The 232,919-nt window shown below is 36.8% G+C and overlaps 2 protein-coding genes across 2 annotated transcripts; one reads left to right on the top strand and one right to left on the bottom strand.

Annotated features, from left to right (window-relative positions):
- Positions 1 to 18,491: 18,491 nt before the first annotated feature.
- Positions 18,492 to 18,833, top strand: LOC149801125 (uncharacterized). Its single transcript, XM_089956768.1, has one exon. It carries the CDS (start codon positions 18,492 to 18,494, stop codon positions 18,831 to 18,833), a length of 342 nt encoding a protein of 113 aa, XP_089812894.1.
- Positions 18,834 to 22,967: 4,134 nt separating this feature from the next.
- On the bottom strand, positions 22,968 to 178,495 carry LOC149801126 (tyrosine-protein phosphatase 10D-like). The gene is made up of 31 exons (XM_089955151.1): positions 178,178 to 178,495; positions 148,515 to 148,788; positions 144,350 to 144,622; positions 143,719 to 143,807; positions 140,302 to 140,500; positions 138,055 to 138,318; positions 134,100 to 134,247; positions 132,496 to 132,623; positions 131,188 to 131,448; positions 111,324 to 111,474; positions 107,240 to 107,361; positions 103,376 to 103,476; positions 100,226 to 100,421; positions 96,438 to 96,710; positions 93,286 to 93,570; positions 88,381 to 88,644; positions 87,317 to 87,589; positions 83,963 to 84,093; positions 80,482 to 80,577; positions 79,913 to 79,976; positions 78,822 to 79,057; positions 73,507 to 73,762; positions 71,194 to 71,389; positions 67,589 to 67,673; positions 66,690 to 66,857; positions 62,715 to 62,849; positions 58,385 to 58,507; positions 57,682 to 57,830; positions 54,855 to 54,990; positions 52,424 to 52,526; positions 22,968 to 40,868 (listed from the first exon to the last, which is right to left on the bottom strand). Exons 1-31 carry the CDS (start codon positions 178,217 to 178,219, stop codon positions 40,837 to 40,839), a joined length of 5,253 nt encoding a protein of 1,750 aa, XP_089811277.1. The 5' UTR covers positions 178,220 to 178,495; the 3' UTR covers positions 22,968 to 40,836.
- Positions 178,496 to 232,919: the final 54,424 nt, after the last annotated feature.

The raw sequence follows: 232,919 nt of genomic DNA on the forward strand, positions 1-232,919 counted from the left end.
TTATGTTTAAATTATAAATGTCCTTTTTTAGAAAGATTCCTAAATTTAACAAATGTAAATTGGTAATGTGAAATGGAATCTCGGAAGACTAATTAAAGAAGAAAACAGAAAAGGGTGGAAATAATGGCGATATTAAAGTAAGGCCTGACATTGAGGCAAGTGTAGGTAGAAAAGTATTCAATATTAATGACTATAGTTATGAGTGCTCATTAAGTGTCCTGTTTCTCCAACATGAATCTCTACTGAATTATTTTTTAAAGGTTAGCATAGATGAACAATTTTATATACGTTGTGGCAGATCGCTCCATGAGTCAATAAGTTTTGGTACATACGATTTTCATAACAAAGGCATTCTACACTTATATTTATAGGCTACTGCATTTGTATGGGACAATATGAACGATTTGTTCTGATGGAAATACTGCACGACTTTGGGGTGCAGTATATCCATCCGACAAAACGAGTTCATAGATTCCTATACAAATGCAGGAACCTTTTTAATATATGCTCATTTTCTCATTCTACCTAAGGCTCAATTACCGTATATAAACAAAATACACTACAAGAAACAAAGTAACTGAATGTATGTCGTATTCCGAACTAAATACACAAGCGCAGATTCATCATTACACAACAACAGCATTATTTCTGCGCACATAACTCCGCCCAGATACATTTGAACTTTGTCGCGCGCCAGACATAACTTTCGAAAGAAAATGGCGTTTTAATCTACTTAAAATTGAAATTTGGAGTCATATAGTGAATGAATGCGCATTGCAACAACTTTTCCATTTGATCTGTAATGAATAGATTTTGGTATTTTTGTCGTTTCTACGAAATTTCGTGATTATGGAATTATTTATCTGTGCCAGTTCTATATGAAGTATATCGGATTGAAGCAGCGAGGGAGAAGCGTGTTGACATCTGCAAATGTGTCTATGTTTCTGTCATTGAATGTTTGAAATCATAATGTGGGAAAAGTATGAAGTCTTTCAATTGTAATTATCAAAAAGACGCAATGGAATTTAATGCTTATTTCATTTCGAGTGCAGTATGGAGGATGTAATTGCACTTATATTCGAAATTACAGTACAATTTCGAAATGTGTAATCAAAAGTGAGAACCTATGGCATGGTTCATGTAATTCGGATTTGCAGAACTAAGAAAGTACATTTTGTGGAAATTCAGGATGTAAAACTGTAAGTATATTTTTTGCCATTCTTATTACGAGCTAAAGAAGACCGTTTATGCATTGTCACTTGTCACAGGATTCTCTCTTCCTTCTACTTCTTATTTTTCCTCTTCTCCTCCTCCTCCATTTCTATCCTGGCTTCCTCCTGTATCGCATCCATGTCATACTCCATTTGGAGTTCCAACAATTTGGCAATTCTGTTACTCATTTTTTCGCAGTTGACAGGTCAACGGTGGGTAGCCATACTGGCAAACGCTCTACCTTATATTTCTGAAGCGCGGACGTGAAAAAAAAAACATCCCCTTATTCCAAAACTTATAATACCCATATCATCATTAAAAACATGGAATGCGCGGACCTAAAAATAAACTCTGATGCTGACTTTTTTTACTTACAAACACATACATACACAAGACAGAAAAACGAAGTGTTATAGGCACACTTCTATTTTTGTGACATAAAACAAAGAAACGAAGTGTTTATAGACACACTTCTGTTTTTTAAGCTACAAATACAATTTTTTGCATTAGGACTAGTATATCTTTTTTAGAGGGTTGGGTAGCTCTGCAAATGGCTGTTGTGTTGACAGGGAGTTATGGCAATCGTTTATTGTCTGAGATTGCGTCCGCGTCTGGTGGGAGGCTTTCCCACATGATAGGGTCTGCTTCTTCGGAAAGAAACGGAGAACTATTTCGTGTCTATACGGCAGTCGACAAATCTTCTATCTGATTCCTGATGTTACTGCTGCACCTGATATTCTCTCTGCTGCTTCTGAAGTCTGTACTCTTCTTGCTTCTTCTTGATTTCCTCTCTGAAGAGCTCTTCTATAATATTTTCTGTGACTTTAAAAGATCCTGACATTCTTTATCTCTTCAGATTTGGGTATCATGTTTTGCATGACACGATGCAAATGCATGTGAGCTTCGTTCAGCTTGGCTAATCTTGAAGGCATCTTCATAAGTTGACGAGTCAACAATGGATGGTCAGACTGGAGACTGTCTCGCTTTATATGGCTCAAGCGCGGACGCGATAGAAAACATCCGTACGGTTTTTGTTGGGTCGGAACGCTATGGTAGCTGATCTTTATTGTGGGGAAATAGAGAGAAGTCAAAGAGCTTGTATTTCATAGTGTTTTTTTTTTTTAAAAACAAATGACAGACACTTTTTTAAGAAAGCAAACGACTTACATATTGCTGCACGATATAATTTCTGAACTCCTCCGTAACCTGCAGGATGGGATGGATTGTAGTAAATGCTGGCTAACACCTTCTCCATTTTTTAAATGTCACTCACTCTTCACTGATGCTACTTTGGATGGGGTAAAATGGGGGTTTTCAAACGGCTTTACGTGTCCGCCATGCATCGGGAGTAGAAGTCGAGGGGAGTGGTGGTGGTGATGGTTGGTGGTGGTAATGGGATGGTCTTGGTCTTCTTTTCTTTTTTCTCTTCTGGTTTCCTTTCTTTTTCACTTCTGTCGAAGAAGTAGACCTCATTTTTGTAACCCAAGCTTTGAGTTCTTCTTGTTGGGGTGTGGGGGAAGGGGTCAATAAGGACGCTGCAATCTTACTAGGAATATGAGCTGCTGATGGTGTTTGAAAGGCTTCACTTACGTCTTCTGTCTCAGGCATCCATGTGGCTGCACCTGTCTTGGTCACTGGGGTGGTGGTGGTGGACGTTTCCCCAGGGTCTAAAATCTTTCAAAGTTGGTAGAGCTGCTTCGTCTAAAGCCTTCTGGTGAAAGAGTTGCAGTCGCTGAAACAGTTGACCGTATCGTTGCGATTTTTCCGTTTCTGACGAATCGATGCGATCCATCAATGGTTGCGATTCGTGTTGTAACTGTGACATCTCGGTCAAATCAGAATTGGGAGGTAAATGCATGGACCGCTGTTGGTGCAAACAATGGAATTCCACCAATCGTTTGTTAGTCACTAAACCCAGCTTAAATCCTTCCATCAGATTCCGAAGGTCACGTCTGAGATTTTTTGACCCAAAGATCCCTTTTATCTTCTTGATCATACATATTTTTACCTATCCATTATGTTACAGCTCCCTGTAAGAGGTTTGGAATTATGGGTGGCATTACTCCTGCCAACAAGGGTTTTAACAGCAGGTGAAAAAACCTCCGCGTTGCACTAACATCTTTTTCCTTTGACGGATGGGAATTTTCGTTTTCACCATTTGGCGAAGAACGTGTCGATGTTTGGATAAGCATTGTTTACGGTGTTTGGACAAAGGTATCGTTCTTTCAAGACATTCAGACAACATTCGCACACGATATCGATGATGTATTTGGAGGCGGTTTGAATAATTTGTTTTCGCATAGGTGGAGGGGCTTTGAGCAGGACGGACAACACGTCCCAATGTTTGGCTAAATGAGGAGGAAGTCCTTTCCTTTTCTTTCGTTTGGGGGTAAACGAGGGATGGCTTCTGGGGGTGATATCTTCATTTGTTTGTTTGTTCCGGGGCGTACTCACAAAATACACTGACGTCGACGATTTGGCACAAGACTGTTATCTTATTTTGTTTTTACTATCGCTTCTTCAACATTTTGACAACTTCTTCTCCCATTTCGCCAAACAATCCTCATCTTTGTTTGATTTTATTTTTCTTTAGACTAATGTGTCTTTTCTGGGGTAGACGTCGATGCTTGGCTAAGCGTTCTATCGGATGCCGAGTCAAAGGACTAGACTGTCCTTTCCTTTTTCCTTTTCCTTTTCGGACAGGAGAACGGCCATGATGGTGACGGTGTGCACATCTTTGACGGGACATCAATGTGTGTTCCGGAGCACAGAATCACTGGCACATGTCTTTTTTAAAGTGGAATGCGTCACCACTGATTGTCTTTACGTCGTATCAACTTGATGATAGACACCACACTTCGTGGAGGGGTTCGCAACGGAATATGAAAGATTCCTTGAAGTAATTGACGTGCTGTCCCCGTAATCCATCGTACGACTTCTTTGAGACTGGCTTGTAAGACACGAGCACGTATTTGTGGATTTTTCGCGACTGATGCCGTACAAGGCACGAATGAATTTGACGGGAAGATGAGACTGAAGAGACTTCATGTTAACGCTGTGTGAGACAGACCCAAAGTGTCTGAAGTTTTTATAGATTTTTGTTGTTGTTGTTGTTAAGTCGGCGATGGGGACGTGTATACGACATGCCCTCCGTTTTGGCACCAGTGGTGAAACAGATAAGGACGAAATCGCAAATAATCGAAAGTGGTGGGTTTCAAATCCACGAGTAAATGGGCATGTGTGGTTTGAGTGGCATCGTCATACGCATGAGTCAGCCAAGGCGTGCTTAACTGTTTGGCTAACACTTGCACTTGCGATTTATCTCTAGGGCTTTTAAACAAGACAACGAAATGAGCATTGAGACTGATGGCGCGATGGGCTTTACTTTGTTGAAACAAATTTTGAGTAATGTAAATGACACTGGCATTACGATGATGCCTTTTGCGCATAAATTACAGTTTATTTTCTTCTTCATCTTCTCCTAACATGTCGTCGAAGATGACGAGATGGGCTTGACTGGGTCGATGGAATATGGTTTTGACTGGGGACGATGGACTCGTCTGGACGTTCTTGCAGGAGGCTGAAAGCCGATTTCCACTCTTTGTAATACCACACGATCCGTTGAGGTGGACGATCGATCAAATGATGTTTATATTCGATCAAACGTTTGACATATTCGGTTTTGCCTAAACCGCTCGGTGCAGCAATTTTGTTAAAGGGGTGGCGAAGATACAAGGCCTTCCAACTGGCACGATCTAAGTGTTTGTCGATGACTTTGAAAGTGGAGTAAGAAGGAGTAGAGACAGCAGAGGTAGCATTAGTGTAGGGAATGTCACTTTTGACACGAAGGCAGACAAGGATAGGGTTTTTATACTTTCTTAAAATGGAACAACACGAAAGACAAAACTACATAAAAGCCAAATGGTTAAAGTACATCGCCAAAATACACATCAAAACGATTAAAGTGGAATATAAACAAGTCTCTGTACACCACTTGTTTTGACCAATGTGTGGTGACCTAGGGACAGTGTGTAATATTGTTATAGTCTCTACATTTGGTACAGTCACACAGGGATCCTCCCGGAATGTTTTTTTTCTTCCGGTATGTTCATGTCCATGACAGTCCTGTCCTGAATTGAGTTTTTTCCCTCGGTGACGGTTCTTTTTCTGCCACTGCAGTTAACACAGGTTTAAAAGTTACTCTTTCACTGAACGTTGAAAGTCAGAATCACACCTCTTGGGCATAGTCAGCCACTTCTTTTGTCCAAGTCTCGAAGCCAAAGCTTTTCCAGTAACGAACATCTGTCCAGTGAGGGTGTACGTTGCATGTTACACACACATCGTCGTAAACATCTTCAGTACATAAAAATATATGAATCTTTTTCCCCGTAGAGGTTAAGAAGTATCCAGATGAAGGCTTTTAACAGAATCAGTCTCTCATGGACATTTAATGGGATCACTTTCATGTTTTATTTCGTGGTACTGTGTTGTACAGATCATAGAGAGTCCACAAGGAATCGGCTGGTAAACGAAATCCCTGAAAGCAGGTTACTAAGACACACACTATACAACGACCCAAATTCATGGGACACAGTGCTCGTAGAAAGAGATGGTAATCCACCACCGTCTGAATACTGTTATTGATTTCGTTCACGGCAGTCGTTGTATCACGAGTGATAAAGATCGTAGCATGGTAATCCGTTTTCATAAGTCTTTTTGTTTGAAGTATTAAGTGTATTTTTGCACAAAGCTGATCGTATTCCGTCGTCGTAACCAAATAGTTTAGTCACTAGTTCACACGTTAAACCATGAACATAATTTTCCTGATAGCGTAAAAGATTTTGGTAATCCTTTAACTCTTCTGTTGAAATTTGATGCAGTATGGCCACCTTGTAAGTAGTAGGCTGAGTAGCAACCAAAGTTTTCTGGTCCTCCTCCGGCACAGCAATGTCTGACCGATGGAACCTTTTGAAATGGATCAGTCCTCTTATGCCATTCAGGTTCCCATGGTTCTTATATTCTGACCAACTCTCGGTAAATGCATTCTATCAACTCACAGGCAAACCACGAATGTTCTCTTGTTTCCATGCAGAGATTACTGAGGTTTTCCCACTAAAGGTAGGTAGTGACAATCGGAAGACCATCGAGCATGTTCTAGATAAGCCGAATCTTTCCGTTCCCACTCGAGAAGTGACACACCACAACTGAAGCACTTGACTTTATCACCTTCACCCAGGGTCTGGATAATTATTCGGAGTTAGGTCTTCCCAGATATTTAGGCCAATTTTCTAGGAAGGTTTGGAATCGACTTTCAAAGTCGCAGTATTCAGACAAACGCACAGAGAACGAATATTCGTCTTTCACATGTTCATTTCAATGATGCTACGGTGAACTCGCTTCTGGTACACGATTTGATACACTTTTTCCAAAGGCCAACTGACAATTTGGTGTGTGGCTAAACTTACAATCATGTGAGGTTGGTAGGTGGTCACTTTAAAATTTCGATCCTCTCCAGACTGCAGAGCTTCTTTCAAGACACCAAAGTTCACCACTTGACTGGTGCGATAATTGAGAGTCAATCCTTTCACTTACACTCGGTGTGAACTTCTCCTTGTGGGTCCCGGTATTCGTAACCGTAATTGTTAGGACCGCCACTAGCAAAACTTAGAATCTTGAAGTTGGGATGGTCGTCCGTCCAGACTCCTAAACGATCTTCTTCGATGTCGGGTGCTGGTGACCCAGGCGATCAATATAGATGCAACTGTCCGTGTCAAAATACAGCACACGATCACCTAATTGGTGTAACGCTTCGTAAAAGTTTAAACGAACATGGGCTGTCACGTAAGCCGCAATGATGACATTGCCAAATTCGTCGGCCTCTACAAAGTCAAGTTCTTCTTCCTAATTGACCAGGATCAAGTCTTCACGAAGGGCGTCCACGTGTTTCATGTGTTTGGTTTTGTCGTGAATCATCTTGAAGTAGCGAGAAGGATCGAACAAATACTCCGTCTTGGGTAAACACGGCCGTTGTGCCATTTTGCCCCACAAACACTCCAACGTCACTTTAGCAAACGATCGCCATCCTTCGTTTTTCTCCACGTAATCTAAAGTGAAGCCTTCCTGCTTCCAGTATTTCTCATTCAATTTCTCTTGCTCTTCTGGAGTCTGGCACCAGGATGGTTAGCCGCTCAGTTTCAAAAAGGTATCCACGTAGTCCGCGAAAATGCCTTTCTGAGTTTGGTCGTCCTTGTTGTATTGTTCTGTATTGGGAAAGCGGTAAATTTCGTACACTTTTAACAGTTGGTATCTCAAGTGCAGAGCTCTGCACAATTCCACGCAGACCCATTCTCCCGTTAAGGCGCGTTCTTCCTGAGTGTGCTGACATGGTCGGTCTTGGTTACACGTTTCGTCACAAGTACGGCACAAGGGAAACATCAGTTTTCCTTGGTAATGGTGAAGTAAACCGGCATGGTACAAGTTCGTGGGAGGCAAGACTTTACATTGAATCAATCCTTCGTATTATCGAATGTTATCCAGGTCGATTTGTTTGGTCAATAATTGCGCGTGCCCTGTGGGAAAGTGACAATATTTGCACACGTAAGGATACAGTGAACATACGTCCAAGTATTTGATTTATTTTCGTTTCTCCTCGTCGGCGAGGTACAGCAAACAGGTGTTATTCGTCCGTCCTCCGTACAAGGTGTTCACCGGTTTCAGTGGGTACATTCACTTGTAACTTTCCACGACGCTTTTAAACTCGGGATTTGGTTTTCAAACGGTGATCATACTTGTATTCCCACACTTCCACCACTTGGTATTATTGGTGTTCTGACCTCAATCGTCGCTGACAAGTAGCCTGGTACAAGTCTTCCATGGTCCATTGTAATCGCTGATTTTTAGTGTGACTTTAAGGATAACAGATGGTACATCCGTAAAATAAGGACCTGTTAAACTCGTACAAGATCTGAGGGTTTTCTAAGTTCCAACCATCCACCGAATACGTTCCGATGGTCTTTTCGCCTCCTCCGTTTCGGGCATGTTGGATCCATTTTTTCTTTCTTGTCGCACAAGTAATGTAGCCAGCGTAGGACTTTGACAGAGTATTGACGTTTGACAAAATTGGTCGTTTGAAGGCTTATGAGAGCTAGGGTGTTTTCAGGCATTAATCGTTGGAGGTACACTAAGGAGAATGCTTTGGCAATGGTACAGGCTTCTTTCAAAGGATCGATTCCTCCGTGTTCCATGAACAATTGTCGAAATTGTCCACAAGAACGCCGTACAATGTCCATGTCGGATACAATACTTTAACATTTCTTCCTGAAAGACGAAGGGGTCAGAGGCGTGGAAGTTGTACCAAGAGTAGAAGGCTTTCTCGTTGTTTGGTGCGCATGTTGTCGGGGTCATAGTAGTGAGCCTCTGGTAAATTCGGTAGAACGGCGTGTTTATTGGCTTCGGTATTGAACAAGTGAGGAAATAGCCTTTGGTCATTTCTGTCAATCCAAACGTTTTAGGCATTCGACTCAAAGGTATGGCATTCGACTCAAAGGTATGGCCAAGTAACTCATTGGATCTTTAAACTGCACTTGTCCCACTTGCATGGAAATGATTTTGACTCCGTTCAAAGTCACTTTCAGACGTTCGGTACTTTGCTCCGTATAGTATCACACAATGAATTGCCCATCGTATCCTGAGAAATTTTGAGCCATCACCGTGGCATAGAGATGACAATCTCTGTAATGTTCGATGTCCTCCTGGCTCCACGTCTCGTCGAAGGGCTCTAAGACCCATTGAGCGAAATCGGTCAGCGTGTTCGGTCCCCGAAATATATTTTCACGTCCTCCAGGAATCTTGCTGCTGTGGGGGCAATGACTAAAGAGAGGATCTTGGATGCACTTTTCGCAAGTTCGATGAGCCGCACAAAAATTAGGAATGTGAATACCACCGGTCTCTTGCATGCATTCGAAATCGAAGAAAATGAAATTGTCTTTCATTTTTTTCTGGTCATCTTTCTCTTCATGTTTGGAATGGTATTTTTGAATGAAACATTTGTATTCCAAGTCCACGATGTGGCAACAAATGTGACATCATTTTTTTCCTGAACATATGTGTGACTTGGTACTGTTGGTACGTATGCCTTATCCACAAGTAATGCACAATCTCAGCAGTTGACAAACAATTTTCTTCAGTGAACCTATCATCCTGAGATTTGTTGGTAACAGGTAGGGCTAACAAAAGTGCTTTGACAAGCAGAGCAATGCACTCGTTCTTGACCTACGTCAACACAGAGTTTAGAGGCCAAAAAGTCCTCACATTTCGATTCACAATGCTTGTGTTGCTTTCAATTGGTAAAGCCATAGTCATATTTCTCACAGTAATAACTGTATTCCAGGAATCCTGAGATGGAGATACTGGTAATGGAATCGAAAAGTTCATCGTGATCATAGACCTGAATGTATTTTCCATCTTTAAAATGTTTGCGTCAACACAACAGAGGTCAACGCACTTCTTTAGGATGCACTTTCAAGGTGTAGCGTGGACCTAAGACGTCTTGCAATTTTTGCATTTCAGGAATGCCACAGGGTGTGTCCTTGGATAACCCAGCTTGCTGTGATAGAAGTTCTGCTTCTCTTCGTTGTTTGGCTCGGTCGGATTGTCGAATACTTTCTGTCTCTGTTTAAAATCCTCGACGTGTGGTAATGAAGGCGAATGTGGTGAAGGTGCTGCTACCAGAACAAATTCTTGCGAAAAGAGTGAAAATCCACTAAATCCCAATTAAAATCGGTATCTTCTGGAAGTAGGACCAAGTTGACTTTGGTAGCCGCTGATATATCATCACTTCTCGTCTCCACGGCCGGTGTACCCCAATTCATCTTAGTTTCTGTAATGTTCTAACTCTGTCGCATTGATTCACTGCGCAGAGACGCTATCGCATCTATATAGAGAATGTGACGTCACAGGCAGCTCTCTTCGGAATGGAAGACAGACAGCGCACTGTGACTGAATTTTGTAACGCGTATTGGGATTGGTGAAAAAACTCAATCCGTTTCGATCCGCTCTTCCACTATAAATATCCGTGGTTTACTTCATTTCTTTCACCTGTTCTCGTCACAAGATGTGGACTAACGTTGAATCGTCTACCTTCGCATCGTCGATGCTGTTCCGCACGGACTTACCCATGTATGTCAAATCGTCATGAACAATCATCAAGATCACTGATACGACCGTTTGGAAAAAAAGGATCTATTTGGAGAGACAAGGCTGTCTGAAGTGAGTCCTAATCTACTGTCCATAAATCAGAAGAAGTTTTAGGAAGAGAAGAAGACCTATTGAATGCCCTTTATGTTCACTAACGATGTCAACATAAAAAGCAAAGGCCCTTTTCAGGGTCACTCCGATGTATCTAAAAGATATATATTCTCTCTTGCCTAAAAATATTTAGTCGATTTTATGTGTGATAGATTTATGTTCATCAATATGTGTATTAGTTATATATGTCTGTGTCTCTACTGTATTTGTTTCTACCTAGAGTAACGCGTATTCAGGTCAGCCACTTGCAACATTGTTACCAGTGTTCCGCCCAATTGAAGTCAGCCACTTGCCACATTGTTTCAGTGTCCACTACCGTAATGTTAATTCCTATTGAGTCTAAACAGGCCCATGGTTATTCCAGTTTGACGCTATAATGTCCGGACCCTTTTTTAGCATAGAAATCTATGTGAGGCTATAAATATTAAGGCTATAGTACCGGGACACCTTTTTGACTAAATTTTCCATTGAGGCCCTATCGCCCCCATACACTACTAACACCGGTCTCCACTTCGTGATCATTTTAAACAACTTAAATCCAACAGTAAAAAGCCTCGTTTTGATTTGTTGAGACTGATATCAGGAACGGCAAGTCTTTCGACACGTATTTTGCCAAATGGGCCTATTTTATTGGCATTAAATAACCAAATTGCGTTCCTATACAGTAAAAACCAAACCAAAGAAAATTGTTTGTCAGAAATACACGTAGGCATTCATATATTCGTACTACTGCAACAACTTAATAGTTGAAATGTCTTTAGATATCAGCTGTTGTGTGTGCTTTTTAGTTTTTTAGATATAAAAACACCCCTAGAAATGTATGCATAAAATGCCAAAGACCCAGTCACTCCTAATCCTATGGTAAAATACAAATTCCCAGCCAAATTGATTTAAGACACAAAACATAATTCAACCAATTTCAAGAAACTATGAAATTCAGTTCATGGTGACCAGTTTTGATCGTAAAGTTTTCACATCACCAAAACTCACCCCAACACGAAGCTACATCACTTTACAGCCAACAGTGCACTGAGCTCTGAAGACAATGCCAAACTTTACCAAACTCGATTAAATATAAGTTGCACTAAGCTTCCTTTGTTGGAGGATTTATACTTAGAAAGAGGCATCTACACACTACTGGTCAGTTCAATGATCCCGCATCCAAAAGAACGTAAGAAAATTATCTAAATGTTGAACTTAAGGTGTAACACAACAGCAAACGTATAAAAGTAACTCTTCATGCCCATTCAACGTTAGTGGTGTGGCACATGATAAAGGTATAGAAATTTGATGGGTTCATAAAAATGAGGAGAAAACGAATACACATATGCACGTTTAAATTAGATGGCTTGTAATTCATTATACTTTAAAAATATGCCGGGAAGAAAAAGAATACTCTCAAGTAATTTCATACAGCTTAATATATGCTAGCAAAATGAAAGTAAATTTATACTACAATAATATCAATCCAAAAGTTGTAATATCAATCAAAATAGGCATCATTCATATAAAGCATGTTTCACGAGTGAACATATAGTTATTATGCACATTTACATATCCCTGCTTTTTATGGGGACATGAATTCTTAACTTTAATTAACTTATAAAAAAATTCAACCATTGTAAAAAATAGTTTTTTTCTTTCTTCTTAGTACAATCACCTTTTGGGTGTAAAGCAAGCAAGAAGATACTATTCGTAATATTTTGGAAATGCATCCGCACACGTTGACATTTTTTACAATAGACCAAATCTTGATGCAACAATTATACTAATGTTTTTTTTTTTAAAAAACAATAATTACTATTTATTCAACGCCACAATGGTCAGTAAGAACCGTGCGCATTAGCAACAAAGATAAATTACCACAACAATATTGCTACATATTCGCATCGATAGCAAAAGGTGGAAATAGTTAAATGTTCAATTTCAAAAATGTTTTTCATCTTTCTGGAAACGTTTGGAGAGCTGTAGTTATTGATTCAACATAATACTTGCATTTTTCAGAGACAGGAAACTACAACGCATCGTACAACAATTTGATACAACGCAGATCCAACGATGATGACTTTATATATAAAATATCACTCATTACTTTATCGTGTACTTTGTGATTTTATGTAAAGTAATTGCTCAACGGAGCTCTACTGGCATTCTGTCAGTGTAGTTTTAGAAGTATTTTGGTCAAAACCACGTGTCATAACAATCGTCCATGCGACAACAAGATTTTGACGACAGCCTTTATGAAAGCCATATTTGATGTACACTGGTACCATTTTCATTTAGGACCAAATAGGTATTATAAAATGTCCATTGCTGAAAACACCATGTTGATATAGCCATCCGTTTGGGAGTAAAAATAACAGTATTTTCAAGATAGCCACCGTAGTGGTTATATTGACGGTTAGTCACTTTCATTTAGGACCAACTAGATACCATACGAACTCTTCAGGTGAAAACCCCATGTCAGAATGACTTTCCATTTAAAAGGAGTGGCGAAAACAAGATTTTCAAGAAGGACGCATCCTAGACACCAACCAGATCAACACCATTTTAATTTATCATCAGCAAAACATTATAAGAAGTCTTTTAGTGAACGTTCCATGATGATATGTCCATTCATTCAGGAAAAATGTAGTGATTCAAGATTTCAAGCTGGCCACTGTGGCAAACATATTTGACCCAGCACCATTTTCATTTAGGACCAAATATACATAATAAGGGCGCTCACCATGTTATTATGTACTTTTGAGAGAGTGACGTATATAAGGCGAAGTTGTTTGCATTTAAAATATGCACAGTGGAGAGAATATTGGCATACCTCTGTACTACTTAAATGTAATGTGGCTGACATTTCTTTGGATATTGTACTTCTAGAAATTGTACATGATCAAAGCACACTGCTACCTAAAATGACTGCACCTTGGGCTAAAAAATCAGCCTGAATTTGTCTAAAGTACACTATCCGTAGCTGCTATTAAAATAGGGAGAATGAACTTTGCCAGAATAGACAATATCAGCTTCTGAAAGAGCAATGAATGAATTACCAAAAATATAAAATGTAAAAAAAAAGTTATTGGCTCTTTTTGTATGCAATTTACCTCTGAAGTTCAGGAAGTGAAAATGACCAAGCGGAGCTAGCACATTTTTGAAAGGTGCACATCTGGAATAAAGCCAAGCTGTATACCCTATAACCCATATTATACCCATCAATCATACACCAAAATAAAGGGAATTAAAGGATTTTTGAAACTATACCTAAGATATACAATGTCTTTTTTAAATACCTAGTTTAACCAGTGATCAAAGCCGGGGAAAATCGTTTTCTTTAAAATTCTAACCCTATGCAAAATACGAAACTGTAGAGTGCCACCATAAGAAGTCTTCCATCCATTCAAGAGTAGCGATAACAAGATTTTCAAAATGACTGCAGTTGTGGTCATATTGTACATCAGATCGGCACTTATGTCATTTAATACCAACTAGACAACATAAGAAGTCATTTAGTAAAACCACATATTCATAAGACCGACTATTCAAGAGGAGTGGCGATAACCAGATTTTCAAGATGGCCATACCATTTCAACTAGACCGACTAGACCATGTGATGAATGTGTTCGACCGCTCCGGCGGCCTAGCGGTTAGAGCGTCCGCCTCGGATGCTGGATGTCGTTGGTTAGATCCCAGGCCGAGTCATACCAAAGACTTACAAAAATTGTACTAACAGCTGCCTCGCTTGGCGCTCAGCATTAAGAGGTTAATGTCAGGACTGGTCGGCCTGGTGTCAGGATAATGTGACTCTGTGGGACATCATGCTACATGTCTGCGGCATGATGCCCCAGTGCTAGACATCACTATAAACTGCCACATTGCAGACATCGTAGCGATATGACTGAAACATTGTTAAAGCTACGTTTAAAAAAAAATCCAAAATCCAAATCCATATGAATGTGTTCGTAAAGTTTCATGGCAAATAATCGAGTAGTTTCGGATGAATAGCGATAACAAACTTGTGCGAACGGAAGGACGGACGTTGGACGACAGACAATCACATAAACTGGTCTGGTATATGATCAGCAGATCTAAAAAGATTACAGATAATCAGCGATCCATCACTCCTTTTAGTAACGAAAAATTATCATTAATTTGTTGAGATCCGAGAAAAGAACAAAAATTACATGGCGTCATTTCCAAATTGTTAGTTTTTGGCATATGCATTATTATAAAAGCGATTGAAATAGTCCCTAGAATATGACGTTAAATATGAAAATAGTACTGAGCTAATACAGCTACCAAGCTCGAACAACCATATGACTTCTCGCCGCTCCAAATCACATCACATCACATCACCATATGACTTCTCACCGCTCCAAATCACATCACATCACATCACCATATGACTTCTCACCGCTCCAAATCACATCACATCACATCACCATATGACTTCGTTTGCATGCTGAGGTTCCCGAGATCTGAGTTGAACGAAGTAGCAATCAGCAAATTGTTTTTCGCAATTTTTTAAAATATTGTTTGGCACGAAGTAGCATGCATTTTAGCCTACTTGAACACCTTAGCTTATAGATGACACAAACCGTGTCAGAAAGAATTTATTTCCTCCGTCAGAGGTCGCTTTTGGATATAATGGGATGGTCATCCAGTTTCTCACTGTACAAGTTCCTGGTATCTATATATAGACCTTGTAAATGACACATACACACCTTGCATTTCAAAATGGAATTCACGTGGATTTATGTACTTAGCTGAGTGTTATTTTCTATTTGCCTTATGAGCTGATTTCTGCGCACCCTTTTGTTTGGAGGTGGAGGTGTGGGATAAGTACAAGGTTAAATGAATTAGAGCGCTGGTGCACGAGAGCTAGTCAGTGGGTGTCATTGCTCGAGGGACAGGTTTGGTTTACGTTTGGAACAGATGCGTACTAAGTGGCACCCGGGCCAGCGGCGTAAAGGGCAGCTAACGGGGGGGGGGGGGGAGCGCTTGTTCCTACCTTGTTTAGTTACGAGCAAATAGCCGAGAGGATTAGAGTGCTGGTTCATTAGTGGTAGGCGAGGTGTGAGGTTACTAGTTGCAAGGGTTCGATTCCTGCTTGTAGCACACGGTAAATCTCTAACCTGTTTGATTATCCATTTATAATCTTTCAGGCAGTTTTCACCTCTAGTCATCCGCAATGCAAAGTGTAAATGTTCTATTTAGTGAACATTTTCACTGAAACAGTTATATACATACAGACTGGTGAATTCGGGCCAAACTTTTGGATTGGGGGCTTTTGTGCATGAAGTGCTATTCCTCATTCTTGCACTACTATTAGCTTCATCCTCTAATATCTGATACACTTTTATTTAGATATGTTGCATGCGTGCATTTCCCGAAAATAATACACACACACACTTGTATGTATGTATGTATCATATAAATATATATATATATATATATATATATATATATATATATATATATATATATATATATATATATATATATATATATATATATATATATATATGTGTGTGTGTGTGGATATATTTGTATGTGTATGTGTGTGTATATATATATATATATATATATATATATATATATATATATATATATATATATACATACATACACATATATATATATATATATATATATATATATATATATATATATATATATATATATATATATATGGTGATCGGGGTGCTCTGGGAGGGGTAGTACCTCTGGTGGGGGGGGCACATCGTGCTCATTCGGGCATAGCTCGTCCGACTTTGGTCCCCATCAGGCGCCCAGCTCTCACCTGTGGATCCAAGCAGCTGTAGCATGCGCAACGGCCACACTAAACCAGGTTGAGGGTAGCCGATGGGCCTCAAACCCTCGGTGACTTAGGAGCTTGCCTATCCTTGCATGCAAAGCCAGCTTCGACAGACTGGGCGGAAGAGATCAAATGAGTGAGCCAACGACCACGAAGGCGAATCTGCAAACGCTTTGTGGAGAGGGTGAGCATGACAAGGCACTGAAGACGTCATGGCCATCCAGTGCAGGCGAAGTAGTCCCCAGCCGCGACGAATGTTCGTACCACTGAGTGTCAGCTACCCAGGCCGACAGAGTGAGGCTGTCTCTGTACAAAGGCTGTTTCACTTCAATCTCCTTCACGCACAGGTTATATGTATTATGCACCTATCATTCATCCTCATCATCACACTCATCGTTCCTTACCAGCACCTTCCAAAGTCCTACGGCGTTGGGCGACTGGCGACGCGATAGGCGGAGATGAGTTGTAGTCAGAGACCTGCATGTTGGTGGCCCTTGGACAAGTGGTCGCGCTGATTTGTACCCAGGGCAGCAAAATAGTTCGGCAGCATCCAGGGCGACTGGGCAGACCTTTTCAGGGCAGCGCTGCTCCCCCTGCATAAGGAGAGGCCTAGAAAAGGTGGCCAAACAATAGCTTGCCCTTCAACATCTGGCCAGCTTTCCGCGGCTGACAAGGTCATCCATATCGGCGGTCGAAACTATCAACGAAAAATACTTCTTATTGGAGCATGGAACATCCGGAAGCTCGTCGACAAAGAAAACGTAGCAAGACCTCACAGGAGAACAGACCTAGTTGCTAAGGAGCTTTCATGCTACAATATCGACATTGCAGCCTTGAGTGAAACCAGGTTTGTACAGGAGGGTTCTCTCACTTAAGCTAGCAAGCGGATACACCTTCTTCTGGAAAGGAAAAGCCCAAAACGAGGACAGGATCCATGGAGTCGGTCTGGCTATCAAATCAAGTCTTCTGAAACAGCTTCCAGACCTGTATGTTGGTATCAATAGGAGATTAATGAAACTGCGACTACCTATCAGACACAAATTCCAGGCAACACTCATCAGCGTCTATGCTCCTACCCTCTCGAGCCAAGCGGAAACCATTGAGCAGTTCTATATGGACATCAACTTTGTACTTAGTTCAGTTCCAGCTGAGGACAAGATCATACTACTGGGGGATTTCAACGCCCGTGTTGTCTCCGATTATGGTCGATGAAAGGTTTTTCTATGGCAAGCACGGTGTCGGCAAGATGAACAACAACGGCCTGCCACTGCTCAGCAAATGCGCAGAATGTGACCTCTTAATCACAAACTCAATGTTCAGAATGGCGAACAAACACAAGAACACATGGATGCACCCCGGATCTCGCCAATGGCACTTAATCGACTATGTAATAGTCCTCCAGAGCGATGCCCAATATGTCCTCATCACCAAGGCCTTGCGAGGAGCGGAATGCTGGACAGACCACAGACTGGAGATTCTCTCAGACGGTGAACCCTCTGAGAATTTCCCCATATCTGACGGTGTCAAACAGGAATGTGTACTCGCTAAGGTACTCTTCAACCTCTTCTTCACATAGGTACTGCTCCATGCCATCCGTGACCTTGGTATCTAAATTAGATATCACCTGGATGGAGCATTGTTTGAGCTCCGTCGCCTAACTACAAAAACCAAGACACTAGAAAGACTCATCACTGAAGCACTCTTGGAAGATGACTATGCCCTCATGGCCCATGAAGGGACTCACCTACAAGCAATCGTGTACAGGTTCTCGGAAGCCTCCACCCTATTTGGACTCACAATTAACCTAGGAAAGACAGAAGTCATCTTCCAGCCCGCCCCAAACGCTGTCTCATCACAACCCGGCATTACAATTGGCGACACGCAGCTGAAGAATGTGGATTGTTTCAAATACCTTGGCAGCACAATGTCCAGTGATGGCTCCCTGGACAAAGAGATCACTGCGAGGAGCCAATAAGCCAGCCAAACCCTCGGACGATTCCGAACCAAGGTCTTTTAGCACAAGGACATACGCCTGTCAACAAAGATGAAAGTGTACAATGCAGTTGTCCTCACGTCTCTCTTGTATGGCTGTGAAACGTGGACTGTCTACCGAACGCATATCAGTCAGTTAGAACAATTCCATCAGAGCTCCCTGAGATCCATCATGCGGATCAAGTGGCAGGACCGAATCACCAACCAGGAATTCCTTGAGACAGCCAACACAACAAGCATCAAAGCCAAACTAATTCAGGCCCAGCTTCGTTGGACTGGTCATGTCATCCGCATGGATCAAAACAGAGTCCCAAAGCAGCTGTTCTTTGGCGAGCTAGCCCAGGGCAACCAAAACCAAGGCCGCCCTCGCAAGAGGTACAAAGACAGTCTCAAGACGCAAATCAAATGGATAGATCTTCAACCCCACCAGCTCGGTTTCGCTGCCTCAGACAGAAGCCACTGGCGGGCCCTGACCAGAAAAGCCTGTTCCACCTTCGAGGTTGACCGCCGCTAGCGTCTTGCTTCAGCCCGTGAGAGAGGTCAAAGATCTGTACCTCAGCCTCTCCCAACCACCGGTGTCCCATACCCCACCTGCAACTGCCTGTGTGCATCGGAATTTGGACTACGGAGCCACATGCGCGTCCACCGTTGATGATATCGCACAACTTGTCTTCCTCGGCTCGAGAGACTACCAAAAAGATATTTATATATATTCCCCGTTTAACTATTATAATACGATGTTTGGCTAGCGATAGAAGATATAAATTGTAATGATATACATCATAGATGGGGTTCCTCCAACAGTGAGCATGCAAGTGACAGGCATAAACATGTCTTCTTTGGCTGGTAATAAGAATGGTAATAAATATACCTATATTTGTGCATCTTGAATTTTCTCAAAATGTACTTGCTTAGTTCTACAAATGCGAATGACATTACCTATGTCATGGAAAACATGATACACACCGAAACTGTAATGTAATTTTGACTACATTTCCTACCAAAATCACATTATTCTGACTGCACTGAATTGACCCAATAAATCTAGTGGATCATAAGCAGAAAAGCAAAATTTAGTTGGATCAACATGAAAACAAAACCCATATATTCCATACCAACAGGAAAAGTTTTTTTTAGCGCGCATTCATTCAAAAGATGACTTTAAATTTAAAGTTTTAGACCAAAACTTGAAAAAAAATTAAACTAATGTTGAGCGAGCGACGAAGTTCAAAGGCCGCTGGGCGGTACGATGTGCGCATTAATAGTGTTAATGTGTATTAATGATTATACGGTTATGTATCTATTTTGAAATACAGCATAAATTCATTTTTTTTTAGTGTTTTCCTTTATTGTTATGCCTTAGGTAGGAAAATGAAATGCGTATATAACAAAAAAGGTTACTGCTTTTGTATTGGAAAATAAAAACTTGTTTTTACGGACTAATGCTTCACTCTCCAAGGTCATTCAGTATTACTCAGAACATAAAATAAAACCTCGTTCATATTTCCCAAATATAATGAAGTAACATATAGAATTAGTTGACGGTTATTTAACATCAAAGTAACAAGAAAACAAGAAAGTATCGTGTGAAATTCATTTACATAATGGCAAGATCATTGTTGCTTGATCATTGCACATTGCACTGAAATGAAAGCAGTCATAAAACAATAAATACAAACCCTCTGTCCATAAAACCCGACAGGATTATTCGGAATCGTGCTCTTTCATATTAAGTATTCACACTGGCCTCAGGTCTCAAAGCAATTCCAACAAATGAAACTTTTAATTAAAATGACGCGATTGTCGAACGGTCACCAAAACTTATAAGGTAAATGAAGAAGAAATTCTTTACTATGTACTACTGGTGCGGTTTGTTGAGCCTTGTTTATCTCAGGTAGTACGTACCGCAACCGAATTCCCGACATTTATTGTGAGAATTAATGTGGAGTCAGACTGCTGAAAAATTAATTAGGACCGCTTGGGCTATTTTTGCGAGGCTCCCAAAATATGTCTAATATGTATGTAGGCGCAGAAATGTACTGAAAAATCATACATTTTGTTCACCAGAAATTTCTTCGCACAATAAACCCCCAGCAATCTATTCGAATCACCTTGGCTGATGGGATTCACTGAAAAGTTGCGAACGAAAACGTTGCATGTATTCGCAACTTCAATCGTCGTTTTGTAAATACCCAAGGTGTCCGAAAGGCAGCTAACGGCACACTCTACACCTGGATCATTAAGTTCACGGAAATTTACTAAGTTTGCCATCGGTACACATTCGAAGTATGATCCCGAAAGATTGACCTCGAAGGTGCGCATGACCAAAATTAATACTGCAATACCTCCCTTGACCAGCATCCGTCATTGCCTTCCATTTTGGATTTCATTGGGATTCGAACTCAATTTCATTAGGACTTTTTATTACTAAGACTTCTATTTTTTAATATTTGGATTAGTTTTGGATATGGTTTGTAATCCCGTAAATTCTTTTTCTTATTTTGACCTTGTTTTTCATGGGTAATAAATTATTTGTTAATTTTTTATAAAGCTTGTTATCATCACTTTTTTCCTGTTACGTTATGTAATAGCCTAAACATGCAACAATATATACATACACACATACATATATATACACACAGAGAGTGGTACCTTAATGTACAGCAACTCATTAGACTGTTACCCTTCTTATAATGATGGTGCAGTCGTGGATTCCACCGGACTGGACAAAGTTTTATCTATTTTATTTCACTTTACATTTCCTTATGTAGATAACCAATCATGCCGTGCTTCACATCATTAAATACAGTCTATAGATCTTCCCGATCATGACAATATTCTGCACATTTTACCTCGACAATGGGCAACATGGCAATTGCTCCTGTATGGGACCACCAAACTTGACTATTTTTAACACGGCACACTGACACAGAATCAACTTACAGATTACAAATAGATACGAACAGAAAGTCTGATTTTGGTAAGAGTATCTTGAGATTCAAAGAATTTATTTCAACTTCCAAATTCCATATAAACTCAACGGTAAATCTGCCATCATACCACAAATAAGGTGGCTGATGACATTATTCGGGAACTATCTATACTTGTTTATATGTTGGGTCCAACTACAAACAACATAGACACTGATCTGCCATCATGTAATGTGCCAGCAGATCAGGGTCTAAGTTGTTTGTTCTCCTGTTTATTCCTAACAAACTGCATAGATCCAGATTTGCTGGTTCATTATGTGACATCAGATCCAGGTCTGTGCAGTGTGCAGTTCGATCAAACGTAACAGCAAGCATAATGATACTCTGGATGTGTTTAACAGGCACTACCAGGTCAAAGTCTTCCTGCAATATTTCTTGGTACAACGCATCCTCACTAATAATAAGGCTGATTTTTGATCATTCAACGAACAAAGTAATAAAGAGAGGGTACTGTAGAGCAATTACTCATTTTTCTTGCAATGAAATACTCAAAAGCAATGCATCAATTTCAATAATATTGCAAGGTAGCAAATTTTGTTATAAAGCAATGTATCAACTTAATACTGCAATGCATTTCATTAAAACTGCAGTGTATTGGTTTCGGTAATGTTGCAGTGTAACCAACTTTTTGTTGCTGTTGTGGGTTTTAATGCCATTTTTTAGCATACAATAGGCTATATATGGCAGTCATTATAAATGGTGAAGAAATAACTGGGAAAATTTCCACAAGAACCATTGGCCCACTGGAAGAATGGCAAGCTTGCAACTCAAATCCACATGGACTGAGGTGAAATGGCAGTAATTGGTAAAGGCAAGTGCTTTAGACCATTTGGCCACCTGGGGTCCCCCAATTATGTGTATGATTTAAACATGTTTCAGTTTACCTACATAAAACAATTATTATAATTCTTTATCAGAAACTTAAGTACAAATATTTGCAACATTTAACAAAAATACAACATTTTCTGCATGACAAAGATAATTCAATGGTCACACTTATCCATCCCATATTTTACAGTCCTCTATTTTTATAAAGGTCAATGTAATTTTGTGGAGAAATCATTTTTCTTCGTTCTGTCTTAGAGACCTTCACCTATAATATTTTAACACCACCACCTCCAAACTGATAGGCTTCTTCCTTACCCAAAGAGCAAGACAGCTACATCTGTGATGCACAATTAATGTTACTGTGTACAAAACCATTTTTTCTTTTCTCAGTCAATGTCCTTAACCTTTGACCTACTCCAAAACCTGTAACATTATTCCTTACCCCCATGTGCAAGCTATCCAAAATGTTTGGTTTAAATATATCATCTAGAACTAAAGTTATTGTACAGAAACCATATTTCTACTTTCAATTGACCCTGACCTTTGACACTGTAACCCTTGAATTGATAAGGTTCTTCCTTATCCCAAATACAAGCTATTCATAAATTTTGGTACCTGTGAATGATGAAGAACTTAAGTTATTGTGCAGAAGCCATTTTCAATTTTGTTCTTCAAATTTGAACTTGACCTTTCAGTTTTGAAGCTTAAAACAGAGTTATTTCTAATCCCAAGTGCAAACCATCAACAAAATTCTGGTAACTGTAGATGGTGGACAATTGGTCACAGATGGACATCACAACATAACATGAAGGCATATCAAAATTTAAAACAATTTTTAAAATGTTTTTTAATATTGATGGTACACAAAAATAAGGGTATGAAAAATTACAGCTGATACAGTAGACATATAGAATATATTACTTGTAGCAATCAAACAGCTGATTTGTTTGTTAACAATTCACAACATCTCCTAAGGGAAATAACAAACCAAAGCTGAGCTATTAACCATCAGATAGTTTCAGTGGAGTATAGTATATTCTAAGTTACCCTGGAGAAAAACATTTTTGACACGAGTTATTATTACAGGATTTCTGTGGAGAATAAATGACAAATATTTTGCTATTAATTAAGTGAAAACTGTTTCAGACAAAGTAAGGCAAATAAGAATGACGTAAATATACATGGTGACAAAATGTGAGTTTCACTCATTACTGATCATTTCTGGAGAGAAGCGAAAATGAACTGAATACCTCAAAATGACCAAATTGCTCCCCAGATGAAGTTGATAAATAAACTAAAGCATCACCTGGGAAACTGTCTAAAAGATAATGTTACATGTACTATTTACATCGTAAGAAATTTTATAGCATCACTTGCAACTCAAAGCAGTATAAAGAAATGAACACTGGAAATAACGGCTAAGTTCATGTAACCATAAGTTTGTTCCATTTTCAATACAATACAAATGATATGAACTAAAATCCAAGTTTGGTTATTATAGACATATGGTGATAGATGATATTTCTTATCTCATTCTATATATATATATATATATATATATATATATATATATATGTGTGGCTTTTCTGAGGACAAAAATTCAACCCAGTCAAGGACAAAAAAGCACAGCAACCTATGTGTCTGGGTCAATGAATTAGTTTAACCCCATAAATAAAAAATAAAGTTAACTACTATGGCATTTCATCAAGAAACATCCTTAAAGGGAGATAATACATGTAGATAACTTTGCATTATATCTGTAAATTCGGAGCACAATTTACCAACCTGTTTAATACATTAACCTCTGCCGACGAGTTTATGCGGCAGGAGGTAGAAGCCTACTGCCAAGCTCTGTAGCATCAAGGTCATGTTTGATACATGAAAGTGGGCTGTATTATAGAAAGGTAGACAGATATAGCTCTACAATGACACCAAATAATCTGGAAATTCTAGTTGCACTACAAAATACAGAGGGAAAAACGTCATTTTTTGGACCCGATTTTTGCCACCCATAATTCACTTGCGGTTGGAATCCAATTTTGTCTCTGGATTTTAGACTTTTTGGTCTCAGATTTATGGCAGACTGGCATGAACCGCAAACAGACAGATGTACCTTTGCAGAAAGTAGGATAAGATGGGCATTTGGAATAAAGAGTGGTCTTGATATGAAAATAATGGGTCTGTTAAGCAAAAAAGAAAGATGAAGAAAAAAAAGGAACTCCAACCTTTACCCCTCTGCTCATGTGTGAGCCAAATAGCCAATCAAAAATGATGTTTCTAACACAACTAGGCATTAGGTTATTTGAAAATCACCTGAAGTTCACGTATTAGGATGTATTCAGAAATAGCTTTCAAAATGTGTTTCCTACTCGAATTTCAAGTGAAAACAACAAAAACCTGCAGGGGTTAATGTATTAAGAGAAATCAGCTTTTAATTCTCCCAATATTTCTGATGGCAGTTTGCCATTTTCTTGCGGTGGGTGATGTCTTTTGTGACTTTAGATACCATGTTAATGCTGTATAGTCTTGTAAACCTGATATAACCTTCATGCAAGAGTGAGGGTGAGCAAAAGCATATAATCATACTGCATGTATGTGAGCTCATAGCATTTTCAGTTGCAAATTACTGTGTACGGTATGCATTTTTTAAAATAACAAGAGTCCCTCGAAGGCACTGAGGTACTACTGACTGAAAACAATTTTCAGGAATTCAAGTAAAATCCATTTCTTTTTTACAGAGCTGACTGTTGGAACTAACTGTTGCCATATTAAACATGAGCTCACCACCATTTTCATTCAGGTCCAATTAGCATAAGCATTTTGATAAACACCCCATTATGACAGGAACATTTATTAAGGAGTGTCAATAGCATGATTTTTATGGTGGCCTTATTGGCTGTCAGTTGTTGTTGTTGTTGTTGTTGTGGGGTTTAACGCCATTTTTCAGCACGATAGGCTATACATGGCGGCCAGTATTAATGGTGGAGGAAGAACCCGGAAAACCCCGGAAAGAACCACCGACCCACGAGAAGCTACTGGCAGGCTTTCTCACATGCCCACATTGGCTGAATCTTAGACTCGAACCGCCGCAGACAGAGGTGAGATGGCAGTGATCCGTAACGAAGAGCGCTTTAGACCACTCGGCCACTCGGGGCCCCTATTGGCTGTCAGAACAGCACCATTTTCATTTAGGGCAAAGTATATATCATAACAAGTCAATATAAGCATCCATTCAGGATGGGCTGCAATAACAAGATCTTCAAGACTGATGATATATCATCAATGTAATTGCATGGAACTTGTGCATATTTTCCGTTCTGGATGTTTTAATCAGAGTCTGCTTGATTTATCATATGATGACAACTTTTCCTTTAAACTTCTATTAATTGTAGTAATTAACACTGGAATATAAATGCTGGCCAAGAAAGTCCTTATGTACTGCATTTTTACATGTGAGTGCATTTTGTAAAATAATTTGTATTAAAAAAACAAAAGTGCATCTGACTAGAATTTTTAAAAATTAATATCAAAGGAAACACTGTTGAGATTCATGGCGAATAGTAATATCAACCTATAAAGTTTGGACACTGAAAATAAATTTAAAAAATAAAGATCTATCAATGTTTTATGCCAGTTAGTTTTTACCGTTATCGATAACCTGTTATATGGTGTAGTCTAACTGTAGTTTAGTTTACATGATTTCTGTTATGTGATTAATAAACCCATTGTTTTTCCATATAGCACCACATGACATAACAAAAGACATCAAGATGCCACCAAGGCAAAGGCCCAAAGACCAAGGTATCGAACTGTACTTCAGTGTTCTTTCACTATACTTTTGCTGTGGTTTAATTAACTAATTTTCATCATGCAATAAACAGAATTTAATATTTGCAATCATTTAAAATGCAATTTATGAAGTTCATCAAAATAATTTCAATCTTTTGCTATCCAAGGCCTAAAAAAGATAAATATTGTTTGACTCATTTCATAAATTCTATCTGAAATGAACACTTAATATGTAAAATCTATACCTGTCTCTGCTTCATCCCCAAAACTGAGTGGGAACAAAACTGTATAAGTAAATTTGTACAGTTAAAAAAAAAAATATAATAATAATAGTTACCATATATGTTCATTTATAAGTTGAGTCTGACTGCAAGCTGCACAGACCCATATCTGGTTTGACACAATGCCAATCTGGGTCCATGGATATTGTTAGAGGTAATCAGTTGAACAAATATAGAGCTTTGGTATGCTAATATACGCTTCTGATTGGAGAGTCACTGAGTCGTCTGAACTAATTTTTGGATGTACTAATAATTTTAGGCCAAAATGTAAGTCATAACTTTCTGATGACTTTTAAGCCAGCACATTATGTGATGGCAGATCTTGGTCTGTACACTTTGCAGTAGGACTCAACTTATAAATGAGTATATCTGGAAAACATCTACTATAATTACAACTATGTCAAACATACTGTACTATCTTAACTTGTTTACAAGTTGAATTCAACTGCAAACAACATAGACCCTGATCTGCCATTGCATAACGCTCTAGAAAATAAGGGTCTGTGCTTTTTTTTCACCGATTACTCTTAACAAATTACATATATCCAGATCTGCCAGTGTAATATGTGATTGCAGACCCGAGTCTGTGCAGTTTTCATTGGGACTCAACTCATATGCAGATGCTTACAGTAACATATATACTAGTCATTCATTATATAACACTTATGCTACACATTCTATGTCTTTATGAGAGTTCTAGATTTCTAATGTATCAACACAAAAGTTTAAGGTTCAATATATCTTTGTGTTTCTCTATGATACTATTATGTGATGCAGCTAATAGTTTTTCAGGAGTGTTATACTGTATTTATACATGATTTTAAGGCATAAGATTTCTGGTCATATATATATATATATATATATATATATATATATATATATATATATACACACACACACATACATACACACACACATACATACATGATATGACATCAAATAATGACACAGCACTGAGAATTTGGTCATACAGATGTAAAAGCTAGTAAATACTTATTTGCAATTTCCCCACACCTTACTGGATAAGAAGTCCTTCACTGACTAATCTACTGTGATATTAATGTATGAATCCATTTTTGTTTTTCATATATCCTTCAAATAAGCCAGAGCTGTCAAACAGGAAACTGATACATATACACCACTGCCTCACTGTAAGGTCCTTCACTACAATGTACCTCCTGTTATAAGGCAAGTACATGAATGGTCATGTATCCCTTTCATTGACTGTTATAAGGCAAGTACATGAATGGTGATGTATCCCTTTCATTGACTGTTATAAGGCAAGTACATGAATGGTTATGTATCCCATTTCATTGACTGTTATAAGGCAAGTACATGAATGGTCATGTATCCCATTTCACTGACTGTTATAAGGCAAGTACATGAATGGTCATGTATCCCTTTCATTGACTGTTATAAGGCAAGTACATGAATGGTCATGTATCCCATTTCATTGACTGTTATAAGGCAAGTACATGAATGGTCATGTATCCATTTCATTGACTGTTATAAGGCAAGTACATGAATGGTCATGTATCCCATTTCATTGACTGTTATAAGGCAAGTACATGAATGGTCATATATCCCATTTCATTGACTGTTATAAGGCAAGTACATGAATGGTCATGTATCCCTTTCATTGACTGTTATAAGGCAAGTACATGAATGGTCATGTATCCCTTTCATTGACTAAAATTATATGTTCATGTAGTTAATGATAAGGTGGATTCAGTATAGGTCAGTATACTCCATGGCTTCCATAGACATCATTATAATGAGGAGTACTGTATCGTGTACATTATAATAAGGCAGTTACTCCATGGCTTCCATGGACATCATTATATTGAGGGAATACTGAATCATGTACATTATAATAAGGCAGTTACTCCATGGCTTCTATGGACATCATTATAATGAGGAGTAATGTACTATGTATGAAATTTAAATTAATTATCTGACAATACTGTATGTGGTTTTTGAAAGAGTGATAAATCTGACTAGAAACATTTGAAAATTGTTCAAAATACATTTAAATCTCAAAATATTTAACTGAATGCCCTCAGGTAACAAATGTACATATTTGACACAACAAATGGAATGTATAAGAACATATATATATATATATATATTTATAATCCATCATCACATTCATGCAGTATATTTAACAGAAAATGAACAGAGCTCTATTCACAACATTACATGAAAAAGCAAAACATAATTTTCACAAATTCTGAATAAACAAAATCAGAAAATTATCAACAGTACCTTTCTCAGGTCATGTTCATGTGAAATGTTACATAGTAAATTACTATTATACCATGCAGTGATCTCCCCAGAACATTTTGATAGGTTAGCAATGGGCATCATTGGCATCCAATGATAATGCATTTGTAAAGTTAAATGTAAACTTCTATACAGAATTAAAATTTTACAAATTACAAGCTGATTCCCATTTATTCAGGTTGTGTAGACAATAAAGATGCATGATGTCAGCGAACAGACACTCAACATATCTTTATGGCTTCAGTCTCTCACATGTATCTTTATACAAAATATTTCTGAAGTATTCTAAGTAATATATGGGAGAGAATTGTTGTATGATCTGCATTTTTTGTGTGTTATCAAAATGGGTATTTCACAAGATCTCTGCTTCTTAACTGCTGAATATTTTTCATGTAAATTAATCATCCTCTTTTGTGGCACCTATAAAAGCAACAATTTATCATGTATGTGTATATATATATATATATATTTTATAAATTATCTTGCTGACAGTATTTACTATTCTTACAAAAAAATTCCTTGTTTTGAAGCAGTGCATTGTACATTCTGAGAAGGTTTGGAAGATTAAAATATGTTCCATAAATTATTGACAATTTCCTTCAAAAAAGATCAGTTTCTTTCCACATAAAAGTGCTTCATCATGGAGTATGACAGTACTTCAACTTTTTTTTCCTAAGGTGATTTCTCTAATGAGTTGTGTGCTTGCAGAAAAATTGCCAAAAATAACACCATTTTAAGCTGTTCACTACTAGGTAGTAGATGGTACCATGTGACCATCCAATACTTTTAAATCTACAAAATACAACCTGCAATATATGGTACCATGTGACCATTCAATACATTTAAATCTACCAAATGCAACAAGTAGTATACAGTACCATGTGACCATCCAATACTTTTAAATCTACAAAATACAACCTGCAATATATGGTACCATGTGACCATTCAATACATTTAAATCTACCAAATACAACAGGTAGTATACAGTACCATGTGACCATCCAATACTTTTCAATCTATAAATTACAATCTGCAATATATGGTACCATGTGACCATTCAATATATTCAAATCTACCAAATGCAACAGGTAGTATACAGTACCATGTGACCATCCAATACTTTTAAATCTACAAAATACAACCTGCAATATATGGTACCATGTGACCATTCAATACATTTAAATCTACCAAATGCAACAAGTAGTATACAGTACCATGTGACCATCCAATACTTTTAAATCTACAAAATACAACCTGCAATATATGGTACCATGTGACCATTCAATACATTTAAATCTACCAAATGCAACAGGTAGTATACAGTACCATGTGACCATCCAATACTTTTAAATCTACAAAATACAACCTGCAATATATGGTACCATGTGACCATTCAATACATTTAAATCTACCAAATGCAACAGGTAGTATACAGTACCATGTGACCATCCAATACTTTTAAATCTACAAAATACAACCTGCAATATATGGTACCATGTGACCATCAGTACTTCTAAATCTACCAAATGCAACAAGTAGCATGAGGTACCATGTGACCATTCAATACATTTAAATCTAGCAAATGCAACAGGTAGAATATGGCACCATAGGACCATTCAATACATTTAAATCTACCAAATGCAACAGGTAGTATATGGCACCATAGGACCATTCAATACTTTTAAATCTACAAAATAAAACCTGCAATATATGGTACCATGTGACCATTAGTACTTCTAAATCTACCAAATACAACAGGTAGTATATGGTACCATGTGACCATTCAATACATTTAAATCTACCAAATGCAACAGGTAGTATATGGCACCATAGGACCATTCAATGCTTTTAAATCTACAAAATACAACCTGCAATATATGGTACCATGTGACCATTCAATACATTTAAATCTACCAAATGCAACAGGTAGTATACAGTACCATGTGACCATCCAATACTTTTAAATCTACAAAATACAACCTGCAATATATGGTACCATAGGACCATCAGTACTTCTAAATCTACCAAATGCAACAGGTAGTATATGGTACCATGTGACCATTCAATACATTTAAATCTACCAAATGCAACAGGTAGTATATGGCACCATAGGACCATTCAATACTTTTAAATCTACAAAATAAAACCTGCAATATATGGTACCATGTGACCATTCAATACATTTAAATCTACCAAATACAACAGGTAGTATACAGTACCATGTGACCATCCAATACTTTTAAATCTACAAAATACAACCTGCAATATATGGTACCATGTGACCATTCAATACATTTAAATCTACCAAATGCAACAGGTAGTATACAGTACCATGTGACCATCCAATACTTTTAAATCTACAAAATACAACCTGCAATATATGGTACCATAGGACCATCAGTACTTCTAAATCTACCAAATACAACAGGTAGTATATGGTACCATGTGACCATTCAATACATTTAAATCTACAAAATACAACCTGCAATATATGGTACCATGTGACCATTCAATACATTTAAATCTACCAAATGCAACAGGTAGTATACAGTACCATGTGACCATCCAATACTTTTAAATCTACAAAATACAACCTGCAATATATGGTACCATGTGACCATTCAATACATTTAAATCTACCAAATGCAACAGGTAGTATACAGTACCATGTGACCATCCAATACTTTTAAATCTACAAAATACAACCTGCAATATATGGTACCATAGGACCATCAGTACTTCTAAATCTACCAAATGCAACAGGTAGTATATGGCACCATAGGACCATTCAATGCTTTTAAATCTACAAAATACAACCTGCAATATATGGTACCATGTGACCATTCAATACATTTAAATCTACCAAATGCAACAAGTAGCATGAGGTACCATGTGACCATTCAATACATTTAAATCTACCAAATGCAACAGGTAGTATATGGCACCATAGGACCATTCAATGCTTTTAAATCTACAAAATAAAACCTGCAATATATGGTACCATGTGACCATTCAATACATTTAAATCTACCAAATGCAACAGGTAGAATATGGCACCATAGGACCATTCAATACTTTTAAATCTACAAAATAAAACCTGCAATATATGGTACCATAGGACCATCAGTACTTCTAAATCTACCAAATACAACAGGTAGTATATGGTACCATGTGACCATTCAATACATTTAAATCTACCAAATGCAACAGGTAGAATATGGCACCATAGGACCATTCAATACTTTTAAATCTACAAAATACAACCTGCAATATATGGTACCATGTAACCATTTAATACTTTTAAATCTACCAAATACAACAAGTAGCATATGGCACCATAGGCCCATTCAATACTTTTAAATCTACCAAATGCAACGGATCAAATGCAAAACCAACAGTTGGGTAATGCAGCATGCACCTCCATACTTAGCAAGGACTGAATAATGCCCTCCTGTTAAATGACACAAACTGCAAGCCAACACAATGTCTAGTCCATTTCATCTTATCAGACTTTATCAGACTCAAGGTATATATATACATCCTAGATAGGATAACAGCTGTTTGTGGTAGTCACAGGCCTGCTATCCTATAAATTCCATGGGAGAACACGGCCTTCAAATGAACAGAAAATAAAGAGAAATAACACTGTATGATCACAGTTAAGCATTCAATTTCGATATTTCGCATCTGATTTACCATAATGAAAGAGATTCTGCATAATGAGAGTTGAATATGTGGTTAATAGAGTTAATTTGCATACATGTAATACAGTTTATTATGATGAATTGCATAAGGAAAATAAAGATGAACTTATTTTGATGTCAATGCCCATGTAGAATATGGCAAAAAATGATGTATCTGAATACAGTGGAACCCCGCCATAACGCGAATTCGGATATAACGCGGTCGTAGCATGGCTCCCGAAATTTCGTATATTCATTCACACATGAAAAAAAAAAATTTGGAGAAAAGTAAAAAAAACAAAACAAGAAATTAACTTCATATTGGTTTCAATATTTTGTTCATCCTATATTTTACACGACGAATTCAGACTATTACAAAATTATTGAATATTTTAAATCTGTACGATTTTCAATGAAATTACATCCATTATGGATGAACTGCATGCCACGACGGCACGGTAGCATACGGTGTTGATACACTTTTCATGATATAGCGATAGTCTGGTATTATCGGTCAATCTGTATTATCGTTCAAACAAATAAAAATTAGTAAATGTTTTTAATGCACAGTAATAACCTATAAATATATTAGCCATCGATTATTTTGAATATATCTTAATTAATGCATTCCAGTTAATATTCATCTGATGATAAGCCGACTTTTGATCATTGCACATGTATACACGTATATGTTCTCGGAAAAAAAGTTAAATATTGTAAAACCCCGCATTAACGCGACCCCGCTTTTAACGCGATCCGATTTTATGGACCCCGATCATCGCGTTGTAGCGGGGTTCCACTGTAATATGAAAACATACATTACTGATTTATTGAACATGGAATTACATATCAATTTCTTAATAATAACCTTATCAAAATGAAAAATTTACAGCATGTATTAATTGTAACTAGAAAACCACATTTGTACCAAATGAGAGTACTGGCACTGCAAGTTCAGGTCTATGTTGGAACTATACTAAAAACCAATATCTTTGGAAAACCATGTTATTTATGGCCCATTTTCAATGCAAAGATCAATTCTGTTACACAAGTGATGACTTCTATGTTGGTCACATCTGTTTCTTGATACCATATTTGTTGACACAAGGGGTGGTCTCTTCAGATTTAAGGCAAGCTGATGGAATGATTTCTGAAGTGGAGCAGCTATTTTGGAGTTGTAGGAACTGTCAAATTTGTGTGGCAGCCATCAATCAGAACTTTCACAATGCTACTCCATTTGAGTTGGCTTCTGCTACCTTGATGCTCATATATGTGAGTTTAGGTACCAAACATTTTATATGTATATATTTCAAAGAAATGAATGTTTATCAGAAAGATATATGGGGTGAACCAATATAAATATAGTCATAATATAAATACAGTCATAATATAATTTTCAATTATTCTTCGGGCTTGTTACTGACATAAATATAGAATGAAAGCGAAGAATGTAAATCCTCTAGTTGCAATTACTGAGAGTATCTGCTCACATGGGTATCCATCATGACCCGTGACCCCTGAAATTTTAAATCCCAACTGATTAAAATCAGTTAACCACATGGCAGATTTTCTGGACAAATTCAGACAATTGGTATGGTACTCTATGATTTATGAAGACTGTAATGTGTGAACTTGTCATCTCGGGTGATGTGAAACGTTAGAATTTGTTGCAAATCTTTAAGACAAAATGACACAAACACATGTGCCTATCCATTAATGTTTTGTATATTTTCTGACTTAAAAGGTCTTTTAGTCTGTTCATTGGTATCTTTCAGTAATGAAAATGTTCAACAAAATGCAGCAAGTTTAATTTTAATGAATAGCCCAAAAGTTTTCAGTTTTCCCCAAAATACATTTACTATTAAACATGTAGATATAATGGACAGTCATGGGACCATACAGGTTTGATCTTTATTGACAGGTGTCCTTTAAATACATGTGAAATATTTAAATAAACTTAAGAAAAGGTGCACGTCTTTTACAAACAGGTGTTCTGTATAAACAAGTGTATGCTAATACATGGTTTCATTGTATTTGACATGAATATAGCATAATGATGGAGGTACACATGTTCACTGATATTTCTAATTGGGCTATGTCCTTGTAAATGTATAGGTTCTACAACCCCTTTGGAATCCCCAACCCCTTTGGAAGATTCCTGGTTATATCGCTAGCTATGGTTGTATACTGACCTATTGTGGCAGTCAGGCAGAGTGATTTCCCCCTGAGTACAAGACTTGACGTAAGACACTAAGAATATGTCAGTTACTACTGGAGTGGAAGGCACGCTCTCTGTGGATGTAACTGTGGGGAGGCCAGGGGGTGTATGAGTATTATGATTGGGTAAATATTCTTACTAGGACAAATTGGTTTCTTCTTTAAATCTGTTACCAAGTCAAAAAACCTTAGGAGAATAGGTAAGAGGTGTTGGGAGGTATATCCCCTTATAAGGGAAATACCATCTCCAGTTTCCTAAGGTATGTGAGACAACTTCTAGGTGTCTGTGTGTCTGGACTGACTGGAGGGGACTCCATCTGTCACGGCACTGTTTCAAATAGGAAAAAAAATTCCCTTAAAAAATCCATGATAAGTTGTGAAGCTGCGTCTCATGAAGCTGTCAATTGACCTGGAATGGTGATATGTTAAGCTGCTGATATAGGTCCTACCAGAAATGGGTCCTTTGGGATGAGAGTTCTGAGATAAAGGTGAGAGAATGTGGGCTCCGATCTCCATCCTACAACCTGAATGATGTCAGTTAGTGAACAGTTCCAGTCAAATGCTAGGTTGGTGGCAATTGCTCTAATCTTGTGAACTGCAATGCGTACAAACATTTTTTTAGCTGGGGTTATTTCTCTATATGCCAAGTGAATAACCCATTTAATCCAGGATGAGATGTCTGTTTTGATGTATCCTCCCGTCCTTTTATGAGAAGCAGAAAGCGGTGTGATCTCCCTCGACACAAAGGCTCTGTTCTATTAAGGTATTACTTGAAAGCCCGAACTGGGTCTTGTATGTGACCTTCAGCTGATGTGTCCAGACAAGACAGAGGTTTCATAATGAAAGCCTGGTTACCCATGTAAGAAAGCCAGTTCTTGGTGATGAAAGAGAATGTTGTCATTAGTAAGACTGACCTGTCTTGGAACTGCATGTTATTCGGGTCTGATGATAGGGGCATGTATTTCGCTAATTCTGCCTGCATTCACTAACACCATTAGGAAGCAGGTCTTGTATGAAAGATGCACCAGTGAAGCCCCTTAAAGTGGTTCAAATATGTCTTGTTCAGCCAGTTAATACCCAAGATAGGTTCCACACTGGGCATAAGGCTAACACTTATGGTTGTGTATACTCAAAGTTGGAGAGTAGGTTGGATTAATAATTGTTTTGTCCAAAGTCATCTCCTTTGTGATGACAAAAGGTCAGTGATCATGGAGCGGCAATTAATCATACTCAGCACGAACTTTCTCTCTACAAAGAGCTAGAGGAAGTCAGCTATTTGCAGTATAGATGCCTGGAGAGGTATGATGTGTTCGTTTGTGCATCACTGGGTGAAAACATGCCATATACCTAAGTATGCTTTCAGAGTGGAGGTCGTTCTTGGATAGAGCAATTCTCTCCATGACTGGTTGTGAAAACTTTATTTCTGAGGGTCTGTTTCATGTGATCCAGGCATGCAGGTTCCATTGCGCTGAGTATGAAAGAAACTGCCATCGTGGTTTTGTTTGAGTAGATATGGGAAAGTGTCCAAAACATTACCATTGCAAGATGAATGAGGTCGCTGATCCATGTCCTCTCCCATCCGAGTGGAGCAATGATGATAAGGTGACATTCTGATTTCTTTGCTTTCTGTATCACTTTTTGAAATCAGAGATGTTGAAGGGTTGGTGTATGCATCCAAGCCATTTCCAATCTATCGATAAGGTATAGACTGCCCAGACTTTAAGTCCAGGACTGGAGATATGAAGGTTGGGAGTTGGTATTCTACATTGTCATAAACAGGTCCACCAATGGTCAGTCCCATCAGATACATATCTGAATGAAAACCAAGGGATGAAGAGACCATTAGTGGATTGTTCCAGGACATTAGGACCTGAGATATATAGTAAACTTGCATGTAGATTTGTTGAAGACAATACCACTTTAGAAAGTACCACATCAGGATGCAAAGGCCTTGGTACTTGGTTCCTCCTTGTAATTTAAGATAAGCCACCACTGTTGGTTCCTCCTTGTCATGTGAGATAAGTCACAAATGTATAGGTGTCGGACAGAATGTGAAATCCCTTGCCATGCAAACGTTCCTGCCACCATTGATAGGCTTTCACAATGGCCATCATCTCCATAATTTATTGATATGAAGATGTTGTTCCTGAGGATAGCATGCATTGCTAGCTTTCCGAAAGGATGGCAGGAGGTGGGCTCCCCAGCCTTCCATTCTTGCATCGGTACAGACTGTAATCTTGGGCAGTTGTACTTGCAGATGTATATCTGCTGTGAGCCAAGTTAGGTTGCCCCGTTTCTGTAGATGGTGCCTCAGTTGTGTGCTGATGGTGAAAGGATGGTCCAGTGGCACACTTTAGGCCTCATACAGCCAGAAGAATCATTTACAATAGTGTATAGGAAGGCGACCTAGGACCATGAGGTCCACTGCCTCATTGAGCAGCCTAGTAGGTGAAGAATTTCCCATGCAGATAGAATTCCTCGATAGTAAAGGTGCTAACCATGGTTCAGATTTCAATGCACAATCCTGAGGGAGATGAAATCTGTTCCCTTGTATATAGAACACCATACCTAGGTGAAAACATTGCTGAGATGGTACTAGGTCAGATTTTTCCTTGTTGACGAGAAGTCCATATTGGTAATAAGGGTTATCATGTCTCATTAGAGCTAACTCACTGATGTTTCTGCTGGTAACTTGATTAATCAATTAATCAGATGTGTGAATACCCAGGGGCCAATGAGAGTGCCCTGAATTGGAATACAATGCTGTAGGCAAACTGCAGGAACATCCTGAAAGCCTTGTGAATAGGAACATGAAGGTATGTGCTGTTTAAGTCCACATTGATGGCGAAGTCTCCGTCATGGGTGGCATTCAAAATGCACTGTAGTGTTTCCATTAAGAACCAAGGGACATGGATGAACTGATTGAGGGTGCATAGGTCGATAACCAAATGCAGAGTGATGTTTGTCTTTGGGACCAAGAAAAGTCTGGAATGAACTTAAGGACCCTCTCATTGCTATATCTGTGGCTTTTGCTGGATGAATCTTTGATAGGATGGTTTTCCGAGGTTCATGTCCAATAAGTGGCCTTTGGGTCCTTTTGTTGATTTTTTGTACTATCTGATGTGGTTGTGGAAGGAGAGAAATTGGTTTCCTAAGTGGTTTGTTTGTGGACGTTTCAATCTGGCCATTAAACAAAAGTTTAGAGGATGAAAGATGAATTCTTAGCTTGGTCCTTCAGGAAAGTGAGTGCAGAGAGCATTGAGTCCCATTCTGCCAAACTGTAAATTTTTAGCTGAGTGGCTCTATTCAATACTCAGGCCATTATTGAGACAGACTCCCGTGCATGCCCTGGAATGTGGCTTTGTCATCCCCAAAGCACTAATATCACTGTCAACTGCTTGGGTTTCCAAACGAAAGACTGGTAAGTAGCAAAGGTAGAACCGCTGGCAAACTTATGAAGAATGCAGGTCAGAATGTTTGCAACTCTCCCTGACTGTGGAAGTTACACAAGTGGGACTCTTCCATTCCTTTTAAAGATGAACAGATGTTGGAGCTCTGGTCCAGGTTGTTGATGGAGTGGGAGGAGGAGGACAAAACTCTGAAGGTCAAAGGCAGAAAACATCCTCAATGAAGGCTCAGAAGGCTGAATCTTCCCAAGCCATTGGAGAGTGTGACATCACTGGAGAACATGCAACATCATCTTGGTTGCAAGAGGTAAGGCTATGGTCCCCTGTAATGTTTGAGACTTAGCTGGTAAAGAGTGATGAGGTCTGTCGCTCACTAAACTTTTGGAATGCCTTGAATGAGAAGCCGTGACTTCCAGACAGTCACTGAGTAAAGAGCCTCTTCTTGTGGAAGAGTGTGATGAAACTGTGAAGTGACATCTGTTGAGGCATGAGGAACTATTCGTGGCATCATGCTGAATGAGTGTGTAGCATGAGGATTAAATTTGTCCCTGCACATGTCTTCAAAAGTCAGGATTAATGTACTGGAAGTTTGGCTGTTAGAGACTGAGCCCATAATATTGATGTTTTGGCACTTCGTGATCCCTAGTATATGACCTAGGCCAGTCGCAATGGAAATAGGCCATCGGTGTGGAGAGCATATCATTAGGATCATCAGCTGGGATGGGTTATTGTATGTTTGATACATGTAACCTGTTCCAATATTTGTTGCGTGAGAGGGAACTTGGCTGGTGTTAGCTCTGTCCCTTGCTATTCTGCAATAGGAATCAAGTCGAACCCAGAGGAGATAAGGTAGAGGGAGTTGCCAAAAATGTAGAGTCATGTGGTGGTGATGGGGTTCTAGGAGCGATTTCATAGTTTGTCACTGTCTGGCGCTTTGTGGCTCATGGGTAAGTTGATGTATCTATCTTGTCCACCAGACATTTTCACATCGAAGAAAGGTCAGCATGCAGACTAATGATGTCTTCCTTCTGAGCTGTGTGCTTTTGTGCTTTGCCCAAATTTCTCATCTGTTAGACAAACAGAACAAAACATATAAAGCTAAAGCCCTGCACGTGTCTTTTAGAATACAATGTCCGTACAGAGCTAAATCTTAAAAGGTTGCCCCAGAAATTGATGACAGTCTAATGTAGCAATGAACCAGACAGGTAAAAATATAGTGACAATACCACCTGTAAGTAGGAGAAGTATAAACCTTGGGCCTGCATGTGATGTTTCAATAAAGTATGGGTGCTGAGCTATACCAAATGAAGGATACCTGAAAAAGAGTTATAGCAGACGATTTCAATTAAAATGCTACCTTTAGGAATGGTCAAGGATGGTATGTATGGGTGCAATCATTGAAGCATGGTGTTCCGAGGCCATGGATGCCATGCTAAAGGAAACTCACCTGTATGTACCAGAAATGATAATATTAAATATATATAAGGAATTTCTTAAGGGCATAAAGACCTGCACACATATAAATACTGCAGCCCGAAACCATCCTATGAAGTTGTGCGAGTGACTAGGTGCTCATTAAATATGATGGAATGCTTATGCAGATAAACATGACTTGTATCACATAGAGAAACATGCACGAGCAAGGTGCAATTGAGCAAACCATGTATATAAATCTTACCTGTACTTGTCCAACAAGAGTGGAAGCAATACAGAAATGTACACAAGTGTCTATATTACACACAAAAACCTTTAAATAAAAGGAATTGAGGTAGCGTTTTAAATACTTACAAAGTAGGTATGACAATATCCAAAATGAGGCAATTACCTGTAGTGAAAAAAATCCAACAGACTGCCTGTACAATTAAAAACAATGAAGTTGGTGCCCAGATGCTACAAATGCCTTGGAATAGAAATTCACCAATATGTACCCATTTGTAATGTAATTACACATATATTAGGAGCTTTTATAAGCCCTAGAGACTTGCAAATACATAATTATAGCCCGAACTTAATGTGAAGTCGCTTTGGCTCCCCATGCAAGTACATAAATGTGAGACAATGACAAAGTGTTAGCAAATTGTAAAGGCAGAACTTTGTCGGGATAGGAAGAGAAAAAGTTGGAAATATTGACAGAGTATACTTTCCTTAGAAGTGAAAAAACCCTCCAACCTGTAATGGTATATCTTCCACATAGATTCTGGCTTTTGCTAGGTCTTTGCTAGGTAAATAACACATGTTCTTAAGCTGTGCTGCCAAATCTTATACCTAAGGGAAGATCACTCTACCCAACTGCCAGATAGGTGGGCATACAACTTGAAGCTCCCTTTAGCTACAAGTAGTATTGGGAGGTCTGAATTTTGCTTGGTAGTAATAGTTCTAAGGTTTTATGATTGGGTGACGTATTTGAAGAAGAAACTCATGTTAAGTCCTTGGACAATTACTTCATAAATTCAGACGAGTTTTGGGGTCTCTTTTCTAGCTCTGTCAAACAATCTTTCATTGGATACTTCCTATTACTTAGTTTACATGACCATCATAAGTAAATGTGATTAATAATGTAAGAAAACCAGAGGATTTTTTTATGACTCAGAATGGAGACTGGTCCTTCATTTTGGGAAAGAATTTGATCAAATAGGAATAAATTTACAGTAGTAAATTGCAGACATTGGTAATTCTGCTTTCTGAAATATTGAGGCCCATATATCTGGACCGATCCCAAATGTTATCATGTCACATAATTTTAATACATGATTTCCCTTTCAAAAATATAACAAAAATTTATGCTTACAAAATAATGCACACTTGTCCAAGGTAAAATGCTATGTACTCTAAACAGGTTTGACAAAAAAATACAGGCATAAATGATAATTACATACAGTATAAAAATAGGAAATTTACTTTGATCTACTGAACAATAATAAACTTCTGCTCATCTTATCATATGATTCTATGCTGAATGGATGACAGTCGTGGCAGACCAAACAATCAGTGGAAAGCAGCATCATGTTGCATGGAAGCACAATGTATCAGCTGTAACTTTCAATTCAAATCTACATTGATCCCCTCATCATCTGAAAATAGACAGGAAAAAGAAAAATTTAAAACCTGAGAAGAGTGGATTAATATCTTAAATAAAAATTATCAAACTCAGAGTCATTACTACCATTAAAGTTTTCAGTGCCAGCATGATGCCTTTAACAAGAGACAAATTCAAAATTTAACCTACAGCTGTCATTGATATTTAACAAGCTATAACACTTTTATATACTATGACATCGTCAATGTGTAATGAGCTGTAACATTTTATCTATCCTGATATCACTGATACCAAATTGTAACATTTTATATAGCAACAGATCACTGATGTCTAACAAGTTATAACATTTTATATACTATGACATCATCAATGTGTAATGAGCTGTAACACTTTATCTATTCTGATATCACTGATATCAAATTGTAACATTTTATATAGCATTAGAGCACTGATGTCTAACAATTTGCAACATTTTATATACTTTGATATTGTTGTCTATTAAGTTGTAATACTTTACATATCCTGATGTATCAGATATCAAACAAATTGTAAAATTGTATATACCACATTATCATAAAGGTTGCAACATTTTATAGACCTGCTCTGATATCACTCATGTCTATCAAGTTGTAACATTTTATATACCCTGAAGTTACTGATATTTTACAAGCTGCAACATTTCATATGACCGATGTCAAACATGTTTTAACATTATATATATTCTAATATCACTGACATGTAACAAGGTGCAACATTTTATATACAGTGATATCACTGATGTGTAATAATGGTCTTCAAATGCAAAAGGTCACTGTAGCAGGTCTGTATGCATTCCAAATTAGTCCTTAAATGCTGGTAATTTTTCAGCAAGTTTTAGTGCACTTATGCTGGCTCCATAGTCAATATGAGGTGGTCTACCATGTAGGAGAGACATTAGAACCCTGAGGAAAGCAATGACCTTTAGATGGGAGCCACTGAAGCACAATTTTCATACCTGCCTAGGTTAGCGACCTTGATGTGTCCTTGAGATGCGCATTTAACTCCGATTCACCTCAGCATGATATGGCTATATAAAGTGTTAAATGTGCCATTCCCCCAACTGCCCTAAAAAATGTATGTTGGTTCCAGATGTTGTTCAGGATCAATAAAACATCACAATAAATCTTTTAGTGAAAACCCCATGCTGGTATGACCACTGACTCAGGACAGGTAGTAATAACAAGATTGTTAAGCTGGCCATTGTGGCATCACATTAGATCAGCATCGTTTTCATTCAGAATCAGCATCATAAGAAGCCTGTTGTTGAAAACCTCATCTCAACATAACTTTTTGTTGTGAAGGAGTAGTGAGAACAAGATTTCAAAATGGCTGTTGTGGTGTCTATATCGGATTTTAGATTGGCACCATTTTCCTTTAGTACTAAAAAGGCATCATATAAAGTCTTTTATTGAAAATCCTCTGTAGATATGACTAACCATGTAGGAGCAGTAGTGATAGGATTTCGAGACGGCCACTGTGGCAGCCATATTGTATGTCAGATCGGCACCTTTTTCGTTTAGTGAAAACCATATTCTGATATGACTATCCATTCAGGAGAAGGAGGGATATCAAAAATTTCATGATGGCCATTGTGCCATGATGAGCATCGGATCATCACCATTTACATCTGGACCAACTAGTTCATAAATGTGTGTTTATGTTTAAAGTGTCATGACAATCCTCCTAGTAGTTAAGGAGGCGTAGCAAACTCATTCTACTGGATGGACTGACAAAAGAGAGCCCTTGGGCTTTTCTGGTCTATTCTGATGATTAAAATGCTTGGATTTTATTTTGCATATATTGCAAAACAAAGAAAACATGCGTAAATAATCCATTGTGTACAAGAATAATGAGAAGTGTATTTATTTTAAGAAATGCCAAGGCTTTTACTGAAATACTACCAAATTACTGGAGATGACTGGGTCTTTTCTGGAAATGACGTTAATGAATGGATGTATGCTGCTCTAGAAATAACAAAACATTTTCTTAGTCAAAAAGTATTTGTGGTCTTCATCCAAAAATTATCTACCTGAGTCATTAGTATGTGTGTGTGTGTGTGATCTGGATTTTAACATAGCTTTAAGAGTTTTTCAGTCATACGCTATGATGTCTGCATTGTGACAGTTTATAGTGATGTCTAGCACTGGGGTGTCATGCCGCAGACATGCAGCATGATGTCCCACCCAGTCACATTATCCTGATACCAGGCTGACCAGTCCTAACACCAGGCTGACCAGTCCTAACACTAACCTCTTAATGCTGAGCACCAAGTGAGGCAGTTGTTAGTACCATTTTTGTAAGTCTTTTGTATGACTTGACCTTGGACCGAACCCACAACCTCCCGCATCCGAGGCGGACGCTCTAACCACTAGGCCACCATAGTGGTCGAGTCATTAGTATGAAGACTGATTTTGTATATACTCATGTACAAGTCCAACTGCAAACAACTTAAACCCTGATCTACCATCACATAATGTATCAGTAGATCAGGGTCTTTGTTGTTCTTTTAATTACTCCTGACAAACAGCATGAAACATAAGGTGGTGCAAGATGTGACAGTAGATCCTATGCAGATTGCAGTAGGAAATATAGCACTTTTTGTTTATTCATTTAGGATTCAGATTTGTTAATACGTAGCTTTGTAATCAAGCTTATTATTAAACAAAATAAAAGTAAAAAAGAATTCATTGATGTGAATAAAAGAAACAACCAGTATTCTGCTGAACACTGTGTCACCCTGAAATGGTGTTCTGGTGAGATAGGGAATCCTAGCAGGGTAAACTCTATAATAGACTTAAAATGATGTTCTTCAAAGCTGGAGTTGGAATACACCTTTTTAGAACATATAAAACTTTCAACTTCAACACAGTAACTTTGTTGACAAACATAATGGGAAAGAAATGGTTTTGCAACAAGCCTACTGAAAAGATATCCAGTATATAAATTATATGAGTATTACAATTAAATGGATCTGAAATGCACAATTAACCACAAGCAAATTAAACAAGTGAAGATTAACTTTCATTGAAAAATATATTTATTTAGTTCTTGGCTCAATGCAAAAATTATTAGTATTATTTTACATTAGTATCACTACATTTGCAGGCAATGCAATTGTGAGCAAAAACAAGTATGCTTATTACGGAGCAAAATCTTTTAAGACTGTTTTCTTTTTTCAAAAGATCGCTTTTGGAAATTTTATGATCACAATCTAGCAGTTCTATGTACACATATCAGCACATGCATATTACAAATACATGGCACATGCAAACTTCCATCTAGTAATGATGCTTTTTTTTCTGAATAGATGATAATGCAAGCTTCCATCTAATAAAGATGCTTTCCTTCTGAATAGATGATAATGCAAGCTTCTATCTAATAAAGATGCTTTCCTTCTGAAAAGATGATAATGCAAGCTTCCATTTAATAAAGATGCTTTCCTTCTGAATAGATGATAATGCAAGCTTCCATCTAATAAAAATGCTTTCCTTCTGAATAGATGATGCTAGCTTCCATCTAATAAAGATGCCTTTCCTTCAGAATCAATAATGATTTTCAGTTTGTTCAAAAATACAAATAAATTACCCAAAGACTTGCAGTTTTTTAATATGCAAAATTAATCCTGTAACACTTTATTCTATAACAAGTTACTCTAAATATGCAACAAGAGAAACTGCAATCACTTGCCATCACAAAGTTACAGGTGATTTTTAAATTTTTTTAAAATTCTAAATGCTGTGCATGTCCCCATCCCATTTTAACCCTCAACCCCAGAACAGTGACCTGTAATGCAAAATCAATCATGATGAACCTTCCTGCTAATGTTTCATATACAAAGTTGAAATATTTAAAAAAGTCTGAAATCAGAACACATATCACCTCTGACCCTCTCATTTGGTTGTTGTTGTTGTTGTGGGGTTTAACGCCATTTTTCAGCACACGATAGGCTATACATGGTGGCCAGTATTAATGGTGGAGGAAGAACCTGGGAAAACCCCGGAAAGAACCACCGACCCACGAGAAGCTACTGGCAAGCTTTCTCACATACCCACATTGGCTGAATTCAAGACTCGAACCGATGCAGACAGAGGTGAGATGGCTGTGATCCATAACGGAGAGCGCATAAGACCACTCAGCCCTTCGGGGCCCCCCCCTCATTTGGATCATAAAGTGGTATCCAAAAATCACCCTCCTCTTGCATATCCCAAGGGCAAGATATCTGCAAAGTTTCATAATTTCCACTAAGCAGTTTGGAGATGTGGGCAGATCAATGGTATCACAATGACATACACAACTAATTGGTGTGGATAATTCAGATTTTCAAAGAAATTTTTTTTTTAAAGACTTGTTCTACAAAAGAATCATTGCATACAGTCTAGTCTGCATTATTATACTAAACTTAAACATTGGATAAATCAAACTACATTATCATTCAAAACTAAGGATAAAGCCAACTCTCATTTTAAAAAAATGATTTCTCACTGATTGTTGTTCATTTGTTTTAATAGCAATAAGCAATAAATTGAAAGAATAATCAGATATACTCTGGTTGGTTTATCTTTGCTAGCCAAGGATGTATTAACCCTATCTACACCTTGGCAGATCAATCAGATATTTCAGTGCTTTCTAATAGTGACATCTGTAGGATGTAATGAGTTATCTCCCTTAGTATGTAATGCCCACCAACCAATACCTTGCAACAGTAGTGCATTGTACATGGGCCAAAAATGGTAGAGACAATTGACTTCAAAAGGATGCTTTGCAAGTTTAACATCAAAAGTATGACTACATACCAGAGAGAATCCATTACAGGCATATTTGAGGTAAAGGATGTATTTGTACAAGCATGGACCAGCAGTGGAAAATAGCTTACGAGTCCAGCCCAGTTGTGTGCTCCTCTTGTCTCGATCATGTAGTAACAGTGTTCAAATTGGAACAACTTGATTTTGATTAGATGCAGTGACCTGCCACTGCATCCAATGAAATTCACAGACCCAAAGTGCTGGAATATCTGACCGATCCATATCTGAACCTTGGCTAGCAAATATGTAGTTGGTTTAATTGGACTCAATTGTACACAAGAGATTAGTCTATTTTATCTGGCCTCTGTTTATCCAACAGCTGATTTATATGAATGCCATAAAGTGCAAATTATTTCTGAAATGTCATTGATAATTTAATATCCTTATTTTAAAGTCATTTTTATCCAATGTTTCTAGCAGAAACAATTTGTTAGAGAAATTATATTTGTAATTCAAGTTCATAAATCCGTATATGTTTAGATTGAATAAGCCTAAGCTTGCATGCCATCAACACTGAAACTTGGAGTAAAGATTAGAAACAATTATTTATTTTCATGCAGCATATCAACCAATGACAAACAAATCAAATGAGAAATCTGATAACCAAACAAGAAGCTGACCATGACCGACATGTCGAGCCCGCCCTAAAGCTTCATAAGGAGTGCAGATAGGACTTTATCACTGTGGTTAATCTAGGATGTGGATTGACTTTACAACTGTTCTTAATATAGGATGTGGATGGACTTGACCACTGTTAATAATCTAAGGTATGGATGGATTTTATTACTGTGGTTAATCTAGGGTGTGCATGGACTTTACCACTGCTCCTAATTTAGGGTGTGGATGAACTTTATCACTGCTTAATTTAGAGTATCGATGGGCTTTATCACTGTGGTTAATCTAGGGTGTGGATAGACTTTATCACGGCTCTTAATTTAGGGTGTGGATGAACTTTTTTAATAACAATAATGAGGACTTTGTATCAGTTCATGAGTATGACTTTGTATAGCTTTAATCACTGCATATGGTGTGGGTGGATTTTTTTTCACTGTGGTTAATCTAGGGTGTGGATGAACCTTATGACTGTGCTTAATCTAGAGTGTGGATGAACTTTATCACTGTGTTAATATAGGGTGTGGATGAACTTTATAACTCTGTTTAATCTAGGGTATTGATGGACTTTATAACTGCACTTAATCTAGGGTGTGGATGGACTTTATCACTCTGCTTATTCTAGGGTGTGGATGGACTTTATCACTCTGCTTAATCTAAAGTATGGATGGACTTTATCACTGTACTTATTCTAGTGTGTGAATGGACTTTATCACTGTGCCTAATTTAGGATGTGGATGGAACAAGTATCAAACCGGTGCTAAAGTGTTTCCTATGTCAAACTCAATCAAGGCGGGCTCGACAATAAAATTAACGATAAATATTATTATAAAGATAAACAAAGGATTGAAAAAGCTGTTACATCTAATATGTATCCAATATTAAGCTTTTTCTGGATCCTCTGGATATTTTCTGTTGTCTGTTGAAGCTTTATCTAGAAATATATTGACGGAAAAATCAGCACACACACAATTTCACGCTGTAAAGAAAAAGTCTGATATCTGAGAACACCATGATACTTATGACGAGTCAATCCCAATCATAACATCCTCAGCCTTTCCTGTCACATGCTAGAAAAAAATTCAAAAGTAAATAGTGGTGAGTTTGAACTGCCCTCATGCCTGTTCTTGTTACTAACATTAATGTCATCCTGATTCAATGACATCATTGCTAACAGCAACATAAACAATAGACAGAGTATGTGTATCCTGAATGTTGCAATTTTTTTTACAGGAAACTGAATTCAAACTTAACAGAAAAGGTATTTTATTCATAGAGAAACACCATTAAAAGTTATTTTGAATGCGATCTTTTTTTGAGGATCTATTCTTAGTATCTGGCTGGATGTCTGGGAAGTTATACTGTACTTACTTCCAAATCTCATTAGAAAGAGATGAGGATGTTCTGAATGGGGTCAGTCAAACTAAGACTGCATGAGAATATTACTGAATTTATAGATTAGTTCTCTGCTTCAGAATGATGTGCACATGTGCAAGATTTCTGACACAGAGAACAAAGAATTTCAACAACTTGGAAGCACAAGTTTAACAGTACACAAATACATATACCATCAAAAGAACACATGTGCCATAAACAGTATGCATATGCCATCAACAGTACACATATACATGCCATCAACAGTACACATATGCCATCAACAGTACACATGTGCCATCAACAGTACACATGTGCCATCAACAGGACACATGTGCCATCTGGATGAGTCATGATGGTGAGTTCCATTAGTTATGTCAAAATATGCAGAAAAAAACTGTATGAAAATATAAAGAAGCACAGTAGCAGCAAAAGCTCCATTTTCTTATATGTGTAAAACAGATCATCAAACATCTCTCATTTGATATTGCATACATCCATGTCATACAGCTGATATTACACAAGTATTAAATTAGATCAATATATCGCACAATTCTTAAGTACAACACAAGTACTACATTAGATCAATATATCACACAATTCTTAAGTACAACACAAGTACTACATTAGACCAATATATCACACAATTCTTAAGTACAACACAAGTACTACATTAGATCAATATTTCACACAAGGTTTAAGTACAATGTCAATGCCACCTAAAGGTCAAAAGGTCATACTACTGTAATTTACTAAGCAGTGTTTAAACAAAACATAAATGCATATTGCTGCATGGTAAAATACAATATCAGAGATTTTCAAATTATAGATATCATTATTTATGGACCATGCTTAACATTTTGAATACTGTGACTCTGAAATATAGACATTTTTCATAATTAATTCCATCAGCTTCCTTCCAAAAATATTATTTGCATGACTGATTCCAAGCCATTGATAAAACACTTTACATTTTTCTGAACTTCTGAAAACTTTAATGTTTTAGGACTATGCATCAAACGATTTAGATCTTGCCAAACTTTTCTAACTAGCTTCTTGAGGACAAATTGATACATGGGCATATGACCATAACCAAACCAAGATGCTCCAACTGCAGGCATTTGGGGAATATATAAAAAAACTCATGTACAGACACAGTGAGAGGACCAATTGTATGCCCCTAGAGCTACCCATGGGGACATGGAAACATAGACCAGTTGTAATGGTAATCACATAAAGGTACAAATTTTAAACCAAGTGGAATTAAGTTCCGATTTATTACAACATGAATACAGCAAACAGCACATTAAATGCCAGCCCTGTGTTTAACTGTACCTTCTGTAAATAACTAATATTTTTTTCCAGTGACCATGACCTTTGACCTTCTGACCCCAAAATTGATAGACTTTTCCTCCTTAACACGAGTGGAAAGCATCCACAAACTTTTTCCAGGTCTATGATGTGAAACTAATGTTCATGTGTGGAAACCATTCTTCTTATTTCAGTCACATAACCTTAACCTTTGACCTTTTGATCCTAACACATATAGGCTTCCTCCTTACCAAGTGCAAGCCATCCACAAAGTCTGACAAAGGAATGTGATATAGAACTAATGTTTCTGGAGAGGAAATAATTTATATTTTCACAGTCACAGTGACCTTGACCTTTGAGTTTCAACCCCAAGAACAAAAGAGTTCTTGCTTACTCAATGTGCAGGAGTTCTACAAAGTTCTGTAATTGTTGATGATGGAGAAACTATTTATATTTTTCCAGTAACAGTGACCTTGACCACTGACCTTTTGAACCCTAAATTAAAATGTTTTGTTTTATCCTTGGCCCAAGTGTAAGCCAGTCACAAAATTGGTAACCTAAGATTATGGAGAAAAGAAGTCTTTGTGCATAAATAATTTTTCTTCCTTCAGTTTGTGGCCCTATCAGTGACCTTTCGACCAAAAATTCAATTGGGTACATCCTTGACCCATGTGCAAGCTATCTGCAAAGTCTGGTAACTGTAGAACAGGGGTCTCAAACTCAAACCACCCTGAGAGCTGCATGAAGGCATTTTTGATGGACCAAGGGCTGCACCATCTCTGTAATCACCCATGACACCTTGTTAAGCCAATCATTTTGTGGGCCACATAATATGTCTTAGTGGGGCTGCATGCAGCCTGCATGTTTGAGACCCCTACTGTAGACTGCAGAAAACTCAGTTTACTGTGCAGAAACAAGTTTTCCTTTTTCAGTCACAGTGATATTCACTGTTTGTAACCCTGGAACTAAGTGCACCTTTTCTTTATACTTCAAGTGCAACCCAGCCAAAAAGTATGGAAACTTAAGAAGGTGAAGAACTTGAATTATTGTGCAGAAACAAAATTGGTAACAGAAAACCATTGTACAATCTCAAAAAGTAATAAGTTGCAGCTTATGGTGGGTGGATAAAACCCACCAGTTAAACACTACTCAGCACTCACTATGCAACAATAAAACCCACCAGTTAAACACTACTCAGCACTCACTATACAGCAATAAAACCCACCAGTTAAACACTACTCAGCACTCACTATACAACAATAAAACCCACCAGTTAAACACTACTCAGCACTCACTACATAGCAATAAAACCCACCAGTTAAACACTACTCAGCACTCACTATACAGCAATAAAACCCACCAGTTAAACACTACTCAGCACTCACTATACAGCAATAAAACCCACCAGTTAAACACTACTCAGCACTCACTATACAACAATAAAACCCACCAGTTAAACACTACTCAGCACTCACTACATAGCAATAAAACCCACCAGTTAAACACTACTCAGCACTCACTATACAACAATAAAACCCACCAGTTAAACACTACTCAGCACTCACTATACAGCAATAAAACCCACCAGTTAAACACTACTCAGCACTCACTATACAGCAATAAAACCCACCAGTTAAACACTACTCAGCACTCACTATACAGCAATAAAACCCACCAGTTAAACACTACTCAGCACTCACTATACAGCAATAAAACCCACCAGTTAAACACTACTCAGCACTCACTATACAGCAATAAAACCCACCAGTTAAACACTACTCAGCACTCACTATACAACAATAAAACCCACCAGTTAAACACTACTCAGCACTCACTATACAGCAATAAAACCCACCAGTTAAACACTACTCAGCACTCACTATATAGCAATAAAACCCACCAGTTAAACACTACTCAGCACTCACTACATAGCAATAAAACCCACCAGTTAAACACTACTCAGCACTCACTATATAGCAATAAAACCCACCAGTTAAACACTACTCAGCACTTACTATATAGCAATAAAACCCACCAGTTAAACACTACTCAGCACAATATAGCAATAAAACCCACTAGTTAAACACTACTCAGCACTTACTATATAGCAATAAAACCCACCAGTTAAACACTACTCAGCACTCACTACATAGCAATAAAACCCACCAGTTAAACACTACTCTACACTCACTATATAGCAATAAAACCCACCAGTTAAACACTACTCAGCACTCACTATACAGCAATAAAACCCACCAGTTAAACACTACTCAGCACTCACTATATAGCAATAAAACCCACCAGTTAAACACTACTCAGCACTCACTACATAGCAATAAAACCCACCAGTTAAACACTACTCTACACTCACTATATAGCAATAAAACCCACCAGTTAAACACTACTCAGCACTTACTATATAGTAATAAAACCCACCAGTTAAACACTACTCAGCACAATATAGCAATAAAACCCACTAGTTAAACACTACTCAGCACAATATAGTAATAAAACCCACCAGTTAAACACTACTCAGCTATATAAAAACAGCTACAAATCATTGCCTCCATGCCTGAACATGGGCTCCAATTGATTTTATCAACCACTGCAACAATACTTTCCAGGTTGTACAATAAAATGTTAAAACTGGTGCAATTGTATATGATAACTATGTCAAGAACTCAACCCATTTTTCTGACAATGGTCAATGGTATGTTACAAGTAAAATGATTGGATGAGAGTAAACAGTAAAATGATATAATTATCTGCGACAAAGAAATAAATTTTCATGATTATCAATATTAAAGTTAACTACATACAGTGTACTGGGTAGAGGTTAAAATGATGACGTGGGTGGGTAAGTGGGGTGTGTGTGTAAAATGGAATATAAACACCATTTCATGACTCTAGAATTGTGTTCTTTGCATTTTATTTGATTGTGCAATATTTAGCAAATCATGCAAATACTAAACTTCTACTTTTTGAACTAGTTCAAAATTTAAATACAAAGCGGAGGCTTCGGGTGGCCAATTCATCTAAGGGCCTTGCCTTTACAGAAAAATCACTGACATCGCACCTCATGTGAGTCTCAGTCCCAGGCTTGGCCAGTGTGGGCATGTGAGAAAACTTGCCAGTAGCTTCCCCTGGGTTGTTTCACAGAATCTTAATGGATACTTCTGCTGCCAGATATACTGGTAGCCAGGTGTAGCCTATCCTGTAGTGAAAGATTGGCATTAAGCCCAAAAGAACAAGAACAACGTGTACAGCAATACACTATTAACACTAGTTAGCATGAATGAACATGACTGCTGAACTCTGAAGTCATAATGTGCATGAAATATGTGTTTCTTACCTAAAAAGTTAAATAATACATGTCATCGGAAGAAGAAAATTGCACAAGACTGATTTATATTGTAAAACATGTAAAGTGCAATACATTTATGTAACTTACCATCAAAGGCAACATTCGCATGACCAGCATTTTGATAGATATGTTCATCTTCCCTCCCCTCCATAATACATAGCAAACACTGATGTATGCAGATGTATTGTTGCTGAAAATAAAGAAAAGCTAATTTGTTGGCATTTAATCATAAAGATATTATGATGTGAACAAAATTAATTTTATTACGAGCCTAGACAGGTGTGCTACTGAAGTTAATAAATTATTTCATAATTTACCATGTTACAGAGGTATAATATATATAACAATATGACATTACAAAAAAACAATATCCAAGTCATCAAATAAACTGCATAGTAATTTTACTTCTTTCATTTCTGGTTTATTCAATCAAATGTGTTACTTAAAGCATGTGATAAATAGGCCAAATTTGATTAAATATTTCCAATAGTATTCCTCAAACTGAGTTGTTTTTAAAAAATAACGTCCTTACTGCATCATTTGCAACAATTTATTTTTCACAAACCATTCTGCTGGCATTAAAATAAAAGCACAGTTGAAATATCTTAATTTCTCTTGAAAAGGCCAGGTTTTACTTCAGAGGACAACATAGAAATTCCTCAAATTTAAGGAATCCTTTTGTTTTTGAGACTCCTGGGTAAACAGTTGCAAAACAATGATGTTATTTGTCATCAGTTCTTATTATGTCTCCCTGACTAGACTCCTAATACTGCCAGAAGTATCATGTCAGAGCATGGTAATGTAATTTCTCAATTTAATTTTTGTTTTAAAATTTTTTAGTGAAACCTGTGCCAGAAACTTACCTAAACTTGTTTAATTTATATTTGATTTAAGTTGTGTTTGATTTGATTTGATTGTTTGTCAGTTTTGGAGTCTTTTTATTTTCTTTACATGTCAATATAATGTAATTTTGTTTACTAGGAATGTGATATTTTCCAGAAAATTAAGTTTGACCTGAGTTTTCCTTAGATACCTAATAACAGAAACACTTGTTTCTATTTTTGACTTTTTTCCTGGCCTTGATTGAGGGTCAAGTAAACAACTTTTTTCTAGGAGTAAAATGATTGGTTCTTTTCAAGGACATACAGGAGTTATGTGACTTTTACATGTAAACATGATCACATCATCCTCTATTTCACAATATATTTCACAATTAGGCATTTCTGAAATTGCAAAATACTTAGCATTATTAGTGATGTTTAGAGAGAGAGATATGAGAGTCCGGTCTTTTAAACACTTCATGTCAAGTTGTTTTCTTTTGTTGTGACCAGAACTGAAGTATTGAAATTTTGGAGTTTTTGAGTTATGTGTTAATTTTCCTTCAGATTATTTGGACTCCTGAAGAATAATTCGTTTCTCTGGAAATATTATTGTATTCATACAGAACTCCTGAACAAGGACTTTTGTTGAAAATTTTATTTGGATTTCCAAGACCGGAGGATTAATTATTATCTTTGTACAAGGAACTGTAGACATCAACACAGTACAGGCTACATCATGTTGTTGTTTCTGTGGGGTTTAACGCCATTTTTCAGCACACGATAGGCTACATGATGTCATTGCCTTCCATCTTAGATTCTTCGTCAGGACTCGAACTTGGAATCATTAGAACATTTCAATACAAAATCTTTATTTGTCGTTTATTCTTGTATCATTTTTGGATTTGATTCTGGAAACTTAAGTTCATATTTTTTTCATTTTTACAATATTTTTCCAGGGAAATAAATTATTTGTTATAATTTTTCAAAGCTTGTTGTTTTCACTCTGTCTTGTGTTACTGTTTATTCGAGCCTAAACACGTAACATAAGAAGCTTAAATTGCATAATTACAATGAAGTGCTAATATTACCAACTGAAAGCAAATATTAAACATGACAGCTGCTGGATAATAGTCATTTTTATGAATCCAATTAGGATACACTATGATGGCATTATATAACAGCACTAATTTGCACTCAGGGGAAAATAATACCCAAACTGCACCCCTCCTTGTGGTTTGTATACATCAAGCAGATACATTTTAAGTTGAGTACGTTTAATATCAATGAGATTACGATCCGACAAAAGTATTCCTGACTGGTATGAAATTTACTTTAGTTTCTTTTCAGGGGGTTAACTGGCATGCTTTATTTTTGTTATTAACTGAACATGGGTGATGCTAACAGGGCCGTGAAGCACCAAGAATTCTGCATATCCTTGGGTTTTTTTCCCCAGGGCCCTCACATTGGCTGTCTATTGTGCAGTGATGAAAGTATAAGCAGAATGATTGGCCCAAGCTAGAATTTAAGCAAGCAATAATTCTAACAACTTGCATGGCTTCCTATTTTAAGAAGCATTACCCATGAACAAATTTCTCCGAAAAAGTAAATTAGTCAAGAAATTTCTTAGTGCACTTATCAGCATCTAGCAACATAAATGAGTGATGGGAAAGTTCCATTCCATTGCTTTTACTCCATACCTCTGTCTGTACCATCCAGACTCTTTCTTTCCGCAGCTCTACCACCAGACTGAAAATATCCACTGTGTCATGCTCCTTTATATGTTGTAACAACCTATCCAGCACTACGAAAGTGCCTGATCTACCAACACCAGCACTGCAAAAAGAGAAAATACTTATATAAGACCTACACCAGCAGTGCAAAAGAGAGAAAACACTTATGTCACAGCTGAGCAATTTGTGAAGAAAATAGTGTTCTTATATACTTAAATCAGAACAAAACTAAATGGTCTACACATATGATTAATTCATTACATACTAGAAATATTAACACAGTAATGATTAAAGCTTTAGTATAGTTGCATATTACACTAACTGATCTTGACAATCTTTAATGAGAAGCCAATATGATGAACTTTTCATAAGAAAAGATTTCAAGACATCACAATTACTTTCATTATTCATTTTAAGTTTGATACACGTAGGCTAAATGAGCTTTTATTAAAAAGCAATACATGTCCAAACCTCTTTTCTACCATAACAATCTTTCACCTAATAAAATGAAAATGATGTTGGAGTCATGTGAATACATTACAACGCGTGCCTACCAACCATCTACACAATTATGGTAGCATTATCAGACTTATTTGATGGGTGGGTGAGAGTCAGAAGAAACAGGAGGTAACAGTACCCTTGCAGTTGACCTGTCAAAATGATATGAAAATTGTCTAAAAAGTTATATTGGGCTTTAGTTACCTTTTTATCTTAAAGTTATTTTAAATGCATAGTAAAGTAAACTGATTATAATTGTTATGAAGAAATGGATCTGTTTTGGCATTTATACAATGATTAAAGGTGCAACAACAAAAGCAACTCGACTCTGTTACATCTAATATCCCAGATATTTTTGTAATCTTTTTCATTTCTGTAACTAACGGCGATATGCTATTCCCCATCCTACCATGTTATGGATTCATATTTGGGTATTTTTGTTTTGCATGACCTTGTCTGTATCTCATGATTTTCATACAAAACAGATAAATATTGTTGGCATGAGAACGACAAACTCCTACTCATCAAAAGTTGTTCACGTAATCAACATTAATCATCATAATGATAAATAGCATACTGTGATGACTGTACTTGGATGACTATCATAAAATAGTCATCAAATAGGGACAACTGTCCTGGGATCATAAAATGGTCATCAAATAGGGACAACTGTACTGGAATGACTTCATCATAATGCATGTCATACTAGTTTGATTGCACTTCGGTCACTGTATCAAAATACACATCATACCAGAATAAATTTATCATAATACACATTATAACTGTACCAACGTATATCAGCAGACATTATTTATCATTTATCATGTCACACTGGAACCCTTGTTTATAACATACATTGCATTGAGACCATTGTATATTGTATTGCAACACCAAGCTCCAGCAGCTGGCAAACTTTATTTGGTTTTATGGATTTAATGCCAATTTTCAGCACAATATAGGCTATATAAAGCAGGCAGTGATGTAGGAAGAACCTGGAAAGAACTAAAGATGCATGGGAAGCCACTGGCAAGCTCATCAAATATCCACGCTGGCCATGCCAAGACATGGTCCTATGCAGACCAAGGTGAGATATGAGTGATCTGCAAAGACCAGCACTTTAGATGATTTGGCCATTTGGTGCCCTCGGCTGGCATGTAACAGGAAAGTTGGATGTTAATCCTTTACCTCATAGAAGCACCTTCGGTCACCTCTACCTGATTTGCATGGAAGCATGTTTGGATGCCTCTACACCATTCTCATGGAAGCATGTTTGGACACTTGCTGTAAACATCAGCCATTTTTAGCTGGTTTTCACAGCACCACCTTTGTGGAAAACCCCTATTAGACACTACGTTCAATGATTTCAATTTTGTATGATGTACATGTGATTCTAGCTGAGGAGGGATCAGCTTTGGATCACCTTTGTTTCTGTTCTGTCATTGATTGTTTGGAATCATCATGTGGGGAAAATTTTCTTTTCATTGAAATTGTCAAAAAGAAAAATATCACATTCATTTCATTTTGAGTGCAGTAAGGAGAATGTGATTTCAGCTAGAAATGTAGTCGAAATTAGAATACAATTTTGTGTATCAAGTTAGGACATGAATCGTGTAATTCAGATTTGCAGAACTAAGAAAGGAAATTCAAGATGCAAAATGCTAGCGTAACATTGTATCAAAATAGTTAAATAGGGAAAACGACAAAGCAGCTGCTGTGTGAAGATCCATTTAGCCAGTGGAAATAAAACCTCTTCATCATCTTGGCTTTTTGGCTTCAAGGCTTTTAATTTCCTACTAAAACCTTCAGTTGCATTTTCTTAATTGAATTTAGCATTTTGACAGGCTTGTAAAATGGTACATCTCTGATAGATATGTAACAGCCCTTGGCCTCAATACATATTTTTACAGACCCTAGAAAGCACTTGTGTAGTCTGAACCATTCTATTTGCAAAAATTACAAATACTATGCACTGCTAAGAATTTTTCTCCTAATAACTGTTTAAATGATCAGAATGGTATTTTCAATACTGCGTCTCTCATGTTGTTGTGGACAATGTGAAAATCACATTCATTTGTTTACTTGTTTGAAAGTTTCATTTGTAAATCAGTGAATTCATCCACTTTGTTAACTTTATCATCTCTACTGTCAAATAAGTTCAGCTAAATTCAAAACATTAATATTGACATATAAAATGACAATATCATAGAACAGTAACCCCAGAGTCTTACCTATCTTTGTACATGACACAATAACCAAAGTTCAAACAAAGAATAGTTCGCAGCAAATAATTACAAACCTGCAATGAACAATAACTGGTCCCCCACTTTTGATTAGCTTCTCTCTAACCATACGCACAAATCGTATAAGTATCTGGGGTTTGGATGGCACCCCAAAATCAGGCCATGCTGTAAAATGAAAATGCCGAATCTGGCGTGTCTGGTCACCCTGAAGTATAAAAGTAATAATAATATATATATATATATATATATATATATATATATATATATATATATATATATATATATATATATATATATATATATATATATATATATATATATATATCTATATATATATATATATATATATATATATATATATATATATATATATATATATATATATATATATATATATACTGGTATGTGTGTTAACTGGCATGACAAATTGTTGTCAAATTCAAAGATTATGCAAGTGCAATATTCCAATAAAAAAAGTCAGACTATTTTAAAAAACTGTCTATGGTTAGAATCACAGTGCAATAATTACATAAATCATTTTCCTATTACTGATCTGAGATGTATATATAAAGAAAGATGAATACAGTTTTACTCTCTTTTAAAAGTTTAATAGAAATGTTACTCCATGTAGAGCAGAAATTGTGTAACTTTTACATTATTCTACATTATTTGTAAAGAAGGTTATTTTTGTAATCATATAGCATTACGTGGTGAAGTAATCCTACAGCTTTGGAGTGATAAAGATCAAGCACCACTTACCAAGGAGACCCTGAATTCAGTGATGGTCCAGTCAGGGAAAACTGTCTCATTTAATGCAGCAACCTGAAGATCTCCATAAAATACTGCATCCGATCCACTTGGCCAGTAGTGATCACACTTCTCCTGTATAAATACATTCACTTGTATATGATATGAACATTATGCACATTTTGCCATCGACAATAAAATATATTGAGGAAACACAAGCATGTGTACCTCATTTTTTGGTGTGATAAAACTCGGCTTAAGATTACGGGAATCGTTCATATGTATTGATGAAGCTGAATAGGGAAATCCCAACAAAGGTCATAGCTCATCGGAAGAGACAAGGATCTGCCATGTCTCTGCACACAAAATATGAGTCTGAGGGACAGCCTGCTTATCCAGCATGATAACAGCACAAAAAAAGGTCATGTAACCTGTGTGGACATTACACAGCAAAAAGCAAACAAACAAGCAACAAGAGTCCCTAGCTCAAAAGAATTTCCAGGAATTCAAGGTAAGACTACATCTTTAAACTGCCAAGAGTTTAAACCATCTTTGATATTGTTCAGCAATAACAACATTTTCAAATTAGCTACTTTGGTGGACATATTGGATGTAATCTTACCACCATTTTCATTTAGAACTAAGAAAGTGTCATAAGGAGTCTTTTGGTGGAAACCCCATGCTGATATAACTTTCCATTTAAGAACAACAAGATTGCCATGATGGATGCCATGGTGGAAACCCCATGCTGATATAACTTTCCATTTAAGAACAAGATTGTCAAGATGGATGCCACGGTGGAAACCCCATGCTAATATAACTTTCTATTTAAGAACAACAAGATTGTCAAGATGGATGCCATGGTGGAAACCCCATGCTGATATAACTTTCCATTTAAGAACAACAAGATTGTCAAGATGGATGCCACGTTGGAAACCCCATGCTGATATAACTTTCTATTTAAGAACAACAAGATTGTCAAGATGGATGCCACGTTGGAAACCCCATGCTGATATAACTTTCTATTTAAGAACAACAAGATTGTCAAGATGGATGCCATGGTGGAAACCCCATGCTGATATAACTTTCCACTTAGGAACAACAAGACTGTCAAGATGGATGCCATGGTGGAAACCCCATGCTGATATAACTTTCTATTTAAGAACAACAAGACTGTCAAGATGGATGCCATGGTGGAAACCCCATAATGATATAACTTTCCATTTATGAACAAGATTGTCAAGATGGATGCCATGGTGGCCATAGTCAATAACAGACCGACTCCATTTGCCCTGGCAGATGGTCTTATTTGACTAATGATCTGATATTTTTCTGTATCTTGTCCTTATCTTCCAAATCTAGTGATGACTTCACATTACAAGCTTGGCTCACATCTGGCAGTGGCAGGCATTCAGAAGTTGGCAACACACAATACATTTCCTCAACAGCTGCTTTAAAACTGAAATCAATCATTCCATTGTGGGATCTGAGTACACTAAGTCACCATTCCATTGTGTAGACTGTCCTCATCCCTAGATGTATGGATGAGGCACTGCCATTGTGTCTATGTGCATCTTGAGTCCAAACACTGCATACTAAGGATGATTAAGACTTCATGCAAACAGCATATACCTCATGTGTCCTCATTGCCTTTAAGCCTCCTGAATGTACCACACTTCATTAACATAGTTTAAGTCAAATAGATAAGAATGACAAAGAAACTTGAAAATAACAATCTGAAAAGTGTTCATACAAAAATCAGAATAACACTCTTTCATTCAGCAAGCAAATGTGTGTATGTGTGCAGTGAGGGCTGTTCCAGTCAAACATACCTGGGACCCGGGGAAGGCACTTTTGATATGGCAAACTCACCCATAGATGCAATTTATTGTCTTATCATTTTAATATGAACTCTATGAAATTAAAGTACCCTGGCATATACAGTAGTCCCCCTCTTGAACAGCCCTCCCCCCCGGACCAGTGGCCATTCGCTTCTTATGGCCAGAATCCCTTGGCACCAACAAGTTTGTATTCAAAAGTACCCCTCGAGAATGGCCACCCCTCTAACACAACCAGCGACCAGCATATTAATACAAAAATGGAAAATATTCCCCTCACGAGCGGCCACTTTTTAAAAAAAAATGTACCCAGAACCAATAATTAATTCATGTTGTGACATAAGGTAAGTAATCTGATTATCTCTATTGTCAATACATGTTTCCCAATGTCAAGTTTCCATTACTGAAAGAAGTGCTGAATAAAGTACATGTAAAACTAAGATTAATACTATATCATTGTTTATAAAAGCTGATGTTTACAGGAAATGGGCTCAACAATGTTATGATAGAGTTTTGGGCTTCCCACATCTGTTGAGTTCTTCTCTTTGATGATTATAACCAGACGTAATTTTCAAGATCATAACAGGGTCAGCATAGGCTAAAAAAAGATTTGTGCATTAACACACACATGCACACACACACAGAGAAATTCACCTTGAACAGATCATGGTACCAAACAAAGACCAAAAAATCATGTGACAATGCATTTATTGCTTCCTTGACGAAGAAGGCATTTTGTCCACTTGGTAAAAGTTTCAACAGCATAATTAAATCACATACAGTATGCAACATTTGAATAAATCATTACCAAACATTAACATGTCATCAAGTAAAACGGAGACATATCATTTTAGAAGAAAGTTATTCTATTCGACGACATCGGGTCAGGTGGGGCGTAGGGACTTGCCGAACAAATTTTATGTAGAAAAGACTCGTATAAAACAATTTTACATTGAAAAGACTTGAATAAACAACGTCATAACCGATAAGAAGGTTATTCAGCAGCACTGGGAAAATGGAGCAAATGGAAAGATAATTATGTATGCACCAAGATTTAAATGATGTTTTTGAATGGTTTTGCAATGTGCATGACAACAATACCCGCTTGCATATCACGCTTACGCCAAGAATAAGAACTATTAATGTATATTCAGTTGAAATAAGTCTATTATTATAACAAGAAGAACATTTTAATAATTAATGTTACTTTTAAATGAAGATATTAAATGCTTTGAAGTATGTAGCTTTCTTACTACATACATCACATATACTTCTCACAAAAAATTTAGTCCCCCTCTGGAATGGCTACCCATCTTATAAGGCCACTTTCGAAGTGCAGAAGGGGTTGCCGTTTAAGAGGGGGACCACTGTATTTTTAAAAAATTGACTTCCCTTGGTACCATGTATGTTTCAATGGAACAGCCCTGAGCAGAAATAACCATCAATATGCATCATGGAGCGAATAAGGTAAGTTTATAACTGCATAAAATTAACAGTAAATACCTTACTACACACCTTCACACTGATATACCAACATTTTGGATGGGTTGAAATCACAAAGATAGTAATGAAGTTTGGGAGGTCTTGCTGTAATATGTTGATAGTGCTGAGCAAAAGCTTAAAACTGGAGGCAGGTAATGAATAAGAATGTATTCCCTTTATCTATATGGCTCTACAGGCAGAAATGACAGAATGTCCATTTTTCAAGAGGGTTGGATTTTGGAGGTAGTGTTTATTTTCCAGTGAATGGATTTAAAGGTGTAACATCAAAGTAGTGACACCTATTAAAATATGGCATGTGAGGAAGCACAAGAATTTTCCACATTGAAATTTCCACCTGGAAAATCACTAAGCTAAATAGCAGATGTGAGAACAGCCTATCACCAATGTTTGAAATCATCAAGCAAACCATATGGTGAAGACAGTTGTGGTAGTCCTTCTAAGAGGCAAGTCATTGTTACAGACAGCTAATCATCACCGACTATTATGGTTATATCAATCTTTACTGGTAGCTACTCTTAACTTTTTTTAAATTCAATGTAGGACTTAAGAATTGCATCATATCGTGCAGAAGTACAATATACTTTTAATATTTAACTTTAATAAGGCAAGTACTTTTGCTGTAAAGAGTTTCAGAATATAAGAACTCAATTTAAAACTGATGAAACTTTCTTCAAAAAGCAGGACATTGGGAATAAATATTCATGAATTTTAATGGGACTGTAAAACATCTCTCAATCTACCAGAAACACTGACCAAAAGAATATTTTACAAAATAAATATGGCAATGATTCCAGATACACACTTCTATCATCATTTTATCTCAAATTCAAAACTTTTATTAAATAAATTTTTTAAAAAGACATCAAATTTAGCAATACTGTCTCATGTAATAATAAACCATCTTCACTGGTCCTACTTTACATGTGTCACCTAGTTATTAGGCTAAGGGAGACAACCTTCATGACTTGACGTAAATGCAAAAAGCAGATTGCAACACTGACCCTTCCTTTTTCTACACATTTTGTCAGCATAACAATATTCCTGGAATCATGTTCCCACAACATTCTCCAAAAGTCATCTCTTGTAGAGGGGAGAGGACCCTGGGTCACTATATATTCTCTTTTGGAACTGTAGCCCTATTGAAAAGAAAGAAGAAGCATCAAATGTGGTCAGGAATAAGAACAGGGTTCAACAAATCACGTGCCCAGAAGATACCAAGATGATGTATTGAAACAATCCTGACTACCTGTCAACTTATATTCTTATAAAGTGTATTTGCATATATCATTAATGTTTGATATAATGCATAATCTCCTTTTATTGTTAACATTCCCTTCACGTTGGAAAGTTGTACCTCTGTTTCTAATGCAAATAATAGCAAATGTAGTAACAGTTTTTTATATAGACCCTTGCAAAAAAGAAAAGTAATTTGATACAATATGTAAATCATATAAAAATGATCTGTTTAAATATTTATGATATGGGTAAAGATTTCTGAAACCCAGCGTGTACATGATAGGATTGTAAACTATTATCACTTACCTTCTATTTTGAGAGAGAAATAGGCAATTGTATCCATTTTTCTCCAGGATTAAGGTAATACTCATGTAAGTTCCTAATATTTCATCACCAGTGTGATGAAACTGTTCATCATCATTGTTGAATCTTTGTATAATTTATTGTGAAATAATTGCTATTTTTGTCATTTGAAATCGGGCACCATTTTTACTACTGTGTGTATTGGGCACTCGGCTTTCCACTAGGAGGCACTTAGTTTAATCTTTCCAAATTCTTCCATATTTAGTCATATTCATGAAAACTTTGTCATGAATTTCCCGAGTGTGTTCCCAAAACCTATAAATAGGGGTGAGATCTGCCGTTTTGGAAATTGTGGTTCTAATGGACTCGAGTAAAGGCCTCAAAACCAAGCAAACAGAACAAAAGTCTCTAGTCATCTCAGAAGATAATTTCAAGCATTAATAGCAAGGTAGACTAGTTACTACCGGCATATTAAATTTAGTACTCATACTGACTAATAAAATGTTTCTCTGAAATTGTTTCAACATTTATTTCCTCGTTATATCAGACAACATTTTCCATAGAGGGATTTAGCTGACGACACTGTCACTGTGTCGTCATCAACACAACCTTATGCTATCCATTGGAAATTTAGCATTGGCAATATCGAATTTCCTACTCAATTTCATGTAACATTTTCAAATCACAAATTTCCATCCATTTTGTAGTGATTGTGTCATTTAGCTGTCAAAATAATATACCCGACAAAACAACACACTTGTTGTTACAAAACGACACACTGTGTCGCATTCAACTAAAGCGACACACTATTAAAAATCCGGTTCTAGACTGTGTCACTCAAAATGACAAACTGTGTTGCAGACAACCCACCACGCAACACACTAATGACATTAGGTTCCAGACTGTTGCTCAAAACAAAAAACTGTGTCACAGCCAACAAACGCAATACAGTATTAACATCCGTTTCCAGACTGTGCCAATACCATATTTACCACTGAACTATAAAACTATAAAACACAAACCTGGGTCTGGTTCTGAACCTTGACTGGATACACAAAATCATTACCACTTTGGTACATCATATGAACAAATTTTGAGAACCATTAACTTAATTTTCTGTGCAAGATTAGTTTGAGAATTGGGATTATCTGAGTCAGAGATTATGTGAATTAGGACAAATGGAACATTTATGCTGATCTTCACATGCAATTTACCACTGCAACTAATCTTGTCATTTCAACATGCTTTATCAATCATATGTTCTGCATATTTGCAAATATTATATTTCACCACTCTGAGCACTAAATTTTGGGAGAAAACACATGCAAGCCTGGAAGTCATATAATAAACTGTTGACTATTTATATTTGTTTTGTTTTGTGCTTTTATGGTCTAAATAAGAACATTTGTGGTGAACACACCATTTCTTGACACTACAATACACTGGAGAGTTCTAGTAACTGACAAAGGTGTGAGCTGTCCATCTATTCCATTTTATTTGACCTTGGCCTTTGACACGTTACAGTATTTGGCTACATACATTCCAATCATGTATTTTAGTGGGTTACAGTATCCTGTCCTGAAGTGTTCTAAACTTAACAAAGGATGTCTATCATTAAGGACTCACAAGAAGGCAAAAGGATAGTGTCTTTCATGCATTCCTTGGGCAACTGAACTGAACTTAGGCTTTCCGGTTCTTTTCTATTCATGGGCTACCATCTGATTTTGAAATTTGTTGGAAATGCTCCTTAAGTTTGAGACTGATGAAGCTTCATTGTTTACTATATGATTTTTAACAGAAAGGTATTTACATACATCTATAGTGATTCAGTGGTTAACATGTTAGACGCACATGAAGGGTGTTGGTTCAAATCCTTTTCCAGATCAGCTACCATAGTATGTCCTTGGGCTAGGCACTTTATTCCAAACCGCCTTACCACTAAATAGCCTTCGTGTTTTGATGTGATGTAAAACAACACACAAAATTAAACAAAACTGAAAGATTTTAACAATACATGCTATTTCAACAGCAAATAAATCACTTCAAACCATCAAGGCTGTTACAAGAGCTCCAATATCCAAGCAACAACACCATGTTGGTATAACTTTCCATTTCAAAACTGTCAGCACTCAAAGCATTTTAAATCAGCTGTACTTGATGTATCCCAGATCCAAGGCGATGAACTAGAATTAAATATTTACAGGATACAGTAGAACCTGTCTTGAAAAACCACCTCTTTTGCCAAAAAGTAATGGTCTCTCCAGACAGATGGTCTCTCATAACAGGTTACAACACTATATAATCAATAAATATGTGCAAGGAGATCATGGTCTCTCAAAACAGGTGGTCTCCTATAGTAGTGGTCTCTCAAGACAGCTTTTACTGTACAAGCACAGTCCTTTAACCTTCAGCATACCCCCATGGAGGGTGAGTGTTGAATGTTGGGCACATAAAGCAAATAAACAATAATATGTTGCATCCTCTATATAATAATGTTAATGGGAGACATAAAAGTCACCAGTATTATAAATGAGGAAAACTTATACTGTGAGATCATATAACAAGGGTGTGTCTTAATTGTGCATTCAACCGAAACAGTTGAGTATTTCATGAGAAATTACATTATAATCAGTTCCCATGATCTGTAACCATAACTGTGTCATAAAAGAACTTCATACTGGGGATTTATATTGAGGGATGACTGTACATTTTTGCATACCTATTGCATTGCATAATTCATGAGTGTCTAGGTTCAAGGAATTAATGTGAACATCTGTAAATAAATACTGCTATTGTAAACAAATATGTCTCATTATAAATAATCAGTATGCTAAGTTTTATATTTTGCTAATTACATCCATCAGAGTGCTAGGTGGCTGGTTGGTCTAAAGCTCTTGCCTTTATAGGTCACTCTCAACTTATCTCTATCGAAATAGGTTTGAGGCTTAGCTTGGCCACCATGGGCCAGTAGCTTTCCATGGTTCAGTGGCAATTCCCAGGGTCTTCACTTGTTCTTCTCTTCCTTCCACAAAAACCAAACCATTCATTATGTACACCGCTCAGAGCGTTTTTTGCATTTCTATGCTCCGTGATCACGGAATGACTGACTTAAATAGTACCATGATAATGAATATATGGTAACAATGACATAAGGTAAAAATTATTATTTATCATGTCACTTTTATAATGTTAAAGAATAGTTGGTGTGATGTCACATGAAATAATTTTACTATCAGAACAAACTGTGTTCATAAACCACATCAAAGTTTAAAGTAGTTCCTGACAGAATGTACACAGCCTCAACATCTTAAGTAACTGATTATTCACTAGTAAATGAATTTTAGTATTTTATTGTGTGAAATTATCCAAATTAGTGCAAAATTATTTTCCAGCTGAACAGTCTTGCATATATGATAATAATGCATCATACTACTTACAGGTATGTAATTAGCATTGATGTAATCCGATCCTTCATCATCATCAATTGGCAAGAGTTTAACACGAGAATGATCAAAGGGAAGGATATTGGTGAAGCGATTCCTTCCACGGTTACAAACCAGCTCTGCTGCTGTACAGGGTTGGTTGCGGCCAACCTCTTTCAGGTCCTGCAGTCAAATAAAAAATAAAAAATTAGAATAAAACATCAATATGTAGTAGAGTTTCTGACTGTTTTTGCTCATGTAATAATGTCATTGAATTCTAATGTAATAATGTCATGAAACGCTAATGTAATAATGTCATGTAATTATGTCATGAACTTCTAATGTAATAATGTCATGAACTTCTAATGTAATAATGTCACGAAATTCGTGCCTAATTAGATGAGATTACATGAGATTACATTAGACATAAATTATATGGCAGAAATTCACTGAATAACATACATGCTCTTTGCAGATTGCAGAGACTGGCAAGTTGAATAATTCAAGAAAATCTGTAAATTGTTGCGTCTGTTGACATATATTCATCAAACAGCTGAAATAACTTTAAATTCATTATATCCCTTACAAGTTACAGAGTGGAAATAGTATCTAGAGTGCTGTGCTAACATCAAGTGAAACAGGGGACATAACTCAGTAAACTTTTGAGAGAAAAGTGTTAAAAGTTGAAGTCAACCTAAATCTGCTTGATTTTAAGCCTCATACAAAGGCATAATACCCTCAATAAAGTCATTAAGAAGTGGTAAGGTGGCACTAAATTTATGATATATGGTACAGATTCAAGAACGAACATTGGAAAACCTAAATGCTGCTCCACATAATATAGTTCAATCATTTAAATACAAAAGTACCCAAAATTATCAACTTAATGTAAAGAAAAATATAAACTTGTTTACCTCAAATTGTTCTGCATACTTGAAGTCAGAATCAGCTGACATCCTCTGTACATAATCCTGTATTTCACTGAGATTAAATGGGTGCCTGCACACAAAGTAAAAATAAAAAATATACTGTAAAATTTGAATAATAAGCTTACACATTTATCTGCATGTACCCACTGCTATATGTACCTTTAGACACTGGAATGTATCAGAAAAAAATTACTTATTTTTAAAGTTTCAACATTATAAAATCATGGATCTTTGTTGAGGTGACTTATCAACCAGAAAATCTAATACGAACAGATGCAAAGTGGAGATCAAAATAATATGCGTATTTGTTCACAAACTTCATATCTGCTGAAACAAAGATCTGTAACTATTTCTTTTTACATGATTATTGAAAACATTTGAAATTTAACTTGTTTCTGAATAGCAAAAATGTCATTTCTGCAGAATGTCATAAAAATACATTACAATGCATTTATGTTAAAGACAACACAAACATACAGTATGATGAATTATTGCAAATCACTTATCACATAATCAAAAAGCACCTGTCAAAGGAATCCTGTAATAATATGCAATTATGGGCTTTTGTTAATGCACTTAATACTGTATTTATACTATATGTACTCGCTTTTAAGTCAAGTCCAACTGCACAAACCCAGATGTGCTGTCACTTCATGGAATGGCAGATCAGGGTCCATACTGTTTGTAGCAGAACTTTCTTTGTACGTTAGTATAAACATTACAGTCATACTGAGCTGTGAAATATGTTATGAGGGTAAATAATGCATGTATTTTCTGACATATTTGTTTGCAAATATTTTCTGTAAAATATTACAAATGATGCAGATCTGCATTACCAATGACTATAAATTAAGTCTGGGAAAGACACATCGAGACAACAATTTCTCTTAAGAAAACTACAAAATCATTAGTTTTTAATACTTAGGGTACAATACATTTAACTTATATTATTGTCAACTCATTTTCAAATATATTACATTGCACATGCCAATTGTTTGGTCAAAAATAATTACAGTTATGTCAAGCTGGGACATCTAACCAATAAACTATTACTTTTTTGTCACAAATAACTGCAATTATGACATGGTGGGACATCTAACATGCAATAAACTCACTTTCTTGAAAAAAAGCAATGGGATTTCATCTGGGTAAAATAAGCAATAATATTTCATCTGAACAAAGCTCAGAATTTTTTTATATTTCGACTGTGTCAAATTTCCTTATATATATATATATATATATATATATGAATTTACCTAATTATATCTGATGATAAAGAGATTACAGTAAACGTTATAAACTTTACATACATAATAATGTCAAGGGGATATGAAAATTTAGCTACTTAAATACATAACAATTTATACCAAATATAAAAACTTTGTTTCACTTGCCAGGAATGAAATAATTTTATAAATAGAAAGTTTCTTACTATATCAGCTGTGTCTGTATTTAAGTTTACTATAGTTCATTTTTTCCTAGAATCTACATTAAGGTCAGATGTCATTTTGAACTTAGTAAAAAGAAAAATATTCCATATGTACTTGCTTTGTAAGTTGAGTCAAACTGCAAACAATAAAGACCCTGATCTGCTCAAGCAAAATGTCCCTGCAGATCAGGGTATGTGTTGTTTGTTCTTGTGATTACTCCAAACAAACTGCATAGACCCAGATCTCCCAGTGCATTATGTGAAGGCAGATCAGGGTCTGTGCAGTTTGCAGTTGGGTTCATCTTATAAACATGTATATAAGGTAAGAAGTTATAGTTTCATGGAATATGAAAGGTCTAAAAGAAATGAGAAAAGGACCCAACAACACAGGTTTCCCATTTGATTCCATTCAAAACTAGTTTATTTACAGTTCTACAATCACAAGGCTAAATGTTATTAATAATTCCGCACTCATTTGGCTTACAGTTCACTGACAGTTCCACACTTATTTGTCTTATAGCTATTGACGGTTCCAGATTCACATGGCTTAGTTACTGACAGTTCCACACTCACATGGCTTACAGTTCATTGACAGTTCCACTGCTCCAGCAGCCTAGTAGTTAGAGTGTCTGCCTCGGATGCGGGAGTTTGTGGGTTCAATCCCCGGCCAAGTCATACCAAAGACTTATAAAAATGGTACTAACAGCTGCCTTGCTTGGCGCTCGGCATGAAGAGGTTAGTGTTAGGACTGGTCGGCCTGGTGTCAGGATAATGTGACTGGGTGGGACATCATGCCACATGTATGTGACATGATGCCCCAGTGCTAGGCATCACTATAAACTGCCACACTGCAGATATTGTAGCGATATGACTGAAAAATTGTTAAAGTTACATTAAATATCCAAATCACACATATACACACTCACTGACAGTTCCACACTCACATGGCTAACACCATTTTATGCTGTGAGTGAAAGAGGGTCCCATTAAAATCAGTGTCTCAACTGTGAACGGCATTAAGATATAACTTTCTGCTTATGTGGGTGAAAGAGGACACCCAAGTACCATATACTTGTCTATAAACCAAGTCCAACTGCAAACAACTTACACCCTGATCTGCCATCACATGATCATGGCCTATGTTGCTTGTTCTACTGGTTACATCTATAAAGCTGCCTGAACTCAGATCTGTGGCACATTATGCAATCATAGATCTGGGTTTGTGGAGTTGGACTCCAATTATAAGTGAGTACATACCATACATCAAGGTATCAGCTTTAGGTATATAGTGTTATGATACCAGAATTTCAGCTTAATACAAATCTAAAAACTTTCAAAACTTTAAATGTTGAGAATTTTGGAGGTGAAAACAGGATACCCAAGTACATCAGGTTTCATGTTTTAAAAACACAGTTATATTATCCCAACCTGTCAGTTGAAGAGACAAAATAATGTAGAAAATACATGACTTTCATAAAATGTAACACAGAATCATACCACCATTGATATAAAGGTAAAAAAGTGATATCTTGCCATTCCCAAGGGAGGCAAAAAGCTCTAATTTGCACTCGAGTCAACTGCCGCATTACCCTTCCTTGATCACCTTATAGCCTTGCAAATGAGTCCAAACTATTTTCTGTAACTGCTGTATGAATGGTAAACATAACTATGTTTTGAATTTATTTTCTCCCTAGCTGACACTTTCTATTGTTCAAATGACCTAGACCATCAATGTTAGCATGAAAAATGTGTATGTGTTAGTTTTTGTATTTTTTAATGTAGCTTTTACAACTATTCAGTCATATCTCTAAGATGTCTGCAGTGTGACAGTTTATAGTGATGTCTAGCACTTGGACATAATGCTACAGACATGTAGCATCATGTCCCACCCTGTCACATTATTCTGACACCAGGCCGACCAGTTCTAACTCTAACCTCTTAATGCTGAGCACCTAGTAAGGCAGCTGTTAGTACCATTTTATAAGTCTTTGGTATAACTCAACCTGGGTTCAAATCTGTGACCTCCCACATCCAAGGTGGATGATCTAGCCATTAGGCCACCAGAGCGGTTCTGGGCATGGAAAATGTGGGAACACAAAATCGGTCTTCCTAAAAATTACTTTTTTCTTTCTCTATAGACAAATACTATCTGGATGCATACCCTTTTGCTTGGTTGCGGAGGGATGATCTGGGAGTCATGTTGTGTAGTCCAGGTTTCTGTCGATACATGTTGCTCTTCTGTCTAAATCTCCTCCTAACAAAAAGCACTGCTATGATCACAATCATCACTACAACCATGGCTGCAATAATGCCTCCAACTATTGCCCCAATTTTGGCCCCATCTGTGGAATCTACTGCTGCAGAAAGAAAGGATGAGAAATCATGGCACCATTTACCATTTTTCAGTCATTGCCATTCATAGAGGAATTCATACAAGTTTTGATTCAACATGAATTTTATAAAATAAAATATTTTGATAAACTCAAGCTGTCTGCTTACAGTGGCATGTTGTACTATTTATTGAGTTCTGTGGGTGACAATTCCCTTGCCCAACAGGATACTACAACACTAAAAATTATGATTGAAAAAGTAAACTTGAATGTAAGAAGCTTCATTTTCACAATAATAATAATAATAATAATGAGGACTTTGCATAGCACCTAATCTTTAGAAGCTCTAAGCGCTTTACAACATTAGACAACACCTATAAGATAACAAACATATAATGATATGATTACAAACACAAACACCAAAAAATTAGAAAACAGAGAAAAAACATGCTGAGAATATTTAAGGCCAGGAACTGAGGAAAAAGAACAAAAATTCAAATTAAGATATCATTTGCCAACCACCTTCCTCCTGCATCATACTATTAAGTGAATAATTGAATTATCACCCCCATGGAGTTTAATAATTTTATATTTACTGCACCTGAAGTTAATATTATATTTTTGATATAACTTACGCATTTCTCAGATATGTTGCTAAGTGATGTTGCCAAGTGGATGGCACAGTGTCATATTCATAACTTGAAGTGATGATACTAAATAATCTGAATGGTAAATTATAAAACTCTAAAGAAACAGGTACAGGCAAACCTATCCTAACCATCACCTTGACAAAATGATCACCTGGTCACAAAGGCCACCACAAGCAAATTTCCCATATAAATATGTGTATAATAGTCCCTTGCTTTTGCAGTAATCAGCATGGTGTCTCCTAACCAAACAACGGTTTCTTCCTGCCTTAATCAGACACTGAAGGATATCTACAATGACTGGGAAGTCTACACTGAAGCATATCTACAGTGACTGGGAAGTCTACACTGAAGCATATCTACAATGACTGGGAAGTCTACACTGAAGCATATCTACAATGACTGGGCAGTTTATGTAAATTATACTCATGCAGCAGGCACTGTTTAGAAGATACTATGAATCAATGTGCAAAAATTTATTTTCTTGTACTCAAGTCACATTATCATTGTTACTCAAAAGGTTTCAACATGTTAAATTCAAAAGTTTTTATAATTATTATAGAGAGTCACGGCATTTCATTTCCTGAGTGGTGAATAAATTATTTCCACTTTGGCAGCAGGTATGGAAGTTAATTTATGTGCTAGTGTGACAAGTATAGTTCAATATCTTCCTGCCTGGGACAAAAAGCTATCCCTGATGAAAATAGTTCATCTCTGAGAAGAGATATGAGTTACATCAATTTTCACTAAGGTCAGAGGTAATACAGTATTTAAAACCTGTCTGATATGCAGGTGAAGGTTTGATTCATTTGTTTAAAAAAATAGCCATATACAACTTCTTCTGGGTGATTCCTTACATAATTTTGTGTTTGCAGTTAAAGAAATTGAAATATCATGATTTGGGTTGCCATGCTAGAAGAATATATGGTACCAAGTGACCATCCAATACCGTAAATCTGATGAAATACTAAAAATCAAGCACAAAACCTATGCTGAGTACAGCAAGTACAGAAGTAACTGTATTTTAAATAGCACATCTATTAATGAAGTCAAAAAATGAATCAGATAATTCAGCAGAGTTGGCGTAGGCTCAAAGTATATCAGGGTCTTTGATAAGAAAACTGCTGATCATGGAAAAGTAGCCCACTATTATGACATGCTCTGTGAAAGCAAAGACTATTGCTCTCATAGGCTGTAAAAGACTATTGCTCTCATAGGCTGTAAAAGACTATTGCTCTCATAGGCTGTAATAACAATTAAATCAATACTTTTCCTGAACTACAAAATCCAAATTCTATATAGTAAGATTTTTATTTCAGAGACATAAGTGTATAATTATAATACATATCAAACTTCATTACACACTTTAATTTACCGTCCTATATAAATGACTTGCAACAAATTTTCAGTTTATATCATCATCATCATAACTACCACACAAATGATACATCTCTCAACTGGCTAATGCATGTGAGACAAATTAACCATTATACTTACCTATTTTGGCTGTTCTAATTGGATCTGAATAAAGAGTATCGCTATACATTGAGGCAGTATATGCTCTAAGCTTGACATAGTAGACTGTGTCTGGTTTCAGTGGTCCATTACAAAAGACTTTGCCCTCACAATCTGTTTCAGAACCAATCGCAAAAATCTTGTAATTCACAACACTGCTAGCGGCTCTAATCTTGACTCGGAAGTTACCATTACATGTTGAACGCTCAATGAAGAAGTCTGAGCAGTTTGAAATCACCTGGAACAGGAAAGATTTTGAAAGTTCAGGTATTTATTAGCAGAAATAAAAAATGATGCTTACATAAGACAGCAGAACTTGCCTGCATATATATATAGTCACTGAAGCATGAAAAATAGGTCACTGTGATCTGCTTATGTAGTCCTTAAGATGGATGCAAATCCATCATTTTTCAAGCATGAATGGCCTAGAAACTACCATCCTTGCCATATACTATCCAGTAAGTTTAAACTTCACCCCACCCCCACACCAACAAAAGACATACAAAACAAAAACAAAGATCAAAAAGGACATAATGAATTAAATACACAGTTAAAATTGTTAATACAGACATGTTTAAGAGTTTAAGAGCTTCTTTGTGTTAACAAGATCATGGCAAAAACCAGGTCAAAGAGGTTTCCCCTCTAGGTGCCTCTATTAACATGCAGGAGGTTTCATATGGCTCATTCTATATCCCCAAGTCCTGAGCAAAGCATAAAAGCAGGCCATAGTGACCTATTTATGGTATGCAGATTAATATGCCTTAGGATGGATGCAAATACCACACTTCATAATTGTAAATGGGACAGTGTCCTAAAAACTGACTTAAGCATAACAAAAGTACTATGAGCAGCTCATACTAACAAATGGGTCTGAATGATCTTTCAACTTTGGTCATGGCAAGTGATCTTCAGCTTAAAATTAATTGAAGAAAAAAATTCTCTTCTTAACACAAAAATAAGGGACAGAACAATAATAAGGGGGAGGAGGAAACAACCAAGGTTCAATATTTACGTAACACTTCAATATCCATCTTTCTTCCTGATTCATTTTGCAAGACGCCTGTTGAAATCAAAATTTAAAAAGATGTTGTCACTAGCTGTATATGCATTAATCGGATCATTGTTTCTCAGCCTAATATGTTTCTTATTTCGATATGAATATTTTCCTGTAATCGGATCATTGTTTCTCAGCCTAATATGTTTCTTATTTTAATATGAATATTTTCCTGTATTACGAACCCCTTTCACAGATCACATTTATTTTCTTTGGATAATACTACTCCAAAAAAAGAGCTTTCACTAACATAAGCTCTTCCACAGTCAACTTTCTTGAATCATTACTCTAATGACTGCATTGCCAGAAGTACCATTCCATAATGCTGAATTTTCATCTCAAATCCATTAATGACATAGTTTACTTGTTCAAATGTAGGTATTTTGATCAAATAAATACCCTTACTTTTTAAAATCATTTTAGATTCTTACTTATTAGATATATCTTAACCTTTAAGTTTTGTAGCACAGGATCACACAGGGCTAAATTGTGATGAGAAATGAAAAGTGCACTCTACTTTTCAATTGTCTGCACCTTAATTTGGCTTGTTTGTCTGCCTTTTCAACATTTAATTTCGAAATACTGGCTAAGTGAGGGGTTGACTGGCATTTAATCTACATTAGATTTTTATATAATGCCATTTTTTGGTTCAAAATCACCCACTGGTATCTCTATTAAAACTTTCACAGCTTCTATAGTCTGATATACTAACTTTAAAAATAAATCGCCTTCATTACTATGATCAGCCAGTATTTGCTGAACTAAATTGTCATCTAAATATGAACAATACTGGGAATTGGCCCTTTTGGGACTTCTAGATAAGACAGCCCGTATTATGAACTCACATTCCTAAAAATTTCCGTTGTTATGGGGCTCAATGTGCCAATGAAATTTAGTTTCACAACCAATTTTGATAAGAGGGACCCCGAGTGGCCGAGTGGTCTAAAGCAGTCTCTGTTACGGATCACTGCCATCTCACCTCTGTGTAGGTTCGACCAATGTGGGTATGTGACAAAGCTTGCCAGTAGCTTCTCATGGGTTGGTGGTTCTCTCCGGGGTTTTTCCTATACCATCAATACTGGCTGCCATGTATAGCCCATCGTGTGCTGAAAAATGGCGTTAAACCTTACAACAACAACATTTTTGATAAACTGAAGAAACCAGATGTGTAAACACTTCCAAAAAATACATGACAAGACAAGAGCTGCAACATTTCTACTATTTCTATAAGCACTTTAAGGGTCGATGGCTGAATTGTATACTTTGCAGAGTACATTTTCATATCCATGACTTAAAATTAATTTGCAGGAGTTCTCATGCATCACTGCTTTCCACGTGCAAGAATTCATACAAATTTTGTATGAATCACATGATCGTGTGCTCTGGGATCATATCTGTTATTACTGTGACATCTGATCTTAAGAACTCAGAATCTGTAAGTTTCTTTATTATGAAGAGATACTAAAGTATGAGCTAAGGTACTAAGTCTAGAATATATGTTACTCCACAAAAGCATTTTCTCAAGACACAATGACCCTGACCTAAGCTATTCACAAAGTCTGATAACTAGATGGTTAGTTATTGTGTAGAAAACATTTGTCTTTTTAAGTCAGTGGCCTCGAATTTGACTCCAAAACTGATAGAGTTCTACCTTACCCCAAGTGAAGACAAAGTTTCATAAATTACTGATGGTGAAGAACATGAGTTATTTTGCCAAACTTTGTCAGCTTCAACCATTGATTTTTTTAAACTCGAAATCAAAGGATCTACCTTTGACCACACAGTCTGGTATGTACAGATCATGGACAGGCTGAGTTAATAAACAGAAACAAAATTGGTAACAGACTGAAGAATGGATGAACAGAATATAATACACTCTGCCCGATGGGGTGTGTAAAAATGTTTACATGGTCACAAAGCTTGAAAAGTAGGTCACAATGACCTACCTTTTAGTATGGTGGTGTTTTCCTCTTCAGGCTAAAAGCATAAATCAGCTATCATGACCTTAGAGGCAATAGTATATCAGATACCGACTTAAACATAAAACACACATATTCGCTGATGCTATTTCCAATGACATCTGAGGCATTGCATAAGCCTTAATATAATACAATATTTTAGCCATGGCAGAACTAAGAGTCCAATTAACAAAATGGGCAAATTATTCTGGCATACAAGTTAGATCAATATTCAGGCAACACAAATGTGAAGCTATCAACTGTAAAAAAAAAAAAAAATTAACAAAATGTAATAAAAGCTATCTCATGATATATTAATCCTACTACAAAGGACCTAATCCTGTGCCCATTTTGATGCAGAGATTATAATAAATAAATACAATTTTCTAACATATTCTTGATTTCATTATTATCAATTTTCTCCTTTATGTTAACTTATAAATTAAAACATGAAGTAATGCAGGACAGCAAAGGAATCCATTAAAAAAACAAAGTACCAGGAATACTGATGCTTTGTAAGGTTGAAGTGATACTGATTTATCTAAGATCATGTGGAAGAAGAACTTCATGGTCCTTTTTATTATCATAAACATATTGCTCTAAATAATCTTGAAAATATATCTAAAACTTTTCTTTTCATTATGTCAAAAGAAAACTTAAATTAACATCTGAAATATTATATAAGGAATTATTAAGGTGATTTCCTCTGAAAAGCATATTCCAAATATCTGCAAGTATTACCATCAGTGGAACAAAATCTAAGGTAGATAACTACTATCAGGTCAAATAATTGACATAAAGCTAGCTGTATCCCTTGGCATAAAACCTACCTGAAAGGCCAGAGGACCTATATTATGTTATTCATTTTAGTACAACCATAAACTTTGTTACTATTATTACTAATACAAAGCATACATGGTAAAAGAGACTGGACACTATACCGGAACCATGATGGACAGAAATGTCTCTAAACCAAACAACCAGATCTTGCCACACTTTCCCCTAATTTAAAAATAATGAGATCGAAGTGCCAACACCTATGCCAGTTCTCACCAATGCACGATTCCCTATTTACTATAACTTTATCCTATACTACAAACAGTTGTGGAACATGGCTAACTTGCAAACTCCATATGATATTTAAGAACTTTATTTAAAATCTAAATACAAAATCTTAAAGAAGGCAGATTAGTGTACAGCCTGAAATGATGTGACTTTATAATGTCATCACAATGATGTCATCTCTTACCTAGGTATAATGTATGAACTCTGAAAGAGAATGGCTGCAAAATGGCATGGCTGAAAGTTCTGTCTCTTATTAATAAGGAAAAAGAAAAATTCCATGTGATCACATGAGTCCTATGAAAGAAAATAATAAAATGAATAAAAAGTACACAAGAATTTTGAAAATCTTTAGCTATTTACAATGTGCTATAAAGAAGTTGCACAGGCTTTCTGTTATAGAAAACCAATGTGACCTCAATAAATCTATCATAATGAAAAACATTCACTGACCAACTACCACCATTTTCTTTGCATATTTGACAAAAGGAATCTATGATCTTCAATCTGTGAAAATCTGAATAATTTTTCAACATGCATTCAGCTATTATTTTATTATATGCAATTAGTTGTTGTTGTTGTTGTTGTTGTTGTAGGGCTTAATGCCATTTTCAGCACACGATAGGCCATACATGGCGGCCAGTATTACTGGTGGAGGAAGAACCCGGGAAAACACAGAAAGAACCACCAACCCATGAGAAGCTACTGGCAAGCTTTCTCACATACCCACATAGGCTGAATCCGAGACTCGAACCTACGTATATGCAATTAGCGATAAGGTTTATCTCCTACTTTTGGTGATAGATATTCAACTAAGAGAAGCACAAGAAAATGTCCACCAACCGATACATGTTTAAGTGATTTGGTTTTCTAACCACTATGTCAAAATATCAATTAGTGAGGAAGTTAAACACTGCAACATATCACCAATGATCATCCTCAGCAATGCTGATGTTGACATTGTGGTCAAGAAAAAGATATAGGAAAACATCCCAAAAGTGGACACTGTCAGGGCCAATATTCTGGCAATTTTATAAAGATGGCCAGCATATACTGAGGCTTGACTTGCATTAGAGTTGCTTCATTGGGACAAAAATAACTGACAAGTCTGCTGCGGCTACCATGCCAAAGATAGGCTTGATTAAAGAAATCTCAATATGCCTATATCTCAAAATCTGCTAAAACAAGTGAAACAAAAACAGATTAGCATCTCGAAAACCAACCTGGAATGTTTTCACATTATGATCCGACTGAGCATCCTTCCATCCCAGCAAAAGATCAGATTTGTAGGTCAGATCTTCTGTGACTATAACAGTGTATGCAAGTATTTCCCCATACTTGTCAGAGAAAGCATTTGTAAAGTTGACAAAAAAGCTTGTGGTCTCAATGGGAGTTACTGTAGGATCAGATACTTTTGGCATTGCTTTGGTTGCTGTCATGCCATCCTTGTATGGAGGACCTGACAACAAAAAAAAAAGAGAATGAGCTAAAACTTTTACTAGTTGTAACGACTCTTCTAACGAAACTTTGTCAGAAATTATTCTTACATGTTTTATTAATAATTTTTTTAAATGTTAATAATTATTAGTACAAATATTAAATAATGTATTCCACTGATATAGCACTGTTCATTATAACATGATTCCAGTTATAAGGCAGGTATAGTCATAGGTTACATTTTATTATATGATATTAAAGTCATACAATGTACTTCATTATAACACAGTCTCACTCCAAGGCAGTATACCCCATGGCTCCCACACACAGCATTACAAGGAGGGATTGATGTACTGCTAATTCTAAAGCAAAGATATTGGCAAACCTTCAAAAGAAAATACCCTGTGCAAAAAAAATTATTACAATTAAGCATGATTTGTACAGTGTGATGGTGATGCTAGCATGTTGAATTTAGTTGAAACTGGTGTCAAATGATGACATAAGTACAATGTATGTGTAATGATGGGCAACATATGATGGGATTCAGGATCATGTCCTTATGGGCAACATATGATGGGATTCAGGATCATGTCCTTATGGGCAACATATGATGGGATTCAGGATCATGCCCTTATGGGCAACATATGATGGGATTCAGGATCATGCCCTGATGGGCAACATATGATGGGATTCAGGATCATGTCCTTATGGTCAGGATGGCTAAAAGTAGGACAAATGTTTAGACTAGTTAAAAGTGACTAAAAAATGTTCAAACAATGTAATTATAAACTTTTGGGATGTTGGCATTGGTTTGAAGGGGATAGATGATGGACTAGTACAAATATTAAATAATTATTGCATATTATAAAACACTTACTATAGGTCCTTAGGGTGATAGTGATGAATTTTTCATCTCCGATATGCACTGTCTTGGCTCGCACCTGTAAGTTAAACAAATTAGTTTAAATTATGTTTAAATACTGTTGACTGACAGTTAACTGTCAGACATAAATGATAAATGCTCTGCACAATACCCATACAGGGTAGAATAAAAATAAACAAAATGATGAAGACATAATTTTCTTTCTTCTTATTTCTCTTTTTAATTTCACTATTAATTTAACTGTTCAATATGCAGATTAACTTCTGATATAATATGAATCATATCGGTTTCAGATAATGATTTATATAAGCAAACAATATGTCTCTCCCTCAATATATCACTTATTATAGCAAATTTTTTCTTGTTCAAGAATCCCATTTTATCATTTAATGCTAATATTACATGTATAATGTATGTTATTTATAAGGCATTCTCAAACTGGCAACTTTCAAATTAAAAACAGTATACTTCAACTAATCAGAGTGGTTAAAACTGAATGATGCTGAAATATAATGACTTCCAGTAGTCAGAAAAACAAAAAAGTGATCAGTAAATTTACTCACATTGAAGGTGTAAGTGTATCCCGCTTTCAGGTTGTTGAAAACTGCCAGCTGTTCTGGAAATGTAATATTCCTTGCTCCAGAGTCATTTACACCACCCTGAAATTGAAATCATCCATAAAAGATATGGTGGTTTCTCACCATAATGTATGTACTCACTTATAAGTCAAGTTCAACCGCAGATCAGGGTCTATGTTGTCTGTTGTACTGGCTACTCCTAACAAACTGCATAGACCTTGATCTGCTGGTGCATTATACAACTGCAGATCTAGGTCTGTGCAGTTTGCAGTTGGACTCAATTTATAAGTCTGTATATAAAGTAGATTTGCAAGTCATTATAGATGTTCAAGGCTTAAAGAAGAAGAAGAAAGTTATCTATTTCCCAATCTTGCTCAAATTTGTGTTAGAAGGATTATTTGAAGTTCACATATATAGGATGTTCGCATTTACAATGATTAGACATAATCAAGAGATTTACTCTAGCAATGAAAGTGTCAATTATGGATGGATGGATGGATGGATGGATGAAAACAGTAAATAATGCAAAAAATAATGAAACTGAAGAACTGTAAATATATAATTAAAACATAATTTAACCAAATTTGCATCACATTTGCATTATTTCTGCATTTAGTTGTGTTCTATTTGCATTTCAGCTATTACCCCATTTTGTTTATGGTCTCAAAACTGCATTCTGATCTTACATTTTTTGCCACCATTGAAATGTTTCTTTTATTATCTATTAACATGAATGAATTTACCCTAAGTCTGTATTTCTGTTTTTCAATAGCAATAAATGGAAAAAAGAACTATTGCTTTTGTATTGTCTTAATATGTGTACTTAAATAAAACAAAAAATTTCAAAAGACAGTTAAATTTACAATAAATAAAATAATTACTGCAATAAATCATAAAATATAGTTGTAAAGACTCTCTAAACAAATTTAATATTGTTTCATTTTGTTATAATAACAATGTTTATGGATACAACTGCTGGAGATGATGATATCATAGCAATGTCGGTTGTTAGAACAATTTCATATCTTCATGTTGTTATAGGATTATTGCCATTTTTCAGCACTAGTGAGGCCAACAACCCATGGGAAGCTGCTGGCAAGCTTTCTCACATACCCACACTGGCCAAGACCAAGACTCGAACCCGTGTGGATGGAGGTGAGATGGCAGTGATCGGTAAAGGTGAGCACTTTAGACAGCTCTGCTAGAAAAGTAACGTTGTGAAAAAATTGTCCATGTAAAGAATAAAGAATTTATCAATGATTGTCACGCAAAAGAGATTTCATCGATGGAAATTTTGTGGTAGCACAAACTACAGGTAGATCTTCACTTCCATTCATGAAATGCATTCATATTTCAGTTTGTGTTTGTTTATTACTCATTATTCCGCATTATTACCTGGTACCCTTTTCCTGGGTCCACATCAGAAGCTAATATGTGTACCAAATTTCATACGGATGTCTTAAACTTTCAGACAGTTTTGACCCGAAACAAAATGAAGGAATGGATGTACAGATAAATGGATGTATAGATAAATGGATGTACAGATAAAAGGATGTACAGATAAATGGATGTACAGATAAATGGATGTGCAGATAAATGGATGTACAGATAAATGAATGTACAGATAAATGGATGTGCAGATAAATGGATGTACAGATAAATGGATGTAGATAAATGGATGTAGATAAATGGATGTACAGATGAATGGATGTACAGATAAATGGATGTGCAGATAAATGGATGTGCAGATAAATGGATGTAGATAAATGGATGTACAGATAAATGGATGTACAGACAAATGGATGTACAGATAAATGGATGTACAGATAAATGGATGTGCAGATAAATGGATGTACAGATAAATGGATGTAGATAAATGGATGTACAGATAAATGGATGTAGATAAATGGATGTACAGATAAATGGATGTAGATAAATGGATGTACAGATAAATGGATGTACAGATAAATGGATGTATAGATAAATGGACAAGAACAATTAAAATACTGAAAATGATTTTTTTTAAATAGTACAAAGGACACACATGGAATGCAAGTCTAATAAATGTAACATGCTTCATAAATGAATCTTAAATGGTTTTGGAATTTATCCTCCAGAAATGAAAGCATTAATGATGGATGTACAAATAACATAAAAATGGATGGTTCAATGAAACTGAATTGAAATACTGCCAAACCCACTTATCTTGACCTCGGTTATCTTGAGAACTCGTGTTTGTCAAGTGTTTTGGTCTGGTCATGAAAAAATCTTTCTTTGTTATGCAAATTTTTCCTCACTTATCTCAACGTCTGTTAAAGTCGATAACCCTGTTATATCAGGCATAAGTTTCAGTCCAAAATAACATTTGGACCTGCTTATTTCTATGAATTGCAACTTTTAATGTCCATTTTGGAGAAATATAATTTTAGTAAGTTACATTTTGCTATTAGCCACAAGACAACACTAACAAAAGAAAATACTGAAAATAATTACAGTTCTACATATTCTGTTATATTGAAATTCTTAAAAAGTGAGTGGGGACAATACAGCAGAATACAGCACATAGAATCTCTGCATAGGGGTGGTCAGGTTTAGATAAGCTCATATTTTTACAATTTCTTCAGGAGGGAAGGTTATTTTATTTACTGAGGAATATTAACACTATGATATGTTCACTGTAAAACATACACTGACTGTCAAATTAAAAGAGAAAATAGATTATATACTGTATCTTTTTTTCAGAAAGTGAACATACATGTACACATACATGAGTAATTTATTAACACTGTTATTTTTGTATTGTCTGCTATGTACAGCTGGAATCTGAATTCTCTCTCAACAGTTACGAAAACAAACACTTGTTACTAAAGTGCAAACAAATAAAGCAATAATTAATCTTACATTTACATTTGCAGCCTGTTTGGAGGCAACATTCCAGTAAACCTAAGAGTAAGAGACAAAAATAAAGGTCAAGGGTGTCTTTAAAATTACGTTACCGGTTTTTATGAACCCTGATATTTTGGAACCCGGTTATGTCAACGATTTATTGACACCCCCAATATTAATTGAAATAACTAGGTTGGACTGTATATGTAATGAACAGAAGGATATGAACAAATGTGCAAGCCCTTATCGTTTACAGGGGTGGGAAGAATGGTGTCATCATCAATGAGTAACTAGGAGCATAATCAAAATGTAATTATGAGTATAATCATATAATTTGGAACATAAACAAACAGTAATTAGGGACATAATCAAATACTTATTAGGAGCATATTCAAACAGTAGCTATGCGTGTAACAACATAGAAATAATCAAACAGTAATAAGACACATAACTGAACAGTACTAAAGCATAATCAGATAGAAATTAGAAGTATAATCAAATAGTAATAAAGAGCATAATCACAGAGAATATAGAAGCATATTCATGCAGTAATTAGTAATGAATCAAATAAATCACTGACCTCTTTTACACCAATGTACGATATCAAGTAGACTGTCAAGATACCATTGAGAAACTGAGGGGGATTCCAATTCAACTGCACAGTGTTGGGGGCTGTTTCCACAGCTACCAGATTTTCAACTGCACTTGGTGCTTTTAAAGAAAGAAAGGATATATATATTAAATGGAGTGAATTATCAATCTTCCTTTTCGCTCAAGAACTTTACCCGACAGACACTGATAACCTTATGAACAAAGAATTTCATCTGCCAGGCTGTCAACTGCTTGATGCGGTAGGAACAAGTTGACCTGTTATGCAAGAGAACTATGTTCAAATCCCACTATAAACTTAATTTTTTTAATTCAGTTTTCTCTCAAGTATGTACTTTCTTGCAATGCATTAGGAAAAAGAATTTTGACACAAATCATATTTTCTGTGTGAAACAAGACACAGAACATGATTGGTAAACATCTAATATTATTTTTTAAGAAATTTGCTACTTTCAAACTCTTAAAACACTTTATCTTGCCAATATACCATAGCTTAAAATAAAATGGAAATTTGTTTCTTCCAAAAGTATAACATACATTTCATCTCGTGGGTGAGAAATACAAGTATTTTCACTTGTGGCATCCCCACTCTTAAAAATATTATTTTTTAAAATCCACTCACTGATATATATCCATTATTCACTAAACAAAGGAAAACAAGCCATGTATGTTGGTGTGAAGCTGCCTAAGGACAGTAATGTTTGCATGCATACTATTTATATTTATTCAGAATAAATGTGCACAATTTATTAATACTCAATTTTGATCAATAATGAGTGATGATGATGACAAACCAAGTGATTTATACAAGTCACAGTTACTTTTGTCTTTCGATATGAAGATGATGTACTTCTCTGTATATATGCTTGTATCCAGTTTAATGTCTGTACAAGCACCAGGGTTCAGAAAAATCATATGTGTGCAAAATCACTAAATGACAAGAAATCTGTCATAGTAACCTACTTTTTATGAATGCACATAGTAAATATCATTAGAGTACAGGCCAAAAAGCTCACCCATAGAAAGCACACATAAATAATTAAGTGTGAAAGGTAGCTCATGGTGACCTGCTTTTTCTATGGTCGAGTAGTATTCTTGGAAGATGCAAACATATATCTTTTTTCATGACTGTACAACCAACAGTGTGCCAGAAACTGACTTATGTCAAGTACATATGTGCATTGTAGCATTAGAATTGGTTAAATTACCTACTAATGCTATAATACTGTGGTACACCATAGGACATATGAAAAGTTGGTCTGAGTGACCTACTTTTTTTGGCTGGTATAGTACTACTTTACACACACAATGCATCTGCCAACCATGATGCCTGGGGTTTAACATAAGCATTCCTGCACTTGGTGCAGATAAGCTTAAAATTCCAAGTTGAGATATTTCATTAATAGTTCAAACATTACTGAATCTTATTTTCAACACCTATCTTTCATTATGGGGATCTTTTCTTTGCAAATGTAGCTAGTTAATCATCTGTAAAAACCTCCCAACTATACTCTGATAGCAGTTCTGACTTGGCTGTATACTATGTAATGGAGCTGATTTAGCAGTACACTGTAATGACACATGATTTAGCAGTACACTGTAATGACATGTATGATTTAGCAGTACACTGTAATGACACATCTGATTTAGTGGTACACTGTAATGACACGTATGATTTAGCAGTACTCTGTAATGACACATCTGATTTAGTGGTACACTGTAATGACACGTATGATTTAGCAGTACTCTGTAATGACACATGATTTAGCAGTACACTGTAATGACACGTATGATTTAGCAGTACTCTGTAATGAAACATGATTTAGCAGTACACTGTAATGACACGTATGATTTAGCAGTACACTGTAATGACACATCTGATTTAGTGGTACACTGTAATGACACGTATGATTTAGCAGTACTCTGTAATGACACATCTGATTTAGCAGTACACTGTAATAACATGTCTGATTTAGCAGTACACTGAAATGACACATCTGATTTATCAGTACACTGAAATGACACATATGATTTAGCAGTACACTGTAATGACACATCTGATTTAGCAGTACACTGTAATAACACATCTGATTTAGCAGTACACTGAAATGACACATCTGATTTAGTGGTACACTGTAATGACACATCTGATTTAGCAGTACACTGTGTGATCTAACATGGCAGTACACTGTGACAGCAGAGCTAGGGTTTCACAGATTGTAGCTGGATGTATGTTACACATGAATTAATATGATATGGATATAATGATATAGATATTTTTGGCAAAAAGTTGCTATGGCTTTTAATACTTCTACATGGATATCTGCAGGATGCAGTGCATATGCCACCTCATGTTATAATATCAAGTTGCCACAATGTCACATATATTCAAGACTGCACTGAAAACAACATGCAAATTTGTTATTTCTAGAATTAATTTTTATTTCATGATGCCTTTCTTTTATGGACAGGTACCAGCAAATACATGGCCTGGCCGGGTTTTAAGATTAAACTTTTATCTTGCAAGGTGGTTCCCCACCCCATGGGGCAGCAATACAATTAAAAAATCTGTTTAAAAAACCATCTTATTGGTTGACAGAAATGATTTTTAGAGAAAGGAGTTGGGAAGGAAACCAGCCAAATTTCTCTACATTTTCATCCTGAGTTCTCTTGGATTCAAGGCAAATGAAATTGAAAACTGTGAAAAGTCCATTGTATCGAAACCTCAAAATCATGAAAAGATAATCTTATCTGGAAAACAATACTGCTAATACACTGACCTTGTGATTAAGGTAATGACGTAGGTATAGTATACATAAAACAGGGAAAAACACAGGCTTAGGAGATCTGCCATCACATAATGTATCAACATGTAAGGATCAAGACCGAATGTCATGCTTATGATATTTTAAAAAAAACAGGATAAGTTCTGGTCTTATATTCTTGAAAATTTGTAGCAAGCCACAAGTCCAAAAACATTATCTTTCCACAACTTTCATCAGGATAAAGTTATATTCACAAAACTCTCTGGACATTTGTATCTTGCTTTTCTCTACAAGAAAACCAAATTTCAAATGTACGGGTATATAACAAGTACCAAATTTAATCTGGCAGTTTTGAAATTGAGACCCAAGCTCAATCAGTTTGGAGATGACAGGGCCTTATTTGGTCTTGTACAATATGACAATATGGGGGCCAGGTATGCTGGTATATTATTCAATAGCAGATCTGGGTTTATGTTGATCACAGTCGAGCGCATGATGTAAACCTGGAAAATGGGGGTAAAGCATAATACACCCCCACACCCCCAGTCTAAACTGCTTACCATCTTCCTGGGTCTTGATATCAACCGTCAGTGTGTTGTATGTTTGTTCTGCTATACTTGACACATTACATGTGTACAACTGATGGGGCTGTAAGTTATCTATACTGACTGTCTGTGTGTCAAAAGATGCTGGGATGGTTATGTTCCGCAAAACATCCATGCTGGCGGTGAAGCAAACAATCCTATATGCATCTAGGTTTCCGGCTGGTCTTGATATCATCAGAGTAATATTAGTCTTTTCTGAAGAAATTTTAACCAAGGGCAAGTTTGGTACTGTAAAAAATACAAACAGTCAATGAAAAAACCCCAATGAAATAAATGCTAAATTATATGGCATGAGCTGGATCATCAAACCATAATCAATCTATTTTTAAACATCAGGATAACCCGGCTGCTGCATAAATGGGTTTCATTTAATGTGACCTTCCCATTATGGTGACAACATCTGTGAAAGATGATTATTAAGACCTAATGTATCGTCTACTGCATATCATGGTACAACATAATCTTTACAGTTAATTTTTTCAGTTAAAATGGATCTGATAACAAAAATCTCCCACAACAAAGAATTGGAATATCGCAGAAAATTGTGTCTCCCTGACCTATTCACATTAACATGATTATCATTAGGAAACAACAACTTCTTCCTCTGAATCCCTCCCAACCTTAAAGACAGAACACAACTTACCATCGACGTATTAATATTGATGAAAGGAAGTAACTCTTACAGATTACCCCCCCATTGCCCCCATTCAGTGGCTACCTGTAACCTAGATGTTTACCAGTTTAAACGTGTGCAAAAATCTAACAAAGGATGCTTGTGTTTGAGGGGAAGTGTGGAAGGGATTGAGAGATTGATAGTAATGTGATCAGGTCAGCATTCTCAGAAAACAATTTACTTTTCCTTTCTATAATACATTACCCAATCACATTAATTAATCATATTATCTAAGAATTTATTTTCTAATTAACTTCATGAATGCTGGTATATTTATTTCAATAAATATCCTCCTTGCCTCTGCTAACTACATATATATAGGAATAGTCTTGATTGTATAGCTTACATGTTGTGACACTTATGAATCTTGGTCGACTGCTTTCATTTCCACTGACAGTTTTTACCTCCACTGTGTAGAGAGTTCCACTTGAAAGGGAGGTAAATGTAACCTGTCTGTTATCATCAGATTTATTCTTCAAAATTATGGTTGTTTCATTTTGCAAGGTGAACAAGAAATAATCAAAAATGTCATCTTCCTGGACTGTGTAGCCAATTATAATGGAGCTATTAGTTACTGCCACTCTGGAAAGCACTGTGGTGATGATTGGTTCTGAAATAAAATTATTTTAACATATGAGTAGTGACAAGAATTTCACCAAATCAGACACGTAGATATCTGGCTTGATGGATTGTCTTCTTTTGTGTTACTTGCCACAGAAAGTTATGAGGAAAGTATATCATACATACTTTAAGACATAAAATACTGAACTAACTCCCTCACTATATTTAACTTTTTTTAAAAAGAATTTTTCGAAAGAATCCACTATGTTATATGAGCAAACGATCTGTATGGTTTACCAATGTTGTCCATTATGCAAATTTCCTGGAGACAGCAACTGTATATATTTATAGGTTGAGTCCAACTACCATTTATACTTGCTGATAAGTTGAGTCAAACTGCACACAAACAAATACCTGATCTATACCTGCAGATCAGGGTCTGTGTTGTCTGTTCTACTGATTACTTTTAACAAATTGCACAGACCCATATTTGCCAGCAAATTATGTGACAGCAGATTTGGGTACGTGCGATTTGCAGATGGACTTGACTTATAAGCAAGTATATATGGTATGTAATGCATTATGCAATGATAGTATATGATAGTATACATGGTACGTAATGCAGTATGCAATGATAGTGTATGATAGTATACATGGTATGTAATGCAGTATACAATGATAGTGTATGATAGTATACATGGTACGTAATGCAGTATGCAATGATAGTGTATGATAGTATACATGGTACGTAATGCAGTATGCAATGATAGTGTATGATAGTATACATGGTACGTAATGCAGTATGCAATGATAGTGTATGATAGTATACATGGTATGTAATGCAGTATGCAATGATAGTGTATGATAGTATACATGGTATGTAATGCAGTATGCAATGATAGTGTATGATAGCATGCATGGTATGTAATGCAGTATGCAATGATAGTGTATGATAGCATGCATGGTATTAATGCAGTATGCAATGATAGTGTATGATAGTATGCATGGCATGTAATGCAGTATGCAATGATAGTGTATGATAGTATGCATGGCATGTAATGCAGTATGCAATGATAGTGTATGATAGTATGCATGGCATGTAATGCAGTATGCAATGATAGTGTATGATAGTATACATGGTATTAATGCAGTATGCAATGACAGTGTATGATAGTATACATGGTACGTAATGCAGTATGCAATGATAGTGTATGATAGTATACATGGTACGTAATGCAGTATGCAATGATAGTGTATGGTAGTATACATGGTATTAATGCAGTATGCAATGATAGTGTATGATAGTATACATGGTATTAATGCAGTATGCAATGATAGTGTATGATAGTATACATGGTACGTAATGCAGTATGCAATGATAGTGTATGATAGTATACATGGTATTAATGCAGTATGCAATGACAGTGTATGATAGTATACATGTTACGTAATGCAGTATGCAATGATAGTGTATGATAGTATACATGGTATTAATGCAGTATGCAATGATAGTGTATGATAATATACATGGTACGTAATGCAGTATGCAATGACAGTGCATGATAGTATACATGGTACGTAATGCAGCATGCAATGACAGTGCATGATAGTATACATGGTACGTAATGCAGTATGCAATGATAGTGTATGATAGTATACATGGTACATAATGCAGCATGCAATGATAGTGTATGATAGTATACATGGTATTAATGCATTATGCAATGATAGTGCATGATAGTATACATGGTACGTAATGCAGTATGCAATGATAGTGTATGATAGTATACATGGTACGTAATGCAGTATGCAATGACAGTGTATGATAGTATACATGGTATTAATGCAGTATGCAATGATAGTGCATGATAGTATACATGGTATGTAATGCAGTATGCAATGATAGTGTATGATAGTATACATGGTATTAAAGCAGTATGCAATGATAGTGTATGATAGCATACATGGTACGTAATGCAGTATGCAATGACAGTGCATGATAGTATACATGGTACGTAATGCAGTATGCAATGACAGTGCATGATAGTATACATGGTACGTAATGCAGTATGCAATGATAGTGTATGATAGTATACATGGTATTAATGCAGTATGCAATGATAGTGTATGATAGTATACATGGTATTAATGCAGTATGCAATGATAGTGTATGATAGTATACATGGTACATAATGCTGTATGAAATGATAGTGTATGATAGTATACATGGTATTAATGCAGTATGCAATGATAGTGTATGATAGTATACATGGTACGTAATGCAGTATGCAATGACAGTGCATGATAGTATACATGGTACATAATGCAGTATGCAATGACAGTGCATGATAGTATACATGGTACGTAATGCAGTATGCAATGATAGTGTATGATAGTATACATGGTACATAATGCAGAATGCAATGATAGTGTATGATAGTATACATGGTATTAATGCATTATGCAATGATAGTGCATGATAGTATACATGGTACATAATGCAGTATACAATGATAGTGTATGATAGTATACATGGTATTAATGCATTATGCAATGATAGTGCATGATAGTATACATGGTACGTAATGCAGTATGCAATGATAGTGTATGATAGTATACATAGTATTAATGCAGTATGCAATGATAGTGTATGATAGTATACATGGTACATAATGCAGTATGCAATGATAGTGTATGATAGTATACATGGTATTAATGCATTATGCAATGATAGTGCATGATAGTATACATGGTACGTAATGCATTATGCAATGATAGTGTATGATAGTATACATGGTACGTAATGCAGTATGCAATGATAGTGTATGATAGTATACATGGTACGTAATGCAGTATGCAATGATAGTGCATGATAGCATACATGGTACGTAATGCAGTATGCAATGATAGTGCATGATAGTATACATGGTACGTAATGCAGTATGCAATGATAGTGCATGATAGTATACAAGGTACGTAATGCAGTATGCAATGATAGTGCATGATAGTACACATGGTACGTAATGCAGTATGCAATGATAGTGTATGATAGTATACATGGTACGTAATGCAGTATGCAATGATAGTGTATGATAGTATACATGGTACGTAATGCAGTATGCAATGATAGTGTATGACAGTATACATGGTATTAATGCAGTATGCAATGACAGTGTATGATAGTATACATGGTACATAATGCAGTATGCAATGATAGTGTATGATAGTATACATGGTACATAATGCAGTATGCAATGATAGTGTATGATAGTATACATGGTATGTAATGCAGTATGCAATGATAGTGTATGATAGTATACATGGTACGTAATGCAGTATGCAATGATAGTGTATGATAGTATACAGATGTCATGATGTGATAAAGAATGAGGACAAGTTTATAATAACAGATACGACACAAAAAGGGTTTGACATGCTATACAGTTTTTGAATGACATCAAACAATAAAGTATTTGCCCCCCAAAAAGCGATTTTCATTCCAGCAAAAGTAAATTGTATTTGTTTGATTACTTAAAGGATCTTAAGAACAATGCATATTAAGTAAGACCTCCAATTCATTTTTGGGGCAAAATTCAGGGTGGTACAGCTGCAAACCAGATGAGTAGGACACCAATTTGAAACTAATCAATGAAGATTTATTAATGTAAATGATTGCATCTTTTCTTTTGAAATTTTTTTCTTCACAAATTTGGTTACTGAGCAAATTAACATATGAAAATTCTAAACACGTTATAAAACTCGTTTACATTTGTAACATACTTATTGCATATCACATATATATTGCACATATATATTGCATATATATATATATATATATATATATATATATATATATATATATATATATATATATATATATTGTATATCACATATATGTTGCATATCACATATACATTGCATATCACATGTATATTGCATATTATATCACATATTTATTGTCAAATACTGGAAATAAGTTTATGTCCTAACCTGAACTGGTGAAAATTTGTTAAATATTATTATTATTATTATTATTGTTGATGTTGTTGTTGTTAAGTCCTTCAACTGCCTTACTAAAGCCATAGTGATTAAGGAATAGGATAAATCTATATCCCAAAGTTGGACCGCTCTTGTGGCCTAGTGGTTAGAGTGTCTGCTTCGGATGTGGGATGTTGCAGGTTTGAACCCAGGCTATGTCATACCAAAGACTTATAAAAATGGTACTAACAGCTGCCTTACTAGGCACTTAGCATTAAGATGTTAATGTAAGGACTGGTTGGCCTGATGTCAGTATAATGTGACTGGGTGGGACATCATGCTACATGTCTGCAGCATGATGCCCCAGTGCTAGACATCACTAAAAACTGCCACACTGCAGACACTGTAGTGATATGACTTAAAAATTGTTAAAGCTACATTAAAAGTCCAAATCACATACATACACATGTCCCAAAATCACTAGTATTTGTTAAGATCAAAGATTCTAAACAAAAACTTTGTCTTGCCTATGAACCAGACTAACAGTGTATTTGAATTTCAACGAACATGCAAATAGAATCTGATTGCTACAACCAGTACAGCTATCATCCAAGTCTTTGGAATCTACTACAGTAAGCAAAAGAAATTACATATCATATGAGAACATCACTGCATTAGTAATTTTGACAAAAAAACATTTAATTTTACTTACTGGTGTTGGCTTCCAATACAACTGCATCAGAATATTTTTCAGAAACAATGCTCTGTATTGAAAAGGCATATTTCTGCCCTGGGACAAGCTTTTCAATTGTAATACCAATATGAGTCAAGTTCAGTCTGGGTATACTAAAGTTCCGTATTTCTCTTTGTGTGTCAATATATCTCACAAGCCATTTTTCAACATAGGTGGCACTACTCATGTACTGCCATTGTAAGATGATGCTACTGATGGTTGTGTTGCTCAAAAGAACGTGAGCTCCATTCGGTGGCAATGGCTCTGCAAGGATATTGAAAAGAAAATGAAAATGACACAGAGCTCAAGACAAGAATTTACAGTCTTTCAAGTATTTTACTCATTTTTTAGGGTTAATTCCTTTATTCTGGAATACTTTGGTAGAAAATAAGTTTGTTTCTTACACGCTATTTCAGCCTGGGTAAACAATTCAGGAATCTTAAAAACAGTACAGGATAATAATTTTATACATTGCCAGCACTAGCAACAGTAGAGTGGATACTTGTTATTAACAAATCCTATTTCTGAAATCCACTATACTATACTATAAACAAGAGATCCAAGTGGAACTGGCAATGTTCACCTGAACAGTGGACCATTTCATTAAGCTTGCTTATTTTGAATAAACATACTATGTAAGTCATCTCCCATACATTATATCTTCTTCATTTCACCAATTTTAATACATCTGCATAACAATTCTTTCTATAGATAAAGGCATAATTAATATATACAGTCTTTTGCTTATAAATGAAGACATCCATGATCTTGAAGATAATAAACCCATGAGATCAATAACATGGCTTTAAGAGTCTTTGTTGTTGTATTGGGTTTAATGCCATTTCTCAGTGCATGACAGGCTATACATGGTGGCCAGTATAACTGGTGGAGGAAGTACCCATGAAAACAATGGTAAGAACCACCAACCCACAGGAAGCTACAAGCAAGCTTTTTCACATACCTGCATTGGCTGAACCCAAGACTCAAACCCATGTGGACAGAGTTTGGATGGTAGTGATTGGTAAAGGCAAGCACCTTACTCCAGGCTTCAGAAGTAGTAATACTCACTAGAGGCTTATATTCAAGTTGTGTCAAAATCAGATCAGAAATCTTGCTTTCCAAGGTAAAACCAGCTCAGCCCATCAGATGCAAGATCATCTCATAACTAGATTTGGATCTTACTCGTTACTGAACTCATATGAGATATTAATGATATCATCATATATTTAAAGCTTGATTAAGATCTGACCAGAACTACAGTCAACAGAATAGAAACAAGCTCAGCCAATCAGCTGAATGTATCTATCTTGCTCATTATCAAACTTACTTGAGAACCTAATAATATAAGCACATATTCCATGCTGATCAAACTCAGGGGACAAATATCGAGCCTAAAGTGGCAAGAAGTTTGCCAGTTACTAGCAAGATCACCTCATTAATATTCATGAATATCACTCATTACTGACCAATTTAGATTTTCATGTTATAAATCTATATTCCAGGTTTGACTGAAATCAACATATCAGCCATAGGGACTCCAGCATAGTAAGAAGTAAATGTTGACAGACAAGCAAGGAAAGACACTATTGGGGCCGTACTTTAAGCTCTTTTTACTTCAGGTGTGGTCACATCTCTGAGTCTATGAGGATTTATTTATTTATTTATCTCGTCATCATGTTAAATACAAATTGCATAACCAGGTGCCCCTTCTCTAAAGGTGTGCTAACAAGAGATCTCTGTATTGATCATAGTTCCATAAAATAAACGTACAGTTATACCATAGTCATATCTCAGAGTCTATGAGATTTTAGTGTTGAATAGAAAAGACAGTACACCCAGGTCCACCGTCTATAATGAAATGCATTCTTTTCAAAACTTGTTATTCCATTGTTGAAAAGCAAATATACATTGTTAATTTTAAGCATGCTCTACTCCCCGAAAAGAATTTTCAAATATTAAAGATAAAAACATTGCTTCCTTACAGCTGCTGAGTGTTGAACCCATTTCTGATATTCTTCAGTGAAAACAATATTTTCAAACTGACTGCTGTGGTGGACATGTTTTATGTCAGATTGACAGCATTTTCATTCAGGACCAAGTGGACATCATTACCATATTTACTTGCTTATAAGTTGAGTCCAGCTGCAAACAACAAAGATCCTGATCTGCTGATGCATAATGCAATGGCAGATCAGGGTCTATGTCATTTTGTTCTACTGATTAGTCCTAACAAAATGAACAGACCCCGATCTGCCAGTTTTTTATGCAATGGCCAATCTAGGTCTGTGCTGTGTGCAGTCGAACCAGTCTTATAAGCATGTATATATGGCATAAGTCTTCTGATGTATAGTTTTGGTGAAAACCACATCAATGTGACCATCCAAACAGTCTGTAGAATTCTTAATATTTAGCAAGGTTGGATTTAACAAGGTTGGATAGTAACATTCACCACAAAGACGAGCTGGAGATGTTGAAAATTACTATTTACACCATATTACCAGTGTGAATTGCCAAATAAATTAGCCAAAGTTTATCACCATACATTTTCATTAATTTCGTTATCTTTACATCAAAAAGGGGAGGATATGCTTTATTATTTTGTACCAAGATCACATGTTTAAAAAAAATGTGTAGGGACTGATCCACTTAGCTTCAACAAAAGATATCAATATGGAACAGACTAAGGGGTAACCAGTATATCTGACCAATCAGATAGCATGAGTGCTTGAATTAACTAAACAAATATGTTTAGGGAAGGAACTAAATGATCCAATAAGCAATTTTACCTTGACTGACAGAAGAGTGCAGTAACCTCTGAAAATTCTGTTAAGAACCCAATCAATTTAACAAATCGGTTCAATTATGACTCGATTACATATTTTTCTTTCTCTTCAAGCTCGATTAATATTTTTAAAATTTTACAGCGCTTTTCCCAGTTGTGAACAAACCTATTCTTTCTCCTGACCTTTCCAGATTTCCCATAGCATGACCAAAGGATGAATACAAGTGTAAAGTTTCATGGAATTTCTCAAAGTGCAAACAAATAGGCAGACAATGGACAACTGACCATCTCTTAAACTCTAATGGTCTAAGACTTGCAGAGCTTTAAATAAAAAGAGCAGATACTTTACCTGTGTACAGGTAGATGACTTGTGGAAGACTCGTGACCATTTCATTCACTGCATACACATGAAACTCAAATCTCTCTCCAGGAAACAAGTTCTGTATCCTTATTTGGGACTCCAATGTAGAGTTCTCTATAAATGGAGCATTGGGGTCTTGTAGAGTGCCACGATATCGGACCAAGTAGTGGTCCTGGTGGCTCTCCGAGGGAATATCCCAGTCCAAGGTAACCGTGTACTTTTCTGCTACTGAAACGGACAAATTCACCACTGATTTGGGCACTGAAATGATAAAAATGCCCTTGGATCAATTTAATTTTGAAAAATCAATCATTCAAACAAGTGACTTAGATCACAGAGACCTATATTTGGCATAGTTGACTTACTTTCCTCAAGATACATCTGAGAGTAATTTTCATGAATGCTGATAAAATAGTGTCCAATAATTACTGCAGATGTATGATACAAAAATCCTGAAAGTACATGTTGTTACATCTCAATATTTCGGCCTTAATTTTACCTATTTTTATGGAAATTTGTGTGTTGTTACACCTAAATATATTGGCCCATATTTCACTTAATTTATGGAAATCAGAATGTTGTTGCATCTCAGGAGAAGAGTAACTCAACCATATCAAATGATCACTATAATCCAATTTTCATACTTAAATGACTTCTCAGCTATTTGTTAATTAATACTCAGCATCTTGGATCATGAAAATTAACATGTAAATGCATCCTAATGTGTGCAACACAAACATAATAAAACTAGGTCGCTATAACCTAATTTTTATGCATCAATGCTTTTGCATTTTAACCATTAGTTATCCCATTAATATCTCCTGCCCTGTTTTATCAGCACTTCTGTTAATAAGTACTATATGTGGATACATTGCAAGCTGAGTACCCCAACTATAAAGTTTCTGGTAGGTCACTGTGAACTAATGAATGAACAAATGAACTCACAAACATGCACATGAATGAATAATGAACATGCAAACTCATACCCTTTTCAACTTCATTTAGGTTCAGGGATATAGCATTGGCTTAATATACCAACTCTAAAAAGGTGAGAACATTTTATATATTTAAAACAGTGTGGCTGATGTCTAATGTGGTGAGAACATCTTGGGCTTCTTACATTTTAAAAAACTTGTGTTTCTTATGGTAGAAGTCAATAAACTTGACAAGAATGTGTTCCACTGTCAGTGGACACTTGTAAAATATGCACAAGTCAGGAATGCATGTCCTATATGCAACTATGTCTGTCCTTTTATTATCTTTAATACCAATATGACAAGACAGGCAACTGTATACAACACTTTCCTGAATGAACAAGCAAATCATGCTTCTGTAATATTCTGGTATATAAATGGGTTCTCAAAATTTAAGGTTTACCAGCTATCCAGCAACAACAGGATCTTAAATAATATTTCATGACTAAAACAATTTAAGAACTGACCACAAATTCTCTGAGTCTGGCAATCACATAGAAATTTGGGAGGGTCGGAAAAAATAAATTAACCAGCAGCCCAGGAAAGGAAGACAAATGTGCAAATAATTATTATTATAAACCGCACATACACTTTCCTAGACAACAATGGAACAATAGTTGCTCAAAGGGACTGATGCCTTACTGAACCAAAAATATTTTCCAGGAATTCAAGACCCTTTCTTCCTTTCAACTGCTGAATGTTGAAACCATCTCTGATATTCTTCAGCAATAACAAGATTTTCAAATTAGCTGCTGTGGCTGACATACTGGATGTTAGACTGGCACCATTTCATTTTGAACCAATACGTCAACATATGAAACCCATTTGCAGACACAATTTGTGTCCCGTTGACCAAGTAGGACTTGAACCACAGTAAGGCTGTATCATGAATGCCAAATACATGCTGGAGATGGTGAAGTAATATATCATGGTCTATTGTGTCAAATGCAGCAGACAAATCAAGGAGGGTGAGGACTGTAATCTTTCCGCTATCCAACGCAGAGAGAATGTCAATAACTACTTTTAGAAGAGTAGTTTCAGTACTTTGGCAAGGGCGATATGCAGATTGTACATTGCTAAAAAGACGTCTGAATTCAGATGAGATACAAGCTGGGATAGAACAACCTTTTCTAAGATATTTTTATACGAATGGGAGATTAGAAACTGGGCGGTAATTCTTTAAATCATTATGGTCTAGTGTTGGTTTCTTCAGCAGAGGCTTTACAATGGCAGTTTTGAAAAATGATGGGAATTCCCCGGATGAGAGAGAGGTATTAATAACATCAGTTAGTGAAGGCAATACTGGATCTAAACACTCAAGCAGCAGTGATGTTGGAATTGGATCAAGTTCACATGACTTTGGTGCACTTTTCATCATGATTGTACATACGAAATCCATAGAGACAGGTTCAAATGCTGCTAATGGTTGCCGCTCAAATTCTGTATCCCAACTGTATGGTGACAACCAGTCAACTGAAATTGTGGTGTCAAGCTTATCTCTAATGGTTTGTACTTTGTCACGGAAGAAATTTGCAAACATGTCCGGAAGGTCGACTGGAGAGAAGGTAGATGGAAGTGGTGTAGATTTGTTCCTTGACATTAGATTGTTAGTAATCTCAAAGAGCTCTTTGCAGCTGGAACTTTCCATGATCTTAGTAGTGTAGTGGGCTGATTTCGCTGCATGGACTATATTTGCAACATTCTTCTTAGCGGCTTCATAGATTTGCTTATGAACAGTGAGTCTGTTGGAAAGCCAAAGCCTCTCAGCTTTACGGCTGTCTCTTTTAGCAGTGCGAAGCTGGTCCCAAATACTGCTATACCATGAAGAACACTTCTGAATTGATACTCTGCACTTGGTAGCTGGGGCTTGTTCGTCAAGCAATGAACGCAGACAGCTATCGAGTTGTTCTGCGGTAGGAGGTAAGCAAGTTGTTAGGTTTGCTTGGATGTCATGCATTAGTTTGGTTCTATTTATCATACGGAAGTTTCTCTTAGAAGCAGATAAAGGTGGAGGGTTAGGGACTGATCCGTCAAGATGGCATATAATGCAGAGGTGATCTGACGCAAGGTCATGGGATACCAGGGAGGACCGTAGAATGTTATCATCAGGTCTTTGAAGAATCCAGTCTAAAATGTGACCATGTTTATGGGTGGGTTGGTTAACTGACTGTTTGAGGTTGAAAACATTAATGGAATCTGTGAGTTTTGATGTGTTTGGGTTTCTGGGACAGTCAATGTGAAAGGTGAAATCTCCAAGAATAATCAGGTTGCCACCTATTGAATTTCCATCCTCCAGGAGATTCGGCAACTGCTCCAAAAAGAGAGATTCAGCCAGCTTGTTTTTTCTACTAGGAGGAGGGCAGTATAGGCAGAAAAAAATGGACTGACCTTTGCTCCAGTGTGAGTGTGGTTTGGACTAGTTCAAACGATGTGTGGTCAAAATTGAATGTTGTGGTGTGGTTAAGGTGTTTGATCATGGAGTTCTTTGTGATGACAGCAATCCCACCTCCGCAAGAGTTATGGGGGAACGACTTGATGGAGTAACCAGTGTGTGTTTGATCTGCACACTTGGGCTCATTGCCTGATGTTTTTAGCCATAATTCTATTTAAAACCTTGATCTCTCCATCATCTTAACTGAATCTCTATCCTGGATAGGTTAAATATTTAAGTTTTTTATGCATAACTACAGGATGTCATTTTTTTGTCCAGATGCAAGCATTATTGAAGCAATACAAAGTGATCCTAAAATTAACAGTAACCACATTTTGTTGACCAGTAGACAGACAGTAATATTAACTTACTTGTGGTGCCCTTTGTTGTACGTTCTTCACTAACGGAGTTTCCCATGGAGACATTCTGGACAGCAATAACTGTGACCTTGTATGTTCCCCCTGGATACAGGGAAGAAACTGTTGTGTTATATGTCAGCTGACTTGGGATGAATTTTACATGTGGCAGCTTCGTCACCCATCCCATGGGTAGAGACTGATATGATACCTGTAAAAGGATACAAACAACTGAACATAACAGTTCTACATTTTAAAAAATTATCTTATCTAATTTTAAATGTTTTCCCATTCATTTTGTTGAATTTGTGATAATGAACTTTTCCTGATGGATCAATGGGATCATAAATGTTCCATATACTTTTGTGGAATGTCTGATGATCTCTTTCATAAAGCTCTCCTGTACTGTATACAACAGCATCCAGTAGACTGTTGTATGGTGAGATGCCTTATTATGAAGTACATGCTGCATGTAATTTTACTGTATTATAATGAAGGGTAATATTATACTGTTGTTGTTGTTGTGGGGTTCAACACCATTTTTCAGCACAAGATAGGCTATACATGGCAGCCAGTATTAATGGTGGAGGAAGAACCCGGGAAAACCCCGGAAAGAACCACCGACCCACAAGAAGCTACTGGCAAGCTTTCTCACATACCAACATTGGCCGAATCCAAGAATTGAACCCGCGCAGACAGAGGTGAGATGGCAATGATCCGTAACAGAAAGCGCTTTAGAAAACTTGGCCACTCGGGGCCCCTGGGTAATATTATATAGTGTCATAACACATAAACAACTGTAATAAAATAAATACCAATGACTCTGACCTTGAAGCTATGACAACAAATGTGGAATGCAACAGATCTTCTGGTGACAATATATGATTTGCAAGTTTCATTCATTTATCTCAAATGCTTGATAAAATTACTGAGCTGAAAATGCTACTGAAAACTGAAAAATTAGCCTATGATCTTGACTTCGACCCCTACTGTAAAATATACTCAGTTTCATCCATCAATCCCAAATGGCTCTAACAGAGATATTTTAAAGGAAAGTATGAAAGAAGATTTATAATGCTGACCCATGATTCTTACGTTGAACTAGGACCCAAATGTAGAATGCACACTCCTGCTAATGACGATGTTCATGGTTCTTAAGGCCATAGATAGCACTTTTCAAGCAGTTTTCAATGTCCTTTGAAAATTACTAAGGTCAGTTGTTTTCATATAGAAACTTAACTTTCTCCATGTTTTCTCTGCTTATCACAGCATAAATAGGTACAACAGTAGATGGAACATAACTAATACTAAGCTAAATGTTCTTCAAGTTTAATTTGCTTTCAGACTAAACAAATCGGTTTTTGTGCACCATACATGAAACGGTAATGCCACTGTGTGTGTGTGTGTGTATGTGATATCGATTTTTAACATAGCTTTTAAAACAAATCAGTCATATCACTATGATGTCTGCAGTTTATAGTGATGTCTAGCACTGGGGCATCATGTCACAGACATTTAACATGATGTCCCACCCAATCACATTATCCTGACACCAGACTGACCAGTCCTAACACTAACCTCTTAATGCTGAGTGACTAGTGAAGCGTCTGTTAGTACCATTTTTTTTATAAGTCATTGGCATGACTTGGCTGGGGTTCAAACCTGCAACCTCCTGCAGTTGCTCTAATGTCTAGGCCACTGGCCACTACTGTGAAGAAATGCTATACTATTTGGTTGCTAAAGGTATCATGTGTCATCTGAGTCACACAGTTTTATCCCATTTTTTTAAATTTATTCTTTAATTTCTAAAATTACAAAATTAGCAAAAGTTCTTGATTTAATAAGTGATATATTTTATTCTGCTTTACTGTTGTATTGTATGAAGCTATGCTTAAGACTTTTTGGGCACAATTCAGGGTGATTTTCAAATAAATTCAAAAATAATACACAACTTCATAATAAAACCAAACTGCTTTAAAGTTAAAGAGGAATATGAAGTTTAATGTTGTTTTTTGGGGTTTAATGCCATTTCTCAACACAAGATACGCTATACGTGCCATCCAGTATAACTGGTGGAGGAAGAACCCAGGAAAACCCTAGTAAAAACCTGACATATGGGAGGCTACTGACAGCTTTTTCACATACCAACATTGGTTGAGTCTGAGACTTGAATCCACGCAGACACAGGTGAGATGGCAGTAATTGGTAAAGGTGAGCACTTTTGACCACTCAGCCACCCAGGGTCCCAAATAGAAAGTTTGAGGAAATAATTAAAATAGTGAGCCTTGAACTTTTATCTTGAAGATAGGATGCAACTCACCTTAAGGATTATGCATAAACATACCAAGTTTCCAACATAATCTCAAATGGTTTACAAAGTTCTACAGTGGAATGGAAAGAGTGATGAAAAATGTAAAACACTCAATTAAGACTTTGACCTTGAGGAGTGGACCCCCAATGTGGTATCCAACGCACATTTTAATGATAATGTACCACAAATTTCATTCTTTATTGAGAAAAAAAAATGTCAAAGTTGCAGAGCAGAAAGTGCAGTGAAAACAAAAATATTGATTTTGAGCTTGACCCTATAGATAGGACCTCCATTGTAGTATGTGATGCAATCTTCAAATGATTTTCATTTCTTAATCTCAAATGGCATAAAAGTTATAAAACTAAATGGAACATATAACAGAAAACTTGAATTATTGAGCCATGGCCTTGCGTGAAGATTGGAACCCAATTTGGTTTGTACCTTCTAATGATATACATGTATGAATAAAACAAGTTTTGTCCCTTAATCACAAACAGCTTTAAAGTTATTGAGTGAAATATAATTGATAGATGGAACCCATATTTACACAAAAAGGCAGATTTGTTGATGTAAGCATCTTTTACATGGTGACCACAACATGTACCAAGTTATGGTAGTTATGGTAGTTTACTGAATCTCAGATTACAGCATTCACAAGATTCTGTCGTACACAGCAATCAGCTACAAGACAAAAAAGGAAAACTAAAACCAATTGCAATAACAGTGATATGTTGAGAGATGCATTTTCAGATGATAAACATATGATGTCACTTTTAAACCATACAAATAATCTTTGGAGGTGTTAATTCCATATGGAATATTAAGTTTATAAAACAAAAAAAAGTAAAACTTACAACAAAGTTATCCTGGTCACTTGTCTCATTCACTACCCAGCTGACTAGAAGGTCGTTAGAAGTCAAAGCTGTAACTGTGAGATTCTGTACTGCTTGGGGTGCTGCAAGCAAACAAGCAAATTCTGTACATTTTTGTCCCTGAATAACCACAATAAAGTCCCAAATGTTTAAAATAACAATATCTATGTAGACAGACAAGAAAAGTTACCAGGTTGCACTGCCCTAACTCAAAGGCACTAGAAAAAAAAGTTCATAGAGTGAGTAGAAGAAAAAAAACAACAGTTTTTATCATAGTCATTGATCTTTAAGACAAAATCTTAACCAATGACACAAGAGATTCTATCAAACTGAAATGAGTAAGTCTACCATGGTTCATCACTTGACCTCAAACAGTTTTTAGGATATAAAGCAGAAATCAAATACACATTAAATTCTCACCTGCATCCCTAACATTGAGGATATATTGTCTAGTATATACAAGTATATCAAGCTTTATCAATTTATTTTAAACAGCTCTTGAGTTAGAAAGTAGCATGACAAATGTGCATCACACCAACCATTCCTAACACTAACCTCTTAATGCTGAGCACCAAGTGAGGAAGTACCATCTTAATAAGTCTTTGACATGACTCAGCTGGGGTTCAAACCATGACCTCCCACATCCATGGCAGATGCTCTAACCACTTAGGCCACCAGAGCGGTTGTATAAGATTGAAAATATCAGCCCTTAATCTCATAATGCTTCAAAGTTATGGAGTGCAAGGGAGTTCCAATGAAAATATTTAACGCTGGACCTCAAACAGCCCAACCATTATAGTGCTGAATGAAAAATGTGATTGAAAACTTAGAATACTGAGACATTACTTTGACCTTAATGACAAGATCCCCAATGTGGTAGGTGACCCACCTTCTACTGATGATGTGTAAGTATACTACGATTCAACCCTCAGTCTAAAATAGCTTTAAAGTTATAATGGAAATGTAAGGGTGATGGAAAACTTAAAAGAATGAGTCATGACCTTGAAGGCAGAACCCCAACAGTAGTATGCAACACACTTTCTAATGATGCTGTACAAGCACATCAAGTTTCATTCCTTAATCACTAACGTTTAAAATTATAGAATGGAAACAAAAGTGTGATGGACTCGGATGAAATACAGATACTCCATCCAACCCTGACAAGTCCATTCAACCCTGACAAGTCCATCCAACCCTGACAAGTCCATCCAACCCTGACAAGTCCATCTCAGTAAAGCAGCTGATTTTTTTCCCATAAGATTGACCAGTTTTCAGTAAGGTGTAACAAAGTATCAATAACTGCTATTATAAAGCTGGAAAACGTAATTAAAAGTTTGACGCATTGACGATAAACATAATGTTCAAGAGAAAAGTTTGTAAAGTACACACAGACTTTATTTAAAACGAATATAGTTGCACAAACTTTAATTCCAATCCCTAAGCAACTCAACGGCTTGTTGCTGGAAATTCTTTTTCCATTTCACACGATGATGGCAATCGTATCTCCCGCCATCAGACATACTCAAATTGGTATGTGATGTCCAATAAACGATACTGTGTCCTTTCCAGCTTTTATTCACAAGAATCTGAATATTCCTTTTTATTCTTCTGTGTTGATTATTAACACTTTTCTAGAAGCTTATTTTCCCTTTGGTCTTAAACATGCATTATAATGAAGGCATGCTGTACTGTATTTTCCATTAAAATGCTCTATGAAAGAATAAAGTTTGACAACATTGTCCTGTGAGAGATGCGATGGTGTAAACCTCACTAAATAAAGTCTGACAACACTGACCTGTGAGCGATGCGATGGTGAAAACGACACTAAATAATGTTTGACAACACTGACCTGTGAGAGATGCGATGGTGTAAACCTCACTAAATAATGTTTGACAACACTGACCTGTGAGAGATGCAATGGTGTAAACCTCACTAAATAATGTTTGACAACACTGACCTGTGAGCGATGCGATGGTGAAAACGACACTAAATAATGTTTGACAACACTGACCTGTGAGAGATGCGATGGTGAAAACGACACTAAATAAAGTTTGACAACACTGATCTGTGAGAGATGCGATGGTGTAAACCTCACTAAATAATGCTTGACAACACTGACCTGTGAGAGATGCAATTGTGTAAACCTCACTAAATAATGTTTGACAACACTGACCTGTGAGAGATGCGATGGTGTAAACCTCACTAGATAAAGTTTGACAACACTGACCTGTGAGAGATGCGATGGTGAAAACCTCACTAAATAATGTTTGACAACACTGACCTGTGAGAGATGCAATGGTGAAAACCTCACTAAATAATGTTTGACAACACTGACCTGTGAGAGATGCGATGGTGAAAACGACACTAAATAATGTTTGACAACACTGACCTGTGAGAGATGCGATGGTGAAAACGACACTAAATAAAGTTTGACAACACTGACCTGTGAGAGATGTGATGGTGTAAACCTCACTAAATAATGTTTGACAACACTGACCTGTGAGAGATGCAATGGTGTAAACCTCACTAAATAATGTTTGACAACACTGACCTGTGAGAGATGCGATGGTGTAAACCTCACTAAATAAAGTTTGACAACACTGACCTGTGAGAGATGCGATGGTGAAAACCTCACTAAATAATGTTTGACAACACTGACCTGTGAGAGATGCGATGGTGAAAACCTCACTAAATAACGTTTGACAACACTGACCTGTGAGAGATGCGATGGTGAAAACGACGCTAAATAATGTTTGACAACACTGACCTGTGAGAGATGCGATGGTGAAAACCTCACTAAATAATGTTTGACAACACTGACCTGTGAGAGATGCGATGGTGAAAACGACACTAAATAATGTTTGACAACACTGACCTGTGAGAGATGCGATGGTGTAAACCTCACTAAATAATGTTTGACAACATTGACCTGTGAGAGATGCGATGGTGAAAACCTCACTAAATAATGTTTGACAACACTGACCTGTGAGAGATGCGATGGTGAAAACCTCACTAAATAATGTTTGACAACACTGACCTGTGAGAGATGCGATGGTGTAAACCTCACTAAATAAAGTTTGACAACACTGACCTGTGAGAGATGCAATGGTGTAAACCTCACTAAATAATGTTTGACAACACTGACCTGTGAGAGATGCGATGGTGAAAACCTCACTAAATAATGTTTGACAACACTGACCTGTGAGAGATGCGATGGTGAAAACCTCACTAAATAATGTTTGACAACACTGACCTGTGAGAGATGTGATGGTGTAAACCTCACTAAATAAAGTTTGACAACACTGACCTGTGAGAGATGTGATGGTGTAAACCTCACTAAATAAAGTTTGACAACACTGACCTGTGAGAGATGTGATGGTGAAAACGACACTAAATAATGTTTGACAACACTGACCTGTGAGAGATGTGATGGTGAAAACGACACTAAATAAAGTTTGACAACACTGACCTGTGAGAGATGCGATGGTGTAAACCTCACTAAATAAAGTTTGACAACACTGACCTGTGAGAGATGCGATGGTGAAAACCTCACTAAATAATGTTTGACAACACTGACCTGTGAGAGATGTGATGGTGTAAACCTCACTAAATAAGTTTGACAACACTGACCTGTGAGAGATGTGATGGTGTAAACCTCACTAAATAAAGTTTGACAACACTGACCTGTGAGAGATGCGATGGTGTAAACCTCACTAAATAATGTTTGACAACACTGACCTGTGAGAGATGTGATGGTGTAAACCTCACTAAATAAAGTTTGACAACACTGACCTGTGAGAGATGCGATGGTGTAAACCTCACTAAATAAAGTTTGACAACACTGACCTGTGAGAGATGCGATGGTGTAAACCTCACTAAAGGTTCCAGACTTGATACTAATTATGGATATCATGTATAACTTGCCGGGTTTTAACTGTTGAAAAGTGTATGTCAAGCTTTGAATGGTCCTGAAAAAAAAGATAACAAAATTCCATATTTAATTGTACGTATATATAATGCTAACTGTACCATTAGACATATAACATTAAGAAAATCTAAAATGCTTACTAAGGGTTTTCCATTTAAACATGCATGGTATCCAGTGAAAGCAGTTCTTTAAAATATATCTCAGGGTACACTAATTACTCAAAAGAATTTATATGAAAATAATTTAAAAAATCTAAATTGCATCTATGGGTTACTATTCCATGTTAAGAGTGCCTTCCCTGGGTCCCAGGTACATTTTACTGGAACAGCCCCAAAGAAAAGTACCTACCATGTTTTTTTTAGATTTTATTAACAAATATATGTGTATAATTCAATATCCCCAAAATTGGAAGGGCTTTTGCTGAACAATTTTTTTCTCATAAAAAATTAGATTAACAGTAAGATATGTTTGAATAATTATTACAAAAACTTTCAAAGCAGGGACAAGATGTAAATATATATAAAATAACACAAAAACATTCAAACACTTAGTATTACAATTATTTCACGTATTAGAAAATGTGTCTTTCTCTGGTTCTAGATTTTCTGTTGCTTACATTTTAGTGTTATCCTTCTATGACTCACTAATTTTTTCTCAGATTATTTATTTTATAAATATTATTTGTTTTTCTTCTCTCAGAACTACAGAATTACACCTAACACACTATTTTATACAACTCAACTGTTTATTAACTGACTACAAGCAGACTTACTACCTTGATAATACATAACGTTTAAATTAACAGGCATTACAAGTGATGCAGAAGTTTCATTTGATAACATCCTTAAACAAGGACTGGAGGATGATGATAAAGGCTAACTTTTGTTGCTAGTATCTTTCATCTTTTATTAAGGGCCGAGGTTACATACCGATACAATCAGGGATAGGCTACATACAATTTGTTCTATGCAATAATTACCGTATATACTCACTTACAAGTTGAGTCAAACTGCAAACAACATAGACCCTAATCTGCTGATGCATAATGTGCCTGCAGTCTATGTTGCTTGTTCTACTAATTACTCCTAACAAACTGCAAAGACCCAGATCTGCTGGTACATTATTTAATTTCAGATCTGGGTCTGCACAGTATGCAGTTGTACTCGTCTTATAAGTGAGGATATACAGATGGTCCACTGTCTGACATGTCAAGTTAGCAAATGGTCACTTGAAAATTTATAGGTGATGACCAGCAAATGGTAAATTTAGTATCCCAGGTGTGCATGTATGTACAAGGTTTTACTGAACATGCTGACAATCCTAGCTATAAAATATCAATTAAAAGTTATGCTCTAACGTCCCAAAAATAACACAAATTGTCCAAAGATAATACAAACTGTCCCATGATAATACAAATTGACCAAAGATAATAAAATTTACCCAAATATAAGAATAAATGTAAACATATTGCACACAAGATAAAAGATAACATTTAAAAAAATAAAATAAAGGTTAATATAAATCACTAGGTAGAGATAATACACTGGACAAGAACATGTTTTACTGTGGGCACAGGAAATACATGTACTTTGGTCAAGGTTCACCCTTCAGGACATATGCACGAGTTTATTCTGTATGTGCTTCATGTGAATGGGAAAATATCACTTCAACTCTGCAAATTGTTGTGTAAGAGGGATGCCAGTCTCCAAATATTGACCGATGTTCAAAAATACGTATTTGGAGTTTTCATTCCACCGAATGTGATAACTACATTTAGTACATACCAATATATATAGTATTTTAAGTCTGTACAGGCAACCTTTCTTTTATAAACAGGCAACTGGGGCCCCGAGTGGCTGAGTGGTCTAAAGCGCTTTCCGTCACGGATCACTGCTATCTCACCTCTGTCTACGTGGGTTCGAGTCTCGGGCTCGGTCAATGTGGATATGTGAGAAAGCTTGCCGGTAGCTTCTCGTGGGTCAGTGGTTCTTTCTGGGGTTTTCCCGGGTTCTTCCTCCACCATTAATACTGGCCGCCATGTATAGCCTATCTTGTGCTGGAAAATGGCATTAAACCCCATAACAACAACAACAACAACATAAACAGGCAACTATAAGAAAGCTTTGTCTATTTTATCTACCCATACATTACCTCTAATACCACTCTGACAAGGCAGTCAACATTGCAGAACAAGCTGACATGACTTTTTTTTAGTAAATCATGTCTCGATAAAATCTGGGAATTACAAGGTTATCAAAGAGTTTGAAAAGGAATGCACCTACAAAGTTTTATGAACATTCATGTAACAGATTTAGAAAAATGTGGCCAAATGCTAAATCTAATCAGCAACAACCGCTCTGGTGGCCTAGTGGTTAAAGCATCCGCCTTGGATGCGGAAGGTCGTGGGTTCTATCCCCAGCCAAGTCATACCAAAGACTTACAAAAATGGTACTAATAGCTGCCTCACTTGGCGCTCAGCATTAAGAGGTTAGTGTCAGGACTGGTCGGCCTAGTGTCAGGATAATGTGACTGGGTGGGACATCGTGCTACATGTCTGCGACATGATACCCCAGTGCTAGACATCACTATAAACTGCGACACTGCAGACATCGTAGCAATAAGACTGAAAAATTGATAACAGCTAAGTTAAAAAGTCCAAATCACACACACACACACACACACACATCAGCAACATGAAAATAAATAAAATACCCCATTTTGTCAAGCCTACCCCTTTTATTGAGCTAAGTTAATCTGTGTGCCATGTTTGAATAATGGATTTACATACAAACTCTTTAAATTAAATTACAGCATCTATGCTCAACACTCTTCAATCTTAATTACAAACTGAAATGTATACAGCTGCCATGTAAACTAAGTACTGCATTCCAAAAAGACTACACCTTTTTTGAAGCTGGAGGAGCTTTGGTTATTTTGTTTGTGTAACTGCAATGAAAATGGACCTTTTCATTTTGCTTCGTTATCTACTTACAATGTTGATTTCTGGTTTGTATGCAATAAATTGTCATAGAAAAAGATCATGACATCTGTATGTATTGTATGAGGAAATGCAGGTACCATATGTACCTGCTTATAAGTTGAGTCCAACTGGCAGATCTGAGTCTCTGAAGTTTGTTAAGAGTAATCAGTATAACAAACACCATGATCTACCAGAGCATTGTGCGACAGTGGATCAGGATCTGATTTATAAGTGAGTATATATGGTAAACTCACAGTAGCTGCTTCCCAATACTTCAAACCTAATTTGCTTTAAACTGCAGGGTCTACATTATGTCCTAGTATATATCACTAAGGCTCACAAACTGCCACCAAGAGGCCCACCCTGAAGCATGGTCAGGGAGTTGTTGGGTGAGTAGCAGATAAGGTTTCTGACTCAATATTAGTATAAATTAGAGATTTTTCAAAAAGAAAAGGATTTACAACAACAATAAGAACAAATAATAATAGAATTATTATTAATAATAATAATATTAATAATAATAAAAATATTAATAATAATAATAAGAAGAAGAAGAAGAAGAAGGAGAAGAAGAAGAAGAAAAAAGAAGAAATAAATGTTAAATAAAAAAAATAAAAGTAATAATATTAGTCATAATAATAATAGTAATAATAAATAAATGCATGATTTATACACTTCAAAGGGAATGACAAAACATACAATACTTGTACATCCTAATATAATATGTGATTTGCTGTATCTTAAATGTTGTCCTTTAAAAAAAAGCTAACGCTTGCCAATTTAGTGTTCCATGTATTATGGATTTCAATATTTGCAAAACAATTAAATAAACTGTAAGTGTGCAAATACACAGTAGGTTTTAAATGACCCCATTCCATGCCACCATCAATTTTTGTTAAAACCATTTTCTTTAACCATTGCATTTACTTCTAGAAATAGTAAAGAAAATATTAAACCACTTTTTTGTTCTCCTAAACTGCAACAATACAGTTAAATTTAAATTAAGGTAGAACAAATATTACCTATTAAGGAATACAGTAGAAAGAACAGCATCAGGCGGTGAAATTGACAGCTCATACTGGTCAACACTGGAATTAACTGGTTCTGTCCAGTTTACACTGATAGAGGTTGGGGTAACTGCAGATACCACCATATTCTGAACAGCCAATGGATCTGTATGAAACAAAAATGCCAAAGATTTGAAGAAACATTAATACGTGGACCTGTCTATATGCAAATTTGGAACAAGTCAAATGTGCAAATGTACAACAAAAATGTTATAGATATTTTATGACGAGCGTTCAATCAGTATCAACTTCTGTATCAATGCACGATGTGAAAATAAAATCTGACCTGGCATGTTCAATCAGCTTTAAAATACGGTTTCAAAATTGCAAATGAGAAAAAAATATAACTTTCAATTGCTTGGAAATGTACTTTGCACAGTAAGTATTCTTGTTACAATAGTGTTACATGCTCCAGACCATATTATCTGACTTCTTCAGCTATGATCTTTTATTATAGCTATCTCAAAAAACTGTCTGATTTTTATATATTAAAAGCATGTCGGTTTTGCAAAGTAATAAAATCACTAGTGGCTGAAAGGACTTGACATTGAAAAGTAATGAAATCACTAGTGGCTGAAAGGACTTGACATTGAAAAGTAATGAAATCACTAATGGCTGAAAGGACTTGACACTGCAAAGTAATGAAATCACTAGTGGCTGAAAGGACTTGACATTGCAAAGTAATGAAATCACTAGTGGCTGAAAAGACTTGACATTGCAAAGTAATGAAATCACTAGTGGCTGAAAGGACTTGACATTGCAAAGTAATGAAATCACTAGTGGTTGAAAGGACTTAACATTGAAAAGTCTGCTGATACACCAATCTCTTGTTAATTCACTCCAAGATTTGCAAACCTGCTCATGATGCATTGACACTTAAGTATCCCACTTTTTTTCTTTAAAAGTTTACATTAAATTGCAAGAAATGGATGGTAACCAAGTCAAGATAATGTAAACTCTCTAAATTAATTATCCAACATTGATCTTCAATCGGAATGACACCTACCATAAATAATGTTATTAGTCATTTTACCACATAACTTTGTATTGCTGAAGCTAAGCACCTGTTAACAAAAACAATGCTGCTTATAACAATCATCATGCTTTCTAAACGAATAACTTATAACATTGTGATCTAATTGGGCATGGCTGACCTAATTTAACGAACTGGTAGAAGGTTACTAAGTTGGTAAATGCATTAGTGTAATTTGTACACATGAAAAATTCTTTATGCATTGTTAGTCAAATTGCATAACAAATATAATGCTTATCTGGAACTCTGAATTCTCATGACCAGAAATATTAAAATTCTAAAGAACTGTATTTGTTAAGGACTATCGATTCTAATGCATCAATAAAAGCTACGATACCTGCCACTCCTTCCACCCCATGTTAACAAACATTTCAGTCTATCACATTACACAGTGCCCTCCCTCATGCTTCAAGGTTTATTAACCCCATTGCTCATGAGTTATCAAAGGAGGACTGTATGGCAGGGATTTCCTTATTTTTACACTAATTATCTGCCCAATGCATAAAGTATATCCAACTCTAATCAGTGGTGACTCAGATCTGCCATTATATAATGCACCGATAGATAAGGGTAAATTTAAGGACTTTGTGTTCTACAGATAAGATTTAGCGAACAGCATAGACCCAGATCTGCAAATGCAATGTGCAATGAAGACCTAGATGCACATGGTTTAGAGTTTGATACATGTAATAAACAGGTGAATAAAAATGTTTTCTTAAAACTCAGAATGGAATCAAATGAAAAATGATAACTGAATAAATATACACAAAATATAAATAACAATTGAGTTTCATTCTCCGTCTATATGAGTGATAATTAGCATGTTATAAGTAAAATAATCAAATTTAATATGACCTTTGTATCATATACATTTACACCCTTTTCCCAACATCCAAATGATTTCTCCCTTCACCCATGCCCGTTACATCCTGAAGACGCCAATAAGCAAAAATGAGACTTGATTTTTTTATCTTGCCTTGTGTTCTGTACTGAAACTTTGCTATTTGGAAGACATCTTAACAGCATCTATCCAAGTCTACATGCAATGTTATCCAAGTCTACATGCAATGTTATCCAAGTCTACATGTAATGTTATCTATGTCTATATGCAATGTTATCCAAGTCTACATGCAATGTTATCCAAGTCTACATGCAATGTTATCTATGTCTATATGCAATGTTATCCAAGTCTACATGCAATGTTATATATATATATATATATATATATATATATATATATATATATATATGCAATGTTATCCAAGTCTACATGCACTGTTAAACATGTATATATGCAATGTTATCTAAGTCTACATGCAATGTTATCCAAGTCTACATGCAATGTTATCCAAGTCTACATGTAATGTTATCTATGTCTATATGCAATGTTATCCAAGTCTACATGCAATGTTATCCAAGTCTACATGCAATGTTATCTATGTCTATATGCAATGTTATCCAAGTCTACATGCAATGTTATATATATATATATATATATATATATATATATATATATATATATATATATATATATGCAATGTTATCCAAGTCTACATGCACTGTTAAACATGTATATATGCAATGTTATCTAAGTCTACATGCAATGTTATCCAAGTCTACATGCAATATTATCTATGTCTATATGCAATGTTATCCAAGTCTACATGCAATGTTATCAAAGTCTACATGCAATTTTATCCAAGTCTATATGCAATGTTATCCAAGTCTACATGCCATGTTATCCAAGTCTACATGCAATCTTATCCAAGTCTATATGCATTGGCTAAAGAGCTGACCGATCCACTATGGTCCACTCTCTTATGAGCATATAAAATTCAAACAGATGAAAAGATTTTCTTCATCAGTTTTATATACTACACTAAAAATTTTGAGTATTTTGAGACAAGTTTTCTGAAATGGAGTGAAAACACAGTGAAGTAAAGATTTCAATTTTTGTCAGTTTTCTATCCAAGTGTCCGAATTTGCCTATGATGTTTTGTTTCTTCATCTTATTTACTGGTTATTTAAGCAACTGTCTGACATAAGACATATTTTAAAGTGATTGTTTGAGCAAATGTCCAACAGAAGCCATCATTGTTAATGGTTATTTGAGTAACTGTCCAACAGAAGCCATATTTTTTACTGGTTGTTTGAGCAACTGGCTGACACAAACCACATTTTTTACTGGTTGTTTGCGCAACTGTCTGACAGAAGCCATATTTTTACTGGCTGTTTCAGCAACTGTCCAAAAGAAGCCATAACTGACTTAATAAATATCAGCAGGTCAAATGTGTCACAATGTAAAGAATATTTTTTTCCACATTTCTTTTAAAGAATGCAAACTTCATATCGTAATGCAAGGAGGCTATTATGAAAACTGATCCGACATATGATGACATTTCAGATATGACTTGGGTTATTAAGTAGATGTAAACAAAGATCTTTGAATTTCCATCAATTTTGAAAGTAGGGTATATTTCCAGATCAAACTGGTGGATAAGGGAGCTAGTCAAAATCAAAGATACAAACTTCTGAAATGCTGTTTGTGAGTTTTTCTTCGATATTTTGTTATTTACTGTTAATTCATTTTTTCCGTGTTTGTAGTGTTGTGAGAAAGGAAACATTCCTCTGTAGTTAAACTTGTGGATTGGAGAGATGGAGTCCTTCTGTTTCCATAGAGTCCTACTGTTTCCATGGAGTCCAACTATTTCTGTAAGTGGATTATTATTTTGTTGGGTTTTTAGTTTTGTGGTTTGCAGTAACTTTGAAATCCACAACAACATGACACCTCATAAAATAAGTAAATTGATGTTGTTGGATTGTTTTTTTAAATTTCTAAAAATTGGTGGTGACATTGAGTGAAAACTTGTCTCTATTATCCCATTTATGCCATCAAAGAGTATAGAGCAAAGCAAAACTCTACTTTGTAAGATAATGTTTAAAAGCGACATACAAAACTTGAACACAAGCTGTCATAATGAACTGGAAGAGCTTGATTCTAACACAAAGACACAAACAGGAGGCAAAAGAGAGCATAAACTTGTGTCTTTACCTGAATTATATCTTCAACCACAGCCATTTATGAGTTTATAAATAGAGTTATATTTTTTTGCATACTGTTCAGAATTACTGCTTTGACATAGCTGCTGGAAGTTGACACAGCTTACTGTGTATATTCACATAAATGTTGAGTCTTATCATACAAACCCAGATCTGCCACTGCACAATGTGCCAGAAGTTCTGGGTCTGTGGAGTTTCTTAGGTGTAATTAGTGTAACATACAACAAAGACCCTGATATGCATGCAAATTATGTGATGGCAGATCGGAATCTTTGTTCTTTGCAGTTGGACTTAACATCTAAGAGAGTATATATGATGTTATCACTACAGGGTCTTAATCTAAGTAACCGAAAACCAACAAGTTTTGTAAAATTCAACATACAACTTATTTCCCTAAAATATAAAGTCTACATTTTAAAAAAGAACTTAAAGTATTGTGAATTCAATCCCAAACAGTCTTAAATGTTTTATCACAAATCAAAATTTATAAAGTTCCAACTGAATTCAAGTGGCATTCCAAAATAATTTCGGTACTGAATGTGTTGATGTGCCTGTAGTCTCGAACATGGTAATGTGCCAGTCTGAATTGTAATTATGTGCTAACAGTCTTTTGATGTATCACAATAATATATTCCAAAAATGTCCTTGTCTGAATTCACTAAATTCCATATTAATGTTTCTGAACAAGAATATTATTGATAGCACTTTGTATTTCCAGTGAATAATATTCGGAATAAATAATTCCATCTAAATAAAAACTGAACACAAGAAGACTGATTCTGCTTCAATAAGTTTAAAGCAATAATGAGCAATTTTGCAAGAAAAGAACGTTATATAAAAACCTAGGACACAAAAATAGAACCAGGATGAGGGTCAAAAGTTCTTTTCTAGAACATCCTCACTTGTCAACAAGATGAGGCCTATTAATAAAATTATAATAAAGAACACAGCAAATGTCAGGCAGACAGATTTTTCCATGGGAGAATTCCAATGTCCTTGACTAAAATTACGTTATTCATGATTACTTCCTTAATATTTAGTCTATACATACTGAGAAATATTAGCTTTGTATTATGGTCTTTTTTAAAAAATCAATCAATTAAAAAAGCCAACAAGTACAACAAATTAAACATCCACAACAATGGTTTCTACATGCAAATTCTTAGCAACAAATAATGAGAGCTTGGAGACGCATTACATATATCCATATAAATGCATGCTCATACATTACCAAGTTTCATGAAACTACAGCGAAAGTCTTGCATGATATGGTCCAGAATGCTTTAAGTTTGAAAAGTAAGTGAAGCATGAAAAATTGGTCACAGCAACCTATTTTGTATGCAATCACACAGTATCTCCACAAGAAGAATATGAATACCATGATTCACAACATCAGACATAACAATCTGAACAATATGAACCTGAATGCAACAACTTAAAATTGTTAATAACAATGACTGCTACCTAAAGAACTGTGACCCCGAGTCACTGAGTCACCGTGACTCCACTGTCGGTCGAATGAAATACAGTTGTTACAACTCAGTCGGGGGCTCTGAGTGGCCGAGTTGTCCAAAGCGCTCACCGTTACAGATCACTGCCATCTCACCTCTGTCTACATGGGTTCAAGTCTCGGGCTGGGTATGTGCAAAAGCTTGCTAGTAGCTTCTTGTGGGTCGGTGGTTCTTTCCGTGGTTTTCCCGGGTTCTTCCTTTACCATAAATACTGGCCGCCATGTATAGCCTATCATGTGCTGAAAAATGGCGTTAAACCCTACAACAACAACAACAACAACAACCTAAAGAACTAGAACTATTAGAGATGGGTATATCACAAAGGTCTCTACTCATTAATAGCTGTTCCATAGTGCCTGAAACAAACATATTCTTGAAAACCAAAGTTATGAGAAGAAAGACATTCAAAGGTCATTATGTAAATGGTAATGTGGAGCATTAGTAAACCAATTTATTTAAGTCTACAGGATACAAGCAATATCCCAAAAAGACACAAGTTGATCAACAAGGACCATACCTTTGTCCAAACGAAGCAGAAGAGATATATAGGTCTATGATGTGATGTGATGTGATTTGGATTTTTAACGTAGCTTTAACAATTTTTCAGTCATATTGCTACGATGTATGCAATGTGGCAGTCCATAGTGGTGTCTAGCACTGGGGCATCATGCCGCAGACATGTAGCATGATGTCCCACCCATTATCCTGACACCAGGCCAACCAGTCCTAACACTAACTTCTTAATGCTGAGCAACAAGCGAGGCAGCTGTTAGTACCATTTTTTAAAGTCTTTGATATGACTCGGCCGGGGATCGAACCCACGACCTGCTGCATCTGAGGCAGACACTCTAGCCACTAGGCCACCAGAGCAGTATAGGTCTATGAAACAATATATTGAGTAAAGAATTAAAAGTTGAATTTCCATGTCAAGAAATAGACTAAGTCTATAAAATGTTCATGCAAGTCAGTGACATAATGTTCACACTAAACTGCATTAGACTCTGCTGTTTGGTCATTGAGCTATTCTGGTCATAAGCAACATCCTATATTAGGATATAAAGTTAATTGTTCAGGTTCACAACTCAGTTGCAAACTTAGCTGAGAGAAAGCCCATAAAAGACACATCTAAGTCTATGATACAATGTTCATACCAACTTGAATCAGAATATGTTGACTGGTTAATGAGCTCTGTTGGCTATTTTCATCTGAATATGGAGTTAACTGTCAAAGGGCCATAACTCTAACCAAAAGAAAGCTTTCAAGACAATCTGATAAATGACATATTCAGGTCTGTGAAACAATGTACACACCAAATTGCATTAATATATATTGAACAGTTCCTGAGCTACATTGGTACAAGGATAAGATGTTGTGGAGATTTAAATCTGATTGAAAAAGGACACTAACATTATGTATCAAGATTGCAGAACTTTTGTTGATTATTAAGTGTAAATGGATAGAGAGATGGACTCATAGAAAAGATGACTAGACTCTCTCATCTTTATGTGAGGCCTTAGCAACTACAACACATTTCAGTGCAAGGCCATAGCAACTACAACATATCTCAATGTGAGGCTTTAGCAACCACAACACATTTCAATGTGACGCCTCAGCAACTAAATCACATCTTAATGTTAGGCCATAGCAACTACAACACATTTAAATGTGAGGCATTGGCAAGTACAACACATCTCAATGTGGGGCTTTAATTGTCTCAATGTGAGGCTATAGCAACTACATTTCAATGTGAGGCCTTGGCAACTACAATAGTAGCAGTATGGCATTTAGCTTACTAGAACTCTGTTCAAAGTGAAGGCAGACTGAAGTATTTCTGTGCTTATCCCAATAAGCTGGCATGTATTTTTAAACTGATATTAATCTACTGCTTTTGTACCTGAGCATAGCAAATGTTCCTTCAAAATTCACTATACATTGCTGGCTTTCTTTTTCCCTGGGGCCAATTTAGGGATTAAACATGATTCACAAATTAAACATTAACTGACGCATGAGGAAAGAATTTGAGCCCAAGGGTTAAGTCTACAAATGTCTGAATCTAGCAAACTAGGTAAAAATGTCATTCCTATACAATAATGATCAATTAAATATGTTATTATAAATAAATTATCTAAGCAATACATGCACAACAAATTTAAAGAGGTAAGTTTGTTTCTCAAATTAGGAGTTGTTATATTTTGAGTACAACTAATGATGCAAACTGCAAGTGTATTAAAGTGGTTGGAACCAGCTTGGTCATATAAGAACATGTATACTATTAGGAAACAGCTTGGTCATATAAGAACGTGTATACTATCAGGAAGTAATCATAGAAAAATGACAAGCTTGCTATATATACTCCCTCATAAGTTCAGTCAGCGTCAAACTGCATGGACCCAGATCAGGTTCAATGCAGTTTGTTCAAAGTAAACAGAACAAACAACATGGGCCGTGCAGATCAGGGTCCATGTTATTTGCAGTTTAACTTCACTTATAAGGGAGTATATACAGTATTTTGTGTACTGCTTGTGACCATTATAGCTGAGTTGAAATTGAAGCAAAAATATCCATATATATCAAATACAAGCTGAAAATAGTTGAAATGTAATTTCCAATCAATGACCAAATGTCTGAAATAGAAGGAGGGTGGTACTGTAACACCTGCCTTGTAACGGTCATCTCTAATCAATCACTTCTCTATGGACCATTACCCATACATTTTTTGAGAAATAAACAGTTACTAGGCAACTGCCTTTCCAAACAGATCATTTCTCACTTCACACTTCAAGACTTTTCAATTAAGACGCAACACATTTAAATGGTGACAGTGAACCTATTCACTTTAATAAAGGCATTGGACTTGGGCCAGCAAAGATGGACATAGCTGCACCTAATATTATGACAGTTGATAATTACTATTAGAAACACTGAAGACGCCCAACTCATGACATTTCTCTGTACCGTTGACCAGCTGAAAATTGATGCCCTGAATAATGACCTTGAAGTGAAGAAACAATTACAACTTTAATTGAAAATGTATGCTGGTTAAGAATTGAAAAAGTTGACAATAATCATGCCTTTGAATTTTGTCTTTTTAATCCAGGAAGTATAACTTGTAAATGTACCTCAACTTTCATTCTAAGATTGGGAGGGGGGGGGTAATAGTAACTGTTTCACTGGCTTTTTTTAAACAAGCTGTATTTCAAAAACTTTTTTGAAGCTTGTACTCAGTAAATCACCTACATAGGTTAACAAATGTGCCATATGATAAACAATTTTTAGTCCTAACATAGGAATAGACAAAAGTATGCCACATGATTAAGAACTGTACATCCCAACACAAAAATTGACATGAGTTTGTGATCTACTCATCAGTGTATCTAGGTATGTTGCAAATTTAGCAGCATAGGTCATGTTCCATGCTGGAAGGTACTTTTCTACCAACCATGATAGGGCAAAGCGGTTAGCAAATAGGTCATGTTCCATGCTGGAAGGTACTTTTCTATCAACCATGATAGGGCAAAGTGGTTAGCAAATAGGTCATGTTCCATGCTGGAAGGTACTTTTCTATCAACCATGATAGGGCAAAGTGGTTAGCAAATAGGTCATGTTCCATGCTGAAGGTACTTTTCTACCAACCATGATAGGGCAAAGTGGTTAGCAAATAGGTCATGTTCCATGCTGGAAGGTACTTTTCTATCAACCATGATAGGGCAAAGTGGTTAGCAAATAGGTCATGTTCCATACTGGAAGGTACTTTTCTAAAAACCATGATAGGGCAAAGTGGTTAGCAAATAGGTCATGTTCCATGCTGGAAGGTACTTTTCTACCAACCATGATAGGGCAAAGCGGTTAGCAAATAGGTCATGTTCCATGCTGGAAGGTACTTTTCTACCAACCATAATAAGGCAAAGTGGTTAGCAAATAGGTCATGTTCCATGCTGGAAGGTACTTTTCTAAAAACCATGATAGGGCAAAGTGGTTAGCAAATAGGTCATGTTCCATGCTGGAAGATACTTTTCTACCAACCATGATAGGGCAAAGCGGTTAGCAAATAGGTCATGTTCCATGCTGGAAGGTACTTTTCTAAAAACCATGATAGGGCAAAGTGGTTAGCAAATAGGTCATGTTCCATGCTGGAAGGTACTTTTCTACCAGCCATGATAGGGCAAAGCAGTTAGCAAATAGGTCATGTTCCATGCTGGAAGGTACTTTTCTAAAAACCATGATAGGGCAAAGTGGTTAGCAAATAGGTCATGTTCCATGCAGGAAGGTACTTTTCTAAAAACCATGATAGGGCAAAGTGGTTAGCAAATAGGTCATGTTCCATGCTGGAAGGTACTTTTCTACCAACCATGATAGGGCAAAGTGGTTAGCAAATAGGTCATGTTCCATGCTGGAAGGTACTTTTCTACCAACCATGATAGGGCAAAGTTGTTAGCAAATAGGTCGTGTTCCATGCTGGAAGGTACTTTTCTACCAACCATGATAGGGCAAAGTGGTTAGCAAATAGGTCGTGTTCCATGCTGGAAGGTACTTTTCTACCAACCATGATAGGGCAAAGTGGTTAGCAAATAGGTCATGTTCCATGCTGGAAGGTACTTTTCTATCAACCATGATAGGGCAAAGTGGTTAGCAAATAGGTCATGTTCCATGCTGGAAGGTACTTTTCTACCAACCATGACAGGGCAAAGAGGTTAGCAAATAGGAAGAACTAAATGAAGAATGGCCAAACGCAGAATGGTTATAAAAAAATGTGCTTACAACAGCCATCAAATAACAAACACACAAAGGTGAAACTCATTACATTTCATTAAAATGCAAACCAAATTGTTGCAGAATATTATTATTGCAAGTAACAGTATTCCTGAAAATAGGTTACTTTTAAAAATGAGTGATAGATATTAAGTATCATAAAAATAAACTTGTTTGCTTATACTAGCAATCAGTAAAAGAAAACTCTGCAGAATTGTAATTTGCTGAGCTACAAGTGAATAGAATTCTACTCACTTCATCAAGATTTGTAGGAGCTTTGCGGAAATAACAAATTCAAACATAATTGCAGACATAAATTCATCCGACACAAAAGATAAACAAAAAGCAAATAATACTGTTTTAGGTGGCTCTCTACAGTTTCTTATTTTGCATCGGGTCAGAATTTGAAAGATAAAGAATTTTCCCAGGTTTCCTCACTGGTTATACTATTTAAAAAAGACTTTGTATATCTTAGGTATTGTTCAAAGAACCTTTAATTCCCTTTATTTGGTGTATGATTCATGGGTATAATATGGGTTATGGAGTATACAGCTTGACCTTACTCCAGATGTGCACCATTCAAAAACTGCTAGCTCAACTTGGTCATTTTCACTTTCTGGACTTCAGAGGTAAATTGTAAAAAAAAGAGCCAATAACTCTTTTTTACATTTTACGTATATAGTAATTCATCTATTGCACTTTCAGAAGCTGGTATTGTCTAGCTAGGCAAAATTCATTTTCCCTATTTTAACAGGTGCTAAAGTTAGTGTACTTTAGACTAATTCAGGCTGATTGTTTTTAGCATAAGGGAGCAGCCATTTTAGTAAGCAGTGTGCTTAGATCATGTACAATTTCTAAAAGTACAATATCCAAAGAAATTTCAGCCACATTACATCAAAGTAGCATAGAGGTATGTCAACATTCTCTCAACTGTGCATGTTTCAAATGCAATCAACTTCACCATACATACATCACTCTCTCAAAAGTGCATAATAACTGGTGAGCACCCCTTAAATGTTTAACACTGCTTACTGAATAGAAAAAGACACAAATCAATATTATACTCAGAATATGAAAGCACTTAATGGCCCAAAAAGTCAAGGATGGAGGTCCATATGTCAACTTAAGAAAAGGCAAGGATGGAGGTCAGTGAGGCAAAGTTGACTTCATTTTCACCACGTAACTGAGCAAGATGACAAGTTCTGGGGTTACAATTTCACCTGAATTGCCTTCCAGCATGGACATTGTAGATAACTGATAACATAAAGTAAATGTACAATTGGTTATTGACCTAGCCACCCTGTACAGATTGAGTAAGTACTCCTATGAGTGCAGTCTGCTTTCCCTACTTTCAAAGCATATTCACTGCATTATAAATCCTTAAGGTAAATGTATATCAACAATTCTTTTTCTTTCCAAAAACATCTTAATGTATATTTCAGATCTAAATATTAATTAATTATGCTTGTAATTTGGATTCTTTTTTATAAAACTGTTCAATAAACTGTTGTTGTTGTTGTAAGGTTTAATGCCATTTTTCAGCACATGATAGGCTATACATGGCGGCCAGTATTAATGGTGGAGGAAAAACTCGGAAACCCCCGGAAAGAACCGCTGACCCACGAGAAGCTACTGGCAAGCTTTCTCACATACCCACATTAGCTGAATCCGAGACTCGAACCCATGCAGACAGGTGAGATGGCAGTGATCCATAACGAAGAGCGCTTTAGACCACTCAGCCACTCGGGGCCCCGTTCCATAAATATTTTTGTATGTTTACTGATTTTGTACAGAAAAATATTCACATGGATGAATTGTTTTGATGTGGCCAATAAACATGCACCAAAATCATTTGTCTATATTAATATTTTTCAGTATAAAGCCAATAACCTTCTATATATGATCCCTTTTAAATCAAGCAGAACTGCAAACTAAAGATCTGGCTGTGCCATCATATAATTCACCAGCAGACCTGGGTCTATTCATTTTTTTCATTAATAATCTGTAAAACATAAACCCTGACCTGCCCATGCATTATATGACAGCAGATCAGGGTCTACATTGTTTGCAGTTGGACTCAACTTATAAGCAAATATATACAGTATTTGATATTTACTGTAAACCATAGAAAAAATGACAGTCAAAAGAGGATGCATCGACCTGGTTCCCTGCCCATCTAAAAACTCCTACTGAAAGCAACAGTCAAGTGCTCTCCTTCTTTAGACTTATTTAACACTTTGCTTCAGCGGTAACATGTGTTCCAATACTGAGTGTTATGCTCCAGACATGAAAATATTTACATACAACACAGATTCAGTGACAGCCATGGGATACAAATATTATGCTCTTCCAATCCTCCTTGATTGACATGGGAAGGGTACATGCAAGTTTCCAACATTTACACTATATTTGATCAATAGTAAATGTTTAAATGAAACTTGACAATATCTGGTATTACATAACAAAGTTCATCATGATGTAGTCCCATCAATTACCATATATTTTCATTTATGAAATGAGTCCAACTGCAAACAGCAAAGACCCAGTTCTGTCATCATATATTGAGCTGGCAGATCTGGGTCTGAGCAGTTTGTTACAAGTAATCAGTAAAATAAACAACACAGACCCTAATCTGCAGGCACATCATTCCTTAGCAGATCAGGATCTTTGATGTATGCAGTTTGACTCAACTGATAAGCGAGTATACATAGTGTTATATGTTTGAAAGTGAAATCAAGCAGAGTCAGCTATATCAATCACCTGACTAAAATAACACTGAAGGCAATCATATCTCAACAGCAAAGCAAATCTAGATTACTTGTGTGCAAATACACCAAGCATTGCAGGGATATATTAAATTGTAAGGAGTTATGCACCAGAAACGAAAAGTTGAAAGACAGATGGATGGAAAGCCAACCCAAGGAACATAATGACAAAAAATATTTAAGCTAAAGAATTTTTAAATACAAAGTCCACATAATGACCACTGGTCTATCATGTGTACATGTATTTAAGTCTATGAATTTTAAGTTTTGCTTTGAAAATGAAAGTGTGAATGATGGAGAAACAAACAAACAGATGAGAACAAAAGCAAAAACTTAAACTGAAGCAATGTGACTAGCAAATGGATGCCAAGTGTAATAAACATACAAAAAGAGATATCTTAAACAGATTAAAGTTTTGCACCTGAAATTAACATGTTCGTAACAATGGATAGACCACTAGTTTAATATGAAGAATTGGTTCATTATCATCAATGAAATCCACTCTGACAACAGTGTATAACTAAAAATAGAGGACGATAGTATGATGATACAAACTAAATTATATGATCCTTCAAAAAGAAAACATTTTCTTGTCAACTTTCAATCCATCTGATTGAAGTAAACAAGATCTTTTACACTAAACAAATCCCGTTATGGACTTCTGTTCAAAGTTTGTTTTGTTTAATCGATTTCCATTGTTCCTTCTAATCAAAATGCCTTTCTTGCTTCTAATAAAAAGTGCTCAATGGAATGGTGTGCATTTAAATATTTCCAAATGACTACCGGTAACTTAGATGTATCCAATAAATAATTCTATTAAGAAAGCAGTCTGTATCATTTAACATTTCAAACTGTATGCATGAGCTCACGTGAGATAAGCAAATTCAATACAAAATAAAACATAATCTTACTAAAGCCATATCAACTTGACTTTTGCAGTTCAGCTAAAAAAATAGCATGGATATTTCAGTGAAAATATGACATCAGCATTTTTAAGTTGCTTTCCAGACTTTGAATAATCTTTTTAAATTTGTCACCAGTGGAAAATATCAACAACCAATAACTATAAAGTACATTTACTTACAAATATTAACAACCAATAACTATAAAGCACATTTACATAATAAATATCAACAACTGATAACTATAATGTACATTTCCTTATAACTGCACTCAGAAACAGCATATGCCACATTATGGGTCTAATAATAGAGACATACTTCTGATTTACAATTACCCACTGAGTCACCTAATGCATCTATTTGCAGCGTATGATAATACACATTTTAAAATTACTTTTTGTAGATATATCTCATTTTTTTTTTCAATATTTAAAGGAAAGTTAAGAATAAAAGAAAAATTCACATCTACAATGGATCTATGCAAAGATACAAGCTATTTGCTTAGCAAACATGGGCTGATTTGTATATTTTTCAGGTTATTTATATCTGTGGTATGTTATAAACTGTATCAAAAACAGTTAATGTGGTACATTTCTCAATACAAATGCCCTGCAAAACTGAGCACCATGACAATGTGTATCAAGTTTCACAAAGGTATCCTGAACATTTTTGGAGTTTTGCCTATGAAAAGTATTCATAATGGATGAATGTATGGATCAACAGCTACAAAAAAAAACAACACATTAAGACTATTTAACTGACAAACGGTGCAATGGCATACAGAGACCATTAATCTGACTTAGTACTGAGTTTCAAAGAGATATCTTGAGCAGTTTTGTAGTTCTGTCCCAAAAAGAAAAAGTGTGGATAAGGGATGAATGAATTGACAGAAAAATGGAAAAACAATGAAACTGATGACTTGTGAAAAAATAATGGTACATCTATACCTGTAGTCTAATATATGATGCAGGTGTCACACAGATACATATATCCTAAACAGTTTGGAACATTTGCTTCAGAAATACAGGTATGGATTGATAAAGAAATAGTCAAACACTATTCAGTGATTCATCTTCATGCAAATGAATTCAGAAGACCTCGCTCATTGTAAACTTTTACTGGCTGATTCCCATTCAAGCTTACTTATAACATTACATAACAGTGGCTATGTCAGTTGAGTTGTCATACAGTGACTGCTGTTTAAGTTCCCATGGCAGTGAAAATAAAAGTATATCTTGACAATCTTTCCTAATATTCATAGTGATTGGTTGCCTCATTTCATTTACAGACTGATGAGTTTACAAATAAAGCATGCAATGCACATCTTTTGTGTTGAGCATTGAGTGATTTCCTGAGAAAGATAGGATTATCTCTTTTTTCCTATGACCAATCACATTCCGAAATTTGCCATTTTTAAATAGGTAGTTTCAAATTTAACTTTCATGGTTATACACCCTGACATCGGTACAATGTCAGGCTATACACCCATGACATTGGGATGCTGTCAGGCCACATACCCATAACACTTGGATATTGTCAGGCTATACATCCACGACACTGGGACAATGTATACACCCATGACATTGGGACATTGTCAGGCTATATAACCATGACACTGGGACAATGTCAGGCTATATACACCCATGACATTGCAATATTGTCATGTTATACACCCATGATATTGGGACATTGTCAGACTATACACCATGACTTTGGGACATTGTCAGGCTATACATCCATGACAATGGGACAATGTCAAGCCATACACCCATGACGTTGCAACACTGTCATGCTATACACCCATGACATTGGGGCATTGTCAGGCTACCCACGACACCGGGGCATTGTCAGGCTATATACCCATGACAATGGGAAAATGTCAGGCCATACATCCATGACTTTGTAACAGTCATGCTATACATCCATTACACTGGGACACTCACAGGCTAAACACCCAAGACATTAAGGCATCGTCAGGCTATACACCCATGACATTGCAACATGGTCAGGCTATACACCCATGACTTAGGACACCATCAGGCTATACACCCATGACACTGGGACATTGTCGGGCTATACTCTTTCTCATTTTGTTGAGGAAACATATAAAGTTCTGTAAGTAATATTTATGTGTTACCATGAATTTAACTCCTATGTTTTGCTTTAAGATAGGGATATATATTTTCTGGTACACATAATCAGCCCCCAGATTGTACAAACTAAGTTTCTGTCCCTTCAAGCAGCATGTCTACACATTTTTGTTATTTTATTTTCTGGTCAGCAAAATGGAAACAAAGATGATAACACAGTTAATAACGACCTATCTGCTATGTCTGATATACTGCAATATGTATTGTCTGATATACTGTAATATGTATTGTCTGTTGTACTGAAACATGTGTTGTCTGATATATTGATACATATACTGTCTTATATACTGCTATTATCTGATATACTGCTATTATCTGATATACTGCTAATATGTATTCTCTGATATACTGCTATATGTACTGTCTGATCTACTGCAATATGTATCGTCTGATGTACTGAAATATGTACTGTGTGATATATTGCTCTATGTACTATCTGATATACTGCTAATATGTACTGTCTCATATCTTGCTATTTGTACTGTCTGATATACTGCTAATATGTATTATCTGTCATATTATTATATATACTGTCTGATATAGTGCTATATGTATTGTATGATATACTACTAATATGTACTGTCTGATGTACTGCTAATATGTATGGTTTTATATATTGTTGTATATACTGTCTGATACACTGCTAATATATATATATATATATATATATATATATATATATATATATATATATATATATATATATTCCAATATACTATTATCATTATTGAATACAAAATGTCTTGTAAAAAGATTCAATTACCCTGTAATTAATGTCTTTGAACATTATATTTTCTATTCTAGTATGGTTTTATTCAATTCAAAAAATATGGAATAGATATATAAAATGCAAAAAACTGAATGGAAACTGGTTTAAAATATATGATATGGTAATTTACACACTATTTCTCCAATGATATCCCCCCAGTGGACCTGCATTCAAAATATGGTGATGTACACTATTCCTCAAATGACAACCCAAAGGACCCACCATTGTAAATATTTTGACAAGCAGAAACTGACTTATCAATGGATAAAGCTTTCTTGAATTTTTTTCTTTTTTAGATTATGAAAAAGTGAAGTGGGGCTAATAATAAGGGATGTATATGGTGGGAGAATTAACTTTGACAGAGACCAGTGTATAAATATACCTTGCAAGTAATGTTCATGAAATATCAATATAATGATTCAGTATGTGGCTATAAATAAGTTTCCAGGCAGACTGCACAGTGTCAATAAATTGGAAAGCATGGGTTCAAATGTAATTATATAAAATACAAATTATCAAATTTATCTTTTTCTTAAAGTGTATCTTATCATTTGTCAAATAGCTGTCAACAATAAGTGTAAAGTATTAGCAGCAAATTCTCTTATAGTTTTGTTAAGTACATTTTTATTCATATAAAATAATTATTCAGGCTAGAATATTTTGTTAATGTGGGACAGGGTTAAACTACAATACGGTATTATTTCTGACTTCATAGAAAACTAGTTATGAAACAGTAAGTAGTTTCTTCTTTCATTGATGATGGACACGGTTGAGCAAATACCAATGATAACGCAAATTTTCACATAATTTTTGGAAAAAGCTATAACGAGAAAACTGCTTTTCAATTCAGTCCTCAGCATTAAGCAGACCCAAATCATTTTTTTCCCTCTGGGTCAATATCACAATATTTACTTTAAATGGTCCACTCTAAAAAAAAAAAAAACAGTACAATAATGTTTTGCAATTTTATGTCAGCACAAGATTTATGTAGTTTACGTTAAGGTCCCACCCACTAAAATATTTGTGTTCACTCCAAATGCCTAAATATGTAAGTAGCGTCTGGTTGCATCAATCATGGCATTATCAATCATCTTCTTCTAAACAGTCAGCAGTTTGTTCCAATCAGTAACTAGCTGAATCATCTTCTTCTAAACAATCAGCAGTTTGTTCCAATCAGTAACTAGTTCAATCATCTTCTTCTAAACAGTCAGCAGTTTGTTCCAATCAGTAACTAGTTCAATCATCTTCTTCTAAACAGTCAGCAGTTTGTTCCAATCAGTAACTAGTTCAATCATCTTCTTCTAAACAGTCAGCAGTTTGTTCCAATCAGTAACTAGTTCAATCATCTTCTTCTAAACAGTCAGCACTTTGTTCCAATCAGTAACTAGTTCAATAAGGTTAACTCAACATTCCAATTAAGGGTGGAGATGTTTTCCCTTTACCACTGACACCTTTGTTTTAGTGTCATGATCGCTCATGAGTCGAAAGCTCTCAAGACTCAAAGACTGATTAGATTTCCTCCCAACAATTAACTTCTTATCTGTACTGTTTTTTTGTACCAGTACTTGGCCATTGTTCTGTTCAATTGCTTTTGTTTTCAGAAGTCATTCTATTGTCTTTGTCCATTGAGAAAACTTAAGTTTTTTTTATACAACTATTCTTTTACTGTTCTTCAAATGAGTATCTACACCTGACAGTTATGGATGAAATTTTGGCTGTATATCAATGAATAAATTTAAATGCAATGTTTTCAAGTGTCTGCCTTCCGTTGCATTTTAACATATGAATCTGCATGCTGTCTGCTCATTGTAAAGTTTTCATTGTCTCCCATTTCTGGAATAATTTTCAATGCTATTTTTTTCCAATATTGGAGAAATTCTGCTAGTTATCCAACTCATCCCCAATATTTATTCAATTTTAGAACTCAAGAATCTCTTATTTGACAGATCTACAATAATAATTTGCATGTTAGGGGTCAAATCTTTGGCTCATGGCACCACTTTTCCAGCAGACAATTACATTCAATATAAATTTACTACTACTTTATGATTATTAAGTACCATGGCGATTTTATCTATGCACTCAATACCCATCTTATATTTCTACATTTAGATGATGATATAATTCTTTCTAATGTTGTGTGAGATAATTTGCAAACTTATTCATGGCTACATACTGTATCTGCATCTGTGCAACATAGTATAAGCAAAACATGTAAGCTTATGGTTTCACGTACATAAAATGTACATTTTAATGTATCAAACCCAGCCCAGAGAAAGGCTAACTTACCGTACAGGTCTTGTGTTAGAAAAATAAAAAGACAAAAAATTAGTAGCAAAAAATGTTAGCTTTTACCGAAGTATTTTTTTATAGAAGAAATTAAACACAATCAATAGAAACTGCATGAAAATACCATGTTTACTGGCTTATAAGTCAAATTCAACTACAATGTACACCCTACTCTAATGCACTGGCAGATCATGGTCTATGTTGCTTGTTCTACTTATTACTCCTAACGAACTGCATAGATCCAAATCAACCTGCGCATTATGCTACAGCAGATCTAGGTCTGTGTACTTTGCAGTTGGACTCGATTTATAAGTGAGTACGTATGGTAAATGATCACCACCATCAGTACATTATTCAGACAAAAACTGAAAGCCTATAATTGTTAACAAATATGGGTTATCCCAAACGGAAAAGGAGAAAATATGACTGTTAGTGATTTTAATTAGTGTTAAAGAACTATTTACCCAAATGAAAACTGACCAACAAATGTATTTAATGAAGCACCAAATTGACCATCAACCTAAAGCAAACCAAGAAATATTAATAAAGAAATAAAACTATAGGACAAAACTAAATTCAGTAAAATCGTACTTGTTGTGATCTGTCTAGCTATTATGTCACTGGAAAGTTCTCCAATGTTTGAAACCACAGTCAAGTTATAGGCAGTGCCTGGTGTCAGATTGAGGAAGATGTAACTGTTTGCTGTTACAGTGACCTCCCATTTGCTTCCATCTGCCAATGAGGACAAGGCCACGGTGTAGTTATCCACCCTGCCGTTAGGTGCCTTCCACTGTACTCTCACTTGTCTGCTACTGAGAATTGATGCTGTCACATTTTCTGGTGGATTTGGTGCTGCAGTTGGAAGAGATAACAAAATCACATACAAACTTGTGCATAAAAAGTTTTAAAAGTTACATCAAATTTAAATGTGGTTATTAAACTAAACTTTGCATTTACCCAGCTTTTAGAAAGGACAGATCAATGTTAGTGACACAATTCAATCCAATCCAATTTACAATATTATGGCAGAAATGCCCACCTCAGGACACATCCACTAAAAAAGATTATAAAGGCCTCAGGTTTTATATTTCTATTGCATTGTAACATTTTCTAAACATAAAAAAAACATATCCCTCAAACCTTCATTAACAATGTAGATAATGTACCTCTAGTCAGCTAAGAAAATGAACAAAAATTCTCCTAGCTATAATTTCTGGACGCATGAAAGAAATTTTCTTTCATATTTATGCTTCTTCTCATACTGTTGTTCATACTGGGGGAAATACTGAATCAGGTTCAGTTTCAACATTGTAAGCAGTGCATAAATACTGTATTATTCAACAAAATACCACAAACAGAAGCATGTGATAATACAGTCAATCCAGCTAACATGAACACCTGCATATGAAAACTGCTTGTGAGTGAAGGTCAAACACAATCAGCCCCACACTTATAAAAATTAATCAGCATTTACATGTATATACAGACCTTTTCTTAATATCAACCCCTTCTAGCTGAGACGTTATACAAACATTTGACTGTACTGCACTATGCATTTCTGAGTCATCATAAATACACAAAAATCCTGGTCAATGTATATAATTAACAACAAATAAACAACAGAAAGTTAGGCTGTAAATATTGATGAAATCCACTGTCTCATCATGTCAGCCATAATCTTAAATCAGGTTTGTGGAAATCTGCAAGAATGTGGAGAGCACCTTTCTGAACCAGTAAAACAACATAAAGTTACAATCTAGTTATTTCAATGGAAAAAATTAAGCGCTAGCATACAAAGTTCAGTGCAATCAAATGTACCCTCTTTTAACTGGCCAGTAAATGGCTGCCTTAAAGAACATCCTATACCATATTAGTGTTACATATAACACAAGCTCTTACATGTTCTAAACATGCTGGATAGTTTGTCACTTTCTTTATTGGCCAATACTGTTGCTATAGTTACCACATACAGCTCCCCACTTTCAAGGACAGAGAAAGTAGCATTTTTTGCATCTGCTTCAATAGTTCTGGAAAAGAAAATAATCAGATGCCATGTTAGAACATAATGTTTTCAAGGTTCTCTGAAATGCAGTGTTTTTGTCTGTGTTGTGGAATGCAGTGTTTTGTCTGTGTTGTGGAATGCGGTCTTCTGAATGTAGAATGCAGAGATCAGGCTGTGGAACGAAGTCTTTTGTCTGTGCTGTGGAATGCAGTCTTTTGTCAAATGCAGTGATTTGGTTGTGGAATGCAGTCTTTTGTCTGTATTGTGGAATGCAGTCTTTTGTTTGTCAAATGCAGTGATTTTGCTGTGGAATGCAGTTTTTGTCTGTTGGATGCAGTGATTTGGTTGTGGAATGCGGTCTTTTGTCTGTCGAATGCAGTGATTTGGTTGTGGAATGCAGTCTTTTGTTTGTCGGATGCAGTGATTTGGCTGTGGAATGCGGTCTTTTGTCTGTTGAACGCAGTGATTTGGCTGTGGAATGTGGTCTTTTGTCTGTCGAACGAAGTGATTTGACTGTGCATTATATTGATGCATCTTTCAGCTTCAGCAGATGACAAAACAGGAAATGTAAGTACATCAGGGTACAAACATTACGTATTATCTATTATAATAGTATATCAAAGCTTCATTTGAATACAGTTACTTATATTTAAGATAAATAACTTTTAAATAATTTACCACAAAATCTTAATATTGATGCAATTAATAAGACTGTTGCTGGAAAAACAGGAAACCAGTGCATATTTAATACAAACTTTCAGTAAGGGACTGACCATTTATTATCCTAAGGTGATGGTGACAAGTATGGGATTTTCTTTCGAGCCGGGATATTTGTTGCACTTTATGTCATGAGAATAAATATTTGTAAAGCAATATATTGGATATAAAAAAGGGTTTATTTTGCTATAAATCTGAACAAGAATTTTTATTTCAAACTATTTATGGGCCATAATTTAAGAAAAATGTTTTCCCCCTTACACGAAAATGAAATGGTTAGTCCCAAAACACATGTTGAAATATTATAATAATTAGAAAATTTCAGATGTATGCAGCAAATAATGTTCAAGATAAATGCCTTTTAATCACTGTATATTACTCACTAACCGCAAACAAAACAGCCCTTAATCTGCCATTGCATAATGGACTGGCAGATCAGGGTCAATGTGATTATTCTACTGATTACTTCCAACAAACTTCAGAGATACAGATATCTAAGTTCATTAAGCAGCGTATATCTGGGTCTGTGCAGTATGCAGTAGGTACAACTTGTGTGTATATATGGTAGTAACCCAAAATCTTACCTCTGATGCCTCTGATGGTGAATTGTCTCTAAACTCACCTAGTAATTGACAAGACAAGCAGACATAAATAAATGCATCATCTTTATTTAATAGTATTTCTTTCATTTGACGCCCATCTAGAAATAAATGCTACCTTACCCTACTTTCACAAGAAAATAACAAAACTCTCATCAATACTACTTGAAAGAATCCAAACTTACACATTTTTCACTTCACTGCTGGATGAAGCTCTAATAAAGAGAATATAATGATCAAAGCTGCCATTTTGTGGCCTCTCCCAGTGGACAGTAAGTGAGGTAGGAGTTATGTCTGTTGCATTTGTAAATAAACTCTCTACTGTGGGAGGAGCTGAAAGAACACAACAGAAAGACAATTTACCATCTATACTCACTTATAAATTGGGTTCAAATGCAAAACAACACAGATCCTGTTCTGCCCTCAGTCAAAGTGCTGGCAGATCAGGGTCTATGATATTTGTTCTATTGATCACTCCAAACAAACTGCATAGCCCAGGTCTGCCAGTGCATTATGTGACAGCATAGCTGGGTCGGCAGTTAGCAGTTAGACTTGACTTATAAGCAAGTACATATGGTAAGTATCAGGCCAGAGGTTAATACAATACTGAAGTAATGAAATGACTATGAGGATACATATGATAAACTACAATACTTTAGTGTCGGTAAATTAGAATACTGTATAGAGTTGTCAAATTATAATACTTTAGAGTTGGTAAATTACAATACTTTTGTGTCAGTAAGTTACAATACTTTATAGAGTTGGTAAATTAGAATACTTGAGTGTCAGTAAGTTACAATACTTTAGAGTTGGTAAATTAGAATACAGGAGTGTCAGTAAGTTACAATACTTTAGAGCTGGTAAATTTGAATACTTGAGTGTCAGTAAGTTACAATACTTTAGAGTTGGTAAATTAGAATACTTTAGTGTCAGTAAGTTACAATACTTTAGAGTTGGTAAATTTTAATGAAGCTTCATTTCATTATATAAATGACATCAAAATAGTAGTGAATTATCTTTGTGCAAAAAAGTAACTGTTTTAAAGGTAGTTTTAAAGTAACAAAAACAAAAGCAACATATGCTTGTGTGTCATGCTTTGTAAACAAAGACAAATAAAAGTTGCTTGCTTTATTCAAGGGTTTATCAAATGGCAAAGAAGAGGATGTTCACAATAAATCAAAGACAAAACATCAACAATGTTTTTATACCAACATTCACAGGTCTATTTTATCACAGGTTTGCTGTGTTTGTGAAACTAACATCTCATTCCACTTTTAAACTTCTAGAATCAATCAGGTATGCACATGCTCATTTATATGTCAAGTCCACTGCAAAGAACATAGATCCAGATCTACCATCACAGTATGTGCTAGATGATCTGGATCCATATTTTGTGTTCTACTGATTACTCCTAACAAATTAGAGTGAGCTAGATCTGCTGATGTAGTACATTGTTTTGAAAATGTTCTGTCAAAACAATAAACATGAAGCTTTATGGATAACTGCTTTTGTAAAATCAACACTTAATGTATCACCCAAATGAGGGGCACTGGATGATTGAGTGGTCTGAGGCATTAACCTTTAAAGATGGCTGGCATCTAGCCCTGGTTTGATTCTCTGGCTTGACCAATATGGATATGTAAGAAAGCTTGCCAGTAGTTCCCATTGGTTCAGTGGTTCTTCACAGGTTCTTTCTCCACCCGATATAATGACCCCCATGTACAGCCAATCATGTGCTGAAAAATGGTGTTCAGCCCACAACAAAAAAAGCAGCAGCTCAAAATGGTGTCATCATTATATTATGAAATCACCAACACAATGCCACTTGTTGCATAAGGATATAAATGCACTTTGAACTCTGGGAGAGACTGGACATAACATAAGGTGGTTGACAACAAATTTTAATAATCATAGTAATTGCACTGTGAAAGAAAATGATGAAAGAAATGAGAAGTTTAAGAAACCTTAAGAATCATTAGTAATACATGATAAAAATATAGGAGACCACAGGAATCAAATGAGAGCATAAATTATCTGAAAGCAGTTCTCATTTTTAAATGTATCAAAGGAGATGTTTCAGAGTACATGGCTCAGTTGTTCCACAAAACATCTTCTATCTATGACCTAAGATCAAATTTTAACAACAATTTAGAAGTACCAAAACCTTGCAATAAACGATTCAAAAGATGTCTGCAGTATTTAGGGGCAAGAATATGGAACTCACTTCCTGCTCACATTTAGTCTGCTGATTCAGATAAATCCTTTAATAAAATGTACATGTAGCATTTCAAACCTACATATTAACAAACAAGAAACTATGTTGATTTTTAGTTCTGGATTTATTACAATGTTATTCTTCAAATATATTACTTGTTTCTTCTACATCCTTTATATTAGCATATTGGTAAAAAGTACGTAAAAATTTTTCGTATTTATAAATTCAGTATATGAACAACTCTCTACTTTTATACCTAATATTGTTTTATGAAAAAGTACAATACTGATGTAAACTTTGCTACATGCCACAATTTTTGCAGAATAGCCTCAAGGTATATCAAAGCAGAAGTGATCATTAACTGCTATGAATACATGAAGATGTTGTTGAAAGTCATTTGTAAACAGTTATTGGAGAGATGAAACAAAAATGTATATATACATTTAAATCTTCCTACTTTCATGTGTTTTATTATTTATTTGTAAACTTAAACAGGTATTTTCATGAGAGAAACATCTGCATCAAGATATATGTATATATACTATTTTAGAGTGCCTCAAGGGAGATTAGTTGTGTATGTTGTGATTTGGATTTTTAACTTAGCTTTAACAATTTTTCAGTCATATCGCTATTATGCCTGTAATGTGACAGTTTATAGTGAAGACTAGCACTGGGGCATCATGCTGCAGACATGTAGCATCATGTCCCACTGAGTCACATTATCCTGACACCAGGCTAACCAATCCCAACACTAACCTCTTAATGCTGAGCGCCAAGTGAGGCAGCTGTTAGTACCATTTTTATAAGTCTTTGGTATGACTCAGCCAGGGTTCAAACCTGTCACCTCCCACATCTGAGGCAGATGCTCTAACCACTAGGCCACCGGAGTGGTATGAGATTAGTTGCATTTCATAACTGAGTTACCCTCTTTAAAAAAAGACATTATTATTATTATTATTATTATTATTATTAGTGATACATGATGAAACATAAACAGACCTTAGGAATCTTTTGTGTTACATGATAAAAAGTATATGAGGCCTGGGGAATCATTAGTGTTACATGATGAAAAGTATATGAGGCCTTGGGAATCATTAGTGTTACATGATGAAAAGTATATGAGGCCTGGGGAATCATTAGTGTTACATGATGAAAAGTATATGAGGCCTGGGGAATCATTAGTATTACATGATGAAAAGTATATGAGGCCTGGGGAATCATTAGTGTTACATGATAAAAAGTATATGAGACCTTAGGAATCATAAGTGATACATGGAATGCATACAAGACCTTAGAAATCATTTCTGATACATGATGAAAAAGTATGAGACCTTAGGAATCATTAGTGGCATATGACCTGCCACATATCAGTTGAACAAGCATTCTCTTACAGAAAACCAATGTGATCTTAATGACTGTGTTATATGGACTCACTCAACAAAATACTTGTTTTTGAAAGTTTGATAATAGTAATCTCTTCATCTTCAAACTAAGTAAATTTAATGACTTTTTAAATACACCTTCCTTTATCAATTTTACTGACAAGCGATGATTGGTACTTTTAGATATACAATTCCAATTGACGTCTGGGTACTTTTTGATGTAAAATTTCAATTGATGACTGGGTACTATAGAGTACAATCCTGTGTCATGACCTTCACTTGCAGATATCCAAAGTAAGATCAATGAAAGAAAATGGACACCAAACTATAAATGGTATTAACAATGATGGACTGCATGGATTCTTAGCTAGTGTGTAAAATTTTGCCATCCTTAACACAAAAATTTCTGAACAGTGATATATATATATATATATATATATATATATATATATATATATATATATATATATATATATATATAAAGCTATCTGTTAATGCTGATAAGACAGTAAATATTTCTCCTATCAAACCTGATCAACTTACAGGTATAGAAAGCCATCTTGACTGGTTCACTCTCTTCATACCCTGTGCTGATAGTGATTGTGACATTGTACTTAGAACCTATGTTCAGGTCAGTCAAAAGCATTTCCTGGTGTTCTGCTCCAAGCGTCTGCTTCAAAGTTCCTGACCCATTTTCAATGTAAATGTCAAAGCTTGAAAACTTTGAATTGCTTGGCTTGTTCCACTTGAAATGAAGAGTGGTTGTGTTTCCAGGCAATTCTGTTAAACCTGTAATTGGTTCTGGCTCTGGAAAGATAAGGAAGCAAATATAAACCTACCACTGGGATCAAAAACAATTTATTTGCATGTATAGCTTAACCAATGTGACCTAGCTGTTGATCTTGCATTAGAATGTTTTTAAACAAAAAAGTGAAAGGCAATTTGTTTGTTACTGACAAGAAACTAGTTCACATTCAGCTTGCAGGATTCATAAATAGTACTCTACCTGACAGGCCATTCAACTCAAAATCAAATTTTTATCGGTAATTTACTATAAAGAAGGTTTCACAGAAATGAAGTTAACACATCAAGGGCATACCACTGGTAGCTATTTATTTCTACAGGTTTCCGTATCCAAGATTCTCTGATTTCTAAAACACTAAACAAACTAGGTGACAAATATAGCTACTGCTAAAAATCTACAATTATTCCACATAATTGTGATATAGGACATCAAGGCTATTAATGCAAGGTCAAAATGACATTTCACATTGGCTAACCTCAATGTCAACATTTTTGTTTAAAAGCTACCTGTCCTGCTGGAATAATTCTTTGCTATTTGTTTCATGTGTCTTTTTAGGGATAATCTTAAGTTTGGAGCCAACAAATACATTTAATTCTATATAGCTTATTTTGATATCTTCAGCATAAATTGATGTGTAGATGGTAAGTAGAGTCTACATCAGAGAGAATTTTATTTTTATCTTTCATCTGAGTAAAGAAACCTCCATATTTTCCCAACGTGTTCTAGCATCTTTGTTTTGGTTACTGGCTTCTGTATAATAGTTTGAGTTTATAATTTCTTAAGGGAAACTGTTTTGTTGTGCCATAATCTCTCATATCCCTCATTCCTTTGTTTGTGATATTAATGTTGTTGATTTCCATATTTTTGACTTCTTCACTGTACCAATGAGACTGTCTTCATTTTGCCTTCATTCTTATATGTTTTGTGAGCATGCTTCTCGAGAATAAGAATTCTGGGTAAAATATATCTAGACCATTACTGAAACTTCAAGAAGGGAGTGAAAATGATACATTTACAATAAAACCAGAGCACATAAAGTTAATACAATATTAAGTTACTCTGTAACTTCAGCAGAAAATCTAACAATTCAAATTTCTGGACACTAACTGCTGTTTTCAATGATATCAGAGTGGTATATCAAGGTTTAATTTACCAATTTTGAGTCATTTTATTCACATTCAGCAAAGAAAGATCTATTTTTTTTGTGGTGAGGGATATGGGATCTACACCTGCCCTCACATTATAAGTGGAGATCATGAGCTATATGGGTGTGCTAAAATGAAGGAGTGGGTGTGTATGTGTGATAAAATAAAGAAGTGGGTGTGTATGTGTGCTAAAATGAAGGAGTGGGTGTGTATGTGTGCTAAAATGAAGGAGTGGGTGTGTATGTGTGCTAAAATAAAGGAGTGGGTGTGTATGTGTGCTAAAATAAAGGAGTGGGTGTGTATGTGTACTAAAATAAAGGAGTGGGTGTGTATGTGTGCTAAAATGAAAGAGTGGGTGTGTATGTGTGCTGAAATGAAGGAGTGGGTGTGTATGTGTGATAAAATAAAGGAGTGGGTGTGTATGTGTGCTAAAATGAAGGAGTGGGTGTGTATGTGTGCTAAAATGAAGGAGTGGGTGTGTATGTGTGATAAAATAAAGGAGTGGGTGTGTATGTGTGCTGAAATGAAGGAGTGGGTGTGTATGTGTGATAAAATAAAGGAGTGGGTGTGTATGTGTGCTAAAATAAAGGAGTGGGTGTGTATGTGTGCTAAAATGAAGGAGTGGGTGTGTATGTGCTAAAATGAAGGAGTGTGTGTGTATGTGTGCTAAAATGAAGGAGTGGGTGTGTATGTGTACTAAAATGAAGGAGTGGGTGTGTATGTGTGCTAAAATAAAGGAGTGTGTATGTGTGCTAAAATGAAGGAGTGGGTGTGTGTGCATGTGTGTGTGTCCTCATTTCTGTTTTTTATTCTCTGGTGAGACAAAAAAACAGCACTTACTGGTTGTATGTAACACAGTGGTGGGATTACTGGCCATGTCCCCTGACACTGCAGATACTTTGACAAGATACTCTTGCCCTGGTACTCCTGGTAACGATGTCAGAACACAAAACAACTGAGCTGCTGTGGCACATGTGGTGTTTATCTCTATTCTCTTCCCATCTGTTGTATTGTATTCATATCCAACTTTATAACCAGTCTAATAAAAATAGAAATAAATGGCCATTTTTATTTTAAAACAATTACAAAGGCTTTTTAATCTGTATGCATATAAAATCTTAGTAGAGCTCACTAATCAGACCCTGATTTTGTGTTGACCATTGTTCTTGTAATATTGATAAATAATACATTATTGATCATTTTATGGCAAGTATAAAGACAGACACTTGGGGGGAGGGGGAGTTAACATAAGACAATTGTGTCATGGGCCTGCAATGTACATTGTACAATTCTACATCACACTATGCCATCTTTGTACATGATATCACGAGAACATAGAATAAGATGTTTACAAAAGTAATTTATATCATAAATATAAACATAGTAAATATTCTAAAAATGAGATTTCATTCAAATGAAATGTCAAGTATTAAGATGGAAAAATGGCACCATCTTTTTTCCTCTACAGTAGAAATAAAGAGACAATTTTCAACTACTAAAGTGTTCTACTTGGATTTTTCGGTAATGAATCCCATTTGAACACTGTATTTCAAGGCTTTATTAAGTACATTAGAATGTTTTTTATGTTAAGTGCCATAATGGGGATAGCACTTTGTTACGAGCAAGTGGGCTGGAAGTTTACAGCACAAGGTAAGAACTTAAGTAATTACCTACTCACATTGTTATGAGAGCATATGAAGTCCTCAGTTCCTGTTTATAAGTACAACCTTAATTTGTCTGCTACTGTCTTTTCTTCCTGTCATATAATATGGCATGGAAATGAAACATTATCACTGAAATATTTCACCAAACATATTGAAATGATTACCTTCATGTTAGCCTTTCATGGTTTAATTTGCATTCATACATCATGTCATTTAGATGACCCAAAAAATGTACAACTTAAAAGTTTTCATTTTTGGCTGTCTGTACTTTGCTGAAAATTGTCACTAATATGACCCCAAAAAAACCTGACTATACTTTAATGACATAAAATATAAGGAGTTGCACTATACATTCCTCACAGTTTTGTATTCCCAAATTAAAGGGATTTAAATGGGAATGGGCATTTGGTCTGAAAATACAGAAAAAAATATGGGGTTTTTACGGGGATGGTTTTTACATGTTATTGACAACAATAATGAGTAAATGGCAGCTAAGTGTTCTCCAAGGACGTACTGAGACAGCTTGGCCTGGGCAGGTATCAAACCTGCTACCCTTGGATTATGAGTTTGACACTCTACCAACTGTGCTACAAAGGGTCTGGATTCTGCATGGAAACAATACAAAAACAGAGGGACAATAATGTGTTAAATTTAAAAATACTTACTGAGTATTGTATTTCATGTACAAGAACACACAAATTAAATGTTAATAATAACAAAATTTAGCAAAATAATAATTAATTTAAATATGAACAATCCATTAAAACTACTTCTCAGCTGTACTGAGTACTTCAATTATAACAAATCCTTCAATGTCCTTTTTAAACTTTTTCTGAAAACATAATTGGAAAGAATAATTGGCTTGTCCTCCCCCCTCCCAAATTTAGGAATATTATAGAGAAGTTTGGAAAATTATACGAAAAAATATATTGCTAAGATATATTGATAAAACACTAGGGAGTTTAAGGAAATTTGTATATGAAATAAAGGAATGACTAGGACAATTGTATTAATTACATCTTGGAAATTCTCAAGTGATATATACTAAAAGTTATAATTGGCATTTCTGGTTGTTTTATTTTTCAAAGTCTCAACTGAACATCCCCCTCCCATTTTATACTGCAGAATAAATGATTAAAAAATCATTACTTCTTTACAAGTGAGTAAACTGTAATAGTTCAGAATACAAGAACCTTGTTACTAAAACTGTGGTCACTATTCTTTATAATTCACATTAAAAACATCACTTGACACTTTCAACACCCAACAATGAACAGTTTAGGTCTGAAACAGTCTGGCTAGAGCAATTATCTAGACACTTTAAAACAGCAAAATCTGCAAAAGGAGGAATATCCTAAATGTCTGAAATATGATTCTGAATCGTATCAGTTTTATACAGATTTTTATGTTATTGTCATTTGCTTCATTTTTGTGCATATACATTGCACATCACTTATCAATTATACCACATATCATTTTTATGTAATTAATATGGTTGATACTTTTCAATTTAATACACAAGACCTAACACTGTTTGTCCATCATTATGCAACTTTTTTCTGATACCTTCCTTAACAACAAAACCATTACAAATGTAGATAAATAGTTACAAAGACAAACAAATTACGGTAAATGAGGGGCTCAAGGGATACATGATACATACATATTCTAACTGACCATCCCTCATTAAATAAAGCATTATTATTATTATTATTATTATTATTATTATTATTATTATTATTATTATTATCATTTATATTATTATTATTATTATTATTATTATTATTATTGAGATTTAACATATCTCCTTCTTGATGTGAATTCTCATTACCCTTACAACTGGTAGCAAATTCAAATGGGAAGAATTAAAGTATTTCAACAAAGGTCTCATACAAGAACTGAATACTACAGTAAGCCATCCTGTTACTGAAACTTTCCTTCTATTTTCCAGAGTATATTTGAAACGACCTTGATTCATCCCATCATGCTGAATCAAAAGCCAAAGGAAACATATACATGCCAGAATCTATTTTGAAACAGTTAATTACAGGGAAACCCTGTTATAATAAATATTGTTGTAACACAAATTTTGGATACAGCACAACTGTTGCATGGTTCCCAAATCTATACGATTTCTTCACCAATTTCTCATGACTGCAACCATCGTGTAGACACTAAACTGTGAATAAAAACCATAAAGCCTCCACACGACAACATTTTAGCTGAGAGAAGAATCAATCTGACACATAATTAAATGATTTTCACTAATTTGGTGGTATCCCCATACATGTATATTCTAGCCTCATTTATCTGAAATAAACTGATCACATTACAGTTTTTCCTCACTTTAAAGTACGTCGGTATAACAGCCTACGATATAACAGTTATGGTCATAAACTTAATTATAATAGTTGGACTCCATTTTTCCATGTAACATCCCCTGTATAAGATGACCTCATCCACATCATGGTACACCTCTGTAGTTCCTCTTACAGTATGTCAGTGAGAGCCTAATGTATATTTATTAACTTAATAAATTGTTCAATAAATACACGAAAGCTTTCTGATAAACTACGCCATAGTTTGTTCTTACCTGATAACTATCTGGATCCGGTTTCCAGGTAATATTCATACTTTGTTTATCCATGGCTTTAACAGATACTACGGACGGAGATAATGGTACTGAAAGAAAATGATCTACATCATTATGTGCTCAAAATTTCTGGAAAAAACTGAAATCAAATGATTTTTTAAATAAAAATGTCACCATTAAAATGTACAACAGCACAAAAATAATTCAGATGTTGTAAACATGTAGCTTGTGATGTTGCAGCTGGTGCAGCCCTAGCAACATGAGTAAACAATCCATGTGACCTTGACCTTGGACATATAAACTAAACCAAGTCTTTGTAACAAATCTTATGAGAATAAATGAATGGAAACCGAATATGTTTCTCCTTCATACAGATCTTAACAATTTACTCTTCAAAATTAGGCAATTCACTGTCTGACCTTGGTCTTCGACACCTGATTTGTCACCCCCAAGATATACCATGGACATTGATGCTATATACATTGATAAATCTAATTACAAGGTGAATGCCAATCCAAAGACACACGTGACAAGTTTTTCCCTCTTTTTAGCATAATACTTAAACCCAAGCATACACTGTTATTCTCATCATCAAACAGATTGAGGAAAAAATATGAACTACTGAACTTACCTGTGTTGACTGTGAGGGACAAGGACTTGTTGCTTGGCTCTCCATGACTATAACTTATCACAGATATGTTATAAATCTGACCCGGTTTAAGGTCAGCAATGGTATAATTTGTATATGTCAGATTTATGGACTCGAAGATGAAAGAGGAATTTGTCAACCCAGTAACAAAAACTTTGTATTTATCTTGGATACTGTTGGGGCTTGGATCCCATTTGAACTGCACTGTGCTTTTTGACTGATTAAGTACTTTCAGATTCTCTGGTGGCAATGGTTCTGTAAATAAAGTATGAATGTCACACAAATTTGTTTGATAAACAGTATATTAAATTGATTGTTTGATAAACATTATATTATACAGATGTGCAACATATGTTATTTTGCTATTGCCAATATTACACTCACAAGAAGCATGTTTATGTACCGTATATACACACTTAAAAGTCAAGTCAAATTGCAAACGACAAAAATCTTGATCTGCCATATCATAATGCACCTGCAGATTAGGGTCCATGAATTTTGTTCCACCGATTTCTCCTAAGAAACCTCAGGGAACCAGATCTGAGAGCGCATTATGATATGGCAGATCTGAGTCAATGCAGTTTGCAGTTGGACACATGATTGAGTATATACAGCAAATAAGACTATTTTACTCATTCAAACTGGTCACCAAAATGTCACCTGGAGAAGCTCAAAACTTGCATTATTTCACTTAATTTGTGAAATTAGTACTTGACTATGGAGAACCAATTATAAGTTGATTCAACATTACCAGATATTTTATTTGTGCTAACTTCCTTGCCATATAATTGTATATGCTTGTCAGAACTTACCTAACTAGCATTATTTATAAAGTAGGGTCAATATTATGGCTTCCATAGATAAATATGGGTCAATATTACTATATACCTTATTTTTATGAACTTCCCTGCCTTATAACTGTATATGCTTGTCAGAATGTTCCTTTATGTTATCTATAATGTGGGTCACTATTTACATCTTCCATAAATAAATATGGGTCAATAATAGGACTCCTATAACAAATGTAGACCACTATTACAGCTTCCATAAATAAATATGGGTCAGCATTAGGACTCCTATTACAAATGTAGACCACTATTACGGCTTCCATAAATAAATATAGGTCAACATTAGGACTCCTATTACAAATGTAGACCACAATTAAAGCTTCCATAAATAAATATGGGTCAACATTAGGACTCCTATTACAAATGTAGACCACTATTAAAGCTTCCATAAATAAATATGGGTCAACATTAGGACTCTATTACAAATGTAGACCCCGAGTGGTCTAAAGCACTCTCCGTTACAGATCATTGCCATCTCACCTCTGTCTGTATGGGTTCAAGTCTCGGATTCAGCCAATATGGGTATGTGAGAAAGCTTGCCAGTAGCTTCTCGTGGGTCGGTGGTTCTTTCTGGTGTTTTTCCGGGTTCTTCCTCCACCATTAATACTGGCCGCCATGTATAGCCTATCATGTGCTGAAAAATGGCGTTAAACCCTACAACAACAACAACAAATGTAGACCACTATTATGGCTTCCATAAATAAATATGGGTCAACATTAGGACTAATATTACAAATGTAGACCACTATTACGGCTTCCATAAATAAATATGGGTCAACATTAGGACTACTATTACAAATGTAGACCACTATTACGGCTTTCATAAATAAATATGGGTCAACATTAGGACTCCTATTACAAATGTAGACCACTATTATGGCTTCCATAAATAAATATGGGTCAATCTTTGTGTGTGTGAGATTTTTAATTTTTAACATAGCTTTAACAATTGTTCAGTCATATCCCTACGATGTCTGTAGTGTGACAGTTTATTGTGACATCTAGCACTGGGGTATTATGCCGCAGACATGTAGCATGATGGCCCACCCAGTCACATTATCCCGATACCAGGCTGACCAATCCTAACAATAACCTCTTAATGCTGAGCACCAAGCGAGGCGTCTGTTAGTACCATTTTTGTTAGTCTTTGATATGACTCGACTGGGGATCGAACCCCGAACGCCCGCATCCGAGGCGGACGCTCTAACACTAGGCCACCAGAGCAGTATATTGGGTCAATAACAGGACTCCTATAACAACTGTAGATCACTGTTATGGCTTCCATAAATAAATATGGGTAAGTATTGTGCTGCTCATAAACAATTACAGGTTGTTGCTGTTGTTGCTGTGGGGTTTAACGCCATTTTTCAGCACACAATAGGCTATGCATGGCGGCCAGTATTAATGGTGGAGGAAGAACCCAGGAAAACCCCTGGAAGAACCACCGACCCATGAGAAGCTACTGGCAAGCTTTCTTACATACCCACATTGGTCGAATCCTAGACTCAAACCCACACAGACAGAGGTGAGATGGCAGTGATCCATAACGAAGAGCGCTTTAGACCACTCGGCCACTCAGGGCCCCCCAATTACAGGTTACATGTACTATTATGGCTTCCACAAACTAATACAGGTCAATTTGACTCATATAAAAAAGTGCACTTTTCTATTATGATACCAATAAATAAAAATAGGTCAATATTATGGCTGTCATAAACAAATTCAGGTCAATATTACGACTCTTATAAACATTGTATACAGAGGGAGAGATTTATTTCAGTACATACTTTTAGTACCACATTCAATTTAGCAATATGAGCTTGACATGCATGCATCTTTAGGTTTAGGTAATCTAAAACTCTGACATCATGACCTACACAAAACATGACGTCTTCACTTCCATCATGAAACAATTTGCAAATATGTACGGCATGTCTGATGTATGCACAATTTTAGTATCATGCCAGTATTACATCAATCTTGGTAAGATGCATATATAGGGAAAATGCACTTGTGCCCGGTCTTGTATATGTATGGTCTCAGGTTCACAAGTCAAATGGGACATCAGTGTTATGTGTTTTGAGTGATAAAACCTGCCATTAATGAATCTGTATTGCATGAGAAAGTCAACAATACACATTAATTACATTGAAAATATTCATTGTGTAAGAAAGTACAATATTTAGTTGAATCAATAATGTACACTGTACTTGGAAATAAGACCTGATTTTTTTCTTCCTATTAATTATGCATTAATTTACAAACTGAAACTTAAATTAAAATTTGCACTAAGGAAAAGAAGAAAGAAAAACACTTTAACAAACTATCATATGAATAATTAAGGCAGTGCAATGGCTTATCTTTTAATTATGATGATGTTATCATGGGAAGGATTAAGCCGGTTTTTCACAATTTAGATGGATTGACAACAAAAAGGATGGAATACATTTTATTTTTCATTATGTTTTTCAGCCATCAACAGATGCAATTTGGATTCTGTTTCTGTAGGTGTTTATGAAGCCATCAATAAGACTGCAAAATATATCCACATATATCTATATTGTTGACCAGCATAACTTGGTTTGGTCTCTTACCCAGTCCTGAAAAGTCAAATCTCACTGCATCTCAGGACTTCATTTACGCAGAAATGAACTTCATGAACCATAGGCATGCAGGGTGTATGAGTGGACTATGTCTTATTGAAAATTCTCCAATCTGTGGGAGGATATATTTATGCTGCATGGGCAAAGCTTTTGAACATGAAAAAAGTAAAAGCTAAACAAAAGTGACAGGTACCTTTACTTCTGCAACTAAAAATGAATTTTAGAACTCCTAATTTATGGTCTGCACACATATTGCAAACACCATCTGAACATTTAGTTATGCTGCAGTGTACAAGAACCATCACCACTGTAACACCACGAGTCATCAGGACAATGCACTAATACAAAGCTCAATCATCACATATCCAGAGGAATCAATTCAATAATCAAAAGTTTGTCACTGGGAAATATAGAAATTTCCATCATAATCATAATATTTTTCATTTGCCCAACTAGATTTTCATACTGGTGAAAATGTCCTGGCATTAACTTATGGTTAACCTTGGCTTCTGAGCAATGGATTATTCTACCCGTATATTATTTTGTGTTATATTATATTAGTTACAGTACTTACATTATTTACAACCTTGTACTCATAATATATACTGAATACTATACAAAAGCTATCACTGTCACTGTCATTTTCATATGGATAATATTTTCATTATTGCTTGCAAATAAAAATGGATTCCTTACTTGTTGGAATAAAGTAGCTAAAAATGGCCATGCCATTTTGATTCAGTTCTATGTAATAAAGCTGCCCTGGATACAACCCATGCAATCTGTAATGAATCACCTCTCCTTCTGCTGGCTTGGAAATGACCTCTATGATTGATTTGTTGTTGCTTCCAACTACGTTATAAGCAATGCTGTAGTTGAGTGTAAGATTTGTGACCGGCCATTCTATGTCAACATAGTAGTCACTGGAGGTGATATGAACGGTGGAGTTGGTAACATAAAGACTGTAAATCTGAAATATTAAACGAAGAATGTTTCATCAGTAAACACTATATATACTCAGTTTTAAATAGAGTCCAACTGCAAACAAGATAGATCCTGATCTGCCATAGCATAATGCATATGCAGATTAGAGTCAATGTTGTTTATGCTACTGATTACTCCAAAGAAACTCAATAGACCAAGACCTGCCGGTGCATTAAGCGACCACACATCTGTGTCTATGCGGTTTGCAGTAGGACTCCTCTATAATAAGACAGTACATATAAGAGAGTATATTTGGTAACAGTGGGTCATCTTTCTGCCATACATGGGTTTTCGGCTATATAATATAAACTACCTCCTTACATAATAGCAAAAATTCAACAATAAAAATTCCTACTTGCTCAGAATGAAAATGTTTTAAACACTGCTTGTTAATTTAGGTATCTTCTTTAAATTCTATTTTGGGAGAGAAGAGTACATGCATGCTATATGGGACAACGCTTACAAAATAAAAAACAGCCTCTTGAATAAAAAGATGGTGTTCTACTATTCCATATAAACATCTTGCAATTATCTCAGTTGTATAAAGACATATTAATATCATGGTTTGGCACTGAAGCTTAATATCCTAAATCTATCAAACAGGAAATGAAGGTACAACAAAACTTCTAGCCCTTTTGTAATGAAAGACATAGTCCATGCTCTACCATCACACTACATGCATACTGTATCACTTAACTCTACCATCATACTGCATGCATACTGTATCACTGAACTCTACCATCACACTGCATGCATACTGTATCACTGAACTTTTGTCCCCCTGACACCACTATCCCAAAAGGCATCCTATCAAGAAAGAATTACACATAATACACATCTGCATAAACCAAACCTACAAGGATGATTCTTGTTCTGGATTGTTTTCTGCCAACTTCCCACCACCAGGGCAATGATTTAATGGGGTGGGGATGTGCTGGGTGGGATTTTCTTCAGAGCTGGAATAGTTCTGATTACTCACCATGAGGGGAAGCTGACTCAAATATGGAACATATACATATAATACAGCAACTGATCACACTTCTTATTCTTCCAGTAACTGAAGGACCCAAAATTCTCTTTTAGAATACTCTCCCGATTCCTTATTCAAGGCATTTAGAACATTTCCTTTACTACTATCACCCACATTTCTGAGCGAAATATTTAATTTCAAGATTTATATTTAAAACAACCGATTCCCTTTAATGCATTAAATTTGTTTTTTGTTGCTCAGTTGTCGGTTTAATGCCATGTTTCAGCACATGCACTGGGGAAAATTCCAAGATGATCCAACATCCCATTGGAAGCTACTGGCAAGCTTTCCCACATATCTGAGCCTGAGACTTGGACCCACATGGACAAAGGTTTGTTGTCAATGATCTGCTGAGGTGTGTGCCTTAAACAATACCTGGAGTCCCTATTTACCAAGAATTCAAATGTAGTGGTAAACATGGGCGGAAATAGTTCTTTCAGCCTGTACGTGTGGGGGTTGGGTGGGGGTGGTTTGGATTTTTAATGTAGAATTAACAATTTTTCAGTCATATCGCAACAATGTCTGCAGTGTGACAGTTGATAGTGATGTCTATCACTGGGCCATTGTGCTGCAGATATGTATCATCATGTCCCACCCACACTGGTGATGCTACCATCCAGAGAGGTGCATTTCTGATGTGAAATCATGGATGACATGTAACAAGCTGCAGATGAATGATGATAAAACTGAGGCCATTCTGATCACAACACAAAGACTTTCTCATTACCATCCTTTACCTCAAACAATAAATATCAGCAACACCAACATTAAATTCACACAATCAGTACAAAACCTAGGTGTTACTCTGGAAACTACTCTCACATTGCACCAACATGTCATGAATATATGCAAGGCTGCATATCTTGAGCTGAGACGCATCAGCTCAATTCGCAAATATCTTTGAGCTGATGCCACTAAAACACTTATGTGTTCATTAGTACATGTACTTTCAAGACTGGACTATTGCAACTCAGATCTGTCTGGTTCATGTCAATATCTGTTCCAGAAACTTCAAAACACAGCTGCTTGGATCATACTTAGAGTACCATGATCAGAGCACACCTCCCCGCTGCTCTGTACCCTATACTGGCTATCCATTCGATCCAGAATCAAACACAAAATTTGTTCTCTATGCTACGTTTCACTGACAGACTCTAGTCCAACATACCTATCCAACCTCAACCATGTGTACACACCAGCAAGATACTTAAGCTCCTCTTCTGACAATCATATACTCATTATTCCAAGTATGAAAACAAAGTCCTATGGACAGCGTTCTTTTGCATACCAGGGCCCAGCAACATGGAATGAATAGCCCAGTGAACTTAGACACAAGGACACAGTGATCAAATTCAAGAGGGCTCTCAAAACTCACTTATTTCAACTGCAAGAACAAACTTAGACCTAATAATGTTTCCTACCTTAAATATTCTCAGCATGTTTTTTTTTAATGTCTTCTAATTTCATGGTGTTTGTTTTTGTAATCATATCATTATATGTTTTTTATCTTATAACTGTTGTCTAATGTTGTAAAGCGCTTAGAGCTTCTAAAGACTAGGCGCTATACAAAGTCCTCATTATTATTATATTGTCCTTACTCCAGACCAACCAGTCCTAACACTAACCTCTTAATGCTGAATGCTTGATGAGGCAGCTGTTAGTACCATATTTATAAGTCTTTGGTATGACTCAGCCTGTGTTTGAACACGTGACCGCCCACAGTCAAGGCAGATACTCTAACCTATTAGGCCACTGGGGGGGGGGAGAGAGAGAGAGTGTGTGTGTGTGTGCGTGTGTGTGTGTGTGTGTGTGCATGTGTCAGAGGCTTGGTACCATGTATAATTGATTTCAAGTGAAGTCATACTGCAACCGACATAGAAAATGATGTACCATTGGATAATGTGCCAACAGCTCTGGGTCTATACTGTTCTACTGATTACTGCTAACAAACTGCATAGATTCAAATCTGTATGCACATTATGTGACAGAAGATATGGGTCTATGTAGTTTAAATTGGACTCAACTTGTAAGCAAGTGTATCTGGTATGGGCCAAATCTGCTTATAAAACTGTCTGTGATGGATTACAAATTATTTTTCGCATGCATAACCATATAATGAAATAGTTGCCCAGGGCAAGATTCATAATTTACAATCCTCAGGTATTGCCTACTGACCATGATTATCATTAGCTGCACAATAATGTGCCATACATAAGTTACTCTGTAAGGTGGCATACCTAATCTACGACACAATGTGTCACATGCAAAAAAACATTAATTTGGAATCCCAGGCCATAAAACAATCAAGTCTGACAAAAAAGAAATGATTTCCAGCAAATCTTATCAAGAAATGAGAGAGAGAGAGAAAGAGAGAGAGACTATCTTCTGGACACCACAATAAATACCTAAAGCTTTGTAAACTATATAAACAACAATAGCCCTTCAAAGGGACTAACACTACCAGATGATAAGAATTTCCAGGAATTCAAAATAAGATCATTTCTTCCTTTTAATGTTGAAACCATCTTATATATTCTTCAGTTATAATAAGATTTTCGAATCAGCTACTGTGTAATGGACATAGTGAATGTCAACCTGATACCATTTTCGTTCAGGACCAAAATGACATCATAAGAAGTCTTCTGGTGGAATCCCCATGATGATATTACTTTCTGTTTAGGATTAAACTGAATAGTACGATTTTTACGATGAATGTAGCCATATTCGATATTAGACAGGCACCATTTCTATTTAGTACCAACTAAACATCATAAAATGTCTTTTGGTGAAAGCACAATGCCAACATGAGCAGCCATCTTGAAGAAATATTGATGACACTGGTGGTCATACTGAGTGTCTAAATGAAGCCATTACAATCAACCAGACACAATAAAAAGCTGTTTAGTAAAATCTCCACTGTCCAATGGAATTAAAGGCAGAACTTTTACATATATTTTATTATATGTATGTGTGGCTGTGATTATGCAAGTGTGTGCAAACATATGTATGTGTGATGATGATATATGTCAAACATGTATATTTTGTTTGAAAGTGTATTAAGCACTTCAAACCATATTTTAATTTCTTTTATAAAAAATTGACTTTCCCATTATATTTTATAGTTTTTTTTTAGTTGATAACATATTCTCAACTGTATATGATGTTGCCTATTTTGAGTCGTATATAATGAAAAGCTGTTAGACCTCAAAATGCACTTTTCAAATCGTGGCATACAAAAATCATTAGCAACACTACAATGGGGCATACATATCAACAGCTACGCTGTAGTGTGGCATACATATTAGCTATAATATAATATGGGACCGCTTCCCATGGCCTAAGAGATTACAGCATCTATCTCGGATGTGGGGAGTTGCTGATTCGAAATCCAGCCAAGTCATATCAAAGACTTACAAAAATGATACAAGCAGCTGTCTCACTTGGCACTCAGCATTAAGATCTTAATGTTAGGACTAGTCGGCCTCATGTGTCAGGATAATGTGACTGGGTGGAACATGATAATACATGTCCGCGGCATGATGCCCAAGTGCTAGACATCACAATAAACTGCCACACTGCAGACATTAAAGCAAAAGTACTGGAAAATTGTTAAAGCTATGTTAAATATCTAAATCACACACACGCTAAAATATAGCATACATATGAAGTCACAATAATGTGGCATAAGCTACTCTATAATGTGGCATATCATAAGTTATGTCACATTTTAATCTGGCATGCATACCACATTTAACTTGCATACAACAAAAAAATATTTTAAAAAAATGCTCCACCACAGTGCCTGAAAAAATGTCTTAAACACAAAGTTAACCAAAGTATGATGCACAGACACACAGGCTGATGGACTGATTGATAGACAAAAGGAACACTGCATGCCCCTGCCACTGTTGTGATGGTCACAAAAGAAGCATTGACCCAGATCTGACATTCCAGGTCACAACAGCAGATTAGTATCTATTCTGTTTGACTAAAATCAAAAGTACAGCAAACAAGGCATTCACCTAATTTCACCAACAACAATGTTAACCAGATATAAACCCTCTTAACAATTGCCTATCTGCGCCATATCTGCACAAATAACAGTACTTGTCATTATTCTGTTTTTTCACTGAAGCTGTAAAGAAAATGTTTTACAATATTATGTCATCCAATGGGTTATTGACAGAAATGAGAAGAAAAAACATGATATGGAATGACCAGTAATTTTTTCTCTCAACTATTCATGATTACAATATCCTGTTTGATAAAAAAGGTCACTTTTTCTCACATTTGGACATCACCTCAATTGGGGAAACAATCAATGAAACAAATCTGATCACACAATCACCTCAGTTAGACACTATCACTGACATCAATCTGATCACACAACACCTCAATTAGACACTATCACTGACATCAGTCTGATCACACAATCACCTCAATTAGACACTATCACTTACATCAGTCTGATCACACAATCACCTCAATTAGACACTATCACTGACATCAGTCTGATCACACAATCACCTCAATTAGACACTATCACTTACATCAGTCTGATCACACAATCACCTCAATTAGACACTATCACTGACATCAGTCTTATCACACAATCACCTCAATTCAACACTATCGCTGAGATCAGTCTGATCACAAAATCACCTCAATTAGACACTATCACTGATATCAGTCTGATCACATGATGACCTCAATTCAACACTATCACTGACATCAGTCTGATCACACAATCACCTCAATTAGACACTATCACTGACATCAGTCTGATCACATGACGACCTCAATTCAACACTATCACTGACATCAGTCTGATCACACAATCACCTCAGTTAGACACTATCACTGACATCAGTCTGATCACACAATCACCTCAATTAGACACTATCACTGACATCAATCTGATCACACAACACCTCAATTAGACACTATCACTGACATCAGTCTGATCACACAATCACCTCAATTAGACACTATCACTGACATCAGTCTGATCACACAATCACCTCAATTAGACACTATCACTGACATCAGTCTGATCACACAATCACCTCAGTTAGACACTATCACTGACATCAGTCTGATCACACAATCACCTCAATTAGACACTATCACTGACATCAGTCTGATCACACAACACCTCAATTAGACACTATCACCAAAAATAATCCAATCATACAAAATAATCACCTTAATTGGACACTATCACTAAGACCAACTGATTAAAACCAAGATCTCCTATGATAAACACCAATAGAAGACCACATTCTGTTGATATTTCCAATTACAAATCAAATTACAACTTTCACATGTATGTAAGTGAAAAATGTAATTGGAACATATCATCTCGTTAGATAAATTTAACTTGAAAAGCAACTTTTTATCTGATTATCAGTCCAGCTTTTGCCAGAATCACTCCTGTGAAACTGCACTTGTATCTTTGATTGATAAATTGATGAAAGCATTAGATCAAGGAGAAATGGTAGGCACTATTACGGTTGATTTTCGTAAAACTTCTGATCTTGTAGACCATGAAATTTTGCTTGAAAACTAAAAATCTGTCAAAGCAGTGAAAACTCCCTAAACTGGTTTATTTCTTACTTAACCGATAGAGTGAAAAAGTATCTTTAAATGGTCAACTTTCTGAAAGTGAAAATATTAATTGTGGAGTACCACAGGGCTCTATCGTTGGACTTCTGTTATTCATTCTATTTATCAACGATTTACATCTTAAGATTGGAACTTCAATTTCTTCATTGACCTCTAAGCAGATGATACTACACTGTCTGAGATGGGTAAAACCAAAACGGTACTTGAAAATAACTTACAAGATGCTGTCAACAGACTTCAACTATAGTGCAAAAAAAAACAGTATGATCATAAATAAAGAAAAAACAAAAGCCCTACTAGTTACAACACAACAAAAACGAGCAAGGCTAGATAGTGACAAACTCCAGGTTCTATTTGACAATGTGAGCCTTAATATGACCTCTCATGATAAAATTGTTGGTGTATTTGTAGATAACAATCTTACTTGGTCTATTCACAATAAACATGTTTCAAAAAACGTTAATTCTTATCTTTGGCTACTGAGGAAGATCAAAATATACATTCCTCTTCAGTATTGGGTCATCTTTTATAAAAGTTATATTCAGCCATGTCTGGACTAATGCAAATTGTAATTTTGGGGAAATACCTCTAATTCAAACATAACAACACTTTAAGACTCCAAAAGAGGGGTTAATTCATGATCAATGTATAGACAATTTTCAGGATGCAATGAATAATATAAAGTTTTAACAATACATGAAAGAATATTTCTCAGACAGGCCAAATTGATGTATACAGTATCCAGAAAAGCCATTCCTGTCTATCTAAGCAATATCTTTCACCAAAGAGATGCTGATGGCACTCCAAATTTAAAGTCCATAAGAAGTAAAAATGACATTATACCAAGGCCAAAGAAGGAATTGTTTAAACAAAGTTTTCAATATACTGGTCCACTGGTATGGAACAACATTCCCAGTCACATAAGGCAGGCTCCTAGCATTTCCTCTTTTCATAATCAGTGTCTTAAATGGATGAAAACTTTAGAAAATTGAACAGTTCCAGTATAAAAAATACTGCCTGCTTTTCTGTAATTCTGCATTATTTTCCTAGTTGAAATTTTCAATGCAGGATGATATTTTATGTTTTATGTATGTTTATGTTTTCACAGGTGCCTGTGTGTGTGTGTTCCAGGCTTGATACTTTGAATTTTAAAATTACTTACTTATTTAGTGTCAAGCCAGATTCTTCACATCATGTATATACTGTACATATTGTACATAACAGATAGAAGGCCTCAGGGTAGATTAGTTCAATAACTAATTGAGTTACCTTCTCTAAATAAAGTCTTTATTATTATTATTATTATTATTACTATTATTACTATTATTATTATTATTATTATCATCATTATTATTATCATCATTATTATTATAGATCAGATTTGCATCCCATTAACAGAGTCCTCACTGGAAAAGCATGCTTTCCATTATCTTTGTGTCACATATGCATACACACATTAATTGCAATGCAACAAACCATAAACCTGTAAAGAGCACATATAATGATGTCAGACTGTGTCCCCGTTATGCTAATAGCCAATTATTGATACAGTAAAGATATGGTATATGTTGTTATCTTAGACTAATTTGGTCATAATGGGCAACAAGAACTGTCTGATAGGTACTTCTTGCAGCAGGCTGTTATGGATAACTTTGTTGACAAGATTCATTTGTGTAGACTTGTTTACAAGACAAAACCTGGTCACCGCAAACCATATATAGACAAAACAAGACTAATAACTAGATAGAGAATCTTTTACTGCTCAGTTCATAACACTCAAAGTTCATACATGTATATGTCGGTAATACCTACATAAATGGTATTATTTATTGTAAATAATTAATCAAACAAGTTTTTATGGAAAGGAGTAAAGACAAATTTTGAATGTTCAAGATCAAATGAACTCCTAAAGAACAGTTACAAATATCAAGTACTGTAGCATTTATATTTACTTTCAAGTTGAGCCTAACTGCAAAATGAACAGACCCAGATCTGTCATTGCATACTGCACTGTCAGATCTAGGTCAATGTAGTTTGTTAGGAGTAATCAGAAGATAGATCCTAATATGCTGGTATATTATATGATGAACTATCTGATGACACAATCTATGTATTATACGTATTACTTTGTAACACATTATAGCCAAAAAATTTAAAAGACTATTATATGTAAAAAGGTAAAAAATAATAATTAAAAGTTAATCCATTTTAATCCTTTAAAGATAGACTAAGAATATATTTTAGAACTTTTTATATTTTTAGTTTCCTAACAGGTGCCTGTAAATACTTGTATTAAATATATACCACAATGGCTCCTTCATACATTATCACTATGGACAACACCTGACCCATTTTTAACTATGTCTACACATACATAATGGCCACCTAACAAAAAAAAGAGTAAACATAGTTTTCTGTACTTTCATTTTTCATTTTAATTACAAAGTGTCACACTGTAAATATGATGTAGAAGAAATAGTGATCCACCTATTCTAATATTCAAGTGGATTCACTTCCTTTGTCATCGATCAATAACAGTGTGGGGGGAGTGGGGGTGTGTGTGGGTGTGCCTTGATCATGATGTCTAATGAGCCCTGAAGATTCAGAGCAGACTCTAAGATACTTGCACATGTACCATATCCTATGTGGACCTACACTATTCACCGTTGGGTGTGAGTTATACCTGAGAAGATATGGTAAATAATAATGTCAAAATAGTTCAGGTTTGTTAATCTTTTTCATTGTAAATCTACTGGATACTCACAAATAAATAAAAGTTTACAAAACAATAAAACAAATATTGTTTCAAATAAAAAATACAATAACAAAATAAAGATGTATTGTAATGTAACAAAACCTAGTATCAAAATATACACACATGTAAAACAAAAAACAAAAATACAATAATAATGTATATCTTACATAAATAAAAATATTGGATGAACTTGATTATCATAAGTACAGGGTGGACCAACTTTGCTTTGGCATCAATCTTAAACTGTTCCTTTTTATGTCATAGTACTTAAGGAATAACAAAACTAGAATTCTGCAGTGAAACACTGTCATACCCAATAATTTTTCAGTGTTCTCTACCCATGAGGTGGTTTTCTACCAAGGCTTGGATCAAAATTCTAAAACCACTGTGCATATTAGAGATCGCCCACAACCATATCACTAAGTTTGAAATTTATCTTGAACAATAGTGGGAAAATTTCATGACACTGCTTTCGGGACAAATGATGTGATTTGTTTCCAGGTTTTTTTTTAGTCTTTTACTCAGACATTGATTACAATCCACATTTCAAGAAATCCACTGATTCTTCAGTCTAAAACATACAAGTAGAGTCTTTACAGCACACTCACCCCAAACTGCCCTATGGACATAAATCTTTTGTTTCTGGGGGCTATGCTCCTCTTGCCTATGTAGTAGAAAAATAACAGCTATGTGTGTTTGTGCAAATTAATTAAGGGCTAGTTCTTACAGATCTTAGCATAAACTCTGCATGTTGAAAATGTTGATGATATTAGAGACAAGGATGTAGATTAGTGCCAATTAATTGGCTCTAATTAGCAACAGTAAATTGTATATCGTTTTAAAGGAAATAGAGATTTTATACTTAAACTTTGATACATCTTTGCCAGTCCTCTACACCTAAGGCACATTTACTTCACATTTAAGTTTTGCTGCAGAGGTTGAAAGTGGTATGTGTTCAGAGATTATAATAAAGTAATAATCACTTACATTTAAACAAATCAACATCTAGACAAATCATTATTTAAAAATTTAAAGTTTAGTTTCCTAAAAGAAACACAGATTTCTATGCCAAAAACACTCAAGACAGAGAAAGATTATACCAGGATGTTTTTGGTGAAGTCTGCATGCTTGATATGCCCCAAGGGCAGAAATGGTGATGAGTGGGGGTTTGACTTTTGGTTTAGTGTTGGGTGATAATTAAACATGTAGACCAGTGCTGTCCAACCTTTTTGACACCATGGGCCACTGAAAAATGTTTTTCTGGAAGCCAAGGGCCGCAAAAGAAAATTGAAAAGCAACGACTATATAGCTGCTCGAGCTCAGGGGGGCCATTTAAAATCAGCCTGCTGGCCACATGCAGCCCATGTGCCACAGGTTGGACAGCACTGATGTAGCCAAAACGTTTGTTAGCTCTACCTGCTAATTTCCTCATGAAGTCTACACAACGTGCCAGGTACAATAACATTATGCTCAAACACGTACATGTCGTCACAATATCCAAACATTTTCTTTAAAAAGCATTGGGATAATATAAAAAAGGTTTGATTAAAAATGTTGCAAAGTATATATGATTACAATTTGAATGTTTACATTTTCATGGAGAAATGTTTTAAAAAACAGGCACATATGTCTCATTAATATAAGGACAACATTATTTATCTGCTTAAAAAGTTGGGCACAACATTTATTGTAGAGACATTTACACTTTATTGCCATCCTTCTCCACTGATACTGACTGTGCTCTATCACCCATGTAAGTGGAAATGATTCTAGTCAAAAACACATTTGTACTAGCTGTGACTGACATTAAATTTTGACTGCCTGTTGTCTATGATTTTACTGATATTTGTTACCGTAGTTGTTATAGAGTGATTTTGTGTAAAATTTGTCTTTTTAATCTACTTTCATATTCACTAAACTAATAAGTAGGATATGATTCTAAATTTGCAACAAGATGAATTGCCTCTGAATTTGTTCAGTACAGGATTTTTGCTGGATTGAAAATTATGACTTTCTGTAATTGTTAAGCATTTGGAAATGGGAGCCTGGTGAGACTTGGCAGGGGTAAGCAAGGATGGATCCATTTTGCTGTTACAATCTTTTTACTGGTTCAGTTTATCTATTCTCTGACAAATTTGAAACATGGATATATGTACTAGCTTATAGTCACGGAGTTTGATTTTGATAGCAAGTGGCATCAAAGGTGGGTACATGTACAAGCTTATGGTCATGGAGTTTGATTTTGATAGCAAGTGGCATCAAGGTGGATACATGTACAAGCTTATGGTCATGGAGTTTGACTTTGATAGCAGGTGGCATCAAGGTGGATACATGTACAAGCTTATGGGCATGGAGTTTGATTTTGATAGCAAGTGGCATCAAGGTGGGATACATGTACAAGCTTATGGTCATGGAGTTTGATTTTGATAGCAAGTGGCATCAAGGTGGGATACATGTACAAGCTTATGGGCATGGAGTTTGATTTTGATAGCAAGTGGCATCAAAGGTGGGTACATGTACAAGCTTATGGTCATGGAGTTTGATTTTGATAGCAAGTGGCATCAAGGTGGATACATGTACAAGCTTATGGTCATGGAGTTTGACTTTGATAGCAGGTGGCATCAAAGGTGGATACATGTACAAGCTTATGGTTGTGGAGTTTGATTTTGATAGTAGGTGGCATCAAAGGTACAAGGTATTATTTTCTGTGATTCAACAAAGACCTGTTGACACATCAGTATGATGCTGACCACAGTAGGACTTGTTATTATTAGGACTTCTAGTTTTTAATTCTTGCATTATTTTTTGGCTTTGATTCCTTAAACTGTAAGTTCTTTTTCTCATTTTCACCATGTTTTTCTAGGGAAATAAACTATTTGTTAAATTTGTAACAATTAGTTTGTTAAATTTATTCCTATTTAAATGCATACTTGAGTTCAAAATAATAACAGTGAATGCTATGTTTCATAGACACATTTTCTATGGCTTAAGGTCAATATAACAACCTTAAATTTGAGAGGCATTGAGGTGAGTAATCATATACATCATGGCAAGAGATGAGTAATCATATACATCATGGCAAGAGATGAGTAATCATATACATCATGGCAAGAGATGAGTAATCATATACATCATGGCATTGAGCTATGAGGTGAGTAATCATATATTTTCATAGTACAAGGTGAGTAATCATATATATCATGGCATTGAGCTATGAGGTGAGTAATCATATACATCATGGCAAGAGATGAGTAATCATATATTTTCACAGTACAAGGTGAGTAATCATACCTGTAATGGTGCAAAATGTTTGTCCATGTTTTGTTTGAGGAAATTTTGTCATAGTCAGTGGGACACATAACAATTAGGACAAATATGGTCTTTATAGGCTTGTAGTAAACTGGTAGCTTGTAATGGTTGACATCTCTTGTTTCTGGGCATGAGTGAATTTTAATTAGTTACTTCAGATAACAGTGAGACAGATAGAAGAGAGCACCTCTTCTGCCAGCACAAATTTGTCTTTTAAGACAGTGTGTTGTAGTTGAGGCTGTTACTTTATATAACAAGGCTGATCTGTGCATACAGCATCTGGTATGTCATCATAGTTATTACAGGTGTGTATCAATTCAGTTTTTAAGGTATGATTCATATAAAAAAGGATTTTGAAAATGGGTGGTTGTAGTTTTAGAGTGAAGAGGCTGGGCATGTATATAAAAACAATTGGCCACTTAAACTGACCCTGATCATGTGTCTGGGCATGCCTGTGAAAACTATCAACCACCTAATTTGACCAATAAGATGGCTGAGCATGCCTGTGAAAACAATCAGCCACATAAACTGACCAATCATGAACTTATTCTGTGGCTTAATTCACCTATACAGAAAGATTAAAATGACTCAGTTATTGTACATCCAAGAAACCCCTATCACTGCTTACCAATTAAATTCGTAGTTAGCCTAAGATAAATGGCAGACTACCTGTCCTCATTACAGCAATATAACAGCAATATAACTATAAAAATTATGTGCTTTGATACTATATGGCAAACTTTCCCCGACACCAATTTTCTCTAATTAACCACACGCTACAAGGACATCTAAAGATTACACTACTGACAGGATTTGATTCACTTTCAAATTTCCGAATGGTTCATTTCCATTGGCTAATTCAAAGGTCACATGAACATGGCCCCAAAGCAGTCATTTTCAGATCTTCACCTAAGACAGTGGATATCTGATTTTAATCAGATTGTTATGAAATAATACTTAGATTAATACATGTATATAATTATGCTTTAAAAACTTTTTTGGACTTTACTGTATCAAAAATTACACAGCTGCATTGATACATACAAATATTACAAAATCACAATACTAAACTGTTATTCTTAACAAGTTTATATAACCTGGAGTTTTGTTTTTCCTTTAATTCTTTTATTCAAATTACTGAGATATTTATAACCATGTGAACTGTGCAGTATAAAATGTTACTTCTCTCTCTTTCTTATACCCATGCCTTCTGACTCTCAGTCATAAAAAGAAGTTCATTAGTCACTGTCACCTTTTCTTTTCATCCAAATGTGTATTTATGAATATATAAAACTGTAGTAATTGCTGTTATTTAACTAACTAAATGACTGAGAATCTTGAACACAAACTTTAGCAAGAGTCATTCAAATGGTCTGATGCACAACTGGAAAAAAGAAGGAAATTTCCAGGAATATAAGATGATGTATCAATGCAGTACACATCCCAAATCTAGGAACCAAAATCATAGCTGTAATTGCTAATGTTTAAGTACTGTATATACTTGCTTATGGGTCAAATTGCAAACTGCACATACCCAGATCTGCCATTGCCTAATGCGCCCAAAGACCTGGTTCTTGATAGTTAGGAGTAATCAGTGGAACAACCAACATAGACCCTAATGTGCAGGCACATTATGATAGGGCAGATCAGGGTCTTTGTTGTCTGCAACTTGACTTGACTTATAAGCGTATATATGAAGTAAGTATCTGATTATCCTTGGTCAACTATAGAATGCCAAGCAATGAAAGTGTTCATGCTTTTGATTATCCTTGATCAACCATAGAATGCCAAGCAATGAAAGTGTTCATGCTTTTGATTATCCTTGATCAACCATAGAATGCCAAGCAAGAAAGTGTTCATGCTTTTGATTATCCTTGATCAACCATAGAATGCCAAGCAATGAAAGTGTTCATGCTTTTGATTATCCTTGATCAACCATAGAATGCCAAGCAAGAAAGTGTTCATGCTTTTGATTATCCTTGATCAACTATAGAATGCCAAGCAAGAAAGTGTTCATGCTTTTGATTATCCTTGATCAACCATAGAATGCCAAGCAATGAAAGTGTTCATGCTTTTGATTATCCTTGATCAACCATAGAATGCCAAGCAATGAAAGTGTTCATGCTTTTGATTATCCTTGGTCAACTATAGAATGCCAAGCAATGAAAGTGTTCATGCTTTTGATTATCCTTGGTCAACTATAGAATGCCAAGCAAGAAAGTGTTCATGCTTTTGATTATCCTTGATCAACTATAGAATGCCAAGCAAGAAAGTGATCATGCTTTTGATTATCCTTGATCACCTATAGAATGCCAAGCAATGAAAGTGTTCATGCTTTTGCATCATTTGTCAGTTCACAAATTAACTCTGGCCAATTCTCATCTAATCATACCATACATAAGTCACAAATAAAAGTGTTCATGCTTCTTCATTCAACAGTCAATATAGTATATGTTAAATCTGGCCAATTATCATTTAATTTTACCATATATACTCGCACATAAATCAAATGCCACAACAAATGGCACAAACCGATATCTGCCATATCTAAATCACTGATTATCCATAACAATATTATGTACTGTAAATCAATGATTATCCATAACAATATGAATGTACTGTGTAAATCACTGATTATCCATAACAATATGTATGTACTGTAAATCACTGATTATCCATAACAATATGAATGTAATGTAAATCACTGTAAATCAATGATTATCCATAATAACATATATGTACTGTAAATCACTGATTATCCATAACAATATGTATGTACTGTAAATCACTGATTATCCATAACAATATGTATGTAATGTAAATCACTGTAAATCAATGATTATCCATAACAATATGTATGTACTGTAAATCACTGATTATCCATAACAATATGTATGTACTGTAAATCACTGATTATCCATAACAATATGTATGTAAATGTAAATCACTGTAAATCAATGTTTATCCATAACAATATGTATGTACTGTAAATCACTGATTATCCATAACAATATGTATGTACTGTAAATCACTGATTATCCATAACAATATGTATGTACTGTAAATCACTGATTATCCATAACAATATGTATGTAAATGTAAATCACTGTAAATCACTGATTATCCATAACAATATGTACTATAAATCACTGATTATCCATAACAATATGTATGTAATGTAAATCACTGATTATCCATAACAATATGTATGTGCTGTAAATCAATGATTATCCATAACAATATGTATGTACTGTAAATCAATGATTATCCATAACAATATGTATGTAAATGTAAATCACTGTAAATCAATGATTATCCATAACAATATGTATGTAATGTAAATCACTGATTATCCATAAGAATATGTATGTACTATAAATCAATGATCATCCATAACAATATGCATGTAATGTAAATCACTGTAAATCAATGATTATCCATAATAATATATATATGTACTGTAAATCACTGATTATCCATAACAATATGTATGTACTGTAAATCACTGATTATCCATAACAATATGTATGTACTGTAAATCACTGATTATCCATAACAATATGTATGTGCTGTAAATCAATGATTATCCATAACAATATGTATGTACTGTAAATCAATGATTATCCATAACAATATGTATGTACTGTAAATTGCTGTAAATCAATGATTATCCATAACAATATGTATGTACTGTAAATTGCTGTAAATCAATGATTATCCATAACAATATATATATACTGTAAATTACTGTAAATCAGTGATTATCTATAACAATATGTATGTACTGTAAATCGCTGTAAATCACTGATTATCCATAACAATATGTGTGTTCTGTAAATCGCTGTAAATCAATCATTATCCATAACAATAAGTATGTAATGTAAATTGCTATAAATCAATGATTATCTATAACAATATGTATATACTATAAATTACTGTAAATCAATGATTATCAATAATAATAATATGTATGTACTGTTAATTATTGCAAGTGTACAAGTTTCATAAACTTTGAAAGAAAACTAGATGTGCAAACATATTTTGACAAAGTCTTATCAACATTCAATGAAATATCCCAATTATAGAACAAGCTTGTGCTAAGCAAACCCACATTCCAATTATAGGAACAAGCATGTCCTCAATAAGACAACACCCCAATTAAGACTCTATATATATATATATATATATATATATATATATATATATATATATATATATATATATATATATATATATATATATGGGTCTGTGCAGTTTGCACTGGGACTTGTCTTATAAGTATATACAGTATGTAGATACTATTCACATTAAAAATGTATCTAACTACCAACTTTCAAAGTAATGAAATTCAGTCAAACTTCAATTTCTTGATAACTGATCACGGGAGCCTATTAAATTCAAGAGTCCTGTTTGGTCAATTACTCATGGGAGTCTATCAAACTCAAAGATTCCTTACTGGTCAATTACTCCAGGGTGCCTATAAAACTCAAGAGTCTGACTGGTCGATTACTCATGGATGCTTATCAAACTTAAGAGTCATATTTGGTGAAAAGAGTAGGAGGGTTAATATATCATGGTTTCACTTACATTAAAACCAACCATCTGTTATATCAATATTAAAAGGCAATTGCATGCTTACAGAAACATCTTTCAAACAGTAGCACAAGTTTCACTGTAAAAGGCAATTACATGCTTACAGAAACATCTTTCAAACAGTAGCACAAGTTTCACTGTAAAAGGCAATTACATGCTTACAGAAACATCTTCTGGTGTCTTTTACATTGCAGTGTCAAAAAATTCTTTGACTTGGGGTAAGCATAACACTGTCTAATGAGACAAAATATCAAGAATATTTTAAACTATCTCTTTCTAAGCTCATCACTGGTCTGACTCGTAAAGACGTGTGGCAAATTGTTAAAAAAAAGGAAAATTTATCTACATTAAAAATAATGATTACATACCTAAAAGTGTCACTGCAAATGCAAATACAATAAGATAATCTGGGCTTGGTGTGAAATTCTCAGTTTAGCATACAAACCTTGTGCCTTGTTAGGTCTTTATATAAGGGGCCATGCATGATATGCTATTAAACATCCCTGTCCATAGCCATGTTAATTTTTCAAGATCTGTACACATTTTAGAACCAAGATTGTGCTGGTATCTCATTTACAACGTCAAGGTCAGTGGTATAGCTCATACCTCAAATGTACGCCAATAGCTTACCATTTTATCTGCCTCAAATATTTATGAAACAGATTTATTGAATGACATTGAACTATTTTTCCCATCTGCAACTTCTCAGGCAATTCTACAGTTAAGTCAATCATAAAATAGCAAAGATGGTCTGAATATATTGCAGAATAATTGTTTGCAAAGAATATTCCAACAAACATAATGGATGATTTTTCTGTAAATAATGCTCTGACATACAAATAAGATTTCTCTTGCAGAAATAGCCATGGTAATCTGAATGCAGTCATCTGTAGAAGAAAAAAAAAACCAGTCTGCTTTTTGTGACATGTTATGGATTGTCAACAGGTCAGCAAAATAGGACAACCTAAAGGATAATTCACATGCACTAACATTAAGCGATGAGATTGTTATGGGTACCAAATGTAAACAGATTCATTCTCAGGATGTGAATTATGTCTTATCCACACTGGGATGAGTAAGCAGGAATTTTTCCTTGGCACAACCAATGTTTACCTTGTCAGGACAAGTCAGTCCATGGTTTTCCCAGAATGCTGAACTGCTGACAGCTTTTGGACTTGGGTCATGTATGCACATTTACTAATTGGTCATGTATGCACATTTACATTAAATATAATTTGTTCTTTTAAAATTTAACATTAAGTCTATTCAAACCCGATTACTGAATACTCTGCACCTTAAATACCATCGAGAAACTTGCAGACAAAAATTATCAATCACTGTTGTTTTTTACAATGGTGGTCCTGTACTAAACTTAGGTCAAGAAAAGAACACGTCGAGTAGAATCATTGAAATATAGGGTAGTACAAATTTGTTTATCAATATACATAGCTTTCACTGTGACATCACATCACACAACATTCAATCCGAATTGTACTTGATCACACCTAAAATGTTCATTTATCCAAAAATGTCTATGAACTTTAACATTGATTTTGCTGTATGCACTTCTCATGGCATTTAAATAATGACCTTCCAAAGAATGTGGATGTATAAGAATCCAAATGAAGTGTATACCTGCCTCTTAAAGGTATGTAGAATCAAATTCTAAAAAATTACACCCATTACTGAAATAGTCAGAGTTGAATGCCTACATGACCTGTGTGAATTTTACTAAATAAATTATTCTGTAAAGTTTGCATGAATTTGCAAATTTTGTGCATTTTTAGAGTATTTGTTTGTGTAAAATACAAACTATGTTGTTCATCTAAAGCTTTAAATATTAAGATTTACTGTTAAAGTCTTTCAAAGTTCTACGATAGACACAGAGCATATTTTCTTTGTGTATGTCAACACCGGATATTTTTCATTCTGAGCTACAAAAATCGTTGTGTTCGAATGAGTAGCAAAGCCACAAAAAAAAAAAAACAATAAATGTATCACTTTTTGTACCCCATGAAATATATCTGGTATTAGCACAAAAAACAAAAAATGTATCACTTTTCGTACCTCATGAAATATTTATGGCATTAGCACAAAAAACAATAAATGTGTCACTTTTCATACCTCATGAAATATATATTATGGTATTAGCACAAAAAAGAATTTTGTTTATTAACCTTATATGCACTAGAGAAATAATAAAAATGAAATAATTCTTATATTTCTTCATTTCTAAATCTGTAACATGTAAAAAAATGTATATTTTAATGTGTGAAAGGACATTCCCATCATTCCATGTACAGTGGTACCTCGGGTTACGAACGCTTCAGGTCATGAACAATTCGGGTTACGAACAACAACTTCGAAAATTTTTTGTCTCGGGTAACGAACAGTGCCTCGGGTTATGAACGAAGGCGAGAGAGAGAGAGAGCAAGGTTTAACATTGGAGACAAACGATCGCGTACAGTACAAACGAAGGCCACGCAGTACTAACTCCCAACACCACTCCTCTGCTTCAACCCATGGACCAGCATGTGATCTCCAACTTCAAGAAACTGTACACAAAGGAGCTCTTCTCAAGGTGTTTTCAGGTCACTAATGACATCGAATTGACTCTGAGAGATTACTGGAAATACCACTTCAACATCCTCCACTGCATCAACCTCATTGACAAGGCCTGGAATGATGTCTCCACCTGTACCTTGAAGTCTGCCTGGAAGAAAGTTTGGCCATCGTGTGTACCAGAGAGAGAAGAGTTTGAAGGATTAGAGGCAGACGCAACAGCTGTAGTGGATGAGATTGTGTCTTTGGGCAAAAAAATGGGCCTGGAAGTCAATGGCAATGACTTGGAGGAGCTGATTGAGGACCACAGTGGAGAGCTCACTACAGATGAGCTTGTGGATCTTCAGAATGAACAGCTAAAGACATTAAAGGAGGAGCAGTCGTCCGATGATGAGGAGCCAGTGACCGTTTCAACTGCCAGGATTAAAGAAATTTGCAGCAAGTGGGCAGACGTCGAAGACTTCATTGTGAACCATCATCCAAACAAACTTGTTGCTAACAGGGCAGTAAACCTGATGAATGATAACGCGATGGCCCACTTCAGAAAGATTCTCCAGCAAAGGAAGCGACAAATTTCCCTTGATAGTTTCTTGGTGCAGAAAGATTCCCAGTTGGCTGCCAAGAAACAGCGACAAGAAACTCCTGAAACTAATGATTCAGAATAGCAAACAAAGTGACAAATTTCCCATGATCGTTTTCTTGGTAAGAAAGATGGACTAAATCTTTTTTTATTTTACATTTAATTTATTTGGTTGTTTTCTTTCTCTTTATTTAATACGTGAAGTACATACATTCTTTGCGTTTTTTCAGGTAAACGACCGGATGTTAATAAAAAAGAACGATTCTTTCATCTTGAAACAGATTGTCTCTATTTCACTGATTTCAATGTTTCGGGTTATGAACGTTTCGGGTTATGAACCGAGTTCTGGAACGAATTAAGTTCGTAACCCGAGGTACCACTGTAACACATTTGTTTAATCATGTATATGCATGTTCCTATAAAAAAGTATACTATAGCTAGAAAAATTTGCAGGTTGTGATAGAAAAAAGTATACTATAGCTAGAAAAATTTGCAGGTTGTGATAGAAAAAAGTATACTATAGCTAGAAAAATTTGCAAGTTGTGATAAAAAAAAAAAAAATAAACCTGACATCTCACTTTTTGAGGGCAAGATCACTGGTCTGTATTTTGATTTCCAAGATGTGTGTATGAGATATTACAGATGGCATTTTTTTATCTTTACCTTATATTTGTATATACCATTAAAAATTATTTGACATATTTACCATGTACAGTTTCTCTATAACCAAATGATTATATTTACTTGTATTGGTTCATCTTCCTCTTTAATTATGTAATTTTTACTTTTTTGTGGTTTTGGAACACTATATTTATGTGTGCTATATCACCAGGATTGTGCTGACATTCTTTTAATAATACACATAAAATTCATTACAGCAACTCTCAGTGTTTAACCTGGGTACATTATTATTCAGTGTTTGCTTTGCCAATGTATTTTTTTCTTTTTGTTCCCTTGATAATAATCTGTCAAAAATTATATTGTGGCAACATCGACAATCTAAAATTTTGAGAAAACTGACCAGTCTGTTACCCAAGCTAGTCATTGTAGTCCACTGACTACTAGCCAGAGATGATTGCAGGCTATGTCATTTGAAGCACAGAAAGTAGGTTAGGGCATTTTAAGCATAGAAAGTAGGCTAGGGATGTTAAGCACAGAAAGGTAGGCTATGGCATTTTAAGCACAGAAAAGTAGGTAAGGCATTTGAAGCATAGAAAGTAGGTTAGGGCATGTTAAACAGAAAAGTAGGTTAGGGCATTTTAAGAATAGAAAGTAAGATAGGGCATGTTAAACAGAAAAGTAGGTTATGGCATTTTAAGCATAGAAAGTAGGCTAGGGCATGTTAAGCACAAAAAACTAGGTTAGGGCATTTGAAGCATAGAAAGTAGGTTAGGGCATGTTAAGCACAGAAAAGTAGGCTAGGGCATGTTAAGCATAGAAAAGTAGGTTAGGGCATGTTAAGCATAGAAAAGTAGACTAGGGCATGTTAAGCATAGAAAAGTAGACTGTAGGAACTGCATACATGGTCTCCATGATTTAAGAACCTGTATATATGTCAAGTATTTTTGTGTCATCAGTACTTCTGACAGGTCAATTTATTAGATCTCAATGAATTACTGTGCCTCTTACTGTGATTACTGGTATGTTGCCAAAGTGAAGGGTTACATAAGAATGATGGTTGCTAGTCAGTCACTGAAGTATGTGTGTGTGTGTGTGATTTGAGTTTTTAAGTTAGCTTGAACAATTTTTTAGTCATATCGCTATGATGTCTACAGTGTGGCAGTTTATAGTGATGTCTAGTGCTGAGGCATCATGCCGCAGACACGTAACTTCATGTCCCATCCAGTCATATTATCCTGACACCAGGCCGAAAAGTCCTAACACTAACCTCTTAATGCTGAACACCAAACAAGGCAGCTGTTAGTACCATTTTTGTAAGTCTTTGGTATGACTCGGCCAGGGATCAAACCCACAACCTCTTGCATCTAGGGCGGACAGTCTAACCACTACGGTCACACTGAAGTATGTAATTCTACTGCTGTTGTTGGCTTTTAATGCCATATTTCAGCACACAATAGGCTGGTAGATGAAAAACCCATAAAACCCTGGTATAAACCACCAACCTACATGATGCTAATGGCATGGTTTCTCACATACCCACATTGGCCAAACACAAGACTCAAAACCCACATGGCAGTAAGGCCAAACAATAAAAAAATAATATATGTGTTTCCCGTTGGACAACCATCTAGGTTTCAAATTGCCAACCCTCAAAACATTTTCCCCTATTGTAAAAAAATAATAACATTAAATATATATAATGTTTAAATAAAAAAAACTGCTAACCCTGATTATAAAATCAGTTCAACATGAAATACACACACATTTTTGTTTGGCCTAATCAATAAAGGTGTGTATTTTAGTCCTCTCTGTCACATAATGCAATTCTGTATTCTCTAACTTATCAATAATCATAACTGTATTTCCTTGCATTTTAATCAAGTCAAACTGCAAACTACACAGACCCATGTCTGCCATTGCATAATGCACTTGCAGATCTGGATCTATGCAGTTTATTAGGAATAATCACTTAAACAAACAATAAAGACCCTGATTTGCTGGTTGTTTATGTGATGATATATGACAGTCTATGTTGTCTGCAGTTGGACTGAATTTATAAGCAAGTATATACAGTACACAGAAAGTTCCAAAATTATATTATCATTTAAGTGCAAATCTGCAGCAAGGGAGATGTTTTTTCATTTTTGTTTTCAGTTCACTACCCTGTCCCACTAAATAGCAGACCCCGAGATTAGTACATGTATGTGTAAAATCATTGGCAAGCATGTGACCCTGGAGCTACAGACTCATAGTGTACTACATACATGTACTAAGTGAACCAGCATTGAATTTCTACAAATGAATATAGCACACAGCCACAATCTAATCTTCATGCTTTTCAAGAAAACACAGTCAACCCTGATTTAGCACCACTTACACAGCAACCACCTGCTCATATTATGACCACAATATTACAATACACTCCAACAGCTGGAATCATTTGGAAGGAAGGGTGCTGGTTGCCTCTAAGGGCATTTTAAGCTAAGTAAACCTCTTCTGTGGGCATCTGAATGTGCCCCAATGAAGATAATACTGCATTAGCAATTCCAGAAAAAGACCAATTAATGATACCAAGTTGATGCCAAAAATGAACATATTAATATTACCAAAATATCACCAAACCTCTAGAAATTAAAGAAAGTGCAAATCCCAGAAAAGGCAATGTTCAGTGCAATCCTAAAACATTAGAGATAAATTATTCCAGAAAAGGCAATGTTCAGTGCTCTCCTAAAACATGCTAGAAAAAACATCTCCTACAATGGGCAATATTCAGTGCCTCCCTAAAAAAAGCTATCAATAACACATCCCAGAAAGAGCAATGTTCAGTGCACTCCTAAAACATATTAGAGATAAAACATCCCACAAAGGGGAATGTTCTGTGCCCTCATAAAACATGCAGGACATAAAACTGATCTGATATCAACAAATAATATCCCATATATTCAACAAACTATATACATATTTTGTTCTGCGTTGACAGAAAAAAACTTAAGTGTGTTATGACACAGCAAGATTTCCCACAGGACTCAAATCTATAGGATACTTGGCAAAATCTCAAACCTAAGAGTCACCAGAATGACAAGGCAAAAGAAAACACTTAAAAAATTAAATTTACATTTATTGTCAAACAGAAAGCATCAAAGATCCTTTTTTAATACACAAACAACACAATTATAAAATAAAATAGTGAGAGGAGACAAAAATACAATCTGAACATCACATACTACCTAATGATCAAATCCAGTCTATAAGCCATTACAGAAAAATATTTGGCATTACTAATAATGGGTTAGCATAAGTTTTATTTGATACCAAATAATCTGTATATCACTAATGATAAAGCAATACACAAACATAATCTGTAAATTAAATATCACTAATGATGAGGCAATACACTAACATAATCTGTATATCACTAATGATGAGGCAATACACAAACATAATCTGTAAATTAAATATCACTAATGATGAGGCAATACACAAACATAATCTGTAAATTAAATATCACTAATGATGAGGCAATACACTAACATAATCTGTATATCACTAATGATGAGGCAATACACTAACATAATATGTAAATTAAATATCACTAATGATGAGGCAATACACTAACATAATATGTAAATTAAATATCACTAATGATGAGGCAATACACTAACATAATCTGTATATTACTAATGATGAGGCAATATACTAACATAATCTGCATATCACTAATTCAGATGCAATACAAAGACCACTCAACAATTTGTTCCATGCAATCCTTGATTTTCAAAACAAATCTTGAAGGCCATTCTTCTTTCCACATTTTACTACTATGTTCAGTTGAAGTCAGTATCACGTTTCCCTGATAAATAGTCCAAACAGGCCTCAAAGTCAGTACAGCATATAAAATACTTACATTTTAAAATTAAAAATTAAATTATATACAATGTTGTGCAGTAAGTAATTGAACAATGTACACAGTGTAATGGTAACCTTAGGAACAATTAAAAATGAAATAATTCACTTATACCAATTAACTCTGAATGAACTGAAAACAAGATTTACAAAAAAAATACTGATGACAGAATAACATCATCAAGACAAACAAATGGTACTTACCCCACAATCAATCAATTTTTTTCTGCCATTTTTTATTTCTAGTATCATGTCAGATTTGCCTGCTTGGACTTAAATGAGGCCTTACAATTCCAATTATATTATATAAGTGTCAGTCAAAAAAATCCAGTTATCTATTAAGCATAAAAAATCAAAGATAATAATCCCATGGGACTTGCAACTTTTTGGACAACACTGCAAACTGAATAGCAGGTCATGCAGGTGCATAAGTAGTAACTCAAACATCAAGAATGTCAAAGGAGGTACTGATTATGGTCTTATGGTACTCAAGACACAAATTTAGACATAGGGTGGAATGCAAAGGAATCAGCTTTGGGTCTAATATAAAATTATAGTTGAAACACAAGAGTACAGTTCAAACACCAATTAGGATCCCTCATGGATATCAGACCAAATGTTATCCATAAACCATTTCAAAGACCTTTGCACCAAACTCAGAATAAAACATAAATATGGTTTTGTATTTTTACATATCCCTCTTCTATGCATTTTGAATATTTTTAGCTTTACAGTACAAATAAAATTAAAAATGAAGTGGGATTTATAAACGTTCAATTCACTTTCATATAAAAACAATAATTACAGACATCAGCTAAGAGTCAAGTAGGGGTAATTCCAATCTCTGTATGTGATACAGAAATACAGGCTGAAAATCTTCACTGAAAGCTATTTCAACAATGTATGGTTAATGATGTATTTAAGGCCAAATAAAAACACATTTGGTTATGCCTACCAGACCAACCATGTTTTTCCTGCTGACACTATATGTTGGGAGGGGGGGGGGACAAAACAATTGGAAAAAAAGAAACCAAAGATTATAATAATTTTAAAAAAGTATTTGCAACTAAACTGAAGATAAATTCAGTGTGCTTATTTTCTAGTTTATGTTTCATTTAAACCTGTCACTCCCAAAATAAACAATCAAATATGAAGGTTTGTGGTGACCTACCTACTCAAATATTTTCTATAATGTAACCAGAATCATGCATACTTTTTATTTGGCCTAATTAAAGGAGCACTTGCCTTTTGTTGGTCCCTTGGAACATAATGTATATTGAGCACAGTTGCAAGCATTCAAGTGGAGTTGTTTGTCTAAGTTAGTCTTTCTACATGGAATATAATTAACCTGCAATTAATTTAATCTGTCTATATATCTATCAAACCATCTATCATGACATTTGTAATGCAATACCAGTAAGCAGAAAAGTTTAAATTTAGGTATTTTGTTGATTTTTCAGCACATTTCTCTTGCTCTAAGCACAATAATTTATTAGGGAGAAAAATGTGTCCTATTGGCAATGGTTTTAAAATTAGGTAGCCAGTTCTTTTTGTTTTTTAAACAAATATGTTTAATGTGATTTTTTGTTGATTTTTTTAAATTTGTTATACTATGGGGGTGGGGTGCTAGGGTAGGTAACAAAACAGTGGGGCTGATCGACCAACCAGAAATAAACATGTTTTTGCCTTATAGTGCATTGAGTTCATACTATATGTATGTTATAACAGCAAGTCTATCAATGCTTAAAATGATAGTAGTCAATCACAGTGAGAAAAAAACCCATCAAATACAGCCAATGACCAAGCCCACCCGAGTTCATCTTGGTTATTACACTGTTTGACACATTCCCATGATAACTGTTCTGGTAATTACCTATCATCTGTAATGTACACACCAAATATTATAATACATGTTTGCAAAACTCAATAAGTTCTACGCTGGGAGTAAAAATTTCATTAAATCTTGTCTATATCTCTGGTAAAATGCTCCACAAATTCAGGATTCAATCTAGAATGCTTTCTAGCATCAATGGTGCAAAAAGACTGATAGTGACTCAAACATGAAAGATGTCTTTGTGACATGGTATCAAAATAATTGGCACAAACTTTGCACATATCCATGCCCGTAAAGTTCAAGGTCGTGAACTCAGTCCTTTATGTGTGGGCATTTCACAGACAGATTGTGTGTGTGTGTGTGTGTGTGTGTGTGTGTGTGTGTGTGTGTGTGTGTGTGTGTGTGTGTGTATCTGTACATGTGTGTGTGTGTGTGTATCTGGGGGGTGTCTGTGTGAAAAAAATGTATCTTTAACAAGTTTTCAGTCATATTGCTAAGATGTCTGCAGTGTGGCAGTTTATAGTGATGTCTAGCACTGGGGCATCATACCACGGAATGTATCATCATTTCTCACCAAGTCACATTATCCTGACACTAGGCCGACCAGTCCTAACACTAACCTCTTCATGCTGAGCACCTAGCGAGGCAGCTGTTAGTACCATTTTTATAAGTCTTTGGTATGACTTGGCTGGGGTTTGAACCCAAGACCCCCCACATCAGAGGCAGATGCTCTAATCACTTGGCTACTGGAGCTGTGACTAAGATAGATGGTTCTGATTAAAATGGTTGCTCTTTTCCTGTGACTTCTTTCTTTAACAGTAAGATAAACAATAACCAGTCACAAAAACATGCAAACAAACATCATGAGCAGTAATTCACATACATGCTGACAATTTTCACATGGAAAAATCATTTAACTTAATAAATTAAACTGACACTACCCAACTGAAATGATCCCCAAACCAAGAATATTCCTACCTAACGAAACAAAAGAACCTTTGTTATAGTCCAACTGAAAAACAAAGGGCTCTTCAAATGTATTGTGAGCAATCAAGAGAACTGTATCGACAAATTATAATGTAATATTATTCTTTGCAGTAAATCAAATGCCATATTTTAACAAGTCATATTTATTGTCCCTTTCAAAATTAAATTTAACCTGATGATTTACTGTGAAACTCATTTGCAAACTGACACTAGCAAATCCTAGTAATATTATCTCAAACAGGCTACCATCTTATTATCCTGAACCAAGTAGGAACTATTTGGAAGGATTGCGATTTGTGATATTCAGGACTTTACTGCATTTGTAGCACATTATAGGCCATAGATAGCATTCAACATATCTGGTTGAGGAAGAGCCCAAAAATACCTGGGAAGAACCACATACCCAAAGGAAGCAACAGGTAAGCTTCTCACATACCCATACAGGTCAAGCCAAGACAGAGGTGAGATGTGAGTGATCTGCAAAAGGCATTAGACAACTTGACCACACTGGACCCCAACTTTTAGAAGGAAATCAAACTCATAGTGGCATTCAGTATAGGCATCATCACTTGTGACCATAATGTTAAGTTACATGGTCAAAATTAAAATCTGTATCACTCACTCTCATAGAATAAACAGTTAAGACTGCAACTAAACTGTGGTCATTTTACAATAGTATTACTAATAATAGGTATCTACACACAGAGTTATTCTTGCTTACTTTGTCAATGTTACCAGCAAAATAAGTAATAACTATACCATACTGCACTAGAGTAAACATACCCTATGTAAAATCTGATTCAATATGAAAACTTCAGACTTCTCTACATCAAGCCTAACTATTTTCACAGGCAATCCAATATGAACATGTACATTGTAATTTTACTGGAAATGAAATGGAAGAAGTTTTATATGGTAGAATGTAGGAAAGGTACTGATGATTTCACAAAAATGCTTGACTCAGTGCATAAAAATGTGATGTTAACCTACATTCAAAATTATACATTCCATAATGTGAAATTATTACAAACAATAAACACATATATAAAATGTTAACAAATGATTTCAATTACAAAAGAAAACATATGAAATACTGGCCCACAAAAATCTGACCTTAACCCATTATAAATTAATATATCAAAGGAACCATTAGTCCTGCATCCTTAAATTTTAGATTAAACCCTGACATTTTAATCCATCTTCCTGGTTCAGTGGGATTATCTGTGGTAACATGTGGAGGGAAATAGATGCATAAAGATGGGGACGAAGAGCTAGAAAAACATGGAGATTTGCACTAAGCTAAGGGCCACTTATCAGACTAATTGTTTCTGATACAAAATTGACTTCACATTAACTTAGCGGTAATAAATACCTTCTAAGCTGTAGTGTAATTATTCCCATTACTAGGGAATAAAAGCCATAAAAGCACACAGAATGACAATGCTATTAAATGTGTCACAACACTGTATGTGTCATTATACATTACCATCATATCATATTACACTATAACTGTAATCTTAATGAGGTAATGTTCTGAGATACAAACATTTCAAAAGACATAAAACTAATTTCTTACCTGAATAAAAATTGTTGTTAAATAAAACGGCAGAGGTAGCATAGCTCTGATCAGTCACGAACAGTACAGTTAGGATGTGGTTATGTCAGTCAAAACACAGGCTATCCTTCGATGGACTGCCCAAAATTTCATGGGCAGTAGGTTAACAGGTGCGTGCTAGAAACAATCCTCGTTCGACAAATTAAGTCAACCTTTATGTGTCAGTTAGATTCACGTGGTTATAAAACACCAAAAAGAGTAAACTGTTTATATTTCCATGTCACACTTTTAAAGGAATATCCAAACACAAACATATACAAGCGAATACATTGACTAACATTCGGATCTCTCACAACTTTGTGTGACGTCATTTCCTTTCTGTCTAGTTCAGTCTGGGACTCCTCCTGGCTATGACAGAATGTGGGGGAAGTTACGACGCCTGTTTAATTCTTGTTCCATACCGTTTGTAGTGTACTCGCCTTAAACTGTTTCTCAATCACTCTGTCAGTGATGTGCAAAACTATTTTTTTTTACCTAGTCTTTCGACTCTCACTGAGTCATCACAATAATACAAGCTTTTAGACTTTATGTTTGTTACCTTGATCTTTAAAACTTGACGTTTAATATTTTATATTGTTGTAATTCATGTTTAGATTTCTTTTGAAGGCTTTATGTTTCTACATTTTTTGACAGTATTTTAAAATGTATAAGTCTTGTCACATACTTACCGCCATAATAGCCACTCTTGTGCTGAGGTTGTTGTTGTTGTTGTTGTAGTGTTTAACGCCATTTTTCAGCACACGATAGGCTATACATGGCGGCCAGTATTAATGGTGGAGGAAGAACCCTGAAAAACCCAGGGAAGAACCACCGACCCACGAGAAGGTACTGGCAGGCTTTCCCACGTACCAACGCTAGCCGATCTTGTGCTGAGGTACATACATACATACATGCATACGTACGTACGCACGCACACACATACATACATATATACATTCTACGCACGCACGCACGTACATGCATGCATGCAAGTAGTTAAGTGGGGCACCCTAGGGACAATGGGACTTAGCATTAAAAAGACCCCTGGGCAACTCTAGGGACAATGGAAATTTAACATGGAGAAAAATCGTGGGCAACTCTAGGGACAATGGGAATTTAACACAGAGTTTGGGTCTGTCTAGGGACAAGGGGAAATTAACATGGGAATAGAGTTTGGGCTTGTCTAGGGAAAAGGGGAATTGAATATGGGATTTTTTTTTTTTTAAAAAAATTTTTAAATTTAAATTTAAATTTAGGCAATGGAAAGGCTATCTCTTTTCGAGAAATATGGCTGGCCCTGAAAAGGGCCTTTGGGTTTTCTTCTGCTTCTAGTTTCTTCTTTTTCTCCACCAAGTTCTTATTTTATCTCCAACACTCTTTCTCTTCTTTTCTTTCTTTTTTTTCTCCTGCTCTTCTTTCTTCTTCTCTTCCTCCTCTTCTTTCTTCCTCTTCTCATTTTCTTCTTCTTTTTCAATCTTTTCGTTCCATTTGCTTATTCTTATTCTTTCCTCTTCATCCTTCTTTATCTCTTTCATGACACCACTAATCTTGTCCTTTACCTTTTTTAAGTTATTAATTTCCATCTTTACACGATGGGGACTATAGGAATAATGGTCTTCAACCAGTCTTATCAACATCTGCTCCATCATTCCTAAGTTGTCTAAAACGTCTTGTAATGTTTGTATTTTGTCCATTTGGTTAGAAGCCATCTTCTTTTTTTATTCTTTGCAGAATGGTTTGAACGACGAATACTGTGGGTTCTTATACTTAAAGCGCGTACGTGAAGGAAAACATCCCCCTAAAACGTAAAATTGATCTTACCTAGATCATGACCAAACAACGCGCGGACGTGAAGGAAAACATCCCCTACTTTTTCATTTCATATAATAAAACCCAAACTATACTCTCCACATACGCTAAGAAACAATAAACAAATCCATAATCTACTATCCACACAATCGTACGTGAGCGGGTACAAACACACAAACACAAACACACAAACACATACGCTAACAAACAATAAACAAAATCCATAATCTACTATCCACACAATCTTACGTGAGCGCTTACAAAACCCAAACTATACTCTTCACATACGCTAAGAACAATAAACAAATCCATAATCTACTATTCACACAATCGTACGTGAGCGGGTACAAACACACAAACACAAACACACAAACACATACGCTAAGAACAATAAACTAATCCATAATCTACTATCCACACAATCGTACGTGAGCGCTTACAGAACCCTAACTATACTCTTCACCTACGCTAAGAAACAATAAAGAAACCCATAATCTACTATTCCTACAAACATACCTGAGCTCTTACAAGCACCAACACACAAACACATACCCTCTCACTATCTTAAAAAAGAGTTAGTGTTTATAATCACACTACTCTACCTACACACATTGGCAAATCGATCGTTATTTCTTTTCTAGAGTATTGGGTAGCCCTGAAAAGGGCTGGGTTTTTTTTTTGGAACTTCATGGACACCTGGTTAATGGTGGCACCTTCCAGGCCTTGCGCCACATACACATCTTGTCCCCCAGTTACTTTTTACCTTTTTGGGGGAGAGAGCAGAGGCAGGATATGTCGCTTCAGAATCCCAATTTTCGCTCTCTGGGATTCTGAAATTTCTTCTTCTTCTCTCCTTTTCCTCCTCCTCCTCTTCTTTGTATCTTCTCTCCTCCTCTTTGTATCTTCTTTCCTCTTCTTCTTTATATCTTCTCTCCTCCTCTTCTTTGTTTCTTCTTTCCTCCTCCTCTCTTATCCTTCCCTCCTCCACAATGGCTTTCGCGGCCAGTTCATTTAATATGCGCCTGGCATATTCCAGATGCACCTGAAGTTCCAACAGTTTCTCCAGTCTCGTGTTCATTTTTGGTGTTGATCAATCAACAAGGGTAGCTGGACTGCCGAACGAGTTTCAATTTATAGTGAAAGCGCGGACGTGAAGGAAAACATCCCCTAAAAACATAAAATTCATCTTACCTACATCATGACCAAAAAACAACAACGCGCGGACCTAAAAGAAACACTCACTCACTTTTTATGCTACCCATCACTATTTTAAAATTTTTTATAAATCACTTCAATAGACTATCCACATACGCAAAGCAATCCAATCTAACCCCAAATTTACACCTCAAACACCAAAAAAAAAAAACATCATTTTAATCTACTATCCATACCAACTTACTTAACCACTTACAAACACAAACACACAAACACATACCCTCACATTTTTTTAAAAAAAGAGTTAGTGTTTATTTTCACACTACTCTACCTACACACATTGGCAAATCGATTGTTATTTCTTTTCTAGAGTATTGGGTAGCCCTGAAAAGGGCTGTTTTTTTTGTTTGCTATGGCATTCTTTTTAGTTTCTAAGAATGCGATGTCCTCTGAGGATAGACTTTCTGGCGATAGGTCTGCTTCTTCGGAAAGAGAAGAAGAACTCTTTGGTGTCGATACGACAATCGACAAAGCCTCTGTCAGCTTCAGGCTGCTGCTGCTGCTCTTGTTGTTGTTGCTGCTGCTGTCTCTGAAGTCTGTACTTCTCTGTCCATTCTTCTTTTTCCCTGTTCATTTCTTCTCTGAAGAGCTCTTCTATCAGGTCTTCAGTGATTTTTAACATTCTCACATTCTCTATTTCTTCTGGCTTCGGTATCAGACTGTGTCTGACCCTATGCAAATTCACGTAGGCTTCGTTGAGTTTAGCTAGTTTGGAGCACATCTTCTTAGGAGGATGAGTCGACAATGGATGGTTAGACTGGAAACAACCCGGTTCTTAAAGTCAAAGCGCGGACGTGACGGAAAACATCCCCCACACGGTTTTTGAGTCCCAACGTTTAGTGAGTGTCATGAGAGGGATAGTAAGAAATGAAAGAGCATCAATCCAACATTCTTATAGCTAAACAAAAGACAAAGGCATTTTTTCAAAACACAACATTTTTTATTCAAAAATCACTTAACACTAAACAACAACTCTAACATTTTTAACAATAATCCAACATCATAACATCAAACAATTTTTTTCAAAATACAACATTTTTTCCACAGTCTCATCACATTCCATCTTTAAAGTTTCTCCACTAGGTAAAGAGGGATAACAGTCTTCCATGGTTTCTAGTAATCTAGGATGACTTCTCTCAAACTGTTGATTTCTATGGTATTATCGAATTCTGCATACAGGATGACGTTCACCGTTTCATCAGGGTCTCGGTCTTTAAACTGAATTTCCACACGAATCTGACCGGATTTTATAGGGTGGAAATGTCCCTCGTCGCTGCCTTGGTCTGGAGTGAAATCGAAAGCCCACAAAGCGTAGCCTCCTGCATAATCCTCGTACGTAATACCGTGACTGGTATTGGTTCCTAACTGTCCGGTGGCTTCGTACAGGGACAAGTACGATCTCAAGTAATTCTTCTTGGTAAAGTCAGGTTCGAAAGGTCGGGTACACAAGGTCTTGCCATCGCGACTGACTTCGATTTTGGACACGCCAAAGTGTTGAAAGTAGAAAGGATTTTTTTCGGCAGCTCCGTTGAAGGCTGTATTCTCGACGATACCAACGATCAAACGTTTGGGTAACTGTCCTTGGAACAGATGATCTTCGATCATGGATCGCTGTCCCTTGGGAATGGTGAAGGTTTTCACTTCCACGCGTCGTATGGGATACTTGGCGGTCGTTCTGCTCAACGTCTGACTGATGTCGTTTCCCACTTTAGGTAACACTTCCACACGGCGTACGTAGAGTCTGGCTTCTAGGATTTTGGTTTTGTAACCGTCACTATCAGCCATCAAATGGAAAGCGGCACTGCTACGATTCAGTCTCAGGCGGACATCCACCCCGTTCAGCAAATACTTTTCTTGCAACCACATGTCCAAATGCAAACGATCCATCAGTTCTAAACTTGTGTCGGCTCCCGTGATTCTCTTTCTTCGTTCTACAAATCCATCATTGTTGTCTTTCTTTTCATCAGTTTCCAATATTTCAAACTTGGTAGGTTCGTCAGCTTCCCATACCACACAGGCATTGAGATGAGTGTTCTTGGCATCTATTCCGTACGTCAAGAGATTTTCCAGGTAGGCACGATAAGGGTAAGTATCCATGCTGCTACTGACCAGTTTGTTATTCAAGTACAAGTCCACTCCACTGAACAAGGAATGCATGAAATTGTTGACGGGAGCTACTGCTTCATCGTCTATAGCACCTCCAGTCTTATCTAGAATTTTGACTTTCAGGTACAAGTAACTGATATTCAGATCGATGTAATCTTCGGGCTGTCCTTTGATTTCAAACTCGATGGGAGCGGAATCGGTCAGTGAGGAGACGGGGTGAAATTCCACCCACTGGGATTCTTGCATGGTCATCATGGTGGGGGGCATGGCAAACAGATCCAGTTCCGTCTTGGAACAAACGCAAGATTCTCGGTGCATCATTTTTTGTCTCTTTTCTCAATAATCGAAAACGTCTAAGTCTCGAACGGTTCTTCTTTTCTTGGCCTTTCTCGCTTGAAGTCTGGTGAAAGGGTGTTTTCTTCGTCGTCTCTTTCTGCCTTGTCCTTGCTGAATGCCTGACTCGGTAGCGTGCAGGGCATTTATAGGTCTTTCTCGTTGGCTTTAAATGTCTTTGCCCGTTTGCAACAAGACATTTTTGCCTGCCCTCATGAAGGCTTCTTTAGGGTTTTGTTTGTCGATGATGACATTTTGGAGAAATTCTTTGCCTTGCGTCAGTGCCGCATCTTTCAAGGCGTGCAATCCGCGTGTCACCATCGGTTTCAACACCGGGGCCACCGAACGAAAGGCCGATTTTAACGTCTCCTAAGCCGTGTCCACGCTGTCGAGCAACCCCTCGGTACACTGGATACATGACTTAAGAGTCGTGAGAGAACCGTTTTCGAAAATGGAGTTTCACCGTGACTTTTCCTTTGGTGAATGGAATATTTTGTCCCAGATCTCCTTTTATAGCAATGTTGACCGTGTCCAAATACGACTTACTGACAGGCAAATAGTGAGGATGGACAAATTCGCGGTGGACGTGGTAAGTGTTTCCACCTTCCTCGTCAGTGTTCGTGGCAGAATCCACTTTGAAAGGAATGACACGCAGTAACGGTACGGAGGTGTGTCCCACCACGTTATACTCCACCACATCGGAATACACGAACATCAAATTCAGTCCTTGGTTCAGTTCTACCGGGGCACGAAATAGCTTCCTAAAAGACTCGTTGTCGTAAACGATGGGTAATTCGTTTTTCTTGATCATGGTCTTTCTCATGTCCATGTCTCCGCCCAACATGTCATACAATTCAGGACAAAATAAAATGGACAGGATTTTACTCCGTTCAAATTTCATCAAGAAGCGACGAGCTGCTTTGTGGTACTCCATGGTGACATTTTTGTTGACATGCTCCAAAGCTTTCAGAAACACGACATTAAACCTGGAGGTTATGGTGCTCACCAAATGTTGACCACTAAAATAATAGCCTGGGGGAATGAACAAGTGATAGGTGGTGTACTTTTGTGTACGGGTTTTCTTGTCATATTTGACATTGCTATCCATCCACTGTTGCATTTGCTCGTCATGAACTTCCACATCAAAAAAATTTTGATTGGGAAGGACATTGAGGACTTGGGTCGGGTGAATCATTTCTACTAAAGCCACTTCCCAATGGGCTTCGTGATCTAACTGGATGGCCTGAGGTAATTTGGCCGTGTAACAGCACAACGTGTTCTTGGGAAACACCTCCATGGAACTGTCACTGGGTAAAGTTAAGTAAAATTGGTTTTGGTCACTCATAATTCCAGAGTTCTGTGGCTGTCCGAGGGGTTACTGGACGTCAGAGGCGTGTCTCCGCCCAAAATGGGATTCTGGTTGTGATTGAAGTGGTGACTGGCACTGGCACTGGACACAAGGTTCCCGGGGTTCCCGTTCGAGGTGAATTTCAGGGAGGGATTAGGAAGCAGGTAACCGATGCAACTGCTCAATAAAATGGTCCACAATTGTTTGTCTCCTTGTTGCAAACTCAAATTGGCGATGGCTGCCCCGATGACACAATACACCACGAAGATTTGGCAGAAAAAGACGATTTGCGTTTTAGGCACACGTTCTCCACACCACACCCACAAGGGTTGTTTTTGTAAATCTTGCACAGAAGAACTAGGTGAAGGAGGAGTGGTCGACGTAGCTGCGTCTGCTGTGTGAAAGGGCATGATGGTCACTTCTTTTTATAGTCGATGACTTGCGAAGCGTCGATCCAAGAATCGAAACTGGGTGGATATCCTTTCCAACGTACTTTGACTTCTTTGACACGTCGTTTGCCCACTTTACGGGTTCTGCGTTCGAGAATGCTTTCGATGTCGTACACGTCGTCTTCTTTTTTGGTGACACGTTGTAACTCGGGCAAATAAAACGTTCCTTTGAGCACTTCTCCGTTCATGTCTTCCAATTTATAGACGGCAGGATGACGGCCATGCACTCGTCCAGTGACGCGAAACAATTCGGTCGTCCAGTTAGGTAAGTAACCTTTGTCGAAAGTGCGTTTGGTTTTGCCAATGCGCACCCAATCTCCTACGGCCAACATTCCACTTTTCTCGGGGACAGCCCTCGTCGGGGACGTACCAAACAGACGCTCAAACACCAACACTTCGTTGTCGGGAGTCACGTCTTGCGGGGCACGTCCGATGCTTCGATGGTAAGATTGGTTGTACGCTTGCACCAGGTGCGGTAAGATGTCGATGTACTTCAGAGTGTGGTGATGCGTAAAATATTTCCACATGCGTTCTTTCAAAGTGCGTTGAAAACGTTCCACGATGCTGGCTTTGGTTTCGGGATTCTCGGTGGTAAAAAAATGAATGTCACGTTTCTTTAATTCTTTTTGGAAAGCTTGGTTCAGAAATTCGGTGCCTTTGTCCGTTTGCCATCGAAGAGGGTGACGACCGCTTTGTTTCAACACCCGTTGCAGGGCTCGCACTAACTCGCTGCTCGATTTGGAAGTCAAGGGCACGACCCAGGCAAATTTGGAAAAGACGTCGATGACACAAAACAAATATTTGTAGCCACGATTGTAGCTGGCCAAATGAGAGACATCAGCTAAATCGGCTTGCCATTGATGATCGATGCCTTCCACTCGGGTGCGACTTCTGGCAAACTTGCGTCGAATGGGTTTGTGTAAAGTGTAGGTAGCTTGTTCTTATAACCATTGTTGCACTTGAGGTAAACGGAGACTTTTCAGTCGCGTTTTGGCAGCACGATACAATTTTTGAACTCCTGCGTAACCTGCAGGATGGGAGGGATCGTAGTAAACGCTGACTAAGACTTTTTCCATTTTTTTGTGTTGGTTGGTGTGTTAATAAGACACCCACTCTTGGAGGATGCTACTCTTTTTCTCTTGGGGTATTTTCTTGGATTGCAATGCTTTGCGTGTGCGGCCAGCAATAGGTGTCGAAGAGGAGAAGGATGTCTGAGCGGGGGATATCGGTTCTTGTTTCACTTCTGTCTTCACTTCTGTCTTCACTTTCTTTTTCTCTTGTGATGAAGAAGGGGTGGCCATCATCTTTTTAATCCATCCAATTCTGGAGGTAGGTGGTGTTGTTAACTTGCGTACTTTTTCTGGTGGAGTTTGAAACCCTTCCTCTTCTTCTCCTTTTTATGTCTTTGTCACGGGTACTGGTGGTACTGGTACTGGTACTGGTGATGGTGCTGGACTTTTCATCAAGGTCTTAAAATCTTTCATAGTGGGTAGAGCTGTTTCGTCTAAAGCTTTCTGGTGAAAGAGTTACAGTCGTTGCAAGAGTTGACCGTACTTTTGCGATTTTTCTGTTTCGGACAAATCTTGGCGATCCATCAAGGACTGCAATTCGTGTTGTAACTGGGACATCTCGCTCAAATGGGGATTGGGAGGTAAATGCGGGGTGCGTTGTTCTTGCCACCGATGGTATTCCATCCATCGTTTGTAAGGTACTAAAGCTAGTTTTCGTCCTTCCATGGGGTTGTCAGGGGTCGATTCTGAGATCTTGGAACTTCCGAGGGCCTTTTTATCTTGCTCCCACCAGTCCTCCCAACATGGTTCCCAAGACTCCTTTCAGTATGGGGCCTAACAAGAGAGGTAAAATACCTCCACGTTGCACTAACATCTTTTTTTGACGAATGGGGATTTTCTTTTGAACCATTTGGCGAAGAACGTGACGATGTTTGCCTAAGCATTGTTTCTGGTGTTTGGACAAAGGGATCGTGCCTTTCAAAACGTTCAAACAACATTCGCACACGGTATCTATGACCTCTTTGGAGGCTGTTTGAATGAGTTTTTTTCGTAGGGGTGGAGAAGCTTTGGACAGGACAGATAACATGTCCCCATGTTTGGCTAAACGTGGTGGCAGTCCTTTCCTTTTCTTTTCTTGGGGTTTTCTGGAGGGTGACATCTTTGAGTCTTCAGGAGCACCAAAAAAACACTGATACCCGACTTGGTCACAGGCCTTTTTTATACTGGAACGCGTCGCCACTGATTGTCTTTACGTCGTATTAGTTTGAGGACAGGCATGACACGTCGTGCAGGGGTACGTAACGGACTAAATCGAGCCAGTTCTTGCTTGGACAAATCCAGCAAACCTTGTAACATGCCCGATCTTTCTTGAACTTTGATTTTGGGAGAAGGTACTTTGTGAGCAGCAGCCACTGCCACTAAATTGGAAGGTCCTGCCACTGGGGAAGTTCTTTTGGGGGTCATCAACGGAGAAGTTCTTGGTGTGATCAACGTCTCCAAGTACTCTTCAGTTCTGGGTGTCATTAACGGAGAAGTGGACAAACGTGAAGCTGCCGGAGACGCAGTCACCGCCGTGGCAGGTCGTGGTTTGCGAGTGTAAGGTTGCGTCCTGGCCGAAGTGCCTCTCTTGCGACTAGTTTTCTGTGGTGGTGTCTGGTCAGAGGAGGGTCCTGCCACTGGAGAAGTTCTCCTTGGGGACCTGGTCTTTTTCTTCTTGGGGCTTCGTTGGACTTTTGTCTTGGGGATAACTTTGGGGGCATTAGGATCCCATCTTAAGAGTGAGCGAATGATGACCCCTCCTAGAGTACCGCTCCCTCCAGGTTTCAAAATGATTTGTTTTTTGGTTTGAGTGTCGATGCGGGGATCGGCCAGTTGGACCAAAGCGACTTTGTTTCGATCGAAAAAGCGTTTGGTTTGATAAGGAATCTGAATGATTCTTTGGAGCAATTGACGTGCTGTCACCGTGAACCATCGTAAGACTTCTTTGAGACTAGCTTCTAAGACACGAGCTCGTGTTTGTGGATCTTTTTCTCGACTGATGCCATACAAGGCACGAATCAATTTGACGGGAAGATGCGACTGAAGGGACGTCATGTTCGCACTGAGAGTGAGACAGACGAAAAAGGGTCTGAGGTTTTTATAGATTTTTTTATGGGGAGTGAAATGAAGTCGAGGACGGAGACGTGTACAGGACAGGCCCTCCGTCTTGGCACCAGTGGTGAAACAAGTGGGTACGAAATCGCAAATCCTCGGGAGTCGTAGGTTTCAAATCGACGAGTAAATAGGCGTGTGGAGTTTGAGTGGCATCGTCGTACGCCTGAGTCAACCAAGGCGTTCCTAACTGTTTGGCTAAGACTTGCACTTGCGATTTATCTCGAGGGCTTTTAAACAAGACCACGTAATGCGCATTGAGACTGATGGTGCGATGGGCTTTACTTTGTTGAAACAAATTTTGGGTGATGTAAACGACACTGGCATTACGGTGATGCCCTTTGCGCGTGAACCACAGTTTAATTTCTTCGTCGTCTTCTCCTAACATGTCGTCGAAAATGACCAAATGGGTTTGACGGGAGTCAGAGACGATGGCATCGTCTTCTTTAGGAATGCCTTCCACAAACACGATGGAATCGCCTTGACTTTCTCGCAAGAGGCTGTACGCCGATTGCCACTCTTTGTAACACCACACGATTCGTTGAGGGGGTCGATCGATCAAATGATGTTTATGTTCGATCAAACGTCATCAACGAATACATTAACATAAACCCAAAGGCCCTTTTCAGGGCCAGCCATATTTCTCGAAAAGAGATAGCCTTTCCATTGCCTAAATTTAAATTTAAATTTAAAAAAATTTAAATAAAAAAAATCCCATATTCAATTCCCCTTTTCCCTAGACAAGCCCAAACTCTATTCCCATGTTAATTTCCCCTTGACCCTAGACAGACCCAAACTCTGTGTTAAATTCCCATTGTCCCTAGAGTTGCCCACGATTTTTCTCCATGTTAAATTTCCATTGTCCCTAGAGTTGCCCAGGGGTCTTTTTAATGCTAAGTCCCATTGTCCCTAGGGTGCCCCACTTAACTACTCATGCATACATACATACATACATACAAACATAAATACATACATACATATATATCGGATGCTAAAATGACAACCTAGTTGGTATTGATTCTTTTTCAAAGGCAATTACTAAGCAAAGACAAAATATAAACACGAAAGTAAAAGTTAAATTTACAAGAGCAAATGAGTATGGAGCTGGTAAAAATATTCTTTAAAATTGTGGGCATCGCGGCTTATTGGTTGGAGCTCCGAGGTTAAAATAGGAAGCTATCTTGCATTAGAACACTCTCTCTCTCTCTCTCTCTCTCTCTCTCTCTCTCTCTCTGAATTGGCCGCCATGTATGGTCAATATTGCGATGAGAAACATCGTTACCCTCCACTCACCCCGAAAAAACCACAACAAAACAACAACAAATCATGACAAATAATAGTCCTTTCAAGTGCACTGGAATCAGCAATGATTCTACATGTGACAGGGGATTGATTAGGATAACTGTACACATTGACAACGAACAGTGCAAAACTAGAGAGGTGTGTGTGTGTGTGTGTGTGTGTGTGTGTGTTCTAATGCAAGATGGCTTCCTATTTCAACCTCGTAGCTCAAACCAATAAGCCGGGATACCCACAATTTTAAAGAATACTTTTTATCAGCTCACAGTTTTAAAAAATACTTTTATCACAGCTAGGCGAGTGTGTGTGTGTGTGTGTGTGTGTGTGATTTTGATTTTTAACGTAGCTTTAACAATTTTTCAGTGTGGCAGTTTATAGTCATGTCTAGCACTGGGGCATCATGCCGCAGACATGTATCATGATGTCCCACCCAGTCACATTATCCTGACACCAGGCCGACCAGTCCGAACACTAACCTCTTAATGCTGAGCGCCAAGCGAGGCAGCTGTTAGTACCATTTTTAAATCTTTGGTATGACTCGGCCGGGGATCGAACCCACGACCTCCCGCATCCGAGTCGGACGCTCTTACTACTATGCCACTGGAGCGGTCACAACTAGGCGAAACATCAAATATCAAATGTATTATTAAGTTTTAACTCCATTATATTTAATCATATAAACATTTGTAATTTCAACGCTTTTTTACATTTCTTATTTGTTTTGTTTCTAAGTTGCTTGTAACTCTAACAACGACTCAATAAGAGTCAAAGACATGACTTTGACAATGACACAGTAAGAGTAAAAGACATGACTCTGACAATGACACAATAAGAGTAAAAGACATGACTCTGACAATGACACAATAAGAGTCGAAGACATGACTCTGACAATGACACAATAAGAGTCGAAGGCGCCTTGGCTAGTAAAAGGCTAGTTTTACTCGATCACTGCCATCTCACCTCTGTCGGCGTGGGTTCGATACCTCAGGCTCGGCTACTATATGTATGTGAGAAAGCTTGCCAGTATGTTCCCGTGGGTCGGTGTTTCTTCCTTATGTTTTCCAAAGTTCTTCCACCACTAGTTATACTGACCACCATGTATAGCCAGTCTATCTTGTGTTGAAAAAATGCATTGAGCCCACAACAAAAGCAACTGTTTTAGGGATGTGCTTGTCCGATGCTAATTTATCTGTCATTGAAGAAATTATGTGAAATATTTATTGACAAATACAGGTTTGTTTGAAAGATCACATTTATTTTGAAATAATCCGCTTTGATTCTTATCTGTTTTAAGCGAATTCCAAACATTGTTACCCCATCCCTCTCAGCCTGCGGGCACACCTTTCGTATTTCGCTGTGGCCGCTACTGGTGCGTTTTAAATTTGTTGTACTTACCTGTATTTACCTGTACTTACCTGTGTGACACACGCGATCCCCTGCAGATTCCAGTGCACTGGACATGCGAACTTTTCACCCTGCGGACACTTTCATAGGTAATAAACAAACAGGTATATAGCCCCAGGTACCCTGCTCTCTTCCTTTGAATGCAAGTGTTAAAACGGCGACTCGGGGTCTCATTAGAATATCGATACAGGGCATAAGACCTATCACTAGAAAGGTCTCATTGCCAATCTCTCTGTCTCAGGTGTCAGGCGGATAACATGCAGATCTTTAGCCCTGAACGCCCGAAGATGCGCAATGTTAGTATTATGACATTTGTTAAAACCTTGCTTTATCCACAAGTATACTTTGGTAAAATGCTTTTCGAAAGTGTCACTCAGCTCAGCACTGGGCGAGTTTGCCGAATTTTGCCATCCAGTTTTATGTTATTATAGCACTGAATTTTGAAAACACAGTTATAATAATGCAAAATAAATTTATGTACAGTATCATCTTTATTGTTCCATGGCGTGGCTACATGTGCGCAGATTCGAAGCAGCAGTCATATAGATCCAGAAAAAATAAAAACAATACAAAAAAAAGAAACATTCAAAGTTAAATATTTTTTATTACTCTGCGTACGCATCTAACGACTGTGCTGTGTGAATTGTATTGTCATAATCATTCCTATTTGTAGCATAGTTTTTGGTGAAATGGCAAAATAATTTAAAGTTTTAGCACAATGTTGCTAGTACCACAGAAATAAAAATCACTTTAACTTACATCAGTAAAAAGCGATAGTTCTTCAGTACGCTTTGGATTTTGGTGCATGATTTTGACAGTTTTGTGTAAAAACAGATCTACATCCTTATGTCAAATCGTATCAAAATTAAGTTCAGGAAGTTTTGTTTTTATGGAGTTCAAAGGCATTTTCAGGAAAATAGAGTCTGCACATAGCGGCCAGTATATTTGGTCGGGGATAGAACACGGGAAGAACCACCTACCAACAGGAAGGTACTGGCAAGCCTTCTCGCATAACCACTTTAGGCCGAGTCGAGTCGAAACTCAAACGTTTGCGCCCGGGTAACATGGTGGTCTGAGGTGTTCGCCGATAGAGATCACTCGCATCTCACATACGATAAGGCGAGATGAAAGGAAATAAACTTTAAGGTCAACGTGATTTAAAATGACAGTTAAACATAAGCTCTAATGAGCTTTTATTTCTTCCCCCGACATTACATATAAAATACAGATTCATTAAAACAAACATGATTTGCAAGCCATACAAACACAGTGTGAAGGGACAAATTCCTGGCGATCTATGAAGAACACGTTAGTTTGACACCAGAGAACAATGAATTAGATTTATGGGGACAGGCGCGTATCAATCGCCATACTGCCATGATCGGTAATGTCTTTTCGAGGGGAGAATTTTATTCTTAATTAAGCATTTGTTTATACAGCAGCCAGACGGACTATTAGGGAACGGTAAACTTTGATTTCATGGTAAAACTGTCACAAATTGAGAATTTCCATTAACCCGTAGTCGCAACGTAGAAGATAAAACTGACCCCAGATTTGGCGCCTCTGGAAAAAGGCGGCAAATATACTTAATTCTGATTGGTTACGCTAAATAAGGGGCGTGTTTTCCACACTAAAGTTCCTAGTTTTAATATCGCCACATCGAAAAATTTAATCAGTCTAAACTTTTCTGCAAGAGAAACAAGAGTAAAGAAGACTACGAGAGTAATTTGGAGAAATTCTCTCGTAAAACTGTTATCCAAGAGGACTGTTGTCGAAGGAAAACCGACGAACAAATTTGGCGGTAGAAGCGAGGAACGTTGAAAGCAAAGGTAGTTGTGACAATTCCATGTAATTTATTGGTGCCATATGTAATGCTTTGCTGAATTTATTTACTTATATTTGCATGAATTTAATTTCTACATTCGTATATCAATTTTCTTTAAGAAGTATAACTGTGTTGAGTTTATGCATAGAAAGTCGTACATTAATCTTCTTTAGATAAGTTTGACGAATTGTTTGAATTTGTCGTCTTGTTTAAAATTAGGTTCTAAGAATTTCATACAGTACATTAGTTAATATGAGTTAAGAGAATCCGTGTGAATTCACCGAATTGAGAAGATTTCACGTATGATTAAGGGAGAGTGTGTATTGACTGAATTACTGAATGACGTAGTAAGCCATGTAATGTATCTCATTTATTCACTTGTGTAAATTGAGGCTGGCTCGGAACCGTTATGCCTCGTTTGGTGTTAATGTGTGATGTTAATGCGTGATGAATTAGCCATTAAACTAACTAGGGTCATTATATGACATGTGGAGCCGACTGATATCCTTAGCATCTGTTTAGCACCGATAGTAAGATCTGATAACGAGATGGGGATAATGCAATCCCCTGTTATCATAAACAACAGAAAATTTAGGTTGTCTCTCTTTATATTTTTTAAAAGGGAGAAAATAGCTCCTGCGAGTATGGTGCGATGTAATAATTCTGCAACGTAGGGTGCGACCTATTGTTCTGAGAAGTACAGTGAGATGTACTTATCCTGAGATCCAGGTATCTGTTAATCTACTTGCTACGCACAGAGTGAGGACCGAAAGAGGCAAGACCAACAAAACTCGAAGGAACAGCTACAGTGGAAGTGGAGTGAACCGAAGGAACATGTTATGCAATCGTACAAGGCATTGACTTCGATTGTTCACTCGATCCTATGATGAACTAAATCTATCAGTAAAACAGATCAGCTATTTTATTTAAATACATTTGTGGGGGTTTTTTTTGTTGGTAATTCGGTGAAAGTTTTATATCTAAAAGCAGAGTATATTCCTGATGTAATGAATTCTCACAGTAGTTTTATGTAATTGATTAATTTGTTTATTTACATGTACGGGGGTTCGTGTTGGCTTGTTCTATATATCTGCTCAGATCTCTATCTATTCCTGCTATAAGTTTCACCACTTATATCTATATTTACTCGAACCGGGCAATAATATCGAGGACAGTCAACCTCTAGATAACGAAATCCAAATTAAGCGGACACCTTGAAAGAAGGTACAATCCGCCAACCTACACCTCTTGCAAGAAGAGGGAACTTTGTGTAAGGTTTCTACAAAGTGGACCGTGGGTAGCGTGACACACCAGCGCTTACACACAGCAAAATACATAGATACAATTGAACAAAACACTCAGCGCATAATTTAAAACATGAGCAAGCAAATTATTTTAAAAAACAGTGATTAAAAATGAATTTAGTATCTCAGTATATTAAAACTACAGTATATGATAAATTCACCCCAAAAGTAATTATTGGTCAAAATTTAATGAAATTTAAATGCAGAAGTATGACGCAATTTACTATAATTTAAATGCAGAAGTATGACACAATTTACTGTAACTTAAATTTTTAATTAATTTAAATGCAGACGTATGACGAAATTTACTGTAATTTCAATGCAGACGTATGACGCAATTTACTGTAATTTCAATGCAGACGTATGACGCAAAGCATTATACTATTCAGCTTACGCATTTCCTAAAGAAAGGAGTTAACTGTAGTGCACTTGATTGAGAACCATTCTGATCAAAATCAGATCACTTTTACACATGAAGATGAAATTCGATAGGTGGCAACCTGGTTATTCTTGGAGATTTCAACTTTCACTTTGACTGTCCCGGAAACCCAAATACATCAAAACTCATAGATTCCATTAATGTTTTCAACCTGAAACAGTCAGTTAAACAACCCACCCAAAAACACGGTCACATTTTAGACTGGATTCTTCATAGATCTGATGATAACATTCTACGGTCCTCCATGGTATCCCATGACCTTGCATCAGATCACTTCTGCATTATATGCCATCTTGACGTATCAGTCCCTAACCATCCACCTTTAGCTGCTACTAAGAGAAACCTCCGTATGATAAATAGAACCAAACTAATGCACGACATCCAAGCCAACTTAACAACTTGCTTACCTCCTACAGCAGAACAACTCGATAACTGCCTGCGTCCATTGCTTGACAAACATGCACCAGCTACCGAGTGCAGAGTATCAATTCAAAAGTGTTCTCCATGGTATAGCAGTGTTAAGCACCAGCTTCGCGCTGCTAAAAGAGATAGCCGTAAAGCTGAGAGGCTTTGGCTTTCCAACAGATTCACTAGTCATAAGCAAATCTATGAAGCCTCTAAGAAGAATGTCACAAATATAGTCCATGCAGCGAAATCAGCCCACTACACTACTAAAATCATGGAAAGTTCCAGCTGCAAAGAGCTCTTCGAGATTACTAACAAGCTAATGTCAAGGAACAAATCTACACCACTTCCAAACTACCTTCTCTCCAGTCGACCTTCCGGACATGTTTGCAAATTTCTTCCGTGACAAAGTACAAACCATTAGAGATTAGCTTGACACCACAATTTCAATTGTATCGTCGTCACCACCCAGTTGGGATACAGAATTTGAGCGGAAACCATTAGCAGCATTTGAACCTGTCTCTATGGATTTCGTACGTACAATCGTGATGAAGAGTGCACCAAAGTCATGTGAACTTGATCCAATTCTAGCATCACTGCTGCTTGAGTGCTTAGATCCTGTATTGCCTTCACTAACCGATGTTATTAATACCTCTCTCTCATCCGAGGAATTCCCATCATTTTTCAAAACTGCCATTGTAAAGCCTCTGCTGAAGAAACCAACACTTGACCATAATGATTTAAAGAACTACCGCTCAGTTTCTAATCTCCCATTCATATCAAAAATCTTAGAAATGGTTGTTCCATCCCAGCTTGTATCTCATCTAAATTGAAACAGTCTTTCTAGTAATGTACAATCTGCATATCGCCCATGCCACAGAACTGAAACTACTCTTCTAAAAGTAGTTAATAACATTCTCTCTGCTTTGGATAGCGGAAAGATTACAGTCCTCACCGTCCTTGATTTGTCTGCAGCATTTGACACAATAGACCATGATATATTACTTCACCGTCTCCAGCATGTATTTGGCATTCATGATACAGCCTTACTGTGGTTCAAGTCCTACTTGGTCAACAGGACATAAATTGTATCTGCAAATGGAATACACTCCAGCCCAGTTGATCTATGTTGTGGTGTTCTACAGGGGTCTGTTCTTGGACATGTTCTCTTCATTCTGTACTCTCAGTCGCTCTCAAGTGTCATTGATCATCATCCAGTGTTTCACCAATTGTACGCTGATGACACCCAAATATACAAATCTAGCCACCCAACTGAAGTTGATGCTACCATCCAAGGTGTAGAGAGGTGCATTTCTGATGTGAAATCATGGATAACATGTAACAAGCTGCAGATGACTGATGATAAAACTGAGGCCATTCTGATTACAACAGAAAGACTTTCTCATTCACATCCTTTACCTCAAACAATAAATATCGGCAATACCAACATTAAATTCACACAGTCAGTACGAAACCTAGGTGTTACTCTGGACAGTACTCTCACATTGCACCAACATGTCATGAACATATGCAAGGCTGCATATCTTGAGCTGAGACGCATCAGCTCAATTCGCAAATATCTTTCAGTTGATGCCACTAAAACACTTGTGTGTTCATTAGTACTTTCAAGACTGGACCATTGTAACTCAATTCTGTCTGATTCATCTCAATATCTGCTCCAGAAACTTCAAAAAGTTCAAAACACAGCTACTCGCATCATACTTAGAGTACTACGATCAGAGTACACCTAACCGCTGCTCTGTACCCTACACTGGGTATCCATTCGATGCAGAATCAAACAAGAATTTGTTCTCTGTGCTACGTTTCACTGTCGGACTCTAGTCCAACATACCTATCCGACCGCACCTATGTGTACACACCAGCAAGATACTTACGCTTCTCTTCTGACAATCGTATACTCATTATTCCCACTATGAAAACAAAGTCATATGGACAGCGTTCTTTTGCATACCAGTTCCCAGCAATGTCGAATAAATTGTCCACTGAACTTAGACACAAAGACACAGTGATCACATTCAAGAGAGCTCTAAAAGCTCACTTATTTCGACTGCAAGAACAAACTTAAAGACCTAATAATGTTTCCTACCTTAAATATTCTCAGCATGTTTTTTAATGTTTTCTAATTTCATGGTCTTTGTTTTTGTAATCATATCATTATATGTTTTTTTTTATCTTATAGATGTTGTCTAATGTTGTAAAGCGCTTAGAGCTTCTAAAGATTAGGCGCTATACAAAGTCCTCATTATTATTATTATCTGACAGCGACCAATTAGGGTCATGTTCTGGTAACCCATGTTATTACCATGATAGTTAATTGTATCAACCAGTCAGATGAAGTCTTATATCTCCCCGTTTGTAGACTGAGCAGTGTGGATGAATAACATGAGTGTGCGCCGAACGATTTGATTCACTGTCAGATTATTTAAAGCTGCATTTCCATTGGCTAATTCAAAGGTCACCAGAACATAAACCTTAATCGGTTGTCGTCAGATCTTAATGTAGGACTGCGGAGATCTGATTTTAATCAAGTTTATTGTACAGAAGACAAGGACAGATAAACAAAATGCAGTAACACAGACATGAACTGTTGTGATCATGACTGGGTTTAGTCTTTATCCTTCGATGATAGAATTAATGATGAAAACTTGTATTGCTCTCTAAAGTGATATGGTAACTCGCTACATAGATTGGCACTTGCATATCTAAACGATTTTTTTGTGGCCAAATGTTGAAGTTTAAATTATTAGGACATCTACAGTATCCGAATATATAAAATTGTATTTATTTTGTTTGAAACATCATCCAAATATTTGGGAACACGCTTATTCAGGACTTTAAAAGTCTCTAGAGCCGTAACCCGAAGTTTGCGCAAGTTTAAGGTTGCCATTTTTTGCAATAAGTAAGAGTTTATGACAGCTGCTTGTGTAGCCATCGTACGCAAATATCAGAGCACGCCCTTGTATTTTTTTTCAAATTTAGTTGTGTTCATATAATTGCAGAAGTGATTAAACGTCTGACAAATACATTTCAAGACGGTTAGTTGCCTTGAAGATTTTCGACAGACTTTTCATTTACATGTGAATCGAATTGCAGGTGATACTCAATGTAAGTTCCTTGCAATTTAGCTATTTCTTCACAGTTTATGACAGCTCTACTTATATTAATACATGCTTCATACCCCTGAATATCTTTTTTAACCACAGCTAGTGCTTGCATTTTGTTCACATTGCACCAGTCAATCAGAATGATGGACAGTGCTTCGCCTGTGTTAATGAATGTAAGATTGGCGAGGAGAACAAAGTGTTATCTTCGTAGTTAAACAAGGAGCCTTATTTAATAAAATAGAAGATAGTATTGATAAAAACATTAAAGAATAATGATCCGAGGACTAACCCTTGAGGAACTTTTTTTCTTCTTCAATTTTATCTTAAGTACGCAAGACACTCTGCAACTTAATTTCCTGTTTCTAATTAGACAGATAGCTCAGCAAGAGTCTGCTGAGTCATCTGACATATAAACCCTTAACTTGCAAATGTAAATATCACGAGGTAGACAGTCAAAAGCCTCGGATAAACTGTTCAGAACTGCAGCTACATGTTTGTTTTCATCAAGAGCGGAGGGCTTCAAAGTCTTCAAACAAACGTAACAGAGTGGTCCTGCCTCCATGATCTTTATGAAAACCACTCAAATGTTCTGCACAAAGTTCTACGAAATTGTGCTGACTGGATCTCAGTTGATTTCTGAAGCAGTTTTGATACGACTGTTAGAAGACTGACAGTTCTGTATTATAGCACACAAGGATTGGTGCCCCAGCTTTTAACAGTTTAATTTGACCCACTCCAATAGCTTTTGTTTCGAGTTTAAACTTCTTATTATTGTATACACTTCTTCACGGTTAACATGCTTACATTCAACAATAATATCCATGTTTCTGTTGTCCATAATAGCCGTGATACTCAGATGGGTTACAGGGTCAAAATGAAGATCCTTCCCAATGTCAAATTCGAGGACTACATACAAATGATTAAAGATTTCACATATTTCTCTTTCACTGTTTATAGTTTTTGTAACTTCAGCAAGAGTGATCTTATCTTGAACATGTATTAGAACCATAGGGCTTAATAGTTGACCAGAAGTTCCTAGATTTAGAGCTCCCTCCACATATTTCAAGTAAGCAGGCTAATATAGATTTCTTCTTTAATCTGTTTACCAAATTTCGCAGCTTCCTTTAGTTTTCCTTTACATAATCTATGCAGGGTGTATTTTATAACATCACATGCTTATCAGATATAGCTTCCATATATCTATGTGTATGTATGATAACGTTTTTATGTTTGTAGGTATGTTGTATTGAAGCATGTTTTTTAAATGTATGTATTATTGGAGTATGTTTGTCTAAAACATTTAACAGAAATTTGTCAGAATTAACGTAATACGAGTTCACAGATTCGGAGTCAACACTAGGAACCAACTCAGTAAATGGAGAATTTTATAAATCACTTACAAAGTCAATCACATAAAAATCTTTGAAACTTCGATATGATTTTTTTGCGGTGGTGGGTGGGTGGGTTGCATAATGCACAGAATCTTTGATAAAACAATATATCACATTAGGGAAAGAGATTTGTAAAGGTATTGCATATACAAATTTATGTCATTATGAAAATTACTAATACCAATAGCCACATTTCAGGTGTTAATACATTGGCTTTTTGTAAAGTTTTAGATCAACACAGACTGGTTTACACCCATTCTTAAAACATATAGGTTCTCTAATTAAGCATGTCAGATTAAACAATATCGCATATATCACATTAGGCAAAGAGATTTGTAAAGGTATTGCATATACAAATTTATGTCATCAACGATAATAAGATTTTCACACTTTACCAGACTTTTGTTGAGCGGTTTTACAAGATTTTCCGAAAAGAGGTTTTCGTTTATTGATGGGGGCCAATACACGCTATGGATTAACCATTTAGTCTTGTTATTGATGGGGGCCAATACACGCTATGGATTATTCATTTAGTTTTGTTTTTGATGGGGGCCAATACACGCTATGGATTAACCATTTAGTCTTGTTATTGATGGGGGCCAATACACGCTATGGATTAACCATTTAGTCTTGTTTAGATACAGCTCATAAGTAGTCTATTTCAGGAACATGGTTTCTAGGTCTTTCAACCTGCGCACCGGGATATCTGAACGAATAAATCACACTATTCCACAACCATTGGCAGTTTGACCCCATCTCTCAAGTTTATATCCATCCACACGAGAAAGACTGTCACTGAAAGAAGAATTAAGTTTGGTTACCGGTATAAGAAGGAAATAAACAATTTTATAAACTAGAATTTAATGATTTTCTGTAAAGTTGTATCCTAACACAAGTTATTTTTAAATGGGCCATAGCGTGGGTTCAAGTCTCGGCTCAGCCAACGTGAGTATATTAGAATTATTGCCATTATCTTCCCGCGGGTCGATGGTTCTTCCATGGTTTCTCTCGGGTTCTTCCTCCACCAACTATACTGGCCCTCATGTGTAGCTTTAATGTGTTGAAAAATGTCCTTAACCATACAATATCAACAACAACAAACCTACACGAACAGCGGTGGGATATGAGTGATATGTAAAGGCAAGCCGCCTTGCTTAGAATTTAATTCCGAATGTTGGCTCTTGGCTGGTTTGAAGTTTCCATTTTAATGGGACAAAAATAGACGTTTGAAACAAAAAAAAAAAACATTAACTCAAATCCTGTCCTTAAATTTAGATCCGTGTTGCGAGCCACGGGCGAAAATCAGCGATGCAGTCATATCACTGGTCTGATAGGACAGCGTAGCACGTTTTTGCCCGTAGCTGTCGACTATATCAGATATAGTATTATAGAGCGTACCAGATTTTCGTCCGTGGCTTGCGGCGATGGCATTTATTATCTTAGATTTTGAATCAGTAGCTTCATAAAGAGTAAACCTATTTTAATGCAAGAAAAAATGTCAAAAATGACATATACCGTAACAGTCTCGAAAATTTAAGTTGCTCAGATAATAAATAATTTTCTTTTAAAAAACGACCTTTGATTCCGCGCAAGATTTTGTTTCGCATGTTGCACAACATGGCCCATTGCTCATGCAAACGTTAGGAATACAACAACAAATATAACATGAAAAATTTTGTTCCAAACTTTAGACTCTGAACTTATATAGCTGAACCGAGGCTTTCCAATTGTATCCTGGTCCTTTATTTTTTTATATTTTTTTCTTTCTTCTGTTTTTTTTTAATCAACAAGAATCATTTTACGCTGAAACTAAAATTTAAGGACGTCTTCAAAAAACAATAAATCTCCATACTCTATTCAGACAGCAAAGAGGCACTTAGAATTGTGCAATAAAACATGAATATTGTTGTAAGAAAATGACACTGGATGCTCAACATTATTATATTCGACTTAAAGGAACAGTTTGAATACTGACAGTGTGTGTACACAATTCCTTGCATAGAAATGAATGCATGTGTGTGAAAATCTCTTTACAGAAATGTAGAGACTATTAAACAGTCTTAATATGTTGTACCTTTCATTTGCTCACCCCTGTCATCGACCAAACGCGTATCTATTTAGAATATATCATTTGTGAAGCTTCCAAAAGAAAGGTCAGATTTTGGAATCGATATGTAGCCAATGCATTTGGGAGAAAATTATGGGATGGGGCTGCATGCTCCTAATCCCGTGGTGACTCTCTTTACTACTACTAGGACTCACGGTACGAATTCAACTCCAATAGTAAACATACGGAAATACTATCATATTCAGAATTCAATAACTTAAAATTTCTGGGTGCTGATGATGAGACCTATATTTCTCCATGCACAACTAACCTTGGTGCAAGCTTCTGTGTGGAGAACACCATATGAACCACGGCATTTTATTTTATCTACATGTGCATGAAACACATGTTATTGAATCTGCACCAAATGAATCAGGTGCTTCGTTCATTATTAACTACTCCCAAGTCAAGTCTGAAAAAGTACTAAAATTGCATCCATGGAATTTTATATATATTTTTTAAAATTACAGATAGTATAAGCTTTCAAAAGATATTTTTACTAAATTTTTACTTTTCATTATTAACCAATTATGGACCACCAAACAAGTATATACTCTATTATTTGTTCATCCATTTCTAGACTGGTTCACAGTTCTTCCATATAATTAGTACCGTGTGTCCTACTACTACTACCAATAATAATAATAATAATAATAATAATAATACTGTTACAAGCCATGGGTCCTTACTTGACCGAGCGGTTGTCAAACCCTGGCGCGATTCTCGCTAGAAGTCATAAGTTTGCCCCAACGTTCCAAAGACTTTCATACAACTTCAGTTATAAATTAGAAAGCCCGACATGTCCATTATATGCCTAAATATTACTCTAATTAATGCAAGACCACAGATAAAACAACCTGCCAGATATCTATCAACCGCACATCTGCATGGTTTATCTTCATCAGGTTTCCGTGCCACCAGCCGTTCACGCCTTATAAAATATACGAGTATCCCCTAACGCTGGGAACTATTTTAACTCCGCCACCTTAGGCCAGTCAATGTATGCTTTCCAGGCATATTTCGCCAGTGTAACTGTACAATATCTGCCCCCCATGGCAACATAAACGGTATCTGCTTAGTCCCTTCTTATTTATTCCTTTGTGTAATTTACCGGTTTCCTAACGTAAATGGGGCCCCGAGTGGCCGAGTGGTCTGAAGCGCTCTCCGTTACGGATCACTGCCATCTCACCTCTGTCTGCGTGAGTTCGAGTCTCCGATTCGGCCAATGTGGGTATGTGAGAAAGCATGCCAGTAGCATCTCGTGGGTCGGTGGTTCTTTCTGGGGTTTTCCCGGGTTCTTCCTCCACCATTAATACTGGCCGCCATGTATAGCGTTATATCATGTGCTGAAAAATGGCGTTAAACTCTACAACAACAACAACCTACCGTAAATACTGCCACTTCAGCCACACCACCGATGTACACCACTAGATTTTAATATGGACTATCTTACGACAGGGACATTCATTCGGTTTTGGCCTGAATTCACTACTAGTGAGCCATGGTATCATGGAACTCACTAACGCTTCACTCTGTGACGTTTGCTCCTAGTAATTGGCTAATTATTTCGGGCTAGGGATATTTCCATTGCGCCGAATTCCAATAATCACAAAAGTGATGTGATGTGATGTGATGTGATGTGATGTGATTTTGATTTTTAACGTAGCTTTAACAATTTTTCAGTCATATCGCTACGATGTCTGCAATGTGGCAGTTTATAGTGATATCTAGCACTGGGGCATCATGCCGCAGACATGTAGCATGATGTCCCACCTAGTCACATTATCCTGACACCAGGCCGACCAGTCCTAACACTAACCTCTTAATGCTGAACGCCAAGCGAGGCAGCTGTTAGTACCATTTTTTAAGTCTCTGGTATGACTCCGCCGGGGATCGAACCCACGACCTCCCGCATCCGAGGCGGACGCTCTAACCACTAGGCCACCGGAGCGGTAATCACAGAAGTAATCACACAGATCTAAGAATTCCTTAAAACGGGGCGCTATAACCAAATGAGCATACTCCAAATTCATTACAATACTAATAACAACAACAACAAAATCGCGAAAATATGTGTACCTATGGATGTTAGTTTTAAGGCGGGGGGGGGGGGTGGCTTTTACGCCAGATAAAATCTTCGGCCATGGATCATTCTGTTAGACTAGGTTCGGGCATTGCTTTAGGACACACGGTACTAATGGTATAGAAAAATAGGAACCAGCCTGGAAATGGGTATAGAGTATATATGGGTTTGGCTGACCAGGATTTGTTAATAATGTAAGTTATCTTTTAGGAGAAAGAATCTTTTGAGAGCTTATCCTAGATGTAAGTGAAAAATAAACAGATACGGTGTTTTATTGATGGAATTTCAGTCCTTTAACAGTCTTGAGTTTGGAACACTCATTGCTAAAATTAGCACCTGACTCTTCTGTGCGGAATTGAAAGCACATGTTTCAAACACATGCAGGTCCAGAAAATGCCGCGGCTCAGATCCTTTCCTCAACACAGAAGCTGACATCCATGTTTCATCTATACTGATAAATATAGGTTTGATCATGAGCAGTCAGAAATTTTAAGTCATTGAATTTTTAATATCATGGTGTTTGCATAGGTTTACTATGGAAACTGAATGAGTACCATGAGTCCTTTACTCTGCCGCTTGAGCTGACTTAAAAGGCAAAGTGTTTGGTTTGCGAAAATGCCTTGGATTTCCTTGCAGAAGGCGTCAAAATGGAAATCAAAACCCAATACCAAAGGCACAAATAGATGGACTAATTATCTCAAATGGGAAGGGTGTAAATTAATGTCTTAATCATATAAGAACTAAACACAGAATGCAAAACTCAGATGAGTCCGTATTGTGGGCAATGTATAATACACAACTCAGATGAGTCCGTATTGTGGGCAAAGTCTAATGCACAATTCAGACGAATCAGTTTTGTGGGCAAAGTTTAATGCACAACTCAGATGAGTCAATATTGTGGGCAAAGGCTAATTCACAACATAGATGAGTCAGTATTGTGGGAAAAGTCTAATGCACAACATAGACGAGTCAGTATTGTGGGCAAAGTCTAATGCACAACATAGATGAGTCAGTATTGTGGACAAAGTCTAATGCACAACATAGACGAGTCAGTATTGTGGGCAAAGTATAACGCACAACTCAGATGAGTAAGTATTGTGGCCAAAGTTAATGCACAATTCAGACGAGTCAGTATTGTGGGCAAAGTCTAATGCACAACTCAGACGAGTTAGCATTGTGGGCAAAGTCTAAATGCACAACTCAGACGAGTCAGTATTGTGGGCAAAGTATAATGCACGATTCAGATATGAAGGATGATGGTGGACAAAGTCCAGGGCCGTCTTAATAACATTGCAGACTCTGGGCAAAGCAATGCACTGGGGCCCCCTACCGGCCCTACCCACCCACAGGAATTCCGCTAGATATCACTATTTTTTAAAATTGGGAAACGTGCTTCCCACTGCACTTTTAAAGCAAATTAAATTGCCGAAAGATCTTTCAATATTCATTAACAATATGGACAGCATGATGCCCCTAGAAGCGCGAGGCCCTGGGCAACTGCCCAGTGTGCCCATGCCTTACGACGGCACTGACGAAGTCTACTGTATTAATTCAGACGAGGCAGGCGAGATCTGTTACTTAGTATTTTCCTGCGAGAATGAGGCGTGTTTGCAAAGAACTGAACACTTATCTCAAGCATTATATTTAAAACATAAAAGAAGGCGTTAATGAGATGTGATACGTTGATTGAGGAAGGAAGGTTGTACAAATATGACAGTGTGAACTATGTACCTTGTTAAAGAGCAACAATGGTTAGACCAGGAACCAAAAAGAACACTCGGCGGCAAATCGATTGTTTTTCAGTTTGAAGTTTGTATTTTGGAACGCACCGGGTTTAAAAAATGAAATAAGATCTCCCCCAACCGATAAAGACACAAGTGACTTTTGGGTTTTCCTCTTATACAATGTCAAAAATGCTTAAATCAATATATTCGAATGTTAAGGGTGGTTTTAATACGCATGCTAATGTTGTTGATATCTACAACTGCTCGCTAGATGTAGGACAGGGATGCGAATTTTGTTAAATCAGCTATTTTATTTTACACATTTTAACGACCTAACACAGGAATAGACTAAAGACTGATACAGGATTTCTGTCGTTGTGATAAAAGTGGTTCTGTTATTTTCTGCTAAATATTTTGAAATGTAATTCAGAAATTACAAACATAAATCAAACTTTTGAGTGGATAATAGCAATATTTGGAAGTTAAATGTAAATCTTGGAAAAACAAAGAATAGATTATCGAACTGATTGGTAAGGAAAGATATAACAATGGCTTATTGGCAGCTGTAAATTAGAAGTAACATCCTATTTTCTTGACGCAACTTTTGGCTTATGTACAGTGTACAGTGGCATATTTCCTATTTCCCAGATAATACAGCTGCATAATCATACTGTAAAGAATAAAAATCTGACTTTATTACAAATTGATTTGTAACAAGAAAAAGAACCTCTAGTAAAATATTGATATTATTTAAATGCTCTGATTTTGAGACTTTCTTTTGGCTGGTGGTGAGGTGGGGTGAGACATCAACCCTTGAGTGTGCCCAAGGGCATCAGCAGCATAAATAAATTCCTGTTTACGTGCCAAACCACGCTGGGGGAACATGGCTCTAAATACCAGTCTTCTTTGAAATCTAAGCTGTCAAATTTTGGTGACATACCTATTCGTGTTCTTTTGAAAAATTTTGATACTAAATTTGGACCATTTTACATATATCGTTGTGAAGTACGGGGATTCCATGGGGCGCCAAATATTGAAAAAGGAGGGGACTAATTTTATAAAATATGCTGAACAATTGTTTAGAACAAAACCAAGACTACTTTGTAGGAGTAGAAATTGGTCGTAGTAAACTAAAGAGTGTGAAGTATTCAAGAAAAATGTTGCCGGTTATATATTAGTAAAATGCCTCAGAGAAGATTCATCAAAACAGACACTGGAATGCAGTACAGATGGCTAGAAAATAAGTGTAAATATCTTAGTCTAAGATTATACAGTTTTGATTACTTTTGTATGGATTTGGTGAGGATGTTAATGACGAGGATCAATTTTTTGAATTTTTTAAACATATCGATGTGCAACTATGACAGTATGACTTTGAGACTGTAGATAGACTTGGGTGTTACAAAATGACCAAATGCATTTGTGAACGTAAGATATATTTAGATCGTATTGCTAATCAATATCAGAAATGATGTGTAGATTGCGAAGCGTGTTATTATTATATTAGCAAGCATACATACATACATACATACATACATACATACATACATACAAGTAGTGAAGTGGGCCACCCTAGCGACAATGGGAATTAGCATTACAGAACCCCTTGGGCCACTCTAGCGACAAGGGAAATTTAACATGGAGAAAAACCCTGGGCCACTCTAGCGACAAGGGGAATTTAACATGGAGAAAACCCCTGGGCCACTTTAGCGACAATGGGAAATTAACATGGGAATATATTTTGGGCCTGTTGAGCGATAAGGGAAATTTAACATGGGAGATAAAAAAGCAATTCTAGGGACAAGGGGAATTTAACATGGGAATAGAGTTCGGGCCTGTCTAGGGACTAGGAGAAATGGAACAGGGTCGGGACCCTATTTTAATACGGTCCCGACCTGATGGGCCTCTATTTTTTTGTTGTTTTTTTTAAAAATAAAAAAAAAAAAATGGGGTAAGCAATTGAAAGTCGATCTCTTTTCGAGAAATGTGGGTGGCCCTGAAAAGGGCCTTTGGTTTCATCATCATCTTCTTCTTTTATTTCCTCCACTTCTGTAGCCATCTTCTAACTTTTGCCATTATTCCTGTCTTCTTCTTTATTTCTGATTCAGGCATCCAGTCAGGATGACCTATCGCTCGGAATTTCTCCTGTATTCGTATCCAGTTATTGTTGAGTTTCTCAAAGCTTTCTTTTCTCTTTCTATTTTCTTCTTCTCTTCTTTCCTTAGTCCACTTTTCTTTGATGTTCTTTACCTCTTCCGTCATCACTTTCCTCATTACTTCTTCCGTTTTTGTCAGCTGGTCCAACCCCCATTTTACGTATCGCCACTCCGTCCAATTCAATATCTTTTCTAAGAAGCACCTGACTTCGATGACATTTTCAAGTGCTTCCTTTAAACTTCCCACTCTTACATAAGGTGGGTCAATCAATCCTCTCAATCTCTTTTCCTCTTCTTCCATCATTCCTTTTACTATCTCCTTTGCTTCCTTCAGAGTATTAAAACAGTCAAGACACTTTTCTAACTTGAATTCTTTCTCTATCTTTTCCATGACAAACGTAACATCTACTATCCAATAATAAATACCTATCAAATGATTCAGTAACGCTGTTGCTACCACCATTTTCTTTGTCTTTATTCCGTGGATTGGGTTTTAATGGCTAACACTGTTAGCTTTATAGTTAAAGCGCGGACGTGATGGAAAGCATCTCTCTAAAACAAAATTGATATTACCTAGATTATCACTTAAAAACTGCGGTCGTGAAGGAAAACATCCCCCTACTTTTCTCATTTCATATGATCTACTATCCACATACGTGAAGCAGCAATTAACAAACCCAAAATCTAATATTCACACACACAAAGCATTAAAATGAAACCCAAATCTGCTATTCACACAAACGTACTTGAGCGCTTACAAATAAACACACACACACACACACACACACACACAAGAAAAAAGAGTCAGTGTTTATATTTACACTACTCTACATACACACATTGGCAAATCGATTACTATTTCTTTTCTAGAGTATTGGGTAGCCCTGAAAAGGGCTGTTTGTTTTTGAACTCCAGTGACACCTGGTTAATGATGGCACCTTCCAGGCCTAGCACCACACACACATCTTCTTCCCCAGTCTCCTTTTACTTTTTTTCTTGAGAGCGCAGAGGGAGGATGATTGGCTTCAGCACCCCAATCCTCTGTCTCTGGTATCTTGTAAGCCATCCTCTCTCCTATTTTCTTTTCCTCCTCTTCCCTCTGTCTTCTCTCCTCCTCTTCCTTCTTTATTCTTCCCTCTTCTACTATGGCCTCCGCTGCCAGTTCATTTAACAGGCGCCTGACATATTCCAGATGTATCTGGAGTTCAAGAAGTTTGCTTATTCTGGTATTCATTGTCTTGTTAACGAATGAACAGGGTAGCTAGACTGCCAAGCGAATTTCAATTTATCCTAAAAGCGCGGACATGAAGGAAAACATCCCCTAAGACCAAAGTTATATTACCTAGATCATGACCAAACAACGTGCGGACCTAAAAGAAACACTCACTCACTTTTTATACTACCCATCACTATTCTAAAAAAATTTATTAAACAAATAATATACTATCCACATACGCAAAGCAATCCAATCAAACCCCAAATCTACTCTCCCCACACGTCAAACAGCAAAAAAACATCATCATAATCTACTATCCACACAAACGTACGTGAGCACTTACAAACACACAATCATATACACAAACACATACACTCACACTATAAAAAAGAGCCAGTGTTTATATTCACACTACTCTACCTACACACATTGGCAAATGGATTACTATTTCTTTTCTAGAGTATTGGGTAGCCCTGAAAAGGGCTGTTTTTTGTTTGCTATGGCAATCTTTTAGTTTCTAAGAATGCGATGTCCTCTGACGATAGACTTTCTGACGATAGGTCTGCTTCTTCGGAAAGAGAAGAAGAACTCTTCGGTGTCGATACGACAATCGACGAAGCCTCTGTCAGGTTCAGGTTGCTGCTGCTGCTGTTGCTGCTCTCTCTGCTGTTTCTGAAGTCTGTACTTCTCTGTCCATTCTTCTTTCTCCCTGTTCACTTCTTCTCTGAAGAGCTCTTCTATCAGGTCTTCAGTGACTTTTAGCATTCTCACATTCTCTATCTCTTCTGGCTTCGGTATCAGACTGTGTCTGACCCTGTGCAAATTCACGTAGGCTTCCTTTAGCTTAGCTAGTTTGAAGCACATCTTCGTAGGAGGATGAGTCGACAATGGATGGTTAGACTGGAGGCTGCCCCGGCTTTAAAGTCAAAGCGCGGAAGTGAAGGAAAACATCCCTCCACGGTTTTCGAGCCGGAACGTTCATTGAGTGCCATGAGAGGGATAGTAAGAAGTCAAAGGGCATGAATCAAAATTTCTATAGTCAAACAAACCACAAAGGCATTTTTTTCAAAACACAACATTTTTTATTCAAAATCACTTAACACTAACAAACAACTCTAACATTTTTAACAATAATCCAACAATATAACATCAAACATTTTGTTTCAAATGACAAACATTTTTTTTCCAACTCACACACTATTTTGGACAAGGCTGACAACGTTGTGAATGAAATTGTGATTTCCACTGTTGGAAGTCATTAGGCCATTGATGGACACTACGTTTCCTAGCTTGAGACAAAAGATAAGCATAATGGTCACAAAACCATTGATCTACTTTCACATCGTTTCTAGAAGAAGAACGAGGATCAAAATGAGTCACTAAATGTTCTAAGGAAAAGCCCAGGCTGCGATGATGCAGAAAATACACACAATATTGTCCACACACCAAGGAATCTGTGCCTTGTAATTTCACATTATTCAATCGGGTGGTCTGAGAATTTCTTCTCATAAAGTCAATGATATCGTCTTCCAAAGGGGGCAATCCATACGAATCGAAATATTCCACACATCCTTCTTGAGGAAAGTAGACGGCTACCCAGTGGGTTCCTGGGAGATGACAGTCGTCCGTGTTGACCACATAAGCTAGATGGTCTTGAGGTGTACGATGAGGGAGTTCATCTTTAGCACAGACGACAGGATTCCAAGAAGCCGTGTACGAGCTGTGGTTCAAAAGGTAATAAAGTTCCCAGGTATCCATTGATTTGTGTGGTTTTCTTCTTCACAGGTAATGATAAGTGATCAATTCGATCCCGACTTTTTGCTTGAAAATGTCTGACAAGTAAAAGGCGTTTAGATCCGACTTCTTACTCTGGTCCAAGAGAGATTCGATGCGACGGCACTCCAGAGACGTTAATGGAGGAGAAGAATGTTTATCCAAGCCTTTATACCACTCGTTCAACACGAATTCTCTCTCGATGTGATCCCAAGCTTTGTCCAGATATTCGTCCAATTTTTCTTCTTGACTTAACATCAGACATTTGTCGTGTTGGATTTGACTGGGATGATCGTTGTGACATCCATAGCACTCTTCCTTGATCAATTCTTTCATTATATCTGCCAGGACTGTAGCAAAACAGGAGACTAAATGGGCTTCTTGTTCTGGCCATCTTGACTTCATCATGATAACTTCTTCGTCTTGGGATTCTTCTTCTTCTTCCACGGTCTCCTCAAATTCCATCTCCAAAGTTTCTCCACTAGGTAATGAGGGATAACAGTCTTCCATGGCTTCTAATAATCTAGTATGACTTCTCTTAAACTGTTGATTTCTATGGTATTGTCAAATTCTGCACACAGGAGGACGTTCACTGTGTGATCTGGAGGTGGATTTGCAAAATGAAGTTCCACACGAATCTGACCCGATTTTATAGGGTGGAAATGTCCCTCGTCGCTGCCTTGGTCTGGAGTGAAATCAAAACCCCACAAAGCATAGCCTCCTGCATAATCGTCGTACGAAATACCGTGAGGTGTTGGTTCCTAACTGTCCCGTGGCTTCGTACAGGGACAAGTACGATCTCAAATAATTCTTCGCGACACCAAAGTTGGGCTCAAAGGGTCGGGTACACAAGGTCTTACCGTCGCGACTGACTTCGATCTTGGACACATTGTAATGTTGAAACTCAAAAGGATTTTGATCGTGGGTTCCGTTGAAGGCTGAATTCCTGACGATACCAACAATCAAACGCTTGGGTAACTTCCTTGGAACAGATGATCTTCGATCATAGATCGCTGTTCAGCGGGAATGGTGAACATTTTCACTTCCATGCGTCGTATCGGATACTTGGCGGTCGTTCTGCTCAACGTCTGACTGACGTCGTTTCCCACTTTAGGTAACACTTCCGCACGACGCACGTAATGTCGGGCTTCTTGAATGATAGTTTTGTATTCATTGGCATGGGCCATCAAATGGAAAGCGGCACTGCAACGATTCAGTCTCAGACGGATATCCACCCCGTTCAGCAAATACTTTTCTTGTAACCACATGTCCAAATGCAAACGATCCATCAGCTCTAAACTTCGCCCTTGCAGAATTTTCTTACGACGGTCGTTAAACCCCACATTGTGAGGATTGTCATCTTCTGTCAGGACTGTGTCGCTAAACGTGCCTACACCTGCCGTGTCAGGTTTCCATACCATGTAAGCATGCAGATGAGTACTCTTGGCTTCTTTTCCGTACGTCAAGAGATTTTCCAGGTAGGCACGATATGGGTAAGTATCCATGCTGCTGCTGACCAGTTTGTTATTCAAGTACAAGTCCACTTCGCTGAACAAGGAATGCATGAAATTGTTAACAGGAGCTACTCTAGCATCGCCTCCTGGATTGGTGTTGTCCGTTTTGATCACTTTCACTTTCAAATACAGGTAACTGCTATTCAGATCGATGTAATCTTCGGGTTGTCCTTTGATTTCAAACTCGATGGGAGCGGAATCCGTCAAAGAGGAGACGGGATGAAATTCCACCCACTGGGATTCTTGCATGGTCATCATGGTGGGGGGGGGGGTGCATGGCAAACACATCCAGTTCCGACTTGGAACAGGCGCAAGACTCTCGGTACATCATTTTTTTTCTCTTTCTCAATAATCGAAAACGTCTAAGTCTCGAACGGTTCTTCTTTTCTTTGCCTTTCTAGCTTTAGACGTGTGAAGTCTGGTGAAAGGGTGTTTTCTTCGTCGTCTCTTTCTGCCTTGTCCTTGCTGAATGCTTGATTCGGTAGCGTGCAGGGCATTTATAAGTGTGTCTCGTCGGTCCCAAAAGGTCTTTGCCCGTTTGCAGCAAGACATTTTTGCCTGCCCTCATGAAGGCTTCTTTAGGATTTTGTTTGTCGATGATGACATTTTGGAGAAATTCTTTGCCATGTGTCAGTGCCGCATCTTTCAAGGCGTGCAATCCGCGTGTCACCATCGGTTTCAACACCGGGGCCACCGAACGAAAGGCCGATTTTAACATATCTCCTAAACCGTGTCCTCGCTGTCGAGCAACCCCTCGGTACACTGGATACATGACTTACGAATCGTGAGAGAACCGTTTTCGAAAATGGAGTTTCACCGTGACTTTTCCTTTGGTGAATGGAATATTTTGTCCCAGATCTCCTTTTATAGCAATGTTGACCGTGTCCAAATACGACTTGCTGACAGGCAAATAGTGAGGATGTACAAATTCGCGGTGAACGTGGTAAGTGTTTCCACCTTCCTCGTCAGTGACCGAGGCAGAATCCACTTTGAAAGGAATGACACGCAGTAACGGCACAGAGGCGTGTCCCACCACGTTGTACTCCACCACATCGGAGTACACAAACATCAAATTCAGTCCTTGGTTCAGTTCTACCGGGGCACGAAATAACTTGCTAAAAGACTCGTTGTCGTAAATGATTGGTAATTCGTTTTTCTTGAGCATGTCCTTTCTCATGTCCATGTCTCCGCCCAGCATGTCAAACAATTCAGGACAAAATAAAATGGACACGATTGTACTCCCGTCAACTTTCATCAAGAAGCGACGAGCTGCTTTGTGGTATTCCATGGTGACACTTTTTTGACACTTTCCAAAGCTTTCAGAAACACGACATTAAACCTGGAGGTTATGGTGCTCACCAAATGTTGACCACTAAAATAATAGCCTGGGGGAACGAACAAGTGATAGGTGGTGTACTTTTGATTTTTTGTGCCAGGGGTTTTCTTGTCATATTTGCCATGGGTATCCAAGTACAGTTGCAATTGTTCGTCATGAACTTCCACATCAAAAGAATTTTGATTGGGAAGGACAATGAGGACTTGGGTCGGGTGAATGATTTCTACTAAAGCCACTTCCCAATGGGCTTCGTGATCTAATGGGATGGTCTGAGGTAATTTGACCGTGTAATAGCACAACGTGTTCTTGGGAAACACCTCCATGGAACTGTCACTGGGTAAGGTTAAGTAAAATTGGTTTTGGTGACTCATAATTCCAGAGTTCTGTGGCTGTCCGAGGGGTTACTGGACGTCAGAGGCGTGTCTCCGCCCAAAATAGGGTTGTTGTTGTTGTTATTGGAGTGGTGACTGACACTGGCACTGGACACAAGGTTCCCCTGGTTCCCGTTGGAACAGAATTTCAGGGAGGGATTGGGAAGCAGGTAACCGGTGCAACTGCTCAATAAAATGGTCCACAATTGTTTGTCTCCTTGTTGCAAACTCAAATTGGCGATGGCTGCCCCGATGACACAATACACCACGAAGATTTGGCAGAAAAAGACGATTTGCGTTTTAGGCACACGTTCTCCACACCACACCCACAAGGGTTGTTTCTGTAAATCTTGCAGAGAAGAACTGGGTGAAAGAGTGGTCGACGTAGCTGCGTCTGTGTGAAAGGGCATGATGGTCACTTCTTTTTATAGTCGATGACTTGCGAAGCGTCGATCCAAGAATCAAAACTGGGTGGATATCCTTTCCAACGTACTTTGACTTCTTTGACACGTCGTTTGCCCACTTTACGGGTTCTGCGTTCGAGAATGCTTTCGATGTCGTACACGTCGTCTTCTTTTTGGTGACACGTTGTAACTCGGGTAAGTAAAACGTTCCTTTGAGCACTTCTCCGTTCATGTCTTCCAATTTATAGACGGCAGGATGACGGCCATGCACTCGTCCAGTGACACGAAACAATTCGGTCGTCCAGTTAGGTAAGTAACCTTTGTCGAAAGTGCGTTTAGTTTTGCCAATGCGTACCCAATCTCCTACGTCCAACACTCCACTTTTCCAACATGGTTCCCAAGACTCCTTTCAACAATGGGCCTAACAAGAGGGGTAAAATGCCTCCACGTTGGACCAACATCTTCTTCTTTTGACGAAGGGGAATTTTCTTTTGAACCATTTGGCGAAGAACGTGACGATGTTTGCCTAAGCATTGTTTCTGGTGTTTGGACAAAGGGATCGCGCCTTTCAAGACGTTCAAACAACATTCGCACACGGTATCGATGACCTCTTTGGAAGCTGATTGAATGAGTTTTTTTCGTAGGGGTGGAGAAGCTTTGGACAGGACAGATAACATGTCCCCATGTTTGACTAAACGTGGTGGCAGTCCTTTCCTTTTCTTTCCTTGGGGTTGTTTAGAAGAGGGATGTTTTTTGGAAGGTGACATCTTTGAATCTTCAGGAGCACCAAAACACTGATACCCCGACATACCTTTTTTATACTGGAACGCGTCGTCACTGATTGTCTTTACGTCGTATCAACTTCAGGACAGGCATGACACGTCGTGCAGGGGTACGTAACGGACTAAATTGAGCCAGTTCTTGCTTGGACAACTCCAGTAAACTTTGTAACATGCCCGATCTTTCTTGGACTTTGATTTTGGGAGAAGGTACTTTGTGAGCAGCAGCCACTGCCACAAAATTGGAGGGTCCTGCCACTGGGGAAGTTCTTGGGGTCATCAACGGAGAAGTTCTTGGTGTGATCAACGTCTCCAAGTACTCTTCAGTTATTGGTGTCATCAACGGAGAAGTGGATGAACTTGAGGCTGCCGCAGACGCAGTCACCGCTGTGGCAGGTTGTGGTTTGCCAGTGTAAGGTTGCGTCCTGGCCGAAGTGCCTCTCTTGCGACTAGTTTTCTTCTGCGGACTTTTCTTTTTCTGGGGGCCTTTTCTCTGTTTCTTTTTCTGGGGGCTTCTTTTCTTTTTCCGGGGTGGTGTCTGGTAAGAGGAGGGTCCCGCCACTGGAGAAGTTCTTGCAGACACGGGTCTCCTTGGGGACCTGGTCTTTTTCTTCTTCTTGGAGCTTCGTTTGGGGGCATTAGGATCCCATCATAAGAGAGAGCAAATGATGACCCCTCCTAGAGTACCGCTCCCTCCAGGTTTCAAAATGATTTGTTTTTTGGTTTGAGTGTCGATGCGGGGATCGGCCAGTTGGGTCAAAGCGACTTTGTTTCGATCAAAAAAAGCGTTTGATTTGATGAGGAATCTGAATGGTCCCTTGCAGTAATTGACGTGCCGTCACCGTGAACCATCGTAAGACTTCTTTGAGACTAGCTTCTAAGACACGAGCTCGTGTTTGTGGATTTTTTTCTCGACTGATGCCATACAAGGCACGAATCAATTTGACGAGAAGATGCGACTGAAGGGACGTCATGTTCAAAATGTGTGTGAGACAGACGAAAAGGGTCTGAGGTTTTTATAGACTTTTTTGTGGAATGAAGTTAAGTCGAGGACGGAGACGTGTACAGGACAGGCCCTCCGTCTTGGCACCAGTGGTGAAAGAAGTGGGTACGAAATCGCAAATCATCGGGGTCGTAGGTTTCAAATCGACGAGTAAATAGGCGTGTGGAGTTTGAGTGGCATCGTCGTACGCCTGAGTCAGCCAAGGTGTCCCTAACTGTTTGGCTAAGACTTGCACTTGCGATTTATCTCGAGGGCTTTTAAACAAGTCCACGTAATGCGCATTGAGACTGATGGTGCGATGGGCTTTACTTTGTTGAAACAAATTTTGAGTGATGTAAACGACACTGGCATTACGATGATGCCCTTTGCGCGTGAACCACAGTTTAATTTCTTCTTCGTCTTCTCCTAACATGTCGTCAAAAATGACCAAATGGGTTTGACGGAAGTCAGAGACGATGCCGTCGTCTTCTTTATGAATGCCTTCCACAAACACGATGGAATCGCCTTGACTTTCTAGCAAGAGGCTGTACGCCGATTGCCACTCTTTGTAACACCACACGATGCGTCGAGGTGGACGATCGATCAGATGATGTTTATGTTCGATCAAGCGTTTGACGAATTCGGTTTTGCCTGAACCGCTAGGTCCAGCAATGAGCATGTTAAAGGGATGGCGAAGATACAAAGCCTCCCAACTGGCACGATCTAAGTGTTCGTCGATGACTTTGACAGTGGAGGAAGAGGGAGCAGAGACAGCAGAGGTAGCCATAGTGTCAGGAATGTCACTTGTGACACGAAAACAAACAAGACGAGAGTTTATATACTTTTTTTCAGGACACGTTTATTGAATGTTTTAAACATGAATACGAAAGACAAAAATACATAAAAGCCAAAGGCTTAAGTACAACGATAAAAGGCACATGATAACCATCAACGTGGAATAAAAACAAGTGTCTGTACAACATGTTTTGGGTAATGTTCTGACCAGTTCTATAGGGGGTAAGGTTACACAAGTGTCCTCCCGAAAGGGTCTTTCAGGGATGTCCACGACAGTTCTGTCCTGGATGACGGGTTCTTCTGGTACTGTCACCAACACAGGTTGAAAAGTCGCAAGGCTCACAATCGCATTCCACTTCAGAAGCCCCAAACTTGAATTGTGCCTTTCTAAACTTTTTTTGTGTTGCTCTGAAAGTATTCATCTTGTTCACTTGGTTTTGGTAGTCACAATGAACTATCGATCTTGCCTAGGGTTCCTTTTTATATACAGACCAATACCGACGTGTCCATACGGTAAGGTGAAATGATTGGGAAGTCACACTCGCTTCTGGTACACGATTTGATAGACTTTTTTCAAGGGTCGACTGACGATGTGGTGAGTGGGTAAACGTACAATCTTGTTGGGTTGATAGGTGGTCACTTTAAAGTGTTCATCTTCTCCAGATTGCAAGGCTTCTTTCAATACCCCAAAGTTGACCACACGACTGGTACGATAATTCAGATTCAATCCTTTCACTTTGCACGTCGTGTGCACTTCTCCTTGTTTGTCCCGGTATTCGTAGCCGTAATTGTTTGGACCGCCACTGACGAAACTTAGAATCTTGTCGTCGGGATGCTTGTCTGTCCAGGCTCCTAAACGGTCTCCTTCGATGTCAGGGTGCTGTTGCCTCGGGTGATCGATGTAAATGCAACTGTCCGTGTCAAAGTACAGGACGCGTTCCCCTAACAGTTCTAAAGCTTCGTACAATTTTAAGCGAGCATGAGCTGTCACGTAAGCCGCAATGATGACATTTCCAAAAGGGTCGTCTTGTACAAAGTCCAGATCTTCTTCGTAATTGACCAAGATCAAATCCTCGCGAACGACATCGATGTGTTTCATGAATTTGGTTTTGTCGTGAATCATCTGGAAGTAGCGGGAAGGTTCTGTCACTTTGGCAAACGATCGCCTGCCTTCGTTTTTCTCGATGTGATCTAAAGTAATGCCTTCTTGTGCCCAGTATTTCTCTTTCAATGTCTTTTGGTCTTCGGGAGTGTGACACCAGGAAGGATAGCCACTGGCATCTTGTTTTCAGTTTCAAAAAGGCATCCACGTAGTCTGCGAAAATGCCTTTCTGCGTGGGGTCACCCTTGTGGTATTGTTGTGTCTTGGGAAAATGATAAATTTCGTACACTTCTAACAGTTGATATCCCTTGTCCAGAGCTTTGAACAATTCTACGCTGACCCACGTCCCCGTCAAGGCGCGTTCTTCCTGGATGAGCTGGCAAGGTTGATCTTGGTTGCACGTTTCCGCACAAGTACGGCACAAAGGAAACATCAGTTTGCCTTGACAGTGGTGAGGTAAGACGGGATGGTACAAGTCCGTGGGAGGCAAACCTTTGCACTTGATCAAGCCTTCGTATTGTCGAATGTTTTTCAGGTCGATGTGTTCCGTGAACAATTGTGGGTGTCCTGCAGGAAAGCGACAATATTTGCACACGTAGGGATACAGCGAACACACGTCCAAGTATTTGATTTCTTCTCCTTTCTCTTCGTCGGCTTTGTACAGCAAACAGGTGGCATTGGTCCTTCCTCCGTACAAACTATCCCTCGGGTTCAGGGGGTCCATGAACTGGTAACTTTCCACGAGGCGTTTAAACTCGGGATCGGTTTTCAAACGGTGATCGTATTCGTATTCCCACATTTCCACCACTTGGTATCCTTCCTGTTCTAACTTTAGGCGTCGCTGACAAGTGGCCTGGTACAAGTCTTCCATGGTTCGTTGTAAAAACTGATTTTTAGTGCCACGGTCAGGATAACACACGGGACATCCGTGAAATAAGCAACCGTTAAACTCGTACACGATCTTGGGGTTTTCTAAGTCCCAGCCATCGACCGAATGCGTTCCGATGGTCTTTTCGCCCCCTCCGTTGCGGGCATGCTGAATCCACTTGTCTTCCTTGTCGCACAAGTAATGTAACCAGCGTAGGGCTTTGACCGAGTATTGACGTTTGACATAGTTGGTCGTTTGAGGACTGATGACAGCTACGGTGTTTTCAGGCATGAATCGTTGTCGATACACTAAGAAACACGCTTTGGCAATGGTGCAAGCTTCTTTCAAAGGATCGACCCCTCCGTGTTCCATGAACAGTTCTCGAAATTTTCCACAGCAACATCGTAAAATGTCCACGTCGGAACGACAATACTTTAACATTTCTTCCTGAAAGTCGAAAGTGTCCGAGGCGTGAGCCTGGTACCAAGCGTAGAAAGCTTCTCGTTGTTCGGTACGCATGTTGTCGGGGTCGTAATAGTGAGCCTCAGGTAAATGGGGTAGAACGGCGTGTTGATTGGCTTCCGTATTGAAAAAGTGTGGAAAGTACCCTTTAGCCATTTCTGTCATTCCAAACGTTTTAGGCATTCGGCTCAAATGCATGGCCAAGTAACTCATCGAATCTTTAAACTGTACTTGTCCCACTTGCATGAAAATGATTTTGGCTCCGTTCAAAGTCACTTTAGGACGCTCGGTGCCTTGTTCCGTATAGTATCTCAAAAGAAACTGTCCATCGTATCCGGAGAAATTGTGAGCCATCACCGTGGCATGACGATGACAATCTCCGTAACGTTCGATGTCCTCTTGGCTCTACGTCTTGTCAATGGGGTCTAAGACCCATTGGGCAAAATCGGCAAGCGTGTTCGGTCCCCCAAAAGATTTTTTCACGTCCTCCAGGAATCTTGCTGCAGTGAGGGCAATGACTGAAGATAGGTTCCTGAATGCACTTCTCGCACGCTCGATGAGCCACGCAGAAATTAGGGATGTGAATGCCAGTCTCTTGCATGCATTCGAAATCGAAAAAGATGAAATTGCCTTTCTTCTTGTGACCGTCCTCTTTCTCTGGTGGGGGTTGGTATTTTTGCACGTAGCATTGGTGTTCCAAGTCCACGATGTGGTGACAAATGTGACATTTTTTTCTTTCCTGAACATACGTGTGCCTTGGCATTATTGGTACGTATGCCTTGTCCACAGGTAGGGCACAATCTCAGCAGTTGACAAGCACATTTCTGCTGTGAACCTTGCGTCTTCAAATGTTGTTGGTAACAGGTAGGGCTGACAAACGTGCGCAGACAAGTTGAACAAGGCACTGGTCCTTCGCTCAGACAGGGTGGAGAGGCCAAACATCCTGAGCATTTCAATCCACAATGCTTGTGTTGCTCTCGATTGTTATAGCCATAGTCACATTTCTCACAGTAATATCTGTATCCCAGGAATCCGGTGATAGTGGTAATGGTATCGAAATGGTCATCGTGATAATAGACATGAATGTATTTTCCATCCTTAAAGTCTTTCCCTCGAAACAACAGAGGCCCGCGCATTTCTTGAGGGTGCACTTTCAAGGTGTAGCGTGGAGCTAGGACATCTTGCAATGTTTGCATTTCAGGAATGCCACAGGGTGTGTCTGTGGACAGGCCGGCTTGTTGCAACAGGAGTTCTGCTTCACTTCGTTGTTTGGCTCGGTCGGATCGTTGAATAGTTTTCCAGGCTCTTTTCCATTCTACCGTGTCATTCTTGTTAGCATAGGTTCGTCCCACCACGATGGCCCTGGCTAAACACATCTGGTCTTGAGGGTTGTGAATTCGGACGAGACTCGTTTTGGTGCTGCGAAGGTCGTTCACCAATAAGACTTTTTTGCGGCCAGTCCCTTGAGGAGGAGAGACCTGGGTCATGTCCAGTGTGGCTTTTCCATCGGTGATGTCAAACTGGTCATTGGATTGTTGTACGTGTTGAATCTTGCCCATGACTTTGGAAGCAGTCAATTCTGCAGGGCTGCTAAACTCGATTCAAACAGGGGATTTCAAACCGTCGTGTTGTATGGAAAGTCTCAAGCGATCGTCTTCTTTGGGTTGACATTGTCGCTTGAGTGTGGTGAGCAAAGAATCCCACACCCGGGTGATGAACCCTTCTGCTTTCTCTAACGGTACTTCAGCCTTGAAATCTTTAAACTTCACCGTGTATTTGTAAGCCGTGGTTCAAAATTTTCTAGAGGAGCGCTTTTCCGTCTCTCGAATGGAATAGTACTTTTCAGGGTTGACTGAGGGTGGTGAACTTTGTTTAGAGGGTTCGGATTCTGGGTCACTCATGTCCTCTTCAAAATCACTGGCATGAATTTGTGCCAAGACTTCAGCCCTGGTACGAGGCGATAGATCACGTTTCTGCCTCTTACTTTCTTCTTCTTTCTTCTCAAATGAATTGGATCGTTTCATCTTGAGTGCAAAACGTCAAATGACTAAAGTTTAAACACCATGGACTAATTTATTGTCATGGCAGACCAGCGTATATAAAAGGGTGTGTGTCTTGTCCTTTCACTATTTATTTCACTCTCAAACCGAGCACAACGATGGAAGAGACTAGCCAAATCGAACGTTTCATCAGAGCTTTGCGAGGGGTCATTAGAAAATATTCTTCAGACCAGCCTTCGGACTACTCTCCTTCTTTTCGAGATAAAAGTCATGATACTTGCTATATCTGTCAAAAGAAAGGGCATTGGTCTTCAGAGTGTCCAGACCGTCAAAAAAGATAAACAGGGGTTAAAAGAGACAAAAGTCAAGATACCTGTTATTATTGTCAAGAAAAAGGACATTGGTCTCCAGATTGCCCAAAAAAGAAGCAAGAGGAGTCAGAAGAAGAGAAGGATTCTTCAGAGGAAGAAGAGGAGGAAGATAGCAGACAGGTGAAGAAAAAGAAACAGGAGAAGAAAAGAAGAAGGGAAGAAAGTGAGGAGGAAGAGGAGGAAAAGACTGTGACGGTGAAGAAATTTAAAAAACAGAGAGACTAAACAGTGAGACAGAAGAAGTGAATGTACTTTTTAAAGTGCTCTGTTGTGAATTGTGAATTGGATTGTAACTATTTATAAAAGAATAAATTAGGTATAAAAAGGTAAGTGTCTTTGAGTTTTGATTTTAAATAAGAAGCTACACTCACGCACTCATATACACGTCCTATAGGGGTAAAATGTTTTTTGGGTTTTTTTGTTGTTTTTTTTTTGAGTTATTGGCAATTGAAAGTCTATATCTTTTCGAGAGAAGTGGGTGGCCCTGAAAAGGGCCTTTGGTTTTTGGTGTAGGGGTGAGTTTAAGCAATCAACTTTAACTGCCTTAAGCCTTTGCCACGGCCGAGGCCTACTTCTGATGATGATGATTTGGTTGAAATCACTAAGGGTGGTACGGTAGGCTTAGTCACAGGGTTGGCGTGTTTAGCTCGGGAAGGTCGTATTCTCTTCGGTCGTGATAAAGAAGTCTGATACATTTGTTTCAGACTTCTTAACTCCGCTAAAACGTCTAACAGTACCGTGACCGTTTGATTTTCACCATCTTGTTTCTTTGCTGCTGCTTGTTGTTGTTGTTGTTGTTTTTTTCTTACCTCTTCTTGCTGTTGTTGCTGTAAAAGAAAAGCTTGTTCCGCTTCCTTTTGTCGTTGTATAAATTTCTCCAATTCTTCTTTCTGTCTCTGTCTAAAATTCTCCACTTGCGGTAATGAAGAAGGTAACGAAGGTTCCGGAACAAATTCTTGCGAGGTAAGAAAATCCACAAAATCCCAATTCACCTCTTCTGAAAGTAAGTCCGGGTTCCCTTGGGTGGTCTCCACTGCTGGTGCACCCCATGGATCGTTTTCTGAGTTTCCGTCATGTTGAATCACTGTCGCATGGATTGACAGCGCACAGGCACTAGTGAATCTATATAGACCACGTGACGTCACAGACTGTTCTCTTCGGATTGGATGCGAGCTGACTGAATTTTGTAACGCGTGTTTTGATTGGTCAATGAACTCAATCCGTTTCAATCCTTCCTCTGCCTATAAATAAGCGCAGTTCACTGCATTGATTTACCTGTTCTCGTCGCCTCAGCATGTGGACTGACGTTGAATCTTCCACCCTTGTGTCAACGATGATGTTCAGGACGGACATACCGATGTATGTCCGATCCGAATGGACAGTTGTCCATAGGACCTCCAGCAACCTATGGATACGTAGGATTTACGTGGAGAGGCAAGGATGCCTCAAAAGAGTCCTGATTTACGGTCCTACAGTGAGACGAAGCCTAAGGACAAGAAGAAGTCACAGATGCCCTTCATGTTAAGGGCATATATAAACCCAAAGGCCCTTTTCAGGGCCACCCACATTTCTCGAAAAGAGATCGACTTTCAATTGCTTACCCCATTTTTTTATTTTTTTTATTTTTTTTAGAAAAAAACAAAAAAATAGAGACCCATCAGGTCGGGACCGTATTAAAATAGGGTCCCGACCCTGTTCCATTTCCCCTAGTCCCTAGGCAGGCCCAAACTCTATTCCCATGTTAAATTCCCCTTGTCCCTAGAATTGCTTTTTATCTCCCATGTTAAATTTCCCTTGTCGCTCAACAGGCCCAGAATATATTCCCATGTTAATTTCCCATTGTCGCTAAAGTGGCCCAGGGGTTTTCTCTGTGTTAAATTCCCCTTGTCGCTAGAGTGGCCCAGGGTTTTTCTCCATGTTAAATTTCCCTTGTCGATAGAGTGGCCCAAGGGGTTCTGTAATGCTAATTCCCATTGTCGCTATGGTGGCCCACTTCACTACTCATACATATTTCAACAAACTGAATATCATTTTAGACTATGCAAACTGTTTCATGAAGACGTGGACAGTTTCAGTGCAATTTGTTCTGTTCTTTTTCTTGTTCGCAATAAATATTTGATCCTTTTTTATATGTCCAAAATATACAGAAGATGACAAAACGCGTTTCATGCAATTTGAAATAATGAATACATCGTGGAATGCATATGTGAATATGTGGTCAATGCAGTTCGCAATAGAAACAAGTGCAATAATGATAGAGATAACCCTGAATGATGAAAAAGAAGAAAGTAGTTTCTGTATGGATGTATGCATTCCTCTGTGTTGAATTCTGTTTAATATTTCAACTTCATTCTTGGATTTCAGTATCTATCTATCTACCTACCTACCTACCTATCTATCTACCTATCTGCCTACCTACCTATCTATCTATCTATCTATTTATCTATCTATCGATCTCTATCTATCTATCTATCTATCTATCTATCTATCTATATATATATATATATATATATATATATATATATATATATATATATATATATATATATATATATATATATATATATATATATATATATATATAGCACATGTAACATACACACACAGATTAACATCAGTTTATGACACCTAAAGTATAAAATCAACTAAAATAATTTTTAGGCAAAGAGAATAAATATCTTTTGGAGGCATATGAGTGGCCATGAAAAGGGCCTTTTGTTTCTTCTTCTTGTTCTTCTAGTTTCTTCTTTTCCTTTACCATCTTCTTAGTTTTTTAATTGCTGTTGTCTCCTTCTTTTTTCAGTTTTTCCTACTCCTGTTTTTCTTCTCCTCTTCCTCTTTCTTCCTCTTCTCACCCTCCTCTTCCCTTTCTATTCTATTATTCTATTCTCTCATCCTCTATTTGTCCTCTTCATCCTCCTTCTCCTCCTTTTCTTCTTTTATCATCTCCCTCAACATTTTCTTACGCCTCCTCAAGTTGTTGATCTCCATCTTAACTCAGTGGGGACTGTAAAAATAATCATCGTCCAGTTTTATTAACATTTCCTCTTCGTACCCAAAATTGTCTAGAACGTATTGTAACTGCTGCATCTTTTCAATGTGGTAAGTTGCCATTTTGGTTTATTCAATGCTGAATAACGCGCTTGACAAAAGCTCGATTTTATCTATGTCAAGCACGGACGTGAACGAAAACATCCCTTATAAGAACTTTGCATGTTTTCTACTATTCACACAAAAGGGAAGGGGGAAAAAATCCACAATATTTGCCATCCACACAACGTACGAGCACGCATACAAACCCCAAATATATTATCAACACAAGGGAAGAGGAAAAAAGAAATAGAAATAAACCCAAATCTAATATCCACACAACGTACGCGCGCGCACACAAACCCAAAATATACTATCCACACACTGGAAGGAAAAAAAAACAACCCCAGATCTACTATCTACACAACGTACGCGCACGCATACAAACCCCAAATATACTATCCATAAACGGGAAGGAGAAACAACAAACCCCAGAATATACTATCCACACACGGGAAGAGGAAAAAAACCGAAATCTACTATCCACTTACGGGAAGGAGAAAAAACAAACCCCAAATATACTATCCACACAAACGTACGCGAACGCATACAAACACAATATCTACTATCCACACAAACGTACGTGAACTCATACAAACCCAATATCTACTATCCACACAAACGTACGTGAACGCATACAAACACACACTCTAATATCCACACAAAAGTACACGAACGAATACAAACCCCAAAATCTACTATCCATACACGGGAAGGGGAAAAAAAAGCAACCCAAAACCCCAAAATCTAATATCTAGGTTTGTGTAGCGATCAGCTTGGTTAAACTAAATGGTTTACGTTAATGGTTTCTATTTCATTGTAATTAAATTTGTGTACAAACGATATGTATGTTAGCGAACGCTAACACACACACACACACACACACAAGTGTTACTGCATTGGGTGACAGTATAACGGGCAGTTCTTTAGTCTGGAGTGTTTTGAGAGATGGGCAGACAGGCTTAACATTACACTGGAGAGAGAAAGAAAGAATGGTAAAAAAAAAAAAACGTAGGACACCATTTTTGGTTCTGTTATTTTTTTTGCGGTATTATAGGACAAAGCTAATTAAGACAACCACACATTCGATGTGAGAAATGTTCATTCTTTGCATTCATTCATCAATTTTTATAAGGTTGTGTGATAATTGTTGTCGACTGACTGCTTAGTATTTTGCTGTATGTCCCAAATTTAAGAGATGTCATGTGTTTCACAGCACACACTACCAACATTGTTGCAAAGTTTTCACAAATCTAAGAGTGGGAGAAGAAAAAAAAAGCAGCACCAACATGCCCCCTTGTTCTATCGACAGTCTAAACTGAGAGAAAATAGGTTGAACATAGTAATATTTTTTTCTGAACGGATGTTTTGGTTTTAGAATTCAGAGTTAACCATAGGCAGGGTTATACAGTGCAGTGTCATTCGCGTCATTCTTGAAAAAGCCACGTGTTTGTTGTGTTTCTGACAAAACGGTAGATCTAATGTTGTAAATTGTTCCCGTGACACATTGCAGTGCCAAAATAAGGATAAAGCTAAGACACATAAATTGTACAAGTTCGTCAATTCAAGATTTTATTTCATCCAACGATTTGATGATAAAGAAAGACATCGTTCTACAATTGTTAAGGTGTAAGGTTTTGAAAAACAATTACATGACAAACGGAACAGTTCACATATTTATGGTAACTACTGATCACATTTTTGGAGAAGTATCTTCAAACGGAACAAAATACCATTAAAATTTCAATCAAAACTACTATGCCGGAGAGAGAGAGAGAGAGAGAGAGAGAGAGAGAGAGAGAAGGGGAGAGGGAGATACTATATTATTTCTACTTTTAAAAAGTATCACGACACTTACGTTTGTTTTTATGATATATTTTCCCTAAGAAAGTTTCAAGGAAACACACATTCCACTTAGAAAATCACATCCATAGGAAAAAATCCATCATTGTAAAATATCACCAAAGTGAACTGATGACAAATGCGACTAAAACGTTCTCTCATAATAGTGCAATTAAACATTCCTTGATGTATTTTGCAATAAGATTAACACGATTTCCGTATGATTGCACATGGTACGATTGTTCGTGCATCAGTTTAATTTTGTAAACTATATTTTTGTAAATCGCCTAGCGGCGAAACCCAGAAAAACATGGCCTATCTCGTCACTGTGTGAAGAGCTACTGAAGTCGATTCGAAGCAAACGCGGTAAGAAAATAGGTCTAGCCAATTAAATGGCTTACAACAGGCGATGCATTGTTTTGTTCTAAGGCAGTGTGGCAAAATAATGCCTAAGCTTTTTCGTCGTTACCACTGCAGTGCAGACAGACTGAAATGTGAACTTACAATCCCTCTGTAGTGTATTGTATTCTTCTTACCACATCAAATACTGAGCAGTCACAGTATTGGTTCGCGTTTTCAAGCTGACAATTTTTTTCTCACCTAAACATTTTGACATAAACATTCACACTCACACTCACATAGGTAGAGTCAGTAAAGAACCGAAAGTACAGTGAACCTCAGGGATGATAACCCAAGCTCTCTGTCTATTGATGCGTGTATTTACTTAAGAAGAAATATGACCTTTAAAACACACAGATATACGGCAAGCATGATTAGAATGAACACAACGACAGCTAACAGTAGTAACAAAGGGGTGTTTTCATTCGCGTCCGTGTAACTTAGAGTTTAAATCCTCTTTCAAGACAAACTTGATAGTGAAGAATGGAAAAAGCACTAGCTAATAAAAGGACAACATCCCCAGGATAAGACAACTTAGGCTATGACATTTATAAGCATCTACCAGCAAATATGCAAATCATCACACTAGATATGATCAACTTAATCTGGAAAACAGGAAACATACCCACATTGTGGAAACAAGCAATAGTTATAAGCCTCATCTCCAAACTGAATTAGTTGGCATAACGGGGCGCATGCATCAATAGATTTCAAAATTCCTTACGGGGAGACAAATAAAAACTAGAGCAGGTGACGTTCTCTCTGACACATACACAATGGACAACGGAACTTCACAAGGACGTGTGATAAGCCCCACATTATTCAGCCTCATGGTCAACAACATCCACGACAATATTACTAACAGGGTTGAGTCGAGCTATCTCAATTTGCAGACGACTGTGGAATCTGGAAACAGGCAACCAAAACAACCAAACCAACATTAACCAAATACAACAGAGCCTAGATGAAATCGGCAAATGGGCAGACAACTGGGGATTTAAAATATCAGGCACCAAAACTGTAGGAACGCTTTTCTCCCCTACAACAAAAAGACATATAACATATCCCAAACTCCATCTTCAAAACACACCGATCAAATTTGTTAAATAAACATATTTCTTGGGAGTGTTAATTGACGAGACCCTCAACTGGAAATCGCAGATAACATCATTAACCAAAAGATTCCAACAGGACCTAAACCTTCTAAAAAGTATTAAGGTTACAAAGTGGGTCGCGGACCAAAAAACAATGCTCATGCTCTACAGATCATTAATTAGGGCTAAACTTGATAATGGTTGCCAGGTGTATGCATCGGCCAACAACACTCTGCTCCAAAAATTAAACAGCATACAATACAAAGAGCTTAGACTTTGTACGGGAGCTCTGCCTAATACCACACTCGAAGAACTCCAAATATTAATAGGAGATCTGAGACGAGAAGAACAAGGTATGCCACCCGAAACTCAATTAACAAAGATTCCAACCCAATCAAACTGACGATTAAAAAGTTTAGCACTCTATTCAGCAAAAAATTTGACCCAGACCCCCTTGCAGGCAAACAAATACATACCCTCTGCAAGGAAATGGAACTCCGAGGCATTCAAGCAGAACAACCAAAATATGCGATCCTATTCCATGGAAAAACAACACCCCAAAATCAACCATATTGCCTAGACATTTGGATCCAAACTACACAACCCGATAGGAACATTTAGAGAAGTACGCAAGACCATCGATGAAACATACTCTGAACATCTTAAAATAGATACAGACAGATCCAAATCAAAAGAACTAAAAAGAACAGCAGCTGCAATAATAATACCCGAACACAGAGTTATATTCGGAGCCAGACTTCCGGATGATTGTTCCATCTACACAGCAGAATTCTGGGCAATAAACGAGGCACTTAAATGGATTAAAACCAAAACGTACAGTCAGTACGTTATTATAACAGACTCTCTAAGCGTACTCAAGTCCTTGGAGACTGGTACAACAAAAAGCAGAGGAATTATATTAGAAGAAACAATGCTATCCATTAGAGAGATTGAAGGAAAACAACAACGCGCTGACTTCTTATGGGTACCTTCGCATATTAATCTAACAGGAAATGACAAAGCTAACCAACAAGCAAAACTTAACCGCATGAACAATACACTATCACACCTTGACAACAGTGTACAAGAGGTATATAGTCAAACAAGAATTTAAAAAAAAAAAAAACCAAGAATTGGCATCAACTCTGGGAAAATATCAACATGTGCAGACATTTATTCCAACTGCAAAAAGAGGTCACCAGAACCATCATGACACCTAAAGACATATAAACCACCGACTTCCGCATTATTAATAGGCTAAAAACAGGAAAAACTTTACTAAGAAGCAGTTTTGGAAAACATCTCGAGAAATAAATAGACCAAACCACAAACTGTCCTCATTGTCCAACAGCGGAAACACTAGACCATATTTTAACACCTACCCCAAATACCATAATCAACGAACTAACTTCCAAGAACAACATAAGAAATACGGATCCCCTACGACATACCCAGATTATTAAACAAGGTACATAATAAAAACATCGAAACTATATACAAGAATATACTATGTACCTAAAACAAAAATAATAAATATTATAAAATATAAGCCAACATAAGAAAATGAAAACATAACATCCAACATAAATATCAATCACCAGAGAGGACTAAAGCGGTAGGGTAAGACCGCTAGCCAAATGGCAAGTCCACATTGAAAAATGGAATACCCAATTAAAACCATCCCACTGCACATGTTCAGGCTATTAACACAATACTAACCATACAGGTCTGTGGAAAAATTAGAACAACACATAACTCTGCAACCCACCCATCCAAGAAACAAATAATGCATATGAAGTGGCTAACCCTGCCACCAGGCCCGGTTGTACACGGCGACACATTACTGGTAATGTATAAACAAACATCACAAAGTGTTAGTTCCCCAAAAGAATTAAGACTATAAGGTGACCTAAGCCCAGTCATCAGGCCCACCGCACAAGGCGGAAATAAAATAAATAACAAATACACAGACCCCAAATTATTCAACACACAACACTAAAATCCCAACATTATCCCTCAGACGAATGTATTTATATTATTAAATATTACAACTAAGAGGCACAATGTACTGGCAAAATTCCAACAACTAAATAAGAAACGACATCCAAAGGACCAGTCGCAAACACCATTGCCCGCCTACAACAATGAAAGTCGAGTCGGTACCAAAACATCTAACTCAAGCATCAGACCAACAGAAAGGAGAAAGAAGAGGAAAAAAGAAAACAAAGAAGAAGACAAAGAAGACTGACATCGACTTTCAAATTGCCTACTTACATGAGGTTCTTCCTTTGGCTTGTGAGGTCCTTTTTCAATAAAAGCTCTATCCCCAAAACCCTGATCTGATTCTTTGACTATCGCCATCAAAATTCAAGACCAAAGATAAACATAGCATGACACAAAATTACATAGGGTGCCTGACACCCAGCTGATTGGTACTATTTAGATAATTAAAGGTACACAAAATTTTAACTTTTTGTCAAAATAGTAAAGAAAATTATACAACTCAATAAAATTGGAAAATTGCATAGGTGGCTCACACGCTATTGGAATGCCTCGCCTAGATATGTCCAAAAATAAGAAATGCTACATTTGCACATGAAACCGAGGCTGTGGTGGCATCATACCCACAGCCCGACCAACTAAGAATCCTGAACTTCAGGACTTAACCGGTCGCGAAAGTGCTAGTTGCATAGGCGACCAAAATTTCATCAGTTCAGTTACAAACTTGGTATCCTTTCGTAGAGCATGAAATAAAAAAAACTGAACAAACTTAAGCACTTTGATACAGATAATTTCAGCAACAGACTAAACAACATAAATACCGTTACAACAATAGAAAGCCATAAATCTTCTATAAAAAAGAAATGCATCAAAAAATAAAATTAAAGATTAACGATGACTAACCAATAAAACCGAATTTAAGCAATGTAATGACATGTATAGATATGCCTCTCACTTTGAGAAGGTATTTGGATGTAATCTGTCAGGAGATCGTGTCTTATACTTTGACATGGACATCTGCATCTACATTCAGCGTCCTGATGATCATCATTACCCTGCAAGCGATGGAAGATTGGACGGACGAGAACCCCGATGACAAGATTCTAAGTTTTGTTAGCGTCAGTCCTAAAATTTACGGCTTCGAATACCGAGACCAAGAAGAACAGCACACACAGTATAAAGTGAAAGGAATGACAGTGAATCATCATACAAGTCAAGTGGTGAACTTTAACGTACTGAAGAAAGAAAGTCTGAAGAGGATTGAGATTTTAAAGTGACAACCTGCGAACCGCACAAAAGTGAAAGTTTAGCCACTCACCAAATCGTCAGTCGAACTTTAGAAAAACTGTATCAAATCGTGTGCCGCAGGTGAGTGTGGCTTCCCAACTACTTCACACCTGGTTCAAAGATGATAGTCACCAACAAGAAGGATGACTTCGACACAGCAAGAATCGAGTGATGGACCCACTGAGGACTCAAGTTAAAACCATGCCATTTTCATGTCTTCTTGTCTGACTATTGTGATTGTACCCGTAGATTGGAAACGTTTCAAAAATAGCCCAAGGATAGGGAATGATTACCTACTTTGAATGTTTTCGCTAGAACAGGATTAGTCTGCTTGGGACCTGAGACTGGATTCGGATACGAAGTACAGTGTTTCAGTTGTGGTCTGAAGTTGCGAATGGATCGATGTATCTATAAAGATTCAGCTATTCTGGAACATACTCGATGGTCTCCACACTGTTCTTACCTTTCTATGGCCTTTCGATCCATCACACTACGGTACAGGTATGACGATACCTTAGAGAAGGTAGTACTTTTGTCCAGGAAGAAAAAAAGGAAGACATTCAAAACTAGGCATAAAAAGGAACGATGTACAAGCTTGAGACTTCATTACGACTAGTATAAAAAGGGAAAGCGTCCAAGACCAATAGTTTATTGTAACTACAAAGACCAAGTGAGAAAGATGAATACTTTTCAACAGACATCATTCAAGCTCGGGGAATGTAAAAAAATATTACCGACCCTTAGTGTGATTAGTAGTAGATGGATAAGACCCATGCATTGCAACGGAAGTTGTCCGGAAGGAAACTGTAAGTGCGCATGCGGTTACCATTGTAATTGTGTAGCAGGCTTTGGAGTAGAGTGTGATGCTGTACCTTGCGATGCCGTACGCTGTAACCTCAGTGATTCAGTACCACATCATGGGATATTCGTTATGATTCCTTAAGTACGACATCATGGGAAGTTTGCATGACTACTACTGTCATACCTACCATGGAAAGTCATGCTGTGCGTGTCAAACCTCACGGATGCGAACGCGATGCCACTCGTTATTGTGGAATCTTCACTGGTTATCATAGTGGATGTCAACCTCCACACGAGACCATGCGTCTACCACTCTACGGATGTCATCCAAAAATGAGCAAACTCATGCGGATTTCACCTTACCCTCGTCGAAATGGGCCTACGCAAGACGAGTATTCCTTCCCTGTGCGGTTTCCTGAATAACTTTTAAAGTCGATTCCAAACCTTCAAAGTAAAATGGCCCAAATATCTGGGAGGACCTATCCCTGACGATTTAGCCAGAGCTGGATTTTTCTACTTGGGCGAAGGAGATAAAGTCAAGTGCTTCGGTTGCG

Source organism: Sinohyriopsis cumingii, chromosome 4, assembly GCF_028554795.1.
Source record: "Sinohyriopsis cumingii isolate HCF-2022 chromosome 4, ASM2855479v2, whole genome shotgun sequence".
NCBI lineage: Eukaryota > Metazoa > Mollusca > Bivalvia > Unionida > Unionidae > Sinohyriopsis > Sinohyriopsis cumingii.

Coding starts and splice junctions, on each gene's coding strand:
- LOC149801125 (XM_089956768.1), top strand. CDS start 18,492: ATGCGGATCAAGTGGCAGGACCGAATCACCAACCAGGAATTCCTTGAG.
- LOC149801126 (XM_089955151.1), bottom strand. CDS start 178,219: ATGCTACCTCTGCCGTTTTATTTAACAACAATTTTTATTCAG. Junction 134,248..138,054: donor CAAGATGGCTTTCTATACCT/GTAAGTTGATCA, acceptor GTGTTCTTTCAG/CTCCTCCCACAGTAGAGAGT. Junction 111,475..131,187: donor AGCTAGACAGATCACAACAA/GTACGATTTTAC, acceptor TGTTTCATACAG/ATCCATTGGCTGTTCAGAAT.